The 288,358-nt window shown below is 44.7% G+C and overlaps 2 protein-coding genes and 1 long non-coding RNA gene across 5 annotated transcripts in view; all 3 read right to left on the bottom strand.

Annotated features, from left to right (window-relative positions):
* Nucleotides 1-65,500: 65,500 nt before the first annotated feature.
* On the bottom strand, nucleotides 65,501-204,369 carry LOC134341300 ((E3-independent) E2 ubiquitin-conjugating enzyme UBE2O). 2 transcript variants are annotated; one of them, XM_063039177.1, is made up of 18 exons: nucleotides 204,020-204,369; nucleotides 179,181-179,243; nucleotides 168,125-168,235; nucleotides 162,819-162,916; nucleotides 160,063-160,126; nucleotides 148,979-149,122; nucleotides 144,926-145,035; nucleotides 132,296-132,446; nucleotides 128,612-129,192; nucleotides 120,268-120,422; nucleotides 109,787-109,899; nucleotides 101,812-101,943; nucleotides 90,911-91,003; nucleotides 84,456-85,122; nucleotides 83,839-83,975; nucleotides 76,409-76,612; nucleotides 75,191-75,248; nucleotides 65,501-66,706 (listed from the first exon to the last, which is right to left on the bottom strand). In XM_063039177.1, the coding sequence occupies exons 1-18, from the start codon at nucleotides 204,335-204,337 to the stop codon at nucleotides 65,970-65,972; spliced, it is 3,936 nt and encodes a 1,311-aa protein (XP_062895247.1). In that variant the 5' UTR covers nucleotides 204,338-204,369; the 3' UTR covers nucleotides 65,501-65,969. The 2 variants fall into 2 exon arrangements, with proteins under 2 accessions (XP_062895247.1, XP_062895248.1); XM_063039178.1 differs by having other exon boundaries at nucleotides 204,146-204,369.
* A 24,710-nt stretch (nucleotides 204,370-229,079) lies between these two features.
* LOC134341299 (uncharacterized) lies at nucleotides 229,080-256,802 on the bottom strand. Its single transcript, XR_010016751.1, has 3 exons — nucleotides 256,745-256,802; nucleotides 253,705-253,733; nucleotides 229,080-229,142 (listed from the first exon to the last, which is right to left on the bottom strand). It is a non-coding gene; the product is annotated as an uncharacterized LOC134341299 (long non-coding RNA).
* Nucleotides 256,803-280,602: 23,800 nt separating this feature from the next.
* Nucleotides 280,603-288,358, bottom strand: part of LOC134341304 (inactive rhomboid protein 2-like) — a 103,440-nt gene continuing 95,684 nt past the window's right edge. For both annotated transcript variants that reach the window (XM_063039181.1, XM_063039182.1), the window contains 4 exons: nucleotides 284,911-284,986; nucleotides 283,445-283,545; nucleotides 282,221-282,374; nucleotides 280,603-281,285 (listed from right to left, as the gene is read on the bottom strand). In XM_063039181.1, coding sequence (XP_062895251.1) covers nucleotides 280,866-281,285; nucleotides 282,221-282,374; nucleotides 283,445-283,545; nucleotides 284,911-284,986 — 751 coding nt within the window. In that variant the 3' untranslated portion in view covers nucleotides 280,603-280,865. The remainder of the gene's footprint in view (nucleotides 281,286-282,220; nucleotides 282,375-283,444; nucleotides 283,546-284,910; nucleotides 284,987-288,358) is intronic.

Genomic DNA, 288,358 nt, shown 5'->3' with positions numbered 1-288,358 from the left:
CATGCCCTGAATCTCCTGCCCTGAATCTCATGCCCTGAAACTCCTGCCCTGAATTTCCTGCCCTGAAACTCATGCCCTGAATCTCATGCTCTGAAATTCCTGCACTGAAACTCCTGCCCTGAATCTCCTGCCTTCAAACTCCTGCCCAGAATCTCATGCCCTGAAACTCCTGCCCTGAATCACCTGCCCTTAAACTCATGCCTTGAATCTCATGCCCTGAAACTAATGCCCTGAAACTCATGCCCTGAATCTCATGCCCTGAAACTCCTGCCCTGAAACTCCTGCCCTGAATCTCCTGCCCTGAAACTCATGCCCTGAATCACATGCCCTGAAACTCATGCCCTGAAACTCATGCCCTGAAACTCATGCCCTGAAATTGCTGCCCTTAATCTCAAGCCCGGAAACACAGCCCTGAATATCATGCCCTGAAACTCATGCCCTGAATCACATGCCCTGAAACTTCTGCCCTGAATCTCCTACCCTGAATCTCCTGCCCTGAAACTCATGCCCTGAATCACATACCTTGAAACTCGTGCCCTGAAACTCATGCCCTGAATCACATGCCTTGAAACTCCTGCCATGAAACTCATGCCCTGAATCTCATGCCCGGCAACCACAGACCAGAATCTCATGCCCTGAAACTAAAACCCTGAATCTCATGCCTTGAATCTCTTGTGAAGAAACTCCTGCACTGAAACTCCTGCCCTGAATTTCATGCCCTGATAATCCTGCCCTGAATCACCTGCCCTGATCGCATGCCCTGAAACTCCTGCACTGACGTTCCTGCCCCGAAACTCATGCCCTGAATCTCATGCTCTGAAACTCCTGCACTGAAACTCCTGCCCTGAATCTCCGGCCTTCAAACTCCTGCCCAGAATGTCATGCCCTGAAACTCCTGCCCTGAAACTCCTACCCTGAAACTCCTGCCCTGAAACTCATGCCTTGAATCTCATCCCCGGCAACCACACACCTGAATCTCATGCCCTGAAACTGCTGCCCTGAAACTCCTATCCTGAATCTCCTACCCTGAAACTCATGCCTTGAATCTCATGCCCTGAAACTCATGCCCTTTAACTCATGCCCTGAAATTGCTGCCCTTAATCTCAAGCCCGGAAACACAGCCCTGAATCTCATGCCCTGAAACTAAAGCCCTAAATCCCATGCCCTGAAACTCATGCCCTAAATCACATGCCCTGAAACTTCTGCCCAGAATCTCCTACCCTGAATCTCCATCCCTGAAACTCATGCACTGAATCTCATGCCCTGAAACTCATGCCCTGAATCTCCTGCCCTGAATCTCATGCCCTGAAACTCCTGCCCTGAATCACCTGCCCTTAAACTCATGCCTTGAATCTCATGCCCTGAAACTAATGCCCTGAAACTCATGCCCTGAATCTCATGCCCTGAAATCATGCCCTGAATCACATGCCCATAAACATCTGCCCCGAATCTCCTTCACTGAAACTCATGCCCTGAATCTCATGCCCTGAAACTCATGCCCTGAAACTCATGCCCTGAAATTGCTGCCCTTAATCTCAAGCCCGGAAACACAGCCCTGAATATCATGCCCTGAAACTCATGCCCTGAATCACATGCCCTGAAACTTCTGCCCTGAATCTCCTACCCTGAAACTCATGCCCTGAATCACATGCCTTGAAACTCCTGCCATGAAACTCATGCCCTGAATCTCATGCCCGGCAACCACAGACCAGAATCTCATGCCCTGAAACTAAAACCCTGAATCTCATGCCTTGAATCTCTTGTGAAGAAACTCCTGCACTGAAACTCCTGCCCTGAATCTGCTGCCCTGAAATCATTCCCTGAATCACATGCCCATAAACATCTGCCCCGAATCTCCTTCCCTGAAACTCATGCCCTGAATCTCATGCCCTGAAACTCATGCCTTGAATCACCTGCATTTAAACTCCTGCCCTGAAACTCATGCCCTGAATCTCATGCCCTGAAACTCCCGCCCTGAAACTCATGCCCTGAATCTCATGCCCGGCAACCACAGACCAGAATCTCATGCCCTGAAACTAAAACCCTGAATCTCATGCCCTGAATCTCCTGCCCTGAAACTCATGCCCTGAATCTCATGCCCATAAACTTCTGCCCTGAATCTCCTTCCCTGAAACTCATGCCCTGAATCTCATGCCCTGAAACTCCTGCCCTGAAACTCATGCCCGGAATCTCATGCCCTGAAACTCCGGCCCTGAAACTCATGCCTTGAATCTCATCCCCGGCAACCACAGACCTGAATCTCATGCTCTGAAACTCCTGCCCTGAAACTCTTATCCTGAATCTCCTACCCTGAAACTCATGCCTTGAATCACCTGCATTGAAACTCCTGCCCTGAAACTCATGCCCTGAATCTCATGCCCTGAAACTCCCGCCCTGAAACTCATGCCCTGAATCTCATGCCCGGCAACCACAGACCAGAATCTCATGCCCTGAAACTAAAACCCGGAATCTCATGCCCTGAATCTCCTGCCCTGAAATCATGCCCTGAATCACACGCCCATAAACATCTGCCCCGAATCTCCTTCACTGAAACTCATGCCCTGAATCTCATGCCCTGAAACTCATGCCCTGAAACTCATGCCCTGAAACTCATGCCCTGAAATTGCTGCCCTTAATCTCAAGCCCGGAAACACAGCCCTGAATATCATGCCCTGAAACTCATGCCCTGAATCACATGCCCTGAAACTTCTGCCCTGAATCTCCTACCCTGAATCTCCTGCCCTGAAACTCATGCCCTGAATCACATGCCTTCAAACTCCTGCCCTGAAATACATGCCCTGAATCACATGCCTTGAAACTCCTGCCATGAAACTCATGCCCTGAATCTCATGCCTGGCAACCACAGAGCAGAATCTCATGCCCTGAAACTAAAACCCTGAATCTCATGCCTTGAATCTCTTGTGAAGAAACTCCTGCACTGAAACTCCTGCCCTGAATCTTCTGCCCTGAAATCATGCCCTGAATCACATGCCCATAAACATCTGCCCCGAATCTCCTTCCCTGAAACTCATGCCCTGAATCTCATGCCCTGAAACTCATGCCCTGAATCTCCTGCCTTCAAATTCCTGCCCAGAACCTCATGCCCTGAAACTCCTACCCTGAATCACCTGCCCTTAAACTCATGCCTTGAATCTCATGCCCTGAAACTCCTGCCCTGAAACTCCTACCCTGAAACTCCTGCCCTGAAACTCATGCCTTGAATCACATGCCTTGAAACTCCGGCCCTGAAACTCATGCCTTGAATCTCATCCCCGGCAACCACACACCTGAATCTCATGCCCTGAAACTGCTGCCCTGAAACTCCTATCCTGAATCTCCTACCCTGGAACTCATGCCTTGAATCTCATGCCCTGAAACTCATGCCCTTTAACTCATGCCCTGAAATTGCTGCCCTTAATCTCAAGCCCGGAAACACAGCCCTGAATCTCATGCCCTGAAACTAAAGCCCGAAATCCCATGCCCTGAAACTCATGCCCTGAATCACATGCCCTGAAACTTCTGCCCAGAATCTCCTACCCTGAATCTCCATCTGTGAAACTCATGCCCTGAATCTCATGCCCTGAAACTCATGCCCTGAATCTCCTGCCCTGAATCTCATGCCCTGAAACTCCTGCCCTGAATTTCCTGCCCTGAAACTCATGCCCTGAATCTCATGCTCTGAAACTCCTGCACTGAAACTCCTGCCCTGAATCTCCTGCCTTCAAACTCCTGCCCAGAATCTCATGCCCTGAAACTCCTGCCCTGAATCACCTGCCCTTAAACTCATGCCTTGAATCTCATGCCCTGAAACTAATGCCCTGAAACTCATGCCCTGAATCTCATGCCCTGAAACTCCTGCCCTGAAACTCCTGCCCTGAAACTCCTGCCCTGAAACTCATGCCCTGAATCACATGTCCTGAAACTCATGCCCTGAAACTCATGCCCTGAAACTCATGCCCTGAAATTGCTGCCCTTAATCTCAAGCCCGGAAACACAGCCCTGAATATCATGCCCTGAAACTCATGCCCTGAATCACATGCCCTGAAACTTCTGCCCTGAATCTCCTACCCTGAAACTCATGCCCTGAATCACATGCCCTGAAACTCCTGCCCTGAAACTCATGCCCTGAATCTCATGCCCTGAACCACATGCCCTGAATCTCATGCCCTGAAACTAAAACCCTGAATCTCATGCCTTGAATCTCTTGTGAAGAAACTCCTGCACTGAAACTCCTGCCCTGAATCTGCTGCCCTGAAATCATGCCCTGAATCACATGCCCATAAACATCTGCCCCGAATCTCCTTCCCTGAAACTCATGCCCTGAATCTCATGCTCTGAAACTCATGCCTTGAATCACCTGCATTTAAACTCCTGCCCTGAAACTCATGCCCTGAATCTCATGCCCTGAAACTCCCGCCCTGAAACTCATGCCCTGAATCTCATGCCCGGCAACCACAGACCAGAATCTCATGCCCTGAAACTAAAACCCGGAATCTCATGCCCTGAATCTCCTGCCCTGAAATCATGCCCTGAATCACATGCCCATAAACATCTGCCCCGAATCTCCTTCACTGAAACTCATGCCCTGAATCTCATGCCCTGAAACTCCTGCCCTGAAACTCATGCCCGGAATCTCATGCCCTGAAACTCATGCCCTGAAACTCATGCCCTGAAACTCATGCCCTGAAATTGCTGCCCTTAATCTCATGCCCTGAATCTCATGCCCTGAAACTCATGCCCTGAATCACATGCCCTGAAACTTCTGCCCTGAATCTCCTGCCCTGAATCTCCTGCCCTGAAACTCATGCCCTGAATCACATGCCTTCAAACTCCTGCCCTGAAATACATGCCCTGAATCACATGCCTTGAAACTCCTGCCATGAAACTCATGCCCTGAATCTCATGCCTGGCAACCACAGAGCAGAATCTCATGCCCTGAAACTAAAACCCTGAATCTCATGCCTTGAATCTCTTGTGAAGAAACTCCTGCACTGAAACTCCTGCCCTGAATCTTCTGCCCTGAAACTCATGCCCTGAATCACATGCCCTGAAACATCTGCCCTGAATCTCCTGCCCTGAAACTCATGCCCTGAATCTCATGCCCTGAAACTCATGCCCTGAATCTCCTGCCTTCAAATTCCTGCCCAGAACCTCATGCCCTGAAACTCCTGCCCTGAATCTCCTGCCCTTAAACTCATGCCCTGAATCTCATGCCCTGAAACTCCTGCCCTGAAACTCCTGCCCTGAAACTCCTGCCCTGAAACTCATGCCTTGAATCACATGCCTTGAAACTCCGGCCCTGAAACTCATGCCTTGAATCTCATCCCCGGCAACCACAGACCTGAATCTCATGCCCTGAAACTGCTGCCCTGAAACTCCTATCCTGAATCTCCTACCCTGAAACTCATGCCTTGAATCTCATGCCCTGAAACTCATGCCCTTTAACTCATGCCCTGAAATTGCTGCCCTTAATCTCAAGCCCGGAAACACAGCCCTGAATCTCATGCCCTGAAACTAAAGCCCTAAATCCCATGCCCTGAAACTCATGCCCTGAATCACATGCCCTGAAACTTCTGCCCAGAATCTCCTACCCTGAATCTCCATCCCTGAAACTCATGCACTGAATCTCATGCCCTGAAACTCATGCCCTGAATCTCCTGCCCTGAATCTCATGCCCTGAAACTCCTGCCCTGAATTTCCTGCCCTGAAACTCATGCCCTGAATCTCATGCTCTGAAACTCCTGCACTGAAACTCCTGCCCTGAATCTCCTGCCTTCAAACTCCTGCCCTGAATCTCATGCCCTGAAACTCCTGCCCTGAATCACCTGCCCTTAAACTCATGCCTTGAATCTCATGCCCTGAAACTAATGCCCTGAAACTCATGCCCTGAATCTCATGCCCTGAAACTCCTGCCCTGAAACTCCTGCCCTGAAACTCCTGCCCTGAAACTCATGCCCTGAATCACATGTCCTGAAACTCATGCCCTGAAACTCATGCCCTGAAACTCATGCCCTGAAATTGCTGCCCTTAATCTCAAGCCCGGAAACACAGCCCTGTATATCATGCCCTGAAACTCATGCCCTGAATCACATGCCCTGAAACTTCTGCCCTGAATCTCCTACCCTGAATCTCCTGCCCTGAAACTCATGCCCTGAATCACATGCCTTGAAACTCGTGCCCTGAAACTCATGCCCTGAATCACATGCCTTGAAACTCCTGCCATGAAACTCATGCCCTGAATCTCATGCCTGGCAACCACAGACCAGAATCTCATGCCCTGAAAATAAAACCCTGAATCTCATGCCTTGAATCTCTTGTGAAGAAACTCCTGCACTGAAACTCCTGCCCTGAATCTTCTGCCCTGAAATCATGCCCTGAATCACATGCCCATAAATATCTGCCCCGAATCTCCTTCCCTGAAACTCATGCCCTGAATCTCATGCCCTGAAACTCATGCCCTGAATCACATGTCCTGAAACTCCGGCTCTGAAACTCATGCCCTGAAACTCATGCCCTGAAACTCCTACCATGAATCACATGCCCTTAAACTCATGCCTTGAATCTCATGCCCTGAAACACCTGCACTGAACTCCTGCCCTGAAACTCATACCCTGAATCTCATGCCCTGAAACTCCTGCCCTGAAACTCATGCCCTGAAACTCATGCCCTGAATCTCCTGACTTGAAACTCCTGCCCTGAATTTCAAGCCCTGATAATCCTGCCCTGAATCACCTGCCCTGATCGCATGCCCTGAAACTCCTGCACTGACGTTCCTGCCCCGAAACTCATGCCCTGAATCTCATGCTCTGAAACTCCTGCACTGAAACTCCTGCCCTGAATCTCCTGCCTTCAAACTCCTGCCCAGAATGTCATGCCCTGAAACTCCTGCCCTGAAACTCCTACCCTGAAACTCCTGCCCTGAAACTCATGCCTTGAATCTCATCCCCGGCAACCACACACCTGAATCTCATGCCCTGAAACTGCTGCCCTGAAACTCCTATCCTGAATCTCCTACCCTGAAACTCATGCACTGAATCTCATGCCCTGAATCTCATGCCCTGAAACTCCTGCCCTGAAACTCATGCCCTGAATCACATGTCCTGAAACTCCGGCTCTGAAACTCATGCCCTGAAACTCATGCCCTGAAACTCATTCCCTGAATCGCATGCCCTGAAACTCCTGCCCTGAGTCTCTTGTGCAGAAACTACTGCACTGAAACTCCTGTCCTGAATCTCCTGCCCTGAAACTCATGCCCTGAATCATATGCCCTGAAACGTCTGCCCTGAATCTCCTACCCTGAATCTCCTGCCCTGAAACTCATACCCTGAATCTCCTGACTTGAAACTCCTGCCCTGAATTTCATGCCCTGATAATCCTGCCCTGAATGACCTGCCCTGATCGCATGCCCTGAAACTCCTGCACTGACGTTCCTGCCCCGAAACTCATGCCCTGAATCTCATGCTCTGAAAATCCTGCACTGAAACTCCTGCCCTGAATCTCCTGCCTTCAAACTCCTGCCCAGAATCTCATGCCCTGAAACTCCTGCCCTGAAACTCCTACCCTGAAACTCCTGCCCTGAAACTCATGCCTTGAATCACATGCCTTGAAACTCCGGCCCTGAAACTCATGCCTTGAATCTCATCCCCGGCAACCACACACCTGAATCTCATGCTCTGAAACTCCTGCACTGAAACTCCTGCCCTGAATCTCCTGCCTTCAAACTCCTGCCCAGAATGTCATGCCCTGAAACTCCTGCCCTGAAATTCCTACCCTGAAACTCCTGCCCTGAAACTCATGCCTTGAATCTCATCCCCGGCAACCACACACCTGAATCTCATGCCCTGAAACTCCTGCCCTGAAACTCATGCCTTGAATCACATGCCTTGAAACTCCGGCCCTGAAACTCATGCCTTGAATCTCATCCCCGGCAACCACACACCTGAATCTCATGCCCTGAAACTGCTGCCCTGAAACTCCTATCCTGAATCTCCTACCCTGAAACTCATGCACTGAATCTCATGCCCTGAATCTCATGCCCTGAAACTCCTGCCCTGAAACTCATGCCCTGAATCACATGTCCTGAAACTCCGGCTCTGAAACTCATGCCCTGAAACTCATTCCCTGAAACTCATTCCCTGAATCGCATGCCCTGAAACTCCTGCCCTGAGTCTCTTGTGCAGAAACTACAGCACTGAAACTCCTGTCCTGAATCTCCTGCCCTGAAACTCATGCCCTGAATCATATGCCCTGAAACGTCTGCCCTGAATCTCCTACACTGAATCTCCTGCCCTGAAACTCATACCCTGAATCTCCTGACTTGAAACTCCTGCCCTGAATTTCATGCCCTGATAATCCTGCCCTGAATCACCTGCCCTGATCGCATGCCCTGAAACTCCTGCACTGACGTTCCTGCCCCGAAACTCATTCCCTGAATCTCATGCTCTGAAAATCCTGCACTGAAACTCCTGCCCTGAATCTCCTGCCTTCAAACTCCTGCCCAGAATCTCATGCCCTGAAACTCCTGCCCTGAAACTCCTATCCTGAATCTCCTACCCTGAAACTCATGCCCTGAATCTCATGCCCTGAATCTAAAGCCCTAAATCCCATGCCCTGAAACTCATGCCCTGAATCACATGCCCTGAAACTTCTGCCCTGAATCTCCTACCCTGAATCTCCTGCCCTGAAACTCATGCCCTGAATCTCATGCCCTGAAACTCATGCCCTGAATCTCCTGCCCTGAATCTCATGCCCTGAAACTCCTGCCCTGAATCTCCTGCCCTGAAACTCATGCCCTGAATCTCATGCCCTGAAACTAATGCCCTGAAACTCATGCCCTGAATCTCATGCCCTGAAATCATGCCCTAAATCACATGCCCATAAACATCTGCCTCGAATCTCCTTCCCTGAAACTCATGCCCTGAAACTCCTGCCCTGAAACTCATGCCCTGAATCTCATGCCCTGAAATTGCTGCCCTTAATCTCAAGCCCGGAAACACAGCCCTGAATCTCATGCCCTGAAACTCATGCCCTGAATCACATGCCCTGAAACTTCTGCCCTGAATCTCCTACCCTGAAACTCATGCCCTGAATCATATGCCTTGAAACTCCTGCCATGAAACTCATGCCCTGAATCTCATGCCCGGCAACCACAGACCAGAATCTCATGCCCTGAAACTAAAACCCTGAATCTCAAGCCTTGAATCTCTTCTGAAGAAACTCCTGCACTGAAACTCCGGCCCTGAATCTGCTTCCCTGAAATCATGCCCTGAATAACATGCCCATAAATATCTGCCCCGAATCTCCTTCCCTGAAACTCATGCCCTGAATCTCATGCCCTGAAACTCATGCCCTGAATCTCCTGCCTTCAAATTCCTGCCCAGAATCTCATGCCCTGAAACTCCTGCCCTGAATCACCTGCCCTGAAACTCATGCCCTGAATCTCATGCCCTGAAACTCCTGCCCTGAAACTCATGCCCTGAATCACATGCCCTGAAACTCCGGCTCTGAAACTCATGCCCTGAATCTCATGCCCTGAAACTCATGCCCTGAATCTCATGCCCTGAAACTCATGCCCTGAAACTCATGCCCTGAAATTGCTGCCCTTAATCTCAAGCCCGGAAACACAGCCCTGAATATCATGCCCTGAAACTCATGCCCTGAATCACATGCCCTGAAACTTCTGCCCTGAATCTCCTACCCTGAAACTCATGCCCTGAATCACATGCCTTGAAACTCCTGCCATGAAACTCATGCCCTGAATCTCATGCCCGGCAACCACAGACCAGAATCTCATGCCCTGAAACTAAAACCCTGAATCTCATGCCTTGAATCTCTTGTGAAGAAACTCCTGCACTGAAACTCCTGCCCTGAATCTGCTGCCCTGAAATCATGCCCTGAATCACATGCCCATAAACATCTGCCCCGAATCTCCTTCCCTGAAACTCATGCCCTGAATCTCATGCCCTGAAACTCATGCCCTGAATCTCCTGCCTTCAAATTCCTGCCCAGAATCTCATGCCCTGAAACTACTACCCTGAATCACCTGCCCTTAAATTCATGCCTTGAATCTCATGCCCTGAAACACCTGCACTGAACTCCTGCCCTGAAACGCATACCCTGAATCTCATGCCCTGAAACTCCTGCCCTGAAACTCATGCCCTGAATCACATGTCCTGAAACTCCGGCTCTGAAACTCATGCCCTGAAACTCATGCCCTGAAACTCATTCCCTGAATCGCATGCCCTGAAACTCCGGCCCTGAGTCTCTTGTGCAGAAACTACTGCACTGCAACTCCTGTCCTGAATCTCCTGCCCTGAAACTCATGCCCTGAATCACATGCCTTGAAACTCCTGCCCTGAATCTCCTGCCCTGAATCTCATGCACTGAATCTCATGCCCTGAATCTCCTGCCCTGAAACTCATGCCCTGAACCACATGCCTTGAAACTCCTGCCCTGAATCTCCTGCCCTGGAAGTCATGCCCTGAATCTCATGCCCTGAATCTCCTGCACTGAAACTCCTGCACTGAATCTCCTGCCCTGATACTCATGCCCTGAATCACATGCCTTGAAACTCCTGCCCTGAATCTCCTGCCCTGAAATCATGCCCTGAATCACATGCCCATAAACATCTGCCCCGAATCTCCTTCACTGAAACTCATGCCCTGAATCTCATGCCCTGAAACTCATGCCCTGAAACTCATGCCCTGAAATTGCTGCCCTTAATCTCAAGCCCGGAAACACAGCCCTGAATATCATGCCCTGAAACTCATGCCCTGAATCACATGCCCTGAAACTTCTGCCCTGAATCTCCTACCCTGAAACTCATGCCCTGAATCACATGCCTTGAAACTCCTGCCATGAAACTCATGCCCTGAATCTCATGCCCGGCAACCACAGACCAGAATCTCATGCCCTGAAACTAAAACCCTGAATCTCATGCCTTGAATCTCTTGTGAAGAAACTCCTGCACTGAAACTCCTGCCCTGAATCTCCTGCCCTGAAATCATGCCCTGAATCACATGCCCATAAACATCTGCCCCGAATCTCCTTCCCTGAAACTCATGCCCTGAAACTCATGCCCTGAATCACTTGTCCTGAAACTCCGGCTCTGAAACTCATGCCCTGAAACTCATGCCCTGAAACTCCTACCCTGAATCACCTGCCCTTAAACTCATGCCTTGAATCTCATGCCCTGAAACACCTGCACTGAACTCCTGCCCTGAAACTCATACCCTGAATCTCATGCCCTGAAACTCCTGCCCTGAAACTCATGCCCTGAATCACATGTCCTGAAACTCCGGCTCTGAAACTCATGCCCTGAAACTCATGCCCTGAAACTCATTCCCTGAATCGCATGCCCTGAAACTCCTGCCCTGAGTCTCTTGTGCAGAAACTACTGCACTGAAACTCCTGTCCTGAATCTCCTGCCCTGAAACTCATGCCCTGAATCATATGCCCTGAAACGTCTGCCCTGAATCTCCTACCCTGAATCTCCTGCCCTGAAACTCATGCCCTGAATCTCATGCTCTGAAACTCCTGCACTGAAACTCCTGCCCTGAATCTCCTGCCTTCAAACTCCTGCCCAGAATGTCATGCCCTGAAACTCCTGCCCTGAAACTCCTACCCTGAAACTCCTGCCCTGAAACTCATGCCTTGAATCTCATCCCCGGCAACCACACACCTGAATCTCATGCCCTGAAACTGCTGCCCTGAAACTCCTATCCTGAATCTCCTACCCTGAAACTCATGCCTTGAATCTCATGCCCTGAAACTCATGCCCTTTAACTCATGCCCTGAAATTGCTGCCCTTAATCTCAAGCCCGGAAACACAGCCCTGAATCTCATGCCCTGAAACTAAAGCCCTAAATCCCATGCCCTGAAACTCATGCCCTGAATCACATGCCCTGAAACTTCTGCCCAGAATCTCCTACCCTGAATCTCCATCCCTGAAACTCATGCACTGAATCTCATGCCCTGAAACTCATGCCCTGAATCTCCTGCCCTGAATCTCATGCCCTGAAACTCCTGCCCTGAATCACCTGCCCTTAAACTCATGCCTTGAATCTCATGCCCTGAAACTAATGCCCTGAAACTCATGCCCTGAATCTCATGCCCTGAAATCATGCCCTGAATCACATGCCCATAAACATCTGCCCCGAATCTCCTTCACTGAAACTCATGCCCTGAATCTCATGCCCTGAAACTCATGCCCTGAAACTCATGCCCTGAAATTGCTGCCCTTAATCTCAAGCCCGGAAACACAGCCCTGAATATCATGCCCTGAAACTCATGCCCTGAATATCATGCCCTGAAACTTCTGCCCTGAATCTCCTACCCTGAAACTCATGCCCTGAATCACATGCCTTGAAACTCCTGCCATGAAACTCATGCCCTGAATCTCATGCCCGGCAACCACAGACCAGAATCTCATGCCCTGAAACTAAAACCCTGAATCTCATGCCTTGAATCTCTTGTGAAGAAACTCCTGCACTGAAACTCCTGCCCTGAATCTGCTGCCCTGAAATCATGCCCTGAATCACATGCCCATAAACATCTGCCCCGAATCTCCTTCCCTGAAACTCATGCCCTGAATCTCATGCCCTGAAACTCATGCCCTGAATCTCCTGCCTTGAAACTCCTGCCCAGAAACTCATGCCCTGAATCTCATGCCCTGAAACTCCCGCCCTGAAACTCATGCCCTGAATCTCATGCCCGGCAACCACAGACCAGAATCTCATGCCCTGAAACTAAAACCCGGAATCTCATGCCCTGAATCTCCTGCCCTGAAATCATGCCCTGAATCACATGCCCATAAACATCTGCCCCGAATCTCCTTCCCTGAAACTCATGCCCTGAATCTCATGCCCTGAAACTCCTGCCCTGAAACTCATGCCCGGAATCTCATGCCCTGAAACTCCGGCCCTGAAACTCATGCCTTGAATCTCATCCCCGGCAACCACAGACCTGAATCTCATGCTCTGAAACTCCTGCCCTGAAACTCCTATCCTGAATCTCCTACCCTGAAACTCATGCCTTGAATCACCTGCATTGAAACTCCTGCCCTGAAACTCATGCCCTGAATCTCATGCCCTGAAACTCCTGCCCTGAAACTCATGCCCTGAATCTCATGCCCGGCAACCACAGACCAGAATCTCATGCCCTGAAACTAAAACCCGGAATCTCATGCCCTGAATCTCCTGCCCTGAAATCATGCCCTGAATCACATGCCCATAAACATCTGCCCCGAATCTCCTTCACTGAAACTCATGCCCTGAATCTCATGCCCTGAAACTCATGCCCTGAAATTGCTGCCCTTAATCTCAAGCCCGGAAACACAGCCCTGAATATCATGCCCTGAAACTCATGCCCTGAATCACATGCCCTGAAACTTCTGCCCTGAATCTCCTACCCTGAATCTCCTGCCCTGAAACTCATGCCCTGAATCACATGCCTTGAAACTCCTGCCCTGAAAATCATGCTCTGAATCACATGCCCTGAAACTCCTGCCCTGAAACTCATGCCCTGAATCTCATGCCTGGCAACCACAGAGCAGAATCTCATGCCCTGAAACTAAAACCCTGAATCTCATGCCTTGAATCTCTTGTGAAGAAACTCCTGCACTGAAACTCCTGCCCTGAATCTGCTGCCCTGAAATCATGCCCTGAATCACATGCCCATAAACATCTGCCCCGAATCTCCTTCCCTGAAACTCATGCCCTGAATCTCATGCCCTGAAACTCATGCCCTGAATCTCCTGCCTTCAAATTCCTGCCCAGAATCTCATGCCCTGAAACTCCTACCCTGAATCACCTGCCCTTAAACTCATGCCTTGAATCTCATGCCCTGAAACTCCTGCCCTGAAACTCCTACCCTGAAACTCCTGCCCTGAAACTCATGCCTTGAATCACATGCCTTGAAACTCCGGCCCTGAAACTCATGCCTTGAATCTCATCCCCGGCAACCACAGACCTGAATCTCATGCCCTGAAACTGCTGCCCTGAAACTCCTATCCTGAATCTCCTACCCTGAAACTCATGCCTTGAATCTCATGCCCTGAAACTCATGCCCTTTAACTCATGCCCTGAAATTGCTGCCCTTAATCTCAAGCCCGGAAACACAGCCCTGAATCTCATGCCCTGAAACTAAAGCCCTAAATCCCATGCCCTGAAACTCATGCCCTGAATCACATGCCCTGAAACTTCTGCCCAGAATCTCCTACCCTGAATCTCCATCCCTGAAACTCATGCCCTGAATCTCCTGCCCTGAATCTCATGCCCTGAAACTCCTGCCCTGAATTTCCTGCCCTGAAACTCATGCCCTGAATCTCATGCTCTGAAACTCCTGCACTGAAACTCCTGCCCTGAATCTCCTGCCTTCAAACTCCTGCCCAGAATCTCATGCCCTGAAACTCCTGCCCTGAATCACCTGCCCTTAAACTCATGCCTTGAATCTCATGCCCTGAAACTAATGCCCTGAAACTCATGCCCTGAATCTCATGCCCTGAAACTCCTGCCCTGAAACTCCTGCCCTGAAACTCCTGCCCTGAAACTCATGCCCTGAATCACATGTCCTGAAACTCATGCCCTGAAACTCATGCCCTGAAACTCATGCCCTGAATCTCATGCCTGGCAACCACAGACCAGAATCTCATGCCCTGAAAATAAAACCCTGAATCTCATGCCTTGAATCTCTTGTGAAGAAACTCCTGCACTGAAACTCCTGCCCTGAATCTTCTGCCCTGAAATCATGCCCTGAATCACATGCCCATAAATATCTTCCCCGAATCTCCTTCCCTGAAACTCATGCCTTGAATCTCATGCCCTGAAACTCATGCCCTGAAACACATGTCCTGAAACTCCGGCTCTGAAACTCATGCCCTGAAACTCATGCCCTGAAACTCCTACCCTGAATCACATGCCCTTAAACTCATGCCTTGAATCTCATGCCCTGAAACACCTGCACTGAACTCCTGCCCTGAAACTCATACCCTGAATCTCATGCCCTGAAACGCCTGCCCTGAAACTCATGCCCTGAATCACATGTCCTGAAACTCCGGCTCTGAAACTCATGCCCTGAAACTCATGCCCTGAAACTCATTCCCTGAATCGCATGCCCTGAAACTCCTGCCCTGAGTCTCTTGTGCAGAAACTACTGCACTGAAACTCCTGTCCTGAATCTCCTGCCCTGAAACTCATGCCCTGAATCATATGCCCTGAAACGTCTGCCCTGAATCTCCTACCCTGAATCTCCTGCCCTGAAACTCATACCCTGAATCTCCTGACTTGAAACTCCTGCCCTGAATTTCATGCCCTGATAATCCTGCCCTGAATCACCTGCCCTGATCGCATGCCCTGAAACTCCTGCACTGACGTTCCTGCCCCGAAACTCATGCCCTGAATCTCATGCTCTGAAACTCCTGCACTGAAACTCCTGCCCTGAATCTCCTGCCTTCAAACTCCTGCCCAGAATGTCATGCCCTGAAACTCCTGCCCTGAAACTCCTACCCTGAAACTCCTGCCCTGAAACTCATGCCTTGAATCTCATCCCCGGCAACCACACACCTGAATCTCATGCCCTGAAACTGCTGCCCTGAAACTCCTATCCTGAATCTCCTACCCTGAAACTCATGCCTTGAATCTCATGCCCTGAAACTCATGCCCTTTAACTCATGCCCTGAAATTGCTGCCCTTAATCTCAAGCCCGGAAACACAGCCCTGAATCTCATGCCCTGAAACTAAAGCCCTAAATCCCATGCCCTGAAACTCATGCCCTGAATCACATGCCCTGAAACTTCTGCCCAGAATCTCCTACCCTGAATCTCCATCCCTGAAACTCATGCACTGAATCTCATGCCCTGAAACTCATGCCCTGAATCTCCTGCCCTGAATCTCATGCCCTGAAACTCCTGCCCTGAATCACCTGCCCTTAAACTCATGCCTTGAATCTCATGCCCTGAAACTAATGCCCTGAAACTCATGCCCTGAATCTCATGCCCTGAAATCATGCCCTGAATCACATGCCCTGAAACTTCTGCCCTGAATCTCCTACCCTGAAACTCATGCCCTGAATCACATGCCTTGAAACTCCTGCCATGAAACTCATGCCCTGAATCTCATGCCCGGCAACCACAGACCAGAATCTCATGCCCTGAAACTAAAACCCTGAATCTCATGCCTTGAATCTCTTGTGAAGAAACTCCTGCACTGAAACTCCTGCCCTGAATCTGCTGCCCTGAAATCATGCCCTGAATCACATGCCCATAAACATCTGCCCCGAATCTCCTTCCCTGAAACTCATGCCCTGAATCTCATGCCCTGAAACTCATGCCCTGAATCTCCTGCCTTCAAATTCCTTCCCAGAATCTCATGCCCTGAAACTCCTACCCTGAATCACCTGCCCTTAAACTCATGCCTTGAATCTCATGCCCTGAAACACCTGCACTGAACTCCTGCCCTGAAACTCATACCCTGAATCTCATGCCCTGAAACTCCTGCCCTGAAACTCATGCCCTGAATCACATGTCCTGAAACTCCGGCTCTGAAACTCATGCCCTGAAACTCATGCCCTGAATCTCCTGACTTGAAACTCCTGCCCTGAATTTCAAGCCCTGATAATCCTGCCCTGAATCACCTGCCCTGATCGCATGCCCTGAAACTCCTGCACTGACGTTCCTGCCCCGAAACTCATGCCCTGAATCTCATGCTCTGAAACTCCTGCACTGAAACTCCTGCCCTGAATCTCCTGCCTTCAAACTCCTGCCCAGAATGTCATGCCCTGAAACTCCTGCCCTGAAGCTCCTACCCTGAAACTCCTGCCCTGAAACTCATGCCTTGAATCTCATCCCCGGCAACCACACACCTGAATCTCATGCCCTGAAACTCCTGCCCTGAAACTCATACCTTGAATCACATGCCTTGAAACTCCGGCCCTGAAACTCATGCCTTGAATCTCATCCCCGGCAACCACACACCTGAATCTCATGCCCTGAAACTGCTGCCCTGAAACTCCTATCCTGAATCTCCTACCCTGAAACTCATGCACTGAATCTCATGCCCTGAAACTCATGCCCTGAATCTCCTGCCCTGAATCTCATGCCCTGAAACTCCTGCCCTGAATTTCCTGCCCTGAAACTCATGCCCTGAATCTCATGCTCTGAAACTCGTGCACTGAAACTCCTGCCCTGAATCTCCTGCCTTCAAACTCCTGCCCAGAATCTCATGCCCTGAAACTCCTGCCCTGAATCACCTGCCCTTAAACTCATGCCTTGAATCTCATGCCCTGAATCTCATGCCCTGAAACTCCTGCCCTGAAACTCCTGCCCTGAAACTCATGCCCTGAATCACATGTCCTGAAACTCCGGCTCTGAAACTCATGCCCTGAAACTCATGCCCTGAAACTCATTCCCTGAATCGCATGCCCTGAAACTCCTACCCTGAGTCTCTTGTGCAGAAACTACTGCACTGAAACTCCTGTCCTGAATCTGCTGCCCTGAAACTCATGCCCTGAATCATATGCCCTGAAACTTCTGCCCTGAATCTCCTACCCTGAATCTCCTGCCCTGAAACTCATACCCTGAATCTCCTGACTTGAAATTCCTGCCCTGAATTTCATGCCCTGATATTCCTGCCCTGAATCACCTGCCCTGAATCGCATGCCCTGAAACTCCTGCACTGAGATTCCTGCCCCGAAACTCATGCCCTGAATCTCATGCCCTTAAACTCCTGACTTGAAACACATGCCCTGAATTTCATGCCCTGAATCTCATGCCTTGAAACTACTGCCTTGAATCTCATGCCTTGAAACACTTGCCCTGAATCACATGCCCTGAAACTCCTGTCCTGAATCTCTTGTGAAGAAACTCCTGCACTGAAATTTCTGCCATGAATCTCCTGCCCTGAAATCATGCCCTGAATCACATCCCCTGAAAAATCTGCCCGAATCTCCTTCCCTGAAACTCATGCCATGAATCTCCTGCCTTGAAACTCCTGCCCTGAATCTCCTGCCCTGAATCTCATGCACTGAATCTCATGCCCTGAATCTCCTGCCCTGAAACTCATGCCCTGAATCACATGCCTTGAAACTCCTGCCCTGAATCTCCTGCCCTGAAAGTCATGCCCTGAATCTCATGCCCTGAATTTCCTGCACTGAAACTCCTGCACTGAATCTCCTGCCGTGATACTCATGCCCTGAATCACATGCCTTGAAACTCCTGCCCTGAATCTCGTGCCCTGGAAGTCATGCCCTGAATCTCATGGTCTGAATCTCCTGCACTGAAACTCCTGCCCTGAAACTGCTGCCCTGAGTTTCAACACCGGAAACCACAGCCCTGAATCTCATGCCCTGAAACTCCTGCCCTGAAACTCCTACCCTGAAACTCCTGCCCTGAAACTCATGCCTTGAATCACATGCCTTGAAACTCCGGCCCTGAAACTCATGCCCGGAATCTCATGCCCTGAAACTCCGGCCCTGAAACTCATGCCTTGATTCTCATCCCCGGCAACCACAGACCTGAATCTCATGCTCTGAAACTCCTGCACTGAAACTCCTATCCTGAATCTCCTACCCTGAAACTCATGCCTTGAATCACCTGCATTGAAACTCCTGCCCTGAAACTCATGCCCTGAATCTCATGCCCTGAAACTCCCGCCCTGAAACTCATGCCCTGAATCTCATGCCCGGCAACCACAGACCAGAATCTCATGCCCTGAAACTAAAACCCGGAATCTCATGCCCTGAATCTCCTGCCCTGAAATCATGCCCTGAATCACATGCCCATAAACATCTGCCCCGAATCTCCTTCACTGAAACTCATGCCCTGAATCTCATGCCCTAAAACTCCTGCCCTGAAACTCATGCCCGGAATCTCATGCCCTGAAACTCATGCCTTGAATCTCATCCCCGGCAACCACAGACCTGAATCTCATGCTCTGAAACTCCTGCCCTGAAACTCCTATCCTGAATCTCCTACCCTGAAACTCATGCCTTGAATCACCTGCATTGAAACTCCTGCCCTGAAACTCATGCCCTGAATCTCATGCCCTGAAACTCCCGCACTGAAACTCATGCCCTGAATCTCATGCCCGGCAACCACAGACCAGAATCTCATGCCCTGAAACTAAAACCCGGAATCTCATGCCCTGAATCTCCTGCCCTGAAATCATGCCCTGAATCACATGCCCATAAACATCTGCCCCGAATCTCCTTCACTGAAACTCATGCCCTGAATCTCATGCCCTGAAACTCATGCCCTGAAACTCATGCCCTGAAACTCATGCCCTGAAATTGCTGCCCTTAATCTCAAGCCCGGAAACACAGCCCTGAATATCATGCCCTGAAACTCATGCCCTGAATCACATGCCCTGAAACTTCTGCCCTGAATCTCCTACCCTGAATCTCCTGCCCTGAAACTCATGCCCTGAATCACATGCCTTGAAACTCCTGCCCTGAAACTCATGCCCTGAATCACATGCCTTGAAACTCCTGCCATGAAACTCATGCCCTGAATCTCATGCCTGGCAACCACAGAGCAGAATCTCATGCCCTGAAACTAAAACCCTGAATCTCATGCCTTGAATCTCTTGTGAAGAAACTCCTGCACTGAAACTCCTGCCCTGAATCTTCTGCCCTGAAATCATGCCCTGAATCACATGCCCATAAACATCTGCCCCGAATCTCCTTCCCTGAAACTCATGCCCTGAATCTCATGCCCTGAAACTCATGCCCTGAATCTCCTGCCTTCAAATTCCTGCCCAGAACCTCATGCCCTGAAACTCCTACCCTGAATCACCTGCCCTTAAACTCATGCCTTGAATCTCATGCCCTGAAACTCCTGCCCTGAAACTCCTACCCTGAAACTCCTGCCCTGAAACTCATGCCTTGAATCACATGCCTTGAAACTCCGGCCCTGAAACTCATGCCTTGAATCTCATCCCCGGCAACCACACACCTGAATCTCATGCCCTGAAACTGCTGCCCTGAAACTCCTATCCTGAATCTCCTACCCTGGAACTCAGGCCTTGAATCTCATGCCCTGAAACTCATGCCCTTTAACTCATGCCCTGAAATTGCTGCCCTTAATCTCAAGCCCGGAAACACAGCCCTGAATCTCATGCCCTGAAACTAAAGCCCTAAATCCCATGCCCTGAAACTCATGCCCTGAATCACATGCCCTGAAACTTCTGCCCAGAATCTCCTACCCTGAATCTCCATCCCTGAAACTCATGCACTGAATCTCATGCCCTGAAACTCATGCCCTGAATCTCCTGCCCTGAATCTCATGCCCTGAAACTCCTGCCCTGAATTTCCTGCCCTGAAACTCATGCCCTGAATCTCATGCTCTGAAACTCCTGCACTGAAACTCCTGCCCTGAATCTCCTGCCTTCAAACTCCTGCCCAGAATCTCATGCCCTGAAACTCCTGCCCTGAATCACCTGCCCTTAAACTCATGCCTTGAATCTCATGCCCTGAAACTCCTGCCCTGAAACTCATGCCCTGAATCACATGTCCTGAAACTCCGGCTCTGAAACTCATGCCCTGAAACTCATGCCCTGAAACTCATTCCCTGAATCGCATGCCCTGAAACTGCTGCCCTGAGTCTCTTGTGCAGAAACTACTGCACTGAAACTCCTGTCCTGAATCTCCTGCCCTGAAACTCATGCCCTGAATCATATGCCCTGAAACTTCTGCCCTGAATCTCCTACCCTGAATCTCCTGCCCTGAAACTCATACCCTGAATCTCCTGACTTGAAACTCCTGCCCTGAATTTCATGCCCTGATAATCCTGCCCTGAATCACCTGCCCTGAATCGCATGCCCTGAAACTCCTGCACTGAGATTCCTGCCCCGAAACTCATGCCCTGAATCTCATGCCCTTAAACTCCTGACTTGAAACCCATGCCCTGAATTTCATGCCCTGAATCTCATGCCTTGAAACTACTGCCTTGAATCTCATGCCTTGAAACACTTGCCCTGAATCACATGCCCTGAAACTCCTGTCCTGAATCTCTTGTGAAGAAACTCCTGCACTGAAATTCCTGCCACGAATCTCCTGCCCTGAAATCATGCCCTGAATCACATCCCCTGAAAAATCTGCCCCGAATCTCCTTCCCTGAAACTCATGCCCTGAAACTCCTGCCTTGAAACTCCTGCCCTGAATCTCCTGCCCTGAATCTCATGCACTGAATCTCATGCCCTGAATCTCCTGCCCTGAAACTCATGCCCTGAATCACATGCCTTGAAACTCCTGCCCTGAATCTCCTGCCCTGGAAGTCATGCCCTGAATCTCATGCCCTGAATCTCCTGCACTGAAACTCCTGCACTGAATCTCCTGCCATGATACTCATGCCCTGAATCACATGCCTTGAAACTCCTGCCCTGAATCTCGTGCCCTGGAAGTCATGCCCTGAATCTCATGGTCTGAATCTCCTGCACTGAAACTCCTGCCCTGAAACTGCTGCCCTGAGTTTCAGCACCGGAAACCACAGCCCTGAATCTCATGCCCTGAAACTCCTGCCCTGAAACTCATGCCCTGAATCTCATGCCCTGAATCTCCTGCCCTGAATCTCCTGCCCTGAAACTCATGCCCTGAATCTTCTGCCCTGAAATCATGCCCTGAATCACATGCCCATAAACATCTGCCCCGAATCTCCTTCCCTGAAACTCATGCCCTGAATCTCATGCCCTGAGTTTCAGCACCGGAAACCACAGCCCTGAATCTCATGCCCTGAAACTCCTGCACTGAAACTCCTGCCCTGAATCTTCTGCCCTGAAATCATGCCCTGAATCACATGCCCATAAACATCTGCCCCGAATCTCCTTCCCTGAAACTCATGCCCTGAATCTCATGCCCTGAAACTCATGCCCTGAATCTCCTGCCTTCAAATTCCTGCCCAGAATCTCATGCCCTGAAACTCCTACCCTGAATCACCTGCCCTTAAACTCATGCCTTGAATCTCATGCCCTGAAACACCTGCACTGAACTCCTGCCCTGAAACTCATACCCTGAATCTCATGCTCTGAAACTCCTGCCCTGAAACTCATGCCCTGAATCACATGTCCTGAAACTCCAGCTCTGAAACTCATGCCTTGAATCTCATCCCCGGCAACCACACACCTGAATCTCATGCCCTGAAACTGCTGCCCTGAAACTCCTATCCTGAAACTCATTCCCTGAATCGCATGCCCTGAAACTCCTGCCCTGAGTCTCTTGTGCAGAAACTACTGCACTGAAACTCCTGTCCTGAATCTCCTGCCCTGAAACTCATGCCCTGAATCATATGCCCTGAAACGTCTGCCCTGAATCTCCTACCCTGAATCTCCTGCCCTGAAACTCATACCCTGAATCTCCTGACTTGAAACTCCTGCCCTGAATTTCATGCCCTGAATCACCTGCCCTGATCGCATGCCCTGAAACTCCTGCACTGACGTTCCTGCCCCGAAACTCATGCCCTGAAATCATGCCCTGAATCAGATGCCCATAAACATCTGCCCCGAATCTCCTTCCCTGAAACTCATGCCCTGAATCTCATGCCCTGAAACTCATGCCCTGAATCTCCTGCCTTCAAATTCCTGCCCAGAACCTCATGCCCTGAAACTCCTGCCCTGAATCACCTGCCCTTAAACTCATGCCTTGAATCTCATGCCCTGAAACTCCTGCCCTGAAACTCCTACCCTGAAACTCCTGCCCTGAAACTCATGCCTTGAATCACATGCCTTGAAACTCCGGCCCTGAAACTCATGCCTTGAATCTCATCCCCGGCAACCACACACCTGAATCTCATGCCCTGAAACTGCTGCCCTGAAACTCCTATCCTGAATCTCCTACCCTGGAACTCATGCCTTGAATCTCATGCCCTGAAACTCATGCCCTTTAACTCATGCCCTGAAATTGCTGCCCTTAATCTCAAGCCCGGAAACACAGCCCTGAATCTCATGCCCTGAAACTAAAGCCCTAAATCCCATGCCCTGAAACTCATGCCCTGAATCACATGCCCTGAAACTTCTGCCCTGAATCTCCTACCCTGAATCTCCATCCCTGAAACTCATGCCCTGAATCTCATGCCCTGAAACTCATGCCCTGAATCTCCTGCCCTGAATCTCATGCCCTGAAACTCCTGCCCTGAATTTCCTGCCCTGAAACTCATGCCCTGAATCTCATGCTCTGAAACTCCTGCACTGAAACTCCTGCCCTGAATCTCCTGCCTTCAAACTCCTGCCCAGAATCTCATGCCCTGAAACTCCTGCCCTGAATCACCTGCCCTTAAACTCATGCCTTGAATCTCATGCCCTGAAACTAATGCCCTGAAACTCATGCCCTGAATCTCATGCCCTGAAACTCCTGCCCTGAAACTCCTGCCCTGAAACTCATGCCCTGAATCACATGTCCTGAAACTCCGGCTCTGAAACTCATGCCCTGAAACTCATGCCCTGAAACTCATTCCCTGAATCGCATGCCCTGAAACTGCTGCCCTGAATCTCTTGTGCAGAAACTACTGCACTGAAACTCCTGCCCTGAATCTCCTGCCCTGAAACTCATGCCCTGAATCTCATGCCCTGAAACTTCTGCCCTGAAAATCCTACCCTGAATCTCCTGCCCTGAAACTCATACCCTGAATCTCCTGACTTGAAACTCCTGCCCTGAATTTCATGCCCTGAAACTCATGCCCTGAATCTCATGCCCTTAAACTCCTGACTTGAAACCCATGCCCTGAATTTCATGCCCTGAATCTCATGCCTTGAAACTACTGCCTTGAATCTCATGCCTTGAAACACTTGCCCTGAATCACATGCCCTGAAACTCCTGTCCTGAATCTCTTCTGAAGAAACTCCTGCACTGAAATTCCTGCCATGAATCTCCTGCCCTGAAATCATGCCCTGAATCACATCCCCTGAAACATCTGCCCCGAATCTCCTTCCCTGAAACTCATGCCCTGAATCTCATGCCCTGAAACTCATGCCCTGAATCTCCTGCCTTCAAATTCCTGCCCAGAATCTCATGCCCTGAAACTCCTACCCTGAATCACCTGCCCTTAAACTCATGCCTTGAATCTCATGCCCTGAAACACCTGCACTGAACTCCTGCCCTGAAACTCATACCCTGAATCTCATGCCCTGAAACTCCTGCCCTGAAACTCATGCCCTGAATCACATGTCCTGAAACTCCGGCTCTGAAACTCATGCCTTGAATCTCATCCCCGGCAACCACACACCTGAATCTCATGCCCTGAAACTGCTGCCCTGAAACTCCTATCCTGAAACTCATTCCCTGAATCGCATGCCCTGAAACTCCTGCCCTGAGTCTCTTGTGCAGAAACTACTGCACTGAAACTCCTGTCCTGAATCTCCTGCCCTGAAACTCATGCCCTGAATCATATGCCCTGAAACGTCTGCCCTGAATCTCCTACCCTGAATCTCCTGCCCTGAAACTCATACCCTGAATCTCCTGACTTGAAACTCCTGCCCTGAATCTCCTGCCCTGAATCACCTGCCCTGATCGCATGCCCTGAAACTCCTGCACTGACGTTCCTGCCCCGAAACTCATGCCCTGAAATCATGCCCTGAATCACATGCCCATAAACATCTGCCCCGAATCTCCTTCCCTGAAACTCATGCCCTGAATCTCATGCCCTGAAACTCATGCCCTGAATCTCCTGCCTTCAAATTCCTGCCCAGAACCTCATGCCCTGAAACTCCTACCCTGAATCACCTGCCCTTAAACTCATGCCTTGAATCTCATGCCCTGAAACTCCTGCCCTGAAACTCCTACCCTGAAACTCCTGCCCTGAAACTCATGCCTTGAATCACATGCCTTGAAACTCCGGCCCTGAAACTCATGCCTTGAATCTCATCCCCGGCAACCACACACCTGAATCTCATGCCCTGAAACTGCTGCCCTGAAACTCCTATCCTGAATCTCCTACCCTGGAACTCATGCCTTGAATCTCATGCCCTGAAACTCATGCCCTTTAACTCATGCCCTGAAATTGCTGCCCTTAATCTCAAGCCCGGAAACACAGCCCTGAATCTCATGCCCTGAAACTAAAGCACTAAATCCCATGCCCTGAAACTCCTACCCTGAATCACCTGCCCTTAAACTCATGCCTTGAATCTCATGCCCTGAAACACCTGCACTGAACTCCTGCCCTGAAACTCATACCCTGAATCTCATGCCCTGAAACTCCTGCCCTGAAACTCATGCCCTGAATCACATGTCCTGAAACTCCGGCTCTGAAACTCATGCCTTGAATCTCATCCCCGGCAACCACACACCTGAATCTCATGCCCTGAAACTGCTGCCCTGAAACTCCTATCCTGAAACTCATTCCCTGAATCGCATGCCCTGAAACTCCTGCCCTGAGTCTCTTGTGCAGAAACTACTGCACTGAAACTCCTGTCCTGAATCTCCTGCCCTGAAACTCATGCCCTGAATCATATGCCCTGAAACGTCTGCCCTGAATCTCCTACCCTGAATCTCCTGCCCTGAAACTCATACCCTGAATCTCCTGACTTGAAACTCCTGCCCTGAATTTCATGCCCTGAATCACCTGCCCTGATCGCATGCCCTGAAACTCCTGCACTGACGTTCCTGCCCCGAAACTCATGCCCTGAAATCATGCCCTGAATCACATGCCCATAAACATCTGCCCCGAATCTCCTTCCCTGAAACTCATGCCCTGAATCTCATGCCCTGAAACTCATGCCCTGAATCTCCTGCCTTCAAATTCCTGCCCAGAACCTCATGCCCTGAAACTCCTACCCTGAATCACCTGCCCTTAAACTCATGCCTTGAATCTCATGCCCTGAAACTCCTGCCCTGAAACTCCTACCCTGAAACTCCTGCCCTGAAACTCATGCCTTGAATCACATGCCTTGAAACTCCGGCCCTGAAACTCATGCCTTGAATCTCATCCCCGGCAACCACACACCTGAATCTCATGCCCTGAAACTGCTGCCCTGAAACTCCTATCCTGAATCTCCTACCCTGGAACTCATGCCTTGAATCTCATGCCCTGAAACTCATGCCCTTTAACTCATGCCCTGAAATTGCTGCCCTTAATCTCAAGCCCGGAAACACAGCCCTGAATCTCATGCCCTGAAACTAAAGCCCTAAATCCCATGCCCTGAAACTCATGCCCTGAATCACATGCCCTGAAACTTCTGCCCTGAATCTCCTACCCTGAATCTCCATCCCTGAAACTCATGCACTGAATCTCATGCCCTGAAACTCATGCCCTGAATCTCCTGCCCTGAATCTCATGCCCTGAAACTCCTGCCCTGAATTTCCTGCCCTGAAACTCATGCCCTGAATCTCATGCTCTGAAACTCCTGCACTGAAACTCCTGCCCTGAATCTCCTGCCTTCAAACTCCTGCCCAGAATCTCATGCCCTGAAACTCCTGCCCTGAATCACCTGCCCTTAAACTCATGCCTTGAATCTCATGCCCTGAAACTAATGCCCTGAAACTCATGCCCTGAATCTCATGCCCTGAAACTCCTGCCCTGAAACTCCTGCCCTGAAACTCCTGCCCTGAAACTCATGCCCTGAATCACATGTCCTGAAACTCCGGCTCTGAAACTCATGCCCTGAAACTCATGCCCTGAAACTCATTCCCTGAATCGCATGCCCTGAAACTGCTGCCCTGAGTCTCTTGTGCAGAAACTACTGCACTGAAACTCCTGTCCTGAATCTCCTGCCCTGAAACTCATGCCCTGAATCATATGCCCTGAAACTTCTGCCCTGAAAATCCTACCCTGAATCTCCTGCCCTGAAACTCATACCCTGAATCTCCTGACTTGAAACTCCTGCCCTGAATTTCATGCCCCGAAACTCATGCCCTGAATCTCATGCCCTTAAACTCCTGACTTGAAACCCATGCCCTGAATTTCATGCCCTGAATCTCATGCCTTGAAACTACTGCCTTGAATCTCATGCCTTGAAACACTTGCCCTGAATCACATGCCCTGAAACTCCTGTCCTGAATCTCTTGTGAAGAAACTCCTGCACTGAAATTCCTGCCATGAATCTCCTGCCCTGAAATCATGCCCTGAATCACATCCCCTGAAACATCTGCCCCGAATCTCCTTCCCTGAAACTCATGCCCTGAAACTCCTGCCTTGAAACTCCTGCCCTGAATCTCCTGCCCTGAATCTCATGCACTGAATCTCATGCCCTGAATCTCCTGCCCTGAAACTCATGCCCTGAATCACATGCCTTGAAACTCCTGCCCTGAATCTCCTGCCCTGGAAGTCATGTCCTGAATCTCATGCCCTGAATCTCCAGCACTGAAACTCCTGCACTGAATCTCCTGCCCTGAAACTCATGCCCTGAATCACATGCCTTGAAACTCCTGCCCTGAATCTCGTGCCCTGGAAGTCATGCCCTGAATCTCATGGTCTGAATCTCCTGCACTGAAACTCCTGCCCTGAAACTGCTGCCCTGAGTTTCAGCACCGGAAACCACAGCCCTGAATCTCATGCCCTGAAACTCCTGCCCTGAAACTCATGCCCTGAATCTCATGCACTGAATCTCATGCCCTGAATCTCCTGCCCTGAATCTCCTGCCCTGAAACTCATGCCCTGAATCACATGCCTTGAAACTCCTACCCTGAATCTCCTGCCCTGGAAGTCATGCCCTGAATCTCATGCACTGAATCTCCAGCACTGAAACTCCTGCACTGAATCTCCTGCCCTGAAACTCATGCCCTGAATCACATGCCCTGAAACTTCTGCCCTGAATCTCCTACCCTGAAACTCATGCCCTGAATCACATGCCTTGAAACTCCTGCCTTGAAACTCATGCCCTGAATCTCATGCCCGGCAACCACAGACCAGAATCTCATGCCCTGAAACTAAAACCCTGAATCTCATGCCTTGAATCTCTTGTGAAGAAACTCCTGCACTGAAACTCCTGCGCTGAATCTCCTGCCCTGAAATCATGCCCTGAATCACATGCCCATAAACATCTGCCCCGAATCTCCTTCCCTGAAACTCATGCCCTGAATCTCATGCCCTGAAACTCATGCCCTGAATCTCCTGCCTTCAAATTCCTGCCCAGAATCTCATGCCCTGAAACTCCTACCCTGAATCACCTGCCCTTAAACTCATGCCTTGAATCTCATGCCCTGAAACACCTGCACTGAACTCCTGCCATGAAACTCATACCCTGAATCTCATGCCCTGAAACTCCTGCACTGAAACTCATGCCCTGAATCACATGTCCTGAAACTCCGGCTCTGAAACTCATGCCTTGAATCTCATCCCCGGCAACCACACACCTGAATCTCATGCCCTGAAACTGCTGCCCTGAAACTCCTATCCTGAAACTCATTCCCTGAATCGCATGCCCTGAAACTCCTGCCCTGAGTCTCTTGTGCAGAAACTACTGCACTGAAACTCCTGTCCTGAATCTCCTGCCCTGAAACTCATGCCCTGAATCATATGCCCTGAAACGTCTGCCCTGAATCTCCTACCCTGAATCTCCTGCCCTGAAACTCATACCCTGAATCTCCTGACTTGAAACTCCTGCCCTGAATTTCATGCCCTGAATCACCTGCCCTGATCGCATGCCCTGAAACTCCTGCACTGACGTTCCTGCCCCGAAACTCATGCCCTGAATCTCATGCTCTGAAACTCCTGCACTGAAACTCCTGCCCTGAATCTCCTGCCTTCAAACTCCTGCCCAGAATGTCATGCCCTGAAACTCCTGCCCTGAAACTCCTACCCTGAAACTCCGGCCCTGAATCTCATGCCTTGAATCTCATCCCCGGCAACCACACACCTGAATCTCATGCCCTGAAACTGCTGCCCTGAAACTCCTATCCTGAATCTCCTACCCTGAAACTCATGCCTTGAATCTCATGCCCTGAAACTCATGCCCTTTAACTCATGCCCTGAAATTGCTGCCCTTAATCTCAAGCCCGGAAACACAGCCCTGAATCTCATGCCCTGAAACTAAAGCCCTAAATCCCATGCCCTGAAACTCATGCCCTGAATCACATGCCCTGAAACTTCTGCCCAGAATCTCCTACCCTGAATCTCCATCCCTGAAACTCATGCACTGAATCTCATGCCCTGAAACTCATGCCCTGAATCTCCTGCCCTGAATCTCATGCCCTGAAACTCATGCCCTGAAATTGCTGCCCTTAATCTCAAGCCCGGAAACACAGCCCTGAATCTCATGCCCTGAAACTAAAGCCCTAAATCCCATGCCCTGAAACTCATGCCCTGAATCACATGCCCTGAAACTTCTGCCCTGAATCTCCTACCCTGAATCTCCATCCCTGAAACTCATGCACTGAATCTCATGCCCTGAAACTCATGCCCTGAATCTCCTGCCCTGAATCTCATGCCCTGAAACTCCTGCCCTGAATTTCCTGCCCTGAAACTCATGCCCTGAATCTCATGCTCTGAAACTCCTGCACTGAAACTCCTGCCCTGAATCTCCTGCCTTCAAACTCCTGCCCAGAATCTCATGCCCTGAAACTCCTGCCCTGAATCACCTGCCCTTAAACTCATGCCTTGAATCTCATGCCCTGAAACTAATGCCCTGAAACTCATGCCCTGAATCTCATGCCCTGAAACTCCTGCCCTGAAACTCCTGCCCTGAAACTCCTGCCCTGAAACTCATGCCCTGAATCACATGTCCTGAAACTCCGGCTCTGAAACTCATGCCCTGAAACTCATGCCCTGAAACTCATTCCCTGAATCGCATGCCCTGAAACTCCTGCCCTGAGTCTCTTGTGCAGAAACTACTGCACTGAAACTCCTGTCCTGAATCTCCTGCCCTGAAACTCATGCCCTGAATCATATGCCCTGAAACTTCTGCCCTGAATCTCCTACCCTGAATCTCCTGCCCTGAAACTCATGCCCTGAATCTCCTGACTTGAAACTCCTGCCCTGAATTTCATGCCCCGAAACTCATGCCCTGAATCTCATGCCCTTAAACTCCTGACTTGAAACCCATGCCCTGAATTTCATGCCCTGAATCTCATGCCTTGAAACTACTGCCTTGAATCTCATGCCTTGAAACACTTGCCCTGAATCACATGCCCTGAAACTCCTGTCCTGAATCTCTTGTGAAGAAACTCCTGCACTGAAATTCCTGCCCTGAATCTCCTGCCCTGAAATCATGCCCTGAATCACATCCCCTGAAAAATCTGCCCCGAATCTCCTTCCCTGAAACTCATGCCCTGAAACTCCTGCCCTGAAACTCCTGCCCTGAATCTCCTGCCCTGAATCTCATGCACTGAATCTCATGCCCTGAATCTCCTGCCCTGAAACTCATGCCCTGAATCACATGCCTTGAAACTCCTGCCCTGAATCTCCTGCCCTGGAAGTCATGCCCTGAATCTCATGCCCTGAATCTCCTGCACTGAAACTCCTGCACTGAATCTCCTGCCCTGATACTCATGCCCTGAATCACATGCCTTGAAACTCCTGCCCTGAATCTCGTGCCCTGGAAGTCATGCCCTGAATCTCATGGTCTGAATCTCCTGCACTGAAACTCCTGCCCTGAAACTGCTGCCCTGAGTTTCAGCACCGGAAACCACAGCCCTGAATCTCATGCCCTGAAACTCCTGCCCTGAAACTCATGCCCTGAATCTCATGCACTGAATCTCATGCCCTGAATCTCCTGCCCTGAATCTCCTGCCCTGAAACTCATGCCCTGAATCACATGCCTTGAAACTCCTACCCTGAATCTCCTGCCCTGGAAGTCATGCCCTGAATCTCATGCACTGAATCTCCAGCACTGAAACTCCTGCACTGAATCTCCTGCCCTGAAACTCATGCCCTGAATCACATGCCCTGAAACTTCTGCCCTGAATCTCCTACCCTGAAACTCATGCCCTGAATCACATGCCTTGAAACTCCTGCCATGAAACTCATGCCCTGAATCTCATGCCCGGCAACCACAGACCAGAATCTCATGCCCTGAAACTAAAACCCTGAATCTCATGCCTTGAATCTCTTGTGAAGAAACTCCTGCACTGAAACTCCTGCGCTGAATCTCCTGCCCTGAAATCATGCCCTGAATCACATGCCCATAAACATCTGCCCCGAATCTCCTTCCCTGAAACTCATGCCCTGAATCTCATGCCCTGAAACTCATGCCCTGAATCTCCTGCCTTCAAATTCCTGCCCAGAATCTCATGCCCTGAAACTCCTACCCTGAATCACCTGCCCTTAAACTCATGCCTTGAATCTCATGCCCTGAAACACCTGCACTGAACTCCTGCCATGAAACTCATACCCTGAATCTCATGCCCTGAAACTCCTGCACTGAAACTCATGCCCTCAATCACATGTCCTGAAACTCCGGCTCTGAAACTCATGTCTTGAATCTCATCCCCGGCAACCACACACCTGAATCTCATGCCCTGAAACTGCTGCCCTGAAACTCCTATCCTGAAACTCATTCCCTGAATCGCATGCCCTGAAACTCCTGCCCTGAGTCTCTTGTGCAGAAACTACTGCACTGAAACTCCTGTCCTGAATCTCCTGCCCTGAAACTCATGCCCTGAATCATATGCCCTGAAACGTCTGCCCTGAATCTCCTACCCTGAATCTCCTGCCCTGAAACTCATACCCTGAATCTCCTGACTTGAAACTCCTGCCCTGAATTTCATGCCCTGAATCACCTGCCCTGATCGCATGCCCTGAAACTCCTGCACTGACGTTCCTGCCCCGAAACTCATGCCCTGAATCTCATGCTCTGAAACTCCTGCACTGAAACTCCTGCCCTGAATCTCCTGCCTTCAAACTCCTGCCCAGAATGTCATGCCCTGAAACTCCTGCCCTGAAACTCCTACCCTGAAACTCCTGCCCTGAAACTCATGCCTTGAATCTCATGCCCTGCAACCACACACCTGAATCTCATGCCCTGAAACTGCTGCCCTGAAACTCCTATCCTGAATCTCCTACCCTGAAACTCATGCCTTGAATCTCATGCCCTGAAACTCATGCCCTTTAACTCATGCCCTGAAATTGCTGCCCTTAATCTCAAGCCCGGAAACACAGCCCTGAATCTCATGCCCTGAAACTAAAGCCCTAAATCCCATGCCCTGAAACTCATGCCCTGAATCACATGCCCTGAAACTTCTGCCCTGAATCTCCTACCCCGAATCTCCATCCCTGAAACTCATGCCCTGAATCTCATGCCCTGAAACTCATGCCCTGAAACTTCTGCCCTGAAACTCATGCCCTGAATCTCATGCCCTGAAATTGCTGCCCTTAATCTCAAGCCCGGAAACACAGCCCTGAATCTCATGCCCTGAAACTAAAGCCCTAAATCCCATGCCCTGAAACTCATGCCCTGAATCACATGCCCTGAAACTTCTGCCCTGAATCTCCTACCCTGAATCTCCTGCCCTGAAACTCATGCACTGAATCTCATGCCCTGAAACTCATGCCCTGAATCTCCTGCCCTGAATCTCATGCCCTGAAACCCCTGCCCTGAATTTCCTGCCCTGAAACTCATGCCCTGAATCTCATGCTCTGAAACTCCTGCACTGAAACTCCTGCCCTGAATCTCCTGCCTTCAAACTCCTGCCCAGAATCTCATGCCCTGAAACTCCTGCCCTGAATCACCTGCCCTTAAACTCATGCCTTGAATCTCATGCCCTGAAACTAATGCCCTGAAACTCATGCCCTGAATCTCATGCCCTGAAACTCCTGCCCTGAAACTCCTGCCCTGAAACTCCTGCCCTGAAACTCATGCCCTGAATCACATGCCCTGAAACTCCTGCCCTGAAACTCATGCCCTGAAACTCATGCCCTGAAACTCATTCCCTGAATCGCATGCCCTGAAACTGCTGCCCTGAGTCTCTTGTGCAGAAACTACTGCACTGAAACTCCTGTCCTGAATCTCCTGCCCTGAAACTCATGCCCTGAATCACATGCCCTGAAACTTCTGCCCTGAATCTCCTACCCTGAATCTCCTGCCCTGAAACTCATACCCTGCATCTCCTGACTTGAAACTCCTGCCCTGAATCTCCTGCCCTGAATCTCATGCACTGAATCTCATGCCCTTAAACTCCTGACTTGAAACTCATGCCCTGAATTTCATGCCCTGAATCTCATGCCTTGAAACTACTGCCTTGAATCTCATGCCTTGAAACACTTGCCCTGAATCACATGCCCTGAAACTCCTGTCCTGAATCTCTTGTGAAGAAACTCCTGCACTGAAATTCCTGCCATGAATCTCCTGCCCTGAAACTCATGCCCTGAATCACATGCCCTGAAACATCTGCCCCGAATCTCCTGCCCTGAAACTCATGCCCTGAAACTCCTGCCCTGAAACTCCTGCCCTGAATCTCCTGCCCTGAATCTCATGCCCTGAATCTCATGCCCTGAATCTCCTGCCCTGAAACTCATGCCCTGAATCACATGCCCTGAAACTCCTGCCCTGAATCTCCTGCCCTGAAACTCATGCCCTGAATCTCATGCCCTGAATCTCCTGCACTGAAACTCCTGCCCTGAATCTCCTGCCCTGAAACTCATGCCCTGAATCACATGCCTTGAAACTCCTGCCCTGAATCTCCTGCCCTGAATCTCATGCACTGAATCTCATGCCCTGAATCTCCTGCCCTGAAACTCATGAAACTCCTGCCCTGAAACTGCTGCCCTGAGTTTCAACACCGGAAACCACAGCCCTGAATCTCATGCCCTGAAACTCCTGCCCTGAAACTCATGCCCTGAATCTCATGCCCTGAAACTCATGCCCTGAAACTCCTGCCCTGAATCTCCTGCCCTGAAACTCATGCCCTGAATCACATGCCTTGAAACTCCTACCCTGAATCTCCTGCCCTGGAAGTCATGCCCTGAATCTCATGCCCTGAATCTCCAGCACTGAAACTCCTGCACTGAATCTCCTGCCCTGAAACTCATGCCCTGAATCACATGCCCTGAAACTCCTGCCCTGAATCTCCTGCCCTGAAACTCATGCCCTGAATCACATGCCTTGAAACTCCTGCCATGAAACTCATGCCCTGAATCTCATGCCCGGCAACCACAGACCAGAATCTCATGCCCTGAAACTAAAACCCTGAATCTCATGCCTTGAATCTCTTGTGAAGAAACTCCTGCACTGAAACTCCTGCGCTGAATCTCCTGCCCTGAAATCATGCCCTGAATCACATGCCCATAAACATCTGCCCCGAATCTCCTTCCCTGAAACTCATGCCCTGAATCTCATGCCCTGAAACTCATGCCCTGAATCTCCTGCCTTCAAACTCCTGCCCAGAATCTCATGCCCTGAAACTCCTACCCTGAATCACCTGCCCTTAAACTCATGCCTTGAATCTCATGCCCTGAAACACCTGCACTGAACTCCTGCCCTGAAACTCATACCCTGAATCTCATGCCCTGAAACTCCTGCACTGAAACTCATGCCCTCAATCACATGTCCTGAAACTCCGGCTCTGAAACTCATGTCTTGAATCTCATCCCCGGCAACCACACACCTGAATCTCATGCCCTGAAACTGCTGCCCTGAAACTCCTATCCTAAAACTCATTCCCTGAATCGCATGCCCTGAAACTCCTGCCCTGAGTCTCTTGTGCAGAAACTACTGCACTGAAACTCCTGTCCTGAATCTCCTGCCCTGAAACTCATGCCCTGAATCATATGCCCTGAAACGTCTGCCCTGAATCTCCTACCCTGAATCTCCTGCCCTGAAACTCATACCCTGAATCTCCTGACTTGAAACTCCTGCCCTGAATTTCATGCCCTGAATCACCTGCCCTGATCGCATGCCCTGAAACTCCTGCACTGACGTTCCTGCCCCGAAACTCATTCCCTGAATCTCATGCTCTGAAAATCCTGCACTGAAACTCCTGCCCTGAATCTCCTGCCTTCAAACTCCTGCCCAGAATGTCATGCCCTGAAACTCCTGCCCTGAAACTCCTACCCTGAAACTCCTGCCCTGAAACTCATGCCTTGAATCTCATCCCCGGCAACCACACACCTGAATCTCATGCCCTGAAACTGCTGCCCTGAAACTCCTATCCTGAATCTCCTACCCTGAAACTCATGCCTTGAATCTCATGCCCTGAAACTCATGCCCTTTAACTCATGCCCTGAAATTGCTGCCCTTAATCTCAAGCCCGGAAACACAGCCCTGAATCTCATGCCCTGAAACTAAAGCCCTAAATCCCATGCCCTGAAACTCATGCCCTGAATCACATGCCCTGAAACTTCTGCCCAGAATCTCCTACCCTGAATCTCCATCCCTGAAACTCATGCACTGAATCTCATGCCCTGAAACTCATGCCCTGAATCTCCTGCCCTGAATCTCATGCCCTGAAACTCCTGCCCTGAATTTCCTGCCCTGAAACTCATGCCCTGAATCTCATGCCCTGAAACTCCTGCCCTGAATCTCCTGCCCTGAAACTCATGCCCTGAATCACATGCCTTGAAACTCCTGCCATGAAACTCATGCCCTGAATCTCATGCCCGGCAACCACAGACCAGAATTTCATGCCCTGAAACTAAAACACTGAATCTCATGCCTTGAATCTCTTGTGAAGAAACTCCTGCACTGAAACTCCTGCGCTGAATCTCCTGCCCTGAAATCATGCCCTGAATCACATGCCCTGAAACTCCTGCCCTGAATTTCCTGCCCTGAAACTCATGCCCTGAATCTCATGCTCTGAAACTCCTGCACTGAAACTCCTGCCCTGAATCTCCTGCCTTCAAACTCCTGCCCAGAATGTCATGCCCTGAAACTCCTGCCCTGAAACTCCTACCCTGAAACTCCTGCCCTGAAACTCATGCCCTGAATCACATGCCTTGAAACTCCTACCCTGAATCTCCTGCCCTGGAAGTCATGCCCTGAATCTCATGCCCTGAATCTCCAGCACTGAAACTCCTGCACTGAATCTCCTGCCCTGAAACTCATGCCCTGAATCACATGCCCTGAAACTTCTGCCCTGAATCTCCTACCCTGAAACTCATGCCCTGAATCACATGCCTTGAAACTCCTGCCTTGAAACTCATGCCCTGAATCTCATGCCCGGCAACCACAGACCAGAATCTCATGCCCTGAAACTAAAACCCTGAATCTCATGCCTTGAATCTCTTGTGAAGAAACTCCTGCACTGAAACTCCTGCGCTGAATCTCCTGCCCTGAAACTCATGCCCTGAATCACATGCCCATAAACATCTGCCCCGAATCTCCTTCCCTGAAACTCATGCCCTGAATCTCATGCCCTGAAACTCATGCCCTGAATCTCCTGCCTTCAAATTCCTGCCCAGAATCTCATGCCCTGAAACTCCTACCCTGAATCACCTGCCCTTAATCTCATGCCTTGAATCTCATGCCCTGAAACACCTGCACTGAACTCCTGCCCTGAAACTCATACCCTGAATCTCATGCCCTGAAACTCCTGCCCTGAAACTCATGCCCTGAATCACATGTCCTGAAACTCCGGCTCTGAAACTCATGCCTTGAATCTCATCCCCGGCAACCACACACCTGAATCTCATGCCCTGAAACTGCTGCCCTGAAACTCCTATCCTGAAACTCATTCCCTGAATCGCATGCCCTGAAACTCCTGCCCTGAGTCTCTTGTGCAGAAACTACTGCACTGAAACTCCTGTCCTGAATCTCCTGCCCTGAAACTCATGCCCTGAATCATATGCCCTGAAACGTCTGCCCTGAATCTCCTACCCTGAATCTCCTGCCCTGAAACTCATACCCTGAATCTCCTGACTTGAAACTCCTGCCCTGAATCTCCTGCCCTGAATCACCTGCCCTGATCGCATGCCCTGAAACTCCTGCACTGACGTTCCTGCCCCGAAACTCATGCCCTGAAATCATGCCCTGAATCACATGCCCATAAACTCGCCCCGAATCTCCTTCCCTGAAACTCATGCCCTGAATCTCATGCCCTGAAACTCATGCCCTGAATCTCCTGCCTTCAAACTCCTGCCCAGAATCTCATGCCCTGAAACTCCTGCCCTGAATCTCCTGCCCTGAAACTCATGCCCTGAATCTCATGCCCTGAAACTCCTGCCCTGAAACTCCTACCCTGAAACTCCTGCCCTGAAACTCATGCCTTGAATCACATGCCTTGAAACTCCGGCCCTGAAACTCATGCCTTGAATCTCATCCCCGGCAACCACACACCTGAATCTCATGCCCTGAAACTGCTGCCCTGAAACTCCTATCCTGAAACTCATTCCCTGAATCGCATGCCCTGAAACTCCTGCCCTGAGTCTCTTGTGCAGAAACTACTGCACTGAAACTCCTGCCCTGAATCTCCTGCCCTGAAACTCATGCCCTGAATCACATGCCCTGAAACTTCTGCCCTGAATCTCCTACCCTGAATCTCCTGCCCTGAAACTCATACCCTGAATCTCCTGACTTGAAACTCCTGCCCTGAATTTCATGCCCTGATAATCCTGCCCTGAATCACCTGCCCTGAATCGCATGCCCTGAAACTCCTGCACTGAATCTCCTGCCCTGAAACTCATGCCCTGAATCTCATGCCCTGAAACTCCTGCACTGAAACTCCTGCCCTGAATCTCCTGCCCTGAAACTCCTGCCCTGAATCTCATGCCCTGAAACTCCTGCCCTGAAACTCCTACCCTGAAACTCCTGCCCTGAAACTCATGCCTTGAATCACATGCCTTGAAACTCCGGCCCTGAAACTCATGCCTTGAATCTCATCCCCGGCAACCACACACCTGAATCTCATGCCCTGAAACTCCTGCCCTGAAACTCCTGCCCTGAAACTCATTCCCTGAATCGCATGCCCTGAAACTCCTGCCCTGAGTCTCTTGTGCAGAAACTACTGCACTGAAACTCCTGTCCTGAATCTCCTGCCCTGAAACTCATGCCCTGAATCATTTGCCCTCAAACGTCTGCCCTGAATCTCCTACCCTGAATCTCCTGCCCTGAATTTCATGCCCTGAATCTCCTGCCCTGATCGCATGCCCTGAAACTCCTGCACTGACGTTCCTGCCCCGAAACTCATGCCCTGAATCTCATGCTCTGAAACTCCTGCACTGAAACTCCTGCCCTGAATCTCCTGCCTTCAAACTCCTGCCCAGAATCTCATGCCCTGAAACTCCTGCCCTGAAACTCCTACCCTGAAACTCCTGCCCTGAAACTCATGCCTTGAATCACATGCCTTGAAACTCCGGCCCTGAAACTCATGCCTTGAATCTCATCCCCGGCAACCACACACCTGAATCTCATGCCCTGAAACTGCTGCCCTGAAACTCCTATCCTGAATCTCCTACCCTGAAACTCATGCCTTGAATCTCATGCCCTGAAACTCATGCCCTTTAACTCATGCCCTGAAATTGCTGCCCTTAATCTCAAGCCCGGAAACACAGCCCTGAATCTCATGCCCTGAAACTAAAGCCCTAAATCCCATGCCCTGAAACTCATGCCCTGAATCACATGCCCTGAAACTTCTGCCCAGAATCTCCTACCCTGAATCTCCATCCCTGAAACTCATGCCCTGAATCTCATGCCCTGAAACTCATGCCCTGAAACTCATGCCTTGAATCTCATGCCCCGGCAACCACAGACCTGAATCTCATGCTTTGAAACTCCTGCCCTGAAACTCATGCACTGAATCTCATGCCCTGAAACTCCCGCCCTGAAACTCATGCCCTGAATCTCATGCCCGGCAACCACAGACCAGAATCTCATGCCCTGAAACTAAAACCCGGAATCTCATGCCCTGAATCTCCTGCCCTGAAATCATGCCCTGAATCACATGCCCATAAACATCTGCCCCGAATCTCCTTCCCTGAAACTCATGCCCTGAATCTCATGCCCTGAAACTCATGCCCTGAAACTCATGCCCTGAAACTCATGCCCTGAAATTGCTGCCCTTAATCTCAAGCCCGGAAACACAGCCCTGAATATCATGCCCTGAAACTCATGCCCTGAATCACATGCCCTGAAACTTCTGCCCTGAATCTCCTACCCTGAATCTCCTGCCCTGAAACTCATGCCCTGAATCACATGCCTTGAAACTCCTGCCCTGAAACTCATGCCCTGAATCACATGCCTTGAAACTCCTGCCATGAAACTCATGCCCTGAATCTCATGCCCGGCAACCACAGACCAGAATCTCATGCCCTGAAACTAAAACCCTGAATCTCATGCCTTGAATCTCTTGTGAAGAAACTCCTGCACTGAAACTCCTGCCCTGAATCTCCTGCCCTGAAATCATGCCCTGAATCACATGCCCATAAACATCTGCCCCGAATCTCCTTCCCTGAAACTCATGCCCTGAATCTCATGCCCTGAAACTCATGCCCTGAATCTCCTGCCTTCAAATTCCTGCCCAGAATCTCATGCCCTGAAACTCCTACCCTGAATCACCTGCCCTTAAACTCATGCCTTGAATCTCATGCCCTGAAACTCCTGCCCTGAAACTCCTACCCTGACACTCCTGCCCTGAAACTCATGCCCTGAATCACATGCCTTGAAACTCCGGCCCTGAAACTCATGCCTTGAATCTCATCCCCGGCAACCACACACCTGAATCTCATGCCCTGAAACTGCTGCCCTGAAACTCCTATCCTGAATCTCCTACCCTGGAACTCATGCCTTGAATCTCATGCCCTGAAACTCATGCCCTTTAACTCATGCCCTGAAATTGCTGCCCTTAATCTCAAGCCCGGAAACACAGCCCTGAATCTCATGCCCTGAAACTAAAGCCCTAAATCACATGCCCTGAAACTTCTGCCCAGAATCTCCTACCCTGAATCTCCATCCCTGAAACTCATGCCCTGAATCTCATGCCCTGAAACTCATGCCCTGAAACTCATGCCCTGAAACTCATGCCCTGAAATTGCTGCCCTTAATCTCAAGCCCGGAAACACAGCCCTGAATATCATGCCCTGAAACTCATGCCCTGAATCACATGCCCTGAAACTTCTGCCCTGAATCTCCTACCCTGAATCTCCTGCCCTGAAACTCATGCCCTGAATCACATGCCCTGAAACTCCTGCCCTGAAACTCATGCCCTGAATCACATGCCTTGAAACTCCTGCCATGAAACTCATGCCCTGAATCTCATGCCCGGCAACCACAGACCAGAATCTCATGCCCTGAAACTAAAACCCTGAATCTCATGCCTTGAATCTCTTGTGAAGAAACTCCTGCACTGAAACTCCTGCCCTGAATCTTCTGCCCTGAAATCATGCCCTGAATCACATGCCCATAAACATCTGCCCCGAATCTCCTTCCCTGAAACTCATGCCCTGAATCTCATGCCCTGAAACTCATGCCCTGAATCTCCTGCCTTCAAATTCCTGCCCAGAACCTCATGCCCTGAAACTCCTACCCTGAATCACCTGCCCTTAAACTCATGCCTTGAATCTCATGCCCTGAAACTCCTGCCCTGAAACTCCTACCCTGAAACTCCTGCCCTGAAACTCATGCCTTGAATCACATGCCTTGAAACTCCGGCCCTGAAACTCATGCCTTGAATCTCATCCCCGGCAACCACACACCTGAATCTCATGCCCTGAAACTGCTGCCCTGAAACTCCTATCCTGAATCTCCTACCCTGAAACTCATGCCTTGAATCTCATGCCCTGAAACTCATGCCCTTTAACTCATGCCCTGAAATTGCTGCCCTTAATCTCAAGCCCGGAAACACAGCCCTGAATCATATGCCCTGAAACTTCTGCCCTGAATCTCCTGCCCTGAATCTCCTGCCCTGAAACTCATGCCCTGAATCTCATGCCCTGAAACTCATGCCCTGAATCTCCTGCCCTGAATCTCATGCCCTGAAACTCCTGCCCTGAAACTCCTGCCCTGAATCTCCTGCCCTGAAACTCCTGCCCAGAATCTCATGCCCTGAAACTCCTGCCCTGAATCTCCTGCCCTGAAACTCATGCCCTGAATCTCATGCCCTGAAACTCATGCCCTGAAACTCATGCCCTGAATCTCATGCCCTGAAACTCCTGCCCTGAAACTCCTGCCCTGAAACTCATGCCCTGAATCACATGCCCTGAAACTCCTGCCCTGAAACTCATGCCTTGAATCTCATCCCCGGCAACCACACACCTGAATCTCATGCCCTGAAACTGCTGCCCTGAAACTCCTATCCTGAATCTCCTACCCTGAAACTCATGCCTTGAATCTCATGCCCTGAAACTCATGCCCTTTAACTCATGCCCTGAAATTGCTGCCCTTAATCTCAAGCCCGGAAACACAGCCCTGAATCTCATGCCCTGAAACTAAAGCCCTAAATCCCATGCCCTGAAACTCATGCCCTGAATCACATGCCCTGAAACTTCTGCCCAGAATCTCCTACCCTGAATCTCCATCCCTGAAACTCATGCCCTGAATCTCATGCCCTGAAACTCATGCCCTGAATCTCCTGCCCTGAATCTCATGCCCTGAAACCCCTGCCCTGAATCTCATGCCCTGAAACTCCTGCCCTGAAACTCATGCACTGAATCTCATGCCCTGAAACTCCCGCCCTGAAACTCATGCCCTGAATCTCATGCCCGGCAACCACAGACCAGAATCTCATGCCCTGAAACTAAAACCCGGAATCTCATGCCCTGAATCTCCTGCCCTGAAATCATGCCCTGAATCACATGCCCATAAACATCTGCCCCGAATCTCCTTCACTGAAACTCATGCCCTGAATCTCATGCCCTGAAACTCATGCCCTGAAACTCATGCCCTGAAACTCATGCCCTGAAATTGCTGCCCTTAATCTCAAGCCCGGAAACACAGCCCTGAATATCATGCCCTGAAACTCATGCCCTGAATCACATGCCCTGAAACTTCTGCCCTGAATCTCCTACCCTGAATCTCCTGCCCTGAAACTCATGCCCTGAATCACATGCCTTGAAACTCCTGCCCTGAAACTCATGCCCTGAATCACATGCCTTGAAACTCCTGCCATGAAACTCATGCCCTGAATCTCATGCCCGGCAACCACAGACCAGAATCTCATGCCCTGAAACTAAAACCCTGAATCTCATGCCTTGAATCTCTTGTGAAGAAACTCCTGCACTGAAACTCCTGCCCTGAATCTGCTGCCCTGAAATCATGCCCTGAATCACATGCCCATAAACATCTGCCCCGAATCTGCTTCCCTGAAACTCATGCCCTGAATCTCATGCCCTGAAACTCATGCCCTGAATCTCCTGCCTTCAAATTCCTGCCCAGAACCTCATGCCCTGAAACTCCTACCCTGAATCACCTGCCCTTAAACTCATGCCTTGAATCTCATGCCCTGAAACTCCTGCCCTGAAACTCCTACCCTGAAACTCCTGCCCTGAAACTCATGCCTTGAATCACATGCCTTGAAACTCCGGCCCTGAAACTCATGCCTTGAATCTCATCCCCGGCAACCACACACCTGAATCTCATGCCCTGAAACTGCTGCCCTGAAACTCCTATCCTGAATCTCCTACCCTGAAACTCATGCCTTGAATCTCATGCCCTGAAACTCATGCCCTTTAACTCATGCCCTGAAATTGCTGCCCTTAATCTCAAGCCCGGAAACACAGCCCTGAATCTCATGCCCTGAAACTAAAGCCCTAAATCACATGCCCTGAAACTTCTGCCCTGAATCTCCTACCCCGAATCTCCATCCCTGAAACTCATGCCCTGAATCTCATGCCCTGAAACTCATGCCCTGAATCTCCTGCCCTGAATCTCATGCCCTGAATCTCATGCTCTGAAACTCCTGCCCTGAAACTCCTGCCTTCAAACTCCTGCCCAGAATCTCATGCCCTGAAACTCCTGCCCTGAATCACCTGCCCTTAAACTCATGCCTTGAATCTCATGCCCTGAAACTAATGCCCTGAAACTCATGCCCTGAATCTCATGCCCTGAAACTCCTGCCCTGAAACTCCTGCCCTGAAACTCATGCCTTGAATCACATGCCTTGAAACTCCGGCCCTGAAACTCATGCCTTGAATCTCATCCCCGGCAACCACAGACCTGAATCTCATGCCCTGAAACTGCTGCCCTGAAACTCCTATCCTGAATCTCCTACCCTGAAACTCATGCCTTGAATCTCATGCCCTGAAACTCATGCCCTTTAACTCATGCCCTGAAATTGCTGCCCTTAATCTCAAGCCCGGAAACACAGCCCTGAATCTCATGCCCTGAAACTAAAGCCCTAAATCCCATGCCCTGAAACTCATGCCCTGAATCACATGCCCTGAAACTTCTGCCCAGAATCTCCTACCGTGAATCTCATGCCCTGAAACTCATGCCCGGAATCTCATGCCCTGAAACTCATGCCCTGAAACTCATGCCCTGAATCTCATCCCCGGCAACCACAGACCTGAATCTCATGCCCTGAAACTCCTGCCCTGAAACTCATGCCCTGAATCTCATGCCCTGAAACTCATGCCCTGAAACTCATGCCCTGAATCTCATGCCCGGCAACCACAGACCAGAATCTCATGCCCTGAAACGCATACCCTGAATCTCATGCCCTGAAACTCCTGCCCTGAAATCATGCCCTGAATCACATGCCCATAAACATCTGCCCCGAATCTCCTTCACTGAAACTCATGCCCTGAATCTCATGCCCTGAAACTCATGCCCTGAAACTCATGCCCTGAAACTCATGCCCTGAAATTGCTGCCCTTAATCTCAAGCCCGGAAACACAGCCCTGAATATCATGCCCTGAAACTCATGCCCTGAATCACATGCCCTGAAACTTCTGCCCTGAATCTCCTACCCTGAATCTCCTGCCCTGAAACTCATGCCCTGAATCACATGCCTTGAAACTCCTGCCCTGAAACTCATGCCCTGAATCACATGCCTTGAAACTCCTGCCATGAAACTCATGCCCTGAATCTCATGCCCGGCAACCACAGACCAGAATCTCATGCCCTGAAACTAAAACCCTGAATCTCATGCCTTGAATCTCTTGTGAAGAAACTCCTGCACTGAAACTCCTGCCCTGAATCTTCTGCCCTGAAATCATGCCCTGAATCACATGCCCATAAACATCTGCCCCGAATCTCCTTCCCTGAAACTCATGCCCTGAATCTCATGCCCTGAAACTCATGCCCTGAATCTCCTGCCTTCAAATTCCTGCCCAGAACCTCATGCCCTGAAACTCCTACCCTGAATCACCTGCCCTTAAACTCATGCCTTGAATCTCATGCCCTGAAACTCCTGCCCTGAAACTCCTACCCTGAAACTCCTGCCCTGAAACTCATGCCTTGAATCACATGCCTTGAAACTCCGGCCCTGAAACTCATGCCTTGAATCTCATCCCCGGCAACCACACACCTGAATCTCATGCCCTGAAACTGCTGCCCTGAAACTCCTATCCTGAATCTCCTACCCTGGAACTCATGCCTTGAATCTCATGCCCTGAAACTCATGCCCTTTAACTCATGCCCTGAAATTGCTGCCCTTAATCTCAAGCCCGGAAACACAGCCCTGAATCTCATGCCCTGAAACTAAAGCCCTAAATCACATGCCCTGAAACTTCTGCCCAGAATCTCCTACCCTGAATCTCCATCCCTGAAACTCATGCACTGAATCTCATGCCCTGAAACTCATGCCCTGAATCTCCTGCCCTGAATCTCATGCCCTGAAACTCCTGCCCTGAAACTCCTGCCCTGAATCTCCTGCCTTCAAACTCCTGCCCAGAATCTCATGCCCTGAAACTCCTGCCCTGAATCACCTGCCCTTAAACTCATGCCTTGAATCTCATGCCCTGAAACTAATGCCCTGAAACTCATGCCCTGAATCTCATGCCCTGAAACTCCTACCCTGAAACTCCTGCCCTGAAACTCATGCCTTGAATCACATGCCTTGAAACTCCGGCCCTGAATCTCATGCCTTGAATCTCATCCCCGGCAACCACACACCTGAATCTCATGCCCTGAAACTGCTGCCCTGAAACTCCTATCCTGAATCTCCTACCCTGAAACTCATGCCTTGAATCTCATGCCCTGAAACTCATGCCCTTTAACTCATGCCCTGAAATTGCTGCCCTTAATCTCAAGCCCGGAAACACAGCCCTGAATCTCATGCCCTGAAACTAAAGCCCTAAATCCCATGCCCTGAAACTCATGCCCTGAATCACATGCCCTGAAACTTCTGCCCAGAATCTCCTACCCTGAATCTCCATCCCTGAAACTCATGCACTGAATCTCATGCCCTGAAACTCATGCCCTGAATCTCCTGCCCTGAATCTCATGCCCTGAAACTCCTGCCCTGAATTTCCTGCCCTGAAACTCATGCCCTGAATCACATGCCCTGACACTCCTGCCCTATTTCTCCTGCCCTGAAACTCATTCCCTGAATCCCATGCCCTGAATATCCTGCGCTGAAACTCATGCCCTGAATCTCATGCCCTGCAACCACAGACCAGAATTTCATGCCCTGAAACTAAAACACTGAATCTCATGCCTTGAATCTCTTGTGAAGAAACTCCTGCACTGAAACTCCTGCGCTGAATCTCCTGCCCTGAAACTCATGCCCTGAATCACATGCCCTGAAACTCCTGCCCTGAATCTCCTGCCCTGAAACTCATGCCCTGAATCTCATGCCCTGAAACTCCTGCCCTGAAACTCCTGCCCTGAATCTCCTGCCCTGAAACTCCTGCCCTGAATCTCATGCCCTGAAACTCATGCCCTGAATCACATGCCCTGAAACTCCTGCCCTGAATCTCCTGCCCTGAAACTCATGCCCTGAATCTCATGCCCTGAATCTCCTGCCCTGAAACTCCTGCCCTGAATCTCCTGCCCTGAAACTCATGCCCTGAATCACATGCCCTGAAACTTCTGCCCTGAATCTCCTACCCTGAAACTCATGCCCTGAATCACATGCCTTGAAACTCCTGCCATGAAACTCATGCCCTGAATCTCATGCCCGGCAACCACAGACCAGAATCTCATGCCCTGAAACTAAAACCCTGAATCTCATGCCTTGAATCTCTTGTGAAGAAACTCCTGCACTGAAACTCCTGCGCTGAATCTCCTGCCCTGAAATCATGCCCTGAATCACATGCCCATAAACATCTGCCCCGAATCTCCTTCCCTGAAACTCATGCCCTGAATCTCATGCCCTGAAACTCATGCCCTGAATCTCCTGCCTTCAAATTCCTGCCCAGAATCTCATGCCCTGAAACTCCTACCCTGAATCACCTGCCCTTAAACTCATGCCTTGAATCTCATGCCCTGAAACACCTGCACTGAACTCCTGCCCTGAAACTCATACCCTGAATCTCATGCCCTGAAACTCCTGCCCTGAAACTCATGCCCTGAATCACATGTCCTGAAACTCCGGCTCTGAAACTCATGCCTTGAATCTCATCCCCGGCAACCACACACCTGAATCTCATGCCCTGAAACTGCTGCCCTGAAACTCCTATCCTGAAACTCATTCCCTGAATCGCATGCCCTGAAACTCCTGCCCTGAGTCTCTTGTGCAGAAACTACTGCACTGAAACTCCTGTCCTGAATCTCCTGCCCTGAAACTCATGCCCTGAATCATATGCCCTGAAACGTCTGCCCTGAATCTCCTACCCTGAATCTCCTGCCCTGAAACTCATACCCTGAATCTCCTGACTTGAAACTCCTGCCCTGAATTTCATGCCCTGATAATCCTGCCCTGAATGACCTGCCCTGATCGCATGCCCTGAAACTCCTGCACTGACGTTCCTGCCCCGAAACTCATGCCCTGAATCTCATGCTCTGAAACTCCTGCACTGAAACTCCTGCCCTGAATCTCCTGCCTTCAAACTCCTGCCCAGAATGTCATGCCCTGAAACTCCTGCCCTGAAACTCCTACCCTGAAACTCCTGCCCTGAAACTCATGCCTTGAATCACATGCCTTGAAACTCCGGCCCTGAAACTCATGCCTTGAATCTCATCCCCGGCAACCACACACCTGAATCTCATGCCCTGAAACTGCTGCCCTGAAACTCCTATCCTGAATCTCCTACCCTGAAACTCATGCCTTGAATCTCATGCCCTGAAACTCATGCCCTTTAACTCATGCCCTGAAATTGCTGCCCTTAATCTCAAGCCCGGAAACACAGCCCTGAATCTCATGCCCTGAAACTAAAGCCCTAAATCCCATGCCCTGAAACTCCTGCCCTGAATTCCTTGCGCTGAAACTCATGCCCTGAATCACATGCCCTGAAACTCCTGCCCAGAATCTCCTACCCTGAATCTCCATCCCTGAAACTCATGCACTGAATCTCATGCCCTGAAACTCATGCCCTGAATCTCCTGCCCTGAATCTCATGCCCTGAAACTCCTGCCCTGAATTTCCTGCCCTGAAACTCATGCCCTGAATCACATGCCCTGAAACTTCTGCCCTGAATCTCCTACCCTGAAACTCATGCCCTGAATCACATGCCTTGAAACTCCTGCCATGAAACTCATGCCCTGAATCTCATGCCCGGCAACCACAGACCAGAATTTCATGCCCTGAAACTAAAACACTGAATCTCATGCCTTGAATCTCTTGTGAAGAAACTCCTGCACTGAAACTCCTGCGCTGAATCTCCTGCCCTGAAATCATGCCCTGAATCACATGCCCTGAAACTCATGCCCTGAATCTCCTGCCCTGAAACTCATGCCCTGAATCTCATGCTCTGAAACTCCTGCACTGAAACTCCTGCCCTGAATCTCCTGCCTTCAAACACCTGCCCAGAATCTCATGCCCTGAAACTAATGCCCTGAAACTCATGCCCTGAATCTCATGCCCTGAAACTCCTGCTCTGAAACTCCTGCCCTGAAACTCCTGCCCTGAAACTCATTCCCTGAATCGCATGCCCTGAAACTCCTGCACTGACGTTCCTGCCCCGAAACTCATGCCTTGAATCTCATCCCCGGCAACCACACACCTGAATCTCATGCCCTGAAACTGCTGCCCTGAAACTCCTATCCTGAATCTCCTACCCTGAAACTCATGCCTTGAATCTCATGCCCTGAAACTCATGCCCTTTAACTCATGCCCTGAAATTGCTGCCCTTAATCTCAAGCCCGGAAACACAGCCCTGAATCTCATGCCCTGAAACTAAAGCCCTAAATCCCATGCCCTGAAACTCATGCCCTGAATCACATGCCCTGAAACTTCTGCCCAGAATCTCCTACCGTGAATCTCATGCCCTGAAACTCATGCCCGGAATCTCATGCCCTGAAACTCCGGCCCTGAAACTCATGCCTTGAATCTCATCCCCGGCAACCACAGACCTGAATCTCATGCTTTGAAACTCCTGCCCTGAAACTCATGCACTGAATCTCATGCCCTGAAACTCCCGCCCTGAAACTCATGCCCTGAATCTCATGCCCGGCAACCACAGACCAGAATCTCATGCCCTGAAACTAAAACCCGGAATCTCATGCCCTGAATCTCCTGCCCTGAAATCATGCCCTGAATCACATGCCCATAAACATCTGCCCCGAATCTCCTTCACTGAAACTCATGCCCTGAATCTCATGCCCTGAAACTCATGCCCTGAAACTCATGCCCTGAAACTCATGCCCTGAAATTGCTGCCCTTAATCTCAAGCCCGGAAACACAGCCCTGAATATCATGCCCTGAAACTCATGCCCTGAATCACATGCCCTGAAACTTCTGCCCTGAATCTCCTACCCTGAATCTCCTGCCCTGAAACTCATGCCCTGAATCACATGCCTTGAAACTCCTGCCCTGAAACTCATGCCCTGAATCACATGCCTTGAAACTCCTGCCATGAAACTCATGCCCTGAATCTCATGCCCGGCAACCACAGACCAGAATCTCATGCCCTGAAACTAAAACCCTGAATCTCATGCCTTGAATCTCTTGTGAAGAAACTCCTGCACTGAAACTCCTGCGCTGAATCTCCTGCCCTGAAATCATGCCCTGAATCACATGCCCTGAAACTCCTGCCCTGAATTTCCTGCCCTGAAACTCTTGCCCTGAATCTCATGCTCTGAAACTCCTGCACTGAAACTCCTGCCCTGAATCTCCTGCCTTCAAACTCCTGCCCAGAATCTCATGCCCTGAAACTAATGCCCTGAAACTCATGCCCTGAATCACATGTCCTGAAACTCCGGCTCTGAAACTCATGCCCTGAAACTCATGCCCTGAAACTCATTCCCTGAATCGCATGCCCTGAAACTCCTGCACTGACGTTCCTGCCCCGAAACTCATGCCTTGAATCTCATCCCCGGCAACCACACACCTGAATCTCATGCCCTGAAACTGCTGCCCTGAAACTCCTATCCTGAATCTCCTACCCTGAAACTCATGCCTTGAATCTCATGCCCTGAAACTCATGCCCTTTAACTCATGCCCTGAAATTGCTGCCCTTAATCTCAAGCCCGGAAACACAGCCCTGAATCTCATGCCCTGAAACTAAAGCCCTAAATCCCATGCCCTGAAACTCATGCCCTGAATCACATGCCCTGAAACTTCTGCCCAGAATCTCCTACCGTGAATCTCATGCCCTGAAACTCATGCCCGGAATCTCATGCCCTGAAACTCCGGCCCTGAAACTCATGCCTTGAATCTCATCCCCGGCAACCACAGACCTGAATCTCATGCTTTGAAACTCCTGCCCTGAAACTCATGCACTGAATCTCATGCCCTGAAACTCCCGCCCTGAAACTCATGCCCTGAATCTCATGCCCGGCAACCACAGACCAGAATCTCATGCCCTGAAACTAAAACCCGGAATCTCATGCCCTGAATCTCCTGCCCTGAAATCATGCCCTGAATCACATGCCCATAAACATCTGCCCCGAATCTCCTTCACTGAAACTCATGCCCTGAATCTCATGCCCTGAAACTCATGCCCTGAAACTCATGCCCTGAAACTCATGCCCTGAAATTGCTGCCCTTAATCTCAAGCCCGGAAACACAGCCCTGAATATCATGCCCTGAAACTCATGCCCTGAATCACATGCCCTGAAACTTCTGCCCTGAATCTCCTACCCTGAATCTCCTGCCCTGAAACTCATGCCCTGAATCACATGCCTTGAAACTCCTGCCCTGAAACTCATGCCCTGAATCACATGCCTTGAAACTCCTGCCATGAAACTCATGCCCTGAATCTCATGCCCGGCAACCACAGACCAGAATCTCATGCCCTGAAACTAAAACCCTGAATCTCATGCCTTGAATCTCTTGTGAAGAAACTCCTGCACTGAAACTCCTGCCCTGAATCTTCTGCCCTGAAATCATGCCCTGAATCACATGCCCATAAACATCTGCCCCGAATCTCCTTCCCTGAAACTCATGCCCTGAATCTCATGCCCTGAAACTCATGCCCTGAATCTCCTGCCTTCAAATTCCTGCCCAGAACCTCATGCCCTGAAACTCCTACCCTGAATCACCTGCCCTTAAACTCATGCCTTGAATCTCATGCCCTGAAACTCCTGCCCTGAAACTCCTACCCTGAAACTCCTGCCCTGAAACTCATGCCTTGAATCACATGCCTTGAAACTCCGGCCCTGAAACTCATGCCTTGAATCTCATCCCCGGCAACCACACACCTGAATCTCATGCCCTGAAACTGCTGCCCTGAAACTCCTATCCTGAATCTCCTACCCTGGAACTCATGCCTTGAATCTCATGCCCTGAAACTCATGCCCTTTAACTCATGCCCTGAAATTGCTGCCCTTAATCTCAAGCCCGGAAACACAGCCCTGAATCTCATGCCCTGAAACTAAAGCCCTAAATCACATGCCCTGAAACTTCTGCCCAGAATCTCCTACCCTGAATCTCCATCCCTGAAACTCATGCACTGAATCTCATGCCCTGAAACTCATGCCCTGAATCTCCTGCCCTGAATCTCATGCCCTGAAACTCCTGCCCTGAATCTCATGCCCTGAAACTCCTGCCCTGAATCTCCTACCCTGAATCTCCTGCCCTGAAACTCATGCCCTGAATCACATGCCTTGAAACTCCTACCCTGAATCTCCTGCCCTGAAACTCATGCCCTGAATCACATGCCTTGAAACTCCTGCCATGAAACTCATGCCCTGAATCTCATGCCCTGAAACTCCTGCCCTGAAACTCATGCCCTGAATCACATGTCCTGAAACTCATGCCCGGAATCTCATGCCCTGAAACTCCGGCCCTGAAACTCATGCCTTGAATCTCATCCCCGACAACCACAGACCTGAATCTCATGCTCTGAAACTCCTGCCCTGAAACTCATGCCCTGAATCTCATGCCCTGAAATTCCCGCCCTGAAACTCATGCCCTGAATCTCATGCCCGGCAACCACAGACCAGAATCTCATGCCCTGAAACTAAAACCCGGAATCTCATGCCCTGAATCTCCTGCCCTGAAATCATGCCCTGAATCACATGCCCATAAACATCTGCCCCGAATCTCCTTCACTGAAACTCATGCCCTGAATCTCATGCCCTGAAACTCATGCCCTGAAACTCATGCCCTTAAATTGCTGCCCTTAATCTCAAGCCCGGAAACACAGCCCTGAATATCATGCCCTGAAACTCATGCCCTGAATCACATGCCCTGAAACTTCTGCCCTGAATCTCCTACCCTGAATCTCCTGCCCTGAAACTCATGCCCTGAATCACATGCCTTGAAACTCCTGCCCTGAATCTCCTGCCCTGAAACTCATGCCCTGAATCACATGCCTTGAAACTCCTGCCATGAAACTCATGCCCTGAATCTCATGCCCTGAAACTCCTGCCCTGAAACTCATGCCCTGAATCACATGTCCTGAAACTCCGGCTCTGAAACTCATGCCCTGAAACTCATGCCCTGAAACTCATTCCCTGAATCGCATGCCCTGAAACTCCTGCCCTGAGTCTCTTGTGAAGAAACTACTGCACTGAAACTCCTGTCCTGAATCTCCTGCCCTGAAACTCATGCCCTGAATCATATGCCCTGAAACCTCTGCCCTGAATCTCCTACCCTGAATCTCATGCCCTGAAACTCATGCCCTGAATCTCATGCTCTGAAACTCCTGCACTGAAACTCCTGCCCTGAATCTCCTGCCTTCAAATTCCTGCCCAGAATCTCATGCCCTGAAACTCCTACCCTGAATCACCTGCCCTTAATCTCATGCCTTGAATCTCATGCCCTGAAACTCCTGCACTGAACTCTTGCCCTGAAACTCATACCCTGAATCTCATGCCCTGAAACTCCTGCCCTGAATCACATGCCCAGAAACTCGTGCCCTGAATCTCCTACCCTGAATCTCCTGCCCTGAAACTCATGCCCTGAATCTCATGCACTGAATCTCATGCCCTGAATCTCCTGCCCTGAATCTCCTGCCCTGAAACTCATGCCCTGAATCACATGCCTTGAAACTCCTACCCTGAATCTCCTGCCCTGGAAGTCATGCCCTGAATCTCATGCCCTGAATCTCCAGCACTGAAACTCCTGCACTGAATCTCCTGCCCTGAAACTCATGCCCTGAATCACATGCCTTGAAACTCCTGCCGTGAATCTCATGCACTGAATCTTATGCCCTGAATCTCCTGCCCTGAAACTCATGCCCTGAATCACATGCCCCGAAACTCCTGCCCTGAATCTCCTGCCCTGGATCTCCTGCCCTGGAAGTCATGCCCTGAATCTCATGCCCTGAATCTCCTGCACTGAAACTCCTGCCCTGAAACTGCTGCCCTGAGTTTCAACACCGGAAACCACAGCCCTGAATCTCATGCCCTGAAACTCCTGCCCTGAAACTCCTACCCTGAAACTCATGCCCTGTATCTCCTGCAGTGAAACTCCTGCCCCAAACACGACCCCTGAAAATCTTGCCCTGAAACTCGACACCTAAAACGCCTGCCCTGAAGCTCCTGACCTGAAACTCCTATCCTGAAACTCCTGCCCTGAATCTCCTGCCGTTAAACTTCCTGCCCTGAAACTCGACCCCTAATAATCCTGCGCTGAAACTCCTGCCCTGCAAATGCTGCCATAAAACTCGCCCCCTGAAACTCCGGAGCTGAAACTCGACCCTTGACACTCCGGATCTGAATCTCCTACCTTGAAACTCCTGCCATTGAACTCCTGGCCGGAATCTCCTGCCCTGATACTTCTGCCCTGAAACTCGACGCCTGAAGCTCCTGCTGAACCTCCTGTCCTAAAACTCTACCCCTGAATCTCCTGACCTGAAACCCCTGCACAGACACTCCTGCCCTGAAACGCGACCACTGAAACACCTGACCTGAAACTCATTTCCTGAATCTCCCACCGTGAAACTCCGGCCTTAAAACTCCTGCGATGAAACTCCTACCCTGAAACTACTGCCCTGAAACTCGACGCCTGAAACTCCTGCTGAATCTCCTGCCCTGAAACTATACCCTTGAGTCTCCTGCCCTGAGACTTGTGCACAGAAACTCCTGCGCTGTAATTCCTGCCCTGAAACTCCTGCCCTGAAACTCCTGCCCTGAATCTGCTGCGCCGAAATTCCTGCCCTGAAGCTCAACCCCTGAAACCCCTGCCCTGAAACACGACCCCTGAAACTAGACTTCTGAACCCCTGCCCTGAACCTCCTGCCCTGAAACTCTTGCCATGAACCTCCTGCCGTGAAACTCCTGCTCTGAAACTCGAATACTGAAAATCCTGCCCTGAAACTCGACCCCTGAAACTCCTGCCCTGAATCTCCTGTTGATCCTCCTGCCCTGAAACACGACGCTGAAACTCCTGCCCTGAAACTCGACCCCTGAAAATCCTGCCCTGAAACTGCTGCGGTGAAACTCGACCACTGAAAGTCCTGCCCTAAAACTCACCCCCTGAAACTCCTGACCTGAAACTCGACCCCTGAAACTCCGGATCTGAATCTCCTACCTTGAAACACCTGCCTTGCATCTGCTGCTGTGAAGCTCCTGCCCTGAAACTCGGCTCCTGAAAAGCCTGCCCTGAAACTCCTGCGCTGAAACTCGACCCCTGATACTCCTGCCCTGAAACTCGACCCCTGAAACTCCTGACCTGAAACTACTGCCTTATATCTCCTGCCCTAAATATCCTGGCCTGAAACACCTGCCCTGAAACACGAAGCCTGAATTTCCTGCTGAATCTCCGGCCCTGAAATTCTACCCCTGAGTCTCGTGACCTAAAAATCCTGCTCAGAAACTCCTTCCCTGAAACTCGACCGCTGAAACTCCTACCCTGTAACTCCTGCCCTGAACCTCCTGCCCTGAATCTACTGCGCTGAAATTCTTGCCCTGAAGCTCGACCCCTGAAATTCATGCCCTGAAACTCCTGCCCTGAAACTGCTGTCGTGAAACGCGACCCCTGAAACTCCTGCCCTGAAACTCGCCCCCTGAAACTCTGGACCTGAAACTCTTGCCATTAAACTCCTTCCCGGAATCTCCTGGCCTGAAACTGCTGCTCTGAAACTCGACGCCTGAATCTCCTGCCCTGAAACACTACCCTTGAATGTCCTGACCTGAAACCACTGCACAGAAACCCCTGTCCTGAAACACTACCCCTGAATGTCCTGACCTGAAACCACTGCACAGAAACTCCTGCCCTGAAACTCCTGCCTTGAAACTTCAGCAATGAAACTCCTGCCCAGAATCTCCTGGACTGAAACTCCTGCCTTGAAACTCCTGCCCTGAATCTGTTGCGTCGAAATTCCTGCCCTGAAGCTCAACCCCTGAAACTCCTGCCCTGAAACACGACCCCTGAAACTAGACTTCTGAACCCCTGTCCTGAACCTCCTGCCCTGAAACTCTTGCCATGAACCTCCTGCAGTGAAACTGCTGCTCTGAAACTCGAATACTGAAAATCCTGCCCTGAAACTCGACCCCTGAAACTCAAGGCCTGAAACTCCTGCCCTGAATCTCCTGTTGATCCTCCTGCCCTGAAACACGACGCTGAAACTCCTGCCCTGAAACTCGACCCCTGAAAATCCTGCCATGAAACTGCTGCGGTGAAACTTGACCACTGAAAGTCCTGCCCTAAAACTCACCCCCTGAAACTCCTGACCTGAAACTCGACCCCGAAACTCCGGATCTGAATCTCCTACCTTGAAACTCCTGCCCTGCATCTGCTGCTGTGAAGCTCCTGCCCTGAAACTCGGCTCCTGAAAAGCCTGCCCTGAAACTCCTGCGCTGAAACTCGACCCCTGAAACTTCTGACCTGAAACTACTGCCTTATATCTCCTGCCCTAAATATCCTGGCCTGAAACACCTGCCCTGAAACACGAAGCCCGAATTTCCTGCTGAATCTCCGGCCCTGAAATTCTACCCCTGAGTCTCGTGACCTAAAAATCCTGCTCAGAAACTCCTTCCCTGAAACTCGACCGCTGAAACTCCTACCCTGTAACTCCTGCCCTGAACCTCCTGCGCTGAAATTCTTGCCCTGAAGCTCGACCCCTGAAATTCATGCCCTGAAACTCCTGCCCTGAAACTGCTGTCGTGAAACGCGACCCCTGAAACTCCTGCCCTGAAACTCGCCCCCTGAAACTCTGGACCTGAAATTCTTGCCATTAAACTCCTTCCCGGAATCTCCTGGCCTGAAACTGCTGCTCTGAAACTCGACGCCTGAATCTCCTGCCCTGAAACACTACCCTTGAATGTCCTGACCTGAAACCACTGCACAGAAACCCCTGTCCTGAAACACTACCCCTGAATGTCCTGACCTGAAACCACTGCACAGAAACTCCTGCCCTGAAACTCCTGCCTTGAAACTTCAGCCATGAAACTCCTGCCCAGAATCTCCTGGACTGAAACTCCTGCCTTGAAACTCCTGCCCTGAAACTCGACGCTTGATTCTCCTGCTGAACCTCCTGTCCTGAAACTCTACCCCTGAATCTCCTGACCTGAAACCCCTGCACAGAAACTCGTGCCCTGAAACGCGACCACTGAAACTCCTGCCCTGAAACTCCTGATCTGAAACTCATTTCCTGAATCTCCTGACCTGAAACCCCTGCACAGAAACTCGTGCCCTGAAACGCGACCACTGAAACTCCTGCCCTGAAACTCCTGATCTGAAACTCATTTCCTGAATCTCCCACCCTGAAACTCCTGCCGTGAAACTCCTGCCCTGAATCATCTGCTGTGAAACTCCTGCCCTGAAATCGACCCCTGAAAATCATGCCCTGAAACTGGACCCCTGAAATCCATGCCCTGAAACTCGACCCCTGAAACTCCTGCCTTGAATCTCCTGCCATTAAACTCCTTCCCGGAATCTCCTGGACTGAAACTCCTGCTCTGAAACTCGACACCTGAATCTCCTGACCTGAAACATTACCCCTGAATTCCTGCCCTGAATCTCCTGTTGATCCTCCTGCCCTGAAACGCTACCCCTAAATCTCCTGACCTGAAACACCTGGACAGAAACTGCTGCCCTGAAACTCGACCTCTGAAACTCCTGCCCTGAAACTCATGACCCGAAACTCATGACCTGAAACTCATGACCTGAAACTCCTGTCCTGAAACTCCTGACCCGAAACTCCTCACCCGAAACTCCTGTCCTGAAACTCCCGCCTTGAAACTCCTGCCATGAATCTCCTGCGCTGAAACTCGACGCCTGAACCTCCTGCCTTGAGTCTCCTGCACAGAAATCCCTGCCTTGAAACTCCTGCCCTAATACTCCTGCCCCGAAACTGCTGCCGTGAAACTTCTGCCCTGAATCTCCTTCCCTGAAACACGACCCCTGAAACGCCTGCCATGAAATTTCTGCCCTAAAACTTCTACCATGAAACTCCTGCCCTGTATCTCCTGCAGTGAAACTCCTGCCCTGAAACTCGACCCCTGAAAATCCTGCCCTGAAACTCGACCCCTGAAAATCTGCCCTGAAACTTGACCCCTAAAACTCCTACCCTGATATTCCTGTCCTGAAACTGCTGCCGTGAAACTCGACCCCTGAAACTCCAGCGCGAAATTCCTGCCCTGAAACTCATCTGCTGAAACTCCTGCCCTGTAACTCCTGCTCTGAATCTCCTGCACTGAATCTGCTGCGCTGAGATTCCTGCCCTGAAAATCGACCCCTGAAAATCCTGCCCTGAATCTCCTGCCCTGACACTCCACCCCTGAAACTCCTGCCCTGAAACTCTTGCTCTGAATCTTGACCCTCGGATTGAAGTGCAATCCGTCCTTTTTGTACAGCTCACACCTGCTCCAAGAAGTCCCGGTGATCCAGAAATCTGAAACCTTGCCTCCTGCTCTAATCCCTCAGCCACGCATTTATCCTCCACCTCACTTTATTCCTACACTCACTGCCGTTGGCACAGGCTGTAAATCCAAGACTACTACCCTTGAGGTCCCGCTTATCAACTTCCTTCCTAACTCCATGTAGTCTGTTTCCTGGACCTCTTCCTTTTTTCTATCTATGTCGTTGGTACCAATATGTAGCACAAACTCTTACTGTTCACCTTCCCACTTCAGGTTATCGTGGACACGATCAGAAACATCCTGGACCCTGGTACCTGGGAGGCAAACTTCCATCCGCGTTTCTTTCCTGCGTCTCGATTCACCTGTCTGGCCCCCTAATTATAGAGTCCCTTATTATTGCTGCCATCCTCTTCCTTTTCCTACTCTTCTGTGTCATGGTCCGGTCCGTGAAGTCTGCATTCCAGTTCACGGTCCGGTCCATGGACTCAGGATTCTGGGTCTTCCAGCTGTCCCTTGTTTGACTAAATCAAAGGCACCTGATTCCCATCTTTGGGCTTGCAATATAAGTAGCCTTGGGATTGAGTGTGGGCTGCTGGTTTCTCTTGTCAGTCCCTCTTGGAGCAACCTGCTGATGGAAGGCTAGTGAAACCATTTGTGATCTCTAGGCCTGGTTGGAGGACCACTGCTTCATGGAGCCTTGTTGCCACTTGTTGGAGTAGTCTTTGTGGGATGGATTCGGCTGTTTCCCGGGCCAGCTGAGTGGCTGCCAGCCACTCCGTGCTAGATAGGGATCCAGCTGTTTCCGTAGCCAGCTGAGGTTGCTGGCTGAACTGAGACTTGGAGCTACCCTGGAGCAGAGATGGAACTGTCTGTTGTTCTTTGGCGTTTGTCTCTTTTTGTCCTCCCCTCGGTGGGGTAAGTCAGGCTGTTTTGCCGTTGCCCTGCGGGGGGGTGGGGGGGGCGGTCATGTCTTGTCTTCTCCTCACCTCCGTGGGGTAAGTCAGGCCGTCTTGCCGTTACCCAACAGGTGGACTTGTCCCACCATGGTGTGGAGATGAAGTTGAGTCCCGGCTCTATGTCTATGTTCCTTCCTGTCTCATGTTAGTGTTGTGTTAAAGATGAGTCCTGGCTTGTTGAAGGATAAGTCCCGGCTCTATGTTGGTGTTCAGTTCCCAGTCTGTCTCTCAGCTCCAGCCTCTGAGTTATCAGCCTCCACATTTCAAGACGATGATCCAGCAGCCAAGCTCCACGAACCCAAGCCTCGAGGATCCCAAGCCAAGCTCAAGATACAAGAACCCAAGCCTCGAGGATCCCAAGCCAAGCTCAAGACCCAAGACCCCAAGCCTCGAGGATCTTGAGCCAAGCTCAAGACCCTAGACCCCAAACCTCAAGCCATGTCATGTCCTTGCCTGGTTCTGGGGTCCGAGCCCGAGGCAAGACCCAGATTCTGGGTCCTTGTCCAGTCTCAGGCTCGGAGTCCATGCCTTGTCTCCTAGTCCATGGTTCCTAGTCCAGGTCCTGCTTTCCCTTGCCCAACTCTGCATTCTTGTCCCTGCTCCTGGTCTGAATCCTGTCATGTCCCTACTCTAGTCAAGTCCTATTCCTTGTACTTCAGTGTCTGTGTCTTGCATTTGGGTCCGTTCCCAGCACCCCATTGTGACATTCTGAGCCACAGGGCCAGATTCTGTGCCAGAGACGTGGCCACTGTTGCTTTCACCAGGTAGGCCACCCCTGCCCCCCCCCCCTAGCAGTACTCAAACAGGAGTACTTATTGTTAAGGGGGACAGCCATAAGGGTACTCTCTAATATCTGATTCTTGCCCTTCCATCTCCTGACTGTTACCCACTTATCTGTTTCTCGAGGCCCCAATATGACTACTTGCCTTTTGCTCCTCTCTATCACCTCCTCACTCTCCTGAACCAGACGAAGGTCATCAAGCTGCAGCTCGACGCAGCTGGCACAGATGTGGCCATTAGGGAGGCTGGGAGTCTTCTGGTCTTCCCATATCTGACACCCAATACAGAACACCGGCCCAGACATGCTTCCTGTTTCTATTCTTCACAGGTAATCGATCATGCCTCGACGCATTATCACTGAGGCCCCGTTGAGCCAAAGCCCTCCTATTCTGTTTGCCTCTACTCCGTTGCCCGTTCCTCTGAAGCTCACTCTATAAAGCTGTCTCCTTTTAACTCCTCTAACTCGTTGTCATCCAGGTGTTTGCACAGTCATCCCTCAATCCTTCAAGATGAGCTCCAACTTTTGTGTGCATTTGGACTGGGTTAACTGTAACAGGCCATTTTAATGTTGTTTATTTTCTTTTCTCTGCTGTTTGATAAAGCTGACATTTCTATATATACTTTTTTTTCATAATTGTGTGCAGTGTACGATCTGCTTTTTCTTGCCCACAGACAATTGCATGGGGGCAGTAGATACACAGCGTTCATACACATTGGGGTTCGAGTGGACAAGACATCTCAACTTGAGTTTGGTGGGACCCAAGTCATCTCACCGCTGAGTCCGGTGGTTGTCAGCGAGGGGCTAACGAACTGCATCTGTCGAGACACCTGGCAAAAAAACAGGGGTTTCGTTATGGGGGCTATCGTCCGCAAATGGATTCACTGAATAATGTGTAATTGCTCTAAGAATGAAGAATTTAAACTAGATTTGCAGGGGTTGGGAACTGAAGTGAAGAGGCAGAGGATGGGGCGGTAGGAGCACATGTCGAGTCAGCTTGTAGGGAGTTTGTGAGGAAGGATAAGCAGATGATAGAACAAAAATGCACTCAGACTGATGGTTTGAGATATGTCTATTCTAATGCAAGGAGTATCATAGACAAGGCGGATAAAGTTAGAGCATGGAACGATACATTGAACTATGATGTTGTGGCCATTACAGAGACTTGGGTGTCTCAGGGGCTGGAATGGCTGCTGAGTATGCCGGGCTTTAGATGTTTCAAAAAGGACAGGGAGGGAGGCAAAAGAGGTGGGGGAGTGGCACTGCTAATCAGGGCTGCAGAAGAGGAAGTCATGGAGGGATTGTCTACTGAATCATTGTGGGTGGAAGTCAGAAACAGAAAGGGGGCAATAACACTAATGCAAAAAGAAGAAATAATATATATTAAAAAAGTGAAATAGTGTCTAGGGGTTCAATGTCGATTTAGCGAGGGGAAGAAGCTGTTCCTGAATCGCTGAGTGTGTGCCTTCAGGCTTCTGTACCTCCTACCTGATGGTAACAGTGAGAAAAGGGCATGCCCTGGGTGCTGGAGGTCCTTAATAATGGGTGCTGACTTTCTGAGACACTGCTCTTTGAAGATGTCCTGGATACTTTGTAGGCTAGTACTCAAGATGGAGGCAACTAAATTTACAACCCTCTGCAGCTTCTTTCGGTCCTGTGCAGTAGCCCCCCACCTCCACCCCCCATACCAGACAGTGATGCAGCCTGTCAGAATGCTCTCCATGGTACATCTACATAAGTTTTTGAGTGTATTTGTTGACATTACCAAATTTCTTCAAACTCCTAATGAAGTATAGTCACTGTCTTGCCTTCTCTATATCTGCATTGATATGTTGGGACCAGGTTAGATCCTCAGAGATCTTGATGCCCAGGAACTTGAAGCTGCTCACTCTCTCCAGTTCTGATCCCTCTATGAGGATTGGTATGTGTTCCTTCATCTTACCCTTCCTGAAGTCCACGATCAACTCTTTCGTCTTACTGACATTGAGAGCCAGGTTGTTGCTGTGACACCACTCCACTAGTTGGCATATCTCGCTCCTGTACACTCTCTTGTCACCATCTGAGATTCTGCCAACAACTGTTGCATCATCAGCAAGTTTATAGACAGTATTTCAGCTATGCCTAGCCACACAGTCATGGGTATATAGAGAGTAGAGCAGTGGGCTAAGTACACACCCCTGAGGTGCACCAGTGTTGATCATCAGCGAGGAGGAGATATTATCACCAATCCGCTCAGATCTAATTAAGAAGAAAAGAAAAGCTTATGATAGGATCAAGAAACTAGGTACTGTTAAAACTCCAGAAAATTACAAGGGTGCCAGGAAGGAGCTCAAGAAGGAAATTTGGAGAGCTGGAAGGGGCCATGAGAAGGCCTTGGTGAGCAAGATCAAGGAAAGCCCCAAGGCATTCTATAAGTATGTGAAGAGCAAAAGGATAAACCATGTGAGAATAGGAGCACTCAGGAACGATAGTGGAAACATGAGCATGGGGCCAGAGAAAATAGTGAAAGTACATAATGAATACTTTGCTTCAGTATTCACTGGTATAAAGGACCTTGGCAATTATGGGGATGACTTGCAGCAGACTAAAATGCTTGAGCACAGACATAAAGTAAAAGGATGTGCTGAAGCTTTTGAAAGGTATTAAGTTAGATCAGTCGCAGAGACCAGATGAGATGTACCCCAGGCTACTGTGGGAAGCGAGGGAGAAGAGTGCTGAGCCTCTGGCAGTGATCTTTACATCATCAATAAGGACGGGAGAAGTACCAGAGGATTGGAAGGTTGCAAATGTTTTTCCCTTATTCAAGAAAGGAAATTATGAACCAGTGAGTCTTACTTCAGTGGTGGGCAAGTTGTTGGAGAAGATCCTGAGAGGCAGGATTTATGAGCATTTGGAGAGGCATAATCTGATTAGGGATAGTAAGCATGGCTTTGTCAAGGGCTGGTCATGCCTTACAAACCTGATCGAATTCTTTGAGGATGCAACAAAACATATTGATGAAAGTAGAGGAGTGGATGTAGTGTATATGGATTTCAATAAGGTATTTGATAAGGTACTCCATGCGATGCTCATTCAGAAAGTAATAAGGCATGGGATCCAAGGAGATCTTGCTTTGTGGTGCAATTCAAAGAGGTTACTCGAAACTAAGGTTTGTGTTTGAGCAGGGTGGCTATCTGCAATCCAGATGAATTGCTGATAAGAGCTTGAAGTTACTTTCCAGAATTAGGGAAAGTTACAATGATGGAATGGCAGGCAAAAATGTCCTTTTAGTTCAGACTAGCTATGACGTGACGCAAGTGGATCTGCCTGTTATGCTTGGGGTGCCTGGAGAGGCGGGGCTGTCCATACTTTTAGAGAAGAGGGGAGTGTAGGCGAGAGGGCCAGATTGGAAGTCAAGTTTCCCATAGGGGAGAGCAGACCAAAGACAAGTTGTCCTCCATTCTGCAGGAGTGAGGGGAAGGAGTTGTCTGATATGAAAGGTCTGAAGAGTCCTTCAGCGGTGGACTTAAATTCTGAGCTTGTTTTGGCTATTACATCACTAGCTGATAAATGCTGAAGTGTTTGTATATCTGCAGAGAGCCAAGGTTATTGGAGGCTGAGTCTTTTCTGAGGTCAAGCCCACACCTGATGGGGAAGCATATGAGGCTTGGGCTGAGCAGACATCTCAGTTACTGGATGAATAAATGGCAGTGCTCAGATCATATGAAAAATACTGAGACTGGTAGAGAGCTTAAAAGGCCCGGCAGCTGATATTGTGAGGCTCCCCAAGCCAGAAAATCCATTAGCCACATCAGCTAATTACCTGCAAGTTCTGGAAGATGTTTTTGGCACTGCTGGAAGTGCAGCTGATCTAAGGATGAAGTTTAGGAACACATTTCAGGAGGAAGGAGAGTAGTTGTCTGTCTACATTTTCAGGCTGCTGCACACCCGGTGCCACAAAGGGGTCATTCAACTGTCTGAGAGAGGATGGAGCAAGATGTGAAAAGCAGGTGTCAAATGATGCAAATGCTCTACAAATTCAGATGATCTGCAAGATGGCCCCTCCTCCATCTTTTACTGAATTACTCATAAATTAGAGAGGAGGAAAACGCGATGGAGGAGCGGGAGGCCTCTGTCAGCAGGGCAAAGTCCTCGGTAGTAACCTCTGTTGCTAAAGCAACCTGATGCCACACAAGCTGGGATTTTGCAGGATGTTGTGAAAAATCTGAGGCCCGAGGTACTTTTGGATGGTATCGGTTGGTGCTGCCACCGAGCATGACAAGGCTGAAAGGAAGCCGGACCCACTGGTGGGGTATATCAAGGCAAGGGCTGCTACTGAGCGGGTTCCTTGACCAGGGAAGTGACCGGTATTTTCTGTTACAACTGTGGAGAAGATGGACATTTCAAGTGGGAGTGTGAAGGACAGGAAAATCTTGGAAAAGTAAATCAGGGATTAATCAAACAGTGAAGGAAAGAGGTAAAGCTATGGAGGGACCCAGTAAAGGATGGGCTGACGTTTTGGAGAGGATATGTTCTTATCAGTGCATAAAGGGAAATACTTAAGTTCAAAATACTATTCCCTAAGGTTTAGTGGGACCAAGCTCTGATGTAACCATATGAATTGAAGGTGTTTATGTTAAGCTATACTTGACAGAATCTAAAGTTACTTTGCTTTACAGATCCTTTTACAAATGGTATTTAACACATTTACAATTGACACCACTCTGTAGTCTTGAAATTCACAAGCTTAATACTGGTGAGTATCCATATGATGATTAATTGCCATTGAACTGGAGTTTTCGGAAGCAGACTTTGGAGTAACTGAGACGATTGACACACCAGTGTTGGTCTGCTTGGATCCGGTTGAAAAGGCTGGAGCTTTTGATAACCTTCTCAATTCAACCCTGGGTAGCCTCCAACCTGATGGCATGAACATCCACTTCTCTAACTTCCACTAATGCCCCACCCCCCCTCGTACCCCATCCGTTATTTATTTTTACACACACATTCTTTCTCTCACTCTCCTTTTTCTCCCTCTGTCCCTCTGATTATACCCCTTGCCCATCCTCTGGGTTCCCCCCCCGTCTTTCTCCCCGCACCTCCTGTCCCATGATCCTCTCATATCCCCTTTGCCAATCACCTGTCCAGCTCTTGGCTCCATCCCTCCTCCTCCTGTCTTCTCCTATTATTCTGGATCTCCCCCTCCCCCTCTCAAATCTCTCACCAACTCCTCCTTCAGTTAGTCCTGACAAAGGGTCTCGGCCTGAAGCGTCGACTATACCTCTTCCTAGAGATGCTGCCTGGCCTACTGCGTTCACCAGCAACTTTGATCTGTGTTCAGCACTGCTTTTAAGAAGCTGAGTTCAGTCATGGAGCAGAGGAGGGGGCTGAGCCGCTGGAAGACACAAATGATAGACAGGAGGAGGCACCCTCTAGTAGGCAGGAAGGATCACAAGGGGTGGTTGAAGTTTCAGCCAAAGGTGGATGGGATAAGGAGGGCTTAAAGAGTCAGGAAACCCCCAAATAGGCTAAATGATGTTGCATCTATTCCTCCTACCATTTATAAATGGAAAGGAGGTCATGACATTAACAAAGTTCTTGTGAAAACCGTTGTTAATAATGGGTTGGTAAATTTCAAAGTCATGAGGGCATGACTATTTTTGGTGGGAGGAAGAGTGTAATGCCCTGGTTAAGATTTTTACTGCTAAGCTGTAGGTATTTCTTTTTAGCAGTTCAGTAAGAGCAATCTGTTCTGCTTTTAGCATGTTTGGGTTTGAGCTAAAGATAAGGAGCCATGTTGTTCAACTTATCAGCCAGTCAGGAGGGTGGAATTGGGAGTAGATTCTAGGGAACACTGGGCAGTGAGGTATTGTGATGGCCACTAGTGTGGGTCGAGGTCTTTTGGGCTAGTGTTGGGATAAGACAGGAGGGAAGATGGCTGAGGACGTTGTCCCTGTTTCACAACTAGTTTCAACACTCTTGGGTAGCATCAGCAAAACTTCCTGCCAGGGTATTGGTTCCAGGTCATCCCTGTCCTAGAAGGTTGCATGGATCCCAAACCTTGCTCCCACCCTAACTGCTTAGAAACATATTTAAATTTCTGTTCCAACACTGCTGATGAGGAATGCCCAGTTCCTGCCATTTGGGACAATTGGGATACAACATTGGCTTGGGGGAAAAATCTCAGGTAATGGAGGGCTGCAACTTGGACTACAAGTAACCAATGTCTCAGGTAATGGAAGGGTGTACTTGGACTACAAGTATGCAACCGATGGTTTACATTGATATTGAAGAATTGTTGCCTGACATATTTGGAAGAGTGTAGGTGGTTCGATTAGTAAATTTACTGTTGGCATGAAAGTTGGTGGAGTTATAGGTAGTGAAGGTTGCCTAAGAATCATATTAGATGAAAACTTGGGCAAAGTGGTGGGAGATGGGAATTTAATCTAGTTAAGTGTGAAATAATGTACGTTATGGTGTGGACAGAGTAAATGGCAGGGTCCTCCTCAGGAGATCTCAGGGTGCACTTAATACAGCTGCATCTCCTTAACCATTTCAAGCCTGTCACTGGAGTTGCAAGTTTTTTAAAAAATTGTCTGTAGTGACATTAATAGTCATGGATTCCCCATAGCAAATCCACTCTATCTGACCAACCAGTGCAGAATTTCAATTTAGCCCCCAAAGACTTTACTACTCAGTGATCAAGATGCAGGTACAATGTTACTGGAATACTGTAACAATCACTAAACAGCAAAAAATGTAGAAACCCAAATTCAGTGACATCTTAAGGCCGATTTAATTGTAAAGTCTTATATTACACTAGTATAAGGCAACCAAAAATAAATTTTAAAAAATAAAGCACGCACTCTTACAATTTCTACATAAATAGGAAGCAATCAAGCATTCTGAACTTAATACAGGTCCACGCATGTAGACATTTAAATCTGGATTAAATAGTGTATACATCAAGCTATAAACTCCACTTTGTTAGTGGGAGAAACATTTATCAATATTTTACATCTTAGTCTCATACTGCAGCCATTTATCAGCAGGGATGCAATTGACCATATGTAACATGCGATAAGATGCTCAGGCTTCAGTTTCTCTCCCTCACTGGATACACATTAATCCTACTCCACTTCAGATACAAAAAGCCAGCAGCTCTCATTGGCACACTATCTTTTTGCTTTATTACATAATTATCAAAAGTCTAGAAAACTTTGTAAACCTGCGGCACAGATGCAGTGCTCATCTCTCTTCCCTCCTCTCTGGAATTCCACATTCTATTAATGCTTCCTTATATCGCTGTAGACAGCCACAGATGCTTTTCACAAAGCCTTTAGAGAGGGGAAACAGAGGGAAACCTATATCAGGGTAACCACGCTTCTCAGGAAGAAAGCTCCTATAACTCTTTCGCCGTCTTTTTGGCTTGACAATAGCCTGCGATGAAGCCTTCTGTTCTGCAGTTAAAGAGGAGGGTTCAGCTGCCGCCTGTAATTGCTCAGTGGAATTCATATCGAGGCACATACTTTCCTCAGGGCTAGCTTCTGCCAACAACCTCTGCTCTATACTGCTTGCATGCATTTCAGAACTCTCCATTCCTGGCTCCTTGGTGGCCTCAGATTGAGCAAGCACCTGTGATGGAGATGGTGAAACATGCTCAACCTGCCCATCTGCCACTTCAGAAGAGCAGCTATTAACAGACAGGTCTTCAGCACTAAGTTCAGTACTTTTTTGGATCATTTCATTAATTTCCAGCCAAGACTCCATCCTGTTTAAAAGGCGCCAGCCGTTGGTATAGAAGTGCTCTTTTATTTCCTGTTCAAATATTTCCACAGGTTTGCGAATCAGCTGTGTCATAGATTGTACCAGTTTTATCAAAGCCATCTCATTGTAGCAGCGACTATTTTCATAACCTTCTTGCAGGCCACGATCACTGTCAAACCCAGCCTCATTGTAATAGGGCTCATTCACCAGGATCAATCCTGCAGAATCAATAACACAATGTAGACGAAGTAACAATGAAAAGTCTTGAAAATACAAAGACCTGCTGCATAGATTATATACTTCTATAATGATATTGAATCCTATATAGGCACCAAACACAACTTTCACAAGCATTTCACACAACTCCAACATCATAGGCAAAAACATGCAGCTTTCATTTAAATTTTGTTTTAAAAAAGCATTTATTTGAAACTTCTGAAATGTTATACAGAGGGTTACTTTAGTGATACTGAAGCTTATTTTTAAATGAGGGTGTGGGGACAAAACTATGAACTGGAATTGATACATCATTGTCACAGATACCAAGATTCAGTCTAAAAATTGTGTGCATGCATGCATGCATTCCAGACAGATCAGCAGATGGAGTTAAATACAGACAAGTGTGAGGTGTTGCACGTTGGAAGGACAAACCAAGGTAGAACATACAGGGTTAATGGTAAGGCAGTGAGGAGTGCAGTGGAACAGAGGGATCTGGGAATACAGATACAAAATTCCCTAAAAGTAGCGTCACAGGTAGATAGGGTCGTAAAGAGAGCTTTTGGTACATTGGCCTTTATTAATCAAAGTATTGAGTATAAGAGCTGGAATGTTATGAAGAGGTTGTATAAGGCATTGGTGAGGCCGAATCTGGAGTATTGTGTTCAGTTTTGGTCACCAAATTACAGGAAGGATATAAATAAGGTTGAAAGAGTGCAGAGAAGGTTTACAAGGATGTTGCCGAGACTTGAGAAACTCAGTTACAGAGAAAGGTTGAATAGGTTAGGACTTTATTCCCTGGAGCGTAGAAGAATGAGGGGAGATTTGATAGAGGTATATAAAATTATGATGGGTATAGATAGAGTGAATGCAAGCAGGCTTTTTCCACTGAGGCAAGGGGAGAAAAAAAACCAGAGGACTTGGGTTAAGGGTGAGGGGGGAAAAAGTTTAAAGGGAACATTAGGGGGGGCTTCTTCACACAGAGAGTGGTGGGAGTATGGAATGAGCTGCCAGACGAGTTGGTAAATGCGGGTTCTTTTTTTAACATTTAAGAATAAATTGGACAGATACATGGATGGGAGGTGTATGGAGGGATATGGTCCATGTGCAGGTCAGTGGGATGAGGCAGAAAATGGTTCGGCACAGCCAAGAAGGGCCAAAAGGCCTGTTTCTGTGCTGTCGTTTCTATGGTTCTATCATGCCATACAGAATTGTATCAACATAGTAAAAAGGAAAAAACAGAAGGTAGAACAACAAATTTTATGACATATCAGTGATAATAAACTTGATTCTGAAAAGTTATGGAGTTACACACACAGCGCAGTGCAGGTAGACAAGCAAAGCATAAGGGCCAACTGGGAGATCACAAGAATTTCTCTTTTAGCATATTCAAGAGTCTGATAACATCAGGATAAAAGCTATCCTTGAGACTGATGGCACAAGACTCAAGCTTCTGTATAAACTGCTTGATGGAAGGAGGAAGAGAGAGAGAATGACTAGGTGAAGGAGAGAGATCCCCGATTACATTGGTTGCTTTACCCAGGCCAGGGGGTGGAGGAGTATAGGGAATATAGACAGTCAATAGTGTGGACACTAGTTTGTATGCTGGACTGGGTCGCGTTCACACCTCCGTGCAATTTTCCTCAGTCTTGGGGACAACAGTTGCCATACTCAGCTGTGATACATCTCGTTAGGATACTTTCAATGGTGCCTCTGTAACAACTGGCAAGTCTTCAAGAACTTTCAATTTCCTTAGCCTGAAGAGGTAAATGCATCGATGTGCTTTTTCTTTTTTAAATAAAAAGTTCTCGCAACTATGTGGTTGGACCAGGACAAATGTTGGTGATATTTACACCTAGGAGCTGAAGCTCTCAACCATCTCCACCCAGCACCATTGATACAGAATCCACCCTACTTCCTGAAGTCAATGACCCACTTCTTTGTCTTACTGAGGACAATCTGTTGTCTTGACACCATATCACTAGGCTCCATTTCCTTCCTGTATTCCATCTTGTTGTGTAAAAGTTTGCCCACAATGGTGATGTCAACTGTAAAACTGGTAAATGAAGCTGAGCAGAACTCAGTCACAGTGTGAGTGTATAGGGAGTATAGTAAGGGCCTGAGGATGCAGCCTTGCAAAAAAAATAGAATTGCATGAAACCATGAAATTGATATTGTCGCCTATCCATTAAGACATCTGGTCAACATATTTTGTTAAATTCCCAATCACTTTCAGGAGCAAAATAGGACTATGGCTGCAGCATATGCAATCACCACAGATGGACAATTAATTTAAAATAGTTAGAATTGAGTGACCAGAGGTGGCTCTTTAGCCCAAGCTTGTTCTGCCATACAATGAGAGCATGGATGATCAGTGACCCAAATCTATCCTTAATTTGTAACTCCCAGTACTTTACATAAGACATCAAATGCGCCCTGCCTAATTTTCAAATGGCTGCAGCAACATTCCCACATTATAGGTTTGCATTCAAAACTGAACATAATACTCTAGTTATGGCCCAGCTGACATTTTATGAAGTCGTACCATAACCTTTATATTTTATACTGTGACTAATGAAGGCAGTATCCCATATGTGACCTTAACTATCTTATCTATCCCATGTTAAGAGGATGCAGAGTGACTTGGATAGGTTGGGTGAGTGGGCAAATTCATGGCAGATGCAATTTAATGTGGATAAATGTGAAGTTATCCACTTTGGTGGCAAAAATAGGAAAACAGATTATTATCTGAATGGTGGCCGATTAGGAAAAGGAGAGGTGCAACGAGACCTGGGTGTCATTATACACCAGTCATTGAAAGTGGGCATGCAAGTACAGCAGGCGGTGAAAAAGGCGAATGGTATGCTGGCATTTATAGCGAGAGGATTCGAGTACAGGAGCAGGGAGGTACTACTGCAGTTGTACAAGGCCTTGGTGAGACCACACCTGGAGTATTGTGTGCAGTTTTGGTCCCCTAATCTGAGGAAAGACATCCTTGCCATAGAGGGAGTACAAAGAAGGTTCACCAGATTGATTCCTGGGATGACAGGACTTTCATATGAAGAAAGACTGGATGAACTGGGCTTGTACTCGTTGGAATTTAGAAGATTGAGGGGGGATCTGATTGAAACGTATAAAATCCTAAAGGGATTGGACAGGCTAGATGCAGGAAGATTGTTCCAGATGTTGGGGAAGTCCAGAACAAGGGGTCACAGTTTGAGGATAAAGGGGAAGCCTTTTAGGACCAAGATTAGGAAAAACTTCTTCACTCAGAGAGTGGTGAATCTGTGGAATTCTCTGCCACAGGAAACAGTTGAGGCCAGTTCATTGGCTATATTTAAGAGGGAGTTAGATATGGCCCTTGTGGCTACGGGGATCAGGGGGGTATGGAGGGAAGGCTGGGACGGGGTTCTGAGTTGGATGATCAGCCATGATCATAATAAATGGCGGTGCAGGCTCGAAGGGCCGAATGGCCTACTCCTGCACCTATTTTCTATGTTTCTATGTTGCTACCTTTAGGGATTTGGGACAGAGGTACCTCACTGTCAGAATCAAAGTACCCTTGAAGGTATCAGCACAGGGACACAGAGCGGCAAAGGTGGCATATAGGAAACCCATTAGGCAGGGCACAGAATGTAAGAGAGAGATTATAATAAACACTCTGCTAGAAGAAAGCAAGGCTGCAGGCCCGGATGGTGCTCAAAGCCTGTGCCCCTCAGCTGTGTGGGGTACTTCGCCATGTATTCAACATGAGCCTGAGGCTCTGGAGGGTTCCTGTACTGTGGAAGACGTCCTGCCTCATCCCTGTGCCGAAGACGCCGCGCCCCAGCGGCCTCAATGACTACAGACCGGTGGCATTGACCTCCCACATCATGAAGACCCTGGAGAGACTTGTTCTGGAGCTGCTCCAGCCTATGGTCAGGCCACACTTAGATCCCCTCCAGTTCGTCTACCAGCCCCGACTAGGAGTTGAGGATGCCATCATCTACCTGCTGAACCATGTCTATGCCCACCTGGACAAGCCAGCAAGTACTGTAAGGGTCATGTTTTTTGACTTCTCCAATGCGTTCAACACCATCTGCCCTGCTCTGCTGGGGGAGAAGCTGACAGCGATGCAGGTGGATGCTTCCCTGGTGTCATGGATTCTTGATTACCTGACTGGCAGACCACAGTACGTGTGCTTGCAACACTGTGTGTCCGACAGAGTGATCAGCAGCACTGGGGCTCCACAGGGGACTGTCTTGTCTCCCTTTCTCTTCACCATTTACACCTCGGACTTCAACTACTGCACAGAGTCTTGGCATCTTCAGAAGTTTTCTGATGACTCTGCCATAGTTGGATGCATCAGCAAGGGAGATGAGGCTGAGTATATGGCTACGGTAGGAAACTTTGTCACATGGTGTGAGCAGAATTATCTGCAGCTTAATGTGAAAAAGACTAAGGAGCTGGTGGTAGACCTGAGGAGAGCTAAGGTACTGGTGACCCCTGTTTCCATCCAGGGGGTCAGTGTGGACATGGTGGAGGATTACAAATACCTGGGGATACGAATTGACAATAAACCGGACTGGTCAAAGAACACTGAGGCTGTCTACAAGAAGGGTCAGAGCCGTCTCTATTTCCTGAGGAGACTGAGGTCCTTTAATATCTGTCAGACGATGCTGAGGATGTTCTACGAGTCTGTGGTGGCCAGTGCTATCATGTTTGCTGTTGTGTGCTGGGGCAGCAGGCTGAGGGTAGCAGACACCAACAGAATCAACTAACTCATTCGTAAGGCCAGTGATGTTGTGGGGATGGAACTGGACTCTCTCACGGTGGTGTCTGAAAAGAGGATGCTGTCCAAGTTGCATACCATCTTGGTCAATGTCTCCCATCCACTACATAATGTACTGGTTGGGCACAGGAGTACATTCAGCCGGAGACTCATTCCACCGAGATGCAACACTGAGCGTCATAGGAAGTCATTCCTGCCTGTGGCCATCAAACTTTACAACTCCTCCCTTGGAGGGTCAGACACCCTGAGCTGATAGGCTGGTCCTGGACTTATTTCATAATTTACTGGCATAATTTACATATTGCTATTTAATTATTTATGGTTTTATTACTATTTATTTATGGTGCAACTGTAACGAAAACCAATTTCCCTCGGGATCAATAAAGTATGACTATGACTAAGTCAGCAGTTTATGGGAGGAAAGCAGTTGTCAACATTATGGGTTAAAACACTACAAGCAAGACAGAGTGGAGAGGTGAGTTGGTCAGCACTTTGGGGCCCACATCCAAGGAAAAACATTCTGGCCTGGGGAGGGCACAGAGGGTTACAAGAATAATTTCAGAATTTAAAGACTTAATCCATGAGTAACATTGATGTCTTTGGGCCTGTAATCACTGGAGTTCAGAAGAAAGAGGGGTGGAGGGGTGGCAGAATCTCATAGAAAACTGCTAGATTCAGAAAGGCCAGGATAGAGTGGGTCTGTCCATTAGGAGAGTTTAGGATCAGAGGGTATAGTCTCAGTGTAAAAGGACAACCCTTTAAAACAGATGAGGAATTTCTTTAGCCAGAGAGTGGTGAATCTGTGGAATTTGTTGTCATAGGGGCTGTGAAGGCCAAGTCATTGGGTGTATTTAAGACAGATAAGTAGTTCTTGATTGGTAAAGGGGTTAAGGGTTACAGGAAGAAGACGAGAATCAGAATGAAAAGATAATCATCCATGATTAATTAATGATTAAGAGATAATCAATGATGGAGCAGACATATGGACCAAATGACCTAATTCTGCTCCCATCTCTTAAAGGATTATCATATACAGAAGGTGAGAGGTAAGACAGGAGACTGAGGTGATTTAGATGAAGGTGGGGTGCCAGATCTACACAAACACAAAGTGCTGGAGCAACTCAACAGGCCAGGCGAAATCTATCGAAAAGAATAGAGCCGATGTTTCGGGCAGATTGGGAGCTTATGCGAGAAGTGAGGAAGGTGCAAGACAGATATATTCCAAAAAAGAAGAAATTTTCGAATGGAAAAAGGATGCAACCGTGGCTGACAAGAGAAGTCAAAGCCAAAGTTAAAGCAAAGGAGAGGGCATTCAAGGAAGCAAAAATTAGTGGGAAGACAGAGGATTGGGAAGTTTTTAAAAGCTTACAAAAGGAAACTAAGAAGGTCATTAAGAGGGAAAAGATGAACTATGAAAGGAAGCTAGCAAATAATATCAAAGAGTTTTTTCAAGTATATAAAGAGTAAAAGACAGGTGAGAGTAGATATAGGACCGATAAAAAATGATGCTGGAGAAATTGTAATGGGAGATAAGGAGATGGTGGAGGAACTGAACGAGTATTTTGCATCAGTCTTCACTGAGGAAGACATCAGCAGTTTACCGGACACTTGACAGTGGCAGGGAAGGGAAGTGTGCGCAGTCACAATTATGACAGAGAAAGTACTCAGGAAGCTGAATATCTAAAGGTCGATAAATCTCCCGGACCAGATGGAATGCACCCTCGTGTTCTGAAGGAAGTAGCTGTGGAGATTGCAGAGGCATTAGTGATGATCTTTCAAAAGTCGATAGATTTTGGCACGGTTCGGGGGGACTGCAAGATTGCAAATGTCACTCTGCTATTTAAGAAGGGGGCAAGGAAGCAAAGAGAAAATTATAGACCTGTTAGCTTGACATCGGTGTTTGGAGTTGTTGGAGTCGATTATCAAGGATGAGGTTATGGAGTACCTGAAGGCATATGACAAGATAGGCGGAACTCAGCATGGTTTCCTTAAAGGAAAATCCTGCCTGACAAACCTATTACAATTTTTTGAGGAAATTACAAGTAGGCTAGACAAGGGAGATGCAGTGGATGTTGTATATTTGGATTTTCAGAAGGCCTTTGACAAGGCGCCACCCATGAGGCTACTTAACAAGATAAGAGCCCATGGAATTACAGGAAAGTTACATACGTGGATAGAGCGTTGGCTGATTGGCAGGAAACAGAGAGTGGGGATAAAGGGATCCTATTCTGGTTGGCTGCCGGTTACCAGTGGTGTTCCACAGGGGTCCTTGTTGGGGCCGCTTCTTTTTACGTTGTACATCAACGATTTGGATTATGAAATAGATGGCTTTGTGGCTAAGTTTGCTGATGATACGAAGATAGGTAGAGGGGCTGGTAGTGCTGAGGAAACAGAGAGTCTGCAGAGAGACTTGGATAGATTGGAAGAATGGGCAAAGAAGTGGCAAATGAATTACAATGTTGGAAAGTGTATGGTTATGCATTTTGGCAAAAAAAATAAACCAGCAGACTATTATTTAAATGGGGAGAGAATTCAAAGTTCTGAGATGCAATGGGACTTGGGAGTCCTCGTGCAGGATACCCTTAAGGTTAACCTCCAGGTTGAGTCAGTAGTGAAGAAGGCGAATGCAATGTTGGCATTCATTTCTAGAGGAATAGAGTATAGGAGCAGGGATGTGATGTTGAGGCTCTATAAAGCACTGGTAAGACCTCACTTGGAGTACTGTGGGCAGTTTTGGGCTCCTTATTAAAGAAAGGATGTGCTGACTCTGGAGAGGGTTCAGAGAAAATTCACTAGAATTATTCTGGGAATAAGAGGGTTAACATATGATGAACGTTTGTCTGCTCTTGGACTGTATCCCTTGGAGTTTAGAAGAATGAGGGGGGCCCTCATAGAAACATTTCGAATGTTGAAAGGCATGGACAGAGTGGATGTGGCAAAATTGCTTCCCATGGTGGAGGAGTCTAGTACGAGAGGGCATGACTTGAGGATTGAAGGGCACCCATTCAGAACAGAGATGCAAAGAAATTTTTTTTAGCCAGAGGGTAGTGAATCTGTGGAATTTGTTACCACAGGCGGCAATGGAGGCCAAGTCATTGGGTGTATTTAAGGCAGAGATTGATAGGTATCTGAGTAGCCAGGGCATCAAAGGTTATGGTGAGAAGACGGGGGACTAAATGGGAGAATGGATCAGCTCATGATAAAATGGCGGAGCAGACTCGATGGGCTGAATGGCCGACTTCTGCTCCTTTGTCTTATGGTCTGATAGTGTGAAGGTAGGGAAGGGGACCAGAAATAGAAATGGGAGAAAGAGGCCGATAAATGATAGATGGGGACAGACAAAGGGGGAAAAATACATAGAGGATGATGGAGCAAGTTTAGCCGAGGGGAGTGGGTTCACCAAGTTCATGTCAAATAATATAATTCTGACCCATGTCTTTCAACCAAGGTGCCTTTCTGAGCTACTGCCATTTGCTTATGTTTGACACACATCTGTTTAACCCTTTGCTATCCACAAACATATTAAATGTCTTTTGAATATTGTACTTGTAAGTGGAAACCCATAAGAATCCAAATAACAGAGAATCTGGACCAGTGAAAAAGCCTGCTTCGAAAGGAGCCCAAAATCCACAAGCATTCAGTCACTCCTTTCTGCTGCATTCAAGTAAAACATAACAATAACTACATTTGTAGATCAACATTTCTCAGCACTAACCTTGAATGGATATGAGCACCTGCAAAAGACTGGATTTAGTTGTCCATCTCTCTGTTCCCTAAATAAAAGTCAAAGCATGAAATTGTGAAGAGAATACAGATAAATAGTGATTCCTAAAAAATAGCACATGGAAACAAATCAGAGCAGATATTATGGTTGACAGGATTAAAGACTCCCTTTCAATCTCATGCTTTAATCATTACCAGACCAGCATTCAGTCGATGGCTATGCTGGACACAGCAGAAGGCCTAAAGGCACTGCTCAAACACATTGAATCCCAGATCGATCCACCCATCATCAGCAACTCTATTAGTAGAGAAAAGTGCCTGTTTTCTCTTTCTTTATTTTACAATGTTTTTAAATTAATTCTCAGTTCCTTCCTTCCCTTGGCACTTTCCTATTTAACTAAAGGATATACAACATCTTGTCTTTTAGCTCCTCTTCGTGGTTTTCATGGTACCACTTCCTAGTTCAAGCAATAGTACATTTCCAATTCTTACTGCTTTTTACTCCTTAACATAGAACTGAGAAACCTCCCGATTTCAAAATACTGCTATGAGACGTTCCGCAATCCCTGGAGGAAGTGCAATGCATGCACTTACCCCTCAATGCTAGCATGTGTTTTTGCACTATAATTTCTGAACTCCTTACCCTTCTGACTCAGACGCAAGTATGCTGACAACCAAGCTACAAGCAAATATTTAGCAGTATTTTTAGTTTTGATCATTACCAATTGCAATCACTCCAATGTCTGGTGCATGGAGGCTATTCAACCTATTGTACCTATTGCAGCTCTCTCAAAGAGCTAGCCATTAGACTCACTGCCCTTTCTCAGTGGACTTTAAAAGAGCTAGCCACTTCATCCAACTGCCTTTTCTCTGTAGACTCTAAATATTCAAGTCTTCATACATTTAATTTAATACCATGCCAGATTCCACTAGCCATTCAGACAATACTTTTCAGATTATAATGAAGTCCTTAGTGCTGCCTTCAGTCTTGTCTGTTATGTTCAGTGGCTAACACTCGTTACTGCTGAAATAGTTTGCTGTTAAAACCTTTCATGATTGAATTCATATCAAATCTCTTAACTTCTGCTTAAAGAATAACCATAGCTCCTTGGTTTTTCCTTTAACTATTTCTGTCAAAAGAAACTAATCTAGTAGAAAATCTTACCAAATGCTACCTACAAATAATGAGTCATTTCCATCAAGTGCATACCTTTCCAATCCATGTGCCCAAAAGACTTACGCAGACTTTGCCATTATCATACAAGTTGGGGTTGAGACGCCCACTACATTGAGAAATGTAATGGAAAAGTGGAGGAACTGCAGGGTAAACATTAGGAAGCTGAATATCAAACAGAAACAACCCATCATCATATGGAGTCCGTGTTGGCCCTTTGATTAGAGCTGAGAACAGATCCTACGGAAAGAACGTAAATTACTAGGAGTCTCAAATCCAGTTATAAAAAAATGAGGGTAGTGAGTAATTATGTCTTGGCCAACAGAAAAATTATCAGAGGAGAGAGCCTTCAAACGCAAAGTGGATAAATTCCCACGGGCCAACCAAGTGCTTCTTCAAGAATGTGGGAAGTTAGAGAAGAAATTGCAGAGTTCCTTGCAGAGATATTTGCTTCATCTTAAGCCACATGTGAAGCTCTTGAAGAAAGGAGGGCAATTAATGCGGTACCATTACTTACGGACAGAGAACTACAGGCTGATGAGTCTGACGTCAGTGGTGGCTCAGTTACTGGAGGGTATTTTGAGGGACAGAAACAATCAGCATCTTGATAGACAAGGTTAATTAGGGATGGTCATCCCTTGTTCCAAGCCTTCCTGGTAATGCTCCCCAACTTCTCATGCACTATATTGAACACTGCATTAGTGCTGCTTTCTGCACCCATGCTGAGTTCACCAATTTCATCAACTTTGCCTCCAACTTTCACCCTGCCCTTAAGATCATTTGGCTATTTCAGAAACTTCCCTCCCCTTTCTCCATCTCTGAAGGCACTGTATACTGACATCATTTAACAGCTCTCTTCACTATATTTCTTCCCAATAACTCAGAAATCATACCTCTTCCCACCCTGTCTGCTGTAAAAATGCTATTTCCTTCTCAGTTCCTTCATCTCTGCTGCAAATGTTCTCAGGATGAGGCTTTCCTTTCCAGGACATCAGACATGTCCTCCACCTCCAAAGAACAGGGTTTCCCTTCCTCTACCATTGATGCTGCCCTCACCCACATCATCTCCTTTCCTAGACACTTGCAATCATCCACCATCCCACCTTAACAGGGATGCAGTTTCTCTTTTCCTCAGCTATGACCCCCTGAGCCTCTGCATCCAACACACCAATTGCATCCTACCAACAAACACATCTTTACCTTCCACTCTCTGCTGGGAATTGGCCCACACATTAGGATTCACTTGTCCTTTCTTCCCTACCCACAAATCTCCCTCCCAGCACTTCCTACAAGCTGCTTAAGTGCTACACCTCCTCCCTTACCTTCATTCAAGGCCCCAAGCAGTCCTCCCAGTTGAGGCACATTTCACCTGCAAATCTGCTATTGTATCCAGTGCTCTCAGTGTGGTCTCCTCTACATTGGTAAGACCCAACCTAAAGTTGGGGACTGCTTTGTTGAGCACCTCTGCTCCATCCACCAAAAGCCAAATTTCCCAGAGGGCAAACATCTTAATTCCATTCCAACATTTTGGTCCATGGCCACCTTTTTTGCCACAATGAGGCCACCCTTAGGGTGGAGGAGCAACACCTCATATTCCATCTAGGTAGACTCCAACTTTATTTTCCCTCCCCTTCTTCTTCTTACCTGCCTATCATCTCCCCCAGCCCCTCTCCTTCTCTTTCTCCAGTGTTCCACTCTATCAGATTTCTTCTGTGTACAGCTTTGCTTATAAGAAAGACATTAAATTGGGAACAGTCTAGAGAGGATCCCTGAAAGTTGCCTCACAGGTGGATAGGGTAGTTAAGAAAGCTTATGGAGTGTTAGTCTTCATAAGTCGAGGGATAGAGTTTAAGAGTCGCGATGTAATGATGCAGCTGTATAAAACTCTGGTTAGGCCACACTTGGAGTACTGTGTCCAGTTCTGGTCGCCTCACTATAGGAAGGATGTGGAAGCATTGCAACGGGTACGGAGGAGATTTACCAGGATGCCACCTGGTTTAGAGAGTATGCACTATGATCAGAGATTAAGGGAGCTAGGGCTTTAATCTTTGGAGAGGAGGAGGATGATGAGAGGAGACATGATAGAGGTATACAAGATATTAAGAGGAATAGATAGAGTGGACAGCCAGCGCCTCTTCCCCAGGGCACCACTGCTCAGTACAAGAGGACGTGGCTTTAAGGTAAGGGGTGGGAAGTTCAAGGGGGATATTAGAGGAAGGGTTTTTACTCAGAAAGTGGTTGGTGTGTGGAATGCACTGCCTAAGTCAGTGGTGGAGGCAGATACACTAGTGAAATTTAAGAGACTACTAGACAGGTATATGGAGGAATTTAAGGTGGGGGGGTTATACGGGAGGCAGGGTTTAAGGGTAGGCACAACATTGTGGGCCGAAGGGCCTGTACTGTGCTGTACTATTCTATGTTCTATATTAACAACGATGCTGCTGAGGAGTTGAGGACAAAAAAAATCATTTTGAACCAAGGTAACCTCTGGCTAAAAGAATAATTGGGACTGAACAGGAAATTTTGAACTGAAGTAAACTGTCTTTAGCAGTTAGTTAAAAAAACTGGCTTATGCTAGTTCTCTCCTAATTAGCAGAGACATTGAGAATTTGATAAATTATATATTGTACCCTCGTTTGAGTAGGGGAGGGGAGGACTCACTGATAAGGACAGGAATGAACATCTGTCTGTAATTAAGTCCGGGCCTTACAAAGAGAATAACTGATAAGGACTGGACAGTACATCCATCTGTAATCAAACCTTGATTTAGTGGACTCTCTTATCTAAGTAATTAAGTTTTGCACCAACAGACTTGGTGGGCGTACCAGTTCTAATAACAGATTGCAATAATAATGTATGGGGCTTACTATGTATAAATATATGGCTGTAACCTGACTAAGAGAGTCCACTTGCCAGATGGTGGCAGTACTTACGTGCCTTCCCTTTGACAACTGGGTCTCAAACTCCTGCAGGAGAGTGTGCAATAAACTGTGGTGATGATAAGACGCTGGTCTCCCGAGTTTTATTCAGATTTGACTTTAACACTGCTATGACTCAACGGTGTGAGTTATAGGGAGAAGACGGGCAGGCTAGGGCTTTGTTCTGTGGAGCACAGGACACTGATAGGAATTACCTTACAAGTGTATAAAATTGTGACAGGTGTTAATCACAGACGGAAACCAAAAACTAGAGGGTGTGTGTTCAAGAGAAACAAGGTTTAAAAGATGTATAAAATCATGAAGGACAACTTAACTCGAGGTGGTCTGCACATGGAATGAGCTAGCAGACAAAGTGGCTGAGGCAGATACAACAAAATCCAAAACTACGGTGCCTGTAAAAAGTATTCACCTCCTTGGAAGTTTTCACGTTTTGTTGTTTTACAACATTGAATCACAGTGGATTTAATTTGACTTTTTTGACACTGATCAACAGAAAAAGACTCTTTCGTGTCAAAGTGAAAACAGGTCTCTACAAAGTGATCTAAATTAATTACAAACATAAAACAAAATAATTGATTGCGTAAGTATTCACCCCCCCCTTTAATATGACCACCAATCATCACTGGTGCAGCCAACTGGTTTTAGAAGTCACATAATTAGTTAAATGGAGATCATCACATGCAGTCAAGGTGTTTCAATTGATTATAGTAACAATACACCTGCATCTAGAAGGCCCAACTGTTAGTGAGTCAGTATCCTGACAAAAACTACACCACGAATAGAAAAATTGTCCTGGTTAATCTATATGGACCTAATGTAGATGATCCTTTTTTTTTAAAGTGTATTTGGTTTATTGCCAGATTCAAATGAATATATGTTGTTAATAGGTAGTGATTTTAATTGTTGTTTAAATCCTTTGATTGACAAGAGTTCAACCAATCAATGACTTCCAAGTTGTTCATCAACATTTATTAACTTTTTTTTAATTGATTATGGTTTGATCAAAATATGGAGAAATTTACATCCTAATGATAAGAGATTATTCTTTTTATTCACATGTTCTTAATAAATATTCAAGAATTGATTATTTTATAGCTGATTTCCAATTTTTATCCAAAGTCCAGAAATGTGAATATGATGCTATCGCTGATTCCGATCATAATTTGCCTTGGCGTTTTCCAGAAAATTTAAGTTCAGACTTTGTCAAATTTATTGAGACTCAGATAAAAGATTTTTTTCTTTTTAATAATACAGGAGATGCGTCGAAATTGATTATACGGGATACACAAAGTATATTTGCGAGGTCAGATAATTTATTTAGCTAAGCTTAAGAAACAGACAAAAATAGAGTTAGATAAAATTTCAAAACAAATTAAAGACTTGGATAATATTTATGCAGTCTCTCCTAACATTGATTTATTTAAACAAGGGGTTGAACTTCAATCACAATATAATTTACTATTAACTTATCCTATTGAAAGAAATTTGCTTAAATTAAAAAGTCAATTTTATATGTTTGGAGACAAAAATAATAAGCTATTAGCATCCCAATTAAAGGCAGCTGGAGCTAAAAGACAAATTTTAAAAATTCGTAAGGGAGATGGTTGTTTAGCTTGTAATTATGAAGACATTAATAAAATTTTTCAGGACTTTTACAGTGAACTCTATAAATCTCAGTTTCCAGCTGATCCTTCTAAAATGAATGCCTTTTCACAAAAGATTGATTTTCCTAGAATATCTGTTGAAGATCAACAAACTCTTGATACTCCTATTACTGAAAAGGAAATTCAGAAAGCTGTTCTTTCAGTGCAATCTGGTAAAGCTTCTGGATTGGATGGTTTTTCTGTAGGATTTTATAAAAAATATGAAGAATTGCTTTCTCCATATATGTTGGAAATGCTCAAAGATTCTTTTTTGTGAGGAGAGTTACTTCCCATGTTTTATGAAGCTTCTATTTCTTTAATTCTTAAGAAAGATGAAGACCCTACTGATTGCGCTTTATATAGATCTATTTCACTATTAAATGTGGATGCTAAAATTCTTTCAAAAATAATGGCTAATCAACTGGAGAATATTCTAGCTAAAATTATTTCTCAGGACCAAACAGGTTTTATAAAAGGCTGTTATTCCTTCTCTAATACTCGGAGACTGTTAAATGTTATATACTCATCCCTTTCTAAGACTCCCCAATGTGTTGTTTCTCTTGATGCCGAGAAGGCATTTGATAAAACACATCATCCCTACCGTGAAGCAAGGTGGTGGCTGCATCATGCTATGGGGATGTTTCACTGCAGCAGGCCCTGGAAATCTTGTGAAGGTAGAAGGTAAAATGAATGCAGTAAAATACAGAGAAATCCTGGAGGAAAATCTGACGCAGTCTTCAAGAGAACTGTGACTTGGGAGAAGATTTGTTTTCCAGCAAGACAATGACCCCAAGCATAAAGCCAAAGCTACACAGGAATGGCTTAAAACAACAAAGTTAATGCCCTATACTGGCCAAGTCAGAGTCCAGACCTCAATCCAATTAAGAATTTGTGGCTAAACTTGAAAAGGGCTGTTCACCCAGGATCCCCATGTAATCTGACAAGTGTTTCAGCAGTTTTGTAAAGAAGAATTGGGAAAAATTGCAATGCCCAGATGTGCAAAGCTGTCGGGAGTCCTATCCACAGACTGTAATTGCTGCCAAAGTTACATCTACTAAATACTGACTTGAAAGGGGTGACTACTTATGCAATCATTTTACCTTTTACATTTGTAATCAATTTAGATCACTTTTTAGAGATCTGTTTTCACTTTGATACGAAAGAATCTTTTTTCTGATCAACAGAAAAAAGATTCTTTTGTATCAAAGTGAAAACAGATCTCTAAAAGGTAATCTAAGTTAATCAATTGAATCAAATCCACTGTGATTCAGTGTTATTAAAACAATAAAACATGTAATCTTCTGGGGGCGGGGTGAATAAATTTTTCTTAGGCACTGTAAATTCATTGGAAAGATAGAACATAGAAAACCTACAGCACAATACAGGCCCTTCGGCCCACAAAGTTGTGCCAAACATGCACTTACTTTAGAAATTACCTAGGGTTAACCATAGCCCTTTATATTTCTAAGCTCCATGTACCTATCCAGGAGCCTCTTAAAAGACCCCATTGTATCAGCCTCCACCACCATTGCCGGTAGCCCATTCCACACACTCACCACTGCGTAAAAAACTAACCCCTGACATCTCCTCTGTACCTACTTCCAAGCACCTTAAAACTGTGCCCTCTTGTGTTAGCCATTTAGCCCTGGGAAAAAGCCTCTGACTATCCACACGATCAATGCCTCTCATCATCTTATACACCTCTATCAGGTCACCTCTCATCTTCTGCCACTCCAAGGAGAAAAGGCCGAGTTCATTCAACCTATTCTCATAAGGCATGCTCCCCAATCCAGGCAACGTCCTTGTAAATCTCCTCTGCACCCTTTCTATAGTTTCCACATCCTTCCTGTAGTGAGGTGACCAGACTGAGCGCAGTACTCCAAGTGGGGTCTGATGTTGTAACTATTTGTGAGTCTTAGTTGCAGTAGGGACAGGACTGGCAGCTCAATTATTAGGGGTTCTGTCGTTTAAGACATGATTGAAGGTGAAGCATTAAAGAGGGAGTGGTGGCATTACTCAAGGCTCTACAACACAGAAACAAGCCCTTCAGCCTATCTGGTCCAGTGCTTAACTGCTATTCTGCCTAGTCCAATCAAACCACACCTAGACCATAGCTCCCCACCACTCCCCCAACTGCATTTTCCACTTTCAATGGCAGCTTGTTCCAAACTCAGACCAGCATCTTAATGAAGTTCTCTTTCAGGTTCCCCTTAAATATTTCAGCTTACACCCTTAACCCATCACCTCCAGTTCTAGTCTCAACCAACCCTGGTGGAAAAAGCCTGTTTGCACTTACCAATTTATACTCTTCAATTCTGTATACTTGTATTAAATCTCCTATGCTCCAGAGAATAAAGTTCTAATCTATTCAACCTTTTCCCTACAACTCGGGTCCTCAAGTCCCAGCAACATCATCGTAAATTCTCTCCTGTACTTTTTCCAATCCTGAGATGTTTTGTACGTAGGTGACCAAACCAGTTTTGGCCAACTTTGATGATATCTGGTGTGGATTGGGAGAGGTTATCTTCTGTCAAAGATGCTTGGTAAGTGGGAGGCTTTCAAATCATGAAATATTGGGACAGAGAAACTGTTAGAATAATAAGCAAGGCAAACGGGTTATTAAGGGTTAGAGACCCTGGTAAAGAAAAAGTAGGATCAGGTATAGACTGTTAGGATCAAATGTGGCACTTAAGTATAAGAAATTCAAGGGAGCACTTAAGGAAAAATCAGGAAGGCTTAAAGAGGACATGAGGTTGGTCTGGCAGACAAGGTGAAGGAGAATCCCATGGACTTCTATAGATATATTAAGAGCAAAAAGAAAGCAAGGTACAATGGTTACTTCATTTAACTACCCATTCAACAAACAAAAACTGGTTCAACTTGCCATTCTGTCCTCGAATGTTTTGACCATGATGCCATCAGGAAGTGCAGTAGCAAGCAATGCCATTTCTTTTCTCACAGTGCTGAAAAATTTCTTTGAATCTGCTGGCTGAAATTCCATTTTTTTGAATGCATGGCTCTCTGCAAGCAAACAAAATTGTAACTACATATTATTGATGCCACGTGAAACAAGCAGCTACAGATTCACCACCCTCCACATGGAACAACACTCCCTGGCAAGCCGAGCTCCACCATAACCCCTCCACCACTGCACATATCACCATGGAGGAAATAATTTGTCCCATCAGATCACCAATCTATCCTGTAAACTATTAGCAAACCAACCTCATGTTAATTTCCTTCATGGTTTAATATCGTTTAAAAATCTGCCCTGCTCCTTGTCCATGTTAAAAGGAATTCCCTTTTGTGCTAAGGACAGAACAGCACAGAAGATGAGCCGAGATCCAGTCTTAAAACAGTAGCCATCTTCTATAATGGAACACTGTACAGCTACAGTTGTTGCTTCAGTTACATTAAACCAATACAGTCAAAGATAATTAATTTCTACTTTTAGTAATTGGTGGATAAGCAACCTGGAGTTTTGAAATTTGGAGATTTTACCTGGTACTGATTCGAGAACAGAGAAGACTTCCCCTTTTGCACTTGTGAATGTAACTCCAGGTTTGCTGCTCTGCTGGCAAAGCACAGGCGTATCACTTGTCCACTCAGACCTCACGGGAACCTGCATGTCAACTTTTTCTTCTTTGCTTTCAGTTTCTGAAACAGCTTCCATCTTCTCTTCCTCCACTATGGCTACATTGTCAAGAGTCTTCTGAAGGGTTTCCTGCAGCTTCTTGATATCATCTCGAAACTTCTTCTCCTTAGTTTGCTTTTCTGGTTCTATTGTTGGGGAGGTAGCAGAGCCTGTCAACAACTGCTCAACTGTCATATTCTTTAAACTTTCCAAAATTTTGATTGCTTCCTTTATCTCATGAAAGCCTTTGGGAGATCCATCCTTTCCAGTTTTATCAGAATTAGAACTACTTGACGCTGCACCAGCTCCCTGTGCTTGTTCTACCTCATTCTTGCTTTCTTCCAGTGGTGTTGCCACCTCTATTCCAACTTCAAGTGCCTCACTCCCCTTTGCATTCTCATCCTCAGTCAAACCATCATCCGTTTCCCAGCTATCACTTTCATCTTCCCATTCATCTGAAGTAGCACCAGAAGAGGTACCATCCAGAGAGTCCAGGTCAGATTCTTCAATGTCAGACTCAACGTTATACAAGTGCTATATTAAATAAAAAACACAAATTTATTGAAAAAACAATTTGATTTGTTAAACTACATAATTTATGTTAGGACAGACAGAAAAGGCACTGCCTCAAGAAGGTGGCATCTATTATTAAAGACCTCACCATCTGAGACATGGCCTCTTCACGTTATTATCAATGGAGAGGTTGTACAGGAGCCTGAAGACTCACACAACATTTTAGGAACAGTTTCTTTCACTCTGCCAGATCTCTGAACAGTCAATGACCACCTTATTTTTTGGCACTATTTAATTTTGTTACGTTGCTGCAAAACATCAAATTTCAGAACGTATGTTAGTGATAATAAGCCTGAATCTGCCTGGGGTGCGAACAGTTTGCCCCTAATCAATCCTAACTTTTGTACAAACCACATCTAGCCACATACTATTGCCTCACCACCAAGAAACAAAAGTTGGTACAGAGGACACTGGATGAGGTACTACATTAAAGGTCATTGACATGAAAATTGGTGTTGTAGATTGCAAAAACGGTTGCTCAAGGCGACAGTGAGCTCTAATGGAAGGTTGGGCAGAGCATTGACAGATAATTTTGGGGAGTCACATGGGTTAGGACACATACAGTAAATGGTAAAGCATGAAGGAAAAGAACAACACTGGAGTTGAAATCCATTGTTCCCCGAAAGCAGCAACAAATGGAAAGTGTGTTGAAGGCAGTTAGCATGCTTGTCTTCATAGGTCTGGCACAGAATACAAAAGTTGGTGTTATGTTGCAAATTTACAAGATTCTGGTTAGAATATACTTGAGGTATTTTGTGCATTTCTGGTTGCCACACTCTGGGAAGGGTGTGGTATGCTGGGAGAAGTGCAGAGGTGATTCACTTGGCTGGTGTCTGGATTGGGGAAGATGGGAAGGGTGTGGTATGCTGGAAGTGCAGAGGTGATTCATTGGGCTATTATCTGGAGTGGGGAAGTTAGATATGGGGAGGATATCTGGGTGTTTTCCCTGGCGAGAAGCCTAAGAGGCATCCTAATAGAGGGGCAAATATAGGGTAGATCAGAATAATGTTATAAAATATCAAAGGAATGTGGTTAGGCAAGTTGAGGTTTTTGTGGGCTGGATGCAACTTGCCATTTATCAATCCATGCCTGAAAGCTGTTTTGGTCTTTGTACATCTAGGTAAAGTATTGTGAAGCACCACGGTAGTGTAGCAGATAGCGAGATGTTATTACAACTCGGGGTATTCTGGATTTAGTTCAATTCCATCGTCATCTGAAAGCAGTCATGTACGTTCTCCCCGTGGAATGGGTGTGTTTTCTCTGGGTTCTCTGGTTTCCTTCTACAGTCCAAAGATGTACTAGTTAGTAGGTTAAGTAGTCATTGTAAATTGCCTATTAGGGTAGGGTTAAGTCGAGAGTAGTTGGGCAGTGCAGCTAGAATGGCCTGTTCCGTGCTGTATCTGTAACAAGCTCGCTAATGACTGCTTCATTTACTGAGTATGGTATTGGACATTAGGCAATAAACTAATTCTTCACTTCTTACAATGGAAGGTAGGTCACAATGTAGCAGCTGATGATTTATGCCCTGAGAATGGGAAGGTTGACCACCAAGAGGATATCATTGTCTTTTAAACATGGTACGACTCCGACTACTGGAGATTTGCTACCCTTAATTCCCACCAACTTCAATTCTATTAGGGCTCCTTAGTGGCATATTTTGTCAACTGTATGACTGAGACGTCCCTCTCGCCCTTGCAATTCAGTTCTATATACATATTTGGGTATGCTTTCATCCAGAGACCACAAGATTCTCCACCCCGGAGTAAGTCAGTGAACTTTGGATTTTGCACAGATTGGTAGTTTTCCCCGGTTATGTTCCTAACACTAGCTTTTCATTTCCCATTTAATTAACAGTTCAATTATAAACAGCATGTCCTCATACCTCTCACTTCTTTGCTCATTTTTTCCTTGATTAAAGTACATCTACCTTAATCAATACAATTATTGCACAAATATTACTCACCAGCTCCCATCAAAATATAAGACCATAAGACATAGAAACAGAATTAGGCCAGTTGGCCCATCGAGTCTGCTCTGCCTTTCAATCATGGCTGATCCTTTTTCCCTCCTCTTCAGCCCCACTCCCCGGCTTTCTCCCCGTAATCTTTGATGCTGTCTAATCAAGAACCTATCAAGCTCTGCCTTAAATACACCCAACTTCGCCTCCACAGCTGCTTGTGGTAATAAACTCCACAAATTCACCACCCTTTGGCTAAAGAAATTTCTCCGCATCTGTTTTAAATGGATGCCCCTCTATCCTGAGGTTGTGCCCTCTTGTCCTAGACTCTCCCACCATGGTAAACATCCTTTCCACATCTACTCTGTCTAGGCTTTTCAACATTCCAAAAGTTTCAATGAGATCCTCCCCCTCATTCTTCTAAATTATAGCAAGTACAGATCCAGAGCTATCAAACATTCCTCATATGATAATCCTTTCATTTCGAGAATCCTTATGAACCTCCTTTGAACCCTCTCTAATGCTAGCACATCTTTTCTAAGATGAGGGGCCCAAAACTGTTCACAATACTCTAGGCGAGGCCTCACCAGTTCCTTATAAAGCCTCAGCATTAAATCCCTGCTCTTGTATTCTAGACCTCTTGAAATGAATGCTAACATTACATTTAGCTTCCTTGCCACTGACTCTACTTACAAGTTAACCTTTAAGGTGTTCTGCACAAGGACTCCCAAGTTCTTCGCATCTCTCATTTTCTCCCCACTTAGAATATAGTCTGCAAATTTATCTCGACTACCAAAGAGCATGACCATGCATTTTCCAACATGGCATTTCATTTGCCACTCTCTTGCCCATTCTCCTAATCAAAGTCTTTCCGCAGCCTACCTGTTTCCTCAACACTAGCTGCCCCACCACCAATCTTCGTATCATCTGCAAACTTGGCAACAAAGCTATCTATTCCATCATCCAAGTCATTGATATACAGCCTAAAAAGAAGTGGTCTCAACACCGACCCCTGCAGAACACCACTAGTCACTGGCTGCCAACCAGAAAAGGTTCCTTTTATTCCCACTCGCTGTCTCCTACCAATCAGCCAATGTTCTAACCATGCAGTAACTTTCCTGTAATACCATGGGCTCTTAACTTGTTAAGCAGCCTTATGTGTGGCACCTTGTCAAAGGCTTTCTGAAAAGTCCAAATATACAACATCCACTGCATACCCTTTATCTGCCCTGTTTGTAATCTCCTCAGACAATTCCAATAGGTTCATCAGGCAAGATTTTCCCTTAAGGAAACCATGTTGACTTTGTCCCATCTTGTCCTGTGTCATCAAGTACTCCATAACCTCATCCTTAAGGATTGACTCAAACATCTTCCCAACCACTGAGGTCAGGCTGACTGGTCTATACTTTCCTTTCTGCTGCCTTCCTCCTTTCTTAAAGAGTGGAGTGACACTTTAAAAAGCTCCGAGAAAGTTTGAAATACTTCTTTCCAAAATTTATCAAGCCACGGGCAGGACCAAAACATATGAATTAGAGAGGCCTCTTCGACATTACACCTATTACAGTATGGAGAAAAATCTGAGTAAAAACGAGAGAGTCATATAGGCACTATGAACCACTTTAAATTGTAAAAGAGAGTGACGCGCACATAACGAAGAGGTGTGAATAAGTTTAAAAATTTAATTCTTAGTATCCTCATCAATTGAAATCTGTAGGTCATGTTCCCAGAGGTTTTTAATTTTGTCTAATGGAATGTTTCTCAATGCCAACATACTATAAATATTTGAAATAGATCCATTATGAAAAGATTTCAAAGTAAAAACTGTATCAATTAAATTCTTATCTGGACATTTAGGAAATGTATAAAGTTGAGAACGCAAGAAGTCTCTAATTTGTAAATATCTAAAAACAAGTGAGCTTTACGAAGATTATATTTAATAGATAGTTGATCAAATGAGGAAAGACCATCTCCGACAAACAGATCCTGAAAACATTTAATACCTAGTCTATTGCACTCTTTAAAAACTACATCAGTCAAAGGAGGTTTAAAAAAAATTCCAAAAAATGGGACTAGAGAGTGAAAAATCAAATAATCCAAAGAATTTTCTAAATTGTAACCAAATCCTCAAAGAATGTTTAACTACAAAATTATCAGTTAAATTACTTAAGGATAGAGGAATTGAACAACCAAGAAGAGAAATAATAGGAAATTTATTAACAGAATTAACTTCTGAAGAAACCCAAACCGGACAGTCTTCACGATTAATGTAGTATATCCAAACATAAGGTAGCATATGTTGACTGTCCAGCAGTAAAACCTACAATTGGGTAGGGATAAAACCCTATTTTTTTTAGCTTTCTTTTTTTTTTGCCACTGATGTTTTTTTGATAGCTTGTTTTCATATTTCATCTTTTTCCTCCTAATGATTCTTTTAGTTGCTCTCGAGGTTTTAAAAGCTTCCCAATTCTCTGTCTTCCCACTAATTTTTGTGTTGTTGTATGCCCTCTCCTTTGCTTTTACATTAGCTTTGACCCCTTGTCAGCCACAGTAGTACGATTTTGCCATTTGAGTATTTCTTCATTTTTGGAATACATCTATACTGCATCTCCCTCATTTTTCAGAGAAACTCAAGCCATTGCTGCTCTGTTGTTAGCCCTGCCAGCAACTGCTTCCAATTTACTTTGGTCAACTCCTCTCTCATACCACTAATTTCCTTTACTCTACTGAGATAATTGCTGCATCAGACTTTGCGTTCTCCCCATCAAATTTCAGTTGAACTCAGTCATATTGTGATCACTGCCTCCTAAGGATTCTTTTACGTCAAGCTCCCTAATTATCACCGGTTCATTACATAACACCCAATCCAGTATAGCTAATCCCCTAGTAGGCTCAACAACAAACTGCTCTAAAAAGCATTCTCGTAGACATACAAACTTGAGATCCATTTCCAACCTGATTTTTCCAATCAACCTGCATGTTGAAATCTCCCAGGACTATCATCCATTGCCCTTTTGACACGCCTTTTCTATTTCCTATTGTAATCTGTGGTCCAAATCCCAGATGCTGTTGGGAGGCCCGTATATAACTGCCATCAGGGTCCTTTTATCCTTGCAGTTTCTTAACTCAACCCATAAAGATTTAACATCTTCCAGTCCTATGTCACATCTTTCTACTGATTTGATGCTATTCTTTACTAGCAGAGCCACGCCATCCCCTCTGCCTACCTTCCTATACCTCTGATACAACTGTAACCTTAGACATTCTACTTCCAACTACAACCATCCTTCAACCATGATTCCATGATGACCATAACATCATACCTGACCATCTGTAATAGTGCAACAAAATCACCCATCTTTATTTTTATACTCTATGTATTGAGATACAACATCTTGAGTAATGTATTTGCTACCCTTTTTGATTCTGTATTCCTAATGCACTAATACTCATCCTGCTGGCTGAATGGCCTAATTCTGCTCCTGTGTCTAATGGTCTTATTAGCAGAATTGGGACAATTAGTCTCAGAAAAGATGCTTAAGAAATATTCACAATACCAGACAATGATTTAGATACAGTACAGAAGAAAGTTATTCCTTCTGGTGAGAACTTAGATTTAAATTCATTGACAGAGGATCTAGGAGAGACAGAAATGCTTTTAACCCATTAATTGTTGGAAACAATTTTCATTCATATCACATATCCTCAAGCAAGCAGTAGAACGACATTTACCTTCAAAGCTGGAAGCAGTGCCAATGTTCTTTGGACAACTTTTACTGATGGGTAACTTCTTACCTGAGGTAGTATACTGGATTTAGAATTATCTGCCCAGACTACTTCAACCTTCCCACAAACATCAACACGAGATACTTGACCAACAGAAGGCTCCTGAAGCAAAAGAGTATTGTTTAACTGTAATATACAATTCCTCCTTTTCAAATGAATGAAATCTAATTTCTCAAAAAGCAAGGCAAAAGACAACTGAAATGCACCCCTCAAAACCGAAGTTCTGAATTCCTTTTGGCCAATAACTGAGATGCTTTTTATTTCTTTGAGAACAGTACACTTTAGGGAAATGGACTACAAATTTCATCAACATCTAGCAGGAAGCGGGGCAAGTCAGAGGACAAGTGGACTTGAATGGCTTTTTCAGTCTGTTCTTCCATTCTATCTCCTGGTTGATCTGATCTTTGGACATAAAATTCTAATTTACTCTTTGATTCCGTAATCTTCAAGTCACCGATGTATTTTACAGATATAGGCTAATGAAACCATGTTGTGTCATGTTATTGCCTTGAGGAAAGAGCAGGCTCAAAGGGCTGAATGGCCTATTTCTGACTATTGTTTATGCATGGAACTTTCTTGCATTACTTTTAGATTCATTGCCAATTGTCTTATGTCCCCTAGTTTTGCATTTCATAAGCACACAGAGATCCAAAGATATGGATACAATAATCACAATCTCACTTATCAAATACCAACTTTAATTGACCTTAAAAGTTCCTTCAACCTTTATACAAACACACGATTTAGGAATAAGAGTATGCCACTAAATCCCTCAGGCCAGATTTACCACTCAGTAGGACTATGGCTGATATGAATGCAATCTCCACTCTACATTCTCATTCTGTTAACTTTTTATCCACTTTTTCATAACTGCCTGGGTCTCAAAAATATTCAAAGACCATTTACATTAACATTTGACAAGAAGAGAAGATGGCGGCACGACGCAGCGCGCAGCGGCCACACCGGTGATGAATATCTTATCTGTCAAGTAGGATGCCGTGCACAATCCTGATTTGATGGGGGGCAGACGTGAGAAGCACGGAGGAACATCTGGTAAAACTTCTGAAATGCCTATTTCGCTGCCGCTGCTACTGTGCGATCCAGAATCTCCAGAGGTGAAGGCCCCGAGTCCTTGGCTTTGCTTGTTGCTTGGCAGCCGGGGTGGGGTCGAAGTGCTCGGCAGAGATGGTGCTCGGTGTCGGAGGCTCGAAGTCTTCAGACAGACTCAGAGTCGGCTGTGGTCAGGTGCTTCCAGGGTGCTGCATCAGCAAGTTTGCGGCGCTGGAGGTTCACGGCAGGGAGTGTTTCTCCCTTCTACCGTACCGTCTACGTGAGATGATGGGGCTATCAGGACTTGAGACTATTTTTTTTTACCGTGCCCATGGTCTGCTCTTTATCAAATTACAGTATTGCTTTGCACTGTTGTAACTATATGTTATAATTATGTGGTTTTTGGCAGTCTTGGTCTGTCCTGTGTTTCTGTGATATCATACTGGAGGAAAATTGTATCATCTCTTAATGCATACATTCTTAAATGACAATAAATGAGGACTGAGTGTCCTCATAATCTAATAATAAAAAAAAGTTCCAAAGAGTCATGCCCCTCAGAAAAAAAATATTCTGAGGTCCTACCTCATGTATGTGTTAATGTGAAGATTAGGTGGTTTGATAATTTTTGAAAACCTTAATTACCGTGCCCTGTAAAAGTATTCTGCCCTCAACCCTTTCCCTTTGTTCACATAACTGAGTATTACAATCAGGGATTTCGATCAATTTAACTGAGAATTTTTATTTGTGAATCACATGCTCCTCCCCCCCCCCCCCCACAGCACAAAAAATGGAAAATTGTAAAGCACAGAAAACTAAAAATTCAAAAACTAAAAAGTCAGCAGTTCAAAAGTATTCATCCCTCTTTGCTCAATACTCACCGCTATTAGGGCTAGCAGTCTCTTTATACGTCTCTATTAGCTTCGCACACTGTGGCAACGCAAGATCTGCCGTTCATAGAAACATAGAAAATAGGTGCAGGAGTAGGCCATTCGGCCCTTCGAGCCTGCACCATCATTCAGTATGATCATGGCTGATCATCCAACTCAGAACCCTGTACCAGTCTTCCCCCTATACCCCCTGATCCTTTTAGCCACAAGGACCACATCTAACTCCCTCTTAAATATAGCCAATGAACTGGCCTCAACTGTTTCCTGTAGCAGAGAATTCCAGATTCACCACTCTCTGTGTGAAGAAGTTTTTCCTAATCTCCGTCCTAAAAGGCTTCCCCTTTATCCTCAAACCGTGACCTCTCGTTCTGGACTTCCCCAACATCGGGAACAATCTTCCTTTATCTAGCCTGTCCAATCCCTTTAGGATTTTATATGTTCCAATAAGATCCCCCCTCAATCTTCTAAATTCCAACGAGTATAAGCCTAGTCGATCCAGTCTTTCATCATATGAAAGTCCTGCCATCCCAGGAATCAATCTGGTGAACCTTCTTTCTACTCCCTCTATGGCAAAGATGTCTTTCCTCAGATTAGGGGACCAAAACTGCACACAATACTCCAGGTGTGGTCTCACCAAGGCCTTGCACAACTGCAGTAGTACCTCCCTGCTCCTGTACTCGAATCCTCTTGCTATGAATGCCAGCATACCATTCGCCTTTTTCACCGTCTGCTGTACCTCCATGCCCACTTTCAATGACTGGTGTATAATGACACCCAGGTCTCATTGCACCTCCCCTTTTCCAAATGGCCACCATTCAGATAATAATCTGTTTCCCTGCTTTTGCCACCAAAGTGAATAACCTCACACTTATCCACATTAAATTGCATCTGCCATGAATTTGCCCACTCGCCTAACCTATCCAAGTCACCCTGCATCCTCTTAGCATCCTCCTCACAGCTAACACTGCCGCCCAGCTTCGTGTCATCCGCAAACTTGGAGATGCTGCATTTAATTCCCTCATCTAAGTCATTAATATATATCGTAAACAACTGGGGTCCCAGCACTGAGCCTTGCGGTACCCCACTAGTCACTGCCTGCCATTCTGAAAAGGTCCTGTCTATTCCCACTCTTTGCTTCCTGTCTGCCAACCAATTCTCTATCCACATCAATACCTTACCCCCAATACCGTCTGCTTTAAGTTTGCACACTAATCTCCTGTGTGGGACCCTGTCAAAAGCCTTTTGAAAATCTAAATATACCACATCCACTGGTTCTCCCCTATCCACTCTACTAGTTACATCCTCAAAAAATTCTATGAGATTCATCAGACATGATTTTCCTTTTACAAATCCATGCTGACTTTGTCCGATGATTTCACCGCTTTCCAAATGTGCTGTTATCACATCTTTGATAACTGACTTTAGCATTTTCCTCACCACTGATGTCAGGCTAACCGGTCTATAATTCCCCGGTTTCTCTCCCCCTCCTTTTTTAAAAAGTGGGGTTACATTAGCCACCCTCCAATCCTCAGGAACTAGTCCAGAATATAAAGAGTTTTGAAAAATTATCACTAATGCATCCACTATTTCTTGGGCTACTTCCTTAAGCACTCTGGGATGCAGACCATCTGGCCCTGTGGATTTATCTGCCTTTAATCCCTTCAAGTTACCTAACACCACTTCCCTACTAACATGTATTTCCCTCAGTTCCTCCAACTCACTGGACCCTCTGTCCCCTACTATTTCCAGAAGATTATTTATGTCCTCCTTAGTGAAGACAGAACTAAAGTAGTTATTCAATTGGTCTGCCATATCCTTGCTCCCCGTAATCAATTCACCCGTTTCTGTCTGTAGGGGACCTACATTTGTCTTAACCAATCTTCTTCTTTTCACATATCTATAAAAGCTTTTACAGTCAGTTTTTATGTTCCTTGCCAGTTTTCTCTCAATCTTTTTTCCCCTTCCTAATTAAGCCCTTTGTCCTCCTCTGCTGAACTCTGAATTTCTCCCAGTCCTCAGGTGAGCCACTTTCTCTGGCTAATTTATATGCTTCTTCTTTAGAATTGATACTATCCCTAATTTCTCTTGTCAGCCACGGGTGCACTACCTTCCTTGATTTATTCTTTTGCCAAACTGGGATGAACAATTGTTGTAGTTCATCCATGCGATCTTTAAATGCTTGCCATTGCATATCCACCGTCAACCCTTTAAGTGTTCCTCCAAGCAAACCTGCTCAAGAGACTACGGACAACAATCTTGAGGTCTTGCCAGAGATGTTCAATCATGTTAAGGTCAGAATTCTGACTGAGCCACTCAAGGACAATCAAGGATATCAACTTTCTTCATTTGAAGCCACTCCATGGTTGCTCTGGCAGTGTGCTTTGCGGTCATCGTTCAGCTGAAATGCAAACTTTAAGTTTAAGCATTCTGGCAGAGGCTAGCAGAATCTCAATCTACGATCTCTATATTTAGCAGCAATCATCTTCTCATCAATCTTGACCAGATTTCCAGTCCCTGCTGCTGAAAAGCATCCCATAGCATGGTGCTACCTCTGCCATACTTTACAGGGATGGTGTTACCTGGCTGATGCACTGTATTAGATTTATGTCATATGAATCACTTAGTATTGAGGCCAAAAAGTTCCACTTCAGTCTCATCCAACCACAAGACTTTCTTCCACATCTTTACAGTATCTTCTAAGTGAAGCTTTGCCACATCTTTACAGGCAAGGATATGTTTTTTTTAAAGCCAGTGGTTCTTCCTTTCCACTCTTTCATAAATACCCTCTTTATCCAAGGACTTATAAATAGTGGAGCCGTAAACTTCATCTCCAGTTGCAGCCACCGTCTTCCCCAACTTACTCAGAGTGATTACTGCCCTCTCAGTAGCTTCTCTTACAAGCCCATTCTTCTCTGGTGTCCAAGTTTAGATGGCTGGTCTGACCTTGGCAGTGGGGCCATCGTTTCCTATTTTTCTACTTTTTGAACTTCAAGGCATGTTCAATGCTTTTGAGGTGGTCTTGTACCCTTCCTCAGATTTGTGCTTCTCTATCATTTCTCTTAATTGTCTTGAATGCTCTTCTGTCTTTATTTTGGTTTGGTCTATTGAAAATCTACCATACTCTTCGACCTTACAGAGAGAGGGGGTATTTATTCTTATGAATTCATTGAAAACAGATGATCCTCCAATTTTCTACAACAAATTGGTTGAGTTGGTAAGGTAATACTGCACTGGATTGCACTGGAGGAAAGTTAGCGTAATAATTGCAAAGGGGATGAATACTTTTTCAGCCTCACAATGTTGGTTTTTAATTTTTAGTAAATTGTTGACAAGTCTTGGAATTTGGCCACTCTAGGACATTAACTTCATTGTTTTTAAGCCTGTGTAGCTTTGGCTTTATGCTTGAGGTGATTGTCTTGCTGGAAAACAAAACTTCTCCCAAGTCGCAGTTCTCTTGCAGACTACATCAGGTTTTCCTCCAGGAATTCCCTGCATTTTGCTGCATTCATTTTACCCTCTACCTTGTGTTGGGCACACGGCCAAGTGGTTAAGGCGTTTGTCCAGTGATCTGAAGGTAGCTAGTTTGAGCCTCAGCTGTGGCAGCGTGTTTGTATCCTTGAGCAAAGCACTTAACCACACATTGTTATAGTGTCTGTGAGAGGAGTGGCACCCCACACAGACTTCCAATCTGCGCCTTGTAAGTCATGAAAATGCCCAACACAGGCCTCTCATGGTCTGAGTCGACGTTCCCTCCCTCCCTCCTTCACAGGCCTTCCAGGGCCTGCTGCAGTGAAGCACCCTCACAGCATGATGCAGCCACCATCACAGTAGGAAGGGTATGTTTTTCAGGAAATGCAGTGTTTGGCTTATGCCAAACAGTGTTTAGTCTGATGGCCAAAAAGCTTAATTTTGGTTTCATCAGACTGTACAACCTTCCTACATGCCTTCTGGCAAACTCTAGCTGAGATTTCATGAGCTTCCCCGCCCCCCCCCCCACCTCTACCAGTGGCTTTCTCTTTGCCACTCTCCCATAAAACTACGACTGGTGAAGCACCTGGGCAACAGTTGTTGTATGCGCAGTGTGACAAGAATACACACAGATTAAGATGTTAGCTGTCCTGTGTGATCAGCAGTTGGTCTGCCACCTGTCTTCAGGAGAGAGAGAGATAAGGGACACAATGGAGCAGCATTTGGAGATGTGTAATGAAGGGGAAGGAGAGCTGTCAAGAGCGGCTCCCCCTTTGAACCCTGAACTGTTTGAAGTGATGGACAGGCGATACCCCAGCAGGGGGATGAAAAGGGACAGGTTCGCTAAGGCAGGACACACACGACACCCGAAGTAACAAGACCCTGGAAGCGGTGCGTCTCTCACAAGTCGGTGGGAAGCTTTTGGACAGCTGATAGCGGGATCAAGCCTTAGACGTTCAGGGTGGAAAGGTACGATCGGCGGGAACCTGGTGTGTGTCCACCCTTGCCTGGGTGCCAGGTTCAGCGCAGAGAAACGATCGTGTCTGAAAACGGAGGGGTCACGGTTGGTGACCTCAGATGACATCACAAAGGACTCGCCCGAAAGCTGACTGCGAAGGTCTGTGTGTGGAAGCCTTGAATATTCATTTGTGTTTGCTCTCTCTCTCCTCCCCCACCCCCACTGTCCATCGCCACGGCAGCGATTACTGCGGACTGAACTGAACTTTGCGTTACTTTGAAACTGGTCATTTACCCCTAGACAACGATAGAGCTTGATTGATCCTGTTATCTTAATTCTGTGTACATGTATGTTTATCATTGCTGAACTGTTGCTTTTATTATCCTTTCGATAAGAGTACTGTGTTGCTTGTTTCTTTAATAAAACTTTCTTAGTTCTAGTAATCCAGACTCCAACTGAGTGATCCATTTCTGCTGGTTTGGCAACCCAGTTACGGGGTACGTAACATAAGTCTCTCCCATCTCAGCCACTGAAGCTTGTAACTCCTCCAGAATTGTCATAGGTCTCATGGTGGTCTCCCTCACTAGTCCCCTTCTTGCACAGTCACTCAGTTTTTGAGGATGGCCTGCTCGAGGCAGATTTACAGCAGTGCCATATTCTTTCCATTTCTTGATGATTGACATAACTGTACTCCAAGAGATATTCAGTAACTTGGACGTTTTCTTGAATCCATCTCTTGACTTGTGCTTTTCAATAACAGTTTCACGGAGTTGTTTGGAGTGTTCTTTTGTCTTCATGGTGTGATTTTTACCAGGATATTGACTCTCCAGCAGATGGAGCTTCCAGATATAGGTGTATTTTTACTACAATCAATTGAAGCACCTTGACTGCACAGAGCAGTTCTCCATTTAACTGATTATGTGACTTCTGAAACCAATTGGCTGCACCAGGGATGATTTGGTGCATCATATTAAAGGGGGTGAATACCTATGCAATCAATTATTATTATTTTATGTTTTACATTTGTAATTAATTTAGATCACTTTCTAGAGATCTGTTTTCATTTTGACAAGAGTTTTTGTTGATCAGTGTTATAAAAGCCAGATTAAATCCACTGTGATTCAATGTTGTAAATCAATAAAACATGAAAACTTATAAGGGGGAGTGGGGGACAGTACTTTTTATAGGCACTGTGAGTGGAGGAAATCACAATTGGCATTTAGCCTACATGACTGCAAAGTATTATTTTCTGGCCGTCAGACCAGGCTAGGACTTTCAGTACAGAGTAAACCATGGGAGGTGTTTCATACAGAAGGGCAAGTTCATGATTCCCTGAAAGTGGCATCATAGGTAGACATAGAAGTGAAGGCCTTTGGCATGCTAGCCTTCATCAATCATTGAGTATAAGAGTTGGGATGTTGCAGTTGAAGATGTTGAGGCCATACTGAAATACTACATACATTGTCAGCTCCCTTTTGAGGAAAAGTCATTAAACTGGAAAGAGTGCAAAGAACATTTACAAGAGTTAGGAGAGGTCGGACAAGTTAGCACTTCATTCTTTGAAACATAGGAGACTGAGGGATGACCTTATTAGAGGTGTATATAATGATGAGAAGCACAGACAAGGTGAATGCAGAATTTCCTCACCTCAGAAATAGCAAATCAAGAAGTTGAGGGCATAGGGTTATCATGAAAGGTAGATGAGCTTGTAGCACAATTACAGAATGGCATGTATGGCATTGTGGGCATCAATACATCGTGGCTGAAACAAGACAAACTGGGAACTTAGTGTCAAAGGACACACTGTATTGAAAGGATAGGCAAGAAGGTAGAAGGGGTGGCTCTGTTGTGTAAAAAAAAACAAATCAAATGTTGAGCTGTAACAGAATTGTTGTGGGTAGAGCTAAGAAACCGCAAGGGTAAAAAGAGCCTGATGGGACTAATATACAGACCTTCCAACAGTAATAAAAACATGGTTTACAAATTACACCAGGAGATGGAAAGTGCATGTCAAAATGGCAATGGGAGATGGGCAATGATAGTCATGGGAGATATCAATAAGCATGTAGATTAGGAAAATAGGTAGTGCTGGGTCCCAAGAGTGGAAAATGTAGAATGCCTTTGTGATGGCTTTTTAGAGCAACTCGCGGTTGAGTCCACTGGGAGATCAGCTATTCTGGATTGGGTGCTGTCCAATGAACTGGAATTGATTAGGAATCTTAAGGTAAAGGAACCTTTAAGGGCCAGCAATCATATGATCAAACTCATCCTGCAATTTGAGAAGGAGAAGCTAAAGTCAAATGTATCAGTATTACAGTGGAGTAAAGAGAATTACAGAAGTATGAGAAGAGACTTGGTTGGAAGGAAACAGGAGCAGGGATGACAGCAGAGCTGCAACGGCTGGAATTTCCGGGAGCAACTCAGAAGACAAAGAGGCAGCATTCAAAAGGCAGAATGATACAACCACAGCTGACATGAGAAATCAAAGCAAGAGCATATAATGCAGCAAAAATTAGTGGAAAGCTTTTAAAAACCAACAGAAGTCACAAATTCATGTGGAAGGATAAGATAGAATATGAAGGAAAGCTAGCTGATAATATTAAAGAGGATACCAAAAGTTTGATGGACGAACTGAATAAGTATTTTGCATCAGTCTCCACTATGGAAGGTACTAGCAGTATGCAGGAAGTTCAAGAGTGTTAGGTGGTAGAAATGTGAAGATACCATTACTAGGGAGGAAGTTCTTGGGAAACTGAAAGATCTGAAGGTAGATAAGTCACTTGGACCAGATGGTCTACACCCCAGGGTTCAGAAAGAGGTGGCTGAAGAGATTGTGGAGGCATTAGTAATGATTTTTCAAGGAGGAATTAATTCTGAAATGGTTCCAAAGGACTGGAAAATTGCAAATGTCACTCCACTCTTCAAGAGAGTAAGGCAGAAGAAAAGAAATTATAGGCCAGTGGTTGGGAAGATGTTCCAAGTGGTTGGAATCAACTCTTAAGAATGTAGTGTTGGGCTACTTGGAGGCACATGATAAAAATAGGATGTACCCAGCATGGTTTCCTTAAGGGGAAATCTTGCCTGGGAAATCTGTTGGAACTCTTCAAAGAAATAACAAGCAGGATAAAAAAGGAGAATTTGTTGATGTTGTGCACTTGGATTTTCAGAAGGCCTTTGACCAGGTGCCACACATGAGGCTGCTTAACAAGTAAAGAGCCCATGGTATTACAGGAAAAGTGGGTGGTAGTGGACACAAGTATTATAGAGGTGTTTAAGAGGTTCTTACACAGAAAATGGAGGAATATGGACATTGTGCTGGTGCTGTACTTTTCTGTGATCGGAAGGCAGGTTTAAAAGGATAGGGACCAAAAGCAGGCAAAATAGGACTAGCTTGGATGGGCATATTGGTCAGCCTGTGCAAATTAAGTGGAAGTTTCTGTTTCTATGCTGTATTACTCTATGCCCATTCAAGCATGACAAGACCCCTTAGTGAAAGGTGACAGCATTATTCACATGCAATACTGATTCCTCTTTTCCAGCAGCACCTCTCGGTGAAAGGTGAAGGACACAGCATTATCCACATGCAATGATTACCATTTTCCAACAGTTTCACCAGTGACTTTTAATCCTTGATTTTGTTTTTCAGCCAGTGAATTTTAAATGTTACTTCATATATTTATTCACATGAAGCTTAATATCTAATTAAAATTAAATGGGTTGCCCTTTAAAGTAGATAAAACAAGATTATTGCTCTGAAAAGGTTATAAGGGAAGTCTTTGGAACACTCTTCCTCAAAAGGCAGTGGAAACAGTCTGTAAATATCTTTAAGGCAGAGATAGATACTTGAACGAAAGAATCACTGGTTTCTGCAGACTGACAAGGAGGAATTGGATCAGCAATAAACATGTTTAATGGCAGATCAACAAGAGGCATTGGAACAGCCATGAATCTGTTTAATGGCAGACTGACTGGAGAAATTGGATTAGTCATGAACCTGTTTAATAACAGATGGACAAGAGGAATTGGATCACCCATGAACCTGTTTAATAACGGACAGATGCGACAGTGAGGTTCTTTACTCCTGCTTTGAATTTGCAAGTGCATTTAGGAAGTTCAGCACCATGACACTGTAGCCAAAGCTGATGACAGACTAATGGACACCAGAGGCAGCAGAAAAAGTGATAGATCTAAAAATCTTTCAAATAGGATACTCACTACGCCATACAATTTACTATTTCAATTTACTCTTTTTGCCATCTAAAATGTCAATAAAAAGCACCTTTCTTAGTAATGACACTGCAGCAAGGTTGACTAAAATAGACGAGTCCTAAATGTTAATTTTAAATGTTATTGCCTGCATCCAAACCTCTACCTGCGAGACAAACGTTTGCTGTATGGACAGAATGGGGCTTGTTATGATACCAGCTACTCAGGACAGGCACTTACAATTTTAACTTAAATAATTTTGAGTACAAGAACGCCAATTAAAAATTACTCTAAAAAGACTGCCACAGGGGAACAAAGGAAAAAGAACACCTTTACTGTACCTCATCAGCTTTACGCGTAGCTCTGCCTTCTTCCACATTCCCAATACGAATCACAATGTCAGTAATGCGGAAGTGGAAATCCGGATGGTCAGCAATATCATAAACACTAATATCTTCTTCATGGCCCAGCACCTGCAATTTTAAGTTCAAACTTCAAGTAAGTTTATTATCAAAGTACATGTCACCATGTAAAACAATAAGTCATTTTCTTGCAGGCATACTCAAATCCAATAATCATAATATAATCAATGAAAGACCACACCAACAAGGCAGACAACCAGTGTGCAAAAAACAAACTGTGCAAATACAAAAAGAAAAAAGATAATAAATAAGCAATAAATAAATATCAAGACACAAGATGGGAGTCCTCGAAGGCGTTTAGAGGTTGTGGGAACAGTTCAGTGAAGAGCAAGTGAAGTTGAGTGAAGAATCCCCTTGTTCAAGAGCCTGATAGTTGAGGGGTAATAACCTGGTAGTGTTGGACCTGAGTCTCCTGTACCTCCTTCCTGATGGCAGCAGGAGGTAAGGGTCCCTGATGGATGCTGCTTTCCTGTGACACGTAGATGTGCTCAGTGGTGGGAAGGGCTTTATCCACTACCTTTCATAGGATACTTCATTCAAGGGCATTGGCTTTTCCAAACCAGGCTATGATCTCCATCACATATCTATAGAAATTTGTCAAAATTTTAGATGTTATGCTAGAGCTTCGCAAAATTCTAAGTTGAGATGCTGTCATTTAATAAATGAGGTTTATTTGAATAACCCATCTGAAAAAGAGCTGCCGGCAAACATCTACAGCGAAATCTGTCCTGATGTTGTTGATCTGAATGACAAGAATTAAGGTAGTGAGAAGGCAGGACATCCCCCTGCAGAGGCAATGGTATTCTGGTTCAAGTACCTATTATTATCAATGTCCAAAAATCAAAAGCGATGATTGTGGATTACAGGAGGAATGGAGATAGGCTTGCTCCGATCAACATCAATAGTTTTGTAGTTGATAGGGTGAGTAGTTTCAAGTTCCTCAGTACACACATCACCAAAGATCTCACCCAGACTGTACACATCGGTCGTGCGGCAAAAAAAAAGCACAACAGTGTCTTTTCCACTTCAGGTGACTGAAGTAGTTCAGCATGAGCCCCCAGATCCTCAAGACCTTCTACAAGAGTACCACTGACAGCATCTTGACTGGCTGTACAGGAACCGCACCAACCTTGATCGCTGGGCACTGCAGAGAGTGGTACAAACAGCCCAGCGCACCTGTGGATGTGAACTTCCCTCCATTAAGGATATTTATAACAACAGGTGCAAAGAGAAGGCCTGGAATATCATCGGGGACACCAGTCACCCCAACCATAAACTGTTTCAGCTGCTTGCAAACGGCAAACAGTACTGCAGTATTACAGCCAGAACCAACAGGCTATGGGATAGCTTCTTGCTACAAGCCTTCAGACATAAATTCACGTCTGTACATTGCAACGAAGTCATAACGCAAAGATTTTTACTCCTTCATGTTGTGGGATGGATGTAAGATTTAAATAAACTCAATAAATAAATTCAATATGCCAATATTGATTCAATATCTAATATTCTACCAACGTGCCCCAGTGCTGTTGATCTGAATGATAAGGATTAGGAAAGTGAGAAGGCAGGATATCCCTTTGCAGAGGCAAGGGGATTTTGGAGCGAGTCCCTATTATTATCTTCCCTTCTATTGCATCATTTGTAGCCCAGATTAACTTTACCAATGCAACATTTATAATCAATTTACAACCACATATTGGTCTATTGGTCTTTTAGAAATAAACTACATCATCTGGTCTTGCAAATCAAGCTAGAAGAATTAAGGCATTATTGACTGAGCTACATCTCAAATCAAATTAACCAGATTACTAAAACTGCATTCTTTCATTTAAGGAAAATTGCAAGAGTTTAATTTCTTGTAACATCTCAAGATGCAGAAAAACTGATGATCACTTTTGATTTTAGCTGATTAGACTACTTTAATAGGCAGGACTGCCTAAGAAAGATATCAATTAGCTGCAGCTTGTTCAAGATACAGCAGCAAGAACCTTAACCACAAGAAAATCTGAGCACATTTCACTGGTCTTGGCATCATTACACTGGCTGCCTGTGTCCTTAAGGATCAATTTTAAAATTGATCCTTAATTGTATATAAGGCTCGGAATAACCTAGCTCCTCCATATATGTTGGTGTGTCCATCTCCTTACATCCCTAATCATAATCTTAGATCCATAAATACTGATTGCTTAGTGTTCCTGGAGCCAGTATAGAAGAACTGGTCATATAGAATACCTTACTGACTGAGATACGCCAGGCTAGCACTGTGAAATGCTTCAAAACTTCTAAAAGTCTACCTTCTACTAAAAAAAAAATTGGTCTACTTATAGGATTACTTTTAACCTGTTGATATTGATTATATTTATATAGATTGGTACGATTTGATATAGATTGGTTTTACTTATGATTTTTAATTTTGTATATTTTATGACTGTATTGATTTGTCATTACCATTTGTATATAGTATAGGTAATGGAGCTTTCACCAGTGACCAATCAATACATCAGAAGTTTGAGAGGAGGGAATTTCACTCACGTCCACTGCCCGAGTAGGAAAAGGCAACAATGGGTTGCAATAGCATAGTAACGCTTTGACCAGCAAGCAATCTGTGTTTGAGATTGATTAGCATGAGCAAATGAAAGGAAGGCAGGGACAAGAGTGGCTGCCATCCTCTGAGTGGACAGAGATAGAGTGGTGCACTTGAGGCTTCAGTCAAAGAAAGGAAACAAAAGAGTTGCAGGAGGCCGGGAACCAGAGTGCCAGAACAGTTAGTGGAGAGGTTGTGGAGGCAAATGTTAGTATGACCTCAGACAACGTCAGGATGAAAAGGCTGAGCATTATGTGACTAGTGTCTTGAGCGGTGTATATTTCAAAGTGTGAAGTATCATAGGAATGGCAGGTGAGCTCAGGGCATGGATCAACAGCTGGAATGTAGCCAGTAATGAGAGCAGGCAGGACTGGCAGCTCAATATTCCCAAGATCCAATAGGACAAATCGGGGATGAAGAATCAAAAAGGGTAGAAAATACAGTACTCAAAGTGTTATATCTCAATGCACAGAGTATAAGAAATAAGGTGGATGATCTTGTTGCAGTTTTATAGATTGTCAGGTATGATGTTGTGGCCATCAATGAATCGTGGCTGAAGGATGGTTGCAGTTGCGAGGGTAAAAGGACCCTGATGGCAGTTATATACAGGCCTCCCAACAGTAGCTGGGATGTGGACCACAGGTTACACCAGGGAAGAGAGGTGTGTCAAAAGGACAATGTTATGATAGTTCGGAAGATTTTAAAAACATGCACATAGATTGGGAAAAATCAGGTTGGTAATGGATCTCAAGAATGAACGTCTTTAATGCCTACAAGATAGCTTTTTAGAGCAGTTTGTTGTTGAGCCTACTCGTACTGAAAGGTATACAAAATTGAGGGGTATAGATTGGGTAAATGGAAGCAGGGTTTTTTCCACTGAGTTTGGGTGGGACTAAGATGTCATGGCTTAACAGTGAAAGGTGAAAAGTTTAAGGGGAACATGAGGGAAATCTTCTTCACTCAGGGCCATAAGAGTGTGGAATGAGCTGCCAGCACAAGTAGTCCACGTGAGCTTGATTCAATGCTTAAGAGAAGTTCAGATAAGTGTGTGGAAATAGGGATATGGAGAGCTATGGTCCAGGTGCAGGTCGTTGAGAGTAGGTAGTTTTAAATGGTTTTGGCATGGACTAGATGGGCCAAAGGGCCTGTTTCCGCACTGTACTTCTATGACTAAGCACTTTAAACCCGCATTGTAATGTACGAAAGATGCTATATAAATAAAGTTATTATATGCTAAAATGGTCTGCGTGTACAAATGAAGTAGTCAAAGAAAATGCAAGTTATCAGAGCATTTTCTGTACAGTGCAAAGTCATTTGTACCTGGTCAAGTATTTTATCAGAATTTTCTCACAATCCCCAAGGTTAAATGTTGATGCTGTCAAACACAGCAGCTACACTGGGTCAAATCGAATGTGTATTTGTCCGTCCTGTAAATCTACAGTGATTCAAGTCACTGATCGATACTATGAACATCAAGAAAGACCATAAAGACATAGGTGCAGAATTAGGTCATTTAGCGCATTGAGTCCACGCTGCCATTTCATCACGGCAGATCCCATTCAACCCCATACATCTGCCCTCTCACCATACCCCTTGATGTCCCAACCAATCAGGAATCTATCAACTTCTGCTTTAAATATACCCACGGACTTGGCCTCCATTGCAGTCTGTGGCAGACCATTCCAGATTTACCACACTGGGTTAAGGGAAAAAAAAATGAATAAATTCATCCTTACTACTGTTCTAAAAGGTTGTCCCTTAATTTTAAGGCTGTGCCCTCCAGTTCAGATAATCCCACCAGAGGGAATATCTTCACATCCATCTTATCTAGCCTCTGCAACTTTTATTTGGTTTCAATGAGGTCCCCACTCACTCTCCTAAATTCCAGTGAGAATAGCCCCAAAGCTGCCAAATGCTCATGTGTTAACCCCTACATTCCCAGAATCATCCTCATGAACCTCCCCTGGACTCTCTCTAATGACGATACAGCCTTTCTGAGATAAGGGGCCCAAAACTTGACAAAACTCCAAGTGTGGCCTGACTAGTGTCATAAAAAGCTTCAGCATTATCTCTATTTTTATATTCTATTCCCCTTGAAATAAATGCCAACATTGCATATGTCTTCTTTACCACAGACTCAACCTGCAAATTAATCTTCTAGGAGTCTTGCACGAGCCCCTCTGCACCTCCGATCTTTGAATTTTCTCCCCATTTGAATAATAGTCCACACTATTGTTCCTTTTACCAAAATGCATCATACATTGCCCAACACGAGATTCCACCTGCCACTTTTGTCCATTCTTCCAATTTGTGTAGGTCCTGCTGCAATCGCATTGCTTCCTTAGCACTGCCTACCCCTCCACTTATCTTCATATCATCTGCAAACGTTGCCACAAAGCCATCAATTCCCCTATCTAAATCATTGACAATGTGAAAAGTAGCAGTCCCAATACTGACCCCTGAAGAACACCACTAGTCATTGGCAGCCAACCAAAGACCCCCTTTATTCCCACTCGCTGCCTCCTGCCTGTCGGCCATTCCTCTACCCATGCCAGTATCTTTCCTGTAACACCATAGGATTTTTCATCTTGTTAAGCAGCCTCACTTGAGACACCTTCTGAAAATCTAAGTAAATGATATCCACTACCTCTCCTTTGTCCACCCTGCTTGTTACTTCCTCGAAGAATTCTAATAGTTTTGTCAGGCAAAATTTCCCTTTACAGAAACCATGCTGACTTTGACTTATTTTTATCATGTGCCTCCAAGTACCCCGAAACTTCGTCCTTAATAATGGACTCCAACACATTCCCAGCCACTGAGGTTAGGCTAACCAGCCTATAATTTCTTCTCTTTTGTCTTCCTCAAGAAGTGGAGTGATAGTTGCAAATTTCCAGTCCTCCGGGACCATGCCAGAATCATCTGTTATCTCTTCAGCAACCTCTTTCAGGACTCTACGATGTAGACCATCTGGTCCAGGTGACTTATCCACCTTAAGACCTTTCAGTTTGCCTAACACTCTTTCCCTTGTAATAGCAATAGCAAAAGTAGTGCAGGACAACCCCATCAGCAAGTTGCTCAACAGAAATGGAGCTGGACTTATTGCATACCGTTCGTGTTGTCACTTGGACTTGTTGCGTACCATTGTGCTGTGACTGTGCACGGTGCAAATCAATGTTGTGTACATTTATACTGGGATTGCAAAACCCTGCTGGACATTGGTAATACAGTATATTGCAAGTCCAGTTCATTGGTTCATTGGCAAGACCAACAGTGGGGGAGCTGCAATGCCTCGGCTGTGGCAAGGACTAGGCCAAAGCCGCAGGCGCACCTATTGCAGCCATCCATGGCAAGAGGACTGAGGTAGTGTAGAAGAGAGCAGGGGCTTCTGTTGCGCATGCTAGAATTCATCCTGGGTTGGGGCCTTCCAGTGTTCGCTCGATGCTATTCTCCAAGCAACATACATCAAAGTTGCTGGTGAACGCAGCAGGCCAGGCAGCATCTATAGGAAGAGGCGCAGTCGACGTTTCAGGCCGAGACCCTTCGTCAGGACTAACTGAAGGAAGAGTGAGTAAGGGATTTGAAAGCTGGAGGGGGAGGGGGAGATGCAAAATGATAGGAGAAGACAGGAGGGGGAGGGATGGAGCCGAGAGCTGGACAGGTGATAGGCAGAAGGGGATATGAGAGGATCATGGGACAGGAGGTCCGGGAAGAAAGACGGGGGGGGGGGTGACCCAGAGGATGGGCAAGAGGTATATTCAGAGGGACAGAGGGAGAAAAAGGAGAGTGAGAGAAAGAATGTGTGCATTAAAAAGAGTAACAGATGGGGTACGAGGGGGAGGTGGGGCCTAGCGGAAGTTAGAGAAGTCAATGTTCATGCCATCAGGTTGGAGGCTACCCATACGGAATATAAGGTGTTGTTCCTCCAACCTGAGTGTGGCTTCATCTTTACAGTAGAGGAGGCCGTGGATAGACATGTCAGAATGGGAATGGGATGTGGAATTAAAATGTGTGGCCACTGGGAGATCCTGCTTTCTCTGGCGGACAGAGCGTAGATGTTCAGCAAAGCGGTCTCCCAGTCTGCGTCGGGTCTCACCAATATATAAAAGGCCACATCTCCAAGGTTTGCTTGGTGGAAGGACAAGCTGGATCAGGACACAAGTCATGCCACTCAGGGACTTGGGCTATTATTTTTTTTTGTGACTATGTTTTTCTGAAATCGCAACCACGTGTTACTTGTGCCATGTGCTGCTGGTAATGTGTGTTGCTCCTTGGCCCCGGAGGAACACTCTTTCATTTGGCTATATTCATGTATGGTTGAAAGATAATTAAACTTGAACTTGGTGACAATTCACATCTACTTAACTTTGCAAGGCAACTGCAAGTGTTCTTGAACTTATCTTCAGGATGTAGCTCCAAAGGAGAATGTTGGTTGTTCGTCGCATTCAACAATGACTAGACGACCTGTGTGGCAGAGTTTTTAAAAAGAGGAAAAGCTGTTGCACTGGGACAGCTCTACTCTCTTGACCTTGGAAGTCCAGGTCCAGTGATACGAGGAGTCGACACAAACTAGGGTCTTACTTGATTGCAGTGGATGACCATGACTACTTCTGTGCATTTGTTATGCCAGAGAATAGCACTACCTTAAGGCCTGGAGTTTACATGCTATTAAACAACTATCAACTGACAAAGGACCTTAGGTGTTGATCCATTTTTTTCATTTTAATTCCATTGACTTTTACATCATAACTATTATGACTACCAGCGGATTATCAGCACCCAATTGCCCACCATTGAGAACATCTACCATAAACACTGCCTGGGCAGGGCGAAAAGCATTATCAAGGATGCATCTCACCCTAACTATGGACTTTTTACTCTCCTCCCATCCAGCAGGCGCTACAGGAGCTTCCGCTCCCGCACCAGCAGGATCAGGAAAAGCTTCTTCCCTGAGGCTGTGACCCTGCTGAACCTCACATCACAGTGCTAAGCAGTATTGCACCCATATTGTACTGTCTCAGTACTTCTATATTTGTATGCGGTAGCACTTACTTTTATTCGCAGTTATTTTGTAAATAATACTATTCTTTTGCACTTCTGGTCAGATGCTAATTGCAGTTCATTGGCTTTGTATCTGTAGTCAGCACAATGACAATAAAGTTGAATCTAATCTAGTCTATAAATTAGACACTGTTTCAGGAGACAGCCTATGCCCTAACCTCAGCTTTAAGATCTTTAACAGCCATTTATCCAACAGACATGAATTAGCAAAAAATCTGCAGTTTCAATACAATTGTTCTTTAAATTACTCACCTCAATCTCATTACCATTTGCCTTCGGTTTGAACCATTTGACTGAACACGTCCGCCCAAAATGGTCAACGGATTGGACAACGCCATACACACCAATTTCCTGGGCACCTTGAGCTTATAGGAAAGAATAGTTAGTGCAAAACAGGAACTAAATTGAAGTCCTACTTTTAACCTGAATTCTTAATAATACTCCTTTATCCAAATGACCAAAGCTTTGGTCAAGGTCACAGAAGTCAAACATTATCATCTTTCAATTATTATATGTATTGTTTGCTTTGCAGTTGGGTACTGCTTCTGGGGCTTTGAACACAAATGAGTTACTAGAGGTACAGTCGGCCCTCCCTATCCGTGAGTTCCGCATGCACGAATTCAACCAACCGCGATTCCAGAAAACCCGCAAGTTCTCTCTCCAGCATTCGTTGTTCAAGCATTGTTCACCTCGTGTCTCGTTTGTTCGCTACTTTGTTTCTGTGAAAAAATGGCTCCTAAAAAGCAATTACATGGTCAAAGCAATTCCTCAAAGGCTAAGAGGGAGCGTAAAGTGGTATCTCTCACCAAGAAATTAGAAATATTAGATTCTTTGAAAAGTGGGATGTCGCATTCCGAAGTGGGCAGTAAGGTCAGTAAGAACGAATCGAACATTCGCACAATAAAGCAGAAAGAAGCTGAAATTCGTGGAAGTGTTGGTGCTAGGGATGGCTGGCTGGCGGGTGATGTAAAGCGCTACAGCCTCAAGAACTTAAAGATCACGGGAGAACCGGGATCGGCTGATGCCGAGGCAGCATCAGCGTTTCCCAGAAGAGTTACGATGGTTGTGTCCGTACTAAACATGTACAGACTTTTTTTCTTGTCATTATTCCCTAAACAATACAGTATAACAAGTTAGACAACCTCTCCTCCTCCTCTCGCCCTGAACACCGGCGTGTCTCAAGGCTGTGTGCTGAGCCCTCTTCCGTACTCCTTTTTCACCTATGACTGCGTTCCAGTACATGGTTCTAACTCCATAATCAAGTTCGCAGACGACACCACAGTGGTTGGCCTGATCAGAGGGGATGACGAGACGGCCTACAGGGACAAAGTCCAGCACCTGGCCGCATGGTGTGCCGACAACAACCCGGCCCTTAACACCCAGAAGACTACGGAGATCATTGTGGACTTCAGGCATGCTAGGAGCCACACTCACATCCCCACCTGCATCAACAGAGCTTTAGTGGAGCGTGAATCAGACTTCAAATTCCTTGGTGTCCACAGTTCCGAGGATCTCACCTGGTCCCTGAACTCCTCCATCCTGATCAAAAAGGCGCAATAGCGCCTTTATTTCCTGCAGAGCATCAAGCAAGCTCACCTCTGTCCCAGGATATTGACGGACTTTTACTGCTGTACCATTGAGAGCATACTCACCAACTGCATCTCAGTGTGGTATGGTAATTGTCCCATATCGGACCGTAAAGCACTCCAGCGTGTGGTGAAAACTGCCCAGCGGATTATCGGCACCCAATTGCCCACCATTGAGAACATCTACCATAAACGCTGCCAGGGCAGGGTGAAAAGCATTATCAAGGATGCATCTCACCCTAACCACGGACTTTTTACTCTCCTCCCATCCGGTAGGCGCTACAGGAGCCTCCGCTCCCGCACCAGCAGGCACAGGAAGAGCTTCTTCCCTGAAGCTGTGACCCTGCTGAACCTCACATCACAGCGCTAAGCAGTATTGCACCCATATTGTACTGTCTTCAGTACTTAATATATTTGTGTGCTGTAACACTTACTTTTTATTCGCAGTTATCTCGTAAATAACACTATTCTTTGCATTTCTGGTCAGATGCTAACTGCATTTCATTGGTTTTGTATCTGTACTTGGCACAATGACAAAGTTGAATCTAATCTAATTTACATTGTATTAGGTATTATAAGTCAACGGAATAGAAACACTGCGGGCAGCAGATCCTGTGCTGCTCTGGGTCCTAAAGTCCACCAGCACTGAGACAAGTTAAATAAGGTCCGCAGCTACCCCAGGTCCTAAAGTCCACCCATACTGAGACAGGTTAAATAAGGGACTTGAGCATCCGCGTTTTTTGGTATCCGCGGGGGGGTCTCGGAACCAATCCCTCGCAGTTAAGGAGGGCCGACTGTACTAGGAAATTAAAAAGGACAGTTTTCTAATGATAGCTCAGGCTAGCTGGGCCCTAGATTAACATCTGACCTTGTTTCTTCCTAAGATTGTAATGGAGCTAGTGCTACACAAAAGCAATCTATCCATTACTAGCTCTGCTCCTATGCACAAAAAGCTGCAAGAACAATTACTTACCCTCTTTGAAAATTGCTTTTCTACTATTGACCATAAGATATAATAGAACAAGGCTATTCAGCCCATCAAGTCTGCTCCGCCATTTTATCATGGCAGATTTATTATCCGTCTCAACCCCAATCTCCTGCTTTCTGCCCGTAACCTTTGATGACCTGACAAATCAAGAACCTATCAACTTCCACTTTAAAAATACCCAATGACTTGGCAGCTGAAGACACTTGTGGCAATTAATTTCACAGATTCACTGCCGTTTGGCAAAATAAATTCCTCATGTCTGTGAAACTCCTTTTTACTGGGTGTCTCTGGAAATGCGGCTCATTAGCCCCTTGCTAACAGCCACTGGACTACCCGGTGAGAAACCCACCTTTCTCAGACTCTGTACGTCTAGGATATATGCACTTTGGTCCCGCCAAACCAGAGGTTGGGCTGTCTCGCCCACCCAAACCCTGGCTTGTGTAAATGCTGTGTGATTTACTAACCCCTCCCATCCCCTCCAGCAAGAAATAACAGATCGTATAGTACATACAATTATAAAGACAGTATATTTATGAACATTAACTTATCCAAAGAGTTAAAGAAAAAAAAAACCAAAAAGGGCCCATTATAATTACAGTCAAATGTGCACACAAGTTGGAGCTCATCTTGAACTTGTTTGTAGCTCACGTGCTGGACCCTTGGTCTGCGAGATAGTACACACCACCTTCCCTATATCACTCGAAATCCATCTCAAACAAATGGGTCTCCCATGGCGGTATTGGTCCTTCCTCCTTGAAGCCCCTCACCTGCACAAAGCACCTTGTGCAACAGGGATGGCATCCTCAACCATCTTCCCTCCTGTCTTCTCCCAACTCCCGCCAAAAAGAAACCTCAACACACACCAAGGTCCCTTACAAAATCTTTCCACCCAGCGTCCTCTAGAACCTTCTCCCAATTCGACCATTCCGACTGGCTGACACCACATTCCAAAGCTGAACAACAAAGCCTCTTATCTCAGCTCAAACCCAAACAGGCTGAAAGTAGAACAGACTGCCCTTACAGAACTGCTAAAATGAAATACCTACAACATAGTAGTAAAAATCAAGATGTTGCATTTGTTCTAAGTGGACAGCCCTCTATCCTGAGGCTGTCCCTTCTGGTTCTAGACTCACCCACTATAGGAAACATCCTCTCTCGGCCTTTGAGCACTTGGTAAGTTTCAATGAGCTTTCCTTATTCTTCTAAACTCAGCACATATAGCCCCAGAGCTATGACTCAAACATTAACCTTCATTTCTAGAATCATTAAAGGTTCAAAAAAGTTTAAAGGTTCATTATCAAAGTATACACTCTGAAATTCTTTACACAACAAAAAATGAACAAAAATGGAACAGGCAGATCAATCCCCAAACCCCACCCCTACACACAAAAATAGAGAGAAAAATCAGGCAAAATACACAGACTATAGACTTTTTTTTTCCAGCCTTGTAGTTTTTTTTTTATATTCCAAGTCCACATACAAAACACAGAAAAACTCTGGTAACATTCTTCAGGCACAACAGCAGGCTCTCCCCTCTCCAGTAGCAGAGCGATCAAAAGACAGGCAGCCAGCGCTCACTTCGCATTCACCTCGATGCTTCAATCTCCCTCATCGCTTTAATCGGCGGACAACGGAAGCTTTAATCAGCTCACGCCTCATCTCGCAGCCTACTGCCGTGAAGTTCAGGCACGCTGCCCGTCTCCAGGAATCCTCTTGGAAGACTGCAGAGCGTTGAAACTCCTAAACTTCTGCATTCGTCTCAACTCTTCAATATCTTGTCGCTTTAATCAGTGGACAATGGAAGCCTTAATTAGGGAAATGGAGTTGAACATTGGCTCACAGCCAGTCCTGCAGCATGCCCACCATGAGGTTTGTACACGCTGCTTCTGTCTCCCAGAGACTGCAGAGCAGTGGAACCCTAATGCGTGGAACACCCACACAATCTCCAAACAGCAAATCATAGGCTCCAACCCACAGAATCACACCCAAGACAAAAAACAAACATAAAAGACATAGAAATAGTGAAACGTATGGTTTCACAATCTGCCCAGATGATCCTGACTGAAGGAGCATTGAATGTAGGGGCCATTTTGGCTGGAAGGATCATTATTGTAAATATCCTCTGGACCCTCTCTAATGCCAACACCTCTTAGATAAGGTCCTAAACTGCTCACAATTATCCAAGTGCAGTCTGACCAATGCCTTATAAAGCTTCAGCATATCATCCTTGCTTGCATATTAGTCCTCTTAAAATGAATGTTAACATTGCATTTGCTTTCCTTACCACCGACTCAACTTGGTGACCTCCAGTCCCTGGCCTAGACTTGCAGACATCAGGCACCTGGGTTGTGGAGACTGGAAATCAGAGGTTTGATGTCTCAAGTCTGAGCCAGGGACTGGAGATTGAGGACCGGAGGTGATTTTCTTGGGATTTTTGGATCTCACTGTTTAATTCTTAAATTAGACTGTTAATTGATATTTTCTTTGCAGTTTAACAATTATTTGCTTGTATTTTATATAATTACTTTTATTCAAGTAACAGATTAATATGCTTCCTTAGTGGTCACAATATACATTTGCAAGTTCAGTCTGTTCCCTAGTGCATGGACCCCTCTGTTACTGGTAGGGGTCTATTGAATGAAAATGGTTGGGAATCCCTGCCCTGGGGGCTATACAAATTCTGGAAAGCTCCAGAAGTTTCTTTGGTTTGCATTATTTGAATAAGAATCATGTAGGTTAACTCTCACCTCAAAAGTTTGAGTGGAATTTTCCATATCTGTGTTGTATAAAAGAGCTGGAATGGGCTGCCAGCGACGGTGGTGGAGGCAGATATGATAGGGTTTTTTTTAAAAAAGAGACTCCTAGATAGGTACATGGAGCTTAGAAAATAGAGGGCTATGGGTAACCCTAGGTAATTTCTAAAGTACATACATTTTCGGCACAGTATTGTGGGCCAAAGGGCCTGTATTGTGCTATAGATTTTCTATGTTTCTATTTAAATGTCTTATAAACATCGCAAATGTACCCACCTCCACCACATCTGGCGGGGTTTCCTCAGGCCCAATGTAGGGGCTTGGCTCAAAATGTTGACTGTTTATTTCCCTCCATAGATGCCGCCTGACCTGCTGAGTTCCTCCAGCACTGTGCGGGATAGCTCATAGAGCCTTTCTCTCACTTCCAATTTCCTACATATTTCAAGGGACTCATTGCTTAAACCTGCTACTCTTTTCCTGAAGAGATTCTCAAAATCCCTCATCATCCAAGGTTCCCTAATTGTGCAGCCTTGCCCTTCACTCTAACAGGAACTTGCTGGTCCTGAGCTCACTTTTAAAAGACTCCCACTTGTCAGACATCCTTTTGCTTGCAAACAGTCTCACGCAATCAGCTTCTGCGAGTTCCTGTCTTATGACATCAAAATCAACCCCAGCACCCTCAGTCTTTACAACTTTCACTTGAGGACCAGTCCTAGGTTTATCCATCACCATCTTGAAACTAGTTATGGTCATAGGTGCCCAAGTTCTCCCCTACAAATACGTCAACCACTTGCCTGGCTTCATTTCCTTAGGTCAGTGATGCCTCTTCCCCAGAATGGTGCTCCACATATTAATTACTTCAACTTCCCGCGCACACTTAAATTCTGCCCATTTAACCCCTAGCACCAAAGCAACAATAATTTCATTGCTCCTTTTACATGCCCCCAAATGTGTTGATCATATCCTGTTAATGTGGCTACTACTCCTCCCTTTCTTATTTATTGAGACACAGCACAGAAAAGACCCTTCCAGCCCTTCAACCCATGTGGCCCAGCGATGTCCAACAACCCCGATTAACCACTAATCCAACCACTAGACAATTTACAAATGACCAAATAATCTACTCGGTACATTTTGGACTGTGGGAGGAAATCGAAGCACCGGGGAAAACCCACACATTCCATGCAAAGGATGTACCAAGACTCCTTACAGAGGACACTGGAATTGAATTCCGAACTCCAGCACCCTGAGCTGTAATAGTGCCACACTAATACTATGCTACCATGGCAATCAATGCATTTCCTTGCATTTTTTGCCTCCAGCCAAATTAACTTTCTTCTATATATTTTTAATCTACATTATTGCAATAAAATAAACAACCTTTACTTCCCTTCATTCCACATGTCTCACTTTCACATTACCCTAACCCTTCCACTTTCAGATTAGAGCCCTAACAATGTAAAATTCTGATTATAACTTTCTGCCAACTGCTCCAGTAAACAATCCAGTGAGATGCCATTTTCATTCGGCATTCAGTCAAAGCTACAATAAAATCTGTTTCCATTATCCTGCATGGCAGAGCAGCCTATGCTAACCTGGGAGGAAAAATAAAGTCACATTGATTCTTCTAACAATCATCTTCATTCTGTCCTCTGGTTCCTCACCCTTCTGCCAATGTGAAGGGCTCCTGTCTGCTCCCTTCCTGATTGATCAGATGTTGAGACATCCTCCTGTGCTGCTCCTAACCACTCCAGTTTTTACATGATCTAGTCAGACAAAATCTGACCTTTTGAATTTAATCCAGAAATGTGACATGTTGACCGAAGAAGCAGCAGGTACAAACCACTCAGCCGCTTTATAATTCCATGGGCTTCATAATCAATGATAAGCTAACATTGTAGTATGTTACAAAGCACCTTGTGAACGCCCAATACACATTAACTTCATATAACTTCCGCTCCATAAAGCAATTACACATCATTTATACTAAAGAAATACACAATATATTGCACATTGTCCCAAGAAATTTCTAATTTTACTCCCATCATCATTTCTAAAAGTTTCTGCTCTGCTGATGTTAACTTTAGTGACCTACAGCTGCAGAGAAATTATGGTATTGAATATGGTTATACTTGCATTTCTCTAATCCTCATGTACACCCCTGGGTCTATAGATGTTTTGAAAATTTACAGACAAGACCACTGCAATTTCAAAGTCTATTTCTCTCAACAACCCATCCCATCTGGAGCAGATGATTTATCCACATCAAGCTTTTCCAGTTCTTCAACTACAACTCCCTTTACTGAGATTTCAGCAGCAAAGGCAAGGAGGATTAAAGAAAATTCCAAGGCACTCTGCAAGTTCATTAAGAGCAAGAAGATAACTAGGGAGCAGGACCATTCAAGAATAATGGAGGGAGCACATGCTTGGAGGCAGAGGGTGTGTGCAACATTTGTATTAGTATTCACCAAGGATGTGGAGTATGTGAAGATCAGTGTGAGGCATGCTAGCCCACTAGGGCATTTTGAGATAAAGAAATACTGTGGGGTTACCTATAAAGCATTAAGATGGATGTCTCTGGAGTCTGATGTAATCTACCCCAGGTTATTGACAGTAAAGAAATTAGATTGCTGGGGTTTGACCGAGATAGCCACAGTGAAGTCCCAGAACAGGTGAGCAGCTAATGTTGTTCCATATTTGCAAATGTCACTCCACTCTTTAAGAAAGGAGGCAGGCAGCAGAAAGGAAATTATAGACCAGTTAGCCTGACCTCTGTGGCTGGGAAGATGTTGGAGTCAGTTGTTAAGAATGAGGTTACGGAGTAACTGGTGACACAGGACAAGATGGGACAGCATGGTTTCCTAAGGGAAAATCTTGCCTGACAAACCTGCTAGAATTCTTTGAGGAGATTACAAGTAGGATAGATAAAGGGGATGCAGTGGATGTTGTATACTAGGATTTTCGGAAGGACTTTGATAAGGTGCCACACATGAGGCTGCTTACCAAGTTGAGAGCCCACGGTATTATAGAAAAGTTACTGGCATGGTTAGAGCATTGACTAATTGGTAGGAGGCGAGTGGAAATAAAAAGATCCTTTTCTAGTTGGTTGTCAGTGACTGGTGGTGTTCTGCAGGAGTCGATGTTGGGACTGCTTCTTTTTATGCTGTATATCAATGATTTGGATGATGGAATAGACAGCTTTGTTGCCAAGTTTGCAGATGGTATGAAGATTGGTAGAGGGGCAGGTAGTGTTGAGGAAACAGGAAGGTTGCAGAATTACTTAAGATTAGGAGCATGGGCAAGAAAGTGGTAAATGAAAGACAATGTTGGAAGATGCATGGTCATGTACTTTGGCAGTAGAAATAAATGTGCAGACTATTTTCTGAACAGAGAGAAAATCCAAAAACCTGAGATGCGAAGGGACTTGGGAGTCCTTGTGCAGAACATCCTAAAGGTTAGCTTGCAGGCCGAGTCGGTGGTGACTCAATGGGCCTAATTCTGCTCCTATGTCTTATGGTCTATTCAATGAAAATGCCAATAATCTTGGAAATTATAGACAGGTGAGTCTCATGTTATTGAGGAGGAAACTATTGGAGGGGATTCTTAGGGACGTTATTAATGAGCTTTTGGAAAATCATGCCTAACTTGGTGCAGTCAGCATGGGTTTGTGTGGGGCAAGTTATGTCTTACTAACATGACTGAGTTTTATTGAGGTGATAAAAGTGATGAAAGTAGAGCTGTGGATATAGTCTACATGAATTTTAAAAGGCATTTGACAGGGTCCTACATGGGAGGCTCATCCAGAAGGTTGAGGTGTATGAAATCCACGAAGCCTTAGCCATTTGGATTCAGAACTGAGTTACTCATAGAAAACAGAACATGGTGGTTGATGGGACTTATCCTGGCTGGAGGTCTGTGGCTAGTGACCTGTAGGGATCTGTTGTGTATATATACATAAAGAACTTGCATGAAAATGAAGTTGGATGGGTTGGTAAGTTTGCAGATGATACAAAGATCAGTGACAGCCTGGATAGTTTTGAAGATGGCCATAGGACAGAGCAGGATAGAAATCAGTCACAGATATGGGCAGAAAAATGGCACTGTTAATGACAGACCTTTAACAGTAAGTGTGTACAGCATGATCTTGGGCATCCAAGTCTGCACATTCCTGAAAGTGGCTGCATAAGTTGACAGAGTGGTAAAGAATGCAGACAGCATGATTGTCCTTATTAGTCAAGGCTGAGCTACAAGTTAGGAAGATATGCTGCAGCTTTATAAAATTCTAGTTAGGACAAATTTAGAGTATTGCATTTAATAATGCTTGTCCCAATATAGGAAGAATGCAGAGTCTTTAGATGGTACAGAAGAGGTTTATGGGGATGCTGCACAGATTACAAGGCATGTGTTACCAGCAGAGTTTAGACAAACCTGGGTGTTTGCCCCAGAGTGTCAGAGACTGATGGTGGTGGTGTTTTGGGGGGGGGGGGGGAGAGGGGTGGAGGACGGAAAAAAGATGACCTGATAGAAGTTTATGAGAGGTATTGATAGAGTAGGCATCCACCTGTTTTCTCAGGGTCAACATGTCTAATGCTAGAGGGTATGCATTTAATTTGAGAAGGGATAAGTTGAAATGAGATGTGCAGGGCAAGTTTTTTTTTTACACAGTATTTGGTGCTGGAACATGCAGTCAGGGGTGGTGGGGGAGGCAAATACAACAGTTGTTTAAGAGGCTTTTAAGGTACATGAATGTGCAGAGAATGGAGGGATGTGAACCTGTGTAGGCAGCAGGGACCGATGTAGATAAGTGTTTAAACCCTACAATACCAAAGTTCCCATTTCCTAATGTTGCCCTGAGTATACTGGTTCCAAATGGCACAGATCACTGCCGGAACCGATACCACTTTTTGGGCACGAATATACCAGTCAGAAAATTTACCTGTCAAAATTCTCCAGAGTACACTTCAATAACTGTTCTCCTTTACCTATTGGATTATAACCCTAGACTATCTTAGGATTTGACATTTTCGAATTAATACCTTACAGCTTTTGTGTACCCAATTTTTCTGCCCACTCCACGTCCTCAAAGCCCCTCTCTCCCGTTGCCCCCCCACCATCCTTCAGAGCCCATAACCCCCAACCACCCTGTCGTGTGTGCACCACTGTGTCTCTATAAAACCATGTGATAGAATTCTAAACTTGGACAACAAATTATTTCTTTGCCATCTATCCTTGACCTATAGAGCTCACCTTCAGCACTGCCAATACACACTGAACTCAGGTGTGAACTTAAGTGTGGTTGGCACCTAAAACTGAAACCAAACGTGTCCTCAAACAAATATATTCTCTTGCATTTTCTGCCCTGCTACTAATCATTTCTTAGAATTAAGATTGCACAAAATCATTTACCACGCTTGTCCAGCACAAAATCCCCAGGGCAGAATTCATTATTATCCACATGATGGACTGGCAGCAGGTCATTGGAACGAATATTTTTCTCTACTATACCATCCTGCCACATCACATCCACACTGGTGCTGGTTTTCAGAATCTCCACAGCAATTCTAGGAAAGAAATGAACATTAGAATTTATAAATTACTTTCTCAAAGTTAGAGGAGTGAGGAAAAGAGAGTGTTAAAAAGTTGAGATAGGCAAATTATAAGAAAGTCAAAGCATCAGCCAAAAGGTAGCACCCAAAGCATAGCACTACTTAGGCAATTCCAAGAGAACAAGGCTAGTTTATAACCCACTACAGTGATAATGTCTTTAGTGTTGAGTATGTATCCAAATAATAGTTACCTCAAACAACAGGAATTCTGCAGATGCTGGAAATTCAAGCAACACACATCAAAGTTGCTGGTGAACGCAGCAGGCCAGGCAGCATCTGTAGGAAGAGGTGCAGTCGACGTTTCAGGCCGAGACCCTTCGTCCTGAAACGTCGACTGCACCTCTTCCTACAGATGCTGCCTGGCCTGCTGTGTTCACCAGCAACTTTGATGTGTGTTAATAGTTACCTCACTTCACTTTATTTAGGTTCTTCTCTGCCGAAATATTTCATATGCCATTCTCACTCTAGCTGTCTTGCAGCTGTGTTTTGGGAAATCAAATTCAACAAGGGGTAGAGAAAAAATAATGTTACTGAGCTACTGATCCAGATGTACAGATTAACAATCCCAATACCCTCATTCAACAGGGACAATTAAATAATTAAAAAACTAAAATCAGTAACATGAAATGACCAGATCGTAGAAAAAATCTGGTTCACTAATTTCCTCAGTTTGGCCTTTCTGTATCTAGAGGCTCAGCAACATGAAATCTCAACTGCTCTTGAAACTCACCAAGGAAGCACTCTGATCCATCAGTTTGCACCCATTCTATACAGGATCAATTCAGCTAGTCTCACTTCCTCACCCATTCTCTACTGGACTGTGTTCAGATATTCCCGATGTGAACTCATTAAATTGAAGGCATAAAGAGTCTGAGGGTTGCTGGTGAACTGCAACCATATTGGCTGGATGACGGGGCAGGGAGTAGTTAGTGGCTGATGTCTGTTTTTCCTAACTCAAAATATTCATTGACTGGTACACTGCAGGGGCTGGTGCTGGAATCTGCTTGTAATGTAGCTTAGTTATTACAGATATCAATTTTCAAGCCGAGATTCTTCATCAGGACTGAGAAACTCCAGCCAAATGTGGTAGAGGTGGGGTACAATTGCAATGTTTAAAAGATTTAGATATGTACAAACGTACATGGATCCGAATGTTCTAATGAACTTCATCGCTTCTCGGCCTTTTGGCGTGTGTGTAGGAACTGCAGATACCACATTATTAACCTGTGTAATCACCTTCAGGGAGCTATGACCTTACCTATACACAATACCTGCTCTCCATTTCATGCACATTCATTTGTTTATTTAAGAATGTCCTGAATGCCCTGATTGTGTTTGTCTCCTTCACCACCACCAGAGCCAGCTCATTTCTTGCACCCATAACTTTGTGTGGGGGGGGGAATAAACTTACCCCTCATCTCCCTCAAATTTAACCCCCCTCACCTTCAATGTATGCCCTCTGGAATCAAACATTTCAATGCTAGTAAAAACTCTATGTCTCTCAATCTTATAAACCTCTATCAGATCTCCATTCAGTCTCCACCACTCCAGAGAAAAGAACCCAAGTTTGTCCAACCTCTTGTTATAGCACAAAGCCCTTTAATCCAGGCAGCATCCTGGTATAGCTCTCCTGCATACTCTCCAAGCCTCGACATACTCCCTGTAACGGGAGAACCAGAACTGAATGCAATACTCCAGATGTGGCTGATCATCCTATCAACCCGCCACTGTCAGGGAGCTATGTCTCAGACCACAAGATCCCCTGGCTCATCAACACTTAAGGGTCTTGCCATTAACAGTCTCTTCATAACTGATCTCCCAAAATGCAACACTTCACATTTGGCTGGGTTAAACTCCCTCAACCATTTTTCCACCCATCTTTACATCGAAACCTACACATTACAGGCCCTACAACCCACATGTTGTGCTGACCACATAATCTACTCTAGAAACTGCATAGAATTACCCTATCACATAGCCCTCTATTTTTCTAAGCTCCATGTGCCTAAGAGTCTTTTAAAAGACCATATCATATCTGTCTCCACCACCGTCGTCAGCAATGCATTCCACACACCCACCACTCTGTATGAAAGCTTTTCCTTGACATCCACCCGTACTTACTTTCAAGCACTTTAAAACTATGCCCCCTTGTGTTAGCCATTTCAGCCCTTGGAAAAAGCCTCTGGCTAGCCACACAATCACACCTCTCAACATCTTATTCACCTCTATCAGGTCACCTCTCATCCTCCATTGCTCCAAGGACAAAAAGCCAAAACTGATCTCAGTCCTACTGTTTCCTGTACATCATAAACAGTAGAGATCCCAGTATGGATCTCTGCAGAACACTCATCACAGAAATCAGCCTAGTAGATTATGCCTGCCACAATCCAGAACTACAAGTGCAACCCAGGCCCGAATCACTCACGTTCTACAAAGAACCTCCCTCATGTCACCAAATTATTTACTGACCACATGTCCCTGGTTCTTCATTCTTCTCACCAACTCCACTGAAATCCCTGGATTTTGTACAGCACTGTTCACAGAAAAGCAAAGCAATTTTTGCAGTATGCCCACAATTAAAAGTTCATCTGGATTTCACATTCGCTTTCCCATACAGAACTCCTAACACTCCATGCTAAGGAGTTGGAGCTAGAACTGGACTCTGGATCATTCAGGAGACTAAGGGGGTAAATAGATCGTACATATAGAGAAGTAGTTACACCCAAGGTGTAGTACACAAGAAAATGGGTGACAATCAGGAAGGGGGAAGGGGTTAAATGGCCAGTGCAGAGTACCCCTATGGCCAATCCACACAACAACAGGTATATCACTTTGGAAACTGTTTTGGTGGGGGTGGGGGGGAATATATGACCTAGCAGAGGAAAATCACAGCAGTCAGGTCTCTGGCACTGAGTCTGACTCTGATTCAGAAGGGAAGTGTGGGGGCGGGGTGGAGAAGAAGAACAGACAAGTTGTTGTGAGAGGGAATTTATTAGTTAGGGGAATAGAAAAGAGGTTCTGTGGGTAAGAATGGAGATTCCTGGATGGTACATTTACTCTCAGGTGCCTAGGTCCAAGATATCTCGGATCGAGTCTTCAGCAATCTTAAGTGGGAGAGTGAACAGCCAGAGGTTGTGGTCTACAAAGGTACTAATGATGTAGGTAAAAAAGTGACAAGGTTCTGCAAAGTGAGTTCAGGGAGCTGGGTGTCTCTGGCACTGAGCCTGGCGCTGTTGTGCAGGAGGGAAGGAGGGAGAAGAGGAATGCGGTAGTCATAGGGGATTCCATAGTCAGGGGAACAGACAGGAGATTCTGTGAGACTGACAGAGATACCCGCATAGTGTGTTGCCTCCCAGGTGCCAGGGTACGGGATGTCTCGGATCGGGTCCAGAATATTCTGAAGGGAGAGGGCGAGCAGCCAGCTGTCTTGGTACATGTTGGTACCAATGACATAGATAGGAAAAGGGAGGAGGTCCTGAAGAGAGATTTCCGGAAGTTAGGAAGGAAGCTGAGAAGCAGGACTTCCAGGACAGTAATCTCAGAATTGCTACCTGTGCCTCATGCTAGCGAAGGCAAGAATAGTAGGATCAAGCAGATGAATGTGTGGCTGAGAGACTGGTGCAGGGGGCAGGGCTACAGATTTTTGGATCATTGGGATCTCTTCTGGGGGAAGTATGACCTGTTCAAAAAGGATGGGTTACACCTGAACACAAAGGGGACCAATATCCTGGCGAGAAGGTTTAATAGAGCTGTTAGGGAGGGTTTAAACTAATTTGGCAGACAGATGGGAACCGGAATGATAGAGCGGAGGAGGGGGAAAACAGAAATAAATCTAAGATAGTGAGCAGTAAAGATGTCAGGAAGGACAGGCAGGTGATGGGGTAAATTTGCAGCCACTGGGATGAGTTGCAGTGCAATACAGTTGCAGTGCAATCAAAGCAAAAAGTACCAAATACTAGACTTATAGTGTTATACTTAAATGCACGCAGCATAAGGAATAAGGTGGATGATCTTGTCGCACAGCTACAGATTGGCAGGTATGATATTGTGGCCATCACTGAGACATGGCTAAAGGATGCACGTCTCTGGGAGCTGAACGTCCAAGGATACACGGTGTATCGGAAGGATAGGCAGAGAGGAAGGCATGGCTTTATTGGTATGAAATGATATTAAATCATTAGAAAGAGGTGACATAGGATCGGAAGGTGCAGAATCTTTATGTTGAGCTAAGAAATTGCAGGGGTAAAAGGACACTGATGGCAGTTATATACAGGCCTCCTAACAGCTGCAGTGATTTGGACTACAAATTACAACAGGAAATAGAAAAGGCTTCTCAGGAGGGCAGTGTTATGATAATTGTTGGGGGATTTTAACATGCGAGTGGATTGGGAAAATCAGGTCGGCACTGGATCTCAAGAGAGAATTTGTAGAATGTCTGCGAGATGGCTTTTTAGAACAGCTTGTTGTTGAGCCCACTAGGGAAATGGCTGTACTGGATTGGGTATTGTGTAATGAACTAGAGGTGATTGGAGAGATTGAGGTGAAGGAACCCTTAGGAGACAGTGATCATAACATGATTTAGTTCACTGTGAAATTTGAGAAAGAGAAGCCAAAATCCGGTGTGTCGGTATTTCAGTGGGGTAAAGGAAATTACAGTGGCATGAGACAGGAACTGGCCAAAGTAGACTGGAAAGGGAGACTGGCGGGAAGAATGGCAGAGCAGCAGTGGCTGGAGTTTATGCAAGAAGTGAGGAAGGTACAAGGATGTATATTCCAAAAAAGAAGAAATTTTCGAATGGAAAAAGGATGGAACCGTGGCTGACAAGAGAAGTCAAAGCCAAAGTTAAAGCAAAGGAGAGGCCATACAAGGAAGCAAAACTTAGAGGGAAGACACAGGATTGAGAAGTTTTTAAAAGCTTACAAAAGGAAACTAAGGTGGTCTTTAAGAGGGAAAAGATGAACTATGAAAGGAAGCTAGCAAATAATATCAAAGAGGATACTAAAAGCTTTTTTCAATATAAAGAGTAAAAGACAGGTGAGAGTAGATATAGGACCGACAGGAAAGGATGCTGGAGAAATTGTAATGGGAGATAAGGAGACAGCGGAGGAACGGAACGAGTATTTTGCATCAGTCTTCACTGAGGAAGACATCAGCGGTATATCGGACACTCGAGGGTGGCAGGGAAGAGAAGCGTGCGCAGTCACAATTACAACAGAGAAAGTACTCAGGAAGCTGAATAGTCTAAGGGTAGATAAATCTCCCGGGCCAGATGGAATGAATCCTCATGTTCTGAAGGAAGTAGCTGTGGAGATTGCGGAGGTATTAGCGATGATCTTTCAAAAGTCGATAGATTCTGGCATGGTTCCGGAGGACTGGAAGATTGCAAATATCACTCCGCTATTTAAGAAGGGGGCAAGGAAGCAAAAAGGAAATTATAGACCTGTTAGCTTGACATCGGTGGTTGGGAAGTTGTTGGAGTCGATTGTCAAGGATGAGGTTACGGAGTACCTGGAGGCATATAACAAGATAGGCAAAACTCAGCATGGTTTCCTTAAAGGAAAATCCTGCCTGACAAACCTATTACAATTTTTTGAGGAAATTACCAGTAGGGCTAGACAAGGGAGATGCAGTGGATGTTGTATATTTGGATTTTCAGAAGGCCTTTGACAAGGTGCCACACATGAGGCAACTTAATAAGATAAGAGCCCATGGAATTACGGGAAAGTTACATACGTGATAGAGCGTTGGCTGATTGGCAGGAAACAGAGAGTGGGAATAAAGGGATCCTATTCTGGTTGGCTGCCGGTTACCAGTGGTGTTCCGCAGGGATCAGTGTTGGGGCCGCTTCTTTTTAAATTGTACATCAACGATTTAGATTATGGAATAGATGGCTTTGTGGCTAAGTTTGCTGACGATACGAAGATAGGTGGAGGGGCCGGTAGTGCTGAGGAAACGGAGAGTCTGCAGAGAGACTTGGATAGATTGGTACAATGGGCAGAGAAGTGGCAAATGAAGTACAATGTTGGAAAGTGTATGGTTATGTACTTTGGCAGAAAAAATAAACGGGCAGACTATTATTTAAATAGGGAAAGAATTCAAAGTTCTGAGATGCAACAGGACTTGGGAGTCCTTGTACAGGATACCTTTAAAGTTAAGCTCCAGGTTGAGTCAGTAGTGAAGAAGGCGAATGCAATGTTGGCATTCATTTCTAGAGGAATAGAGTATAGGAGCAGGGATGTGATGTTGAGGCTCTATAAGGCACTGGTGAGACCTCACTTGGAGTACTGTGGGCAGTTTTGGTCTCCTTATTTAAGAAAGGATGTGCTGACGTTGGAGAGGGTACAGAGAAGATTCACTAGAATAATTCCGGGAATGAGAGGGTTAACATATGAGGAACATTTGTCCGCTCATAGAAACATTTTGAATGTTAAAAGGCATGGACAGAGTGGATGTGGCAAAGTTGTTTCCCATGATGGGGGAGTCTAGTACGAGAGGGCATGACTTAAGGATTGAAGGGCGCCCTTTCAGAACAGAAATGCGAAGAAATTTTTTTTAGTCAGAGGGTGGTGAATCTATGGAATTCGTTGCCACGGGCAGCAGTGGAGGCCAAGTCATTGGGTGTATTTAAGGCAAAGATTGATAGGTATCTGAGTAGCCAGGGCATCAAAGGTTATGGTGAGAAGGCAGGGGAGTGGGACTAAATAGGAGAAGATGGATCAGCTCATGATAAAATGACAGAGCAGACTCGATGGGCCGAATGGCCTACTTCTGCTCCTTTGTCTTATGGTCTTATGGGATCTGTTCTGGAACCTCTATTGTTTGTGACATATACAGTGGATTCTGGTTAATTGGGACATATTTGGACCAGATCATTGTTCAATTAACCGGTTGCCCCAATTAGCCAAAGTTACATGGAAATAGTTAAAAAGGTGTCAAAAACAACCAGCCATTGAACTGTGACAAATTGTGTATTTAAATGAAATACAAAACAAATTAGAACACTGTCGCATCTGTACCTTGGAATATTGAGTACCTTCCTGCCCTTCACCCAGCCATGTTTCTCAACCTCAACAGTCAGTTCTCAATCAATCCATGCTCTGCATTTGTCTGCCTTACCTTTAAAACTCAAGCATTGAAATAAATACATTTTAACTGAGTATTTCTTTCCCTAATGTTACTGTGTCTCCGGCTATCCTGATTACCAGACTTGCTCACTGGCAACATGGTTAATTTTATAGAACATTACCCTCAGCTGTGCTTAACTTCTTAAATAGCAGGAGAAATGTACCAAACCCCAACCCCAATTCACATGGCACCGTGAGTAATCTAGAGATCAGTACCCTTGGCCCTGTTCCTCACTCACCAGCACATGGCACTGTGAGTTACCTAGAGATCAGTACCCCCGGCCCTGTTCCTCACTCACCAGCACATGACACCGGGAGTAATCTAGGGATCAGTACCCACGGCCCTGTTCCTCACTCACCAGCACATGACACCAGGAGTAATCTAGAGATCAGTACCCTCGGCCCTGTTCCTCTCTCACCAGCACATGACACCAGGAGTAATCTAGAGATCAGTACCCCCGGCCCTGTTCCTCACTCACCAGCACATGACACCAGGAGTTATCTAGAGATCAGCACCCACGGCCCTGTTCCTCACTCACCAGCATGTGGCACTGTGAGTTACCTAGAGATCAGTACCCTCAGCCCTGTTCCTCCCTCACCAGCACATGGCACTGTGAGTTACCTAGAGATCAGTACCCTCAGCCCTGTTCCTCCCTCACCAGCACATGGCACCATGAGTAATCTAGAGATTCGTACCTCGGCCCTGTTCCTCACTCACCAGCACATGGCTGGCTCTGGGAGTAATCCAGAGATCAGTTCCTTTGGCCCTGCTCTTTAACTTCTTACATAGCACGTGGAATCACAGTACGTTCAAAACCAATAATTTCCATTAACAAGAAACACAAATGCCCAGAACCATATCATCTATCACCACTAGCCATCTACATATGATTCTTGATCTCAGTACTACAGAAAAATTTACAGAGAAATATGCATGACTGGAAAAATGAAGTGATGCTCCAGTATACAAGTGTTACTGATTGATCTGCTGATTGGTTTAGTCAAGTGCAATATCTCACCTATCACCTGGTTTGAATTCTCTGGAGGGTTTGTTTTTTTTCTTCTTGTGCTTCTTTTTCAGATTTTTAATAGAAAGTGGGATACTTTTTTTGCGTCCTTGTCCACCACTTTGCGATGATGCAGTTGAACTGGCAGAGGAAGAAATAGAGCTGGTTTCATCAGTGTCCTCAGCACCTTCATCATCTGCATCCTGTTCTACAAGCTGCAATTTTCCAGCCTGACTTCCCAACGAATCTTCAAGAATCACCGCAGGCTGCCCAATATTCTTCCAGTTCCCATCTTGCACTCTTTCCTCCAGCTGATTTTGCAAGTTACCATGAGTAGAGACAGGGCCATTGCTCAGAATGGATTCTTTCTGTACAACTCCATTTAAAGGCTGGTATTTTATTCCAGTGGGCATCTGGGTTGAGCCATCAGAACCTAGCCTTAGCTTTGAGCTACCAAGTCCTGAAACAGATGAGGTGACCATAACAGAGCCATCACCCAAAGCAACAGAGAGTTTGCCCACAGCATCCACTTCTTGGCTGTCCGTGTTATTCAGAATTTTCTTCACCATCTCTTTGTCAAAGAGTCTCTTAACCTAAAAGATAGAAGGGCAAACTGAAGCAGTTCATTATTACAGCAGCAAACTAAAAACACGGCACAGTGACAATCAAAACTCAGGTATTTCTAATACTTTCTGATCATTCCTCAACACTAATACAAATTAACACACCTACCCTTCTCAATCTTAAGGAAAATGCAAAATTTTATGTTTCTATTTAATTTGATGTAGAATTCAATTATCTAGAAAAGAAACTGATGCTTCAGTGCAGAATTACCAGTTAGTGCGTCTTGGTAATAATGCTCTACATGAGCCTCCTCCCAACCCTTGTCAACCAACACAATCAACATATCCTTCTTCAAAGAAAGGGGCTTCCCTTCCTACACCATCACTGTCCTCAACCGTACCTCTTCCATTTCATACATGCCTGCCTTCACCCTATCCTCCTGCCACCCCACCAGGGATAGAGTCCTCATCATCACCTACCACCACACCAGCCTGTGTCCAGCACATTAATTCTCAAACAACAGGAATTCTGCAGACGCTGGAAATTCAAGCAACACACATAAAAGTTGCTGGTGAACGCAGCAGGCCAGGCAGCATCTCTAGGAAGAGGTGCAGTCGACGTTTCAGGCCGAGACCCTTCGTACCTGACGAAGGGTCTCGGCCTGAAACGTCGACTGCACATTAATTCTCTGTAACTTCCGCCATCTCCAACTGGATCCCACCACCAAGCACATCTTTCTCTCCCCCCCCCCGCCACTTTCTGCAGGGACCACTCCTTATGCACTCCCTTGTCCATCTCCCTCCCCACTGATCTCTCTCCTAGCACGTACCCTTGCAAGCGAAACAAGTGCAACACCTGTCCTTACACCTCCTCCCTCACTACCATTCATGGCCCCAAACAGTCCTTCCAGGTGAGGCAACACTTCATCTGAGAGTCTGTGGGGTCATATACTGTGACTGGTGCTCCCAATATGGCTTCCTCCTGTACATCTGTGCGATCCAATGCAAATTGGGAGACCACTTCACCGAGCACCTACAGTCCGTCCGCCAGAAAAAGCGGGATCTCCCAGTGGCCACCCATTTTAATTCCACTACCCAGTTCCATTCTGACATGTCAGTCCATGGCCTCCTCTCCAGTTGTGATGAGGCCACGCTAAGGCTGGAGGGGTAATACCTTGTATTCCATCTGAGTAGCCTCGAACCTGATGGCAAGAACGTCGATTTCTCCAACTTCCAGTAATGCCACCCCCACTCACCATTCCCATTTGCTTCTTACCTTTTCTCCTTACCTGCCCATCACCTCCCTCAGGTGCTCCTCCCCCTTTCCTTTGCTCCATGGCCTTCTGTCCTCTCTCAGATTCCCCCTCTCCAGCCTTGTATCTCTTTCACCAATCAACTTCCCACCTCTTTACTTCATCCCTCCCCACTTCCCGGTTTCAGCTACCACCTTGTGTTTCTTCCTCCCCTCACCAAACTCTAACTTTTTTTTTCAATCCAGTCCTGATGAAGTATCTCAGCTCCAAACATTGACCGTACTTTTTTTTCCATAGATGCTGCCTGGCCTGCCCGAGTTCCTCCAGCATTTTGTGTGCGTTCATTGGATTTTCAGCATCTGCAGATTTTCTCATGTTTGTGATTGTCCTTCTATTTCTTTCTCACTTTGGGTGTATCGCTGCAATTTACCTCTCAACTATTTCCTGCTGTAATGAAGTCTACACTTACAGTTACTCTTTAATTCAATATTGGATTCATTACTTACCATTTTTATTGATAGTCCCTAATTCTGTTTGCCTACGCATGTGGAAATACCTTCTGTACTCAATGCAAAAGCTTCACAAACTAAAAACCTTCCAATCCCACAAACATTCCTTCTAAAGCACAAAACGGTAATCTTCCCTTTGCCAATGTTTCCATGCTCTTTGATTAAGATGCAGGTGAGAACAGCTTGCTTCTGTATTTGACCTGCATACAAAGGCGCACAAGTCTGCATTACGGAAAAGTACAACATAGCAATAGACCAGCAACACACATCAAAGTTGCTGGTGAACGCAGCAGGCCAAGCAGCATCTATAGGAAGAGGCGCAGTCGACGTTTCAGGCCGAGACCCTTCTCCTGAAACGTCGACTGCGCCTCTTCCTATAGATGCTGCTTGGCCTGCTGCGTTCACCAGCAACTTTGATGTGTGTTGCTTGAATTTCCAGCATCTGCAGAATTCCTGTTGTTTGCATAGCAATAGACCATTTGGCCTGCAATATCCGTGTCACCATGATACCAATTTGAACTAATTCCACTTGTCTATATCTTTCCATCTCCTGAAATGTTACTATTCTTTCTGCTTCTACTACCTTACCTAGTAGCCTGTCCAGGCATCAAGCATAATAAAATTGTTTGCCTCAAATCTTTTAAATGCCGCCCTTCTCACCTTAAATTTAGGCCCCCTGACATTTGACATTTCCGTCTGGGGGAGAAAACACTTACTTATCCTATGCCTCTCATAATATTGTACACTTCTATCAGGTTAAACCTGAAGCTTCAGATATGAGGGAAAGAAACAAATGAATTGCACCCAATCTCTCCTTATAACTAATAATCCCAGCCAGGCAACATGCTGGTGAACCCCTCTGCACCCTCTCCAGATCCTCAACATTCTTTTTGCAGCCACCAGAATTGCACACAATATTCCATCTGTGGCTTAACCAAAGTTTTATACAGCTACAAAATGACTCAGCATTTGTTATTCTCAGTGATCTGACTAACAAAGGCAAATATGCCACATGCTCTTACCAGCCTATCTGCACTTTAGGGATCTATGAAACAGTGGTCCTCAAGCTCCTGTCATTAATTGTCTGCTTTCCTCTTACATTTAATCTTCCAATGTGGCTAACTTCCAACTGAATAGCTTCTGATTAAAATGACCACACTACTTTTATGATCTGTGCTTTGATCTTCTCTGTATCTGCCCCCTTTTAGAAGTCAATAATGCAAGTTGTGTGTGACAATTGTTACCCTTTCCATCATAATGTACTATTTCCGCCTTAACCATTTGGCAAAAGCGATCATGCCCTCCTTAAGGAGGAACCATACTTGTGATTAGTTACCTGCCTTAGGAACAGTATCGCCATACTGAAGTTACCTTTCTGACAACAGAGTTCACAGCAATGATTGAATTTCCTTCTGGGCCATCTGAAGAGATAGTAGTACATTCAGGATCTCCTGGAAGCACATACACTGCCCGTTCTGCTAACACCATGCGAGCATGGTCATAACAGTTTAAGCGTTTCACCCTAGAGAAAAAAAAGATACTGTGTGAATGGGTCCATTTGTTTTAGACATTTTCAAACTTGTTGCTGTAAAGAGACACTCAGATCTGCAGGATTAATTGCAGTATAAAAAGGAAACATGAACTGATATATTGAAGTCAAAATGCACACAATGAATACTCCCTTCAACTTGTTAGTGTTACTGTCCAATCCAAATAAAACACAATATTGCCTGTATAAATTCCAGCAACTTCTCACGAATGGCCTCTGGTGGCACCAGTCTTCCGGTTAGTCCAAGAGCACAGAAAATATTTATGACAGTTAGAAATCAGTCATCCAGCCTGTTGCATTGTTTTGGGGCTATTAAAGGCAAGCGTCCCAAGTACCTTCGAATCTTTCAGCCCTGTTAATTCAGGTGTTTTTGTTCAGAGAACTTTCCCTATTCCGCTACATTTCAATGATGCATCTTTCATTGTGCTCACTTGCCGTCAACCAAAATTTTCCAACTATGAACATTTCTGCAATCACAAATCTCAACAACTTACATTAGCCTGTCATTAATAACTTGGTTTTAAAATTCAAATCTTAGTTTCAAAGCCATATGGTCTCATGCCTCCATATAACTACACCCTCCAGTTCGAGTTTGCTGATATCCCCAGACTCAAGGCATATTGACAGCTGTACCATGAACTGTCAAATAGAAACATAAACACAGAAAACCTACAGCACAATACAGTTGCTTCAGCTGACAATGCTGTGCCAAACATGTACTTACTTAGAAATTACCTAAGGTAACCCATAGCCATCAATTTTTCCAAGCTCCATGTACCTATCCCAGAGTCTCTTAAAAGACCTTATCGTATACTCCTCTACCACCACTTCCAGCAGTCCATTCCACGCATTTATACCTCTCTGTGGGGGAAAAAAAAACTTATCCCTAACATCTCCTCTGTACCTACTTCCAAGCACCTTAAAACTGTGCCCTCTCGTGTTAGCCATTTCAGCCCTGGAAAAAAGCCTCTGACTATCCACACGATCGATGCCTCTCATTATCTTATACACCTCTATCAGGTCACCACTCATTCTCCATCGCTCAAAGGAGAGAAGGCCCAGAAAAGTTCTCCTAAGACAAGCTCCCCAATCCAGGCAACATCCTTGTAAATCTCCTCCGCACCCTTTCTATAGTTTCCACATCTTTCCTGTAGTGAGGTGACCAGAGCTGAGCACAGTACTCCAAGTGGGGTCTGACCAAGGTCCTATACAGCGGTAACTTTACCTCTCGGCTCTTGAACTTAATCCTATGGTTGATGAAGGCCCATGCCTTCTTAGCCACAGAATCTCAACCTGCGCAGCAGCTTTGAGTGTCCTATGGACTCGGACCCCAAGATCCCTCCGATCCTCCACACTGCCAAGAGTCTTACCATTAATACTATATTCTGCCATCATATTTGACCTACCAAAATGAACCACCTCACACTTATCTGGGTTGAACTCTATCTGCCACTTCTCAGCCCAGTTTTGCATCCTATCAATATCCCGCTGTAACATCTGACAGCTCTCCACACTATCCACAACACCCTCAACCTTTGTATCATCAGCAAATTTGCTAAACCATCCCTCCACTTCCTCTTCCAGGTCATTTATGAAAATCACAAAGAGAAGGGGTCCCAGAACAGATCCCTGAGGCAAACCACTGGTCACCAACCTCCATGCAGAATATGGCCTGTCTCTAAGCACTCTTTGCCTTCTGTGGGCAAGCCAGTTCTAGATCCCAAAGCAATGTCCCCTTGGATCCCATGCCTACTTACTTTCTCAATAAGCCTTGCATGGGACACCTCATCAAATGCCTTGCTGAAATCCATATACACTATATCTACTGCTTTACCTTCATCAAAAAATTCAATCAGGCTCGTAAGGCACAGCCTGCTTTTGACAAAACCATGCTGACTATTCCTAATCATATTATGCCTCTCCAAATGTTCATAAATACAGCCTCTCAAGATCTTTTCTATCAACATACCAACCACTGAAGTAAGACTTACTGGTCTACAATTTCCTAGGCTATCTCTACTCCCTTTCTTGAATAAGAGAAAAACATCTGCAACCCTCCAATCCTCTGGAACCTCTCCTGTCCCCACTGATGATGCAAAGATCATTGCCAGAGGCTCAGCAACGTTCTCCCTCACCTCCCACAGTAGCTTAGGATACATCTCATCCGGTCCCGGAGACTTATCCAACTTGATGCTTTCGAAAAGCTCAAGCACATCCTCTTTCTTAATGTCAATATGCTCAATCTTTTCAATCCGCTGTAAGTCATCCCTACAATCGCCAAGATCCTTTTCTGTAGTGAATACTGAAGCAAAGTATTAATTAAGTATCTCTGCTTATCCTCCGGTTCCAATCATACTTTTCCACTGTCACACTTGATTGGTCCTATTCTCTCACGCCTTATCCTCTTACTCTTCATAAACTTGTAGAAAATCTCCTTACCTCCCTACCAGAGGCTTCTTTAAGATGTGTTCCAAACCTACACGACCACACAGAGATGCATCAGCTCCACCCCACTACAATTCCACAATCACAATTTCCAAGGAGAGTCAAATTTTAGTTTTTTGAAGTATTCATACAAAAATACATAAAATGTGTTACTAGCCTCTGCCTTAGTATTGGTCACAATGAATATACAAGGGAAAAGGTTTTGAAATAGCTGAAAGCTTTTACTAATTAGCACCTTTTATAATAACAAATATAAAGCAGTCTGGTTGGGGGCCAGAAATGCACTTCTACAACAAAACTTGCCTACTGATTTACTTCCTATAAGCATTGAGTACAAGAGAAGGAGTGTCATATTACAGCTGGACAAGATATTGGTAGAATTGCACCTGTAGCAGTGTGCGCAGTTATGGTCACAATACCATAAGTCTATAAGATATATGAGCAGAATTAGTTCATTTAGCCCATCGAGTCTGCTCTGCCATTTCATCATGGCTGATCCAATTTTCCTCTCAGCCCCAATTTCCTGCCTTCTCCCCGTATCCTTTCATGCCCTGACCAATCAAGAATACATCAACCTCTTCCTTAAACATACATAAAGACTTGCCCTCCAAAGCTGCCTATGACAAAGAATTCCACAGATTCACCCCTCTCTGGCTAAAGAAATTCCTCATCTCCGTTCTAAAAGTTCACCCCTCTATTCTGAGGCTGTGCCCTTTGGTCTTAAGACTCTCCCACCATAGGAAACACCCTCTCCACATCCACTCTATCAAGGCCTTTCACCATTTGATAGGTTTCAATGAAGTCACCCCTCATTCTTCTGAATTCTAGTGAATGCAGGCCCTGACACATCAAACACTCTTCATATGCCAAGTTATTCAATTCTGGAATCATTTTCGTGAACCTCCTTTGAACCCTCTCCAGTTTCAGTACATCCTTTCTGAGATAAGGTACCTAAAACTGCTCACAATACTCCAAGTGAGGCTTCAGTGCTTTATCAAGTCTCAACATTATATCCTTGCTTTTTATTCTAGTCCTCGAAGTGAATGCTAACATTACATTTGCCTTCCTCATCACAGACTCAACATGCAAATTAACCTTCAGGGAATCCCGCTCAAGAACTTCCAAGTCCCATTGCACCTCAGATTCTTTGTATTTTCAATCCATTTAGAAAAATAGTCAACCATTCAATTTTTTCTAACAGAATGCATGACCATACACTTCCTGACATGACTCCACCTGAATACAAAATACTCTGCAGATGCTGGGGTCAAAGCAACACTCACAACACGCTGGAGGAACTCAGCAGGTCGGGCAGTATCCTTGGAAATGATCGGGCCGGAACCCTTCGTCAGGACTGTAGAGGGAAGGGGCAGAGGCCCTATAAGGAAGGTGGGAAGAAGAAGGCTGGTAGGTGCCAGGTGAAAAACCAGTAAAGGGAAAGATCAAGGGGTGGGGGAGGGGAGGTAGGGAGGGGATAGGTAGGAAAGGTGAAGAAGGAATAGGGGAAAGCACAATGGGTAGTAGAAGGCGGCGGAACCATGAGGGAGGTGATAGGCAGCCGAGGGAGGGGGCAAAGAGAAACTGGGATGGGGGAAGGGAGGGGGAGAGAATTACCGGAAGTTGGAGAATTCAATGTTCATACCAAGGGGCTGGAGACATCCCAGACGGTATATGAGGTGGTGCTCCTCCGACCTGAGTTTAGCCTCATCATGGCATTAGAGGGAGCCATGTATGGATATATCTGAATGGGAATGTGAAGCAGAGTTGAAGTGGGTGGCAACCGGGAGATCCTGTCTGCTGTGGCGGACAGAGTGGAGGTGCTCGACGAAGCGGTCCCCTAATCTGCGTTGGGTTTCACCGATGTAGAGGAGGCCACACCGGGAGCACTGGATGCAAGAGATGACCCCAACAGACTCACAATTGAGGTGTTGCCTCACCTGGAAGGACTGTTTGGGGCGGTGTAGGGACAGGTGTAGCACTTACACTTACAGGGATAAGTGCCGGGTGGGAGATCTGTGGGGAGGGACGTGTGGACCCACCACAGACGTAAGGTTCACTGGTCTATAATTACCCGGACTATCCCTACTACCTTTTTTTTGAACAAGGGGACAACAGTTGCCTCCCTTCAATCCTCCAGTACCATTCCCGTGGACAACGAGGACATAAAGATCCTAGCCAGAGGCTCAACAATCTCTTCCCTCGCCTCGTGGAGCAGCCTGGGGAATATTCCGTCAGGCCCCGTGGACTTATCCATCCTAATGCATTTTAACTCCAACACCTCCTCTCCCTTAATATCAACATGTTCCAGAACATCAACCTCACTCATATTGTCCTCACCGTCATCAAGTTCCCTCTCATTGGTGAATACCGAAGAGAACTATTCATTGAGGACCTCGCTCACTTCCACAGCCTCCAGGCACATCCCAATTCACACCCGCAAGTTCTAGCCTTATAGCCTCATAACTTGCCCTTCCCCAATTAAAAATTTTCCTGTCCTCTCTGATTCTATCCTTTTCCATGATAATGCTAAAGGCCAGGGAGCAGAGGATACTGTCCCCCAGATGCTCACCCACTGAGAAATCTGTGACCTGACCCAGTTCGTTACCTAGTACGAGATCTAGTATGGCATTCCCCCTGGTCGGCCTGTCAAAATACCATGACGGGAATCTGTCCTGGACACACTTAAACTCTGCTCCATCACAACCCATGGAACTAATCAGGTGCCAATCAATATTAGGGAAGTTAAAGTCACCCATGATAACAACCCTGTTATTTTTGCACCTTTTCAAAATCTGTCTCCCAGTCTGCTCCTCTATCTCTACTGTTACCCCCAATAGAGTAACTGCTCCCTTCCTGTTCCTGACTTCCACCCATACTGACTCAAAAGAGGATCCTGCTACATTACCCACCCTTTCTGCAGCTGTAATAGTATCCCTGACCAGTAATGCCACCCCTTCTCCCCTTTCCCCCCTCTATCCCTTTTAAAGTACTGAAATCCAGGAATATTGAGAATCCATTCCTGCCCTGGTGCCAGCCAAGTCTCTGTAATGGGCACTACATCACAATTCCATGTATGTATCCAAGCTCTCAGTCCATCACCTTTGTTCCTGATGCTTCTTGCATTGAGGTACACACACTTTAGCCCTTCTGCCTTACTACCTTTACACCCTTTATTCTGCTTCTCTTTCCTCAAAACCTCTCTACATGTTAGATCTGGCTTTACTCCATGCACTTCTTTCACTGCTGTCCGGGTCCCATCCCCTTACAAATTAGTTTAAACCCGCCCGAACCACGCTAGCGAACCTACCTGCAAGGATATTGCTCCCCCTCGGGTTCAGGTGCAACTCATCCAATCTGTACAGCTCCCACCTTCCCCAGAAGAGATCCCAATGATCCAAAAATCTAAAACCCTGCTCCCTGCACCAACTCCTCAGCCATGCACTCAACTGCCATCTCCTCCAATTCTTACCATCACTATCACGTAGCGCTGGCAGCAATCCTGAGAACGCCACCCTTGAAGTCCTGCTCTTCAGCCTTCTGCCTAGTTCCCGAAACTCACACTTCAGGACCTCATCCCTCTTCCTGCCTATATCGTTGGTACCAATATGTATCATGACTTCTGGTTGCTTTCCCTCTCGTACCAGGATGTCATGCACCCGGGAGGCAACAAACCATGCGGGTTGTCCTTCTCACATCCACAAAATCTACTGTCTTCTCCCCTGACTATAGGGTCTCCAATGACGACAGCTCTCCTCTTCTCTGCCCCACCCTTCTGTACCACAGGGTCAGACTCACTGCCGGAGGCCCTGCCACTGTGACTCACACCTGGTCGGTCATCCCCGCCAACAGTATCCAGGACGGTAAACTTACTATTCAGGGGAATGGCTACAGGGGTGCTCTGCACTACCTGTCTGCTCACCTTCGCTTTCCCCCCTGACTGTCACCCAACATCCTGCTTCCGGCAGCCTAGGTGTGACTACCTCCCAGTAGCTCTCATCTATGACTGCCTCATTCTCCCTTATGAGTCGAAGGTCATAAGGTCATACACGGTCTTCCAGATCGCCCAGCCCTATGCACTTCTGGCAGATGTGACTCTGCGGGAGAGGGGCGTTCCCCCAAGACTGCCACATCTCACATGAGAGGCACATCACCACCTCAGGAGGCATTGTAAAGACTAACTGCAAGCAAGCTTGTCCTCCGCCTCTTCTCATCGAAGCCTCTCGAGTCAAAGCTCCACTCCTTCAGTGGCCCACTCGCTCACTGGGCGCTTTCCACACAGTAGGCTTATTCAGAAAGTCAGAAGGCATGGGATCCAAGGAAGTTTGGCCAGGTGGATTCAGAATTGGCTTGCCTGCACAAGGCAGAGGGTGGTGGTGGAGGGAGTACATTCAGATTGGAGGATTGTGACTAGTGGTGTCCCACAAGGATCTGTTCTGGGACCTCGACTTTTCGTGATTTTTTTATTAATGACCTGGATGTGGGGGTAGAAGGGTGGGTTGGCAGGTTTGCAGATGACACAAAGGTTGGTGGTGTTGTAGATAGTGTAGAGGATTGTCAAAGATTGCAGAGAGACATTGATAGGATGCAGAAGTGGGCTGAGAAGTGGCAGATGGAGTTCAACCCGGAGAAGTGTGAGGTGGTACACTTTGGAAGGACAAACTCCAAGGCAGAGTACAAAGTAAATGGCAGGATACTTGGTAGTGTGGAGGAGCAGAGGGATCTGAGGGTACATGTCCACAGATCCCTGAAAGTTGCCTCACAGGTAGATAGGGTAGTTAAGAAAGCTTATGGGGTGTTAGCTTTCATAAGTCAAGGGATAGAGTTTAAGAGTCGCGATGTAATGATGTAGCTCCATAAAACTCTAATTAGGCCACACTTGGAGTACTGTGTCCAGTTCTGGTCGCCTCACTATAGGAAGGATGTGGAAGCATTGGAAAGGGTACAGAGGAGATTTACCAGGATGCTGCCTGGTTTAGAGTATGGATTATGATCAGAGATTAAGGAAGCTAGGGCATTACTCTTTGGAGAGATGGAGGAGGAGAGGAGACATGATAGAGGTGTACAAGATATTATGAGGAATAGAGTGGATAGCCAGCGCCTCTTCCCCAGGGCACCACTGCTCAATACAAGAGGACATGGATTTAAGGTAAGGGGTGGGAAGTTCAAGGGAGATATTAGAGGAAGGTTTTTTACTCAGAGTGGTTGGTGCGTGGAATGCACTGCCTGAGTCAGTGGTAGAGGCAGATACACTAGTGAAGTTTAAGAGACTACTAGACAGGTATATGGAGGAATTTAAGGTGGGGGGTTATATGAGAGGCAGGGTTTGAGGGTTGGCACAACATTGTGGGCCAAAGGGCCTGTAATGTGCTGTACTATTCTATGTTCTATGGACCAGGGAGTCACGGAGGGAACGATCCCTGTGGAAAGCGGAGAGGGGTGGAGAGGGAAAGATGTGCTTAGTGGGAGGGTCCTGTAGAAGGCGAGCACCTTCGTCGAGCACCTCCGCTCCGTCCGCCACAACCACCTCCAAAATGCTCTCTCACCAAGAGATCTGACACCTGACCAGGTTCATATCTTAATATCAGATCAAGTACAGCCTCTCATCTACATGTTATGTCAGGAAACCTAACAAACCTAACAAACAAACTCCACCCCATCTAAACCCCTTGCTCTAAGGAGATGCCAGTCAATGTTAGTAAGGTTAAAATCTCCCATTAGAACAGCCCTATAATTGCACCGTTCCAGAATATGCCTCACTACCTGCTCCTTGATGTCCCTGTTACTATTGGGGGTCTATATATAAAACAAAACCAGAAGAGTTTAAAATCACAAACAAGGGAAAATCTGCAGATGCTGGAAATTCGAGAAACACACAAAATGCTGGAGGAACTCAGCAGGCCAGGCAGCATCTATGGAAAAAAAAATACAGTCAACATTTTGGGCCGAAACCCTTCAGCAGGCCTGGAGAAGAAAAGCTGAGGAGTAGATTTAAGAGGGGAAAGGAGAGAGTGAAACACCAGGTGAAAGGTGAAATCTGGAAGAGGAGGAGTGAAGCAAATAGCTGAGAAGTTGATTGGTGAAAGTGAGAAAAGGCCATGGAAGAAAGAACAAGGCGAGAGGAGAACTAGAGGGAGGCGATGAGCAGGCAAGGAGATAAGGTGAGAGAGAGAAATGGGGATGGGAAACGGTGAGGGGGGGGTGGGGGGCATTACAGGAAGTTTGAGAAATCGATGTTCATGCCATCAGGTTGGATGCTATTCATATCGAATACAAGGTATTGTTCCTCCAACCTAAGTGTGACCTCATCAGTGGAGGAGGCCATAGATGGACATACTGGAATGGGAAGTGGAATTAAAATACAAAAGGGTTTAGAGGGACATGGGTTAAACACAGGAAAACGGGACTAGCTCAGGAAGAGATTTTGTTGCATGGACTAATTGGGCAAGTTTAGAACATACAAGAAATACAATTGAACTTAAAACAAAGGGCAACAACATGGGCTGCTGGTGTGATGCAGTTTAATTTTAAAATTCTATTCAGCACAACATATATACTTAATAGCTTGCATGCTTTGGCATTTACTAATATTGTAAACTTTTCCTCCAAGTGTTCAGTATATGAAACAAGTGTCAGAGGAAATGGTTAAAGCAGTTACATTAATAACATTTAACTGGTAATTGAATGTACAGGGACAGAAAAGACCAACGGATGGTTGTAGTTGAGAGTTGAATGTCCAAGGTTACATGTTGTATCGGAGGGATAGGAAAGTAGGCAGAGGGTGTTGGTGTGGCTCTGCTGGTAAAGAACGGCATCAAATCAGCAGAATGATGTGACAGAGGATCGGAAGATGTTGAATCCTTGTGGGTTGAGTTAAGAAACTGCAAGGGTAAAAGGACCTTGATTGCAGTTATATACGGGCCTCCAACAGTAACTGGGATGTGGACCACAGATTACAACAGGAAATAGAAAAGGCATGTCAAAAGGGCAATGTTATGATAGTCGTGGGAGATTTTAACATGCAAGTTGATTGGGAAAATCAGGTTGGTAATGGATTTCAAGAGAGTGAGATGCCTACAAGATGGCTTTTTAAAGTAGTCTGGAAATTGAGCGTACTAGGGGATCAGCTATACCAGATTGGCTGTTATGTAATGAACCAGAGGCGATTAGGGAGCTTAAGGTAAAACAGCTCTTAGGTAACAGTGATCACAATATGAGTTCAACTCAAAATTAGATACGCAGAAAGTAAAGTCTGATGTGCAGTATTTCAGTGGAGTATAGGAAATTACAGTGGCATGAGAGAGGAGTTGGCCAAAGTAAATTGGAAGGAGATGCTGGCAGGAATGACAGCAAAGCAGCAATGGCGAGAGTTTCTGGGCTAAAAAAAAAATGAGAAAGGTGCAGGAAAGATGTATTCCAAACCAGAAGAAATACTCAAATGGCAAAATAGTACAACCGTGGCTGACCAGGAAAGTCAAAGCTGATGTAAAAACAACAGAGGGGGCATACAACAAATCAAAAATAGAGGAAGATAGAGAATTAGGAAGCTTTTAAAAGCCTACAGAGAGCAACTAAACAAATCATAAGGGAAAAGATGAAAAACGAAAGCAAGCTCACAAACAATATCAAAGTGGATAGTAAAAATTTTTTCAAGCATGTAAAATAATAAAAGAGAAATGAGAGTGGATATAGGACCGCTAGAAAAGGAGGCCAGAGAAATAATAACAGGGTACAAGGAAATAGCAGATGAACTAAATGAGTATTTTGCAGTCTTTTTACTGTGGAAGACACTAGCAGTGTGCCAGATGTTGTAGTGTGTGAAGGAAGAGAATTGAGTGCAGTTACTATTACAAGGGAGAAAGTGCTCAAAGAGCTGCAAGACCCAAGGGTACATTTGTCTCCCGGACCAGATGAACTGCACCCTAGGGTTCCGAAAGAAGTTGCGGTAGAGATTGTGGAAACATTAACAATGATCTTTCAAAAATCATTGGACTCTGGCAAGGTGCTACAGGACTGAAAAATAGCAAATGTTACTCCACTCTTTAAGGAGGAAGGCAGCAGAAAGGAAATTATAGACCAGTTAGCCTGACCACAGTGGATGGGAAGATGGGAGTCAATTGTTAATACTGAGGTTATGGAGTACTTGGTGACACAGGACAAAGTCAGCATGGCTTCCTTAAGGGAAAATCTTGCCTGACGAATCTGTAGGAATTCTTTGAGGAGATTACAAGTAGGATAGATGAAGGGGATGCAGTGAATGTTGCATATTTGGACTTTCAGAAGGCTGCTTTGGCAAGGTGCCACATGAGGCTGCTTACCAATTTAAGAGCCCATGGTATTATAGGAAAATTAACATTGGCCAATTGGTAGGAGGCGGCGAGTGAGAATAAAAGGATCTTTTTCTGGTTAGCTGTCAGTGACTTGAGGTGTTCACAGGGGTTAGTGTTGGGACCGCTTCTTTTTATGCTATATATCAATGATTTAGATGATGGAATAAATGGCTTTGTTGCCAAGTTTGCAGATGATATGAAGATTGGTAGAGGGGCAGATAGTGTTGAAGAAACAGATAGGCTGCAGAAGGACTTAGATAGGGAGAAAATTCAAGGAAAAGGCAAATTCAATAAATACAATGTTGGAAAATGCGTGTCATGCACTTTGGTAGCAGAAATAAATGTGCAGACTATTTTCTAAATGGGGAGAACACCCCACCCTTGTGCAGAACACCCTAAAGGTTAATTTGCAGGTTGAGTCAGTGGTGAGGACGGCAAATGTAATGTTAGCATTCATCTCAAGAGGTCTTGAATATAAGAGCAGGGATGTCATGCTGAGGCTTTACAGAACACTGGTGAGACCTCGCCTTGAGTATTGTGAAGTTTGGAGCTCCTTATCTCAGAAAAGACGTACTGGATTTGGAGAGGTTCCAGAGGAGGCTCACAAGGATGTTTCGGGGAATAAAAGGATTATCACATGAGGAATGTTTGATGTCTCTGGGTCTGTACTCGCTGGAATTTAGAAGGATGGCAGGGGGGCGGGGGGGCGGGATTCTCACTGAAACCTTTCAAATGCTGGAAGGCCTAGACAGCGTAGACTTGGAAAGAATGTTTTCCATGGTGGGGGAGTCTAGGACAAGAGGGTACAGCCTCAGGATAGAGGGGTGCCCAATTAAAACATAGAAGCAGAGAAATTTCTTTAACCAGAGGGTGGTGAATTTGTGGAACATGTGACCACAGACAGCTATGGAGGCCAGGTCTTTGGGTGTATTTAAGGCAGAGATTGATGGGTTCTTGATTGGACACGGCACCTAATTTTACAGGGAGAAGGCTGGGGAATGGTGTTGGGGGGGGGTGGGGGGGAAGGAGAAGGATCAGCCAAAATTGAATGGTGAAGAAGACTCAATGGGCCAAATGGCCTAATTTCCACCCTCTGGCTAAAGAAATGGCCTGTGTCTTATGTCTTATGGTCCAAGGGATATAGGACCAATGCAAGGAAATGGGACTAGATTTGATGGGAAAGACCAAAGGATATGGGCCAAATTACAGGCAAATGGGACTAATAGAATCTTGGTTGGCCTGTGCCATACCATTCTGTGATATGCTTGGAAACTAAAGTTAGGAGTGTGAGGTAATTCTTGACAGGGATTAGAAAAATTAATACAGCAAAAAAAAGGCTCTTTGGCCCATCAAGCCCACGTTGTGACTATCCAGTTAGCTTTTATTTTCTGTGTCACTCCTAGAAACATCTCTGAGCTACCAGCCTCACCTTCCTATTATAAGCCATCCAGCCATGTGTGCCAAGAACGCAACAGTATTGCAGAAAAGGACAAGAGACTAAGCCACTCTGTTGAGGAAAGGAAAGCTGAGGGATGACAAATCAAAGGATTTAAAATTAAGAGTTTTTGTGCAGTCAACAAACACAGCTAAGGTTATCAGTGGTGGACTTGCAAGCTTGTTTAACATGCGTCTCATGCACGTCAGATTTAAATGATGTAAAGGAATAAATGATTGCACTACCTGGGCAAGTTCTCCTGTGTAATGAGCGGAGACGGAGGGTAAACACTCTCACTTCCACCAAGACAAAAACTCTTGGTGATCCAAGAAACTCTAAGCTCCACCACTTGCACCTGCAAATAGGAAATACTTCAGGTCATTATGATTCATTTGCACAAGCTTCACAACTCAGATTCTAGAGCCAGTGGTCAAAAAAAGTACTCAATAAACTCAACAGCTAATTCGACAGGAGTCTCTTTACTAGAAAGTGGTTAAGTGGAGCTCACTGCCACAAGAAGCAGTGAATTAATTTTTAAGGGGTGAGACAAGATGGACCAATGTAGGTTACAACCAAAGGGTAAATGTCGGATAGAATGGGCACGTCTGCTTTGTAGCTCCAGTACTTACAAAATGGAAGTTTCATTGCTTAAGTGAAAAAGAGTGGTTGGTCTTTCAGTGCAGCATTTCACTGTGCCCAACCATCTGTCCATGTTGCTCTGGGTGCCATGTCCACAAAAGACAAGCTGCCTCATTCACAGTGCAGAAGAGCAAAACAAAAATTCAGAGGCCCATGGTTATGAATTGCTTAGATATTTCAATAAACATTTAACTGCAGTTTGATCAGATATTTCATTACGAAATTTGGTACGTCACCAAAGACACTCACAAATTTCTACAGATGTATCAGGCAGAGCATTCTAACTGGCTGCATCACCATCTGGTGTGGGGAGAGGGTCTAATGCACAGGATTCAAATGCAGACAAAGGCAATTTGTTATTTTTGTACTGACTCTACTGAAGTGCAGTCCAACTCATTTCACAGTCCTGTCCTCTACCTTCTATCCTACAAATGCAATTCTTTCAATTAGCAGCCTTTTTTTTTTAAAAGTACAGTGAAGGAAAATGTTATTTTAGTTGATTTGCCAATCACCATCATGGCTCAACTTACTGCACTGTTAATAAGTTGGAGTCACAAGACTACAGCACAGAAACAGACCCTTCAGTCCAACTAGTCTGTGCCAAATCATTAAACTGCCCAGTCCTATTGACCTACACCCAGATCATAACCCTGCATACCCCTGCCACGTACAATTCCAAATATCTTATGTTGGAATTGACCTGGCATCCACCACTTGCATTCACAACTCATTCCACACACTCACCACCCTGAGTGAAGACGTTTCCCCCTCATATTCTCCATTCACCTTTAACCCATGACCTCTAGTTGTAGTCCCACCCAACCTCAGTCAAAAAAGCCTGCTTACATTTACCCTTTCTATACCCCTCAATTTTGTAGATTTCTGTCAAATCTCCCAAGGAATAAAGTCCTAACCTATTCAGTCTTTTCCTATAACTCAGGTCCTCAAGTTCCAGCAACATCCTTGTAAATTTTCCATGTACTCTTTCAATCTTATTTACATCTTTCCTGTTGGTAGCTGACCAAAAGCGCATACAATATTTCAAATTAGGGCTCACCGTCTTATACAACTTCAACATAACATCCCAACTCCTACACTCAATACATTGATTTATGAAGGTCAATGTGTTACAAACTTTCTTTATGATTCAATCTACCTGTGACGTCACTTTCAAGGAATTACAGATCTGTAATCCCAGATCCCTCAGTTCTACTGCACTCCTCAGTGTCCTATCACATACCATGCAAAACCTACCCTGGCTGGTCTTACCGAAGTGCAACACCTCACACTAATATGCATTAAATTCCATCTGCCATGTTTCCGCCTATTTTTTCCAGCTGGTCCAGATCCCGCTGCAAGCTTTGATAGTCTTACTCGCAGTCCACTACATCCCCAATCTTGGCATCACCTGCAAATTTGATGATCCAGTTACCCACATTATCATCCAGATCATTGATATAGGTAACAAATAACAGAGCCAGCACTGATCCCTGCAGCACGTCACGAGTCCCAGGCCTCCAGTCAGGGAGACAACCATTTACAACCACTCTCAGGCTACTTATGTTAAGCCAACATCTAATCCAATTTACTAACTCACCTTGAATGCCAAGTGACTGAACCTTCTTGACCACACAGGGCCTTGTCAAAGGCCTTGCTAAAGTCCACATAGACAACATTCACAGCCTTACCTTCATTAATCTTCCTGGTAATTTCCTCGAAAAAACTCCATAAGATTGTTTAAGCATGAGTTACTACGCACAAAGCCACGTTGACTATCCCTAATCAGTCCCTGTCTATCCAAATCCACATATATCCAGTCCCTTTGAATACCCACTACTGACATCAGGCTCACTGGCCTATTATTTCTGCCTTATTCTTAGAGCTTTTCTTAAACAATGGAATACTCACTATCCTCCAATTCTCTGGCACCTCACTCATGGATAAGGATGTTTTAAATATCTCTGCTGAAGCTGCTGTAATTTCTGCATTAGCTTCCCACAGGGTCTGATGGAACACTGTCAAACCCTGGGAATTCATCCACCCTAACTTACCTCAAGACAGCAAGCACCTCCTCCTTATTCTGTATAGGGTTCATGACCTCACTGCTGCATGCCTCATATCTATACACTGTGTCTTGAGTAAATACAGATTTTTTTTAAAAATCTAATAAAATTGCCATCTGTTTCAGCTCCATGCATAGATTAACACTGATCTTCCAGAGGACCCATTTCATACCTCGCCATCCTTTTGTCTTAATATATCTACAGAAGCGTGTTCTTTTTTTATTTCTTATACTGCTCAGGTATCTCATTTGTTCATGCCTGCCTATACCCACTATGGACCTACACTTTCTTAACCAGCACCTCAATATCTCTATAACCAATTGTTCCATAATCTGTTATCCATGCCTTCTATTCTGACAGGAACAAATAAACTCCATATTCACAAAATTTCACGTTTAAAGGCCTCCCATTTACCAAGTACACACTTGCCAGAAAACAATCTATCCCAATCCATACTTTCCAGATCCTCTCTGATACCAACATTATTAAAATTATATTTCTTTCCAGTGCTAAAACCCTTCACAATTTTAAGCATCTTCCTATACGAGGGGCATCACAGCCCTCCAATTCATGTGCGCACCTGAAGGCCCTCCGCCATAGAATCATTTTTGTAAATAATTTCTGCATCCTCCCCAGTCTTCACATTGTTGTTAAGACCTACACACCAAGCCAGTGGTTTATGAAGCATAGAGTTGATAAGAAATTTCTTTACCCAGAGGGTGATGAATCTGTGGAATTCATTGCCATAAGGCCAAATTATTAAGTATATTTAAAGCAGAGGTTGATAGGTTCTTGGTTAGTCAGGATGACAAAGGTTACAGGGAGAAGGCAGGAAAATGGGTTTGAGAGGGATAATAAATCAACCATGGAATGGCAGAGAAGACTTGATGGGTCAAGAGGCCTACTTCTGCTCCTACATCTTATGATCTTATTCTGCACTGTTATTGATTTAACTTGCTCAACCTCAATGTACCATGAACAGTAGGCAAGATTTACCATTTCTCAGTATAATAAGGAAATATAATTTTGTATGTACAATGATGCACATCTGGAATAGGTTGGCAGTGCACTGGTGAAAACATACAATGGTGCCATTTAGGAGACTTTTGGATAGATACATGAATATCAGGGTATAGAAGGCTACAGATTACATGCAAGCAGAAGACATTTAGTTTAATTTGGTATTGTGTCTGGCACAGACCTCATCAGCCAAAGAGTCTGTTCCAATGCTCTTCCACGTAATGCTCATGTATGTTCTAATCAGGGTTACACAGTTTAAACTGTAAAAATATTAGCTCATCTTGAAATGCTGATTACTACTCTGACAGTTTATAGAATATCTTTTAAACATTTCTCGTGTTTCTCCTTGAATTCATTGGGAGGGCTATGCAGAATGTGAAGGTTGGACTGATCTCAGAGTAAAGGTTGGCAAAACATCGTGGGCCAAAGGACCTGTATTCCATGTTCTATGTTCAAACTGAGAAACAGTCAACCCACAAATACAAAAATCTATTTAATTCCCATAAAATCACCCAATACCCAGATGACAATACCTTCTACTGAAACACATTCTTTGTACTTAGCAGAAAAACTTACTTCTTCAACAACTGCTTTAAACTTGCTCTTTTTGCTCAATACAGGTCGGACACCAGATAACCATTGCACATTGGAGAAAACTTTAGCTGCTCCGAACAACATCTGTCCTGGATAAAACCCATAGGATTCATCAAAGAATTGCCCCTATAAACAGAAAGGTATCGATGAATGTAATTAACATTGACCCTTTCAAGTACACAAACTCAGTATGTGAAAACTCGAATCAGCTCAGTGCAGAATATAAAGAATGAATCAAGCAAGTCTTCAAAAATAATATTCACGATGCAGATTTTCACAAACCTTTCTCTAGAGAAAATAATTAAGTTGGCTTAAGTTACATCTATTTATTGACAAATCCAGCCATATATTAACACACTCAGAAGCAAGTGATGCAATAGATAAGAGTCCTCAGGAATAAACATCATAGGTAAGAATGGGTAGGTTCAAGGGGAATGTGAGGGGCAAGTTTTATTTACTCAGTCATGGATGCCTGGAATGCACTGTCTGGTATGGTGGTAGAGGCAAATGCATTAGAGGCTTTTAAGAGATGTTTGTATAGGCATATGGATGTAAGGAAGATGGAGGGATATGAATATGGTGTAGGTAGAAGTAATTAGTGTTTGGGTGTTTTTGATTTGCTATTTAGCTGGTTTGGCACAGCATTGTGGGCCAAATGGCCTGCTCCTGTGCTGTACTCTATGACCATACACTTCCTTGCACTATATTCTATCAGGACGAAGGGTCACGGCCCGAAACGTCAACTGTACCTTTTCCTAGAGATGCTGCCTGGCCTGCTGCGTTCACCAGCAACTTTGATGTGTGTTGCTCATGTGTGGCACCTTGTCAAAGGCCTTTCTAAAAATCCAAATAAACATCCACTGACTATCCTTTGTCCACCCTGTCTGTTATTTCCTCAAAGGATCCCAACAGATTTAATAGGCAAGATTTCAGCTCAAGGAAACCATGCTGATTTTAGCCTGCTTTCTTATGCGCCTCCAGGTACTCTGAAACCCCATACTTAATCGACTCCAACATCTTCCCAACCACTGAAGTCAGGCTAACTGGCCTATAATTTCCTTTGTAATTTTTCAGCCTTCCAGGCCTGTTGAGTTCCTCTAGCACTGTGTTGAGCCAACATCTGCAGAATCTCATGAAACTGGTTGGCATAGAGGAGCTGGGCTAAAGGACCTGCTTCCCTGAAGTCCTGATTCTAGTGCCAGAATTACTCAGGGAAACTACAAATTCAACACCAGTCTCCTTTACACATTCTTGTCAAACAGCCCTTTCCTCATTCATTGACTGAACCATTTCCCCCCTCTTCTGCATGCTTTCACTCTCACACAGACTGCACCAGGGAATACAGGCAAACCGCACTATAAAGCTGCAGCAATGAAAATGGCCCTCCAGTTTACTAAGCCCAGTAACAGCCATCTAATCAACCGCTTCCCTTGTTATTAATCAAAGCCCGACAGTTTTCTCTAAGGTGTCTATCACTATCAAAGGGTACAGCACACCTTGGCTGCAGAGTAAAAATCCAATGTTAAAAAAATACTCATTATATCCTTCTATAATAAACAGTTTAAGTACTGAAAGCTGTTCTCACTTTAGGTCTAAACAGGTGTTCGTTTTACATCCTAACTACTATTTCTTCAAACAAATCATCGTACTTGACCTGCCCAGTATCAGCATTGCTCCATTATTAGTTGCCAGCTTAGATCTAAACAAAGCCATACTACACTAGATACAATATCTTCCCCAAAACTCCAGAAGAATCACTCCCAAAACTGCCAGCTACAGAAAAGCTACACAGGCTGTATCACTTCTGTCCACCTACCCCATCCCATCCCACCCCCTCTAATCCCAAGATCTATCCCTACGTTCTCTAGAGTTCAGAGTTACACAGTATGAAACAGACCCTGCAGCGCCAACTCAGTCACAAAGGTCTACCTGTTCTAGGCCTAATTGTCTGCACATGGCCTGTTTTTCTTCCTTTACCTGTCCAAATGCCTTTTAAACATTGTAACTGTACCCACTCTACAAGTTTCCCAGTAGCTTACACTCTATACCCAGCAGCCTATGAGGAAAACATTGTGTCAGGTTCCTTTCAAAGCTTTCCCTTCTACCTGAAATGTATGTCCTCTAGTTTTAGACTCCCCTACCCTGTGAAAGACAAGCCATTCACTTCTATGTCCTGCATGATTTTATATACTTCTATAAGGTCACCCCTCAGCCTTCTACACTCCAGAGAAACTTATCCAGCCTCTTCTTGTAAATCTAGTCTTTCCACAACGTGAAGATGGTATCAAAACTTAATTTCATTTAAACAGGGTTTAATAGATCAATTGCAGCCCCTGCTAGAGTCTAGAACATTGATTATAGCTGCAGGACCAAGTGGGGAGAAACTTAATACACACAGTACAAAAATTTTCGAATTCACTACCCCAGAGGGCTGTGGAGGTACAGTCATTGTAAAAAAAAACACACACCAGGAATCAGAATCAGGTTTATGATCATCAGCATGTGACGTGAAATTTGTTTACTTAGCAGCAGCAGTTCAATGCAATACATAATATAGAAAAACCAAAATAATAATAATCAGTAAGTAAATCACTTACAGTATATGTATGTTGAATAGAATAAAAATCATGCAAAGAATAGAAATAATATACATTTAAAAAGTAAGGTAGTGTCCAAGGGTTCAATGTCTATTTAGGAATTGGATGGCAGAGGGGAAGAAGCTGTTCCTGAATTGCGGAGTGTGTGCCTTCAGGCTTCTGTACCTCCTACCTGATGGCCTCCAAACAGCAGCTGGGATGATGATTACAAATTACAGCAGGAGATAGAAAAGGCGTGTCAGAAGGGCAATGTCATGATAAGCATTGGGGATTTTTAACATGAAAGTGGATCGGGAAAACCAGGCTAGTACTGGACCTCAAGAGAGAATTTGTAGAATATCCAAGGGATGGCTTTTCAGAACAGCTTGTGGTTGAGCCCACTAGGGGATCGGCTGTTGTGCAATGATCTGGAGATGATAAGAGAGCTTAAGGTTAAGGAACCCTTAGGGAACAGTGATCACAATATGATCGAGTTCACTTTGAAATTTGAGAAGGAGAAACTCAATACCAGTGTGTCGTCGGTATTTCAGCAGAATAACGGAAATTACAATGGCATGAAAGGGGAACTGGCCAAGGTTGACTGGAAAGGGACACTAGCAGGAAGGACAGCAGAGCAGCAATGGCTGGAGCTTCCACAAAAAATCAGGGAAATGCAAGACATAAATATTCCAAATAAGAAGAAATTTTCAAATGGAAGAAGGACACTACCGTGACTGACAAATGAAGTCAGAGCTATAGTAAAAGCAAAAGAGGGCATACAAAGAAGCCAATCTAGTGGGAAGATAGAGGATTGGGAAGCTTTTAAAAACATGCAGAAGGAAACTAATATCAAAGAAGATACTAAAAGTATTTTTACGTATATAAAGAGTAAAAGAGAATTGAAGGTAGATGTAGGACCAATAGAAAATGACACTGGAGATATTGTAATGAGATGCAGAGATAGCAGAGGGACTGAATGCATATTGTGCATCAGTCTTCACAGTGGAAGATACCTGTAGCATACTGGACATTCAAGAGTGTTAGGGAAGTGAAGTATGTGCAGTGAAAATTATGACTGAGGTGCTCAGGAAGCTTAATAGTCTGAGGATAGATAAATCTTCTGGACCTGAATGCACCCTTAGGTTCTGAAGGACGCGCGCAGGCATGAACAATGATGTTTCAAGAGTCGAGAGATTCTGGCATTGTACTGGATGACTAGAAAATTGCAAATGTTACTCCACTATTTAAGAAGGGTGGGAGGCAGCAAAAAGAAAACTATAGCCTGACATCAGTAGTTGGAATCCATTGTTAAGATTGAGATTAGAATACCTGCAGGTACGTGACTAGATAGGCCAAAGCCGCATGGTTTCCCGATAGGAAAATTATGCCTGACTAACCTACTGCTATTTTATGAGGAAATTACAAGCAGGGAAGACAAAGGAGATGCAGTAGACATGGTGTACTTGGATTTTCAGAAGGCCGTTGACAAGGTGCTGCACATGAGGCTGCTTAGCAAGATAAGAGCCCGTGGAATTACAGGGAAGTTACTAACATGGGTGGAGCATTGGCTGATCACCAGAAAACAGAGAGTGGGAATGAAGGGATCCTATTCTGGCTGGCTGCTGGTTACCAGTGGAGTTCCACAGGGGCTGGTTTTGGGACCACTGTTTTTTTACGATGTACGTCAATGATGTGGACTACGGGATAAATGGATTTGTGGCTAATTTTGCCCATGATACAAAGATAGGTGGAGGAGCAGGTAGTGTTGAGGAAACAGAGCCTGCAGAGTCACTTAGGTAATTTAAGGGAATGGGCAAATAAGTGGCAAATGAAATACAATATTGGAAAGTGTATGGTTATGCACTTTGGTGGGAGAAATAAACGGGCAGATTATTATTTAGATAGGGAGAGAATTCAAAATGCAGAGAGGCAAAGGGACTTGGGAGTCCTTGTGCAGGATACCCTGAAGGTTACCTCCAGGTTGAGTCAGTGGTGCAGAAGGCAAATGCAATGTTGGCATTCAGTTCTAAAGATACAAAATATAAGAGCAGGGATGTGATTTTGAGGCTCTAAGGCACTTATGAGACCACACCTGGAGTACTGTGTGCAGTTTTGGGCTCCTTATTTTAGAAAGGTATACTGACATTGGAGACAGTTCAGAGAAGATTCACGAGAATGATTCCAGGAATAAAAGGGTTACCGTATGAGGAACGTCTGGCAGCTCTTGGGCTGTATTCCCTGGAGTTCAGGAGACTGAGGGGGAGATCTCATAGAAATGTTCCAAATGTTAAAAGGCCTGAACAGATTAGATATGGCAAAATTATTTCCCATGGTAGGGAAGTCAAGGACAATAGGGCACGACTTAAGGATTGAAGGACATCCATTTAGAACAGAGATGTGGAGAAATTACTTTCATCAGAGGGTGGTAAATCTGTGAAATTTGTTGCCATGAGCGGCTGTGGAGGCCAAGTCATTGGGTGCATTTAAAGCAGATATAGATAGGTTCTTGATTAGCCAGGACATCAAAGGTTATGGGGAGCAGGCAGGGGAGCAGGGATGACTGGAAAAATTGGATCAGCCCATGACCGAATGGTAGAGAAGACTCGATGGGCTGAATGGCCTACTTTTGCTCCTATACCTTATGGTCTTATGGTAACAGTGAGAAAAGGGCATACCCTGTATGCTGGAGGTCCTTAAAAATGGACGCTGTCTTTCTGAAACACTACTCCTTGAAGATGTCCTAGGTACTTTGTAGACTAGTACCCAAGATGGAGCCGACTAAATATACAACCCTCTGCATCTTCTTTTGGTCCGGTGCAGTAGCCTCCCCATACCAGACAGTGATGCAGCCCGTCAGAATACTCTCCATGGTACATTTATGGAAGTTTGAGTGTATTTGTTGACATACCAAATTCTTCAAACTCCTAATGAAGTATAGCAGCTGTCTTGCCTTTATTATACTTGCAGTGATATGTTGGGACCAGGTTAGATCCCCAGAGATCTTGACACCCAGGAACTTGAAACTGCTCACTCTCTCCACTTGTAATCCCTCTATGAGGATTGGTATGTGTTCCTTCGTCTTACCCTTCCTGAAGTCCACAATCAGCTCTTTCGTCTTACTGACGTTGAATGTCAGGTTGTTGCTGCGACACCGCTCCTAGTTTAGCATATCTCGGTCCTGTACGCCTTCTCATCACCAGCTGAGATTCTACCAACAATGGTTATATCATCAGCAAATTTATAGATGGTATTTGAGCTAATCCTAGCCACACAGTCATGGGTGGAGAGTACAGCTGGGCTAAGCACACACCCGAGGTGCAAAAGTGTCAATCGTCAGTGAAGAGATGTTATCACCAATCCGCACAGATTGCGGTCTTCCGGTTAGGAAGTCAAGGATCCAATTGCAGAGGGAGATACAGAGGGCCAGGTTCTGCAGCTTCTCAATCAGGATAGTGGGAGTGATGGTATTAAATGCTGAGCTATAGTCGATAAACAGCATCCTGACGTAGGTGTTTGTGTTGTCCAGGTGGTCTAAAGCCATGTGAAGAGCCATTGAGATTGCACCTGCCGTTGACCTATTGTAGTGATACGCAAATTGCAATGGGTCCAAGTCCTTGCTGAGGCAGTAGTTCAGTCTAGTCATGAACAATTTCTCATAGCATTTCATCACTGTAGATGTGAGTGCTACCAGGCGATAGTCATTAAGACAGCTCACATTATTCTTCTTAGGCACTGGTATAATTGTTGCCTTTTTGAAGCAAGTGGGAGCTTCCGCCCGTAGCAGTGAGGTTGAAAATGTCCTTGAATACTCCTGCCAGTTGGTTGGCACAGGTTTTCAGAGCCTTACCAGGTACTCCATCAGGACCTTCCACCTTGTGAAGGTTTGAGGGTTCACTCTCTTTAAAGACAGCCTAACATCGGCCTCTGAGACAGAGATCATAGGGTCATTAAGTGCAGCAGGGATCTTCACAGCTGTAGTTATATTCTCCCTTTCAAAGCGGGCATAGAAGACACTGAATACATCTAGTAGTGAAGCATCGCTGCCATTCATGATATTAGGTTTCACTTTGTAGGAAGCCATGTCTTGCAAACCCTGGCAGACTTGTCATACATACGATGTTGCCTCATTGGAAATTATCTCTTCACCCTTGAAATAGCCCTCCGCAAATCATACCTGGTTTTCTGGCACACACCTGGGTCGCTAGACTTGAATGCCACAGATCTAACCTTCAGCTGACGATGTACCTCCTGGTTCATCCACGGCTTTTGGTTTGGGAATGTATAGTAAGTCTATGTAGGCACACACTCATCCACACAGGTTTTAATGAAGTCGGTAACAACTGCAGCATACTCATACAGGTTCGAAGATAAATCCTTGAATACCGTCCAGTCCCCCGATGCAAAGCAGTTCTGTAGGCGCTCCTGTGCTTTCCTTGTCCATACCTTCTTGATCCTCACTACTGGTGCTGCAATCTTCAGTCTCTGCTTATACTCAGGGAGTAGAAGTACAGCCAGGTGATCAGACTTCCCAAAGTAAGGGCATGGAATAACATGGTAGGCATTCTTGATGGCAATGTAGCAATGGTCCAGTGTGTTGTTTCCTCTAGTATTGCAAGTGATCTGTTGATGGTAATTGCTTAGTGATTTTTTTCAGACTAGCTTGGTTAAAATCTCCCAAAACGATGATGAAGGCATTAGGATGCGCTGTTTTGTGCATGTTGATCCCATTGGTCAGATCATCCAAAGCCTGACTGAGACGGGTCTGAGGTGAAATGATCCCAAAGAACTCCTGCGGTAGGTAAAAAGGACAGCACTTAACTGCTAGATATTCCGGGTCTGGGGGATATCTAGGATTTCGTGAAACAAAGGACACACACAGTCCTAATGTCCCTCTGATTCAGAACCCTAGCTCTGAAATCATTGATTTTATTCATCAGAGACTGCACATTTGCCAGCAAGATATTCAGTATTGGGATATCTGGATATTAAAGGGATATCTGGATATTAAAGGAACACCACAATAGGGCTGGAAAATGACATTGGGGAACAGCCATGATATTGATGAATGACAAAACCAAATGGTCACTGCCTGCTTCTATGTTCTTCTGTCCTTAAACCACCATTTTCTTCACATTCACGGGCAGGATAAAATACAACACTGCAGTGAAGTAGTATAGTGCAGGAACAGGTGCTTCAAACTCCATCTCACTGACCATGACATCAATGTTAATTAATCCAACTGTCTCACATGGTCCGTAACCCTTTATTCCACTGCCTGTTCACGTGCCACTTAAATGCCTCTTGTAGGTACAAGCTCCACAGGCAGAGTGTTCCAGGCACTTGCCTTGCCCATCTCCTCTGAACTATCATGCCCTAGTCAGGTATCAGAATTGTACATTCCACTACCTTTGTCAATCTTCATCACTTCAAAAAAAATACCTCAAATTTGTGAAGGACATCCCTTGCACAAAAACATGTAATCCCATGATGATACTCCATACTACTGATAATGAAGACAAGTATCCGGTAAGTCTTTTTAACCATTTATCTACCTGTAGTCTGATATTAGATTTCCTTGTCCATGTAGTGAGGTCAGTACAGCTAGGGCCCTAACACCGTCTATATCCCGGTTTCATTAGTCCTCCTAATATGCATTAGTTCATATATTTCAGACCAAACTACAGTCTATGCAGCCTATCTTCACTGATACCATTATTCACCACTGAAAAATGCAAATTAGTCTACCTCCATGAAGTTGCGCCAGCTATCCTGATTAACTCCCAAGTGCAGGAGGTACAGCGTGTTATAGATGGGAGTTTCAAACGTGGTCACATCTAATGCGTGGTAACGCCAAAGGCTCAGACAGAGATGGGTGACTGCCAGGACAGCAGGCAGGTATTTAAAGACTTTTCTGTATTTGTTCCCCCCTCAAATGAGAATACCCTTTGGATATTGTTTGGATGGGTAGGAAGGGACAAGTGGGGGTAAATGACAGTAGCAGTCACGTTAGTGGCAGCACAAATGGCTCTGCTGTATAGCAAGGTAGGTCAAGGACTAGGCAAAAAACAGTGACAGGGGACTCCATTCAGGGTTACAGGTAGACATTTCTGTGACCACAAGCAAGACTCCACAAAGTGTTAAATCTCCCCTGGTGCTAGGATCAAGGATGTCTCCTAAGCAGGCACTGGACATTCTGAGGTGGTGACCAGCCAGAGGAAAGATGCAAAAACCACACAGAGGTCGTAGTGGGTTTGAGTTAGGAGGGTTACAACTTCCAAACTTTAAGAATTATTATAAAGCAAATCAACTTAGATTTATTGCATCTTTTTTCGATGATCGAAAACCAGCATGGATTAAAATAGAATTAGACAAGATAGGAGAAAATAGACCTGAAGATTTTATATATAAATGGGAATCTAAATGGATACGGGAAAAGAAAGAATCTCCTATATTAACACATTTGATTGATCTATGGAATAAGATAAATGTTGATAATGAAATACAAAAATCTTTATTAGCAAGGAGACCTTTGTTCCAAAACAGACTTATTCCTTTTACAATGGACAATCAACTTTTATATAATTGGTACCAAAAAGGGATTAAATTTATAGGAGGTTGTTATGAACGAGGTATATTGATGTCATTTGAACAATTAAAGGATAAATATAAAATATCAAATAATACTTTCTTTTGTTACCTTCAATTAAGGGCTTACTTAAAAGGTAAGCTGGGTCAAACAATGTTTTTGCCAAAACCTAATGAAATTGAAACTTTAATTCAAAAAGGGAAAATTAAAAAATTTATTTCTTGTATGTATAATTTGATTCAAGAACAGACAATTAAACAAGGAATCCATAAGTCAAAACAAAAATGGGAAACAGATCTGAATATTAATATTGATGAAACAAATTTGTCAAGACTTTGTCTTGACAGTATGACAAATACAATAAATGTTCGACTTAGATTAGTACAATATAATTTTTTACACCAATTATATATTACACCACAAAAAATAAATAGATTAAATTCAAATCTATCCGATAAATACTTTCGGTGTAATCAAGAAATTGGTACTTTTTTACATTCTACTTGGCCTTGTTTTAAAATTCAACCCTTTTGGTTAAATTTAAGAGTCTTATTGGAACAAATTACTGGAACTCAACTTCCACATAACCCTGTATTATTTCTATTAGGTGATATTGAAGGGATAAAGCCAAAACTTAAATTGAATAAATATCAGAAAGAATTTATAAAAATTGCATTGGCAGTAGCTAAGAAGACTATAGCAGTTACTTGGAAATCTGATTCGTGTTTAAGTATGAATCGTTGAAATAATGAAATGGCTAGTTCTGTTCCACTCGAAAAAATTACTTATAATTTAAGAGATAAATATGTAACATTTCTGAATATTTGGTGCCCTTATTTACAAAAGATAGGATGGCATATTTAAGTGCTCCGATAAAGATCTTGGTCCCTTGGGGAAAGTAACGAATAAGTATACCAAAATTATTTTGAACTCCATGGAGCATGTGGAAACCTTCCAACACCCAGGCAGCTCTTCTTTTTTTTTCTTCTTCTTTTTTAGGTAGGACTATATATGTGGTGGGGGAGGGTTAAGGGGAGGGGGGAGGGTAGACACCATCTTTTCATGTATTCATTTTGAAAATTCAATAAAAATTATATTTTTTAAAAAAAAGAGGTCGTAGTGGGTGAATTTAATTTCCCAATATTGACAGACTCAGTGTCAGGGGTTAGATGGAGCAACATTTCTCAGGTGCAACCAAAGGGCTTTCTTGTCAGTATATAGATTACCTAACCAGGAAAGAGGTCATATTGGTCCTTTGCATTGGAAAATGAGCCCAGCAGGTGACCACTGATTCAGTGGGAGAGCCTTTTAACAGTTAACAATAGAAGACTGAACTTTGGGGAAAGTACTAAATTGGAGAAAAGCTAATTACAATAGTATTTGTCAGGAGCTGGGGAGAATAGTTTGGGAACAGTTGTCAGAACTCAATTTCTCTAATAACATTTCAAGGCCAACATGGATCAACATGTTCCAGTGAGAAAGGAGGATAGTGAGGTTTAGGAATCTTGGATGATGAGAGGTTACAAAAGGATGACTCAAGGTTTAGGAAGCTGATATTAGCTGGAAAGGAGTCCAGGAGAGTTAAAAGGTACCATGAAATGTCATTGGAGTGTAAAGACCAAAGAGGAAACTGATACCTAGAGCTGAAGGAAAGGGCAAAATACTAGACTTTGCAGTGTACACAGGTGCGCAGTTTAAATCGGCATCATGGGTGGATTGGCTTGCTCTTGTGGTGTACTGTTCTACAATATACTCTATAAACACAATCACACTGACGATAAAACACTCAAAAAGGCCATTTAGACCATGTCAACATTCACTTAGCTCGAGGACGAAACTCAGTAAAGTAGACAAACATATTCGGGTGAAGGAACAACGATTAATACTTCCATCCACAAACTCACCGAGTCACTGACATGGGGACAGAGATCAACCAGCTTACTCCCATCACTGGTAGTCATTGAGCACCTGCAACAGGAACAGATCATTTAGCAGAACAGATTCATTCAGCCATATGCACATTAGATAATTTCATTATCAAGCAAATGCAGGGGATACTAAGAAAACACAAGAAACACGTGGTTCAATGGGAAAGAATTTTTGCACAAGCCAAAGGTCATAGGTTCGAAGTCCACTTTAACTTTAGAAATTCAAACCTGTTCTCTATATTGATTTGCAGGGTAGCTCTGAGGTGAAATTGTACACTCAGAGTTAGACCTTCCCATTGTCTGCCTTTTCTGGTACACACAAAAATCCTGTCAAAATCAAAAGGGAGATTTTTCCAGTGTTCTGAAAACATGATGCATTTGACCTGGTTACTTATCTCACTGCTCTTTCTGGGATGGCTTACTATGTTAGACCAGCAGAAATTAAAAATGTATTTAATGTCTTGCAATGGGAACTTCAAAATAGTTATAGAAATAGTAGAGTTATATCATAAATAAATTGCTTAAGCATTATTTGTTACTTATAATTCATTACAGATCTATGTAAAAATACATGAATTACACATTATGACACCACGTGATACTTGCGCACCTCAGTTAAAGTAAACACGAAGTTAAGACTCACATTTCAGACTCCCATGTCCTCCATTGAATTAGTTTAATGTTTTGAAGAAATAAAACATAAGTATAGAATATTTATCCCCTTTCACCATTTAACCTGTCCGTTCACCTTGTCCCCTTTTATCAGTAGCTCAAGTACTTCCTTTCAAGTACAGCAGCAATTTAATTATGCTTCCCATTGTTTCAACAATGGAGAAGAAATGCAGACTGGGTTAACACTGAGGAATTTCGCAATTCAATGCATCAGGTAAAGAGCCCAGTTGCTTGTACCTTTAATTCCCCATTTGAGTCCCATTTGGACCACTACCTTTTAGCCTCTTGCACTCCTCTAACAAAGTCAATACAAGCTCAAAACTTATCTTCAAACTTTGAATGCCATAACAGTTGAATGAACATTAAATTTAGAAGAATGCGGGGATCTCACTGAAACCTACCAAATGTTGAAAGGACCAGATAGCGTGGATGCGGAGAGGATGTTTCCTGTGCGGGGGGTGGCATTCAGAGCGAGAGGGCGGAGCCTCAGAATTGAGGGCTGACCCTTTAGAACAGAAGTAAGGAGGAAATTTTTTAAGCCAGAGTAGTAAATCTGTGGAATGCTCTGCCACAGACTGCAGTGGAGGCAAAGTCCGTGCATATATTTAAGGAAGTTGATCGTTTCCTGATCAGTCAGGGCATCAAAGGATATGGCGAGAAGGCAGGTGTATGGGATTGAGTGGGATCCGGGATCAACCATGATGGAATAGCAGAACAGACTCATGGGCTGAATGGACTAATTTGCTACGTCATATGGTCTTATAACCTAAATTCAACAACTTTAGGTGACCAGTTTTTCTAATTTCCACCAGAAAAGGCCATTTCTGATGAAAGGTAATAACTTAAAAGTTTCAATGACACTGTAACCTGTTCAGTGCTTCCAACGTTTGTATAATGTTGACCTTCAACAATTCATGAATAAACTCTTCTCTGGCTTATAACCAATGTTTCGATGACAGATTTTGCCAATTTCAATAGAGATGATGCCTGGGCATGTGGTATTTATACCCCCAAAGTCTGTCCCTCCTGATTGGTTAGACCTCATCCAACCAGGTTTCCGGTCTCCCACCTTATTTACAATTGGATTCTAGTTCTTACTTACAGCAAGGCCTTTGTCTTTGTTAAAATTCTTTTCCTCTAGTTTTATTTCAATGGCTTTCTTTACCAGGTGGTCGCAAAAGCTATTGGTGTGGCACAGCAGTTTTGTGCTGCCAGAATCAATCCCATGGCCACTGGGAATGCAATGTTCTGCTACTACCAATTTCTCCAGGTAACCCAAAAGGGTACACCACCTGTGCTCCTTGATGCAGATTTCTACTGTGCACCTAGTCTGGCCCATATAACACTGCTCCGCATTCACAGGGAATCCTGTAAAAGCCAACCAGCCTGAGTCCCAGGTCATCTTTGACCTGCATAAGCTGTGATTTGAGTTTCCTTCCAGGTTTGCAGATGCCATTAATCCAGAGTTTCTTCAGGATCCTGGCGATCCTCCCAGAAACCGTGAGAATATAGGGAAGACAAAGTAACCAATTAGGAAGGCCAGAATATGGGGGTATAAATACCACCAGAATAGACATGCCCAAGCATTATCCCTGATGAAGCTGCCAGCTTGTTATTGAAAACTTGGTTATAAATGACACCCATGCCCGGCTGGAAGCCTGAGAAGTGTTTATTCATCATACACACCAGGAAAGCACTAGATCTTTTTGTCAATGATTCCTGTATAAGCACACCCAGTTTCATATGAATACCAACTTTCAGTTGGGCTTTTGTCTTCTCCTCCCCCCCCCACACCCTTATTCCCCACAGTACATAGGTTACATTCCATCTGCCATACCTTTGCCCATGTAATAAAAATCCCTGCCAAAGTACCTCTGCAATTTATAAGTCCAAAATACCACTTTGCTTTGACTCAGCAGACAAAATTATACTTGATTTCTCTTATGATTGAGGTACCAGAGCTTAGAACTGACCGATATTTGTTACTTAAGCAGGGCCAAAATACAATGCAGATCTTGTATAGTCCCATTTGAAATACACATTTAAGATTGAAACAATACCTGGCTCCATTTGATAGCTTTAAGATCAGCTGGGCAACCATATTGTCAACCTTCCCTAGCCAACAATCAAAGGCAATATAGTCTCCATAGACAAAAGGCTAAAAAAAAAATTAAAATATGACAGTTACTTTTAAATAATTGCTATGCTCTGGCATTAATGCCCAAGTATAAATAAAGCAATAGCTAAGCACCCATTTACCAGAAATAATTTACAGAGTCTTTATCATACAGAAGTACGTGTCTAGAAACAGCTAGCTCTGCAGCATAGCTTTTGCAGACTCACTGAAGGGACTGGAATTTGCTTCTACTGGTGAATGAGCACTGATCTTGGGATTGGGTCTTTCTGCTCAACATCATGTCATACTGTGGTCAGAGTGAAGCAGCAAACCTACAGCAAGCTGTAAACTCCACTTGATCATATAGCAAATTTTAGTTCTCCAAAATTCTGAAAGCAGAAAGCGGCAAATTCCAGAAAATCTGAAGAGACATTTACACTAACATGGAAATTAAGAGCAAAGAAAGGAGGTTAGGCATGTTCAATCAAATGAGAAATGGGAAAAATTTCAAAAGATGACAGGCACTTCAATCATATTGTTCAGATATGATATTCCTTCAGCAAATCCAAGATGATTGCCCTGATTAATCTGCCTTTCTCCATGGAAATTGAAAAAGAATAAATGCTGTCTCAGAATGGATTCCAACAATCTGCCCAAATGGCTATATCTATGCTTAAATTCTAATTCCCTGTAAAACTGCAATAAATCAATTTACAGTGCCTATAAAAAGTATTTACTCCCCTTGGAAGTTTTCATGTTTTATTGTTTCACAACATTGATTAACAGTGATTTAACTTGGCTTTTTTGACACCAAAAAAGACTTTCCAGTCAAAGTGAAAACAGATCTCTACAAAGTGATCTAAATCAATTACAAAAACAAAATAATTGATTGCATAAGTATTCACCCCCCCCCTTTTTTTAAATGACACAAAAATTATCACTGGCACAGCCGAATGGTTTTAGAAGTCACATAATTAGTTAAATGAATATCTGTTTTTGAAGATCTGTGTACAGTCAAAGTGTTTCAATTGATTGTAGTAAAAGTACATCTGTATCTGGAAGGTCCAAATGTTGGTGAGTCAGGATCCTGGCAAAAACTACACCCTGAAGACAAAAGAACACTTCAAACAACTATGAAAAGGTTATTGAAAAGCACAAGATATGAAATTAATGCAAAAAAATTTCCAAGTCACTGAATATCCTTTGGAGTACAGTTACGTCAATCATCAAGAAATGGAAAGAATATAGCACAGCTGCCTAGAGCTGGCCGTCCTCAAAAACTGAGTGACCTTGCAAGAAGGGGAATACGGAGGGAGGTCACCCAGAGATCTATGACAACTCTGGAGGAGTTACAAGCTTCAGTGGCTGAGATGGGAGAGACTACGCAAACAGCGACTGCTGCCCAAGTGCTTCACCAATCACATCTTCATGGGACAGTGCAAAGAGAAAGCCACTGTTTAAAAAACTTACATCTCAGCTAGAGTTTGCCAGAAGGCATGTGGGAGATTCTGAAGTCAGTTGGAAGAAGGTTCTGTAGTCTGATGAAACCAAAATTGAGTTTTTTGGCCAGAATTAACACTATGTTTGGCATAAATACACCATTCCTACCACGAATCATGGTAGTGGCTATATCATGCTGTGGGGATGCTTCACTGCAGCAGGCCCTGGAAGGCTTGTGAAGGTAGAGGGTAATATGAAAGCAGCAAAATACAGCAATTATCTGCCTGTAAGTTTGATGTCAGTAGCGGGTAAATTAATGGAAAGTATTCTTAGAGACGGTATATATAATTATCTGGATAGACAGGGTCTGATTAGGAACAGTCAACATAGATTTGTACGTAGAAGGTCATGGTTGACACATCTTATTGAATTTTTTGAAGAGGTTGCCCACCACTGACATCAAACTTACAGGCCGATAATTGCTAGGTTTACTCTTAGAACCCTCTTTAAACAATGGAACAACATGAGCAATACGCCAATCCTCCGGCACCATCTCCGTTTCGAATGACTTTTGAAACATTTCTGTCAGAGCCCCTGCTATTTCCACACTAACTTCCCTCAAGGTCCCAGGGAATATCCTGTCAGGACCCAGAGACTTATCTACTTTTATATTCCTTAAAAGCGCCAGTACTTCCTCTTCTTTAATCGTCATAGCTTCTATAACTACCCTACTTGTTTCCCTTACCTTACACAATTCAATATCCTTCTCCTTAGTGAATACTGAAGAAAAGAAATCATTCAAAATCTCCCCCACCTCTTTTGGTTCCGCAAATAGCCGTCACTCTGATTCTCTAAGGGACCAATTTTATCCCTCACTATCCTTTTGCTATCAATATAACTAGAAACCCTTTGGATTTATTTTCACCTTACTTGCCAAAGCTACCTCATATCTTCTTTTAGCTTTTCTAATTTCTTTCTTAAGGCTCTTTTTACATTCTTTATATTCCTCGAGCACCTCATTTACTCCAAGCTGCCTATATTTATTGTAGATCTCTCTCTTTTTCTGAACCAAGTTTCCAATATCCCTTGAAAACCATGGCTCTCTCAAACTTTTAACCTTTCTTTTCAATCTAACAGGAACATAAAGATTTTGTATCCTCAAAATTTCACCTTTAAATTACCTCCATTTCTTTATTACATCCTTCCCATAAAACAAATTGTCCCAATCCACTCCTTCTAAGTCCTTTCGCATCTCCTCAAAGTTAGCCTTTCTCCAATCAAAAATCTTAACCCTGGGGCCAGACCTATCCTTCTCCATAATTATTTTGAAACTAATGGCATTGTGATCACTGGACCCGAAGTGCTCCCCAACACATACCTCCGTCACCTTACCTATCTCATTCCCTAACAGGAGATCCAACACTGCCCCTTCTCTAGTTAGTACCTCTATGTATTGCTGCAAAAAAACTATCCTGCACATATTTTACAAACTCCAAACCATCCAACCCTTTTACAGAATGGGCTTCCCAGTCTATGTGTGGAAAATTAAAATCTCCCACAATCACAACCTTGTGCTTACTACAAATATCTGCTATCTCCTTACAAGTTTGCTCCTCCAATTCTCGCTCCCCATTAGATGGTCTATAATATACCCTAATAAGCGTTACTACACCTTTCCCATTCCTCAATTCCACCCAAATAGCCTCCCTAAATGAGCCCTCTAATCTATCCTGCCAAAGCACCGCTGTAATATTTTCTCTGACAAGCAATGCAACACCACCCCCTCTTGCCCCTCCTATTCTATCACACCTGAAGCACCAAAATCCAGGAATATTTAGTTGCCAATCACACCCCTCCTGCAACCATGTTTCACTAATAGCTACATCATCATATTTCCAGGTATCAATCCATGCTCTAAGCTCATCCACCTTTCTTACAATGCTCCTAGCATTAAAATAGATGCATTTAAGAAACTCTCCACCTCTTACTCCCTGTTTATCCCTAATGGTGCAAACAACTATTATCTATTCCTTCCTTCTCCCCTACATCTTCGGTTTAAGAGCTCCCCTTCTGTCACCTGCCTATCTTCCCTCACACACTGTCTACTAGCTTTCTCTATTTGTGAACTAACCTCCTCTCTCCTAGTCTCTTCAATTTGATTCCCACCCCTCAACCATTCTAGTTTAAAGTCTCCCCAGTAGCTTTCGCAAATCTCCCCGCCAGGGTATTGGTCCCCCTAGTATTCAAGTGCAACCTGTCCTTTTTGTACAGGTCACACCTGCCCCAAAACAGGTCCCAATGATCCAGAAACTTGAATCCCTGCCCCCTGCTCCAATCCCTCAGCCACGCATTTATCCTCCACCTCATTCTATTCCTACTCTCACTGTTGCGTGGCACAGGCAGTAATCCCAAGATTACTACCTTTGCGGTCCCTCTTCTCAACTCCCTTCCTAACTCCCTGTATCCTCCTTTCAGGACCTCTTCCCTTTTCCTACCTATGTTATTAGTACCTATATGTTCCACGACCTCTGGCTCCTCACCCTCCCACTTCAGGAGATCTTGGATGTGATCAGAAACATCCCGGACCCTGGCACCAGGGAGGCAAACTACCATCCGGGTCTCCTGACTGCATCCACAGAATCGCCTATCTGACCCCTTACTATCGAGTCCCCTATTACTACTGCCCTCCTCTTCCTTTCCCTACACTTCTGAGCTACAGGGCCGGACTCTGTGCCAGAGGTACGGCCACTGTTGCTTCCCTCAGGTAGGCTGTCCTCCCCCACCAACAGTACTCAAACAGGAGTACTTATTGTCAAGGGGTACAGCCACTGGGGTACTCAAGTATCTGACTCTTCCCCTTCCCCCTCCTAACTGTGACCCACTTGTCTGCCTCCCGTGGCCCCAGTGTGACCACCCGCCTAGAACTCCTATCAACTCCTCACTGTCCCTGACCAGACAAAGGTCATCGAGCTGCAGCTCCAGTTCCCTAACATGGTCCCTTAGGAGCTGCAGCTCAGCGCACCTGGCGCAGATGTGGACGTCCGGGAGGCTAGGAGATTCAAGGACCTCCCACATCCAACACCAAGAACAGCAAGCTGCTTTCACACTCATACTTCCCCCTTTCCTCAAATAGCAGGAAAAACTGAAAACCAAACCTACTTTGCCTCGTCCATTTCCGCCCCCGTTGAGCCAAAGCCCTTAAGCCTTCACTCTGCTCCCAGCTCACTCTGCTGCCCGCTGTATAAGGCTGTGTTCCTTTTAAATCTTCAGCGCTTCACTGCCCGACGTCACACGCCTGCACAGTTCTGAACTCCGATGCGAAAAAAATCAAAATGGCTCCCGCCACACTCCCGCTCCGATTCTCAGACTTCCTTCTCCAAATATAGACTTGAAAGGGGCGAATATTTATGCAATCAATTATATTGTGTTTTATATTTGTAATTAATTTAGATCACTGTGTAGCGATCCGTTTTCACTTTGACACAAAATATTTTTCCGTCGTTCAGTCCAAAAAAGTCAAATTAAATCCACTGTGAATTGATGTCATAAAACAAAACATGAAAACTTCCAGGGTGGGGGGGGGGTGAATACTTTGAGGTTCTGTATTATTCTACATTGACAAATGCATTTTTGCACACACTTATTTATAGTGAAAGGCTGTTCTACATATCAGAGAAATCCAGAAAAGGAGCTTCTAAAAAGCAGTGGGAAGAAAAATCCATTCAAAAAGTATCATGTGGTATGATGAATTACTGTATTATGTACTGTATAAAATACATTAGCGGGGTAACAGTAATTTCAAACACATACCCAAATATGCTGCAAGTCCCTGCTGTTGACAGGGTGAAGAATATAATTTGTACCCAGAATCTTCAAGGTGCACTCCATATTCACATCAATCACTGTTCCACACTGATTATCCTACAACAAAGCACATAGATTGAAATCCAATAATCACATTTTTGTTAATACAAAAAGATAAACCCAGCAGTTACAGACAGCTTAAGCTCAAATGAAACAGATTCAGTCAGCAATAAACAAGGACAAAAGTAAGGGTCATTTGAATCAGCATACATTAAATGTCAGCGGAGGTTAATGGCAAATTATATCTAATCTAACTGAATACCTTAGACAAAATATCACCACATGATTTGTGTTGCTCATGGTGAATATCAGTGCATTAGGGATGCAGAACCAAAAAGGGTAACGAATACAGTACTCAAAAAGTGTTATATCTCAATGCACGGAGTATAAGAAATAAGGAGGATGATCTTGTATTATTACAGGTTGTCAGGTATGATGTTGTGGCCATCACTGGATCGTGGCTTAAGGATGGCTGTAGTTGGGAGCTGAATGCCAAGGTTACACGTTGTATCGGAGGGATAGGAAGGTAGGCAGAGGGAGTGGCATGACTCTACTGGTAAAGAACAGCATCAAATCAGTAGAAAGATGTGACAGAGGATCACAAAAGGTTGTATCCTTGTAGGTTGAGTTCAGAAACTGCAAAGGTAAAAGGACCGAATGGCATTTATATACAGGCATCCCAACAGGCTGGGATGTGGACCACAGATCACAATGGGAAATAGAAAAGGAGTGTTAAAAAATCAATGTTATAATAGTCATGGGAGATTTCAACATGTGGGTCGATTGGGAAAATCAGGTTGGTAATGGATCTCAAGAGAGTGAGTTCGTTGAATGTCCACAAGATGGCTTTTTAAGAGCAGTTTACCATTGAGCCTACTAGGGGATCGGATATAATGGATTGGGCGTTACGTAATGCACCGGAGGTGATTAGGGAGCTTAAGGTAAAAGAACCCTAAGGGAACAGTAATCACAGTATCACTGAGTTTAACTTGAAATTTGATATGGAGAACATAAAGTCTGACGTAGAAATATCTCAGTGGAGTAAAGGAAATTACTGGTATGAGGGAGTTGGCCAAAGTAAATTGGAAGGAGATGCTGGCAGAGATGACAGCAGAGCAGCAATGGCTCCTGTTTCTGGGAAAAATTGAGGAAGGTGAAGGATAGATGGCAAAGTAGTACAACCACGGCTGACAAGGGAAGTTAAAGCTAATGTTAAAGCAAAAGAGAGGGTGAAAAACAAAGCAAAAATTAGCAGAAAGATAGAGGACTGAGAAGCTTTTAAAAACGTACAGAGAGCAACTAAAAGAATCATTAGAAGGGAAAAGATGAAATATGAAAACAAGCTAGCAAACAACATCAAAGTAGATAATGAAAGCTTTTTCAAGTATGTAAAAAAATAAAAGAGATGAGAGTGGATAAAGGACCACTAAAAAAATGAGGCTGGAAAAATAATAACAGGGGACAAGGAAATAGCAGATGTACTTTGAATCAGTCTTCACTGTGGAAGACACTAACAGCTAGATGTTGAAGGGTGTGAGGGAAGAGAAGTGAATGCAGTTACTATTACAAGGGAGAAGGTGCTCTAAAAGACCTAATGTTGTGAAAGTCACCCAGACCAGATGAACTGCACACTACGGTTCTGAAAGAGATGGCTGTAGAGATTGTGGAGGCATTAGTAATGCTCTTTCAAAAAGAATCATTGGATTCCAGCATGGTGCCAGAGGACTCGAAAAATGCCATTGTCACTCCACTCTTTAAGAAAGGAGGAAGGCAGCAGAAAGGAAGTTATTGACCAGTTAGCCTGACTTCAGTGGTTCGGAAGATGTTGCAGTCAATTGTCAAGGATGAGGTTATGGAGTACTTGGTGACACAGGACAAGACAAAGTGGCATGGTTTCTGAGGGAAAATCTTGCTAAACGAACCTGTTGGAATTCTTTGAGGAGATTACACGTAGAATAGATAAAGGGGATGAGGTGGACTTTCTGAAAGCCTTTGTCAAGGTGCCACACATGAGGCTGCTTACCAAGTTAAGAACCCATTGTATTACAGGAAAGTTACTGGCATGGTTACAGCACTGGCTGATTGGTAGGAGGCAGCAAGTAGGAATAAAAGGATCCTTTTCTGGTTGACTGCCAGTGACTAGTGTGTTCCGCAGGGGTCGGTGTTGGGACCACCTCTTTTTATGCTGTATACAAATCATTTAGAGCAGGGTTTCTCAACCAGGGTTCACAGAATCCTAGGGTTCCACAAGAGGTCGCTCATGATTCCATGAGAGCTCGGATTTTTAAAAATAAACATTATTCTTTTGAAGCAACAGACATCAAAGTTGCTGGTGAATGCAGCAGGCCAGGCAGAAGGGGTACAGTCGACGTTTCGGGCCGAGACCCTTCGTCAGGACTAACTGAAGGAAGAGTGAGTAAGGGATTTGAAAGTTGGAGGGGGAGGGGTAGATCCAAAATGATAGGAGAAGACAGGAGGGGGAGGGATGGAGCCAAGAGCTGGACAGGTGATAGGCAAAAGGGATACGAGAGGATCATGGGACAGGAGGTCCGGGAAGAAAGACAAGGGGGGGGGGACCCAGAGGATGGGCAAGAGGTATATTCAGAGGGACAGAGGGAGAAAAAGGAGAGTGAGAGAAAGAATGTGTGTATAAAAATAAGTAACAGATGGGGTACGAGGGGGAGGTGGGGCATTAGCGGAAGTTAGATAAGTCGATGTTCATGCCATCAGGTTGGAGGCTACCCAGACGGAATATAAGGTGTTGTTCCTCCAGCCTGAGTGTGGCTTCATCTTTACAGTAGAGAAGGTCGTGGATAGACATGTCAGAATGGGAATGGGACGTAGAATTAAAATGCGTGGCCACTGGGAGATCCTGCTTTCTCTGGCGGACAGAGCATAGGTGTTCAGCAAAGCAGTCTCCCAGTCTGCATCGGGCCTCGCCAATATATAAAAGGCCACATCAGGAGCACCGGACGCAGTATATCACCCCAGCTGACTCACAGGTGACGTGTTGCCTCACCTGGAAGGACTGTTTGGGGCCCTGAATGGTGGTAAGGGAGGAAGTGTAAGGGCATGTGTAGCACTTGTTCCGCTTACACAGATAAGTGCCAGGAGGGAGATCAGTGGGGAGGGATGGGGGGGGACAAATGGACAAGGGAGTCACGTAGGGAGCGATCCCTGTGGAATGCAGGGGGGGGGGGGAGGGAAAGATGTGATTAGTGGTGGGATCCCGCTGGAGGTGGCGGAAGTTACGGAGAATAATATGTTGGACCCGGAGGCTGGTGGGGTGGTAGGTGAGGACCAGGGGAACCCTATTCCTAGTGGGGTGGCGGGAGGATGGAGTGAGAGCAGACGTACACGCAATGCTAGCACTCACAGTAGTGGACAGTGACCAAGCAGACCCATTAGTAATCTCTGTCAGCCCAGTATGGCAGTGTGCAATAGGACTGTGCTTATTTGGCTGAGTCCATTCTCAGTTTTTAAACACAACATAGGGCAAGCTGTTGATAATTGATTAGTACTGTAGTGCATGGAGGGGAAGTCAGTGGGCTGATGGAGCAATAAAAGCATTTTCCAAGCCTTGAATGGACTCACCCATTTTTATATTTTATTAACCCTTGTGTCTTACAGACGTGTCTGATGATCCATGTGGCAATTTTTGAATTACAATCTTCTGAGTAATTTTACTGCACTAGTGCTAGAACAGACACACAAAAAAGTCTGTTTTTACAATGAATGCTACTTATTAATGGGTTTTATATGGAATGGTGATCCAAGTTGTCCCACTTCATTGTGCCTAGATTGTGGCAAACTATTTACAAATGCAGCAATGGTTCCAGCAAAATTGAAAAGACAACTACAAATCACAGCCATATGACTCTTAAAAGTGCTGATTATTTTAAACAGCTATAGGAAACACAAAACAGTGAAGTTTTTGTTAATACAGTCACAGTCAGTAAAAGCACCCAGGAAGCAAGTTATTTGGTAGCAGAATTTATTACCCAGAAACAGAAAAGTCACACAGTTGGTGAGAACCCAATAATGCCAGCATGTAAAATTATAGTGCGTAAAATGCTAGGACAAGATGCAGGATGAGAAACTGAGAAGGTTTCACACACGATGATGATGGCTGGTTCTTCACTTGCGAAGATCAGGAGTGAAGAAGAGTCCTCAGGAGCGATGGCATGATCGTTGGTGACTGTAGAGGGCAATTCTGGATCTGCAGACGCTGGAGCAGTAGGGACATAGGAACAGCAGGGATGCGGGCACATAGGTAGTAGGATGCTTCCTGCATCTCCTCTTCTGGATTCCTCAAAATTCTTGGCTGCGTTGTGGATCAATGGTCTCTGTGACAAGTCTGCTGCTACCACTTGTTGACCTCAATATTTGCTTGAGAGAACTACTGCTTAAGTTGGTCTTTGTACCTCTTGCATGGGGCACCACGATCTCTCTTGTCCTGAGAGAGTTCTCTGTAGAGTACTGCATTCGGTAACCTGGAGTTGTCTATATGAGACACATGGCCTGGCCAGCAGAGCTGCCTGAGCAGTAAAGAGGCTTCAATGCTTGGAAGTTGAGCTGTTTTCTAGGACCTTTTTGTTGGAGACACGATCCAGCCAGCTGATTGAAGCGCTCGGGCAACCGGATTTGCTTACAGTACAAGACCCAGGCTTCGGAGCCATATAGCAGTGTTGTGACGACAGCAGCCCTGTACACCTGGATTTTTGTGGAATTTGCTGATGATACAAAGATAGGAGGAGGAACGGGTAGTGATGAGGAAAAAGAGAGCCTGCAGTGAGACTTAGATAGTTTAGGGGAAAGGGCAAAGTGGCAAATGAAATACAAGGTTGGAAAGTGTATGGTCATTCACAAGTCACCGTATGGGGAACGTCTGGCAGCTCTTGGGCTGTATTCCCTGGAGTTCAGGAGAATGGGGGGGGGGGGGCAGAGAATCTCAGAAACATTCCAAATGTTAAAAGGCCTGAACAGATTAGACATGCCAAAGTTATTTCCCATGGTAGGGAAGTCTAGGACAAGAGGGCACAACTTCAGGATCGAAGGACGTCCATTTAGAACAAAGATGCAGATAAATTACTTTAGTCAGAGGGTGGTAATTCTGTGGAATCTGTTGCCACGAGCGGCTGTGGAGGCCAAGTTACTGGGTGCATTTAAAGCAGAGATAAATAGGTTCTTGATTAGCCAGGGCATTAAAGGGTACAGGGAGAAGATAGGGGAGTGGGGATGACTGGAAGAATTGGATCAGTCCATGATTAAATGGCGGAACAGACTCAATGGGCTGAATGGTCTACTTCTGCTCCTATATTCTTATAGTGGTTCTTCCACATACGTTTCTGGAGGCGCCCAAAGGCACTGCTAGCTCTGGTGAGTCAATTGTCAACATCCTTAACTACCGTAGTGTTGTTGGAAATGACATTAATGATGCTACCCAGGTGGGTGAACTGCTCAACCATGGTGAGAGGTGAAGCCATAAGCAGGCTTCTGATGGAGGACCATTGTTTCTTCAGACTGACCAGTAACCCAAAAGCCCTTGCAGCCTTGGCGGACTGAGACTGTAGCGCATCCTCTGTGTGTGCGAGAAGAGCACGGTTGTCCGCCCATGGTAGCTCAAGAATGGGCTCTTGCATGGTTTTTGTTCGGGTGAGAGGGCGGCCACGCTCATACAGTACAAGTCAACACATTGATGACATGTTACAGGATGCTGAAGAGGCTTTGCGAGATAAACTAAAAAAACAACAGCTTCTCTTCCAGGTTAATGAGTCAACAGATTTCACCAATAAATGTCATGCTGTAGTGTTTGTAAGATGCTTAAATGGTGAAATTCAAGAAAACTTTTTCTGCTGCAACGAGCTGCCTGAAACAAGCAAAGGCCAAGATATAGTTAATGTTTGGAAACAAAAGGTCTGTCTTGGAAGAATTGTTGTCATCTGTACCGATGGTGCCCTAGCAATGGTTGGCTCCATGAGAGGTTTTGTTTTTCTTGTAGAAAATCCTGATGTCACAACACACCGCTTTCTTCAGAGGTGCTGAGATCAAAAACTCTTGGAGATGAAATGAAAAATTTTCTGCATGATGCTACAAAAAATGGTTAATTTTATTAAACAAAGACCAGTTCACTCCAGAATGTTTAAAAATCTAATGTAACGTACCCTGTAACTGGGTTGCCAAACCAGCAGAAATGGATCACTCAGTTGGAGTCTGGATTACTAGAACTACGAAAGTTTTATTAAAGAAACAAGCAACACAGTACTCTAATCAAAAGGATAATAAATGCAACAGTTCAGCAATGATAAACATACATGTACACAGAATTAAGATAACAGGATCAATCAAGCTCTATCGTTGTCTAGGAGTAAATGACCAGTTTCAAAGTGACGCAAAGTTCAGTTCATTTTAGTTCAGTTCGCAGTAATCGCTGCCGTGGGAGATGGACAGTGTAGGGGAAGGAGAGAGAGAGCAAAACGAATGAATATTCAAAACAGCTTCCACACACAGACCTTCGCAGTCAGCTTTCGGACGAGTCCTTTGTGATGTCATCTGAGGTCACCGACCGTGACCCCTCCGTTTCCAGATACGACCATTTCTCTGCGGTGAACCTGGCACCCAGGCAAGGGTGGACACACACCAGGTTCCCGCCGATTGTGCCTTTCCACCGACTTGTGAGAGACGCACCGCTTCCAGGGTCTCGTTACCTCGGGTGTCGTGTGTGCCCTGCCTTAGCGAACCTGTCCCTTTTTATCCCCCTGCTGAGGTATCGCCTGTCCATCACTTCAAACAGTTCAGGGTTCAAAGGGGGAGCCGATCTTGACAGCTCTCCTTCCTTCATTAACATCTCCAAATGCTGCTCCATTGTTTTCCTTATCTCTCTCTCTCCTGAAGACAGGTGGCAGACCAACTGCTGATTCCACTGGTGCCAGCACAGGACAGCTACATCTTAATCTATGTGTATTCTCGTCACACTAAAAACTTGGACAAAGAGCACAATCTTCTGCTACACATAGAAATTCGGTGGCTTAGCAGAAGAGTTCTCAACAGGGTACTTCAAGAAAATAGTAGGCCAGATTTTGCTCAGCGCTTTGAAGATGAAGAATGACTGCAGAAACTAGCCTACTCAGCAGATATTTTTCATCATATCAACCAGCTGAACAAGTCTCTGCAAGGCCTTAGAGAAAATGTTTTGACTTCAAGTGGCAAAACTCTTGGATTTAAAAGGAAACTGAATCTTTGGGAAAATCATGTAGCAAAAGGAAATCTTGAATTGTTTCCACTGCTGCTTGGGCTGAAGAGTGAGGAAGGATCAGAAAATTTCGAGTCTTATTGAAAACCATCTGGAAGAACTGCAGAATAAAATTGGGAGTATTTTCCTATTTGGCCCCCCGACTCCAAAGTGATTACCAACAGCCTTGGTAACCTGTCCACCCTCGTCAAGCCCCATGTGATATTTGATTCCACCTTTAAGTTTGACAAACAAGTTAATGCAGTAGTAAAAGCCAGTTTTTTCCAGCTTCGTGCTATTGCCAAAATCAAGTCATTTCTCTCTTTCAAAGATCTCGAGAAAGTCATCCATGCCCGTATATCCTCCCACTTGGACTACTCCAACTCCCTGTATACTGGGATTAGTCAGTCGTCCCTGTCCCGCCTGCAACTGGTCCAGAACACCGCAGCCAGGCTCCTGACAGGTGCCCGGAAGAGGGACCATATTACTTCTATCCTGGCCTCTCCACTGGCTACCAATACGGTTTAGAATTTATTTTTAAGGTTCTCCTGTTTGTTTATAAAGCCCTAAATGGGCTGGCTCCTCCTATATCGCAGACCTTCTAACCCCTTATTCTACCTCCAGGTCCCTCAGGTGCTGACTTGAGGCTCCTGGCTGTCCTGCGATCTAAATTTAAGTTCAGGGGTGACTGCGCCTTTGGTGTTGTAGCCTCTAGACTGTGGAACAACATTCTCCTCCCCATCAGATCCACCCCCTTCCATTGAGACTTTTAAGTCCAGGCTCAAAACTTACCTTTATTCACTAGCGTTTGAATCTTCCTGATGTGGCTGATTTTTGGCTTGTGCCTTGGCTCATGTGTTGTTTATTTTGTGCCTATAAGCTGTGTGCCTTGTTGTTTATATCTGTGTTTCTTGTATTTGTGATTTTAGCTACCTGTTATGGTTTGTACAGCACTTTAGTCAACATGGGTTGTTTTTAAATGTGCTTTATAAATAAATTTGACTTGACTTTCAACACAAGTGTAAGACTGTGTGAGGGACCCTCTCTCTAAATCTTCTGCTCAGCTTGAGAACTTGACTTTTGAGAGAAGAGGAAGAACTTTGTGAGATGCACTGATGCACACTCAAGATGGACATTCTGAATATCTGTGAAAGAAGAGTATCCTGCCATACTTAGGAAAGCAATGTGGCTTTCAACTTTTCAGGTGCGAGCAAGCATTTTTTTTTAAACAAGCATCAAGAGCAAGGATGGAGATCGTCTCATCTCAGTTGAAGGTGAAATCCCTGTGTCCTCATCTCAAGTTCGACCCAGAATTGAGTATTTGTGCAGCAAAACACAAGCACAGGTTTCACATGCTAGGCCTATATTTGAGCCTGATCATGTCACTTAGTAAGAAAATGTTTTTTCAAAGCCTCTGAAACAGATGAGCTCAGGGCATGTATCAACACCTGGAATTATGATATTGTAGTCATTAGTAAGGCTTGACTGCAGGAGGGGCAGGTCAATATTCCAAGGTTTCGTGTTTTTTTAAAGACACAGAAGAGTGGCAGGAATTAAAGGAGAGTGGAGACGTTACTAGTCAGGGAAAATGTCACAGCGTTGCTCAGTCAGGACAGACTGAAGAAATCAACTAATCAGGTGTTATGGGTGCAACTGAGAAATAAGAACGGTATGACCATGTTAATGAGGCTATATTATAGGCCATCGAACAGTCTGAGGTACTTAGTGGAACAAAACTGCAGGGAGATTACAGACTGTTGCAAGAAACAAGGTTGTTATAGTCAGTGATTTTAACTTTCCACACATTGATTTTGGACTCCCATAATATAAAAGGACTAGATGGTATAGTGGTTGTTAAATGTGTTTCTTTTTTTTTAAATCTTTTTATTGAATAAGTATACAAAAAGGTAAGCCATATAAACATTAATACAATGTTAAAATATAATAAAATTACAGAAGGTATCAATACCAAAAAAGAATACTACAATGTAATTTAAACATAAGAAACCAAGATAACATAATAGTATACCAAATTTTATATATATATCAATAGAAGAAAAGAAAAAAAAACCCAAAAAAAAACCCACTGTGCAACTAACTAAAAGCAAAGCAAAGCAATGGGCTAACTTGAAACCAAACAGAGTTAAACTTAAAATCACGTCCTCAATCCCGACCTCCATTAAAAAGTGAAAAAAAAAACAAGAAGGGTATATATTACATTAAATGAAAATATCGAATAAAAGATCCCCAAGTCTGTTCAAATTTAAATGAAGAATCATAAAGGTTACTTCTAATTTTCTCCAGATTCAAACATAATATCGTCTGAGAGAACCAAAAAAAGGTAGTTGGAGCATTAAGCTCTTTCCAATGTTGTAAAATACATCTTTTCGCCATTAAAGTAAGAAATGCAATCATTCTACGGGCTGAAGGGGAAAGATTACTAGAAATTTTAGGTAGTCCAAAGATAGCAGTAATAGGGTGAGGAGAGATATCTATATTTAATACCTTAATATTAATTGCCCAATAATAGAATCTAAAGTTAGGTAATGCTAAACCTCCATCTCTCTTAGCTTTCTGTAAATGTATTTTACCCAGTCTCGGATTTTTATTCTGCCAAATAAATGAAGAAATTTTAGAGTCAACTTTATCAAAGAAAGATTTTGGAACAAAAATTGGTAATGCCTGAAACACATATAAAAATTTTGGCAAAAAAAACATCTTAACTGCATTAATACGACCAATCAAAGTTAAATATAAAGGAAACCATTTAGATGAAAGTTGAGTGATATGGTCTATTAATGGTAAAAAGTTAATCTTAAATAAATCTTTATATTTACAAGTAATTTTAATCCCAAGATAAGAAAAATAGTTATCAATCAATTTAAATGGAAATTTATAATATAAGGGAAGATGTTTATTAATCGGAAAGAGTTCACTCTTACTAAGATTTAATTTATAACCTGAAAAAAAACCAAATTGTGCTAATAACTCTAAAACAGCAGGAATGGATTTCTCAGGATTAGAAATATATAAAAGTAAATCATCAGCATAGAGTGATAATTTATTGGACTTTAATCCCCGAGTTATCCCAGTAATATTTGAAGATTCTCGAATGGCAATTGCAAGAGGTTCTAATGCAATATCAAATAATAGGGGACTAAGAGGACAGCCTTGTCGAGTACCTCGAAAAAGAGGAAAAAAAGGTGAATTTAAAGAGTTAGTACGGACCGAGGCTACAGGGGAATGATATAACAGTTTAATCCAGGATATAAATTTCAAGCTAAAATTAAACATTTCAAGTACCTTAAATAAATAAGGCCATTCTACTCTATCAAAAGCTTTCTCGGTTGTTAAATGTGTTCAGGAAATTTTCCTTCATCAGTACATAGAAGTCTCAATGACAGTGGGCGATACTTGATCTATTAGGGAATGAGTCAGGTCAAGTGACAGAAGTTTGTGTACGGGAACATTTAGCATCTTGTGATCACAATGACATTAATTTCGAAGGAAATATGTAAAAATAGGTCTGGTCTTCTTCTATCCACCCCCTCATCAACCTAGCGAATATGCTGTTACTATTCACAGATCATTTCAAAACTAGCTTCTATTAGATCTACAATGTAACTATCTCTTGCAGTAACATAGGTATCTATCATTGCTGTGGTATGTATGAGTGCAGGATTCAAACAAGAAACTACATGGGAGAGGAAGTGGAAGACAAACTGTATGCAGCATCAGAAAATACAATCATACACTCGTGAAGAAACTTACAGTATTTGGCCCCATACGACGCACCAGATCACGAGGCATTAGTGACCGATCTTCCAGTTTTAGCTATAAAAGAAAATCATAAATTACTTGCAACACCAACTTGCATAAATTAAAATTGTATTATAAAAATCAAGCCAAAACTAATTAAACTTAGCAAATCAATGCTATCAAGAGGGGTGTAATCACCATCACATCAGTGTACCAAAATCAAGTATTCCAATACAATAATAGAATGAAAATGCAACAAAAGACATGATACATCAGCCATGATATTCCAAAATTCACCAATACAGTATTCAAGATCGAGTGCACAGTAAAGACTCCACAGAGTTGGTAGCATTGCGCCCTTTTTAAGGAAATCCTTTTGGAAATGTTAACAAAACATCAGTCAGAGTCAATATAGTTTATTGTAAGTGAAATAGTTTAACAAGATTTAAGTTGAAAGACAAATAGCAAGGTAAAGGCAAATGAAACAACAAACATACAAAATGCTAGAACTCAACAGGTCAGGCAGCATCTATGGAAATGAATAAACAGTTAACAATTGTATTTGTGTTGAGAGATACTGGTTCAGGAAATCCAGAGCAACACAATGTTGGAGGAATTCAGCAGGTCAAGCAGCATTAGGACAGGAAACACAGGGCATCAACCGAACATCTATGGAAATGAATAAACAGTTATGTTTCAGCCTAAGACCCTTCACCACAACTGGAAAGGAAGGGGGAAAGACACCAGAATAAAAAGGTGGGGGTAGGGGAAAGAAGATAGCGGGGTGATAGGTGAAGCCAGATGGGTAGCAAAAGGACTGGAGAGAAAGGAATCTGATAGGAAAGCAGAATGGACCATAGGAGAAAGGCAAGGATGAGGGAACCCTGGGAGAGGTGATAGACCGGTGAGAAAAGGAGCTAGGGCTTTACTCTTTGGAGCCAGCGCCTCTTCCCCAGGGCACCACTGCTCAATACAAGGGGTGGGAAGTTCAAGGGGGATATTAGAGGAAGGTTTTTTTACTCAGAGAGTCGTTGGTGCGTAGAATACACTGCCTGAGTCAGTGGTGGAGGCAGTTACACTAGTGAAATTTAAGAGACTACTAGATAGGTATATGGAGGAATTTAAGGTGGGGGGTTATATGGGAGGCAGGGTTTGAGGGTCGGCACACCAATGTGGGCCGAAGGGCCTGTACTGTGCTGTATTATTCTATGTTCTAAAAGGTCAGAGCGGTGAAAAGAAAGGGCAGGGGAGGGGGGGTTTAAAAACCAAGAGAAAATGATATTCATGCCATCAGGTTGGAGGCTACCCAGATGGAATATAGTGTCGCTCTTCCACCCTGAGGGCGGCCTCATTGTGGCACAAGAGGAAGCCATGGACATGTCGGAATGGGAACGGGAGTTCAAATGTTTGGCCACTGGGAAGTTTTGCTTTTGGCAGATGGAGCGGAGGTGCTCTGAACTGATTGTGCGGAGCCTATTTGAAAAAGCAGTTAGTAATGGCTCAAACATCCAAGTTGCTGGTGAACGCAGCTGGCCAGGCAGCATCTCTAGGAAGAGGTACAGTCGACGTTTCAGGCCGAGACCTGAAACATCAACTGTACCTCTTCCTAGAGATGCTGCCTGGCCAGCTGCATTCACCAGCAAGTTGGTTGTGTGTTGCTTGAATTTCCAGCATCTGCAGAATTCCTCATGTTTGCGTAGTAATGGCTCAAAGGTTGATTATCAAATTATGTATGCAATTGGAGATTAGTCTCCAGATAGCCACGAAACAAAGAAAACCATCAACCTCTTCCTGCACGAAAAAAATTAAATCGTGCAAATGGCAAGAACATCAATCCCAAAACCACGCCCGCACAAAAAAAACTAACAAACCACACCAAATAGCAACAAGAAAGAACAGCCAAATACACAATATAAAAAACAAAACTGAAAGAGTCCACAGTCCAATCCATAAATCGAAGAACTTCAGTAACATTCCCAACAGCATCAAGGGAGAGACACAACACTTGGGCACAACGGCTTTCCATGGGCGCCCTCTGCTCTGCATTGAACGATAGGCTGTCACACAGACACTTTATCCAGCAGCAGCAAGAGGCAGATAGTCAGCATTGAACACACACCTTCCACATTTCCCTCAATGGTTCAATGTATCGTGCTCTGTTTGTGACCTCCAATTAGCACAAACGGTGCATTACAGCTAATTCGAAGTAAAATGCGCTAACTCACAGAATGCAGGCAAAGTTCAGGGTTATATATTTGTATAAAATTGCTCATTCGCCAAAATCAACAGGCTCGTTTTCACCCGAGAGCCGATCCACCATCATGGAAATCGGAACGTGACAGCCCAACACATGCGCACGGCCAGCCTCAGCAACGACACCTACTGGAGCAAAAGGGCAGGGCAGCTCTATTTCGAGGGGTCACATTCTGCTAATCACCATCAACATGTGCAGGATCCGGACAGATCTAACTGCCACCCATCAATAAGAGATAATTAAATCTTATTGTAATGACGTACTTCGAGACACTCATAAAACCCTGTGCTGCAGTCAAAGGACAGCGGTGACTATATCACGTCCATTTAGGACAGCGCCAACCACATCGTCAAGAATAATCAGCATCCTTTGGTGTTAGTGCTTCATATCTTCTATCCAGCATTAGGGTAGAAAAAATGGTCAGCTAATTATGCCGCGTGGAAAGGGAAGGGGGACATTATGGTCAAGAGATGACGCCAAACATCGTCAGGAAGCGACAAGGAGAGGGAGAGAACAAGAATCGGATGAGGCCAGGGTCGCATGACTCCAGGATCAAGCAATCAGGACAAAAAAAGATGAGAGAAGAAGAGACAGAGGAGGAGAGACATGCACATCTCAGGGATCAGAGACAAACAACAAACAGCAGAGGAGATGGAGATGGCGGATGAAAGGGCTGCACATCTCCAGAATGACAAAAACAGGCACAGAAGGAGGAGAAAGGAAGAGACAAAGGAGCTGAGAAATGCACGTCTCCAGGATCAGAGACAAAGACAAACAGAAGAGATGAAGAGACAGGGGAATGAAAGGACTGCACATCTCCAGAATGACAATGAGAGGCACAAGGGTGGCAGATAAACCAGAAATTATGCCATCAAAAGAGTCCTTTGTTAAACAAGGAAGAGCTATATTTGCTTTGCTACTCATCGTTCTTCTTTAATAAACTGAGATTTTCTACTTCAGTTTCCAAAGCAAAGCAATACCAATACCATTCAGGAAAATTTAATGTTCCTTCTGGTCACATCAGATTGCACTACCCTTCTCTCAAAGGGTGCCCCAGTAGGTCACCTCGTTGTCTAGTCTTCCTCTATGCTTTAGTCAGCAAGAAATGGAGTTAATCATAGGCTTGCGCCGTCTCTAAGCTTCTTCGCCTTAAGATCGCTCCCTCTCACCTGCTGGAATTTTCTTGGAGACAGCAAAGTGCTAGATCACTAAATCTCCAAAATGCAAATCGCAGGCTTTAACAGTTCCAGAAACACACTTAAAATAAAAGTGAAATAGACAGCTTTGTGGACTATCTGGAAGATGTCGCCATTTTTCGCTGGTGTAATCTTGACTAGAAGACAACAACGATGGTTTGACCTCAGATGCATTGCAAAAGATGGAAGCACATAGGCAATAGAGAAAAAGGTTTGGTAAATTGATTGTAGGGATAAACAGACTAGTATAGCAACCAGCATTTAATTGCATATGACAGGAATCAGTGACTAGCCCAAAGTCAGCTACAATCAATGTTATTTTTAATTCACTCTGGGGATCTGGATTTCACTATTAAGGACAACAGCAAATATTACTCATCCCAAGATGCCATCGAAAAGTAGTAGAAGATCCTTTCTTGAACCCACACAATCTTTCTCTGAAAATACTACCAGTGTTGTGAGCCAAATCCTCTTGCTGTATTTCTGCAGTTGGCCCACGTGAGTTTCTGGATGGTCACTACTGGTACTTTCATGGAACTAATGTTTATTAGCCACTTAACAATTCATGCCCCAAAGTTGTTTAAGTCTTAGTGGTGGAGGCAGATACACTAATGAAGCTTAAGAGACTACTAGACAGGTATATGGAGGAATCTAAGGTGGGGGCTTATATGGGAGGCAGGGTTTGAGGGTCGGCACAACAATGTGGGCCGAAGGGCCTGTACTGTGCTGTACTGTTCTATGTTCTATGTATGTTCTTACCATAAGATATAAGAGCAGAAGTAGCCCATTCGGCCCATCGAGTCTGCTCTGCCATTCAAACATGACTGATCCAATTCTTCCAGTTATCCCCACTCCCCTGCCTTCTCCCCATACACTGGTTAATCAAGAACCTATCTCTGCCTTAAATACACCCAATGACTTGGCCTCCACAGCCGCTCGCAGCAACAAATTCCACAGATTTACCACCCTCTGACCAAAGTAATTTCTCGGCATCTCTGTTCTAAATGGATGTCCTTCAATCCTAAAGTCATGCCCTATTGTCCTCAACTCCCCTACCATGGGAAATAATTTAGCCATATCTAACCTGTTCAGGCTTTTTAACATTTGGAATGTTAAAATGCTTGAACATGCCATCACAGGCTATTTCATTGCTGAGAATTTCATTGCAATGAAATTCAGCATTTGTACAAATCACCCAGTTGCATGAACAGTATTTCTGTTGTCAGAACAGATGTCTGACAAAGCAAGAAAAATCAAATATTCACTGAAGGTAGTTAGACCTTGTTATTTTGAAGTTCCACAGATTAATGGACAGCAATAAGCCAGACTGGATGTCCTACCTTTTAGCGAATCTAGTTAATTCTCCACATTATCAAATAGATGTCATTACTGCAACTGTATTGAACCAGCTTGGTTAGGAGTGCACTCCAGAACTAGCTGCTGCAATTCATTATAATGCAATAATGCTGGCTGGTCTCCATCTCTGCTGTATCCAGAGGTCTCAGCTATTTCTATCAGCTTCAGTGAAAGGAATCGGCTGAAGATTGGATCAGCCACCTCGTCTTCCCCAGCACTGCACTTATAGCTGAACCTGGCTGCAAATGCATATCAGAAACCAGGCTCCTTCCAGACTGTCTACATCTCATTGACTCAGTAAAGCAGCAAAGATAATCAAAGACCCCTCCCACCCCAGACATTCTCTTCTCTCCCCTCATAAGGCAGAAGATACAAAATCTTGAAAGCACATACCACCAAGCTGCTACATAAACTATTGAATAATTTCCTCATAAGATTAAATGGCCTTTTGACCTTAAAATCCGCCTTATTGTAGCTTTGCACCTTGCATCTACCTGCACGATCTGATTTTATGTACCTCTATTCTTTGGAGCACGGGAGAATGAGAGGTGATCTTATGAAGTCCCAATCTGCGCAACATCTTCATAACCCAGTCCTAAGACCTGACAAAACCCTCAAAGCTCTGCTGCACTCTCTCCTGCTCAAGGACATTTTTCCTATCACAGGATGACCAAAATTGAACAATATTCCAAATTCAGCCTCACCAGTATCTGTTACAACTTCAAAATAATCTTCAGCCACTATACTCAGTGCCCTCACTGATGAAGGCCAGTGTGCTAAAAGCCTTCACCACACTGTATACATGAGATGCTACTTTCAGGAAACCACTCCTCAGTCCATGCTCTATTACACTCCAGGTCCCTACCATTCACTGTCAAAGTCCTACTGTCATTTGACTTCCCAAAATGCAATACCTCCTAGTTATCCAAATGAAACTCAATTTGCCAATCTTCAGCATACTTACAGTCGATCAAGATCATCAAATGCAGGTAACCACATACTTTAATATCATCTGCAAAATTACTAATGTCTTGTCCAAATCACTGATCTAGATGGCAAAAAGCAATGAGCCTAACACCAATTCCTGGGGAACATTAGTCACAGGCTGCCTAGTTTGAAAAACAAGCTGACATATTCCTCGATTTCCTACCATTAAGACAATTGTGTATCCAATTATTCTGGCTAGTTCTCCCTGGATCCTATTTCACAGCAGCCTACCACATGGAAATCATGAAGTCCACATCTACAGACTTGCCAAATCAATCCAGTTGGTTTCTACTTCAAAAAGCTTGTTTGAGAGACAATCTTCCATGCTGATGATGCAGAATCAACATGTTCACCAAATACTTGGATGTCATTCCTAAGAATAAGATATACTGTATATGCATTTGGAGGTTGGTGACCAGTGGTATTCCACAGGGACGCCTACTGAAGTAGGAGGGTGGGTTTGTAAGTCAGCAGGTGATATGAAGGTTGCTGGTGTGGAAAGTTGTCATAGGTTACAACCACATATAGATAGGAGAATTGCCAGAGTTCAAGATTCAATTTTATTTACCATATGTACATCAAAACAGTGGAATGCAACAACCAACACTACCTAAAGATGAGCTGGGGGCTGCCCACACATTCCGGCAGCAACACATCATGCCCACAGACCACAACCCACAACAAAACAAATAGCAATTTAGTAAAGTGCACAGGATCGGAAAAAGCTGCGCTTTGAAGACATGATTGGCTTGGTAGCAGGAAGCAAAGGGTAATGGGAGAAGGTTGTTACTGACCAGTCTGCCAAGTGAAGTGGGCAGATTTTATTCATCCTACCTGGGACTTACAACTTTCCCCTGAATTCCAAAAGGAAATACCCAACCTAGTCAAACTAACTATAGTACTGTCTAAAATGAAGCTCTGAAGGGTTTAGGTATTTCCATATCAGTATGAATAACCAGTGCTTCAGCTTAGACAGTACTACAAGTTCAACCAAATGTACTGATCTGCTGATAGGCATTTTTCCAACCTACTGGAAAAGCCAATGAACAGAATTCTAGATTTTACTTCATTAACACCCCTTTAATTATATACAGTTAACTAAACATTTGTCAACTCTGCATTTTGCTGAACATTCAACACTTCTGTAGCAGTATCCATGCTGCACTGATATTTATTCACACATTTTACTGTTTGAATTTCATCCCAGCAAGGGTACCCAAGGTTCTTCAATGTTAATAGAAACAGCATATCCATCAAAGCCAACAAAGTTAAAGAATTCTAAAGCTTTTTATAGATATTAGAAGGTTGATAGGGAGGCAGGAATAGGAGGAGACGGACTTTGCTCAGCCATGTTAGATCCATGCATCATAGAAAAAGGCCTTTTGGCACAACTCATCCACGCTGACCAAGTTGACTAAGCTAGTCTCGTTACCCTCAAACTTTCCTATCCATGTACCTGTCCCAATGTCTTTCAGGCCTTGTACTTGTATCCCATCTCTGTGCCACCTCCTCTGGCAGTTCTATTAAAAACATCACCCTGTGCAGAAAAAGATATCCCTCAGGGCCATTTTCCCTCTCACTTTAAACCTGAGCCTTCTAGTATTGGACTGCCCTATTCCCTGTGTACATTTATAAACAATAACATCACCCATCAACTTCCTATGCTCCAATGAGAAATTATCTAGGTTATTCACCCTCTCCTTACAACCCAAATTCTCCAGTAACATCTCATAAAATTGGATTGTTCAGAAAACAATTCGTGCTGAGGTACATGGACTTCAGAAGGCTTTTGAAGAGGTCTTACTTTAGTAACTGCTCGAAAAGGTTAGAGCCCTTGGGATGCAGGGAAAATTGGCAAATTGTATTCCAAAAATGGCTGGTAATAAGAAGCAAACATGACAGAGAATTGCATTTGTGGTTGGAAGATTGGCAGTGTAAGCAAGCATGGATCAGTTTTGAGACTTATGTTTATTCTACACAACCAATTTGTATACAAACGTAGGAAGTATGTTTAGACCAAAAGATATAGGAGCAGAAGTAGGTCATTCAGCCCATTAAGTCTGCTCCGCCATTCAATCATGGGCTGATCCAATTCTTCCAGTCATCCCCACTCCCCTGCCTTCACTCCACACCCTTTGATGCGCTGGCTAATCAAGAACCTATCTATCTCTGCCTTAAATACACCCAATGAATTAGCCTCCACAGCTGCTCGTGCCAACGAATTCCAGATTTACCATCCTCTGACTAAAGTAATTTCTCCACATCTCAGTTCTAAATGGACGTCCTTCAATCCTGAAATTGTGCCCTCTCGTCCTAGAATCCCCTAACATGGGAAATAACTTTGCAATATCTAATCTGATCAGGCCTTTTAACATTTGGAATGTTTCTATGAGATCCCCCCCTCATTCTCCTGAACTCCAGGGAATACAGCCCAAGAGCTGCCAGACGTTCCTCATACAATAACCCATTCATTCCTGGAATCATTCTTGTGAATCTTCTCTGAACCCTCTCCAAAGTCTGTATATCCTTTCGAAACCAAGGAGCCCAAATCTGCACACAATACTCCAAGTGTGGTCACACGAGTGCCTTATAGAGCCTCAACATCACATCCCTGCTCTTATATTCTACACCTCTAGAACTGAATGCCAACATTGCATTCACCTGACGAAGTCCTGATGAAGGGTCTCGGCCTGAAACGTCAACTGCACCTCTTCCTAGAGATGCTGCCTGGCCTGCTGCGTTCACCAGCAACTTTTATGTGTGTTGCTTGAATTTCCAGCATCTGCAGAATTCCTGTTGATTGCATTCACCTTCTTCACAACTGACTTTTAGGGCATCTTCCACAAGGACTCCCTAGTCCCTTTGCATCTCTGCATTTTGAATTCTCTCCCCATCTGAATAATAGTCTGCCCGTTCATTTCTCCCACCAAAGTGTATGACCATACACTTCCCAACATTGTATTTCATTTGCCACTTTTTTGCCCATTCCCCTAAACTAAGTCTCTCTGCAGGCTCTGTTTCCTCAATACTACCCACTCCTCCACCTATCTTTGTATCATCAGCAAATTTAGCCACAAATCCATTAATACCACAGTCCAAATCATGGATATACATCATAAAAAGCAGCGGTCTCAACAACCCCTGTGGAACTCCACTGGTAACCAGCAGCCAGCCAGAACAGGATCCTTTTATTACCACTCTGTTTTCTGCCGACCAGCCAATGCTCCACCCATGCTAGTAACTTTCTTGTAATTCCATGGCTCTTATCTTGCTAAGCCACCTCATGCATGACACCTTGTCAAAGGCCTTCTGAAAATCTAAGTACACCACGTCTACTGCATCTCCTTTATCCACCTTGCTTGTAATTTCCTCAAAGAATTGCAGGAGGTTTGTCAGGCAGGAACCATCTTGTCATGTGTCTCCAGATACTTCATAATCTCATCCCTAACAATCGATTCCAACAACTTCCCAACCACTGATGTCAGGCTAACAGGTCTATAGCATTTTTTCTGCTGCCTCCCATCCTTCTTAAATAGTGGAGTAACATTTGCAATTTTCCAGTCATCTGGTACAATGCCAGAATCTATCTATTCTTGAAAGGTCATTGTTAATTCCTCCGCAATCTCTCCAGCTACTTCCTTCAGAACCCAAGGTGCATTCTATCAGGTCTAAGAGATTTATCCACCCTCAGACCATTAAGCTTCCTGAGCACCTTCTCAGTCATAATTTTCATTTCCCTGACACTCTTGAATGTCCAGTATACTGCAGACGTCTTCCACTGTGAAGAATGATGCAAAATACGCATTCAGTTCCTCTGCCATCTCTGCCTCTCTCATTACAATATCTCCAGCATCATTTTGTATTGGTCCTGTATCTACCCACGACTCTCATTTACCCTTTAATATACTTAAAAAAGCTTTTAGAATCTTTTTTGATATTAGTTGCCAGCTTCCTTTCATAATTCATCTTTTCCTTCCTAATGACCTTCTTAGTTTCCTTCTGCAAGTTTTTAAAAGCTTCTCAATCCTCTATCTTCCCACTAGCTCTGGCTTCCTTGTATGCCCTCTTTTGTTTTTACTTTGGCTCTGATTTCACTTGTCAGCCACGGTAGTGTCCTTCTTCCCTTTGAAAATTTCTTATTTGGAATATATCTGCTTTGCACTTCCCTCATTTTCACAAAAACTCCAGTCATTGCTATTCTGCTGTGCTTCCTACAAAAGTCCCCTTCCAGTCAACTTCAGCCAGTTCCCCTCTCATGCCATTGTAATTTCCTTTATTCCACTGAAATACCAACACACTGGATTTTATTTTTCCCCCTCTCAAATCTTAATGTGAACTCGATCATATTGTGATCACTGTTCCCCAAGGATTCCTTAACTTTAAGCTCTCTTATCACCTCCGGATCATTGCACAACAGTTAATCCAGCATAGCTGATCCCCTAGTGGGTTCAACAAGCTGTTCTAAAAAGCCATCCCTTAGATATTCTACAAATTCTCTCGCTTGAGGTCCGGTACTGACCTGGTTTTCCCAATCCACTTTTATGTTAAAATTCCCAACGATTATCATGACATTGCTTTTCTGACATGCCTTTTCTATCTCCTGCTGTAATTTGTAATTCACACCCCAGCTGCTGTTTGGAGGCCTGTACACAACTGCCATTAAGGTCCTTTTACCCTTGCCATTTCTTATCTCAGCCCATAGAGACTACACCTTTCAGTCCTATGTCATCTCTTTCTAATGATTTAATATTATTTCTTATACACAGAGCCACACCCCCCCCCAGCCTACTAACCTATCTTTTTGATACATCGTATATCCTTGAACATTCAACTCCCAATGGCAGCCATCCTTTAGCCAAGTTTCAGAGATGGCCACAAAGTCATATTTGCCAATCTGTCCCCCACTTTTCCTTCGCTACATCGACGACTGCATTGGCGCTGCTTCCTGCACGCATGCAGAACTCGTTGACTTTATTAACTTTGCCTCCAACTTTCACCCTGCCCTCAAGTTTACCTGGTCCATTTCCGACACCTCCCTCCCCTTTCTAGATCTTTCTGTCTCTGTCTCTGGAGACAGCTTATCCACTGATGTCTACTATAAGCCTACTGACTCTCACAGCTATCTGGACTATTCCTCTTCTCACCCTGTCTCTTGCAAAAACGCCATCCCCTTCTCGCAATTCCTCCGTCTCCGCCGCATCTGCTCTCAGGATGAGGCTTTTCATTCTAGGACGAGGGAGATGTCTTCATTTTTTAAAGAAAGGGGCTTCCCTTCCTCCACTATCAACTCTGCTCTTAAACGCATCTCCCCCATTTCACGTACATCTGCTCTCACTCCATCCTCCCACCACCCCACTAGGAATAGGGTTCCCCTGGTCCTCACCTACCACCCCACCAGCCTCCGGGTCCAACATATTATTCTCCGTAACTTCCGCCACCTCCAACGGGATCCCACCACTAAGCACATCTTTCCCTCCCCCCCTCTCTCTGCATTCCGCAGGGATCGCTCCCTACACAACTCCCTTGTCCATTCGTCCCCCCCATCCCTCCCCACTGATCTCCCTCCTGGCACTTATCCGTGTAAGCGGAACAAGTGCTACACATGCCCTTACACTTCCTCCCTTACCACCATTCAGGGCCCCAAACAGTCCTTCCAGGTGAGGCATCACTTCACCTGTGAGTCGACTGGGGTGATATACTGCGTCCGGTGCTCCCGATGTGGCCTTTTATATATTGGTGAGACCCGACGCAGACTGGGAGACCGCTTTGCTGAACATCTACGCTCTGTCCGCCAGAGAAAGCAGGATCTCCCAGTGGCCACACATTTTAATTCCACATCCCATTCCCATTCTGACATGTCTATCCACGGCCTCCTCTACTGTAAAGATGAAGCCACACTCAGGTTGGAGGAACAACACCTTATATTCCGTCTGGGTAGCCTCCAACCTGATGGCATGAACATTGACTTCTCTAACTTCCGCTAGGCCCCACCTCCCCCTCGTACCCCATCTGTTACTCATTTTTATGCACACATTCTTTCTCTCACTCTCCTTTTTCTCCCTCTGTCCCTCTGAATATACCTCTTGCCCATCCTCTGGGTCACCCCCCCCCCCGTCTTTCTTCCCGGACCTCCTGTCCCATGATCCTCTTGTATCCCCTTTTGCCTATCACCTGTCCAGCTCTCGGCTCTATCCCTCCCCCTCCTGTCTTCTCCTATCATTTTGCATCTCCCCTTCCCCCTCCAACTTTCAAATCCCTTACTCACTCTTCCTTCAGTTAGTCCTGACGAAGGGTCTCGGCCTGAAACGTCGACTGCGCCTCTTCCTATAGATGCTGCCTGGCCTGCTGCGTTCACCAGCAACTTTGATGTGTGTTGCTTGAATTTCCAGCATCTGCAGAATTCCTGTTGTTTGCCAATCTGTAGCTGAATTTCAAAATCATCCATTTGATTTCTTACGCTGCATGCATTCAAATATAACACTTTCAGTCCAGTATTTGTTTAGTAAGCTTCCAGATGACAAAAACTTTGGGGTACTTGATAATCATAGTCTTATCAAGTACACCGGGATGATATTGATCAGTAAGATGAACAGAGAAAGAGAAGAAATTTAATCGCATAATATAAGTGCATTTTAGAGGACTTGCAATGACATACAATGAAGGCAGGAATACAGTAACACTAAAATTCTGCTATCTGTGCATTCAGCAATACCAATTGCTCAGCGTCTGACTCAACAATTGACGTTTGCAGCAATTTCTTGCAACTCACCAGATCATGGTTCTCACATCAACTCCCTGGTTGAGTACAGAAATTATAATATGGTGTAACAGCTTAGAAAAAGTGAATTAAAATATATATTGGGGTACAATAGGAATAACATTCAAGGTCCTGAAAATAATGGGGGGGGGGGAGGTTAGGGTTCTGAGAGAGACTGAAAAGATAGCCGATGCATTGGCCACGATCTTTCAATAATCACTTGATTCTACCATGGTCCCAGAGGACTGGAAGATTGGAAATGTCACTCTGCTCTTTAAGGAGGGAAGGAAAGCAAAAGAAAGGAAATAAAAGGCCATTTAGCCTAACTCAGTGGCTGGGAAAGTGTTGGAATTTATTATTAGCGAATAGGTTTCAAGGTACTTGGGAGACTATTGATAAAATAAGTCAACGTCAGCATCGTTTCTGTAAAGGGAAATTTTTCCTGACCAATCTGGAACGTTACAAGCAAGGTGGACAAAGGAGAGAGGCAGTGGATGTCATTTAATTGGATTTTCAGAAGGCATTTGATAAAGTGCCACACGTGAAGCTGCTTAACAAGACAAAATCCTGTGGCATTACAGGAAAGATACTGACAGGGATAACAAAATAGTTGACAGGCAGAAGGCAGCAAGTGGGAATAAAAGGGGTCTTTTCTGGTTGGCTGTCAGTGACTATAGATGCTCCTCAGGGGTCAGTATTAGGACCATTGTTTTTCACATTCTTTGTTAATGATTTAGATAATGGAACTGATGGCTTTGTTGCAAAGTTTGTGGATGATATGAAGATAGGTGGAGGGGTAGGTAGTGCTGAGGAACCAATGCGATTGCAGCAAGACTTAGACAAATTGGAAGAATAGGCAAAAAAGGTAGCAGATGGAATAGTGTTGGGATATGTATGATAATTTATTTTGGTAAAGGGATCAACAGTGCAGAATATTATCTAAATGGGGAGAAGGTTCAAACATCAGAGGTGCTGAGGGACTTGGGAGTCCTCGTGCAAGACTTCCAGAAGGTTAACTTACAGGTTGAGTCTGTGGTAAAGGCAGCAAATGCAATGTTGGCATTTATTTCAAGGGGAATAGAATATAAAAGCAAGGAGATAATGCTGAGCCTTCATAAGACACTAGTCAGGCCGCACTTCAAGTATTGTCAAGAGTTTTGGGCCCCATATCTCAGGAAGGGTGTGTTGTTATTGAAGAGAGTCTAGATAAGGTTCACTAGGATGATTCTGGGGATGAAGGGGTTAACAGATGAGGAGCATTTGGCAGCTTCGGGCCTGTACTCACTGGAATTTAGAAGAATAAGAATGCCGGGGGGGGGGGTGAAGAGAACTCATTGTATCCTACCAAATGTTGAAAGGACTGGGGTGGATGTGGAGAGGATGATTCCTTTGGTTGGGGTATCCAGAACCAGAGGGCACAGTCTCAAAATAGAGGGGCGACCTTTTAGAACAGAGGTAAGGAGGAATTTTTTTTATATAACAGAGTGGTGAATCTGTGGAATGCTCTGCCACAGACTGCAGAGACAGCCAAGTCCGTGGGTATACTTAAAGTGGAAGTTGACAGTTTCCTGATTGGTCAGGGCATCAAACGATATGGCTAGAAGGCAGGTGTATGGGTATGGGGTTGAATGGGATCTGGGTTCAGCCATGATAGAATTGCAGAGCAGACTTGATGGGCTGAATGGCCTAATTCCACTCCTTTGTCTTATGATCTAAGATAGCCAAGATTCCCTTCGTTCATTTGGGGCACTCAGTGATTTAGTTGGAGCATGAGACTTGAACTTTTTCTAACTAGTGCCAGTCACATGCATGTCGTGGGGCCATTAGACACTACACCGTGCTTAGAGCAACCAGTTTTTAAATTGCATCTCTTGCATGTTTGCATTCAAAAAGCAGATTTTTGTCACTAATAGGTAGCAACAAAGCAGTAAGACAACTCAAAATTGTTTTGCTCACTGCGCGTTCAAATATTCAGGATTGGAGATACTGGAAACAGCTGGGAGTGAAAAACTAAATGATTTCAGTACTTCAACTGACTATGAAGAATTTGAAGAATACAATCGTCAGAAGCGTTGTTTAAAGGCAGTTCACTACCTGCATTAGGTGTCTGTGCTGATTTGTTCATTTACAGTCAAAAGAACATGTCAACATATACTTAATGAATTACTCTGTCCATTACTATTAGCAACTAATAGTATTATAGTACTACAGTAGTATTAGCAGTGCTCCAATATCTCATTTAAATACATAATTTGCTACTCAGTTTGATTTTTTTTAAAGTTTTAAACTATTTTCCTGAAACTTCAACTAACTGGGGCAAAATGAACTAGTCCCAATGTATCCCAATTAGCCGGAATCCACTGTACTTTCCCCTAGCTAATGAACACAACCCAATGAAATTTTCATTAGGCCACAAATGGAACACCATTTATTGACCTGGGCACTCCACCTGAAGGTGGCTATAATCGCACTGGACAGAGTGCGGAGATTTACCAAGATATCACCAGCATGGACCCGTTTGGTTATGAGATATAGGATAACCTAGCTTTGTTTTCCTTGGAGCAGAGAAAACTAAGGGCATAACTGATAGATATGTACAAAATTATAACCATATAACAATTACAGCACGGAAACAGGCCACCTCGGCCTTTCTAGTCTGTGCCGAACTCTTACTCTCACCTCGTCCCACGACCTGCACTCATTCCATAACCCTCCATTCCTTTCCTGTCCATATATCTATCCAATTTAACTTTAAATGACAACATTGAACCTGCCTCAACCACTTCTCCTGGAAGCTCGTTCCACACAGCCCCCACTCTCTAAGTAAAGAAGTTCCCCCTCATTGAGGGGGATAGCTAAAACAGACGGCAGAAAACTTTTCCTCCTTGCAGAGGTTTAGGCTAAGAGGCAGGTAGTTTAGAAGGAAGGGCTCCTAGGAAGACCTTTTCCTCCACAGCTCCAATTCCAAAGAGTAATAATGCATTTATTTGCTCACTTTGCCAATTGATTGGGATGTGAAGTAGTAATTGCAATCTGCAGTGTGAAATTAAAATTGTTCTGCACTTAGTTTGAAAAATTACACATTAAAAACATGAAATACTGCAGTGTGTCTATTCCAGATATCTTCTAAACACTGCATTCAACAGAATACTCAGCTCAATTTGCAAGGGTAAATATCTTGTGCTGGAATCTTTTTTTTTAAATGCACAATATTACCATGATGAAACAGTAAAAGGACAAGAAACAACCCTAAACTGGAGATACAAAATAATTTCTACCCACTATTCCCTTTCCTTCATCCAGATTCCATTATTACAGTCTTCCCTGTGACTACAATAATGAGAATCACAGATATAGGAGATAAGCTAATTTGTCTGTATTTAATGCTCATCACCGAGCTATGTCCAGCACTGGAGACCTGCATTCCATCAATAATCCTATTACATGATGAATTTGTATATTTAGACAAGGCATCAGTATATTTATACGTCATTTGTATATTTATATATGGCATTGCCCCTGCAGATCAAGGATAATTGTCAAATCAATATCTCAATAAATTTATCAAGTCACAGAGGTCAGAGCCCTCTGATTCTGCTCGCTGTGAGAGCTGCATGTGAAGACTGTTCCTCCCCTGCACTGCACAACAGCAGCAGTGCTGGGTCACCAGCATACAGCAAGGCATGCACCGTATGCACCAGAAACAATCATTTCACTGATTGAAAAACCATACATTTTGCAATCAGGAAGCTATAAAGAAATATTATAAGATGACGCAGATTATTTAAGTGAGAGATTTAACTTGTGACGTTATTCTCCTTTCAAATACTCTTATTCTCTTTTTAGTCTCTGGAATAAGAATCCAGAGCATACATTCCACATTAAACCTGTAGTTTATGCTCAAATGATCTTAACTTTTATTCAATTACTGGAGTCCATCATTAGAACAACTACATACATATTGAAAACTTCTTTTAAAAACCTGTCATTTACAGCTCTGGGAATCAGTTTAATGTGTTTATCTCTACAATATACACCAAAATATGTGATAATGTGTGATATGTTACTTAAAAAGCATTTGTATTAGGATTTCTGATCAGGCATTGACTCACAGGTCCTCAGAGTTGACATTGAGAAATGACCATCAAGGTTCATTAAACAAGTCTGTTATTCCACAGGAATTTTGTTCACAATGTCAGTTGTTCAGATAAGATTATTCCAAAGCCAGCTCATTGGAGTAAATAATACATTGTGGTTCACATTTTAAAACAGTGCTTCTTTACATTAGTAGTGGCATCCGTTAGTCTCGCGAGACCATGGATCTGCGCCTGGAAAGGTTCTCCAGAGCGCAGGCCTGGGCAAGGTTGTATGGAAGACCGGCAGTCGCCCATGCAGCAAGTCTCCCCTCTCCACGACACTGATGTTGTCCAAGGGAAGGGCAAGGGCCAATACAGCTTGGCACCAGTGTCGTCTCAGGAGCTGCCAGAACAAGGCCAATGGTATTAGTTTATTGACGTCATCTCAACATACAATATTGGTAAATAAGGAATTTCACCTTCTTTTTCCCCAACTTGCTTTGATTTTTGAAACTGTTACACACCCAAGGTTAATAGTTTCTAACACAAGGAGGCTCTCAATGAAATTAGCATCACAATTAAAATGTTAATATACAAGGGTAAGTAGAATAATTCAGCAGAGCAACAGGTCCTTCAATCCACAAATTGAGAATGAAATGTCCAATTCAACTAATCCCATCTGCCAACAGGGTCCATGTCCTTCTATTTCCTGCACATTCATGTGCCTAAGAACCTCCTAAATGTCTCCACCATTGTCCAAGCACACACCACTTAAAAAAAACTTGCCTTGCACATCTTTGATCTTATTTCATCTTAAATGCATGCCTTTTGATATTAGACAATCCAACCCTGGGAAAAGATAGTGCCTGTTTGTCTAGTCTATGTCTTAATTGTATAAACTTTTATCAGATCACCCCTCAGCCTCTGCCACAGCTGAGAGTCAGAGAAAGGAAGGAACAGAAACAGGCCCTTCAGCCTGTCTTGTCTATGTCAAACCATTTAAACTGCTTACTCCCATCAACCTGCACCTGGACCATAGCCCTCCATAACTGGTTCAGCAATAGATTTTAATACATTACCTGAACTATTGTTTGAACTGACTAGTATTTTTAGAACTTGAGTATTTTGTAAAATGGTGATCAATCAAACCTCATTTTAGTGGCAATGAACTGAGAATAGCTATACTTCTATAGGCACGCTTGAAATTCCAGCAAATGTTGCACCATGACCTTGGTGAAAACCATTAACCATACCAGTCACTGTCAAACAGCAGTAATATTTAAGGTGCTTAACCAGAGTATAATCAAACAACCACCAAAAAGTTCAATGGTCAAAGTAATTCATTGAAGTGCCTATACAGGTGTCCCGCACTTTTCGAATGGTCGCTTTACGAAACCTCGCTGTTACGAAAGACCTACATTGGTTACCTGTTTTCGCTAACAGAAGGTGTTTTCACTGTTACGAAAAAAGGCAGCGCGCACCCCAAGCAGCCGCTCCTCCCCAGAACTGCATTCTAGCCAGCATTGCTTAAACACATGCCTGTGAGCAGCTGTTAGCAAGATGAGTTCTAAGGTATCGGAAAAGCCTAAAAGAGCTCATAAGGCTGTTACACTTAGCGCAAAACTAGACATAATTAAGCGTTTTGATTATGGTGAACAAAGTAAGGACAAAGTGAGTTTGGCTTGTGGAAGTTGACGAACATGATGTTGAAGAGGTTTTGGCATGCCATGACCAAGAACTGATAGATGAAGAGCTGATGCAATTGGAAGAGGAAAGGATAACAATTAAAACCGAATGCAGTAGCGAACGGACCAAAAGTGAAGTCGTCCTGGAACTGAACACGAAGCAACTGCGTGAGATTTTCGCTGCAATTGACAATAATGATTGCAGAAAAGTACGACTTTAATTTTGAAAGGGTACAGAGGTTTAGGGCATATTTGCAGGATTGTTTGAGTGCTTACAAAGAACTGTACAATAGAAAAATGCGCGAGGCTAAGCAGTCAAGCATACTGTCGTTTTTCAAGCCTTTCACATCAGCCACAGCAGACGATGAACCTCGACCTTCGACATCGAGGCAGACAGACATAGAAGAAGATGACCTGCCTGCCCTGATGGAAACAGACAACAATGAGATGACACCCCAGTGTCCTACCACCCCAACCCCCGTGTCGCGGACCGATACATTGCCGCAGAGAATGCAGCAGTAGCCGGGACGCACCCAACACATCTTTTAAAAAAAAGCTGAAATAAACAAGCTAATTAATTAGCTGCCACCCAGCACTTAATTAATTAGCTTGTTTATTTCGGCTTTTTTCTTAAAGATGTGCTAGGTGCGTCCCGGCTACCGCTGTACCCCTGTATGCTTCGCGGATCCGTATCAGTCAGCGGCCTGGAGGTTGGGGACCACTGCACCACCCCAGCCTCCGACAACTCAGCCTAACACACCATCATCAGTGTACTCGGCGCTGTCTTCCCGATTCCAGTAAGTGATACTACACTGTACATACATTATTTCTACTTTATATAGGCTGTGTATTTTTATGTGTTATTTGGTATGATTTGGCAGCTTCATAGCTAAAGGTTACTGGAGAGAGTGTTTCTGCCAAGAGCACTTGTGTGAGATTTTCGCTATGGAGAACAGTGCAGCAATGATTGTAGAGAAGTATTTCTACTTTATATAGGCTATGTATTTATCATATCATTCCTGCTTTTACTATATGTTACTGTTATTTAAGGTTTTATGTGTTATTTGGCATGATTTGGTAGGTTATTTTTGGGTCTGCGAACGCTCACAAATTTTTCCCATATAAATAAATCGTAATTACTTCTTCGCTCTACGACATTCCGGCCTACGAACAGTTTCATAGGAACGCTCTACCTTCGGATGGCGAGGGAAACCTGTATGTCACCACACACTACCCTGAGATTCATTTCAAAAACTTGGAATTTAATGATCTTTAGATGATGGAATATCAACCATACGAACTCAAAATGCTCAGTCAAGGCACTATTGCAATATAGATTGAATATTACATTACTGAAGGAACCACCTGCATAATCTCAGAAGGAACACATTTCACCTTTACATTCCTCCTTACAAACACATCAACTTTATGCTCAATATCTGATAGGCTCTACCCAAGTTTAATTTTGAAGTGCCACATAACAGACTTAGGGTAATGGGGAATTTAAAACATATCAAAGAATTGTATTTACTTTCTCAATTTCAAACAATTTCCATGCAGAAATTAATTTCAAATGTTGTAATCAACACTGATCATCAGAAAATAGAATCACTGGGTGACAATGCCAGTAGTACATCAAACATTAGAATATTAAAATCAAATTGAAATCAAGATTAAATGCAACATTACACTGGCATTCAAAACAAAAGGAAATAGTTTTACAAGTCAAGTCGCTTTTTTATTGTCATTTCGACCATAAACTGCTGGTACAGTACACAGTAAAAACGAAACAACAACCCTCCAGGACCCTGGTGCTACATGAAACAACACAAAACTACACTAGACTATGTGAGACAGCACAAGGCTACACTAGACTACAGACCCACACAGGACTACATAAAGTGCTCAAAACAGTGCAGGGCAGTACAATAAATAATAAACAAGACAACAGGCACAGTAGAGGACAAATTACAATACAATAATAAATGATGTAGATGTCAGTCTAGACTCTGGGTATTAAGGAGTCTGATGGCTTGGGGGAAGAAACTGTTGCACAGTCTGGTCGTGAGAGCCCGAATGCTTCGGTACCTTTTGCCAGATGGCAGGAGGGAGAAAAGTTTGTGTGAGGGGTGCGTGGGGTTCTTCACAATGCTGTTGGCTTTACGGGTGCAGCTTGTGGAGTAAATGTCTGTAATGACGGGAAGAGAGACCCCGATGATCTTCTCAGCTGGCCTCACTATCCGCTGCAGGGTCTTGTGATCAGAGACGGTGCAATTCCCGAACCAGGCAGTGATGCAGCTGCTCAGGATGCTCTCGATACATTCTCTGTAGAATGTGGTGAGGAAGAGGGGTGGGAGATGAATTTTTCTCAGTCTTCGCAGAAAGTAGAGACGCTGCTCAGCTTTCTTAGCAATGGAGCTGGTATTGAGGACCAGGCTCCCAATGAGACACATCTGTTATTTTATTGGAGTCTTGATGTTTCTTATGCTGCTAGATTCATATGTTTATGTGGGAAATCTGCACGATCAGATGGTATCTATTGCAGAGTTCTCAGATTTCCCAAGGGTATGAGAAATATGCAAAAGGACAACGCATCATATAAAGAATAAAGAAACTAACCAATTCCTAGAGCAATTCTATGAGAAATAATATAAAGGTATGAGAAACACCAGCTATCTGCAAGGATAGCAAATTTCCCAACATAGGTAATACCATTTGGAGGAGTTCGATGTTGCAGTTTTCAGAAAACATTTTGCAAGATGCCTTCAAAAAGTACTATTAAACAAGGGTACTCATGATAAAAAATATTAAGCAGCACAAATAGATCAGTAACAATGGTACAGAAATCTGATCAAGAGTGCAAAGACCTAAGAATGGCTACAGCACGGAAAGAGGCTATTCAGCCCATTGAGTCCAAACTAACTCGTGTACAAGACCAATCCATCTATCCTCATTCTCCATGCCTCTGCACAAACTATCCTTTCAGACTTAACTAGTATGCTTCTGAACAACTGAATCGGTCTCCACTGCTACACCTGGCAAATATATACCACAGCCCAAACACCTTTTGAAAAAATAAATCCTTCCTTTTGCTTATTTGCTGAATTTTCATTTTGTGCCCTCAGTCCTTAATCTGGCTGATGAGAACAATTTTTATCCAATGTTTACGGCTCATGATTTTAATTCAAGCCTGTTTCAATAACTCCGCTTTGCCAGTCTATTCACACATCTAAGGGCATCAGCCCAGAACCATTTTACTGAACATCTCTGAACTTTCAGCTCCATATTTGCATTGTTACGAACGTACACCATGCAAGTTGCAGCCGAACACTCAAAGTTTATCAACCATTTGTTCACACATGTATACAAAGTGCAGCATGTAAACTTTGTTTAACCACTTTGTCAATCTGCATTCAACAAACCACAAATACGTATACCCCTTCAGAATTTATATCCTTCAGATTTTGTTAATGAAGTTATCATTAATGAGAATGTGCAATTATGATTATCGTAAAGCCACAAATGTGGATGCTCTGATGCCCATACACATTTACATACTGAAGTTATTTTACTGATGCCAACTTCGAACCAGAATAAACGAAATAAGACAGACACAGCAGCTAAATTTAGACAAAGGTTGTGAAATACTTTTTTAAAAATTAAAAAAAAATTAAAAACCTAATCAGCAACTTGCAAGACTGGAGTTGCAAAGAGACGGGTGATCCAAAGGCCTAGACTAAACATCCAGATATTGGATGTCCAAATCCCACCATAGAAATTGAGATGATGATTTTATTTAAATCTGGAATTGAATCGATAAGCAGTGTACTTGCAGAATCCCAACTGGTTCATCCAATGTCTTGGGAGGGAATCTAGCCTTGCCGGTCTGGACTTGCAATTGAAAGAAAACAAGGATGGGGAAACAGAATTAGAGCTAACAGTCTTGTTTTGTCAGACTTTTGTACTATTTTATCAAACTCTCAAAACAAGGTAGGCCACATATTTCATTACTAATTGGAGTGGAGAGAAAGAAGTCTTCCAATGTCAGCAAATTACTTGATGCAAAGATTAGCACTTATCTTTGCGTAAATTGAAGGTTGCACTAGGTTGTACTGTACAGGTGACACCATGTGTGGATTGCCAGTAGCATTAGCCTTAATGGGGACCATCAACTTGCCTATTTAGTGCAAATTCCAAGCCCAAAATCCTCACATAATCTGAATCAGGTTTAATATCACTGGCATTAGTCGTTAAACTTGTTTTGCAGCAACAATACATTGCAATAAAACTATGAATTACAATAAGCACAAAAAGAAATATAAATTAAATTAGTGCAAAAAGAGAAGGAAAATAGTGAGGTTGTGTTCATGGGTGTATTGTCCATTCAGAAATCTGATGGTGCAGGGGAAGAAGCTGTTCCTGAAACACTGAGTGTTTGATGGCAGCAATGAGAAGGAGGCATGTCCTGGTTGGAGGGACAGGGGGGGGTCTTTAAAGATGGATGCCATCTTTTTGAGGCATCACCTTCTGAACATGCCCTGGACGCTGGGGAGGCTAGCACCCATGATGGAACTGGCTGAGTTTACAACTTTCTGCAGCTTTTTCTGATCCTGTGCACTGGCCTCTCCATACCAGACGGTGATGCAATCCGCTAGAATGCTCTCCGCAGTACATTTGTAGAAATCTGTGAGACTCTTTGGTTACATATTAAGTCTCCTCAAATTCCTAATGAAATATAGCTGCTGTTGTGCCTTCTTTGTAACTGCATCAATATGTTGAGCATAGGATAGATCTTCAGAGATGTTGACACCTAGGAACTTGAAACTTCCCACCCTTTCCACTGCAGGTCCCTTGATGAAGACTGGTGAGAGTCCTCTCGACTACCCCTTCCTGAAGTCCACAATCAATTTTACTGACATTGAATGCAAAGTTGCTGCTGTAAAGCACTCACTCCTGTACGCCTTCTCATCACCATCTTAAATTCTGTCAATAGTTGTGTCATCAGCAAATTTATCAATAGCATTTGAGTTGTGCCTAGCCACACAGTCATGGGTGTAGAGAGAGAGTAGAACACTGGGTTAAGCAGACATCCTTGAGGTGTGCCAGTGTTGATTATCAGCTAGGTGGAGATGTTACTGCCAATCCACAGGCTGTTTGTCTCCCGGTGAGGTCAAGGATCCAGTTGCAGAGGGAGGTACAGAGGGCCCAGGCTTCAGAGCTTTTCGATCAGACCTGTAGAAATGATTGTGTTAAACACTGAGCAGTAGACAATAAACAGCATAATGACGTAAGTATTTGTATTGTCCAGGTAATCCAAGGCTGAGTGGAGAGTCAATGAGATTGCATCTGCTGTAGACCTTTTGTGGCAATAGGCTAATTGCAGCAGGTTCAGGTCCTTGCTCAGAGTTGATTCTAGCCAGGACCAACCTCTCAAAGCACTTCATCATAGCAGAAGTGGGTGCAACAGTCACCCTGCTCTTCTTGGGCACCGATATGATTGTCACCCTTTTGAAGCAGCTGGGAAACCGACTACAGCAGTGAGATTGAAGATGCCCTTGAACACCCCAGCCAGTTGGTTGGCCTACCACCTTCACCATCAAGGCCTGTTGCAAGGGCTCACCCCTTGAAAAATACTGTTGGCCTCCAAGACAGATCAGAATCACCAGAAGCTGTAAGGATTTGCAAACATGTAGTTTTGCTCTCCATTTCAAAGCACGCATAAAAGATGTTTAGCTCATCTGGGAATGAAGCATCATGTCAGGTTTCGCTTTGTAGAAAATAATGGCCAAGCTGACATGCATCCGATTCTGTCTCTAATCTTAATTGGAATTGTTTTTTTTGTCTTAAGATAGCCTTCCATGGGTCATACCTGGACTTCTTGCATAGTTCTGCATTCACCTTTCAATTTCACTGCAATGAGGTAACCCAATCTATTCATCTCACAGACTAGAATGTATTAGCCCAAATGACGACATAAAAAAATACTTCGAGAAGCATAAATTTAACAAAAGTCTCTTAGACAAACAGCATGAGGACCAACAACACAAACAAGCTGATGCACAAACTGCATCATATCCAGTGGCATCATGCCCATTATTCTAAAAAAAATACTGCCTTCAAAAACTCAAGTTTCTGCTTTCTATTCTCAGAAGACATGGACTTCCCTATCAATACTAGCAGTTATTGTTTATCCCTAACAGCCTCCGATTTCCAAAATGATCTGAAAGGCACGCAGCTATATTCCTTCATTGAGCAATGACATAACCTTTAACGGCATAAGTAATGCTCACCACTGAGGTTACCTCGTTCACCCATATTTATGCCCACTCATCGTAAAGAGGAAATTCAATCGCGGCCCAATCTGATAGCGGCATCAACTAGATGAGCTAAAATTCTGCTTCTGTACCACCACACTCAGATTCCAGGCTTCAGGGTGCTCTCGGCCGAGCGTCTGCAGGAACACCTCGTGGGCTAGGCACTGCAACACCGAGCGCCAGCCCCTCCCTCTGGCCCACCCGCCCACACCCGTTATCAACGCACCTTGACTTCCTTCACGTCCTGCTTGCCTCCCTCCGGGTACCACTGCACCCGCACGTAGCCCTTCTTGAGCGGCCGCTCGCGGCCAGTTCCCTCCTCGTCCGTGTCCGAGCTCTCGCCACTGCTCACCTCGCCGTGAATCAGGCCGACGATGCCATGCCGCAAGGCCCCCTTGTAGGTGCCAGACACCAAGTCATCGACGAACAGGAGGCGCTGGTTGCCCGGAGCTGGGGACTGCGCGGGGGACGCTGCGGAGAGTACTGGCGTCTCGGCAGCCGGAGCCGGAGCAGCGGCAGCCGCACAACCTGCATCCGCATCCATCACCGCTGCACCCAGAAGCCGGGCCGCTCACTCGCCGCCGCTTTACGTAGACGCATAGTGACGTCATGGGACGTTGTCCCGGACGCCACTGCTGACCAATCAAAATGTTTAACGACTGGTCAACGTTGAAATGGGATAGGCTAACGCGGATAATGACAGGAGGATGTGTCGGCAGAGGGCTCCGCCCAATAGGAGCTCCGCCTTGTCGCAGGCTCCGCCTCCTTTCTAGACCACGTGCGACTGCACTGCTGTGGTGTGCACGGTTGCGGGCGCGGGCACGAGCACGAGCACGAGCACGAGCACTGTAGGGTGACTCGCTCAAAATGTTGGAGCGCCTGTGCAGGCCGGGCAGCCGCCATAGAAAGCAGCCCCTTTATCAAGATCAAACAACAGGAATTCTGCAGATGCTGGAAATTCAAGCAACTTTGATGTATGTTCCTTTATCAAGATCTCTTGTTTAGGATTCAGCAGTAGGCCATTCAGCCCCTCACTTTTAATGATGTGCCAGGAAACAGTGCAGGGACAAACACCATGGTCTGAGTAATGGCGATTAACTGCTTCTGACTGAACAGTGGCAATAAGACACAAGAACAGAATTGGGCCATTCAGCCCATCGACTCTCGTTGCCATTTCATCATGGTGGATCCTAGATCCCACACTCTCGATGTCCTGACCAATCAGGAATCTATCAACTTCTGCTTTAAAGATACACATGGACTTGGCCTCCACCGCAGTCTGTAACAGGGTATTCCACAGGTTACTCTTTGGCTAAAATATTCCTCCTTCTGTTCTAAAAGGTTGCCCTCGATTTTGAGGCTGTGCCCTCTAGGTCTGGATAACCTCGCCATAGGAAACATCCTCTCCAGATCCACTGCATCTAATCTTTTAAACAGTCAGTAGGTTTCAATAGACAATAGGTGCAGGAGTAGGCCATTCGGCCCTTTGAGCCAGCACCACCATTCACTGTGATCACGGCTGATCATCCACAACCAGTACCCTGTTCCTGCCTTCTCCCCATATCCCTTCACTCCACTATCTTTAACAGCTCTATCTAACTCTTTCTTGAAAGAATCCACAGAATTGGCCTCCACAGCCTTCTGAGGCAGAGCATTCCACAGATCCACAACCCTCTGTGTGAAAAAGTTTTTCCTCAACTCCGTTCTAAATGGTCTATCCCTTATTCTTAAACTGTGGCCTCTGGTTCTCCCCCAACATCGGGAACGTTTCCTGCCTCTAGCGTGTCCAATCCCTTAATAATCTTATATGTTTCGATCAGATTCCCTCTCATCCTTCTAAATTCCAGTGTATACAAGCCCAGTCGCTCCAATCTTTCAACATATGACATTCCCGCCATCCCTGGAATTAACCTAGTGAACCTGCACTGCACTCCCTCCACAGCAAGAATGTTCTTCCTCAAATTTGGAGACCAAAACTGCACACAATACTCCAGGTGGGGTCTCAACAGGGCCTTGTACAACTGCAGAAGGACCTCTTTGCTCCTATACTCAACTCCCCTTGTTATGAAGGCCAACATGCCATTAGCTTTCTTCACTGCCTGCTGTACCTGTATACTTTCAGTGACTGATGAACAAGGACACCCAGATCTCGTTGTACTTCTCCTTTTCCTAACTTGACACCATTCAGATAGTAATCTGCCTTCCTGTTCTTGCCACCAAAGTGGATAACCTCACATTTATCCACATTAAACTGCATCTGCCCACTCACCTACCCTGTCCAAGTCACCCTGCATTCTCTTAACATCCTCCTCACATTTCACACCGTCACCCAGCTTTGTGTCATCTGCAAATTTGCTAATGTTACTTTTAATTCCTTCATCTAAATCATTAATATATATTGTAAATAGCTGCGGTCCCAGCACCAAGCCTTGCGGTACCCCAATTGTCACTGCCTGCCATTCTGAAAAGGACCTGTTAATCCCTACTCTTTATTTCCTGTCAGCCGACCAATTTTCTATCCATGTCAGTACCCTACCCCCAATACCTTGTGCTCTAATTTTGCCCACTAACCGCCTATGTGGGACCTTATCAAGGTTTCAATGAGATCCCCACGTATTCTTCTAAATTCCAGTGTGTATAGTTTCAAAGCTGCTAAATGCTCCACATATGTTAACCTCTTCATTCCCAGAATCATCCTTGTAAACTTCCTCTGGACTCTCTCAATACATCCTTTCTGAGATAAGGGGCCCAAAACTGTTAACAATAGTCCGTGCAGCCCGACTACTGTCTTATACTGCTTCAGCATTATCTCCATGTTTTTATATTCTCCTTGAAATAAATGCCAATATTGCAGTTGACTTCTTTACCACAGACTCAACCTGTGAATTAACCTTCTGGGAGTCTTGCATGAGGACTCCTAAGTCCCTTTGCACCTCTGATGTTTGAATTTTCTCCCCATTTGGATAATAGTCTGCACTATAATTTCCTTTACCAAAACGCATTATCATACATTTCCCAACACTGTCATTTTTTTGCCCAGTCTTCCAATTTGTCTAAGTCTTGCTACAATCACATTGCTTCCTCAGCACTACCTATTGCTTCACCTATCTTCGTATCATCTGCAAACTTTGCCACAAAGTCATCAACTCCATCATCTAAATCATTGACAAACAATGTGAGAAGTAGCGATCCCAATACTGACCCCTGAGGAACACCACACATAACCAACAGCCAACCTAAAAAGGCTCCTTTTATTCCCACTTGCTGCCTCCTGCCTGTCAGCTATTCTTCTATCCATGCCAGTATCTTTCCTGTAACACCATAGAATTTCACCTTGTTAAGCAGCCTCATGTGTGACACCTTACCAAATGCCTTCTGAAAATCTAAGTAAATGACATCCACTACTTCTCCTTTGTCCACCCTGCTTGTTACTTCTTTGAAGAATTCCAACAGATTTGTAAGGCAAGATTTCCCTTTATAGACATCATGCTGACTTTGACTTATTTTATCATTAGTCTCCAAGAACTCTGAAACTTCGTCCCTAATAATAGACTCCAACACTTTCCCATCCACTGAGTTTAGCCAGACTGGTCTATAATTTCCTCTCTTTTGCCTCCCAGTCCTCCAGGACCATGCCACCATCAAGTGATTCTTGAAAGATCATGATCATCCATTATCACTTCAGCAAGGAGCATCATAAACAAGGCGGATGAACTTAGGGGGGAGGGAACGTTGACTCAGACCATGAGAAGCCTGCGTCGGGCATTTTCATGCCTTATAAGGCGCAACTTGGAAGTCTGTGTGGGGAACCAGTCCTCGCACAGACTAGAGCAATGTGTGGTTAAGTGCCTTGCTCAAGTACACAAACACGCTGCCACAGATGAGGCTCGAACTAGCGACCTTCAGATCACTAGACGATCGCTTTAACCACTTGGCCACGTGCCCAACACAACTTAGAGTGTGGATCAATACGTGGATCTATGATGTTGTGGCCATTCCAGAGACTTGGATGTCTCAGGGGCAGGAATGGCTGCTGAGAGTGCCGGGCTTTAGATGTTTCAAAACGAACAGGGAGGGAGGCAAAAGAGGTGGGGGCATGGCATTGCTAATCAGCGATAGTGTCATGGCTGCAGAAAAGGAGGAAGTCATGGATTATCTACTGAGTCAGTGAGGATGAAAGTCATAAACAGAAAGGGGCAATAACTCCACTGGGTGTTTTTTTTATAAAGCCCTCAATAATAACAGGGACATCAAGAAGCAGATGTGGAGGCAGATTCTGGAATGGTTCAATAATATTAGGGTTGTTGTGATGGGAGATTTTAACTTTCCCAACATTGACTGTCATCTCCTTAAAACAAGGGGTTTAGATGGGGTGGAGTTTGTTAGGTGTGTTCAGGAAAGTTTCCTGACACAATATGTAGATAAGTCAACTAGAGGAGAGGCTGTACTTGAACTGTTTTTTGAGAAATGAACCCATTGTCAGATCTTGGTGGGAGAGCATTTTGGAGATAGTGATCACAACTCTATCTCCTTTACCATAGCACTAGAGAGGGATAGGAACAGAAAATTTGGGAAAACATTTAATTGGTATAGGGGAAGTATGATGCTATTAGGCAGGAACTTGGAAGCAGATGTTCTCAGGGAAATGTACAGCAAAATCTGGCAAATGTTCAGGGAACATTTGCATGGCATTCTGCATAGGTATGTTCCATCGAGGTGGGAAAGGGATGGTAGGGTGAAAGAACCATGGTGTACAAAGAATGTGAAAAATCCAGTTAAGAAGAAAAAGATCTTATGAAAGGTGCAAGAAACTAGGTACTGATAGAGTTCTAGAAAATTACAAGGTTGCCGGGAAAGAACTGAAGAATGAAATTAGGAGAGCTAGAAGGGGCCTTGAGAAGGCCTTGGCGAGCAGGATTAAGGAAAATCCCAAGGCATTCTACAAGTATGTGTAAAGCAAGAGGATGAACCACGTGAGAATAGGACCAATCAGGTGCGATAGTGGATACATGGGCATGGAGTCAGAGGAGGTAGCTGAGGTACTTAATGAATACTTTGCTTCAGTATTTACCGGGGAAAAGGACCTTGGCAATTGTGAGGATGATTTGCAGCGGACTGAAATACCTGAGCATATAGACATTAAGAAAGAGGACATGCTGGAGCTTTTGAAAAGCTATGCGGTAGGGTGATTTTAGGCAGTTTTTAGAGTAGGTTACGTGGTTGGTATGACATTGTGGGCCGAAGGGCCTGTAATGTGCTGTAGATTTCTATGTTCTATGTTCAGGACTCTGGGATGTAGTCCATCTGGTCCAGGTGATTTATCCACCTTAAGACCTTTGTGTTTGCCTAGCAATTTTTCCTTTGTAATAGCAATGGCACTTCTACTGCCTGACTCTCACAGACCTCTGGCACACTGCTCGTGTCTTCCACAGTAAAGACTGAAGCAAAGTACTTTTTAAGTTCATCTGTTATTTCTTTGTCCCCCATTACTACATCACCAGCATCATTTTCCAATGGTCCAATATCAACACTCACCTCCCTTCTATTCTTCATATAACTGAAAAAATTGTAGTTCCTTGCTTTATATTATCGGCTGGTTTGTTTTCATATTTCTCATTTTCTCTTCTGATAGCTTTTATTAATTGCCTTTTGTTGGATTTTAAAAGCTTCCCAATTATCCAACTTCCCATTCACTTTTGCTACTTTATATGCCTTTTCCTTGGCTTTTATGCAGTCCTTAACTTCCCTTGTCAGCCACAGCTGCTTCCCCCTGCCATTAGAGAATTTCTTCTTCTGTTGGACATACCTATCCTGCGCCTTGTGAACTATTCCCAGAAATTCCAGCCACCTCTTTTCTACCGTCATCCTCACTAGTATCCCCCTCCAATCCACTTGTGGCATTACACAAGGATTGATATCGGGGTCTTTGCTTTAGAAACCGGCATTTTCAAACTTTCATATGACTTAAAACTTAGTAGTGTGAACTACAGTGCTGTTAGTTGGATACAAGCAAGCTGACAGAATGGGAATGAGATGAAATTTATAGGGATATTGTGTTTTGTAGGAAAGAATGAGGGGAGATCATATTGAATAAAGATGTTGTTCAAAAATTATGCCATAATAAAGTGATGAGTGTGAAAAAATCATTGTACAAGTCCTCCCAGGTTATAACAGGGTTCTGGTCCTGACAACTGTTCATAGCCTGAGCAATTTGTAAGTCACCCTGCAATATATTGAAGAGTTTGCAACTTATTCCTCATGTCATTATTAATTTTTTTATTGAGATACAGAATGGAATAGGCTTTCCTGGCTCTTCAAGCCATGCTTCCCAGGAACCCCCCACTTAACCCTAGCCTAATCATGGGACAATTTACAATGACCAATTAACCTACCAGCCTACCAGTCTTTGGACCTTGGGAGGAAACTGGATCATCTGTGGGCAAGGAGTTATAGTGAGAGGGACAGAGGGAGAAAAAAGAGAGAAAAAAAGGGGAAAATAAATAAATAAGGGATGGCATGAACATTGACTTCTCTAACTTCCATTACAGCCCCACCTCCCCTTCGTACCCCGTCCCTTATTTACTTTTTTATTTTTTTATTTTTATTTTTCCCCTTTTTTCTCTCTTTTTTCTCCCTCTGTCCCTCTCACTGTAACTCCTTGCCCATCCTCTGGGCTTCCCCCCCTCCCCCTTTTTTTCTCCCTTGGCTTCCCGTCCCATGATCCTCTCCCTTCTCCAGCCTTGTATTGCTTTTGCCAATCAACTTTCCAGATCTTAGCTCCATCCCTCCGCCTCCTGTCTTCTCCTATCATTTCGGATCTCCCCCTCCCCCTCCCACTTTCAAATCTGTTACTATCTCTTCTTACAGTTAGTCCTGACGAAGCGTCTCGGCCCGAAACGTCGACCGTATCTCTTCCTATAGATGCTGCCTGGCCTGCTGCGTTCACCAGCACTTTTTTGAAAGTATTCAAAGGGCAAAACGACATAATTGTGGCTTATAAGAGAAGTCAAAGCCAACATAAAAGCCAAAGAAAGGGCATATAATAGAGCAAAAATTAGTTGGAAGTTAGAGGATTGGAAACCTTTTAAAAAGCAACAGAAGTCAACTTAAAAAGTCATTAAGGTAAAGATGGAATATGAAAATAAGCTAGCAATAATATTAAAGTTACCATAAGTTTCTTCAGATACATAAAGTGTAAAGGAGAGGCAAGAGTGGTTATCGGACCACTGGAGAAGATGCTGGAGTGGTAGTAATGGGGCCAAGGAAATGGTGGACAAATTGACTAAGTATTTTGCATCAGTCTTCACTGTGGAAGACATTTGCAATATGGTGGAAGTTCCCGATATCAGGGGTCATGAAGAGTGTGAAGTTACCATCATTAGAGAGAAGGTGCTTGGGAAACTGAACCAGATGGTGTACACTCCAGGGTTCTGAAAGAGGTGGCTGAAGAGTTTGTGGAGGCATTAGTAATGATCTTTCAAGAGTCACTGGATTCTGGAATAGTTCCAGAAGACTGGGAAAATGCAAATATCACTCTAAGGGAGAGAGGCAGAAGAAAGGAAACTATAGACTTGTTAATCCGACTTCAGTGATTGGGAAGATGTTGGAGTCAATTATTAAGGATGAGGTCTCAGGGTACTTGGAGGCACCTGATAAAATAGGCCTTAGTCGGTACAGTTTCCTCAAGGGAAAATCTTGCCTGACAAGTCTGTGGAAATCTTTGAAGAAATAACAAGCAGGATAAACAAAGGAGAATTGTTTGATGTATATTTGGATTTTCAGAAGGTTTTTGACAAGCTGCCAGACATGAGGCACCTTGTAGCTTAACAAGCTACAAACCCATGGTAATACAGGAAATCTTTTACCATGGTTAAAGCAGTGGCTGATTGGCAGGAGGCAAAGAGTGAGAACAAAGGGAATATTTCCTGGTTGGCTACTGATGACTAGTAGTGTTGGGACCGATTCTTTTTACATTATATGTTAATGTTTTGGATGATAGAATTGAAGGTTTTATTGCAAAGTTTGCAGATGACATGAAGATAGGTGGAGGAGCAGGGAGTTTTGAGGAAGTAGAGAAACTGCAGAAGGACCTAGACAGATTAGGAAAATGGGCAAAGAAATGGCAGATGGAATACAGTGAGGGGAAGTGTATGATCATGCACTTTGGTAGAAGAAATGAAAGAGTTGACTATTTTCTAAGCGGAGAGAAAATACAAAACTCTGAGGAGCAATGAGACTTGGGAGTACTTGTGCAGGATTCCCTGAAGATTAATTTGCAGGTTGAGTCTGTGGTAAGGAAGGCAAATGCGATGTTAGCATTCATTTCAAGAGGACTTGAATATAAAAGCAAGGATGTAATGTTGAGACTTTATAAAGCACTGGTGACTCCTTGCTTGGAGTATTGTGAGCAGTTTTGGGCACCTTATCTTAGATAGGATGTGCTGAAACTGGAGAGGGTTCAAAGGAGGTTTACATGAACAATTCCAGGATTGAATGGCTTGTCACATGAAGACTGTTTGATGGTTCTTGGCCTGTATTCACTGGAATTCAAAAGAATGAGGGGTGACCTCATTGAAACCTATTGAACAGTGAAAGGCCTTGATAGAGTGGATGAGGAGAGGATACTTCCTATGGTGGGAGAGTTTAAGACTAGAGGACATGGCCTGAGAATAGAGGAGCGTCCTTTTAGAACAGAGATAGGGAGGAATTTCTTCAGTGGGAGAACGATGAACCTGTGAAATTCTTTTGCCACAGGCAGCCGTGGAGGTCTAGTCTTTATGTATATTTAAAGCAGAGGTTGATAAATACTTGCTTGGTCAGAGCCTGAAGGGAAACAGAGAGAAGGCAGGAGATTGGAGCTGAGAGGAAAATTGGATCAGCCATGATGAAATGGCAGAGCAAACCCAATGGGCCATATGGCCTAATTCTGTACTTACACCTTATGGTCTCTACATCCTCCCCATATCTTCATGACCAGATATGAACTGAATACTTAAGTTGAAGCCATGAGAATATTTTAAAAAAGATACAGTATACATCATCATTGTCCAGGTCTATCAAGCACCACCATGAATTGCTTTGAGAGTCTGATTATGGCACACAGTAAAATCAGTCTCCCAGACAACCTTGGCACACTGCAATTCACCTACAGCTGAAACACATCCATGAAAGACACCATCTCCCTGGCCCTTCACTAACCTCTGGAGCATCTGGATAACAAAGACACCTACATCACAGTACTATTCATTGACTATATCAATATCATAATTCCAAACAAACTCATCTCTAAATTCCTAGATCTAGGACTCAGAAACTTCCTTTTCAACTTGATCCTTGACTTCCTGAGCAACAGGCTGCTATCAGTAAACATTGGCAGCAACACCTCTGCAGCGATTATCCCCAGCACTGGTAACCCACAAACCATCCTGAGCCCCCACTTTGCTCTCAACAGACTCACCACTGTGTGGCCAGATTGCAGATGACATCACTGTAGTGGGCTGTATCTCAAATAATGACAAAACATAGTACTGAAAGAAGGTAGAGAACTTGGGTTGAGAGCTTCAAGTTCCAGTGTGTGAACATCACCAAAACCTTTTCCTGGTCTATCCATGGAGGTGCTTTGACCAAGAAAGCATATCAGTGCCTCAAATTCTTCAGAAGGCTAAGGAAATTAAACATGGCCCTGTTGACCCTCACCAGCTTTTACAGGTCCATCACAGAAATCATCCTATTCTGATGCATCGCAGTTTTATATGACAACTGCTCTGCTCAAGGCCACAAGATGTTACAGAGAGTTACGGACACAACTCAGCCCATCATGAAAACCAGGCTTTGCTTTGTGGATTTTGTCTACACTTGCTTCCTCAGAAAAGCAGCCAACATAAGTGCTTGGAAAGAATCAGAGTCATGTTTAATATTACCAGCAGCTGTACAAAGTATGATAGATATTGAGAAAAAATGAATTACAGTAAGTATGGTATATGTATATTAAGTTAGTTAAATCAATAGTGCAAAAACAGAAATAAAAAAAGTAGTGAGGCAGGGTTATATAACCATATAACCATATAACAATTACAGCATGGAAACAGGCCATCTCGGCCCTTATAGTCCGTGCTGAACTCTTACTCTCTCCTAGTCCCACCAACCTGCACTCAGCCCATAACCCTCCATTCCTTTCCTGTCCATATATCTATCCAATTTAACTTTAAATGACAACATAGAACCTGCCTCTACCACTTCTGCTGGAAGCTCGTTCCACACAGCTACCACTCTCTGAGTAAAGAAGTTCCTCCTCATGTTACCCCTAAACTTTTGTCCTCTAATTCTCAACCCATGCCCTCTTGTCTGAATCTTCCCCACTCCCAATGGAAAAAGCCTATTCACATCAACTCTATCTATCCCCCTCATAATTTTAAACACCTCTATCAAGTCCCCCCTCAACGTTCTACACTCCAAAGAATAAAGACCTAACTTGTTCAACCTTTCTCTGTAACTTAGGAGATGAAACCCAGGCAAAATTTCAGTAAACCTCCTCTGTACTCTCTCAATTTTATTGACATCTTTCCTATAATTCAGTGACCAGAACTGTACACAATACTCCAGATTTGGCTTTACCAATGCCTTATACAAATTCAACACTACATCCCAACTCCTATACTCAATGCTCTGATTAATAAAGGCCAGCAAACCAAAAGCTTTCTTCACCACCCTATCCACATGAGATTCCATCTTCAGGGAACTATGCACCATTATTCCTAGATCCCTCTGTTCTACTGCATTCTTTAATGCCCTACCATTTACCATGTATGTCCTATTTTGATTAGTTCTACCAAAATGTAGCACCTCACATTTTTCAGCATTAAACTCCATCTGCCATCTTTCAGCCCACTCTTCTAACTGGCCTAAATCTCTCTGCAAGTTTTGAAAACCTACTTCATCATCCACAACACCACCTATCTTAGTATCATCTGCATACTTACTAATCCAATTTACCACCCCATCATCCAGATCATTAATATATATGACAAACAACATTGGACCCAGTACAGATCCCTGAGGTACACTGCTACACACTGTCCTCCAATCTGACACACAGTTATCCACCATTACTCTTTGGCGTTTCCCATCTAGCCACTGTTGAATCCATTTTACTACTTCCATATTAATGCCTGACAATTGAACCTTCCTAACTAACCTTCTGTGGACAACATCGACCGTTTTACCCTCGTCAACTTTCCTAGTAACCTCATCAAAAAATTCAATAAGATTTGTCAAACATGACCTTCCATGCACAAATCCATGTTGACTGTTCCTAATCAGACCCTGTCTATCCAGAAAATTATATATACCATCTCTAAGAATGCTTTCCATCAATTTACCCACCACTGACCTCAAACTCACAGGCCGATAATTGCTAGGTTTACTCTTAGAACCCTTTTTAAACAATGGAACCACATGAGCAATACGCAAATCCTCCGGCGCCATCCCAATTTCTAATGACATTTGAAATATTTCTGTCAGAGCCCCTGTTACTTCTACACTAACTTCCCACAAAGTCCTAGGGAATATCTTGTCCGGACCTGGAGACTTATCCACTTTTATATTCCTTAAAAGTGCCAGTACTTCCTCTTCTTTAATTGCCATACTTTCCATAACTACCCTACTTATTTCCTTTATCTGACACAATTCAATATCCTTCTCCTGAGTGAATACCAAAGAAAAGAAATTGTTCAAAATCTCCCCCGTCTCTTTTGGCTCCGCACATAGTCGTCCACTCTGATTCTCCAAGGGACCAATTTTATCCCTCACTATCCTTTTGCCACTAACATAACTGTAGAAACCCTTTGGATTTATTTTCATCTTACTTGCCAAAGCAACCTTGTATCTTCTTTTAGCTTTTCTAATTTCTTTCTTAAGATTCTTTTTACATTATTTATATTCTTTGAGTACCTCATTAACTCCAAACTGCCTATATTTATTGAAGATCCTTCTCTTTTTCTGAACCAAGTTTCTAATATGTCTTGAAAACCATGGCTCTCTCAAACTTTTAAACTTTCCTTTCAACCTAACAGGAACATAAAGATTCTGAACCCTCAAAATTTCATCTTTAAATCACCTCCATTTTTCTGTTACATCCTTCCCATAAAACAAACTTTCTCAATCCACTCCTTCTAAATCCTTTCGCATCTCCTCAAAGTTAGCCTTTCTCCAATCAAAAATCTCAATCCTAGGTCCAGTCCTATCCTCCTCCATAATTACACTGAAACTAATGGTATTGTGATCACTGGACCCGAAGTGCTCCCCAACACAAACCTCTGTCACCTGCCCTGTCTCATTCCCTAACAGGAGATCCAACACTGCCCCTTCTCTAGCTGGTACCTCTATGTATTGCTGCAAAAAAACTATCCTGCACTCATTTTACAAACTCCAAACCATCCAGCCCTTTTACAGTATGGGTTTCCCAGTCTATGTGTGGAAAATTAAAATCTCCCACAATCACAACCTTGTGCTTACTACAAATATCTGTTACCTCCTTACAAATCTGCTCCTCCAGTTCTCGGTTCCCATTAGGTGGTCTATCATACACCCCTATAAGCGTTACTACACCTTTCCTATTCCTCAATTCCACCCAAGTAGCCTCCCTAGATGAGTCCACTAATCTATCCTGCCAGAGCACTGCTGTTATATAATCTCTGACAAGCAATGCAACACCACCCCCTCTTGCCCCTCCTATTCTATCACACCTGAAGCACCGAAATCCAGGAATATTTAGTTGTCAATCACACCCCTCCTGCAACCATGTTTCACTAATAGCTACATCATCATATTTCCAGGTATCAATCCATGCTCTAAGCTCATCCACCTTTCTTACAATGCTCCTAGCATTAAAATAGATGCATTTAAGAAACTCTCCACCTCCCACTCTCTGTTTATCCCTAATGGTGCAAACAACTTTATTATCTTCTTTTTTTTCCCCTGCATCAACCTCCCCCCTCCTAGTCTCCTTAATTTGATTCCCTCCCCCCGTTCATAGGTTCAATGTCCATTTATGAATTAGATGGTAGAAGGGAAGCAGCTGATCCTGAATCACTGAATGTGTTCCTTCAGGCTTCTGTACCTCTTTCCTGATGGTAACAGTGAGCTGACTAATTTTACAACTCTTTACAGTTTACTTCGATCATGTGCACTAGCCCCCTCATACCAGACAGTGATGCATCTGTAGAAGTTTTCAAATATTTTAGGTAAGAAACCAAATCTCCTCAAACTCCTAATGAAGTATAGTCACTGTCTTGCCTTCTTTATAGCTGAATCGACATGTTGGGACCAAGTTAGGTCCCCAGAGATATTGACATCTATCTACTTGAAATTGCTCACTCTCTCCACTCCTGATCCCTCGTCCTATCCTTTCTGAAGTCCACAGTCAGTTCTTTGATCTCACTGATATTGAGTGCAAGGTTGCTGCTATGACACCACTCAACTAGGTAGTATATCTCGCTCCTGTACACCTTTTTGTCTCCACCTGAGATTCTGCTCACAATAGTTGTATCATCAGCAAAGTTATATATGCCATTTGAGGTGTTCCTAGCCACGCAGCCATGGATCTGTCACGTCCCACGTCAAGGACACAATTCCAGTTACCTTGGACCAGTTTGCCTTCAAGGTGAATAGATCAACTGAAGACACCATTTCTATCTCCTTTTATACTGTCTTGGAACACCAGAACCACAAAGACGCCAATGTAAGGGTGCTTTTATTGATTACAGCTCAGACTTTAACAAGCTGATAGTCAAGCTCCACAATCTAGCTCTTAGCACAACAATCTATAACTGGACCTTGGACTTGCTCACTAATCGTACCCAGACAATGAAACTAGACAAGCGCATGTCATCAGCCCCCCCCCCATCAACCCTGAACACAGGGCTGTGTACTGAGCCCTCTTCTCTACTCCCTCTTCACCTATGACCGCATTCCTGCTGATGCTACATACTCAATCATCAAATTTGCAGATGACAACAACTGTGATTGGCCTAATGACAAACAATAACAAATCTGCATCTAGAGAGGAAGTCCTGAGTCTGTCCTATTGGAGCAGGAAGCACAACCTATCACTCAACATCACGAAGACAAAAGTAGTGATAATTAACTTCAGGAAAGCAAGAGGTACCAAGCGAGCCCTGCTATTCATAAATGATGAAGTGGTGGTGGTTACCCTGTTTTACTGGAAATGGTGAAATAGTGTAATTTCAAGTTTTTGTTGATGAACATCATCGAGGAGCTCTTGGTCCATCAACACAACCTCAAGAGTAGGAAAAGCACAACAGCAATATACCACCTGAGCTGCTTAAGGAGAGCTAATCTGTCTCAAAAATTGCTGGCCAATTTTTATCGATGTGCGATAGAGAGCGTACTGACATACGGAATGGCAGTAGGTTATTCTGGCTGCAGCAAGATAGATCACAAAGCACTCCAACGGGTGATTAGGATGGCTCTGCACATCACTGGGACTCAACTACCGGACTTGGAGACAATGCACAACTCTCGATGCCTACGGTACACTCATAACATCATTAAAGACCCATCCTGCCATCCCGGACACCGTCTGCTCAATCCCCTGCTATCTGGTAGGAGATGCAGAAACATCTTAGCCAAGACAGTTAGACTGAAAAACAACTTCTTCCCGAGGGCTGTTGTGCAGCTGAATAATGCCACACCCCAACTTGCCAATGGCTTTTGAGTGGTACAGACCATCAAAGTCACTTATTGCATGCAAATATGGATATTATTCTTTATTAATTAAGCTATATCACATGCATTGTAAATATCTGTTTTGCACAGACTGGAGTAGCAGTGTGATCTTGTTGTCCTGAGCAATAACAATAAAGTTCTATTCTATTCTGTTCCAATTCCAATTGGAATTTGGATTTCACTGCCTGAAGATAATGAAGCCAGGTTCTGCAAATGCCTCTGTGAGTGAGTTGGAGAAAAAGATCAAAGGTTATGGAAAAGGGCCATAATGGAACTAGTGAGTCTCCTCCTTCTGTAGCCATTGTGTGACTTCTTCAGATCTATGTTGGCTGAGAAAGAGCAGCACCGTTTGATCCCAGCACTCAGGCTTGAGTCTATATCCCTGTAGGTCACATATGAATTTGATGCAGCAGGATACCACTAGACACTAGAATACTACAGCACAGTACAGGACCTTCGGCCCTCGATGTTCTGCCGACCCATATATTCCTTAAAACAAAAGTACTAAGCCCGCACTACCCCATAACCCTCTATTTTTCTTTCATCCATGTGCCTGTCCAAGAGGCTCTTAAATACCCCTAATGTTTTAGCCTCCACCACCATCCCTGGCAAGTCATTCCAGGCACTCACAACCCTCTGTGTAAAAAACTTACTCCTGATGTCTCCCCTAAACTTCCCTCCCTTAACTTTGTACATATGCCCTCTGGTGTTTGCTATTCGTGCCCTGGGATACAGGTACTGGCTATTCACCCTATCTATTCCTCTCATAATATTGTAGACCTCTATCAAGTCCCTTCTCATCCTTCTACGCTCCAAAGAGAAAAGTCCCAGCTCTGCTAACCTTGCCTCATAAGACTTGCTTTCCAATCCAGGCAACGTCCTGGTAAATCTCCTCTGCACCTTCTCCATAGCTTCCACATCCTTCCTATAATGAGGTGACCAGAACTGAACACAATACTCTTGTGTGGTCTCACCAGAGATTTGTAGAATTGCAACATGACCTCTCTACTCTTGAACTCAATCCCCCTATTAATGAAGCCTAGTATCCCGTCAGCCTTCTTAACTATCCTATCAACCTGTGCAGCGGCCCTGAGGAATGTATGAATTGGAACCCCAAGGTCCCTCTGTTCATCTACACTCTTAAGTAACCGACCACTAACCCTGTACTCAGCCTTCTGGTTTGTCCTTCCAAAATGCATCACCTCGCACTTATCTGGATTGAACTCTATCTGCCACTTTTCTGGCCAACTCTGCATCCTGCCTATATCTTCTTGTAACGTTCGACAACCTATGGCTCCAACCACAACTCCTCCAATCTTCATGTCATCCACAAACTTAATCACTCATCCTTCCGCCTCTCCACCCAGGTCATTTATAAAAATCACAAAGAGCAGGGGTCCCAGGACAGATCCTTGCCGCACTCCACTAGTCACCAACCTCCAGGCAGAATACTTTCCTTCCACTACTAACCTCTGCTTTCTTCCTCTGAGCCAATTATTTATCCAAACAGCCAAGGTTCCTCTGATCCCATGCCTCATTACTTTCTGGATGAGTTTCTTGTGGGGGACCTTGTCAAATGCCTTGCTAAAATCCAGGTAGACCACATCTACCACCCTACCCTCATCAATTTCTTTTGTTACCTCTTCAAAAAACTCAATTAGGTTCGTGAGGCATGACATTCCCTTCACAAAGCCATGATGACTATACTTGAGTAGTCTGTACTTCTCCGAATGCTCAGAAATCCTATCCTTAAGAATCCTTTCCAATAGTTTGCAGACCACCGACGTAAGACTCACTGGTCTATAGTTCCCAGGATTCTCCCTAGTACCTTTTTTAAGCAAGGGAACTACACCTGCCATTCTCCAATCCTCCGGCAACTCCCCTGCAGCCAAAGAGAATTCAAAGATCATAGCTACTGCTACAGAGATCTCTTCTCTCACTTCACACAGCAACCTGGGGTATATCATGTCCAGCCCTGGGGACTTATCAATCTCGATGCTTTTAAGAAGATCCCACACTTCTTCTTCCTTAATCTCCACATTGTCCAGCACACAGGCCTGTTCTATTTCGACCTCACCCTGATCAAGGTCCTTTTCATTTGTGAATACTGAAGCAATGTATTCATTTAGAACCTCCCCAACCTCCCCCGCCTCCAGGAACATGTTGCCTCCTTTATCCTTTAGAAGCCCCACCTTCATTCTTATCATTCTTCTGTTCTTCACATACGCATAGAACATCTTGGGGTTCTCCTTAGTCCTACATGCCAATGCCTTCTTATGCCCCCTTTGAGCTCTCCTAAGTCCTTTCTTAAGCTTCTTCCTGGCTACCCTATATTTCTTATGAGCCCCTCCTGCTTCCTGCTTCTTATATCTAACATATGCTTCCTTCTTCCTCTTGGCGGGCTGCCTCACGTGTTTCATCAGCCAGGGTTCCCTTTTCCTACCATTTTTTCCTTGTCTCAGTGGGACAAACCTGTCCTGAACCCAGTACAAGTGGTCCCTAAACTTCCTCCACATTACTTCTGTGCTTTCACCGTTGAATATCCGTTTCCAATTTACTCTCGCTAGTTCCTGCCTCATCCTTTCATAGTTAGCCCTTCCCCAGTTAAGCACTTTCCCATTTTATCTGTTTTTATCCTTTTCCATAGCGATGCTGAAGTTCAGGGAGTTGTGGTCACTCTTACCAAAATGCTCCCCCACCAAGAGGTCTGTCACCTGACCAGGTTCATTACCCATGACTAGATCCAGTACGGCCTCTCCTCTCGTCGGCCGGTCCACATACTGTGTCAGGAATCCTTCTCGAACACACCTGACAGATTCAGCCCCATGGTTTGGAATTTGTAAAATGTGTGCAGGATAGTTTTTTGCAGCAATACATAGAGGTACCAACTAGAGAAGGGGCAGTGTTGGATCTCCTGTTAGGGAATGAGATAGGTCATGTGACGGAGGTATGTGTTGGGAGCACTAATAGCAGTGATCACAATGCCATTAGTTTCAATATAATTATGGAGAAGGATAGGACTAGACCCAGGGTTGAGATTTTTGATTGGAGAAAGGCTAACTTTGAGGAGATGCGAAAGGATTTAGAAGGAGTGGATGGGACAATTTGTTTTATGGGAAGGATGTAATAGAGAAATGTAGGTCATTTAAAGGTGAAATTTTGAGGGTACAGAATATTTATGTTCCTGTTAGGTTGAAAGAAAAGGCTAAGAGTTTGAGAGAGCCATGGTTTTCAAGGGATATTGGAAACCTGGTTTGGAAAAAGAGAGAGACCTACAATAAATATAGGCAACTTAGAGTAAATGAGGTGCTCGAGGAATATAAAGAATGTAAAAAGAATCTTAAGAAAGAAAGTAGAAAAGCTAAAAGAAGATATGAGGTTGCTTTGGCATGTAAGGTGAAAATAAATCCAAAGGGTTTCTACAGTTATATTAATAGCAAAAGGATAGTGAGGGATAAAATTGGTCCCTTAGAGAATCAGAGTGGATGGCTATGTGCGGAGCCCAAAGAGATGGGGGAGATTTTGAACAATTTCTTTTCTTTGGTATTCACTAAGGAGAAGGATATTGAATTGTGTAAGGTAAAGGAAACAAGTAGGGTAGTTGTGGAAACTATGATGATTAAAGAAGAGGAAATACTGGCACTTTTAAGGAATATAAAAGTGGATATCTCCGGGTCCTGACAGGATACTCCCTAGGACCTTGAGGGACGTTAGTGTGGAAATAGCAGGGGCTCTGACAGAAATATTTCAAATGTCCTTAGAAACGGGGATGGTGCCAGAGGATTGGCGTATTGCTCATGTTGTTCCATTGTTTAAAAAGGGTTCTAAGAGTAAACCTAGCAATTATCAGCCTGTGAGTTTGATGTCAGTGGTGGGTAAATTGATGGAAAGTATTCTTTGAGATGGTATATATAAATATCTGGATGGACAAGATCTGATTAGGAACAGTCAACATGGATTTGTGTGTGGAAGGTGATGATTGACAAATCTTATTGAATTTTTTGAAAAGGTTACTAGGAAAGTTGACGAGGGTAAAGCGGTGGATGTTGCCTATATGGACTTCAGTAAGGCCTTTGACAAGGTTCCACATGGAAGGTTAGTTAGGAAGGTTCAATCGTTAGGTATTAATATTGAAGTAGTAAAGTGGATTCAGCAGTGGCTGGATAGGAGACGCCAGAGCGTAGTGGTGGATAACTGTTTGTCAGATTGGAGGCTGGTGTCTAGCGGTGTGCCTCAGGGATCTGTACTGGGTCCAATGTTGTTTGTCATATATATTAATGATCTGGATGATGGGGTGGTAAATTGGATGAGTAAGTATGCAGATGATACTAAGATAGGTGGAGTTGTGGATAATGAAGTACGTTTTCAAAGCCTGCAGAGAGATTTAGGCCAATTAGAAGAGTGGGCTGAAAGATCGCAGATGGAGTTTAATGCTGATAAATGTGAGGTGCTACATTTTGGTAGAACTAATCAAAATAGGACGTACATGGTAAATGGTTGGGCATTGAAGAATGCTGTAGAACAGAGGGATCTAGGAATAATGTTGCATAGTTCCCTGAAGGTGGAATCTCATGTGGATAGGGTGGTGAAGAAAGCTTTTGGTATGCTGGCCTTTATAAATCAGAGCATTGAGTATAGGAGTTGGGATGTAATGTTGAAATTGTACAAGGCATTGGTAAAGCCAAATTTGGAGTATTGTGTACAGTTCTGGTCATCGAATTATAGAAAAGATGTCAACAAAATTGAGAGAGTACAGAGAAGATTTACTAGAATGTTACCTGGGTTTCATTTCCTAAGTTACAGAGAAAGGTTGAACAAGTTGGGTATATAATCTTTGGAGTGTAGAAGGTTGAGGGGGGACTTGATAGAGGTATTTAAAATTATGAGAGGGATAGATAGAGTTGACGTGGATAGGCTTTTTCCATTGAGAGTGGGGGAGATTCAAACAAGAGGACATGAGTTGAGAGTTAAAGGGCAAAAGTTTAGGGGTAACACGAGGGGAAACTTCTTTACTCAGAGAGTGGTAGCTGTGTGGAACAAGCTTCCAGCAGAAGTGGTAGAGGCAGGTTCGATGTTGTCATTTAAAGTTAAATTGGATAGATATATGGACAGGAAAGGAATGGAGGGTTATGGGCTGAGTGCAGGTCAGTGGGATTAGGTGAGAGTAAGAGTTCAGCACTGACTAGAAGGGCCAAGATGGCCTGTTTTTGTGCTGCAATTGTTATCTGGTTATATATATACCCTTTGCAGTCAGGAGGTGCCAGTCAATATGAGGGTAGTTGAAATCATCCATAACTACCACCCTGTATTTCTTTCACCATTCTAAAATCTGCCTGCTTATCTGCTCCTCGGTGTCCCGAGGGCTATCTGGGGGCCTATAGACTACTCCCAGCACAGTGATTGATCCCTTCCTATTTCTAACTTCCACCCACACCGACATAGTGGACTCTCCCTCTGCAGTCGACATTCCATGTACTGATCCATGCTCTAAGTTTATCCTCTTTATTCCTAATACTCCTAGCATTGAAATAGACACATTTCAACCCCTCGAACTGGGTACATTCATGTTCTGTCCCCTGTCTGTCCTCCTCACCAACTCAGAACACATAGCATCATGCCCTTGTCCTTCTACCCTAATCTCTGCACTCCCATTCTGATTCCCACCCCCCTGCCAAACTAGTTTAAACCCTCCCCGACAGCTCTCACAGACCACTTGAACCTCCTTTACCATTCAGTGCTCATAGCTGAACTCAGGACAAGCTCTCTCTTCAGAGTAACTCTTCACCTACTTAATTATCAAGTCTCTACCTTCGTGTGTAAGATACTCTCCCTGCTTCACCCTTTGAGGAAGAGATATTCAGTGCAGGAGTAGGGGCATTATGTGAGGTCATTGGTGAGGCCGCACTTGGAGTATTGTGTACATTCTGGTCACCCCATTTTAGGACTTAGTTAAACTGGAAAAAATGCAGAAAAGATTTACGAGGATATTGCTAGGACTAGAGGGCTTGAGCTACAGAGGAAGATTGGCCAAATTGGTTTTGGAAAGTAGTGGAATGAGGAGTGACATTATGCAGACACATAACATACAGTGTATCCTGAGGGTGTGGTCCTAAACCCACCAGATGCAAGTCCGATGTCAATAGAGAGTGGTGGGTGTGTGGAACATGCTGCCAGGCATGGTGGTAGAGGCAGATACATTCGGGACATTTAAGAGATGATAGAAAAATATTGAGTCATGCGAGATGGGAGGATTAAATTGATCTTAGAATAGGTTAAGTCATCAGCACAACATTGTGGGCTGAAGGGCCTGTACCGTACATCCTCTGAACATTCACTTTATCCAGGCCTTTCAATATTCGTTACGTTTCAATAAGATTTCTCCCCCCGCCCCGCCCCCCCCCCCACACTCATTCTCCTAAACTCCAGCAAATACAGGCAGGAGACATCAAACGCTCATCATATGTTAACCTTGTCATTCTCAGGATTCTTGTCATAAACCTCCTGTGGACCCTCTCCAATGCCAGCACATCTCTTTTTTTAAGATTAGGGGCCCAAAACTACTCACAGTACTCCAAATCTGGTCTGACCAGTGCCTTATAAAGCCTCAGTATAACATCCTTGCTTTTGTATTCTAGTCCAAATCCTACTAATTTAGAAATCTAGAGAATCTAGATTTACAGATTCTAGGGAAGATTACAACTAATTCATCTAATTTATCTGCAGCTACTTCTTTTAAGGTGCTGAAATCTAATCGAACAAGGCAGGAAACTTCAATGTTGATTTGTCTAATACCGTTTCTCTGGTGACAGTGATTGTTTATCAATACTATTGATTTTACCATCACCTGCTGTAAGGCAGATACCAAATACTTTGTCATTGGGATACTTTCCTTTATGAGCCATAGGAGTAGGGGATGTACACAACACTAGTCAGATCTCAGCTTGAGTTTGTGTACAGCTCTTTTCACCACTTAACAGGAAAGTGCAACTGCACTTCAGAGAGTACTGAGGGAATTTGAAAAGCTATTGCCAGGACTGGTAAAGTGCAGCTGTGAGTAAAGTTTGGAAAGACTGGGATTATTGAACAGGCTGAGGGGAGATTCTCTTTTGATTAATTCTGGGAACAGGGCATTGCTTGTAAGCCAGCATCTGTGGTCCATCCATAATTTTGCTTGAGGAGACAGTGATCAGTTGCCTCTCTGAACTGCAAGATTCTCGCTGATGAAGGAGGTCCCAGAGTGGAGTTGGGTCAGGTGTGCCGAGGGTTAGATCCAATGATGGCGTGGGATCTTGTCATTTTTTTTTGATCCCCAGGTTCTTTTGGGAGTCCAAGAATGAGTGAAGACTTGTTGCTTCACAACTGTTTATTTTAAAGTTTAAACAAAGGAATAAATACAGAGCATATGAAGACAAAGAAAAAGAACAAAGATGGTGATTTTTGCAGAGCCTGACACCTTAATACTCGAACAAGATGAATTCCTAAAATAAGGAAAAACCAATTTAAAAAATACACGGTCACTGCACGTGTCATGTGAACACAGCCAGTGAAAAATGAAAAGGTGACAAACCATTATGTAACTGCTATACCCATTTATCACCAGTGGGTGGAGACAAACACCATATTGTGAGTTAAAAGATACAAATTGTGTGTTAGATAGATAGATACCTTATTGATCCTAAAGAAATTTACAGTGTCGCAGTAGCATTACAAGTTTACAGATATATAATATTAGAAGAGAAATAAGAAGAATAAATAAAAATAACTTATCTTAAACAGTCTAACAGGAGGGAGTCATCACTTCCCCAGCTATAGGTTGACTCATTATAGAGCCTAATGGCTGAGAGTAAGAATGATTTCATACAGCACTCTTTGGATCAGTGCAGTTGTCTTAGTCTATTACTGTAAGTGCTCCTCTGTTCAGCCAAGGTGGCATGCGGAGGGTGAGAAACATTGTCCAGAATTGCCAGGATTTCTTTTCAGGTCCTTTGTTCTACCACAGCCTCCAGTGTATCCAGTTTGATTCCTATGACAAAGCCAGACTTTCTAATCTATTTATTGAGCCTGTTGGCATCACTTGTGTTGATGCCATTGGTCCAACACACTATCACATAGAAGATTGTACTGATGACACCATACTGGTAGAACACGTAAAGGAGAGACCTGTGTACTCCAAAGGACTTCAGCTTGCTCAGGAAGGAGATGAAATTCTTGCCCTTCTTGTACACAGCCTCTGTGTTTACTGTGTTAGTAAAAACTGTGATTTCAGTCTTGGTAAAAACCTTATTAATTCAACTAATACCTCGTTAAAGGATACAAAAAACAACCCATTACAACAAAATTCCTTTGATTATAAATCAGCATTTAGAATGACCACATCTGAAAATCCAAGGGCAAAAAATTTAAAATATCTACGTTACAAAGTAATCAAAAACTACTTCAGTTTTATAGTATCAAGGAGTATACGTATATGTTCTTAAAAATATCTTCTAGCATTACATTATGTTTGGATATATCAGGAACACAGTTCGGATTATTCTAGTGATGATCACCTTTAAACAAACACTATAATGTAGATGATGCTAATGTATATTAATATGAATATTATGACTTTTAATATTGAGCAACACCAGCTTCCAAGACTGAAATGAATCCAATTAAAGAAATCCCATCCACCAATTTCATGTAATTTAGCAACTTCTTTATAATGTGGTCAGCCAAATTAGTTATATCTTTGGAGTCGTCAAGTATGTAGGAGCAACATTCCTTGCCCACAACTGCACAAGATCTCTCCCTGAACTGCTAGGAGAAGAGCTGTGCCCTACTGGAATGGTACCTTCTGAACTCGAGCTAAAAGCAACTTTTATGGTAAACACATGATAAGATTGGTTAGCTTTGCCATGAATAGAGATGGTTATGTCCACAGCTATAACATGAATAGGGTCAGATGTGTCAATTCTCAAATCATATTGATCAACTTAACATAAGTAACTCAGTGTAAGACGATTTGTGTGGGTTGGCCATTGTGTACTCATATCCCTTGTCAGAATAATGAACGACAGGAAAAGTACTTACATTGTCATCTCTGGAATGCTTAATACAAAGGAAACATACTTGCTGTGGGTCTGCAGGAATGCCTAGCATTGGTGAATACTTTCATAGTCATACTCATAGTCATACTTTATTGATCCCGGGGGAAATTGGTTTTTGTTACAGTTGCACCATAAGTAATTAAATAGTAATAAAACCATAAATAGTTAAATAGTAATATGTAAATTATGCCAGTAAATTATGAAATAAGTCCAGGACCAGCCTATTGGCTCAGGGTGTCTGACCCTCCAAGGGAGGAGTTGTAAAGTTTGATGGCCACAGGCAGGAATGACTTCCTATGACGCTCAGTGTTGCATCTTGGTGGAATGAGTCTCCGGCTGAATGTACTCCTGTGCCCACCCAGTCCATTATGTAGTGAATGGGAGACATTATCCAAGATGGCATGCAACTTGGACAGCATCCTCTTTTCAGACACCACCGTCAGAGAGTCCAGTTCCATCCCCACAACATCACTGGCCTTACGAATGAGTTTGTTGATTCTGTTGGTGTCTGCTACCCTCAGCCTGCTGCCCCAGCACTCAACAGCAAACAATATAGCACTGGCCAGCACAGACTCGTAGAACATCCTCAGCATCGTCCTGCAGATGTTAAAGGACCTCAGTCTCCTCAGGAAATAGAGATGGCTCTGACCCTTCTTGTAGACAGCCTCAGTGTTCTTTGACCAGTCCAGTTTATTGTCAATTCGTATCCCCAGGTATTTGTAATCCTCCACCATGTCCACACTGACCCCCTGGATGGAAACAGGGGTCACCGGTACTTTAGCTCTCCTCAGGTCTACCACCAGCTCCTTAGTCTTTTTCACATTAAGCTGCAGATAATTCTGCTCACACCATGTGACAAAGTTTCCTACCGTAGCCCTGTACTGAGCCTCATCTCCCTTGCTGATGCATCCAACTATGGCAGAAGTCATCTGAAAACTTCTGAAGATGACAAGACTCTGTGCAGTAGTTGAAGTCTGAGGTATAAATGGTGAAGAGAAAGGGAGACAAGACAGTCCCCTGTGAAGCCCCAGTGCTGCTGATCACTCTGTCGGACACATAGTGTTGCAAGCACACGTACTGTGGTCTGCCAGTCAGGTAATCATTGTGGTATGTATTGACATACTCAACAATTCGAATCATTAACAACATCCACATATTCATGTAGCAGCCGTAAGTATACATTATGAGTTGTTTCAACCAGCACATCATGAGTAGGGGGAGTAAGTAAACATATAACAATAATAAACATCAAAATAAAATCCTTAATGTCTAATAATTATATGTATGCTTGAAGTCTTTCCACAGCACTTGTCTTAATCTGGTGTCACTTTAGCTCACTGCAGTGGCTGGCGTGTATCTGCTTACTTTTACCTTCAACCTTGGCTGTTGAATTGGTAATTGATGGTACTTTGTAAGGACCTTCCTACCAAGTCCCAGTGGTTTCTTAACCAGGACCCATTCACCAGGAATCAGCACGCATCCTCCATTTGATGGACCAATCCGAGCAGCAGAAACCTGTTGAGAAGCAGAACGAACAGCTTCTGTTACTTTTGCACAATAATCAACTAAACTATCTGCCATAATGTGCATATCTCTTCTCTGAGAGTGAAAGCTCCCTGTAGGTCACCCTGTTACCACTTCAAATGTACTTAGATTTATATCATTGTTTGGAGTTGCTCTGATGCAGCATAAAACTAAAGGAAGAGCTGTAGGCTGTGGTACTTCTTCCTCAAAATACTTAGTCAGCCATTGTTTGATGACACCATTCATTCTTTCAACTTGTCCCGATGACTCTGGATGATGTGGGCAATGAAAGGACCATTCAATGTTCATCTGTCAACGTAGTTCTTGACTGAGATTTCTAGTGAAGTGTGTTCTTTGGTCAGAGTCAATATGTTATGGCAATCCCCATAGACTCAGAGTCATATAGAAGTACAAGATTTAAAAAGCAGAGCTTCGAGCCAGTTTTCTCCAAGTTGGACAATCCACACCAGAGCTACTTCTTAATCAGGGCGGCAATTGAGATTTGAAAGGCAGAGTTTCGTGGCAGTTTTTCTGAATTGAGGAGCAACCAATCACCAAGATGGATTCATTAGAAATAATCGTAGAGCAAGCGGAGCTCCCATTCTTTTCGGTGATGCAGTCTTTGCAATAGCTTTGGTTCATCAGGCTTAGGCGACATCAGGCTTGGGTGAGGTAGATTGTCTTGTAAGTTACTCTCTCTCTGGTCATTTCTCATCTATTCGTTTATCTGGGAGGTATCTAGACTCCCAGATAAACACATTTGCACCAGGTGCACTGAGCTACAGATCCTGACGTGACAGAACATACTAAGGAAATGGCGCTGCAGCTGGATGACCTTCGACTCAATGAGGAGAATGAGGAGGTGATAGACAGGAGCTACAAGGATGTAGTTACCCCTAGACTGCAGGAGACAGGTAACTGGATGACTGTCAGGAGTAAGAGGAGAGATGCACAGCCAGTGCAGAGTACAACCGTGACCATTCCCCTCAATAATAAGTATACAATTTTAGATACCATTGCGGGGGACAAGCTGCCTGGGGAGAGCCACAGTGACCGCGTCTCTGGCACTGAGTCTGGTGCTGTGGCTTAGAAGAGCAGAGAGGTGAAGAGGTCTGCAGTATTGACAGGAGATTCCTTAGTCAGAGGGACAGAGACAAGGTTCTGTGGGTACACTCGAATGGCATTTTGCCTCCCTGGTGCCAGGATCAGAGATGTCTCAGATTGTGTCCATGGCATTCTCAAGGGCGAGAGTGAGCAGCCAAAAGTCTGGGTACATATTGGCACCAATGACATAAGTAACCAAGGCGAGGAGGTCCTGAAGAGAGATTTTAGGGAGCTAGGCAGAAAGCTGAGAAACAGGACCTCCAGGGTGGTAATCTTTGGATTGCTGCCTGTGCCACGTGCTAGTGAGGGTAGGAATAGAATGATTTGGGAGGTGAATGTGTGGCTGAGGAACTGGTGCCAGGAGCAGGGGTAGAGATTTCTGGATCATTGGGATCGCTTCTGGGGAAGGCATAACCTGTACAGATTGGATGGGTTACACCTGAACCCGAAGGGGTCCAATATCCTTACAGGCAGGTTGGCTAGAGTAGTTTGGGTGGGTTTAAACTAATTTGGTAGAGGGATGAGAACAGATAGTGCTGAAGATAAGGTAGTTGGTTTACAACAGAGGAAACGTACAGTGAGATTCCTAGCAAGGTGAGGCTGATGACAGGGCAAAATTACAGTCAACATGATTGCAACGTAAAAGGTTGACAAAATCAAAAAAGGTTACAGGACTAAAGGTGTTATATTTCAATGTGCGCAGTATATGGAATAAGATCTATGAACTTGTAGCGCAGTTACAGATTGGCAAGTACAATAAGATCATAAGACATAGGAACAGAATTAGGCCATCTGGCCCATCGAGACTGCTCAGCAATTCAATCATGGCTGATCCATTATTTCCCCCTCCTCAATCCCATAAAAGACCTGGTATAGGTATGATGGAGGCATCACTGAATTATAGCTGAAAGAAAATTATAGCTGGGAGCTTAATGTCCCAGGACACACACTGTATCAAAAGGATAGATGGGAAGGCAAAGGAGGCAGTGTGGCTCTGAAATTAAATCATTAGTAAGAGGTGACATAGGATTAAAAGGTGCTGAATTGTTGTTGATTAAGCTAAAGAACAGCAAGGGTAAAAGGACTCTGATGTGAGTTACATACAGATGGCCAAACAGTAATAAGGATGTGGTCTACAAGTTACAACAGGAGGTAGAAAATGCATGCTAAAAGGGAAATGTTACAATATTCATGGGGGATCTCAAAATATTCAGATAGATTGGGAAAATCAGGCTGATGCAGGATCCCAAGAGGGGGATCTTCTAGAATGCCCAAGAGATGACCTTTTAGAGCAGCTCGTGATTGAGCCCACTAGGGGATCAACTATTTTGGATTGGATTTTTTGCAAAGAACCAGAATTGATTAGAGAGCTTAAGGTAAAATAACCTGGAGCGGGGGGGGGGGGAGTGATCATAATATGATTGAATTCACCTTGAAATTTGAGAAGGAAAAGCTAAAGTAAGGTGTATCGTTTACAATGGAGTAAAGGGAATTACAGATGCATCAGAGGAGTTTGCCAGAAGCTGATTGGAAAAGAACACTGGCAGGGATGATGGCAGAGTAGTACTGGCTGGAATTCTGGAAGCAATTGGGAGGGCACAGGATATATACATCCCAAAAAGGAAGAAGTACTCTAAAGACAAGATGACATAACCATGGCTAACAAGGGAAGTCAAAGCCAACATAAAAGACAAAGAGGGGGCATATAATGGAGCAAAAGTTAGTGGGAAGTTAGGGAATTAGGAAGTGTTTAATTACCAACAGAAGGCAACTAAAAAGCCATTAAGAAGGTAAAGATGGAATAAGAAAATAAGTTAGCCAATAATATTAAAAAGGATATCAAAAGTTTCTTCAGATACATAAAGTGTAAAAGACAGGCAAGAGTGGATATCGGACTGTTGGAAAACATAGAAACATAGAAATGTAGAAAACCTACAGCACAATACAGGCCGCTCAGCAACCCATAGCCCTCTGTGTTACTAAGCTCCATGTGCCTATCCAGAAGTCTCTTAAAAGACCCTAGCATATCCGCCTCCACCACCATCGCCGGCAGCCCATTCCACAAACTCACCACTCTCTGCATAAAAAACTTAACCCTGATATCTCCTCTGTACCTACTTCCAAGCACCTTAAAACTGTGCCCTCTCATGCTAGCCATTTCGATACTGCAGAGGTAGTAATGGTGGGAGGGGCGGGTGGAGACAACGAAATGACAGATGAACTGAATAAGTATTTTGCATCAGTCTTCACTGTTAAAGACAGTAGCAGAATGGTGGAAGTTCCAGGTGTCAGGGGTCATGAAGTGTGTGAAGTTGCCATTACTAGACAGAAGGTTCTTGGGAAACTGAAAGGTCTGAGGTTAAATAAGTCACCCGGACTAGATTGTGTACACCCCAGGGTCCTGAAAAAGGTTGCTGAAGAGATTGTGGAGGCATTAGTAATGATCTTTCAAGAGTCATTAGATTCTGGAATTGTTCCAGAAGACTGGGAAATTGCAAATGTCACTCCACTCTTCAAGAAGGGAGAGAGGTTGAAGAAAGAAAATTATTTGCTAGTTAGTCTGACCTCAGTGGTTGGGAAGATGTTGGAGTCAATTGTTAAGGATGTGGGGTGCTTGGAGGCAAATGATAAAATAGGCCATAGTCAGCATGGTTTCCTCAAGGGAAGATCTTGCCTGACAAATCTGTTGAATTCTTTGGGAAATGACAAGCAGGATAGTCAAAGGAGAATCGGTTGATGTTGTGTACTTGGCCTTTGATAAGATGCCACACATGAGGCAGCTTAATACGCTATGAACCTATGGTATTACAGGAAAAAGCAATGGCAAAAGGTGAAGAGTGGAAATAAAGGGAGCCTTTCCTGGTTGGCTGCCAGTGACTGGTGGTGTCCCACAGGCATCTGTGTTGGGATCGATTCTTTTTATGTTATATGTCAATGATTTGGATGATGGAATTGATGGCTTTTTTGCAAAATTTTCAGACAATACGAAGATAGATGGAGGGGCAGGTAGTTTTGAGGAAATAAGGAGGCTACAGAAGGACTTAGAAGAATTAGGAGAATGGCCAAAGAAATGGCAGATGGAATACAGTGCTAGGAAGTGTATGGTCATGCACTTTGGTAGAAGAAATTAAAGGGTTGACTATTTTCTAAACAGAATAAAAGTACAAAATTCTGAGGCACAAAGGAACTTGGGAGTCCTTGTGTAGCATTCCCTATAGGGTAATTCACAGGTTGAGGAAGGCAAATGTGATGTTAGCATTCATTTCAAGAGGACTAGAATATAAAAGCAAGCATGTAATGTTGAGCCTTTATAAAGCATTGGTTAAGCCTCATTTGGAATATTCTGTGCAGTTTTGGGCCCCTTATCCAAGAAAGGATATGCCGAAACTGGAAAGAGGTTCATGAAAATTATTACAGGATTGAATTATTTGTCATATGAAGTTCATTTGATGGCTCTGAGCCCTAATTCACTGCAATTTAGAAGAATGAGGGGTGAGTTAATTGAGACCTACCGAATGGTGAAAGGCCTTGATAGAGTGGATGTGGAGAGGATGTTTCCTTTGGTGGGAATGTCTAAGACCAGAGGACACAGCCTCAAAATACAGGTGCATCCTTTTAGAATGGAGATGAGGAAGAATTTCTTTAGCCAGAGAGTGGTGAATCTGTGGAATTATTTGCCACAGGCAGCAGTGGAGGCCAAGTATTTATGTATATTTAAGACAGAGGTTGATAGATTCTTGATTGGTCAGGGCATGAAGGGATATAGGATGGGAATTGGGGCTGAGAGGAAAAATTAGATCAGCCATGATGAAATGGTGGAGCAGGCTCAACGGGCCAAATGGCTTAATTCTGCCCCTATATCTTATGGTCTTACAGCACAGGAACAGGACCTTTGGCACATCTAGTCCATTCCAAAACCATTTAGACTGCCTACTCCCATCGACCTGCACTGGGACCATGGTCCTCCCTACCATGTACCTATCCAAATTTCTCTTAAACATTGAAATCAAGCTGACAGCAGCACTTTTGCTGGCTGCTCTTTCCACACTCTCATGACCCTCTGAGTGAAGAAGTTTCCCCTCATGTTCCCCTTAAACCACTCACCTTTCACCCTTTACCCATGACCTCTGGTTGTAATCCTACCCAAACTCAGTGGAAGAAAGCCTGCTTGCATTTACCTTATCTATATCCCTCATAATTTTGTATATATCTGCCATATCTCTTCTCAATCTTCTATGTTCTAAAGAATAAGGTCTTAACCTATTCAATCTTTCCTTATAACTCAGGTCCTCCAGACTTGGCAACTTCCTTGTAAATTTTCTCTGAACTCTTTAAACTTTCTTTTCATCTTTCCTATGGGGAGGTTGCCAAAACTGCACACAACGCTCCAAGTTAGGCCTCACCAACGTTTTATACAACTTCAACAGAACATCCCACCTCCTGTACTCAATACTTTGATTTATGATGGCCAATGTGCCAAAAGCATTCTTTATGAATATATCTACCTGTGAAGCCACTTCCAAGGAATTATAGATCTGTATTCCCAGATCATCCTCTACTGCACTCCTCAGTAACCTACTGCTTGCCTTATAAGACCTACTCTAGTTGATCTTCCCAAAGTGCAACACCTTGCACTTGTCTACATTAAATTATATCTGCCATTTTTCAGCTCATTTTTTCAGCTGAAACAGATCTCTCATGCAGGACCTTGTTAAGTGGCTTACTAAAGTTCATTTAGACAACATCCACTGCCTAGTAACTTAGAAACATAGAAAAACATAGAAACATAGAAAACCTACAGCACAATACAGGCCCTTCAGCCCACAATGCCATGCTGAACATGTACCTATTTTAGAAATTGCTCGAAAATTTTAGATTATTTTAGAACTTCCTTGAAAAACTCTGTAAGATGGTTAGATGTGACCTACCATCCACAAAGCCATGCTGACTATCCTTAATCATTTCATGTCTATCCAAATAATGCTATATCCGGTTCTTTAGAATACTGTACCCTCAAATAACTTTCCCACAACTGATGTTAGGCTCACCGGCCTATAATTTCTTGGTTTACGTTTAGAGCCTTTTTTAAACAGCAGATCAATATTTACTATCCTCCAATCCTCTGGTACCTCCCCTGTTACTAAGGATGATATAATATCTCTGCTGGGACCTCGGCAATTTCTGCACTTGTCTCCTGTAGGGTCCGAGGGAACATCTTGTCAGACCCTGGGGATTTATCCACCCTGATTTGCTTCAGGTTAGCAAACACCTCCTCCTCTGTAATCTGTATAGGGTCCATGAAGTTGATGCCACTTTGCCTCATTTCTGTAGACTCTGTGTCTGTCTCCAAGTAAATACAGATGCAAAGAATTCATTTGAGATCTCCCCCATCTGTTTTGGCTCCACACATAGATTACCATTCTGATCTTCCAGAGAACCAATTTTGTCTCTTGCAGTCCATTTGCTTTTAACATATCTGTGGAATCATTTAGGGCTTTCCTTCACCTTGTCTGCTGGAGCAAGTTCATGTCTTCTTTTAAGCCTCCTGATTTCTTTCTTAAGTGTTCTCTTGCATTTCTTATACTCCATAAGCACCTCATTTGTTCCTACTTGCCTACTTGCCAAATCCTCCCAGGAGGGGGGAGAAGATGGCGGCGCGTCGACAGCGCGCGCGGCCACTTGGGTGATGAATATCTGTTATCTGTCAAGTAGGGGACCGTGCACAATCCTGATTTGATGGAGATGGACGTGAGAGCACAGCGGAACATCTGGAAAACTTCCGAAATGCTCACTTCGCTGCCGCTGCTACTGTGTGGTAACCGGAATCTCCGGAGCTGAAGGCCCCGAAATCCTCGGCTTTGCGTGTTTCAGTGGCCGGGGAGAGGTCGAAGGCGCTCGGCAGAGGATGGCGCTCGGAAGGCGGTATCAGAGAGGCTGCTCGGAAGCTCGGAGTTTTCGGATGGACGGACTCAGGGTCGGCTGGGGTTGGCTGCTTCCAAGGTATCGGCAAGTTGACGGTGCCTGGAGGTTTATGGCAGGGAGTTTCTCCCTTTTGCCTCCTGCTATCAGGGACTCGGGAGTCGATCGACTCGGGACTTGAGAAATTTTTTTTACTGTGCCTATGGTCTATCCTTTATCAAATTATGGTACTGCTTTGCACTGCTGTAACTATATGGTATAATTATGTGGTTCTGTCAGTGTTAGTCTTTGGTCTGTCTTGTTTTCTGTGATATCACTCCAGAGAAATATTGTATCATTTCTCAATGCATGTATGCATTTCTAAATGACAATAAAAGAGGACTGAGTGTTCTCATAATCTAATACCTAGTATGAGCTTCCTTTTTCTCTTAAACATTGTCTCACTATCTCTTGAAAAACAAAGTTCCCTACACTTGTTGTATAATGCCTTTTATTCTGACAGGCACCTCAAGATTTGAACTCCCAAAATTTCATTTTTGAAGGCCTTCTGCTTACCAAGTACACTTTTGCCAGAAAACCTGTCCTGTCCAAATCTACATTTGCCAGATCATTTCTGATACCATCAAAACTGGCCTATCTCCAATTTAGAATCTCAACCCATGGACAAGTCTTATCTTTAAAACTAATGGCATTATGGTCAGTGGATGCAAAGTGTTCCCCTATACAAACTTCTGTCACCTGCCCCGTCTCATTCCCTACCAGCAGATCCAGTATTGTACGGTCTCCTGTTGGGACTTCTACGTACTGATGAAGCAAACTTTCCCAGAGCACATTTGAAAAACTCTATCCCAAGAAAGGCAACAATTATACCAGTGCCTAAGAAGAATAATGTGGGCTGCCTTAATGACTGTCACCCAGTAGCACTCACATCGACAGTGATGAAATGCTTTGAGAGGTCGGTTATGATTAGACTGAACTCCTGCCTCAGCAAGGACCTGGACCCATTGCAATTTGCCTATTGCCACAATAGATCAACGGCACACACAATCTCAATGGCTCTCCACATGGCTTTAGATCGCCTAGACAACACAAGCACCTACGTCAGGATGCTGTTCATCGAGTATAGCTCAGCATTTAATACCATCATTCCCACAATCCTGATTGTGAAGTTGCAGAACCTGGGCCTCTGTACCTCCCTCTGCAATTGGATCATCGACTTCCTAACTGGAAGACCACAGTCTGTATGGATTGGTGATAACATATCCTCCTCGCTGACAATCAACACTGGTGCACCTCAGGACTGTGTGCTTAGCCCACTGCTCTACTCTCTGTGTACACATGATTGTGTGGCTGGGCATAGCTCAAATAACATCTATAAATTTGCTGATGATACAACCATTGTTGGTAGGATCTCAAGTGGTGATGAAAGAGCGTACAGGAGTGAGATATGCCAACTAGTGGAGTGGTGTCGCAGCAACAACCTGGCACTCAACGTCAGTAAGACAAAGGAGCTGATTGTGGACTTCAGGAAGGGTAAAACAAAGGAACACATACCAATCCTCATAGAGGGATCAGAGGTGGAGAGAGTGAGCAGCTTTAAGTTCCTGGGTGTCAAGATCTCTAAGGATTTAACTTGGTCCCAACATATCAATGTAGTTATAAAGAAGGCAAGACAGCGGCTATACTTTATCAGGAGTTTGAAGAGATTTGGCATGTCAACAAATACACTCAAAAACTTCTATAGTTGTACCATGGAGAGCATTCTGACAGGCTGCATCACTGTCTGGTATGGAGGGGCTACTGCACAGGACTGAAAGAAGCTACAGAGGGTTGTAAATCTAGTCAGCTCCATCTTGGGTGCTAGCCTACAAAGTACCCAGGACATCTTCAAGGAGCGGTGTCTCAGAAAGGCAGCGTCCATTATTAAGGACCTCCAGCACCCAGGGCATGTCCTTTCCTCACTGTTACCATCAGGTAGAAGATACAGAAGCCTGAAGGCACACACTCAGTGATTCAGGAACAGCTTCTTCCCCTCTGCCATCCAATTCCTAAATGGACATTGAAGCTTTGGACACTACCTCACTTTTTAAAAAAAATATACAGTATTCATTTTTGCATGTTTTTTTAATCTATTCAATATATGTAATTGAGTTACTTGTTTATTTATTATGTTTAATTTAATTTATTATTTTTTCCCTCTGCTAGATTATGTATTGCATTGAACTGCTGCTGTTAAGTTAACAAATTTCAAGTCACATGCCAGTGATAATTACAGTGTGGGATTCCTGGTCAATATGTGGAAAGTTAAAATCACCGACTATAACAAGCTATGATTCTTGCAACTGTCTGTGATCTCTTTACAAATTTGTTCGTCTAAATCCCTCGGACTGTTGGGTGGTCTGTAATATAGCTCCATTAACGTGGTCATACCTTTCTTATTTCTCAGTTCCACCTATAGCACCTCCCTAGTTGGGTTCTCCAGTCTGTCCTGACGGAGCACTGGTGTGACATTTTCCCTGACTAGTAACGTCACCCCTCCTCCTTTAATCCCTCAGCTCTGTCACGTCTAAAACAACAGAACCCCAGAATATTGAGCTAGCAGTCCTACCCCTCCTGCAACTCTCTCACTAGTGGCTGCAATTGTCTCACTAATGGCTACAACGTCATAACTCCAGCTGTTGATCCATGCCCTGAGCTTATCAGCCTTTCCTATGATCCTTCTTGCATTGAAATATATGTTGTTCAGGAAATTAGTCACACAATGCTCATCCTTTTGATTTCTGACTTTATCTGAGGTCTTACCAACATCTGCCTCCACAACCTCTCCACTAACTGTTCAGGCACTCGGGTTCCCATCCCCTGCAACTCTAGTTTAAACCCCACCATGCAGCAGTAATGAATCTTCCCACTGGGATATTGCTCCCCCTTCAGTTCAGGTGCAAACCATCCCTTCTGTACAGGTCCCACCTTCCCTGGAAGAGACCCCAATGATCCAAAAATCTTATGCCCTCTCCTCTATACCAATTCCTTGGCCACATGTTAAACTACATAATCTTCTTAGTTCTGGCCTCACAAGCAAATGGCATGGGTAGCAATCCTGAGTTCACAACCTTGGAGGTCCTGCCTTTTAACTTGGTTCCTGACTCCCTGAAATCCCCTTGCAGAACCCCATCACTTGGCCTACCCATGTCATGGATACCCACATGGGCTACGACCTCTGGCTGTTCACTCTCTCACTTAGGAATGCTGAGGACTCGATCTGAGACGTCCCGGATTCCGACACACAGGAGGCAACATACCATCCGGGAATCTCGCTCTTGCCCACAGAAGCTCCTGTCTGTTCCCATGACTAACGAATCCCCCATCAGTACAGCATGCCTCTTTCCCCCCTTCCCTTTAGAGGCTCTGATTCAGTGCCAAAGATCCGATCGCTATGACTTTCCTCTGTTAAGTCATACCCTAACGGTATCCAAAGTGATATACCTGTTGTTGAGGGGGATGGCCACAGGGTACTCTGCACTGGCTCCTTAACCCCTTTCCCCTTCCTGACTGTCACCCAGTCTCCTGTGACCTGCACCTTGGGAGTAACTACCTCTCTTTCTGTCCTACTGATGGGTGATAGCCCCTTCAGCCTCCGAAGTTATCCAGAATTCATCCAGTTCCAGCTCCAACACTTAACGCGGATAGTTAGAAGCTGCAGCTGGATGCATTTCTCAGGGACACTGGAGGTCTCTTTGCCTTCCCACATCCTGCAAGAGGAGCATTCCACTATCCTGCCTGGCATCTCGACTGTCTTAGCTGAGCAGTTATAAAGAAGGGAGGGGAAAAAAACTTTACCTAGAGCTTTTTTTTTGCTTTCTCTGTCTGAAGCCTCAAAGAGCTACAGCTCTTTGGGCCTGTACTCACTGGAATTTAAAAGAATGTTGGGGGCGGGGGGCGGAAATCTCATTGAAACCTACCGAATGTTGAAAGGACTAGATAGAGTGCATGTGGTGAGGATGTTTCCTATGGTGAGGGTATCCAGAACTAAAGGGCACGGCCACAAAATTGAGGGGTGACCCTTTAACAACAGAAGTAAGGAGGAATTTTTTTAGCCAGAGAGTAGTAATTCTGTGAATGCTTTGCTGCAGACTGCAGTGGAGACCAAATCCGTGGATACAGTTAAGGTGGAAGTTGATTGCTTCCTGATCGGTCAGGGGCATCAAAGGATATGGCAAGAAGGCAGGTGTATGGGGTTGAGTGGGATCTGAGATCAGCCATGATGAAATGGTGGAGAAGATTCGATGGGCTGAATGGCCTAATTCTGCTCCTATGTCTGTTGGATTTATAGTCTAAGTCTCAAATTCTCCACCAACTCTGTCCACTCTAGGCCTCAAGATCACCACTCTAATTCTGTCCACTCTAAGCCTTAGGATCTCCACTCTATCTCTGTCCACAGTTGACCCACTGATGATGCAATAGTCTCTGTCCTCCACTTTGCACTGTCCCACCTGGAAAATAAGGTCTCCTATGCCAGATTGCTGTTTACAGACTTCAGTTTAGTATTCAACACTATCTTACCCCAGCAACTGGTGGGGAAACTGTCCTCGCTGGGTCTCAACACCTCCTTCTGCAACTGGATATGTGTTTTCTTAACAGAAAGGCCACAGTCAGTCTGTGTGGATAGCGCTGTCTCTTGTCCCATTCCACTGAGCACTGGAGGTCCCCAGCCCGCTGCTGTTCACACTGTTGATATATGACTGTGTCTCAGGGTCCAGCTCAAATCGTGTCATTAAGTTTGTGGGTGACACAACAGTTGTTGGCCTTATCAAGAATGATGGTGAGACAGAGTATAGCGAGGAATTGGAGCAGCTGCTGGATTACATAAACATAAAAACATAGAAAACTACAGCACGAGGCTGTCGACAAGAAGGGTCAGAGCCGTCTCTATTTCCTGAGGAGACTGAGATCCTTTAACATCTGCCGGACAATGCTGAGGATGTTCTACGAGTCTGTGGTGGCCAGTACTATCATGTTTGCTGTTTTGTGCTGGGGCAGCAGGCTGAGGGTCGCAGACACCAACAGAATCAACAAACTCATTCGTAAGGCCAGTGATGTTGTGGGGATGGAACTGGACTCTCTGACGGTGGTGTCTGAAAAGAGGATGCTGTCCAAGTTGCATGCCATCTTGGACAATGTCTCCCATCCACTACATAATGTACTGGTTGGGCATAAGAGTACATTCAGCCAGAGACTCATTCCACCGAGATGCAACACAGAGCATCATAGGAAGTCATTCCTGCCTGTGGCCATCAAACTTTACAACTCCTCCCTTGGAGGGTCAGACACCCTGAGCCAATAGGCTGGTCCTGGACTTATTTCATAATTTACTGGCATAATTTACATATTACTATTTAACTATTTATGGTTTTATTACTTATGGTGCAACTGTAACGAAAACCAATTTCCTCCGGGATCAATAAAGTATGACTATGACTACTACAGGCCCTTCAGCCCACAATGTTGTATCAGCCATGCTACCTACTCTAGAAACTGCCTAAAATTTCCCTACCACATAGCCGTCTATTTTTCCAAGCTCCATGTACTTATCTAAGAGGCTCTTAAAAGACCCTATTGTATCCGCCTCTACCACCTTCACTGGCAGTGCATTCCACTCACCCACCACTCTCTGTGTGAAAACATACCTCTCACATCCCCCTTGTACCTACTTCTAAGCACCTTAAAACTATGCCCCCTCATGTTAGCCATTTCAGCCCTGGGAAAAAGCCTCTGACTATCCACACAATCAATAGAAACATAGAAAACCTACAGCACAATACAGGCCCTTTGGCCCCCAAAGTTGTGCTGAACATGTCTCTACCTTAGAAATTACTAGGCTTACCCTCTATTACTAGGCCCTCTATTTTTCTAAGCTCCACGTACCTATCCAGAAGTCTCTTAAAAGACCCTATCATATCCGATTCCACCACCATTGCCGGCAGCCAATTCCACACACTCACCACTCTCTGAGTAAAAAACTTACCCCTGACATCCCTCTGTACCTACTCCCCAGCACCTTAAACCTGTGTCCTCTTGTGTCAACCATTTCAGCCCTGGGAAAAAGCCTCTGACTATCCACACGATCAATGCCTCTCATCATCTTATACAGCTCTGTCAGGTCACCTCTCATCCTCCATCACTCCAAGGAGAAAAGGCCAAGTTCACTCAACCTGTTTTCATAAGGCATGCTCCCCAATCCAGGCAACATTCTTGTAAATCTCCTCTGTATCCTTTCTATGGCTTCCACATCCTTCCTGTAGTGAGGCGACCAGAACTGAGCACAGTACTCCAAGTGGGGTCTGACCAGGGTCCTATACAGCTGTAACATTACCTATTGGCTTCTAAATTCAATTCCACGACTGAGGAAGGCCACTACACCGTATGCCTTCTTAACCACAGAGTCAACCTGCACAGCTGCTTCGAGCGTCCGATGGACGTGGACCCCAAGATCCCTCTGATCCTCCACACTGTCAAGAGTCTTACAATTAATACTATATTCTGCCATCATATTTGACCTACCAAAATGAACCACTTCACACTTATCTGGGTTGAACTCCATCTGCCACTTCTCAGCCCAGTTTTGCATCCTATCAATGTCCTGTTGTAACCTCTGACAGTCCTCCACACTATTCAAAACACCTCCAACCTTTGTGTCATCAGCAAACTTACTAACCCATCCCTCCACTTCTTCATCCAGGTCATTTATAAAAATCATGAAGAGTAAGGGTCCCAGAACAGATCCCTGAGGCACACCACTGGTCACCGACCTCCATGCAGAATATGACCCGTCTACAATCACTCTTTGCCTTCTGTGGGCAAGCCAGTTCTGGATCCACAAAGCAATTTCCCCTTGGATCCCATGCCTCCTTACTTTCTCAATAAACCTTGCATGGGGTACCTTATCAAGTGCCTTGCTGAAATCCATATACACAATATCTGCTCTTCCTTCATCAATGTATTTAGTCACATCCTCAAAAAATTCAATCAGGCTCGTAAGGCACGGCCTGCCCTTGACAAAGCCATGCTGACTATTCCTAATAGCATAGTCATAGTCATAGTCATACTTTATTGATCCCGGGGGGAAATTGGTTTTCGTTACAGTTGCACCATAAATAATTAAATAGTAATATGTAAATTATGCCAGTAAATTATGAAATAAGTCCAGGACCAGCCTATTGGCTCAGGGTGTCTGACCCCCCAAGGGAGGAGTTGTAAAGTTTGATGGCCACAGGCAGGAATGACTTCCTATGATGCTCTGTGCTGCATCTCGGTGGAATGAGTCTCTGGCTGAATGTACTCCTGTGCCCAACCAGTACATTATGTAGTGGATGGGAGACATTGTCCAAGATGGCATGCAACTTAGACAGCATCCTCTTTTCAGACACCACCGTCAGAGAGTCCAGTTCCATCCCCACAACATCACTGGCCTTACGAATGAGTTTGTTGATTCTGTTGGTGTCTGCTACCCTCAGCCTGCTGCCCCAGCACACAACAGCAAACATGATAGCACTGGCCACCACAGACTCATAGAACATCCTCAGCATCGTCCTGCAGATGTTAAAGGACCTCAGTCTCCTCAGGAAATAGAGACGGCTCTGACCCTTCTTGTAGACAGCCTCAGTATTCCTTGACCAGTCCAGTTTATTGTCAATTCGTATCCCCAGGTATTTGTAATCGTCCACCATGTCCACACTGACCCCCTGGATGGAAACAGGGGTCACCGATACCTTAGCTCTCCTCAGGTCTACCACCAGCTCCTTAGTCTTTTTCACATTAAGCTGCAGATAATTCTGCTCACACCATGTGACAAAGTTTCCTACTGTGGTCCTGTACTCAGCCTCATCTCCCTTGCTGATGCATCCAACTATGGCAGAGTCATCAGAAAACTTCTGAAGATGACAAGACTCTGCGCGGTAGTTGAAGTCCGAGGTGTAAATGGTGAAGAGAAAGGGAGACAAGACAGTCCCCTGTGGAGCCCCAGTGCTGCTGATCACTCTGTCAGACACACAGTGTTGCAAGCACACGTACTGTGGTCTGCCACATATACCTCTCCAAATGTTTATAAATCCTGCCTCTCAGGATCTTCTCCATCAACTTACCAACCACTGAAGTAAGACTCACTGGTCTATAATTTCCTGGGCTATCTCTACTCCCTCTCTTGAATAAAGGAACAACGTCTGCAACCCTCCAATCCTCCAGAACCTCTCCCGTCCCCATTGATGATGCAAAGAAAATCGCCAGAGGCTCAGCAATCTCCTCCCTCGCTTCCCACAGTAACCTGGGGTACATCCCATCCGGTCCCGGTGACTTATCCAACTTGATGCTTTCCAAAAGCTCCAGCACATCCTCTTTCTTAATATCAACATGCTCAAACTTTTCAGTCTGCTGCAAGTCAGCACCACAATCACCAAGATCCTTTTCCATAGTGAATACGGAAGTAAAGTAATCATTAAGTACCTCTGCTATTTCCTCTGGTTCCATACACTCTTTCTCACTGTCACACTTGATAGGTCCTATTCTTTCAGGTCTTATCCTCTTGCTCTTCACATACTTGTAGAATGCTTTGGGGTTTTCCTTAATCCTGCTCGCCAAGGCCTTCTCATGGCCCCTTCTGGCTCTCCTAATTTCCTTTTTAAGCTCCTTCCTGTTAGCCTTATAATCTTCTAGATCGCTAACATTACCTAACTCTCTGAACCTTTTGTAAGCTTTTCTTTTCTTCTTGACTAGATTTATTACAGCCTTTGTACACCACGGTTCCTGTACCCTACCATAACTTCCCTGTCTCATTGGAACATACCTATGCAGAATTCCACACAAATATCCCCTGAACATTTGCCACATTTCTTCCATGTTTTTCCCTGAGAACATCTGTTCCCAATTTAAGCTTCCAATTTCCTGCCTGATAGCCTCATAATTCCCCTTACTCCAATTAAACACTTTTCTAACTTGTCTGTTCCTATCTCTCTCCAATGCTATTGTAAAGGAGATAATTGTGATCACTATTTCCAAAGTGCTCTCCCACTGAGAGATCTGACACCTGACCAGTTTCATTTCCCAATACCAGATCAAGTACAGCCTCTCCTCTTGTAGGCTTATCTACATATTGTGTCAGGAAACCTTTCTGAACACACCTAACCAACTGCATCCCATCTGAACCCCTCACTCTAGGGAGATGCCAATCGATATTTGGGAAATTAAAATCTCCCATCATGACTACTCTGTTATTATTACACCTTTCCAGGATCTGTTTCCCTATCTGCTCCTCAATATTCCTGTTACTGACAGGGAACGCCCACGGTGACCGGGTCTCTAGCACTGAGCCTGGTGCTGTTGTGCAGGAGGGAAGGAGGGAGAAGGGAAATGCAGTAGTCGTAGGGGATTCCATAGTCAGGGGAACAGACAGGAGATTCTGTGAGCCTGACAGAGATACCCACATGGTGTGTTGCCTCCCAGGTGCCAGAGTACGGGATGTCTTGGATCGGGTCCTGAATATTCTAAAGGGAGAGGGTAAGCAGCCAGTTATTTTGGTACATGTTGGTACCAATGACATAGATAGGACAAAGGAGGAGGTCCTGAAGAGAGATTTCCAGGAGTTAGGAAGGAAGCTGAGAAGCAGGACCTCCAGGGTAGTAATCTTGGGACTGCTACCTGTGCCACGTGCTAGCGAGGGCAAGAATAGTCGGATCAGGCAGATGAATGCGTGGCTGAGAGACTGGTGTAGGGAGCAGGGCTTCAGATTCTTGGATAATTGGGATCTCTTCTGGGGGAAGTATGACCTGTTCAAAAAGGACAGGTTACACCTGAACCCGAAGGGGACCAATATCCTGGTGGGAAAGTTTAATAGAGCTGTTAGGGAGGGTTTAAACTAATTTGGCAGGGGGATGGGAACTGGAATGATAGAGCGAAGGAAGGGGAAAACAGAAATAAATCTAAGATAGTGAGCAGTAAAGATGTCAGGAAAGACGGGCAGGTGATGGGGCAAATTTGTAGCCATTGCGATGAGTTGCAGTGCAATAAAGTTGCAGTGAAATCAAAGCAAAAATACTGGTCTTAAGATGTTGTACTTAAATGCACGCAGCATAGGGAGTAAGATGGATGATCTTGTTGTACAGCTACAGATTGGCAGGTATGTTATTGTGGCCATCACTGAGACATGGCTAAAGGATGCATGTCTCTGGGAGCTGAACGTCCAAGGATACACGGTGTATCGGAAGGATAGGAAGGTAGGCAGAAGGGGAGGTGTGGCTTTATTGGTAAGAAATGATATTAAATCATTAGAAAGAGGTGATATAGGATCGGAAGGTGCAGAATCTTTATGGGTTGAGCTAAGGAATAGCAGGGGTAAAAGGACCCTGATGGCAGTTATTTATAGGCCTCCAAACAGCTGCAGGGATGTGGACTACAAATTACAACTGGAAATAGAAAAGGCTTGTCAGAAGGGCAGTGTTATGATAATTGTGGGGGATTTTAACATGCGAGTAGATTGGGAAAATTAGGTCAGCACTGGACCTCAAGAGAGAGAATTTGTAGAATGTCTGCGAGATGGCTTTTTAGAACAGCTTGTTGTTGAGCCCACTAGGGGATCGGCTGTACTGGATTGGGTATTGTGTAATGAACCGGAGGTGATTAGAGAGATTGAGGTGAAGGAACCCTTAGGAGACAGTGATCGTAACATGATTGAGTTCACTGTGAATAGAAAAAGAGAAGCCGAAATCTGATGTGTCGGTATTTCAGTGGAGTAAAGGAAATTACAGTGGCATGAGAGAGGAACTGGCCAAATTTGACTGGAAAGGGACACTGGTGGGAAAGACAGCAGAGCAGCAGTGGCTGGAGTTTATGCGAGAAATGAGGAAAGTGCAAGACAGGTATATTCCAAAGAAGAAGAAATTTTTGAGTGGAAAAAGGATGCAACTGTGGTTGACAAGAGAAATCAAAGCCAAAGTTAAAGCAAAGGAGACGGCATACAAGGAAGCAAAAATTAGCGGGAAGACAGGGGATTGGGAAGTTTTTAAAACCTTACAAAAGGAAAGCAAGAAGGTCATGAAGAGAGAAAAGATTAACTATGAAAGGAAGCTAGCAAATAATATCAAAGAGGATACTAAAAGCTTTTTCAAGTATATAAAGAGTAAAAGACAGGTGAGGGTAGATATAGGACCGATAGAAAATGATACTGGAGAAATTGTAATGGGAGATAAGGAGATGGCAGAGGAACTGAATGAGTATTTTGCATCAGTCTTCACTGAGGAAGACATCAGCAGTATACTGGACACTCAAGGCTGGCAGGGAAGAGAAGTGTGCGCAGTCACAATTACGACAGAGAAAGTACTCAGGAAGCTGAATAGTCTAAAGGTAGATAAATCTCCTGGACCAGATGGAATGCACCCTTGTGTTCTGAAGGAAGTAGCTGTGGAGATTGCGGAGGCATTAGCGATGATCTTTCCAAAGTCGATAGATTCTGGCATGGTTCCGGAAGACTGGAAGATTGCAAATGTCACTCCGCTATTTAAGAAGGGGGCAAGGAAGCAAAGAGGAAATTATAGACCTGTTAGCTTGACATCCGTGGTTGGGAAGTTGTTGGAGTCGATTGTCAAGGATGAGGTTACAGAGTACCTGGAGGCATATGACAAGATAGGCAGAACTCAGCATGGATTCCTTAAAGGAAAATCCTGCCTGACAAACATGTTACAATTTTTTGAGGAAATTACCAGTAGGCTAGACAAGGGAGATGCAGTGGATGTTGTACATTTGGATTTTCAGAAGGCCTTTGACAAGGTGCCACCCATTAGGCTACTTAACAAGATAAGAGCCCATGGAATTACGGGAAAGTTACATACGTGATAGAGCATTGGCTGATTGGCAGGAAACAGAGAGTGGGAATAAAGGGATCCTATTCTGGTTGGCTGCCGGTTACCAGTGGTGTTCCACAGGGATCAGTGTTGGGGCCGCTTCTTTTTACATTGTACATCAACGATTTAGATTATGGAATAGATGGCTTTGTGGCTAAGTTTGCTGATGATACGAAGATAGGTGGAGGGGCCGGTAGTACTGAGGAAACAGAGAGTCTGCAGAGAGACTTGGATAGGTTGGAAGAATGGGCAGAGAAGTGGCAAATGAAGTACAATGTTGGAAAGTGTATGGTTATGCACTTTGGCAGAAAAAATAAATGGGCAGACTATTATTTAAATGGGGAAAGAATTCAAAGTTCTGAGATGCAACGGGACTTGGGAGTCCTCGTGCAGGATACCCTTAAAGTTAACCTCAGGTTGAGTCAGTAGTGAAGAAGGCGATTGCAATGTTGGCACTTATTTCTAGAGGAATAGAGTATAGGAGCAGGGATGTGATGTTGAGGCTCTATAAGGTGCTGGTGAGACCTCACTTGGAGTACCGTGGGCAGTTTTGGTCTCCTTATTTAAGAAAGGATGTGCTGACATTGGAGAGGGTACAGAGAAGATTCACTAGAATAATTCCGGGAATGAGAGGGTTAACATATGAGGAACGTTTATCCGCTCTTGGACTGTATTCCTTGGAGTTTAGAAGAATGAGGGGGGACCTCATAGAAACATTTCGAATGTTGAAAGGCATGGACAGAGTGGATGTGGCAAAGTTGTTTCCCATGATGGGGGAGTCTAGTACGAGAGGGCATGACTTAAGGATTGAAGGGCGCCCATTCAGAACAGAAATGTGAAGAAATTTTTTTAGTCAGAGGGTGGTGAATCTATGGAATTTGTTGCCACGGGCAGCAGTGGAGGCCAAGTCATTGGGTGTATTTAAGGCAGAGATTGATAGGTATCTGAATAGCCAGGGCATCAAAGGTTATGGTGAGAAGGCAGGGGAGTGGGACTAAATAGGAGAATGGATTAGCTCATGATAAAATGGCGGAGCAGACTCGATGGTACGAATGGCCGACTTCTGCTCCTTTGTCTTATGGTCTTACTATTGGGCGGCCTATAAAAAACACCCAGTAAAGTTATTGACCCCTTCCTGTTCCAAACCTCCACCCACAGAGACTCCATAGACAATCCCTCCATGATGTCCACCATTTCTGCAGCCGTGACACTACCTCTGATCAACAGTGCCATGCCCCCACCTCCTTTGCTTCCCTCCCTGTCCTTTCTGAAACATCTAAAACCCAGCACTTGAAGTAACCATTCCTGTCCCTGAGCCATCCAATTCTCTGTAATGGCCACCACATTATAGCCTCTCATCATCTTATACACCTCTATCAGGTCACCCCTCATCCTCCATCACTCCAAGGAGAAAAGGCCAAGTTCACTTAACCTATTCTCTTAAGGCACGCTCTCCAATCCAGGCAATATCCTTATAAATCTCCTCTGCACTCTCTCTATAGTATCTACATCTTTCCTGTAATGAGGTGACCAGAAATGAACACAGTACTCCAAGTGGGGTCTGACCAGAGTCTTACTTAGCTGTAACATTACCTCACAGCTCTTTAACTCATTTCTACGATTGATGAAGGCCAACACACTATATGCCTTCTTAACAACACTGTCAACCTGCGCAGCCCCTTTGAGTGTCCTATGGACATGGACCCCGAGATCTCACTGATCCTCCACACTACCGAGAGTCCTACGGTTAATATTATAGTTTGTCTTCAAATTTGACCTACTGAAATGAACCACTTCACACTTATCTGGGTAAAACTCCATCTGTCACTTCTCAGCCCAGTTCTACATCCTATTGATGTCATGCTGTAACCTCTGATAACCCTCCAGATTATCCACAACACCCCCAACTTTTGTGTCATCAGCAAACTTACTAACTCACCCTTCTACTTCCTCATCCAGGTCATTTATAAAAATCACAAAGAGGAGGGTCCCAGAACAGATCCCTGCAGAACACTACTGGTCACTGACCTCCATACAGAATATGAACCATCTACAACCACTCTTTGCCTTCTGTGGGCAAGACAATTCTGGATCCATAAAGCAAGGGCTCCTTAGATCCCCTGCCTCATTACTTTCTGAATGATCCTCACATGGGTAACCTTATCAAATGCCTTGCTGAAATCCATATACACTACATCCACTGCTCTACCTTTATCAATGTGTTTTGTTACATCCTCAGAAAATTCAATCAGGTTCGTAAGGCATGACTTGCCTCTGACAAAGCCACGCTGACTATCCCTAATCGGATTATGTCTGTCCAAATGCTCATAAATCCTGCCTCTCAGGATCTTCTCCAACAACAACATCTAGAACGAGGGGTCACAGTTTCTAGAACGAGGGGTCACAGTTCTAGAACGAGGGGTCACAGTTCTAGAACGAGGGGTCACAGTTTCTAGAACGAGGGGTCACAGTTTGAGGATAGAGGGGAAGCCTTTTAGGACCGAAGTTAGGAAAAACTTCTTCACACAGAGAGTGGTGAATCTGTGGAATTCTCTGCCACAGCAAACTGTTGAGGCCAGTTCATTAGCTATGTTTAAAAGGAAGTTAGATATGGCCCTTGTGGCTACAGGGGTCAGGGGGTATGGAGGGAAGGCTGGGTTCTGAGTTGGATGATCAGCCATGATCATAATAAATGGCGGTGCAGGCTCGAAGGGCCGAATGGCCTACTCCTGCACCTATTTTCTATGTTTCTATGTTTCTATGTTTCTAACTTGCCCACCACTGAATTAAGACTTACTGGTCCATAATTTCCTGGGTTAGCTCTATTCCCTTTCTTGAACAAGGGAAAAACATTTGCAAACCTCCAATCCCCTGGTACTTCTCCCATCCTTATGGCTGATGCAAAGATCATCACCAGAGGCTCAGCAATCTCCCTCCATCACTTCCCACTGTAGCCTGGGGTATATCTTGTCTGGTCCCAGTGACTTATCTCACTTAACACCTTTCAAAAGCTCCAGCACATCCTCTTTCTTAATGTCTATACACCCAAGCATTTAAGTCCACTGTAAGTCATCCCCATAATTGCCAAGGTCCTTTTCACTGGTGAGAAGAACAAGCTAAGCCGGAGCGTGGAGAAGACAAAGGAAATCATTGTAGGTTTCAGGAAGGTGCTGACAAACCCTCCCCCTCTGCGAATATATGGCTCCTGTGTAGGGGGAGTTATGTGCACCAAGTTTCTGGGAGTGCACATCACGGATGACCTCACCTGGTCCCTTAATATCCCCTCCCTGAACAAGAAGGTACAGCAGCACCTCCACTTCCTAAGAAATTTGAGGCAAGCCAGGTTCCCGCCCCCTCATCTTCACTGCATTCTACAGGAGCACATTTAAGAGGATCCTGAAAAAAAGCATCTCCATCTAGTATGGGAGCAGTCGAGCGTCAGACCAGAAGACCCCACAAAGGACAGTGAGAACAGCTGAGAGGATCGTAGGGATCGCCCTACCATCCATTGGGGACATTTATCAGGAGTGCTGCATACGTAGGGCCCTTAGTATTACTAAGGATCCCACCCATCCATCCACCATCCTCTTTGACTTTCTACCATCAAGCAGGAGAGTACAATGCATAAAAACAAGAACAGTCAGGAAGGGAAACTGTTTCTTCTGCAGGCCATTAGGCTTCTGAACTCCCAGCTGCATCGTATTCAAAGTGTCATTGGTTAATCTGTTCCTTACCTTACAATATTTAATATTAATGCACTTCAGTTTGTTATTTATATGTGATTCATCTGTATATTTTATCCTTACCTTATAAGTTATCCTGTGTTATGTGCTTTACACACTGGTTTGGAGAAATATTGTCTCATTTCTATATATATTACATGGTTATATACATTATATACATACATAGAGTTAACTGACAACAAAATTGATTTGACTTTCTCCACTTGTTTGCCAGCTTGCATCAGGTTACTGCAGGAAATGGCAGCTTCGCTCCAATTTGCTTCTGTTCGCTTCACCATTTTGGCAACAGCTGGTTTCAAACCATCCATGAAGGTTGACTTGATTCTTCTATATTATCTTCAGTTATTACTTGAACTCCTGAGTATTTATTCAAACTGTCCTATAGCAGTCTTCGTATTCAGAAACATCTTCTGAAGTCTTTGTTTGCAAACAACCACCTTCCTCCAAACAATCTGTCGTGGAGATTGGTGTACCAACCATTTCTTAGTTACATCCCAAACACAGGTAAATTCCGTTTCTTCTACTCAACAGGTCAACTGTCTTATTTGCCGAGAAGACAGCATGGTAGCAAAAATTTGTATGTCATCATATAGACACAATTTGTATATGTTCTTAATTCGTTGAAGTTCAGCCCAAGTCTTTAAGCTTCCTTTTTCAGGATGTGGAATTTCTTCAGACCATTTGTTGTTTGGTTCCGCTGGTTGATGGTAAACCTCCTGTCTCTTAACATAATCTCCATTTTCATTTTTGCATGTTTTCATTCCCTGAGGTTTCACTGGGGCAAGGCGTGACATTGCTGTCAGACCAATTATCTCATGACTGACATTGTCACTTAAGCCCCAAAGGTCTCTTCTCAGTCAGTGTTGTACCTATTTTGCAGTTCCTTGGAGTCTCAACATGGCGCTGTTTCTGGGAGCTATTTAGTGTGGACTGCATTCCAACGTCAGTGACATCACTGTTAACACTGCCCACTGGGTTGGTAGAACTGTCTACCGAAGGTCGTTGCTGTACAGCGCAATTCTGTCTCAGACCATCTACTAACTTGATAGAGATACTTTCTTCAAGGACATCACGCTGTTTTCTCACTCCTTCAGTGAACAAAGAGATTCATTCTCCAGACTTTTTACCGTCTCTGTTATACTGTTCCTTCAGCATTTTGCCCATTACTTCCTTCTGAATAGTTAAATTATTTACTTGCTCAGTCCTAGCTTGATTTTCCTTTTTTTTAATAATTTATTTTTTTATTGAATTTCATCATCAAACAAACATTTCCATAAGATGTATTTCAGACACTGTACATATGTATTATATAATCATATTTGTCACAAATCTCCATATAATATTTATCTGAAGTATACTCTTATAGAGAGAAGAGGAAAGAAAAAACAATCGAGAGAAGAAAACTATGTACAGAATAGGGAGTGATTTTTTTAACAACATATTCATTGATTGTGAGAATAAATTCAAGTCTATAAGATGTTATGTAGTTAAACCATTTTTTCCAGTATGAATAAAATTGTTCCAACTTATGATTAACAGATGTTGTTATCGTCTCCATTTTGTAGATGTCCATTGTAATCTCCATCCATATATTTAAAGTTGGGCTCTCCTGTGATAACCATTTCTTGGTAAGGGTCTTTTTACCAGCCATTACATTCATTAAATATTTATCTCTTTTCAACCATTCTTGACCCAAAATATATGGTCTTACCCTCTAAGTTAGTATATCACTGAAATTTGCAGAATGTAACTTAATCGATCTACTCCCTGAACAAACAATAACCAAGAGAAGTGAATAATAAAAAGAAAGGTAACGAAGGTGTGGTTCCAAGGCTGGGGTCTCTAGATGACCCTGGGTCGAGCTAGAAGAAAAGTCTAGCTGTGGGGGATAGCCCCTCCTACCTGTGAGTTGAGGGCCCCTGCTGTAGTACCTATAAAAGTAAGTAAAAAAAACTATGTCCATTACACAGAAATGATTTCCCTGTGTATTCCTCCCATATATATATTCTCATTTAGGTGGGGGGAAAGGAATGAATAAATGAATTTTTAAAAATTGAGTAATATAAAAACCACATTTAAATACGTATTTCTCAAGATAGGTATATCACTGTCTATTTTTGCTTCCGTTTAGTTTATCAGCACTTTTAAATTTAGCCAAACCTTATGGCTCTTCTGGAGGAGGTGAGGGTTGTCTTCAGAAAACTCACAGTCTCTTCCTAATATCCTTCTCGCATCCTGTTCCAGTCCCCTGCTTTCTCGGTTCGCTTACTATTTCCCAAGCAGTTCGGGATAACTGCTCAGCCAGACTTTCCCTTGGTTTGACCACGCTAATGGACAGTCCTCTGTTCTTCATGTCTGTAGTCGCCTCTTCCACCGTCTGATACAGTCGCATCCCTTCTTGGTAAAATACCCTCAGTTTAGCAGGGTATGGGGTTTGGAATTTAATCTTTTCTTCCTTTAATACTCGTTTCACTTCAGAATACTCTTTCCGTTTCTGTAGGACCATCGGGGGGTAATCATGATCAAAGTATATTAACTTCCCGTTCCAAAAACCCTCTTCTTACCCCAGGCCCTTCGTAGAATCTCCGCCTTGCTCTTGAATCGGAGAAGTTTAAGTACAATGGATCGCGGTTTACTTTGTCTGTCTCCAGCAGGCTGCTGGGCGAGAGAACGATGCACCCTTTCCATTTCCATCTCCATATTCGGGGGAATCTCCAGCACTTCCCGCAGCAGCTTGTCTACAAAGTCCATCATCGACAATCCCTCCGCTCCTTCGGGAACATTATAAATCCTGATCTTTTTCTGTCGTGATCTTCCCTCCTGGTCAAGCAATTTACTTTCCTGTTGATTTAATATTTTTATTGTCTGACTTAGTATCTGTTCCACGTTTTGCATGCGATCTTCCACCTTCTCAATTCGAGTCTCTGCCATCGCTATTGTCTGATTGACATTGGCGAGCTCTGACTTTATATCATTTAGGTGTTGTTTTATATCTTTTTGGACTTCCCGTATCTCCTCCAAAATCCTCATCATATTTGCCGCTTCGCCTGCACTAGGCCCAGCATCAGCCTTGCCGCCATGCGCACGTGTGGGAGAGCTGCTCATTATACCGTTCTCTTCCATAGGCTCCGCAGTGCTGCTTTTTTTAAATCTCCATTCTTTCTTCCCATTCTTGCCCCCTTATCAATTCAGATATGTTCAAAAGATCTTAGATTTGATACATTAACGGGGCAAAATATCCGTTTTTCCGGAGGAGCTGTTGATTTAAGCTGCCATTCTGAACGATGACATCACCAGAACCCCCTAGCTTGATTTTCTAATTCAGCATGTTCCTGGTGTTTAACCTTGTAGCTTAGTATGTTTACATTTTCTTAGCTTCGATAATACTGCTAGCATCCAGCCAGGTTTTCTAATTTCTCAACAGCACTTTCTGAATCTTACTCCATATTTTCTCAACTTTGGCCACTGTTCTAAGTTCGATCTTAATGAGTACTCTTCAAGTTAGACCCCAATCACAGTCATTAGACAATATAATAGAGTTTATAGGCCGAATTTTTTTCAAATACAGCTCACAGACCAGCTGCACCTGAAAATTAGAACTTACTCGCCGGAAAATCATTGGAGCATATAGCCCAAAAATGAGAGAGAGGGGGAAATCTCACCTAACAAATCTGTTAGAATTCTTCAAGGAAGTAACAAGCAGGGTGGACAAAGGAGAGGCAGTGGATGTCATTTACTTGAATATTCAGACGGTGTTTGATAAGGTGCCACACATGAGGCTGCTTAATGAGATAAAACCCTATGGTGTTACAGGAAAGATACTGGCAATGGTAGAGGAATGGCTGACAGGCAGGAGACAGCAAGTAGGAATAAAAGGGGCCTTTTCTGGTTGGCTGCCAGTGACTAAAGGTGTTCTTCAGGGGTCAGTATTGGGACCATTAATTTTAACATTGTTTGTCAATGATTTAGATAATGGAATTGATGGCTTTGTGGCAAAGTCTGAATGATATGAAGATAGGTGGAGGGGTAGGTAGTGCTGAGAAAGTAATGCGATTGCAGCAGGAATTAGACAAATTGGAAGAATGATTTAAAAAGTGGCAGATGCAATACGGTGTTGGGAAATGTACGATAATGCATTTTGGTAAAAAGAACAATAGTGCAGAATATTATCAAAATGGGGAGAAAATTCAAACATCAGAGGTGCAGAGGGACTTAGGGGTACCTGTGCAAGACTCCCAGAAGGTTAATTTACAGGTTGAGTCTGTGGTAAAGGCTGCAAATACAATGTTGGCATTTATTTCAAGGGGAATAGAATATAAAAGCAAGCAGATAATGCTGAGCCTTTATAAGACACTAGTCAGGCCGCATATGGAGTATTGTCAATAGTTTTGGGCCCCATTTTTCAAAAAGGATGCGTTGCCATTGGAGACAGTCCAGAGGAGATTCATGAGGATGATTGAGGGAACGGAGAGGTTAACATATGAGGAGCGTTTGGCAACTTTGAGCCTGTATTCACTGGAATTTAGAAGAATGCAGGGAGGGGGGATCTCATTGAGGTGGAGGCCAAGTCCGCGTGTATATTCAAGGCTGAAGTTAATGATTGCCTGATCGGTCAGGGCATCAAACAATATGGCGAGAAGGCAGCTGAATGGGATGAATGGGATCTGGGATCAGCCATGATGGAATGGCAGAGCAGACTCGATGTGCTGAATGGTCTCATTCTGCTCCTGTGTCTTATGGTCAACCCAGAATATTTTAAATGAAGCCGGACTGAGACTTAGCTGTGCCCAGTAGGGTTGCAACCCAGAATATTTAACGTGGATCGACCACAAATAACAAGTAAAAATATAATTTTCTTCTCACTCTTGAATTTCCTTTAGATTGTGTACTGAAGCAGAATCAGGCAATTTCTCGACAATTCAGGAAAAGAGGATGTTCTTACCTCCTGTTAGGTGTGCACTATAAGTTTCTTCTTTATCTGAAGAATTTTTCAAACTGTTTTCATATGCCAACTATGCCAAAAATTGTGGGATCTGGTGATTTTTTGATCCCCTGGTTCTTTTAGAAGTCCAAGAATGAGTGAAAACCTGTTGCTTCACAATATAAAAAAGGAAATTGCCTTTTAACCTCACGAGAGAGCAGAGGCCGTCAACTTTTTGCAGTTGATGTTTCTGTAGCCGGCAATTTCTTTTTTTACCAGGTCGAGTTGCCAGCTCGACGCTCAACCCAGCATGGATGGCACGGATGGAAAGCGTGACTGGGGAGCCAGCTGTGTTCAAACTCAGGATCCTTCGCTCCAAATCCAGCGCTGATGCCACTATGCCACCAGCCAGCTTGATTGCTTCACAATGGTTTATTTTAAAGTTTTGTTAAAGGAACAAGTATAGAACATATTAAACTGAGGGGAGACAAAGAACAAAGATGGCGATTTTTACAGAGCCTGACACTTTTATACTTGAGTATTCCTAGATAAGGAAGGAACAATTTAAAAATACACAGTCACAGCATGTGTGTCACATGCTAACACTTAACCAATGAAAAGTGAAAAGGTGACAAGCCGTTACGCAAGAGCTATACTGCTTTTCTGCCAGTAGGAGGAAACAAACACAATATATTTTGAAAATACAGGAGTTCAAATACAAATTGTGCGTGAATATAAGCTATGATTTGAGTCTTGCTAAAAACGTAATTAATGTAACTACTATCTCGTTAAAGCATTAAAAAAAAACAACCGATTCCAACACAGTGAAGGACTGGTGATAGATTTTCAAGTCAGGATGGTGCTCGTGTTGGAACCTGCAAGGGGAGGTGTTCCTCTGCACCTGCTGGTCCTGTTTCTGGTGGGAGATTTTCAAAGTGACTGCAGCATATTTTGTATACTGTAAACTGCAGACAATGTGCACTGGTTCTAATGGGGAACAGTTGATAAGCGGCCATTGGGCTGAAGGGTAATCCTACTACTTTAACAGGTAAGTGGAGATTTGTGGTGTCAGAAGGTGAGTTAAAGGATACCCAGCCTTGACCTCTCACCTAGTTTGATTAAACAGAGTTTCTGGTCAACGGTGGCCCACAAGATATTGATGGTGGGGGATAATACCATCAAATGGCATGGTTAGGTGGCTAGACTTTTCCTGTTCATTGCCTGGCACTTTCACATGAATATGTTTCGCCTCAGCCTGGCAATGGAGAAGGCTGAAGATAGGCAGGAAATTGTGCCAAAGGGAAGGGTAGTTAAATGGCATGCAACTTGAAGGTTACAATGTCTACTGAGGACAGTATGTAGGTGTTCCATAAAACAGTCTTATTGACGTTGGGGAGAGAAGTGCCATATCAGGAGAACTGAATGTAGTAGACTCACAGAATTCCAACTTATCCTTGCAGACCAAGATGCCCACCTGAGCTGGACCCATTTTCCCATATTGGAACAGTGTCCCTCTAAAATTTTCTATCCAAATATAACTTAAATGTTGTTAAAGGTTGAAGGCTGTTTCTCAGAATGGAGGCTAATGACTAGTTGTATGCCACAGAGGTCAGTGTTTGGAACTGTTTTTCATTTATATAAACGATTTGGATGCAAATGCACAAAGCTTGATCAGTAATTTTGGATTGCACAAAATTTGCATATTACACAAAATCATGAAGAAGTTTACTGTAATCTTGATCAGTTATGGAAATGGGCGAAGGAGTAGCAAATGGATTTCAATACAGATACATCTGAGATCATGCACTTTGGGAAGTGAAATCAGTCATTGGGGAGGTTATACTCCATTGTAACCTCACCAGAGTTGGACTATGCCCAATCAGAAAGCAGGAACAAGAGAAGATGCAATGATTTCATTTACGTCCGCTGCTGAAAATTAAAAATGACAGCGCGTTGCGGCAGTGTTCAGAGTTGGACTGCACCCAGTCAGTGAACAGGATTCATTAGTGAGCAGCCATTGCGTGAGGGCCAGATATGGACCATAACACCATAAGACCACAAGATACAGGAGCAGAATTAGGCCATTTGGCCCATTGAGTCTGCTCCGACATTTCATCACGGCTGATCCAATTTTCCTCTCCTGCCTTCTCCCCATATCCTTTCATGTCCTGATCAATCAAAAATCCATCCAGCTCTGCTTAAATAAACATAAAGACTTGGCCTCTACAGCTGCCTGTGGTGAAGATATTGCTCCTCATCTCCGTTCTAAATGGATGCTCCTTTATTCTGATGCTGTGTCCTCTGGTCTTGGATTATCCCACCATAGGAAACATCCTCTCCACATCCACTCTATCAAGGCCTTTCACCATTCAATATGTTTCAATGAGGTCACCCCTCTTTCTTCTGAATTCCACTGAATAGAAACCCAGAGTCATCAAACACTCTTCATGTGACAACCTTTTCAATCCTAGAACCATTTTGTGAATATGCTTTGAACTCTCTCCAGTTTCAGCACATCCTTTCTAAGATAAGGAGCCCAAAACTGCTCACAATACTCCAAGTGAGGACCCACCAGTGCTTTATAAAGTCTCAACATTACATCCTTGCTTTTATATTCTAGTCCTCTTGAAATTAATGCTAATATTGCATTTGCCTTCCTCACCACTGATTCAACCTGTAAGTTAATCTTCAGGGAATCCTGCGCAAGGACTCCCATATCCCTTTGCACCTCAGATTTTTGAACTTTCTCCCCATTCAGAAAATAGTCAACCCTTTCATTTCTTCTACCAATGTGCATGACCATACACTTGCTGACACTGTATTCCATCTGCCATTTCCTTGCCCATTTTAATTTGTCGAAGTCCTTCTGTAGCCTCCCTACTTCCTCAAAACTACCTTCTCCTCCAGCTATCTTCATATCGTCTGAAAATCATTGACATATAATGTAAAAAGAATCGGTCCTAACACAGACACCTGAGGAAGACTAGTAGTCCCTGGCAGCCAACCAAAAAATACCATAAGACCATAAGACCATAAGACAAAGGAGCAGAAGTTGGCCATTCAGCCCATTGAGTCTGCTCCGCCGTTTTATCATGAGCTGATCCATTCTCCCATTCAGTCCCACTCCCCCGAAAATACCATGGGCTGATAGCTTGTTAAGCAGCCTCATTTGCGCCACCTTGTCAAATGCCTTCTGAAAATCCAAGAACATACATCAACTGATTTTCCTTTGTTTATCCTGCTTGTTATTTTCTCAACGAATTTCGGTAGATTTGTCAGGCAAGATTTTCCTTTGAGGAAACCATGATGACTACAGCTTATTTTATCATGTGCCTCCAAGTATCCAGAGCTCTCACCCTTAATGATCGACTCCAACATCTTCCCAGCCACTGAGGTCAGACTAACTGGCCTATAATTTCCTTCTTCTACCTCTCTCCCTTCTTGAAGAGTGGAGTGACATTTGCAATTTTCCGGTCTTCCAGAACCATTCCAGAATCTAGTGATTCTTGAAAGATCATTACTAATTCCTCCATGATCTCTTCAGCCACCTCTTTCAGTACTCTGGGGTGTACACCATCTGGTCCAGCTGACTTATCTACCTTCAGACCTTTCAGTTTCCCAAGAACCTTCTCTCCATTTATGGTAGCTTCGCACACTTCATATCCCCGACACCTGGAATTTCCACCATACTGCTAGTGTCTTCCACAGTGAGGACTGATGTAAAATACTTATTCAGTTGATCCACCATTTCCTTATCCCCCATTAATATATCTCCAGCATCATTTTCCAATGGTCTGATATTCACTCTCGCCTCTCTTTTACACTTTATGTATCCGAAGAAACTTTTGATATCCTCTTTAATATTATTAGCAAGCTTACTTCTGTATTCTATCCTTACCTTCTTAATTAGTTTTTTTAAAAACAAGAGAAAATGTGTAACCACAAAATAATCTACAGATGCTGGGGTCAAAACACGCTGGAGGAGCTCAGCAGGTCGGGCAGCATCCGTGGAAAAGATCTGTCGATGTTTCGGGCTGGAACATTGACAGATCTTTTCCACAGATGCTGCCCGACCTGCTGAGCTCCTCCAGCGTGTTGTGAGAAACTGTGTAGTTGCTGGAAATCCAAGCAACACACACAAGATGCTGAAGGAACTCAGCAGGCCAGGCAGCATCTATGGAAAAGAGAACAGTTGACGTTTTGGGCCGAAACCCTTCAGCAGTAGTTTTTTAGTTGTCTTCTGTTGGTTTTTAAAAGCTTCCCAATTCTCTAGTGAAGAAAGCTAATGGCATGCTGGCCTTCATAACAAGGGGAATTGAGTATAAGAGCAAAGAGGTCCTTCTGCAGTTGTACAGGGCCCTGCTGAGACCACACCTGGAGTATTGTGTGCAGTTTTGGTCTCCAGATTTGAGGAAGGACACTCTTGCTATTGTGGGAGTGCAGCATAGGTTCACAAGGTTAATTCCCGGGATGGCAGGACTGTCATATGTTGAAAGATTGGAGCGACTGGGCTTGTATACTCTGGAATTTAGAAGGCTGAGAGGGGATCTTATTGAAACATATAAGATTCTTAAGGGATTGGACACGCTGCAGGCAGGAAGCATGTTCCCACTGATGGGTGAGTCCAGAACCAGAGGCCACAGTATAAGAATAAGGGGTAGGCCATTTAGAACAGAGTTGAGGAAGAACTTTTTCACCCAGAGAGTGGTGGATATATGGAATGCTCTGCCCCAGAAGGCTGTGGAGGCCAAGTCTCTGGATGCTTTCAAGAAAGAGATGGATAGAGCTCTTAAAGATAACGGAATCAAAGGTTATGGGGATAAGGCAGGAACTGGATACTGATTGTGGATGATCAGCCATGATCACAGTGAATGGCGGTGCTGGCTTGAAGGGCCGAATCGCCTACTCTTGCACCTATTGTCTATTGTCTAACCGCACTAATTTTTGCTCTATTATATGCCCTCTCTTTGGCTTTTATGTTGGCTAGAATTCTTCTATTAGCCACGGTTGTATCATCTTTCTTTTAATATACTTCTTCCTCTTTGGGATGTATATATCATGTGCCTTCCAAATTGTTTTCAGAAATTCTAGCTGTTCTGCTCTGCCATCATCCCATGCCAGTATTCTTTTCCAATCAATTATGACCAACTCCTCTCTCATGCCTCTGTAATTCCCTTTACTCCACTGTAATACTGATACATCTGACTTTAGCTACCCCTTCTCAAATTTCAAGTTGAATTCAATCATATTATGATCACTTTCCCCTGGCGGTTCTTTTACCTTAAACACTCTAATCAATTCTGGTTCATTGCTTAATACCCAATACAGAATGGTTGATTCCTTAGCGGGCTGAACCGTGAGCTGCTCTAAGAAGCCATCTCATAGGCACTCCAGAAATTCCCTCTCCTGAAATCCAGCACCAACCTGATTTTCCCAACCTGCCTACATATTAAAGTCATGCATGACTATTGTAACATTGTCATTTTGGAATGCATTTTCTCTCTTTGGTTGTAATTTGTTGGACACATCCTTACTACTTTTTGGGGGTGTGTAAACAACTCCCATCAGGATCCATAAGATGATAAGACACAGGAGCAGAATTTGGCCATTCAGCCCATTGAGTCTGCTCCGCCATTCCATTATGGCTGATCCTGGATCCCACTCTGCCCCATACACCTGCCTTCTCATCATATCCTTCGACGCCCTGAACCATCAGGAAACGTCAACTTCCTCCTTGAATATCCGGACGGACTTGGCCTCCCCCGCAGTGTGCGGCAGAGCATTCCACAGATTCACTATACTCTGGCTAAAAATATTCCTCCTTACCTCTGTTTTAAAAGGTCCCCCCTCAGTTTTGAGGTGGTGCCCTCTAGTTCTGGATACCCCCACTAGAGGAAACATCCTCTCCACATCCACCCTATCTAGTCTTTTCAAATTTGGTAGGTTTCAATGAGATCCCACACCCACACCCCCCCCCCACCCCCATTCTTCTAAATTCCTGTGAGTACAGGCCCAAAGCTGACAAATGCTCCTCAAATGTTAACCCCTTTACTCCCTGAATCATCCTTGTGATCCTCTGGACTCCTTCTAATGTCAACACATCCTTTCTGAGATATGGGACCTAAAACTGTTGACAGTACTCTAAGTGTGGCCTGTCTAGTGTCTTATAAAGACTCAGCATTATCTCCTTGCGATTATATTCGATTCACCTTGAAATAAATGCCAACATTGCATCTTCCTTCTTTACCACAGTGTCAGCTTGTAAATTAACCTTCTGGGAGTATGCACAGGGACAGGGCTGGAACATTGACAGATCTTTTCCACAGATGCTGCCCGACCTGCTGAGCTCCTCCAGCGTGTTGTGAGAAACTGTGTAGTTGCTGGAAATCCAAGCAACACACACAAGATGCTGAAGGAACTCAGCAGGCCAGGCAGCATCTATGGAAAAGAGAACAGTTGACGTTTTGGGCCGAAACCCTTCAGCAGTAGTTTTTTAGTTGTCTTCTGTTGGTTTTTAAAAGCTTCCCAATTCTCTAGTGAAGAAAGCTAATGGCATGCTGGCCTTCATAACAAGGGGAATTGAGTATAAGAGCAAAGAGGTCCTTCTGCAGTTGTACAGGGCCCTGCTGAGACCACACCTGGAGTATTGTGTGCAGTTTTGGTCTCCAGATTTGAGGAAGGACACTCTTGCTATTGTGGGAGTGCAGCATAGGTTCACAAGGTTAATTCCCGGGATGGCAGGACTGTCATATGTTGAAAGATTGGAGCGACTGGGCTTGTATACTCTGGAATTTAGAAGGCTGAGAGGGGATCTTATTGAAACATATAAGATTCTTAAGGGATTGGACACGCTGCAGGCAGGAAGCATGTTCCCACTGATGGGTGAGTCCAGAACCAGAGGCCACAGTATAAGAATAAGGGGTAGGCCATTTAGAACAGAGTTGAGGAAGAACTTTTTCACCCAGAGAGTGGTGGATATATGGAATGCTCTGCCCCAGAAGGCTGTGGAGGCCAAGTCTCTGGATGCTTTCAAGAAAGAGATGGATAGAGCTCTTAAAGATAACGGAATCAAAGGTTATGGGGATAAGGCAGGAACTGGATACTGATTGTGGATGATCAGCCATGATCACAGTGAATGGCGGTGCTGGCTTGAAGGGCCGAATCGCCTACTCTTGCACCTATTGTCTATTGTCTAACCGCACTAATTTTTGCTCTATTATATGCCCTCTCTTTGGCTTTTATGTTGGCTAGAATTCTTCTATTAGCCACGGTTGTATCATCTTTCTTTTAATATACTTCTTCCTCTTTGGGATGTATATATCATGTGCCTTCCAAATTGTTTTCAGAAATTCTAGCTGTTCTGCTCTGCCATCATCCCATGCCAGTATTCTTTTCCAATCAATTATGACCAACTCCTCTCTCATGCCTCTGTAATTCCCTTTACTCCACTGTAATACTGATACATCTGACTTTAGCTACCCCTTCTCAAATTTCAAGTTGAATTCAATCATATTATGATCACTTTCCCCTGGCGGTTCTTTTACCTTAAACACTCTAATCAATTCTGGTTCATTGCTTAATACCCAATACAGAATGGTTGATTCCTTAGCGGGCTGAACCGTGAGCTGCTCTAAGAAGCCATCTCATAGGCACTCCAGAAATTCCCTCTCCTGAAATCCAGCACCAACCTGATTTTCCCAACCTGCCTACATATTAAAGTCATGCATGACTATTGTAACATTGTCATTTTGGAATGCATTTTCTCTCTTTGGTTGTAATTTGTTGGACACATCCTTACTACTTTTTGGGGGTGTGTAAACAACTCCCATCAGGATCCATAAGATGATAAGACACAGGAGCAGAATTTGGCCATTCAGCCCATTGAGTCTGCTCCGCCATTCCATTATGGCTGATCCTGGATCCCACTCTGCCCCATACACCTGCCTTCTCATCATATCCTTCGACGCCCTGAACCATCAGGAAACGTCAACTTCCTCCTTGAATATCCGGACGGACTTGGCCTCCCCCGCAGTGTGCGGCAGAGCATTCCACAGATTCACTATACTCTGGCTAAAAATATTCCTCCTTACCTCTGTTTTAAAAGGTCCCCCCTCAGTTTTGAGGTGGTGCCCTCTAGTTCTGGATACCCCCACTAGAGGAAACATCCTCTCCACATCCACCCTATCTAGTCTTTTCAAATTTGGTAGGTTTCAATGAGATCCCACCCCCACACCCCCCCCCCACCCCCATTCTTCTAAATTCCTGTGAGTACAGGCCCAAAGCTGACAAATGCTCCTCAAATGTTAACCCCTTTACTCCCTGAATCATCCTTGTGATCCTCTGGACTCCTTCTAATGTCAACACATCCTTTCTGAGATATGGGACCTAAAACTGTTGACAGTACTCTAAGTGTGGCCTGTCTAGTGTCTTATAAAGACTCAGCATTATCTCCTTGCGATTATATTCGATTCACCTTGAAATAAATGCCAACATTGCATCTTCCTTCTTTACCACAGTGTCAGCTTGTAAATTAACCTTCTGGGAGTATGCACAGGGACTCCTAAGTCCCTCTGCACCTCTGATCTTTGAACCTTCTCCCCATTTAGATAACAGTCCGCAATATTGTTCCTTTTACAAAAATGCATTATCGTACATTTCCCAACACTGTATTCCATCTGCCACTTTTTTGCCCATTCTTCCAATTTGTCTATGTCTGCTGCAATCACATTGTTTCCTCAGCACTACCTACCCCTCCACCTATCTTCGTTATATCCGCACATTTTACCACAAAGTCATCAATTCCATTATCCAAATCACTGGCAAACAATTTAAAAAGTAGTGGCCCCAATATTGGCCCCTGAGGAACACCACTAGTCACTGGCAACCAACCAGAAAAGACCCCTTTCATTCCCACTCGCTGCCTCCTGCCTGTCTATCATTGCCAGTATCTTTCCTGGAACGCCATAGGATTTTATCTTGTTAAGCAGCCTCATATAAGGCACCTTATCAAATGCCTTCTGAAAATCCAAGTAAATGACACTCTTGCCTCTCCTTTGTCCACCCTGTTTGTTACTTCCCCGAAGAATTCTAACAGATTGGTCAGCCAAGATTTCCTTTTGCAGAAACCACACTGACTTCAACTTATTTTATCATTAGTCACCAAGTACCCCAAAACCTCATCCCTAATAATAGACTCCAACACTTTCCCAACCACTGAGCTCCGACTAACTGGCCTATAATTTCCTTCCTTTTTCTTCGTAATTTATTTTTTATTGAAGTTCATCATCAAACAAAACGTTCCATAAGATGTATTTCAGATACTGTACATATATATCATAGAGTCATATTTGTCACAAATCTCCACATAATATTTATCTGAGGTATACACTTATAGAAAGGAGAGGAAAGAAAGAACAATCAAAAGAAGAAAACTATGTACAAAGTAGGGAGTGATCTTTTTTTTACAACATATTCATTGACTTCTCTGAGTGGAGGCCTGTGACTAGTGGTGTGCCACAGGGATCAGTGCTGGGTCCATTGTTATTTGTCATCTATATCAATGATCTGGATGATAATGTGGTAAATTGGATCAGCAAATTTGCTGATGATACAAAGATTGGAGGTGTAGTAGACAGTGAGGAAGGTTTTCAAAGCCTGCAGAGGGACTTGGACCAGCTGGAAAAATGGGCTGAAAAATGGCAAATGGAGTTTAATACAGACAAGTGTGAGGTATTGCATGTTGGAAGGACAAACCAAGGTAGAACATACAGGGTTAATGGTAAGGCACTGAGGAGTGCAGTAGAACAGAGAGATCTGGGAATACAGATACAAAATTCCCTAAAAGTGGCGTCACAGGTAGATAGGGTCGTAAAGAGAGCTTTTGGTACATTGGCCTTTATTAATCGAAGTATTGAGTATAAGAGCTGGAATGTTATGATGAGGTTGTATAAGGCATTGGTGAGGCCGAATCTGGAGTATTGTGTTCAGTTTTGGTCACCAAATTACAGGAAGGATATAAATAAGGTTGAAAGAGTGCAGAGAAGGTTTACAAAGATGTTGCCGGGACTTGAGAAACTCAGTTACAGAGAAAGGTTGAATAGGTTAGGACTTTATTCTCTGGAGCGTAGAAGAATGAGGGGAGATTTGATAGAGGTATATAAAATTATGATGGGTATAGATAGAGTGAATACAAGCAGGCTTTTTCCACTGAGGCAAGGGGAGAAAAAAAAACCCAGAGGACATGGGTTAAGGGTGAGGGGGGAAAAGTTTAAAAGGAACATTAGGGGGGGCTTCTTCATACTGAGAGTGGTGGGAGTATGGAATGAACTGCCAGATGAGGTGGTAAATGCGGGTTCTTTTTTAACATTTAAGAATAAATTGGACAGATACATGGATGGGAGGTGTATGGAGGGATATGGTCCGTGTGCAGGTCAGTGGGACTAGGCAGAAAATGGTTCGGCACAGCCAAGAAGGGCCAAAAGGCCTGTTTTCTGTGCTGTAGTTTCTATGGTTTCTAATAAAATCAAGCCTATAAGGTGTTATGTAGTTAAACCATTTTTCCCAGTATGAATCAAATTGTTCCAACTTATGAATAACAGATGCTGTTATCTTCTCCATTTTGTAGATGTCCATTGTAATCTCCATCCATACATTTAAAGTTGAGCTCTCCTGTGATAACCATTTCCTGGTAAGGGTCTTTTTACCAGCCACCAGCAGTATATTCATTAAATATTTATCTTTCAACCATTCTTGAGGTATATACCCAAAATATATGGTCTTACTTTCTAAGGGAATTTCACATTTAAAGATGTCTTGTAGGGCATTGTATATCCCACTCCAATAGTCTTTGATAACGGGGCATTCCCGGAAGTTAGATAATGGTTTGCATTTTGATTTCCACAATTTCTCCAGCAAACAGGGAGGTTACTATCATAATGGGATTTCTGAGAGGCTGTAATAAAATATCTTATCAAGTTTTTCCACCCGAACTCCCTCCATTTCTGTGAACTTGTACACTTCCATTGATACCTCCATATTATTGTCCAGTCTTCCTCAGATATTATTATCCCTCCTTCCTTCTCCCATTTTGTTTTAATGTATGAAGTCGAATGTGTTTTAAGATTTGACAAACGCTTATACACGCTTGAAATTATTCTACTACCATTGTCTGAATCATACGCTTTTCTAAATAGCTCTATCGAGCATGTACTTGCCTTGGTTACATTTTTTACTGTCCTATTAACATACTGTCACATCTGTAAATATCGATAAAAGCCTTGTTTTTCTAATAAGTGTTTCTCTTTGAGCATTTCAAAACTGAACAGTGTTCCTTCTTTCATTATATTGCAAATAGCTGTTATTCCTTTGGCTGTCCGGTCCTTAAATCTAGCATCCAGTTTGCTCGACATAAAATCCGAGTCGTATGCACACCATTTAAGAATTGCAATGTCTCTCTCTAGTTTATTTTTTTATAATCGTTTTCCATATTTTAAGAGTCCATTTCACCCATGGGTTGTCAATAGTATTTATGTAACTTTGTAAGTTGTTATCAGCCAAAATTGCCTGTATGGGGATGGAGAGTATCCTCTCCTCAATGTTTTTCCATTGAGCGTCATATGATGGATTGTACCAGCATATCACGGCTCTCAACTGTGCTGCAAAATAATAACCTCTAAGAGAAGGTAGACCCCATCTCCCCTTTTCCTTGGCTAATTGCAAAGTTTTGAGATGAATTCTAGGCCTTTTACCTTGCCATATATATCTTGATAGCATCTTGTTCTATTCATTGAATTGATTTTAGTTAATCTCTATTGGTAGGGTCTGAAAGAGATATAGTAGTCTGGGCAGTATATTGATTTTAATAGATTCAATCCTTGAACTGAGACCAAGAAAAGGAATTAGATTCCATCTTGTTATATCTTTCTTAATTTTTTTATATATAGGCTGATAATTTCATTCTGATAATTTTGGCAAATATTTTGGCATAATGATGCCCAAATATTTGACAGACTCTGTTTGCCATGCCTAAGGATATCTACTTTCAATTTCTCTTGGTGGGCTATAGTTATATGAAAGTAGTTAGGTTTTATCTATGTTGGTCTTGTATCCTGATAATTACCCATATTGTTCAAAGGATTGCATCAATTTAGATAAAGAGTATGTTGGTTGCCCTAGATAGCTCAAAATGTCATTCGCGTAACAGGCCAATTTATGTTCTGTCCCTTTAATAGTAATTCCCCTGATATCTTCATAATGTCTGATGTGTTAAGCTAATGGTTCCAGACATAATGCGAAGAGTAGCGGTGACCATGCACAACCCTGTCTTGAGCTCCTTTCTATGGTAAAACTATTAGATAAATATCTATTGATTTTAATCCTAGCAATAGGATTGTCAGATAGTGCCTGTATAGTTTTAATAATTGTGTCATGTAGACCAAATCTATGTAAAACTCTGTAAAGAAAATTCCAATTAACCGAATCAAATGCCTCGAGCTGTACAGGAGGCTCTAAATTAATTTGGCAGGGGTATGGGAACTGGAGTGATAGTGCTGAGGATGAGGTAGTTGGTTTCTAAACAAAGCAATAGTGAGAAGAGGCTGTTCATAGGGCAAAATTGCAGTCAACAGGATACGTTGCAACGTAAAAGGCAGACAGAATAGAAGAGGGTGAATACAAGACTGAAGGTGTTATACTTCAATGCGTGCAGTATACAGACTCCATATCCTGTTGTTCTGTCCCACCCGAGCGTTGAAGTCCCCAAGCAAAAGGATCTATCATTCTTAGGGATCCGGCAAAGAGCGTCATCCAATGTTTGCTAAAAGCATTCCTTGGCCTCATTCTCAAATGGCAAAGTTGGTGCATAGGCACTGAGAAGTGTGGCATAACATTTCTTTGCTGGGGGATACGGAGAGTCAATAATCTTTCACTAACACCAACAGGTGTTTCTGTGAGGCTTGGTAGAAAGGTGTTCTTGATAGCCAGTCCTACTCCGTGGAGATGTTGTCCACCTGGGGGGAAACCTTTCTAGAAGAACAGGATATGGAGTGGAGCGCTAGGTAGGCATGGTATCGGCAAGGTGAATGCAAATGGCATGAGGCTACTTACTCTTTGTTCTGAGCATAACCTTACCATAACCAACACCATCTTCCAGCAGAAGGCAAAATATAAGACCTCGTGGATGCACCCTCGCTCTAAACATTGGCACATGATCGACTTCATCATTCTGAGACGTAGTGACATCAAGGATGTTCTTATCACCCGTGCCATGAGAGGTGCAGAGTGCTGGACTGACCACCATATGATTGTGGCCAAGCTCCATATGAAAGTGCGTCCCCCCTTGCGGCTGCAAAAACCCAATAAAAAGCGGCTAAATTTCAACCGCCTGAGAAACACAGAAGCAAGAAGTGAGTTTCGATGCATCCTAGCTGAGAAACTAAGGGAGCTGGAACCTTGTCTGAGCTCAGAAAATACCAATGAACAACAGTGGACCTGTATCAGCTCTGCGCTCTATGAGGCAGCAGCCCAATCCATCGGCCATAAGAGCAGGAACCACCAGGGCTGGTTTGACAATAACTCAGACACCATCCACAACTTGCTTAAAGCCATGCACAAAGCACACCGAGCAACTTTAGATAACCCTTCATCCATCAGCATCAGGCAGCATTGGCAGGCAGCTCGGAGGGAAGTGCAAAAGGCAATACGGGCCATACAAAATGAGTGGTGGACTGAAAAGGCACAGGAAATCCAGTCCTTTGCCAATAATAATGACATGCATAATTTTTACATTGCTGTCAAAACCATCTACGGCCCAATAAATCGATGCATTACTCTCCTGAAAACAGCAGATGGTCTAACACTTCTGAATAATCAGAATACCATTCTGCTGAGGTGGGCTGAGCATTTTAACACCCTGCTTAATCAGGACTCTGATGCAGACCCCACCATCCTGGACGAACTGCCTGAACTTCCTCCTATTCACGACCTCAGTCTACCACCAACCTTCCAGGAGGTTCTATCAGCTGTCCATTCCCTTAAGAACAACAAGTCCCCTGACACTGACAATATCCCTGCTGAGTTACTGAAGAACGGAGGGTACGTGTGTATGCACACCCTCTACCAGTACATCACCAAGACCTGGACTGATGAGAACATCCCACAGCAATGGAGAAATGCAAACATCGTTGTCAGTTATAAGAACAAGGGTGACAAGGCCATCTGCGGCAATAGTAGGGGCATATCACTCCTTTCTGCCGCTGGAAAGGTCCTGGCTAAGGTGATGCTTCAGAGACTCATGAGCAACATCACCGAGTCAACGCTGCCTGAATCGCAGTGTGGATTTAGGAAGAACAGGAGCACGATCGACATGATCTTCACAGCCCGGCAGCTTCAGGAAAAGTGCCGGGAGCAACATCAGGACCTGCTTATGGCCTTTGTTGACCTCTCCAAAGCATTCAACACTGTGCAAAGAGAGCTCTTATGGGATATTTGAAATACAACGTTGGAAAGTGTATGGTTATGCACTTGGCAGAAGAAATAAACGAGCGGACTATTATTTAAATGGGGAGAGAATTCAAGGTTCTGAGATGCAACAGGACTTGGGAGTCCTTGTGCAGGATACCCTTAAGGTTAACCTCCAGGTTGAGTCGGTAGTGAAGAAGGCGAATGCAATGTTGGCATTCATTTCTAGAGGAATAGAGTATAGGAGCAGGGATGTGATGTTGAGGCTCTATAAGGCACTGGTGAGACCTCACTTGGAGTACTGTGGGCAGCTTTGGTCTCCTTATTTAAGAAAGGATGTGCTGACGTTGGAGAGGGTACAGAGAAGATTCACTAGAATGATTCCGGGAATGAGAGGGTTAACAGATGAGGAACGTTTGTCCGCTCTTGGACTGTATACCTTGGAGTTTAGAAGAATGAGGGGGGACCTCACAGAAACATTTCAAATGTTGAAAGGCATGGACAGAGGGGATGTGGCAAAATTGTTTCCCATGGTGGGGGAGTCTAGTACGAGAGGGCATGACTTAAGGATTGAAGGGCACACATTCAGAACAGAGATGCGAAGAAATTTTTTTAGTCAGAGGATGGTGAATCTATGGAATTTGTTGCCATGGGCGGCAGTGGAGGCCAAGTCATTGGGTGTATTTAAGGCAGAGATTGATAGGTATCTGAGTAGCCAGGGCATCAAAGGTTATGGTGAGAAGGCCGGGGAGTGGGACAAAATGGGAGAATGGATCAGCTCATGATAAAATGGCGGAGCAGACTCGATGGACCGAATGGCCGACTTCTGCTCCTTTGTCTTATGGTCTTTGTGTTATGACCTCCTCAGGTTCTGTATCTTGTTTTACGGCGGTTGGCATCCAGCTTAATGGTGCATTACTGCCACCACCTCCTCAGGTTTGGCTGTCCCAATAAATTTGTTAACATCCTCTGTCAGTTCGACGATAAGATGACTGCTCGGGTGACCATAGGAGGACAAGAGTTTGAGCCCTTCCTTGTATGCATAGAGGTGAGGCAGGGGTGTGTACTCGTGCCACTGCTCTTTAACATCTTCCACTTGTGTGTTACCAAGTTTCTCCATAACAAGATTGAAGACAGCAGCGGCGTGTTAGTGGACGTCAGATTAGATGGCAACCTCTTTGACATCAAGAGGCTCCACGCAACCACCAAACTCCATAGAGAGCGGGTCCTGGAGCTGCAGTATGCAGACGACTGTGCTCTTGTGGCCCATACTCCGGAGGATCTTCAGGCTGTCCTTGCTGTGGCGGTGAGAGCGTACAGCAGGATGGGGCTGACTGTCAATACCACCAAGACAGAAGTGGTTTGTCAATGGAGTACCAGTGTCCCACCCACTCTACCTGCCTTCACTGTTGGTGATGAAAAGCTGTCAGTAGTGCCATCATTGAAATATAACATAAAAATAAATCAGTCCCATGACAGACACCTTGTGGAACATGACTAGTCACCGGCAGACAGCCAGAAAATTCCCAATATTTGCCTCCTGCCAATCAGCAACTGCTTTATCCATGCTAGAATATTTCCTGTAATACAATGGGCTCATAGCTTGTTAAGCAGCTTCATGTGTGGTACCTTGTCAAATACCTTCTGAATATCCAAGTATACAACAACTGATTCTCGTTTGTCTATCCTGCTTGTTATTTCTTCAAATAATTCCAGCAGATTTGTCAGGCAAGATTTTCTCTTGAGGAAACCATACTGAACATGGCCTATTTTATCATGTGCCTCCAAATACCCTGAGACCTCATCCTTAATTATTAACTCCAACATCTTCCCAGCCACTTAGGTCAAACTAACTGGCCCATAGTTTCATTTCTGCATCCTTTCTCCCTGTTTAAAGAGTGGAGTGACATTTGCAATTTTCCAGTCTTCTGGAACAATTCCAAAATCTAGTGATTCTTGAAAGATCATTAGTAATGCCTCCATAATCTCTTCAGCCACCTCTTTCAGAACTCTGGGGCATAAACCATGCAGTCCAGGCTACTTATCTACTTTCAGACTTTTCAGTTTCCCAAGAACCTTCTCTCTAGTTACGGTAACTTCATACACTTCATGACCCCTGACACCTGGAACTTCCACCATACTGCTGGTGTCTTCCACAGTGAAGATTGATGCAAGATGCTTATTCAGTTCGTATGCCATTTTGTTGTCCCCCATTACTACCTCTCCAGCATCATTTTCCAGTGGTCTGATAACCTCTCTTGCCTCTCTTTTACACTTTATGTATCTGAAGAAACTTTTGGTATCTTCTTTAATATTATTGGCGAGCTTAATTTCATATTCCAGCTTTATCTTCTTAATTACATTTTTAGTTGCCTTCTGTTGTATTTGAAAGCTTCACAATCCTCCAACCCCACAATTATTTGCTCTACTCATATGCCCTCTCTGGGTTTTATGTTGTTTTTGACTTCTCTTGTTAGCCATGGTTGTGTTATCTTTCCTTTAGAATACTTCTTCCTCATTCAGATGTATATATCCACTGCCTTCCAAATTGCTTTCAGAAATTCCAGCCACTGTTGCTCTGCCGTCATCCCTGCCAGTGTTCTTTTCCCAATCAGTTCTTGCCAACTCCTCTCTCATGCCTCTGTAATTCCCTTTTCTCCATGGTAATACTGATACATTCGACTTTAGCTACCCCTTCTCAAATTTCAGGGTGAATTCAAACATATTATGATCATTTTCCCCCACAGGTTCTTTTACCTTAAGGTCAATGATTCAACATCATCTGACCTTATGACACTTTTCAGACACACACTGGTCTCCACACACACACACACACACACACACACCTGTCACACCCCACACCTCCTTGTCTCCACACACAGCAGTCACCCCCTCTCCCCATGTTGTCCACACACATTCCAGTCACCCCTCCCCACCCCATTCTCCACACACCAGACAACCCCCACACCCACTGGTCTGCACACACAGGTCACCCCCCCAAATCTTGATCTCCTACATACAGTAGTCACCCCCACACTCCCACACATGCCAATCATCCGTACACCCCTGTTGGAGCAATTTTTGAGATTAGACGTTTACATTTAGCAAATGACTTCCCCCACAAATCTTCAAATCTGAATAAAAATTGTAAATTTAATTTAAAATGCAGCTTTGGGTTCATTAAACCCATGAATTTAGGCCCAGACAATGCTGATTAATATTCATTTAGATATCTGTGTTGTGGGTGCAAATTGGGAGGTGTGAAGTTTGTGTTTAATTTCAAAGAAAGCATTGTGGATACATTGTAAATATGGATTCTAGGACAAGAAGGCACAACTTCAGGATTGAAGGACGTCCATTTAGAACAGAGATGTGGAGAAATTACTTTAGTCAGAGGGTGGTAAATCTGTGGTATTCGTTGCCAAGACTGGCTGTGGAGGCCAAGTGATTGGGTGCATTTAGGGTAGAGATAGATAGGTTCTTGATCAGACAGGGGATCAAAGGGTATGGGGACAAAGCAGGGGAATAAGGATGACTGGAAGAATTGGATCAGCCCATGATTGAATGGCGGGGCAGACTTGATGAGCCAAATGGCCTACTTCTGTTCCTAGATCTTATGGTCGTATGGAATTGTAGTTTGATGTTTAGCATAAAGTATTGAGCCTCATGTTAGGCCAGCCAGGCCTTTTGATCGAAAGTGCCTCAATGATGCCTGTTGTACTTTGCTCTGTCGAGGGAAAGAAACTCTTTCATACCTACCAGTACTTTTCTCCAGTGACACGCACCAGTCATCCCCGCAAACACGCTGGTCTCCACAAACGTCAGTCATACACCACACCCACTCGTATCCATACAGACCAGTCATCCTCCATGCCCCCTGATCGACAAACACACCAGTAACCCCTGACACCCGCCCAGTCTCAAACACGCTAGTCACCCTGATTTACCCTGGTCTCCATACAGACAATTCATCCCCCAAACCACCTGGTCTCTACACTCACCAGTCACCTCCCACACCCCCTGGTCTCTACACTCACCAGTCACCCCCCACACCCCCTGGTCTCTACACTCACCAGTCACCGTCACCCCCTGGTCTCTACACTCACCAGTGACTGCCGCCCCACACACCCTGGTCTCTATACTCACCAGTCACGGTCACTCCCTGGTCTCTACACTCACCAGTCACCACACCCCCCCACAACCCCTGATCTCTGCACTCACCAATCACCCCCCACACCCACTGGTCTCTACACTGACCAGTCACACTCACACCCCCTGGCCTCTACACTCGCCAGTCACTCTCCACACCCCTTGGTCTCTACACTCACCAGTCACACCCCATGCATCCTGGTCACCAGTGACCGCCCCCCACACCCCCTGGTCTCTATACTCACCAGTCACCCCCCCCCCCAACACCCCCCGGTCTCCACACTCACCAGTAACCTCCCCACACCCCCTGGTCTCTACACACATCAGTCACCCCCCAAACCCCTAGTCTCTACACTCACCAGAGACCATCACCCGCTGGTCTCTACACTCACCAATCAACTCCCACACCCCCTGGTCTCTACACCCACCAGTCAACCCCGACCCCTTGGTCTCTACACTCACCAGTCACCCCCCATACCCCCTGGTCTCTACACTCAACAGTCAACCCCAACCCCTTGGTCTCTACACTCACCAGTCACCCCCCATACCCCCTGGTCTCTACACTCAACAGTCAACCCCCAAACTCCTGGTCTCTGCACTCACCAGTCACCGTCACCCGCTGGTCTCTACACCCACATGTCAACTCCCACACCCCCTGGTCTCTACACTCACCAGTCACCCCCATACCCCCTGGTCTCTACACTCATCAGTGACTGCCCCCCCCCACACCACCTGATCTCTACACTCACCAGTCACCGTCAGCCCCTGGTCTCTACACTCACCAGTGTCCGCCCCCCCCACACCCCCTGGTCTCTACACTCACCAGTCACCTCCCACACCCCCTGGTCTCTACACTCACCAGTCACAGCCCATACCCCCTGGTCTCTACACTCACCAGTGACCGCCCCCCCACACCCCCTGGTCTCTACACTCACCAGTGACCGCCCCCCCACACCCCCTGGTCTCTACACTCACCAGTCACCTCCCACACCCCCTGGTCTCTACACTCACCACTCACCATCACCCACTGGCCTCTACACTCAGCGGTCAACTCCCACGCCCCCTGGTCTCTATACTCAAAAGTAATCTCCCACACTCCCTGGTCTCTACACTCACCAGTCACCTCCCACAACCCCTGGTCTCTACACCCACCAGTCACCATCAACCCCTGGTCTCCACACTCACCAGTCACCCCCCACACCCCAAGATCTCTACACTCATCAGTCAACTCCCACACCCTCTAGTCTCTACACTCACCAGTCACCTCCCATACTCCCTGGTCTCTACACTCACCAGTCACCTCCCACAACCCCTGGTCTCTACACCCACCAGTCACACCCCACACTCCACGGTCTCTACACTCACCAGTCACCCCCTGGTGTCTACACTCACCAGTCACCTCCCACACCCCCTGGTCTCTACACTCACCAGTCACACCCCACACCCCCTGGTCTCTACACTCATCAGTCAACTCCCACACCCCCTGGTCTCTACACTCACCAGTCAACTCCCACACCCCCTGGTCTCTACACTCACCAGTCACACCCTACACCCCCTGGTCTCTACACTCACCAGTCAACTCCCACGCCCCCTGGTCTCCACACTCCAAAGTAATCTCCCACACCCCCTGGTCTCTACACTCACCAGTCACCTCCCATAACCCCTGGTCTCTACGCACACCAGTCACCACCCCACCCCCCCCACAACCCCTGATCTCTACACTGACAAGTCACCTCCCACACCCCCTGGTCTTTTCACACACCAGTCATCCCAAACACACCCTAGTCTCTACACCCACCAGTCACCGTAATCCCCTGGTCTCTACACTCATCAGTCACCCCCCACATCCCCTGGTCTCTACACTCACCAGTCACCGTCACCCCTTGGTCCCTACACTCACCAGTCACCCCCCACACCCCACGGTCTCTACACTCACCAGTCACCCCCCATACCCCCTGGTCTCTACACTCACCAGTCACCGTCAACCCCTGGTCTCCACACTCACCAGTCACACCCTACACCCCACAGTCTCTACACTCACCAGTCACCCCCCACACCCCACGGTCTCTACACTCACCAGTCACCCTCCCACACTCCCTGGTCTCTACACACATCATCACCCCCCAGACCCCTAGTCCCTACACTTACCAGTCACCGTCACCTGTTGGTCTCTACAGTCACCAGTCAACTCCCACACCCCCGGGTCTCTACAGTCACCAGTCACCCCCCCACACCCCTTGGTCTCTACACTCACCAGTCACCCCCCCACACCCCTTGGTCTCTACACTCACCAGTCACCCCCCATACCCCCTGGTCTCTACACTCAACAGTCATCACCCAAACCCCTGGTCTCTACACTCACCAGTCACCCTCCACACCCCTTGGTCTCTACACTCACCAGTCACCCCCCACACCCCCTGGTCTCCACACTCACCAGTCACCCCCCACACCCCTTGGTCTCTACACTCACCAGTCACCCCCCCATACCCACTGGTCTCTACATTCAACAGTCACCCCCCAAACCCCTGGTCTCTACACTCACCAGTCACCGTCACCTGCTGGTCTCTACACACCTGTCAACTCCCACACCCCCTGGTCTCTACACTCTCCAGTCACCATCACCCCCTGGTCTCTACACTCACCAGTCACCTCAAACATCCCCTGGTCTCTACACTCACCAGTCACCACACACCCGCCCCCCCCCCACAACCCCTGATCTCTAGACTCACAAGTCACCTCCCACACCACCTGGTCTCTACACTCACCAGTCACCCCCCACACCCCCTGGTCTCTACACTCACCAGTCACCTCCCACACCACCTGGTCTCGACACTCACCAGTCACCCCCCCCACCCCCCCCCCCCCCGGTCTCTACATTCACCAGTCATCCCCCACACACCCTGGTCTCTACACTCACCAGTCACCACCCACAACTCCTTGTCTCCACAGTCACCGGTCATCCCCCCCCACACCCCCTGGTCTCTACACTCACCAGTCACCCCCCATGCCCCCTGGTCTCTACAATCACAAGTCACCCCCCCCCCCACACCCCCTGGTCTCTACACTCACCAGTCACCATCACCCCCTGGTCTCTACATTCACCAGTCACCCCACACATCATCTGGTGTCTACACTCACCAGTCACCACACCCCCTGGTCTCTACACTCACCAGTCACCCCCCACACCCCCTGGTCTCTACAATCACAAGTCACCCCCCCACACACACACCCCCTGGTCTCTACACTCACCAGTCACATTCACCCCCTGGTCTCTACACTCACCAGTCACCACCCCACACCCCCTGGTCTCTACACTCACCAGTCACCCCACACATCATCTGGTGTCTACACTCACCAGTCACCACACCCCCTGGTCTCTACACTCACCAGTCACCCCCCACATCCCCTGGTCTCTACACTCACCAGTCACCCCACACATCATCTGGTGTCTACACTCACCAGTCACCCCCCACACCCCCTGGTCTCTACACTCACCAGTCACCCCCCACACCCCCTGGTCTCTACACTCACCAGTCACCCCCCGACACCCCCCGGTCTCTACACTCACCAGTCACCTCCCACACCCCCTGGTCTCTACACTCACCAGTCACCCCCCCACACCCCCCCCGGTCTCTACATTCACCAGTCACCACCCCCACACACCCCCTGGTCTCTACACTCACCAGTCACATTCACCCCCTGGTCTCTACAATCACAAGTCACCCCACCCCCCCCCACACCCCCTGGTCTCTATACTCACCAGTCACCCCCCACACCCCCTGGTCTCTACACTCACCAGTCACCCCCCGACACCCCCCGGTCTCTACACTCACCAGTCACCTCCCACACCCCCTGGTCTCTACACTCACCAGTCACATTCACCCTTGGTCTCTACACTCACCAGTCACCCCCTGGTCTCTGAACTCACCAGTCACCCCACAACACCCTCTGATCTCTACACTCACCAGTCACCACCCCACACCCCCCCGGTCTCTACACTCACCAGTCACCCCCTGGTCTCTGAACTCACCAGTCACCCCCCAGCACCCTCTGATCTCTACACTCACCAGTCACCACCCCACACCCCCCGTCTCTACACTCACCAGTCACCCCCTGGTCTCTACACTCACCAGTCACCCCTCCACACCCCCTGGTCTCTACACCCACCAGTCTCCCCCCACACCCCCTGGTCTCTACACCCACCAGTCACCCCCCACACCCCTTGGTCTCTACTAACCAGTAAACCCCCCCCCCCACACTCCATAGTCTCTACACTAACCAGTCGTCCCCCTCCCACACCCCCTGGTCTCCACACTCACCAGTCACCCCCCACACCCCCTGGACTCTACACTCACCGGTCACCCCCACACCCCCTTGTCTCCACACTCACCAGTCACCCCCCACACCCCCTGGACTCTACACTCACCAGTCACCCCCCACACCCCCTGGTCTCTACATTCACCAGTCACCCCCCACACCCCCTGGTCTCTACACTCACCAGTTACCGTCACTCTCTTGCTCAGCTTCATTACCTGAAACTAGAGTTGGGCAACAAAGAAACAGGCTCTGTTGTCCCTCATCTCCACGCCAACAATTGTACCATCTACACCAATCCTATTTGCCATGTCTTTCCAATCCTGAACAATGGTCTCAACCCAAAATATTGACCGTTCATTCACTTCCACAGATGCTGCCTGGAGCCCTTTTCCCCTACCCAGTGTGGACCCCTATTCCCCAATCCAGTGTGGACCCCTTTTCCCCTACCCAGTGTGGACCCCTTTTCCCCAATCCAGTGTGGACCCCTTTTCCCCTATCCAGTTTGGACCCCTTCTCCTCTATTGAGTGTGGACCCCCTTTTCCCCTGTCCAGCATGGACCCCTTTTCCCCTATCCAGTTTGGACCCCTTTTCCCTGTCCAGTGTGGATCCCTTTTCCCTGTCCAGTGTGGACCCCTTTTTCCTGCCCAGTGTGGACCTCTTTTCCCCTATCCAGTGTGGACCCTTTTTCCACTGTCCAGCGTGGACCCCTTTTCCCCTATCCAGTGTGGACCCTTCTTCCCCTGTCCAGTGTGGACCTCTCTTCCCCTGTCCAGTGTGGACCTCTCTTCCCCTGTCCATTGTGGACCCCATTTCCCCTGTCCATTGTGGACCCCATTTCCCCTGTCCAGCGTGCACGCTCAGTTAACATGGTGTCTGGCTGTGGGTTGGTGAGAACAGGGAAAATTTAAGGGTTGTACTCCCTGGCAAGCAAGTGGTGATTCAACTTCCTCATAAACTGACTTTAATATTACTTCCAGATTTTGTAGGAGGCAAGGTATTCAATGAGTACAAACAGTAAATTGGTCTTATTAAATATTGGATAAATATTGGTAGAGAAGTGCAGTGTTGAATGATATTCAGATACACTCAGCTGGTCAATCCACAAAGCTTTTCTGCTAGCTTCCTGTAACCAGTTTGGCACAGCTTCCCTGGGTTGATCTGTGGAATTTAAAAAGGTCATTATCATCTCCAGCCAGGAGTACTGTCGATTATCCTTGTTCAGTGTACAATGTGATCCAGATCATACTTCTCGCAGAATGTGCTGGTGAATGGGACACATGTGAGGTATTCACACCACTGGCAATAAATGGGATACGCATAGAACCAGATCACCAGAGATGCAGAGAGTCCGATGAACATCAACAGGGAGCCAATAATCAATATTCGTTTCCTGTATTTGTCAGCCCGACCAAAGGTAATGTATGGTAAGAAGGCAAACGAGAGCAAGAAACCACTGAGGAACCCAAAGATATGGGCAATGTTGTCAATCCAAGGTAATAAGCCAACTGCGAAGAGAACCATTAGGATTCTGAGCTGCTTCATCAACGCTTTCCATGGCTTCTCCAAAACCTGCCAGCTCTGAAACAATTCTACAAAGAGGCAGGCTAGCAAACCAAACTGAGAACCTGCAGGTCCAACCTAATGTGCGAGGGAAAGACAAAATGGCATTACACAGAGTCTGCTGTGAACCTTTCTCTCCTTCCTTGTCATACTGGTTTTACCCATCCTAAAGCTCTGGAACTTGCCCACCAACACCTCCCCGCAACTCTCCCATGCCTCTCCCTGCTCCATAGATCTTGCAATTCCCAGCATTACTCTGGATCACTGTCAAGTTCTGTCTCTAAGTGTTCCTAAGATGTTTTATGTGTAAAACATATTTTACTGTTTAAATGCAAGTAATGACACACAAAAGGGCCTGACCAGAGAACAATGGAAGTCAATCGTGGATCAGATATTTCTTCCAAAATCACGGCCATCTATGCCAAATGTTCCAATTTCTTAATTCTGTTATTTCCTTCTTAAATGTGGTAATTGACACAATTTCAATGGCCATTGAGGTATCTTACTTTTGCAACGTTTTGATCCTTTCTATCTCTGCTGCCAAGCATTGCCAAAGACCTCCTCAGCCCGGCACAGAAACAATGAGTTGATGGTTTCTATGGGTGTCATCGTTTTGCAATAACATTCAATCTTCACAATGCCCACTCCGTGTTTAACAACCTCACTCAGGAAGCAGAAGGAGCCAGGACATACCCAGTGCCCATGGTGGGTTTGGAGAGATGCTTTAGCTGGGAATGAAGGCAAGACTACGAGGTGATGGAGCGGAAGGCAGGAGTTGGAAGTTACCAGTGCTCAGTAATGAGCCACCTCAGGTGCAGTCTGCAAGTTCAGCTGTTGCCTGGTTGTCACAGCTGAGTGCAGGAGAGGATCTCCCAGGATGACCACCCAACATCCCTCTAAACTCTGTTCATGTTGCTCCCTTCCCTTCCCCACACTCATCCTAACAGCCCATCTACTGAGTTTTCCCCTTCCTCATCCCTTCTCCAATCACTCACCCCCAACAAACCCCATACCTCTGCTCTGTATGGCAGGAATATCGCACTGGCCAAGTTGCCAATAATTCCACTCAGGATATAGATGATTGAAATTCGCAGCCACCCAGCCAACATCTCCAGGTCACGGAGGATAGTCAGATGGAAAATCACAGAGACCACACAATGGATAATCCTACACAATAGGGAGTGACGATGATGAGAGAGGGTGAGATGCAGAATGTGAAGAAGGAAATGTGAGAGAAGAAATGAAGTGAAGGGGAGAGATTGTGTGAGAGAATGACAGGGCACAGAACAACTGCAGAATAGACAAAGGGAAAGGGAGATTCAAGGATAGAGACATCAAAGACATCACACGTTCCCACCCTGTCCCTCACACCACACATCACACACCCAGTCCCCCTCAAACTTCCCACAAACTATCCCCTTTGCACCACATGTCCCACGCCCTGTCCCCCCTACCGCACTTCCCTCGCACTGTCCCACGCCCTGTCCCCCCCACCGCACTTCCCTCGCACTGTCCCACGCCCTGTCCCCCCCACCGCACTTCCCTCGCACTGTCCCACGCACTGTCCCCACACCACACGTCCCACGCCCTGTCCCCCCACACACCGCACGTCCCACGCCCTGTCCCCTCACACATGTCCCACGCCCCGTCCCCCCCACACACCACACGTCCCATGCCCTGTCCCCCCACACACTGCATGTCCCACACCCCGTCCCCACACCGCACGTCCCACACCCTGTTCCCCCACACCACACGTCCCACACCCCGTCCCCACACCACACGTCCCACACCCCATCCCCACACTACACGTCCCACGCCCCGTCCCCACACCACACGTCCCATGCCCCGTCCCCACACCACACGTCCCATGCCCTGTCCCCCCACACACTGCATGTCCCACACCCCGTCCCCACACCGCACGTCCCACACCCTGGCCCCCACACCACACGTCCCACACCCCGTCCCCACATCACACGTCCCACGCCCCGTCCCCACACCACACGTCCCACACCCCGTCCCCACACCACACGTCCCACGCCCCGTCCCCACACCACACGTCCCACACCCCGTCCCCACACCACACGTCCCACGCCCCGTCCCCACACACACTGCATGTCCCACACCCCGTCCCCACACCACACGTCCCACGCCCCGTCCCCACACCACACGTCCCACGCCCCGTCCCCACACCACACGTCCCATGCCCTTTCCCTCACTGTGAGCAGTTTATTTCTTACCCGGCATGAAGGAACAGGGAAAGCCAGAGCCTGTAGATCTGATCTGGAACATCTGGGTTTAGGAAAGGTAACAGACCACAGACGTCATCCATGCAATGGACCTGTGGCAGAACCTGGTGTCAGTTTGGAGGATTTTACAAAGGCACAAGAGATTCTGCAGATGCTGGAATCCAGAGCAACACACACAAACTACTAGAGACACTGAGTATGTAAGGAATATAGAGTGGATATTTTTGGTCAAGAAGCTTTATCAGGGCTGGAATGTGAGGGGATAGAAGCCAGAATAAAGATGTGAGAGGGAGGGGCGAGGTGTGCAAGTTGTCAGGTGTGGTTGAAGGTGGGTAGGTGGAGTGGGGTGATGAAGTAATCATCTGGAGGTGATAGGTAGAAGAGGCAGTGGACTGAAGAAGAAGAATCTGATAGAGGAGAATGGATTATGGGAGAAAGGGAAGGAGGAGAGGACACAGAGGCTGGTGATGAACAGGGTTGAAGAAGAGAAGGGGTAAGAAGTGAGCCAAAATGGACAGTGTGAACACTGATTTCTCCCCCCTCCCCTTTTCTGTTCCCCATTTTGACTGAATGGACATTTTCATAATGTACACTCACATGATTCTACAGTTGAAAGCCCAGCTGTTAGACATTGGTTAACAACTGGTCTGTCTCTGTGGAAAAGAAACAGGGGTCTCTGAACTTTTGGTACAGTAACATTTGGTATTTCCAGGTTGACAACTGGACGGCAGATTCAGTTTAATGTGTATGAATGTTCCCAAACACAAAAAGACTGATTATTCTCTTAATTGTAATAGACCTAGTGACTGAATGAGGCATCATCCCCGGGTGTCCTGTTCACTAACGCTCAGCGGCAGAGGCCAATTACTAGGCCTGAGTGAGGACGTGTGCTGTTTTGGCCTCTCATCTGAGAAAGGATGTCCTTGCCATTTGGAATGTGATGAAGGTTTACTGGACTAATTTCTAAGATAATAGGATGGATAAATGAAGAGAGATTGAGTTGGTACGATGAGTATAGAAGACTGAGACAGCTCTCACAGAAACTTGTAAGATTCTAACAGGACAAGGACAATTAGGTCCAGGTAAGTTTCAGTCCTGAACCCATGTGGAGTTTGCAAATTCTCCTTAGGCATGACTTCCTCCAGCTTTTCCAGCCAAAGGCATGCAGGTTCATAGGTTAATTGGTCATGGTAGATTACCCCTAGTATGCAGGTGAGTGGTAGAACTTGGAGGGAGATGATGTGAATTAGGTGGGATTCAGGCAGGATTTGTATAAATAGGGTGAGGGCGGGTGTTTTTTGGTCTGTACAGATTCAATGGACCGAAGGGCATTTTCCTGTGCTGCATGTCTCTGTTACACTCATGTTTCCAAAGAAGGAGTGCTGGGTCAAGACCACAGCCTCAGGATACAGGGCATGTTGTTTGGAATTTTCAATTATCTACAGATTGATCGTTACCTGTGAACACAAGGTAGCCTCCTCATGAAAGTATCCATTTTTAAACTCACAGTACTCTCTGGTAGTAATCTCACACCTACATGAGAAAGAAGAGAAATAAGACAAGGAATTACAGAAGCCCATATCTGCTCAGTTATTCATCAGCATTTTCCTGGACTATTCCTTCGATTCTCAAACATTGAGCAAATCTCAGTCTTTAATATCTGCTTCACATCCCTTGGCTAGAAATCTCCCCACTCAGATGGATTTGAACATTAACACAATCTGGACATACTTAAGAGGCTGGGACATGCACAGTGGCACAGAGGCTGTGTTATGCAAGTTCAAAGATTCTCGATAGAGAGAGCACAGGCAGGTAACGTGGTGAAGAAGACTTCATTAGTCAGAGCAGCGAAGTTCTGTTCCAACGTTACAACACATGGTCAGACCTCAGCTAGAGTACTATGTGCAGTCCTGATCACTAGACTACAGAGAGGAAGTATAGTGGCAGACGGCGTGCAGAGGAGATTCACCAAGATATTGCCTCACATGGAGAGCTTTAAATATAATAGAGATTGGAGAGTCTAGGTCTATTTTACATGGAGCGCAGGAAGCAAAGTTGAAACATGATTGCAGCACATAAAATTATGTGGGCTATAGCATAGACAACAGGAATATTTCTCACATCAGAAGTTAATGAAAACCAACAGATATAGATTGAGGGTGAGAAGGTGGAGATTTTGAGGGGATCTGAAAGAGAATTCAAGATACCTGGAATGCACTGTCAGCATGGGGGAAGCAGAGATGTTGAAGCATTCAAGAGCTAAATGTTTGAATTGTCTAGGGACAGAGGTGTATACACAAATGCTGAAAGATGGATGCTAATGGTTAGCATGGGCAAGACAAGGTGAATGGTCTGTTTCTGGGCTTTGTGACTCTATCATTCCAACTCTATCCAGAACTGTTTATTACTTTGAGTCAGTGTTCCCCTTGTCCCAGGCACCCAGCCAGATGAAATATCGTCCCTTCATTCAAATTGTCATCCCTTAACATTCTGTACATTTTCTTCTGTATTCCTCCAAAGTCAGGAGAGTCCAAGACTGCTCTGCTAAATCTCTGCTGGAAGGACAAAGCCATCATCTTTGAAATCAATCTGATGAACCTTCACTCCCATTCCCTTCCATAGCTCGGAAAGAGTGTGGACATAAATCCCGCACACAATATTCAGATATAATCTCACCAGAGCATTCTTTACTCTTGTACTCAAATCCACTTGGTGTAAAGACAAAATACTGGTTGGTATCCTAATTACTTAATGTGCCTCCATGTCCACTTTTACTGATTTATATATGCTGTCAAGATGGCACCAGCGACCAAAGGAGCTTACAAAACTGCTACCTTCTTTTAAGTATGCTTCTACTCCTAAACTGCAAGCAATTGGGGACTGTAATTAATAAGAATACAAAGAATACAAAAGTCAACAAGGTTGGGAATGGAGAGTGGGACTTAACGGCAGGGTATGGACCCAGAATTGGGTCCGTTACTTGCCGTTCTCACTGATTAAAGCATCGAACAAGATTGAAATCAATGAGGATAAGAGCAGGAGACAAGTCAATGTCCAGTGTTGTCAGCCTGTGTTTGACCAGCCCCGTTCTCACTCACTGCTCCTGCTGGAAGGAAGTGTAGGAGTCGTGGGTCTCGAGCAAGGTTTGATTGCTGCAGTTTGTGCATTGGATCCGTTTTTCCAGGATTCTGCAGTTCATGTTACATGTGTTTCTGGTTTCTAGTGACTTTTTTTATTGCTATTTTGCAAGTTTGGTTCCGGGTGTTTCAGCATGGACTGTCTCTGCAGCCTGCAGTCAATGAATGACATGGCACAAAATTGAACCAAACTGAATATTCCTAGACCATTTCAAGGACTCTATGGTTTAATGTTTAATATTCTGTGTGTTATTCACTCGTTTTTTTGCCATTTTCACAATTTGTTCTTTTCACACGTTGGGTGTTTGATGTTCCACGGTCTTCCTTTGTTTCATGGCTGGCTGTAGAGAAGACGAATCTCAGGGATGAACACTGCATACATACTTTGATATGAGTGTAGTTTGAATCTTTGAAAAATGAAAAGCAGGTCCTTCTGAACAGCAACATTTTTAAATTTAAAAATACTTCATTCTACAGTGGAGGTGATATGATAGAGTCTTTGCCCATTCACTCAGCCTGTACATATCCTCTCCTCATGCTCCTCACACACCCTACTGCCATCAAGCTTTATATCATCAGCAAAACTAGATATGTTACACTTGATCCCCTCCTCTCCAAATTATTGATATAGATTGTGGAAAGCAAGGTCAGCAGCATTCTTCTTGTTGGACACAACCAGTCCCAAATGAAAAATAAAAATCTCTTCCTACTCTCTGCCTTTTGATAATCCATGCCAATATACCACCCAGTTTCATGTTCCAGCTTCATTCAGCAGCCTCAAATGACACCTGAAAGGCCTTCAAAATGTTTAATCACACTCATTCACCCTCATCTGCCTGGCTTGTTGTAAACTCAAAAATATCTCGAGTAGATTTCTTTTTCATACTTCAAAGTTGAATCTGCCCACCTCTTTTTTTTAAACTACACTGTTACCATTACCTTAATAATAAATGCAAATTTTTTCCAGCCACTGGTGTCAGACTGACTGAACTGTCATTCTGTTTTCTCTCTTCCTCCTTTCTTCAGTTGTGAAATTACATTTGCCACCTTCCAGTCCAGCGAAGCTATTTTAGAATACATGGCACCTCCTTCTAACCCTTAGAGTGCAGTTCATTAGGATCCAAGACTTTTATTTGTTATTTAACCAATTAATATCTCCAATACTTGGTTTAAATTAGTGCTAATGCCTTCCAGCTCCTTACTTATTCCAGACCCTCCACAATTTAGGGGAAGATTTCTGTGGTATTTGCTCTCAGGGCAGGTGCAAGATTTGGTTTAATTAGAACATTACAGCACAGAAACAGTCCCTTCAGCCCATCTGGTCCATGCTGAACCATTAATCTGCCCAGTCCCACCTGGACCATAACCCTCCAAACCCCTCCTCTCTATGTACCTATCTAAATGTCTTTTAAACGTTGTAATCAAACCCACAACCACCACTTCCATTGGCAGCTCTTTCCACATTCTCACCACCCTGAATAAAAGTTCCCCTCATATTTTTCTTAAACACTTCACCTTCACCTTTAACCCCGACCTCTAATTCTAGTCTCACCAAACCTCAGTAGAAAAAGCCTGCTTGCATTCATCCTATTTATACCCTTCATATTTTTGTACACCTCTAACAAATCTCCCTTCATTCTCCCATGTTCCAGGGAATAAAGTCCGAATCTATTCAACCACCCCTTAAGCTCAGATCCTCAAGTCCCGGCAACGTCCTTGTAATTTTTTTACACTCTTTCAATCTTATTTATATCTTTCCTGTAGATAG

The sequence above is a fragment of the Mobula hypostoma genome (genome assembly GCF_963921235.1).
Source record: "Mobula hypostoma chromosome 22 unlocalized genomic scaffold, sMobHyp1.1 SUPER_22_unloc_1, whole genome shotgun sequence".
Classification (NCBI taxonomy): Eukaryota; Metazoa; Chordata; class Chondrichthyes; order Myliobatiformes; family Myliobatidae; genus Mobula; species Mobula hypostoma.
Note: the sequence above shows the minus strand (reverse complement) of the source record. Positions and strands in the feature narration are given on the sequence as shown.

Bases quoted from the DNA above. Each gene is read 5' to 3' on its own strand.
- LOC134341300 (XM_063039177.1), bottom strand. From the start codon at position 204,337: ATGGATGCGGATGCAGGTTGTGCGGCTGCCGCTGCTCCGGCTCCGGCT. The intron at 129,193-132,295 runs GTAACTTCAGTA...TCTATCTTTTAG, and splicing joins TGAACTCTGTTGTCAGAAAG to GTTAAGAGACTCTTTGACAA. The intron at 91,004-101,811 runs GTACAGTAAAGG...CTTTTGCTTCAG, and splicing joins CTACGCGTAAAGCTGATGAG to GAGCCTTCTGTTGGTCAAGT.